Raw genomic sequence first — 288358 nt, forward strand, 5'->3', positions numbered from 1 at the left:
AGAGAAGTCCGCAGAGCACTGGTGATAACCCTGCTAAAGAGGGGTTCATCCAGAGCCACAAGGGCTCCCTGCACAGCACAGAGAGGTGCACGGGAGGAGTCCCATGAACAGCGCTCAAAGGGCTGAGTTCTTTTGGGGGCATTTGAGTGTTAGGAGTCCCAGAGTGGGGCTTTCCAGGCTCAGTAGAGCCAGTGTCCTTATTGTCCTTCACAGCTGCACTGCAGTTGCTGGCAGCTGCACGGTTGGGGCCATTTTATTTTAGAGTCCCAGTGGGGACCCAGGAGGCACAGTGCTGCCAGGCCCAATTTCACAGCTGCACCGTGAGAGAGAGCAGACAGCTGCAACCCGGGGCATTTTGTTTTCCTAATGAGGAGGGGGTGAGTGGCACCCCAGCCCTCAGTGCATTGCACACCTTGTTTCTGCTGCATAGGCAGCCAGAGGGACACCTGAAAGGCCCTACAGTTATACCCTGACTTTTGGGACAGAGGGCATTGTGGCCCTGGGGAAAGGCCAGTTGGCCTGGGGTCATTCGGGTACCTGTGTGTACTGAGAGGGCGCAAGGCCCCAAAGGATTGCCTAATGTTATTGCCAAATGTGATTTATGCACCCTGATCTGCACATAATGTGTTTATGCTTGTGAGGCCTATTGTGTAAGTTGTATATTCTCAGGAGGGTTGGGCCTAATGTGTTTTTATGCCTACTGTGATGCAGACATGGTGCGTTCATGATGCTAGATAATAATGCTGAGGTCATTTTTGTACCAGTAGTTACTGGTTGTGTTTTATATCTACTACCTGCATTCTGATGGTTCTGACCATGACGCGATTGGCCTGGTCCTGTATATAGTCCCCTGTGTAAGTAAGTAAGTAAGTAAGTAAGTTTATTATGCATAGTTAATTAAAACCAGTGCAAAGCGTGATACACACAGTAAAAAAAAGTGGACATTAAAAAATTGTTAAGATTTATACATTGTTATCGTCATTAAAAAGCATACACAGAAGAACCCAGTCTGAATAGCAAGGAGCAATTGTCTTTAAGGCGGGGCAGCATATTCCTGTAAGTCCTGTAGGCCGCCTACGTATTGTCTGTGTCAATGTTCGTAAATTTTTTGTTTTGACAGTTTTTGCTCGATCATTGCAAGGAACTTAACGTATCTGCAATTCAGTTTCGTGTTCGAAGGGTTCAGGCAGGCGAGAACCGCTTGCCTTCTCGTGCGAGTCCCTAGCTGCTGAAGCTGAGCCTTTAAGAGCTGTTGACGGGCTGGCCGTAGCTCTTCGCAAAGGCAGGTCAGATGAAGTATATCGCTCTTGTCTGTATTGCAAAACGGACAAACCTCGTGGCCATTTCTCCTGAGCCATGGTGGAAGATACTCTCCGCTGGGCAAAACCCCTAGTCTATGTTTCAAGAATTTCAGTTTAATTGTCCTAGGATAACCCTGGCTGAAGTAAGGTTGTGGTGTCAGCGTTTTGTAAGAGTTTAATGTCATCCAGGCATGGTTTCTTTTGGCGAATGTGGCCTTGTCCTCTAGTAAGGATAGTGTTTTAACAGTTTTCCAGACTAGTTTTTTAAATGGGTTGTGCCCGAGTTGCATGTCCCAAATCACAGCTAGATTGGTAGCCACCAGAGCTGTCTTCAGGTAGGATCTTGCCTGAGATGTATCCCTATTTTGGATGTCTTGCCATAGCAGCGAGTTTAGAGTGTTGGTGGGGGCCGAGCAGAGTTTGTGGCGGTAGTGTAACGGCGATGCACGCCCCTCTCCTTTTTGCTTCCTGCTTTTGTTGTGCAAAGGTGCCATCTCTGTCAAAGAGAACTCCCAGGTATTTATAAACAAATGGCGTCTCTATTTTTTGACCGCCTAGTGCCCATGACTTCTGAAACTTCTTCTTGATGTTGATCGACATGGTGCGTGTCTTGCTCAGATTTATTTCAAGTTTGTTTTCCGTGGCATAGCTGTGCATTTGGATCAAAAGCTGCTGGAGGCCGATGTAGGTATGGCTAAGTAGCACAACGTTGTCCGCATACAACAGGTTGCTCAGGGTTTTCCCCCCCAACCTCGGGGAGTCGGAGTTGCATTTGTTGAGTGTGTCTGATAGGTCTGCCATAAACAGATTGAATAGTGTTGGGGCAAGCACGCACCCTTGCTTCAAGCCTTTGGTGGTGTGAACTTTAGATGACAGGTGTGTGCCGCCTCCTAGCTTCACCTGCACCCAGGTATCAGAGTGTAGAAGCTTCAGCATACTTAGGATCAGCTGCGGTATTCTCCATTGTGTCAGTTTCCCCCAAAGTCTGCCTCTCTCGATGTTATCAAACGCTGCACTGAAATCGATGTAGCACATGTGCAGCAGCAGTTTTTTTCGTTTTTGCTGCGTCGATCATAGAGAGATGGCCAGAATATTGGTAGCTGTTCCAGTATTTTTCCGGAAACCGGTCTGGTTCAATGGTATGATCTGATTTGTATCCGCCCATTGCGCAATTTCCTCTAAGAGAGTTCCCGCAAAGTATTTTGCCTCATTATCGAGGAGGGCTACTAGTCGGTAGTTGTTAGGGTCTGTTTTGTCGCCTTTTTTGAATATGGGGACAATCGTCGACCCTCTCCAAGATTCTGGGATTTTGTTTAAGAGTCTTACTTCCGCGAATAGTGGTTGCATGTTGGTAGCCCATTCTGTGATTTTTTCCTTAAATAGGGCTGGCGGAATACCGTTTGGACCCGGAGCACCTTCCTTCCTGCCCTTGCAAATCTGTTTTTTTTATGATTGCTGTTTGCTGGTCAGCTGTTGTATCCAAGATGTTTTTGGGTGGGCTTTGCTCTCTCTTGATTAGGGCCTTCAGCGCAAACGTTGTGGAATTAGGCACTGTGGTGTTCGTTGTTTGCGCTCCTGTGTGTTCCGGCTGGTTATTAAAGTGGCTGGAGAGGTAAGTGATCCATGACTCTTCCAAAATGTGCGAGCCTAGTTCTTTATGCTGTGGTCGTAGGATCCTGTTTGCTGATTGCCAGAAGCGTGCGCTGTTGCTACTTTTGCTGTTATGTAGTAATTTTGCCCATGTCTCATTTTCAGCATCTTTCTTTATGTTCTATTTAATGCTTTTGAGCTCAGTTCTTTGTTTCTTCAACACTATCCGAAGCTGTGCGTTATCGGGGGCTGATCTTAGCATTCGTAAGGTCGAATTTACTAATCTTTTATGCTGCCTTAATTCTGCTCTTGGTCCTTTTTTTGAGTTGGTATTACTGCTCACATTGTGCAAGTTAGTTTTTGCCGGGGTCTTAATTGCCAGTTCTTTTAGCAAATATCCTGTGTATTGCTCCCAGTGTGGGATATGCCCAGCTGAATTTGGTTTGTGTATTTTATATTGTTGAAGGGCAGTATCGGCCAAAGTTGTTAGGTTAGTTGGTGTGCATTTGATCCTTTTTCGATTGATGGTGTAGATCGTCCCTAAAATGTTGTCTGGCCTAATTGTGCTAGGCAACTTTATTGTCAGGTGGCATTCCTGGGGACGGTGGTCGCTTTCTCCCTTGTCCCCCATTCTAAATTCCAAGATGTAGGGGAAGAGTGCTAGACTGGCGAATGTATAGTCCAAGATGGAGCTGGCTGTATGTGAGTAGAATGATTCTACTGGAGGACGATCTGTCTTGAATCTACCATTTAATGCCCAGAGATTTGAATGTTCTAAGTCTTTGAGAAAGGGATTATGTTGGTGCTTTCTCCTGTTTTGCGGGGAGCTTTGTGGTCGTATGGTGTAAATATTATTCAGAGCCAGGACCTCTTCCTCTGCTGATGAGCCAAGGAGGTTTTGGTTGAAGTCCCCTGACAGGAGAAAGAGTGGCTTTTCCATCTGGGAGATATACTCCGTGAGTTGATTGAAAATTGTGTTGGAGTCTTTACCTCTGTGTTTAGGATGGACGTATGCGTTGACAAGGCATATCTCTTCTTCTGTGTTGCCGAGCTTCAGTTTTATTTTTATTGTTAAGGTTGAGGATGTGGACGAGTTCATGAGAACTGCCGACGATATTGTTGTGTTGGATATATATGTAGCCAGGCCTCCTGACTGATGGCCAAATCTATTGGTTCTAACTGCTGCTGTTGAAAAGCCGGTGAAGCCTGTGATGTGTTTTGTAGATGTGAGCCAGGTTTCCTGCAGCATTACTATATCAAATAGAGAGATGTACTTTTGGAAGTCTGGGTCATCCATTTTTGAAGTTAGGCCGTTTATATTCCAAGAACAGATGCCTATGGATGGTGCACTGCCCTTTGTTCCATCTCTCCTTTGTTGGTGGCATCAGGCCTCTTCAGGACGTATGAAGATCGTTCGAGAGAGAGTTTCTCTTGTTAATGCTCGATTTTGATGTGGCGCCCCCCCTGTGCTCGCTTCTGTCCATTCCCGAGGGCTGCGTGTGTTTTTGATTGGCGGACTTCCTCTCAGGATCTTAGTCATGATAGGAGTGCGGATCTGATAGTGCTTTTGCACTGGACTTCTCCCGCTTGATGTGGGTGCTAGTTCAGAGCCCGCTACCGCCCTCGGCCTATCTTCCGGGCGCTGCCAGTGTATGTTCTCTCTTTTCTTGGGCGAGCTTCCCAAGGCGCCTTTAAGGACGCTATGGGTATTTGCCTGTCATGCCTCCAGTTTTGGGCTTGTCCTCTTCTGAAGGGGTGAGGGGTAGGCTGGTTTTGGTATGGGGTCTAGCTTGATGCCCCAGGTCTTAAATTGCTCTGCTTCCGCTGCAATGGACTCCGCAACATTCTTGGAAGACCAGGTGGTCTTGGTCCCCTCCGGGCTATTTGGATTGGCGGCGGGCAAGAATTCAACCGAGATTAAGTCCTTGGTACTTATCCCCTCCAGGCTGGGAATATGTCCCATTAGTTTCAGAATGTTGCCACGGTTGAGCGTGTCGTGCTGCCCTTGTGACTTATATTCCGGAAAAAAGACCAACATCTCTGTTGTTTGTTTGATGCTCCCTCCCTCCTTGTGTTGTGAGTGATGTACTTGAGCTAATGATGCATGGCCTGTATGAGTTTCGCGAGGTACCGAGGTTGAGCCTTCACCTGGCATGTTGGCAGTGATGGTTGATGCTTTAAATGAAGTTGTTTGCTTTGATATTATTCGTGTTTAAGATGGCCGGTTTGCTTGGGAACGCTCAGTTTGATTAGAAGCGGAGTTATTGGTGAAGTCCGATGTGTCTGTGACATGGGCTCCGTAAATTTGGCTTTGCGATGATCCAGATTTTCCGTTCCGATCCCCCTCCTTAACATTTAGCCTGTGAGGGTGGTTGTTAATATTTTATTGTTGGCGAGTCTTGATTGGTGGTTAGTTCTGATGTTCCCCTTTCTATTTGGTGAGGAGACTCCTTGCTTTGCAGTGTTGAGACTCCCGCTTGATCCTCAGAGGCCTTTGCTGTCATGTTCTTGGCACAATTTGGTGGTGTGAGGTGATTGATCTTTACTGCCACCTCTCTTGCTCCGACTATTTGTTCAGACTGGTCTCTTGCCCGTAATCCTTGGGACCCTTGCCCTTCTTATTTCGGCTGGCTACTATTTGTTTTGTGCTGCTGCTGATTTGTGCCAAGGGGCGAGTGGTATTCGCTATCTGTGGGGTTGGCATTGTTTACGTTATCCCAGGATCTCTCCTTTGTGTCATAGAAGATGGGGAAATATTTAGACGTGGATGTTTCAGTTTTTTGCTTACGCCCTTTTCTTTTTTGTTGACGACGCTGTTTGGCGTTGAGTTTTTGCGAGGGCTCCTGTCCCATTAGGGTTGTCTCTTCGTTGGTGGGTGAGGAGTGGATGGTTGGCTCTGCTGCAGTTCTGGATGCTTCACTCCTGATATCTGCTGCTTCAGGGTTAGTGGTACCCATTTCTTTAGTTGCGTTTCCTCTATGTAGAGACTTTATATCTCCTATTAGGTCAGTTAGCATTGAGGGCAGTGAGGCTACTTTGTCTAATGCCAGGCTGCAATTGCAGCTCAGGTAGGTGTTTGATTGTGCTCTCAGAATCAGGTTATTTAGATTGCTTAGCTTATCGTCGATGCCAGCTGTAAAGACTGCCAGTGTATTGAGAAGATTAAGTTGAAGCTCCATTTTCTCTTATTGGTATTGCAGGGTATCTACTGCTAGTTGGATTGTATTTAGCAGTGAATTCCACGTTCCGATATTTTGTTCCTTTCTTCGCTCATTCTCTTTAGAGTCATTGCTAGGCATGTTTAGGTTTTTGGCTGCCAAAGGTGAGTCAGGGGCATGAGTCCTTTTGGGATCGGGTGTATGAGTGGCTAGCCTGTCTTCCCATTCTTGTGTGTTGAGATGGGACTCTAGTGCTCTTGCTTCGGCTTTGCTAATGGAGTCGTGAGAACTTACAGCCTCCCTACCAGAGGCTCTTCTTGCTGAGTTTTGGGTTTCCTGATCTGTGGTTGCGTTCAGCCGTTGGATAAGACTTGATAGGTGTACTATGAGTGAGGCTCTTCAATTGCAAGTCCAGCCCCGGACATGGTGCGGTTTCTTTTGCTGGAATCGATGCTGATGTCTGTAGGCCTGCCCCAGGAGCCCTTTCAGTGGGGCAGCTGTCTAGATTGTCCGCTGGTATTTGGACTAAAATGAGTTTCTCATTCAGATTGGCTTTGAGGTCGTCTAGTGGGGGTGATAAGATGTTTTCCTGGCTGCAGAGGACCAAGCCAGCTGGGTATGCGTGCAGAGTCTTCTGGTTGTAGACAGCGGAGATAGAAGACTTCCCTCTTTCGCTTGAGGTCTCCAGAGGAGTGCTAGCATTCCCGTGCCCCGTGGTGCTGCCCTGCGCAGGATCCGACGAAGGGCCGCCTTGTGTCAGCGGGCCTTCGGGTACTAGCAATGGTGGCGAAGGGCATGCTGATCCCAAGACAGCGGGAAGCAGTGGTGTTTGCAGACCGAACAGGTGCCGGTTATTCAAAAATATTGCTGCGTCCGCATCCTTTAGGAATTCAAACTTTGTGAATATTTTGGGTTGGTAGAGTTTTTTAGCGGTTTGTGATGTGCTTGCTACGGTCTCTGGTATCAAAACCGTTGCGGATCCTTGCTCTGTTGTATTATAGCTCAGTTCCAGTTCCAGTTTCTGGTCTGATGTAGAGAGATTCAGCACCGTGCTGGTAGTCGAGTTTGCGCTCATTTTCCTTTTCTTTTTCTTATGCCCTTTCCCATTTCCCTGTTTTTCGTTCGTTTTTGCTGTAGGCTTTGGTTTGACTACCAGGGACCCCCTGGCCTTGCCTGACCTCATGTCGTCAGTGGCGATGATGGTTGACTCGCTAGTTTTCTGTCCATAGGTAGGCTGGATGTGAGCTGGCTGCGTTTTAGGTTGACTAGGTCAGTCAGACCTAGTCAGACTGCCTGTCTGACCCCTTGGGCTCTTACTTAGCGGCCGCCTCTACCGGCAGCCGCGCTCACGTTTGTAGGTTCGCCTTCCCCCCGAAGACCTTGTGTCTGGTCGATGATCAATTGAGCTGAGTGGGGTTGATAGGTAGAAAATATTCCAGGTGTGCGGCCTCACTTTTTCCCCCGCTCTGCCTCTTCTCTTCTCTTCGATACCGGGCAAGTGAGAAAAGGGACCTAAATTGTGGAGCTTGTAGCAAGCAGAGAAGAGTGGCAAAGAGCCCCCAGGTGACTCCCTCAAATACAGCAAAGCAACTGCTGCCCCCGCACCCCCCCCGCTCAACTCTCTGCTCCTTGCTCCTTGCTCCTTTCTCCTTGCTCCTCGCTCGCCCGAACTCACTCCTTGCTTGCTCTCCCGATTCTTTCAGCCTTTTTTTTTCTTTTCAGCCTTGTTTTGCCCCTGGCATTGAAAGAGGCATAGGGAGGGGGCAGGCTGGGAGCTGGGCTTTGATCAGAACAGCCCTGTAGCCCCTACGCCCACAGCCCCTGATTGCCCCGGCGTTGAAGTCACTTTTTCCAGGGTGGGCGGGCCGGGACCAGAACGGACTGAGGCAGGCGGGCTGAGCCGGCTGGAGCGGCGTGATTAGCCTGAAGCGGCGTGATTAGCCTGGAGCCGCCGTTCAGACCCACGGCTCCCTGACAACCCCGGCAGCCCCCTGCTAAAGCTGCTGAAGCTGGTTTCTCGAGGGGGGGGCATGCAGGCGGGGATGCAGGCGGGTACCGGGTTTTCGGATGATGAATAGAGCCGGTAGAAGACCGCTGCGGTTCGGTGAAAGTTTCCTGTTTCTCCTGACTCGCTGGCTCTCTCTCTCCTGTCAGCATGTGACATCAGTCCTAGCGTTTCCTTTTGGTCGCTTTTCACTCAGGAGGCTTCTCAAGTAGCTGTAGAACCCAACTCCTCTTCAGCGAGGCCGCCTCGTATAGTCCCCTGTGAATATTGCCTAGTGCCAGTTGGCACAGTGTATATGTGTGGTTATGATGTAATGCGTTTACGATAATACAAAGGCTATTTTTGATATAACGTTGTGTGGAGTTTCTTTTGCGGTGTGCCTTGTGTGCTGCTGCAGTGTGTGTGTGTGTGTGTGTGTGTTGCGCAAGCGCTTTACCCATTGCCTCTGGGATAAGCCTGACTGCTCCTGCCAAGTTACCAAGGGGGTGAGCAGGGGTTATCTTCAGCGTGTAACTCCCTTGCCCTGCCTAGAGTAGTGGTTTCTGCCTGGCTTAGGCGCATGCCCTAGCCAACTAGAAATCTAATTTCTAACAGTGGTAGTGATAGTAATTTTACATTTGGTTTCCTTAAAAACCTTTCACTTCACCAAAGAAAAACAAATACTAAAAATAACAATTCCTCTTGAAAATTAGATCGTTTAATTTAGCAGGTCCTACACATAGCAAACTATATTGTTTGGCCATTCTCAGCTATATTTAGGAAAAACTTTACTGCATTAAACACTGAAGGACTTGGCCTTTTTAGCTAAAGTTCCCTAAACGTTTTGCTTTCCCCCTAGACCATTTTCCTGACACAGAGTTGCCAATTTAGATGCTTTGGGTACTTTGCCACTGCTGATCAGTGTCAAAGTACAAGTGTTTCCTGTGTAAAGTATAATGATAATTGGTTGACCATGATTGGTTTGTTTGCCTTACTAGTAAAGTCCCTACCAGTGTGCATTGTGTGTGCCAGGGCTATTAATGCAAAGGTGCGCTGAGAAGGGAACTCAGGCCTGCGCACAGATTGCTAAGTTAGCATGTTGTCCTGAGAAGTGCAACCACTCCTGGTGCACAGGAGGCGTTGGTGAAGAGCGCCTGGTCAAAGTGTTCCTACGAATGTTGCTCTGTGTGCTTTTCATGGTGCACCGCATGCATTGGTGAAGTCAGTGTGTGCATCGGAGGTGAAGTGAGACTCGGACGGATAGGGTGTGTGTCGAGGTGCACAGGAGGCATTGGTGAAGAGCGCCTGGTCAACGTGTGCATCAGAAGTGGAGTGAGTTTCGGACATGCAGGGTGCCTGTCTGGTTGCACCTGGTCATGGAGTGCACTGGAAGAGAAGTGAGGGTTGGACACAGTGAGTTTGTCGTGGTGCGGCCGAAGGCATTGTTGAAGAGTGCCTGGATATCGTAGCACCGGAGTTGGAGTAAGTCTCTGTGAAGCAGTGTGCGTGCTTTGGTGCAACCTGACACTGTGGAGGTGATTGGCTGATCATCATGTATACCAAAAGAAATTGAGTCTCTGCAGTGAGGTGTGTGTGTCTTGGTGCCAACTGAGACCACAGGAAGGAGTGCCTGGTGAACATGCATTCGGAGTCCACGTGAAGACCCATCAGCGCTGTGTGTGTGGTTTTGTGCCAGAGGAGACCAGGAGGGTGCTGTGGTTAATGTGCACCGGGAGTAACGTAATCTCAGAGGCATGGGGTACGTGTGCCCTGCGGCCACCTGAGACCTTCCTAAGAGTTGCGGCCCAGCCCGGCAGCCCCGGAGGAGCTGAGCTACCAGGCCGAGCTGCTGAAGCCCAATAAGAAAGTTCCGCAAGGAAGGCCCAGTTCGCTAAAAGAAGAGAGGAGAGTGGGGTGGCCAGGTAACGTGGATCACTACCTGGGTGGGGTGCGGGCTCGGAGGGTCACTTTTTCAGCCTCTCAGTCCTCCTGGCAACGTGAGCCTTTGCTTTGGCACAGATTTGGACCCGTACTGATCAAAGGAGTGGCAGTACTGGGGTCAGAGTGTGAAGCTGTACTTTATGTCATCGTTGGTACGTGTGGGGGGGCAACTGTTATCAAAGAGGCTGACTGTCGTAATACACATGGCCAATATTGCTGCTAACGAACTGCCGGACTGTCTTATGAAGCCTGACATTATTTCTGCATAACGAAGTACACAATTGTAGCTCTATGCATTGTATTATTTCTCCATTGCAAAGTACAGGATTGTAGTGGCCGGATTGCATTATTTCTTCACTGCAAAGTACATGATTGTGGATATGCATTGCATTATTCCTTAATTGCACAGTACATGATTGTAGAGGTAGGCATTGCATTATTTCTCCCATTGCAAGGTACAGGGGTGTATTGTTACGCATTTTATTAGTTCTCCTTTGCCCAGCACAGGATTGTATTGTTACGCAGTGCACTATTTGTGCATTGCAACGTGTGTGATTCTAGCATTGCGAACAGCATAGCATTTTGACAGCAGTGGTTGGGATTTGAACCTACCAGCCAGCCGGAACGAATATTACCTTTTATTATATGTAGGCTTTTGTATCGTGTGGTCTGATCATAAATCTGTTTATATAAAGTTGATACTCGTTTTATCAAACTCGTGTGGAGTCCATTTGTGGTGTCACCAGTGGGTTGCTGTGAGTGTAGTTGCACATACTGTACACTCGTGCCTTGGAGATAGGCCTGCCTGCTCGTGCCAAGCTACGAAGGGGGTGAGCAGGGCTATCTCAAACGGTGTTCTTACTTGGCATAACGTTGAGTGAGGATTCCGGGGTCTTGCATTTGGTGACAGCGGTGCGGCACTGGGACTCCGGCTTCCAACAAACACAATATATACACAACCAATATAAATGACAAATTTCATGTGACATACGATACAATTGTAGTGATCAGAAGATTACAAACAGCTCAAAAAAGGAAATCATGTACTTTGTGATACCTATTAACAATTCTCTGGACACTATTCAAATATGATTGAACAAGAAACTGTTCTTACAGGTATAATGTACTGAACTGCTTTACCCAGCCACACCAATTAGATATTTTCGTAAGTCATCCATTCATCTCTGAGTGCATTAAATTAGGCAATAGCAGCATATCCTATATACATCAAAACAGTATTATATTTATTATAAGCTGTAGCTGTCTATGGAATCATTTTCTAAATCCATGCACGTAATGTCTATATCAGTTTGTATAGCACACTGTGATTACCATCTTAATGCTGAGTTGAGTAGACTGGAATATTTCACCTATAACATACACATTCACACACATTACCCTGTATATTCATTTGGCACCAAAATATTTCAGGATATTGAACTCACGGTAATTTTCTTCAAACAAACTTTCTTTTTCTTGTATCATGTTCCAAGTTCTCAGTTTGGAGAAATGACGTACTGTAAAATTGCAGGACGATTCACACACAGGTGTGCTGTACCCTGGTAATTATTCTCACGCCATGTAATTATTATCCATTCCACTCCCAACGTCCAAAACCCATAATTAGGCAACATTTGAGAATATAGATTACCATGTTCTTGAGACGTTTAGCAGCATAAAGCTTTCAACAACCTTTATCAGTTGAAATGTTGTGTTTGTGGGGAACAAGGGGACTGATTTTGTGAAATGAAAATGAATCTATATATAGAATAAAGTACCCCCACCATACAGTATAAACATATTGCAAGTCACTGAAGGGTTCCGTGATCGCCTAAAGGAATGAGGCCTAAAGCTGTGTTCCTTTTAATGCATGACAGAGGATATTTGGGTTCCCAATAAAACATAGGCATACCTTCACCATACCACATTGGTGTTTTGTTCTTTCATACACAAAAAACAGTATTAACAGTAGTAATTTATTGCAAAATTCCATCATAATCAGTTTACTGTAAATCATATAAAAAGTCTGTAATTCAGACTGAGTAGTAGCATGCAGAGAGATTATTTATTTTCTGTGATAAACTACATCTGAAAAATAGTAAATATGTTGCGAGAAATTTCTCCTTTTATTATGATCCCTGTTCATTTTAGAAAAACCCCATAAGAAGGAATAATGTTTATACTGCAGCTGTAATGATCCTCTGTGACCTGCCTTGCATTTTAGCCTTTGGCGCCAGCAACAGGCCCTATGAGTGATAACACTTAGCAGCAATGTCATATAACAGGTGACTAGAGGAGTCACAGCTTGACTGCATAAAGAAAACGAGAGACAAGCTTCACACTGGGACTGCAAACCTCCATCTATTGTAAGCCAATTATATTGCAGCACTAAAGTAACTCGTGCCAGACTTTTTTTCCTGGTGTGTAATAAAGGTCCAAATTAACGTATTAACAATAACATTAAAAGTTCCAAGCAAATATTTAAACACATGTTTCCTGGCAGCACCTTATGACATATTTACAGTATAAAGATTTTGGAAAACGAATTGGTGCCAAAAATTTATAATTTATTCATTCATGAAAAATGTCAAGTATACATAACTTTGAATTGAAAAGTTATTTCTTCTTCTACACATTTATTTAAATAATGTCACTGTTTTTGCATCGTCAAGGTGGTTCAAACTTTGGTACTGTTGATTAATACTTTATAATACATGGGAGCCTGCAATCCTTGTATCTAAGCCGGCCTCTAATTTTCGTATAACAGGAGACCTATGATGCAGCAAGTACACTATAATAAACAATTGATGCAGCTGCCTAGTTGCAATTTAGCCTTATAGCCTCCTGCTGAGGGAGAAGGCCCTCAATCATCAGTATAACCAAGTGCAGAAGGGCAATAAGGCTATTAGAACATTCCACCCATTAAGAGTAGAATTTTTTACATTAAAAAGAGAGAAACATGATGACAAACATTGGAATGTAGGAGTTCTGGACTTATACCAGCCATTACAAGCCTAGAGCTCAGAGCTATTTCATTATCTTCAGTGGAGATCTCAACATTCCAAAGTTACAATATAGCTTTATAACGGCCATTAAATGGCCACTCCATTTGACTTGGGCCTTTTAACAAGGGAGCGGGCCTTTAATTACTGGTATATTTACGGTGGGCTATTAAGCTATTAGAACATTCCACCCCATCAGTGTAGAATGTTCAAATTAGTCAAACAAAGGCCTCACGGAGCCCGAGGGTGGCTGGAATCCCCTCAGCTCCAAAGCCTTTGTACACAGCTGTTGCTGTGAATGTTCCACAGCTATCAATCATGTGTAGGACCACAGATGTCAGCTTTTGAACATTCACAGAAAGAGCTGGGCTGTGAAAAGGGGTTGAAGTCAGCCCCTGGTTCTCCCCGGCTTGGATAAACTGTTTTTTGTAGTTAAGCCAAGCCAGTGAGTCCAGGAAGCTGAGCAGCATTCACCCCTCTTTCCATTTGAAGCCTAGCACCATTGAGCTACAGGAGGAGAGAAGGGTGAAGGCTGCGTGTGTCCTTCTGCATGGCCTATGCCTCTCTTGTTCCTCTACCTAATAAATATATTTTCGAGAGGCAGGACAAAGAGAAAGGCAGAGGCTGTATATTTACTGGGTAGCCAACATTAGTATGTAGTGTAGCACCCTTTAGATTATCTCATTTAATTGTTTAGATAATATTGGTCAAGAATTAGTCAGTGAGTGCGCCTCATTCCCTGTTTTTCTCACAGTTCACTTTTGGCACTTTTGAGGTTGCACCACATTTAAAATATTATAAATATAAATAAAATATTGACGAAACATGGCATCATTTGACACCATTACAAATATAACAGAAAATAGAGCTGCCACTATGGCATACACCAATGAGGAAGCAACGGATATATATGCACTCATTCAAGAAATTAAATTGGTAGACACTCATGGGGGATTCACTATTCAACAATTGAAGCAACTAGAATACCTTACTCGCAGGCAGTTGAATCAAGGACTCCATGCCTCTACTTTGGTCCAATATCACCTAGCAAAAAGAATTCCACGAGGACTGAGAATGGCACTACATCCCATGTTATTTGGATTCCACCTGAATTCGAAATTCATGGAGAAATGTTTTTTAATTCTGAATAAATGCTCTCTAGATTTAATTTTATTAATTATAGAAGAGTTGTCTCGTACAATCAAAGACCTTGATGAAGAGATCTTTAACTTGAAAAAATAACTAGAAAGGAGCATTGAACCCCAAACATGGTCAGTAACACTGGATGAGCTGAATCAAAAACTGTAACGATACAGTAGAGAGTTACAGGAGGGCAAAATCAGAAAATATCAACACAACACAATCAATTGCAAATTGAATGAAGTTTACACTTGGGCCGAGATTTATGCCAAGAAACGTTTCACCACCAACAGGACCAACGCTTCCAGTGAAGAGGGTATCACTACTGATCAAGATATTTCCTCTACTCGCCAACCCGTTACTAAGTCAAGATCAGCACGAGTTGCCCACACAACTGCTGCCATACAAGCAGGATCTGAACAAACAGCAACAACCTCAACAATTTTGCCTTTTCTATCACAGATTCAGTACCGGGGTCAACCCCCACCGCATGTGAGCGAAAAAGCGACAGATGTAGTAACCGCAAAACAAGGCAAGAACAAAGGAAAAACTCTACACAGCGGCAATAGTGTAGTTTGATTATCAATATTTCCACTACGGCACTAACAAAACAACACATATCCACCCTCAATAAAGGTATGTTTTTTGTACCCACTACTGGAAACAACGCATTGGAATCCAATATTGCTTTATATAAATGTATGCGTAAACTACGCTTGAGACACTATTTTTCCAATGGGATACGGGAGTCACAAAACCAAGAAGAGAATGTTCTGAGTCAATTCAAAACAAAGAGTAAATACCAGGCGCCAATTTCACCTAAAATTCTTGATTACTTCGAAGATACTGTAAAACAAGATTTGGCTAAAATAAATCACTGCACGTCAGTAAGATCAAATTTCACTGAACATGATCGAAGTACGATCCAATCTATAGCTCAGAATCAAAACTTGATGTTGAAACCCGCAAACAAGGGTGGTGCCCTGGTGATAATGGACACGTTGTACTATACCTGTAAAGTGGATGAACATGTTGAAGATGGCAACACTTACACTATTCTTGATAATGATCCCACACCACTCCTGCAATAATATTGAAAGACCTTGTCCAATCAGCAAAAACCATGGGAAACATTGATTCACAGTTGAAATCGTATTTGAATACTCATAACCCAAGGAGACCCAGACTGTACATGACCCCAAAGATTCACAAACATCCGGTAGACCCCCCGTTTCGCCCAATAATTTCAGGGTTCAATTCTATATTTGATCCTTTGGGTAAATACCTTGACTACTACTTACAGCTGTTTATACAGGCATGGTGTACTTACATCAAAGACACCATTGATTTTCTGAATAAAATTGAGATTATGCAACAGTTTTTCAATAAAGATTGGGTACTATGTACCATTGACGTAACAGCTTTATATACTTCAATTGCACATTCAGAGGGGCTTGAGGCTACTGAATGGGCCCTGCTTAAATTGGATCTACCACAGGACACCAGCATTTTCCTTCTAAATCTACTACACTTTTGCCTCCATAACAGCTATTTTCAATGGCAGGACAAGTATTATGAACAACTGTCAGGGACCAGCATGGGTTATTCTGGAGCACCAGCTTATGCAAACATTTTTATGTCAAAATTTGAACACAAATTCATACTGACAGACAACAGCTGGAGTGAAGGTTTGGTCCAATATTGTTGATATATAGATGATATTTTTCTGATATGGTACAAAACACAAACTGAATTGGAGCACTTGATCAATCAATTAAACACAAGAAACCCAAGGATTCAACTCACTCACTCAATAAGTACAACGCAAGTCAACTTTTTAGACGTACTTATAAAAAAAAAAACTGATGGCGCACAAACTCACCCGAAACATATATACTAAACCCACAGATAGGAATAGTACATTACTATTTTCCAGTTCCCACCCCAGAAGTTTGATTTCAAATTTACTATACTCACATTTTCTGAGGATAAAGAGGATCAGCTCATAAGAAGAAACTTTAACACAACAACTAACAGCACATCAGATCAAATTTGAACAAAGAGGGTATCCTGCTGATATCCTCCAACAGAGCAGTGACAGATTGGCAATTAAAGATCGGGCCTCTCTTTTGGCAACCTCACCTAAGAAACAACGGACCTCCTTTACTTTTGTTTCAAAGTATTACACGGCTTCAGAGAGCATAAAAAAACATTTTAAAAAGGTGGGACCTCTTGCAAAATGAGAAAGAGTTCAATGGGATATATGATGAAAAACCCATTTTTGCCTTGACCCGTGGTAAAAATTTGTGGACATCATTAAATCACCAGTCAAACTGACAGAGAAACCCACTTACAAAGGTACTCTTAAATGTCATAATTGCACACATTGCAATAACATTATCACAGGTAATACATTATTACATCCCATTTCAGGCAAAAAGATCCATTTGAAACATTTAGCAGACTGCAATACCACACACTATATACTGTCTAAAATGCCCTTGTGGCAAAGCCTACGTAGGCAAAACTGAACGTAGATTCACAACTTGATTATCTGAACACAAGAGCACCATACGTACACAAATCAGATCAACATCAGTGGCAAACCACTGGCTGGAGGTGCATCACAATATAGCTCAACTTCGAGCACAAATTGTTGAAGTAGTACCAAAAGTGGAAGGTCAGGATAATAGCGCACAATTACTACAAAGAGAGGTATTCTGGATTGATTATTTACAGACACTGACCCCGCAGGGCCTGAACGACAGAATAGACCTGAGTTGTTATTTGTAACTCATATAAGTACTCCACTAGTGTAACATGGAAGATTCTGCTTTATTACACGATACTATGAGTAATTACAATCATGAAAAGTTGTTTTAAATGTCAGCAGATTTATTATCACCATGATTTTACCAGTGCAGGAGGAACATGGTTGTCATATGTATACATTTAAGATCCACAATGTATCTACATTATATGTTTGCTATATTGTATAGAAGATATGAGACATTGTGCACACCACGATTGTTGCACTGCATGACATTGTTTTTGTTTTGATTTTTTTTTAACCAAACTGTTGCTTTATGATTCATAGCAATAGCTATTTCGAACCCACCAGGATCACTGCAAGTATTTAATACTTTATTGTTACATTCCCAGTATTGCTGTATAGAGCGACAACAGGATGTAATAATGTCTATTATAGAAGATGGGGCCTCCAATCTATCACATACCTTTGTTGCCAAATAGCAGTGTGTAGTATTCTGAGTTGCATATTTATGTTCCTGCATTTCACTGCATCTAGCTGCTCAGCTAGGTTGAGTGTTCCAAGTAAGAATGTTGGTGTGATTGACATGTATGGGATGCTTGGGTGCTGGGTATGAGAGTTGGCAGTTAAAGATGGGCAGAGCAGCTAGGAGGCTGCTCCTGGCGGGGCTGCTTGTTCCACACTAAGGCTATCTGTTCCTGTTCTATACTTCCTGTAAATCTATTGATGGCTGAATAAACCTACTTCTTCACTCATCTACTTCTGCCTCGGCTACATCATTATATGTATGTATGGACTAACGTACTACATTATTCTTGGCGACGAGGATGGAGGAGACTTTCCTGCGCTTATATGCCATCAAGAAAGAGTTGGGAGTATCCAGTTACGCAAGAAGAACAAGCATCATCAAAAGTAAGAAAGTAATCTTGTTTAGCACGTTAAGAAGCCCCACCAGTGCTGTACACATCAGGCAAGCCCAAGTCAAGTCGTGCTGTCAAGTCATCAAGAAACAAGGTTTCTGCATCGAAAATCATCACTGAAGCTGCCTATGCCACGCAGAAGAAACAACATCAATTTTATGACTAAAGCAACAATCTACTTCTACTGCCTTTGGAAGCAAGCAGTGTCAGCACAGAACCTGTCTGTGAAACCAAGGTATTTGGTGACTGTCTGCGTTTTGTAACACGTGCGCTGTTTGACTCTCTTTCACTCAGGATGTTGGATGTGTAACCATCTTCGTGTGCGTGTGCTCATCCATACTAGCGCTCAACATGGATGAGATTTTCTTGTGACTGACTCCTTAATTTGTTAACGGCCGCTGTGACAGTTGTCACAATTCTACTTTATTCTCAAACAATAACATCTCTGCCTAATTGGGAGGAGGCCGACATGGTGAATGGAGTTCATCGTGAATTTAAAATGATTTCGTGTGATTTTCAAAACTCTCTTATGGATGGCTGTTGGGCGTTGTTTAAAAATTAAAAATTTCCTCAACTTACATTTGCCTCCGTACCTCGTGTGTGTGTCTTGAGGAGACGCTCTTCTGCCTTCTATGACGTCTTGTTCCTTCGTGGTTGGCGTTGCTGCTTATGTACGTCTGGCAGCAGCAGCGTTCCTCGAGCCATTCGGCGGTCGTCTCCTGAGCGTGCCGCCATCTTGGAATTCACTCGAGCGGGCATTCAATGTGTGGTGTTCATGGAACTCGCCGATCATTTTTGCTGTGCTGTGAGGAAGCAAGCTTTTCACTTTGGGGGTAAATGCAGCGAGCTTCAGTGCCAACAGCTCCGGACTGTCTGTTTATCGCATGTGCACATCGGGCATGACATCGGCTACGTTAATCAGTTATCCAAGACCAGGACACTGTACTTTGTTTCTAGTTCGTTTGGAGAGTTCTCTGCAAGATCATCAGTGTCAGCAGCTCCGGTCTGGTTCTTCATCACATGTGTACATCTAGCATGATTTCGGGTGCTATCTAAGTATAGAACTATGTTTCTTGTTTCCAGTTTGTTTGGTGAGTTCTCTGCCAGATCATTCGTTAATTCTGTCTACATCTGACATGCTGCAAAGTACTTGGGAATGTACCTTGGCGAAGTTCTCTCTTCAGGATTGTCATCAAAACATTTTCAAGGGCCTGTTTTTTCATCCCGGTGACAGGCACACCTATGACTGTGGTTATTCACAAGCATGTTTTTAACTTTCACATTAACCAACAAGCATGTTTTTAACTCACAGTTTATTCATTTAAGAAATGTTTAAGAAATGTGTGTGTTCTCTTATCTGACATGTTTTTTTTACGCTGGTGTCACATTTCTTATGTGGGTTTCTCTCACCCTCATTTCTGTGCTTAAGATTGGCACTTGAGTTCTCTTACTCATGTCTGCGCAAATGTTTTGTTTAAGGGTTCTCTCACCCTCATTTGTGCATCATTGTATCCCTGTTTTTGGGATGGGTTTGGGTTGTAGTCCCATTTCCCCTCATGGTCTTTTTACCATTAGTTAACCCTCATGTCTGGGTTATAGGGTCAAGTCTTTTCTTAGGACTTTATACCTTTTCTGCCTGTGTTGGACACTTTGTTGTACATAATTTGCGAGCATGGTCTCGTGTCCAGTGTGTAAGACGCCCTGTGCATCACATTTTTCTCTATGTCTTGTGTGTAAGCTGGTTGTGCTTCACTTTTTCTATGTGTTGGTTTGACACATTGTGCTGCACCTGTCCATGCCGTGTGTGTTTTTGGGTATGTTCTTATAACACCTTCCTTTATGGGTTTACCCCATATTTTTACTGATCCTCACTTAAGGAGTGGAATTTTGCCACATTGTGCTGCACCATCTTGTGCCGCGTGTGTTCTTAGGTCTGTCCTTTGTAACACCTTCGTTTATGGGTAAGTCCCATATTTTCAGGGTTCCTCACATGAGGAGTGGAATTTTGCCACATTGTGCTGCACCTATTTAGTGCTGCGTGTGTTCTTAGGCTTGTCCTTTGTACACCTTCGTTCTGGGTTTAGCCCTTGTTTTCTGAGTTCCTCATTTGAGGAGTGGCTTTTGTCTGCCACAGTCTACCTTTGTGGAGATCTTTTCTTCATTCTAGGTCTTACTCACTTGCCTTGTGAGTACATTTTTTCTTTTTATCTTCATTTTCAATATTAAAGGAGGAGGATAGTGTCAGTGCTCGTGTTTACTGTCTCTTTCTTCCTTCTTTATCTTGTTTGTCTGTTTTCCCTCTCGTGGTGTGGTTTCCTTCTCATCCCTGGTTTTACGGATTATTATCATCAATTGTAATTTCATTGTCTATAGTTTTCCTCTTCGCTGATAGTTACTTCTTTCTTTTCTTTTCGTGAGGGAGAGGATAATGTAGTATTCTGAGTTGTATATTTATGTTCCTGCATTTCACTGCATCTAGCTGCTCAGCCAGGTTGAGTGTTCCAAGTAAGAATGTTGGTGTGATTGACATGTATAGAATGCTTGGGTGCTGGGTATGAGAGTTGGCAGTTAAAGATGGGCTGAGCAGCTAGGAGGCTGCTCCTGGTGGGGCTGCTTGTTCCACACTAAGGCTATCTGTTCCTGTTCTATACTTCCTGTAAATCTATAGATGGCTGAATAAACCTACTTCTTCACTCATCTACATCTGCCTCGGCTACATCATTATATGTATGTATGGACTAACATACTACACAGTGTCCAATAAGCATACATTTCAAAACACTTAGGTAATTTCAACAACCATCATATTCTTACAAACAAACACCGCTATTGAATCAACATGTTTCCCCTCACACCTATGACGGACGACATATAGATTTTTAACATGCACACTAAGGTTTTCACATTAATTCCTTGTCAGTACTTCCACATATGGTCTTATTTGTTTATACCCTTCATTGTTTTAATAGGAGATACCCACAACCAGTGCATGGCAGCGTGCAATAGTTTTACAGGATGATTCTAAGTCCGAGAACAATGTCTTCTTTCTAGCATCCACAATAGAGTCATGTTGACATTTAGCGTCCACTATGATGTTTAATGCCTCATCATAAACGTGGTTGGAATTTACTGTACCAGCAGGGTATCACGCCAAAGAGAGTGATTTGCCTGAATATATTCTTGAGAATGGATTATTAGGAAAGTCCATTGCAATTCTCCGGATATTTAGACACTACATCTCCCACAAGCCCCAAATCACTACCACGTTATGTTCCGCTCGTGTACTCTTTTATTTTTGTATGGTATCCTTCCGCGGAAACCTCACATGGTAATCTATGTGCTGTGAGCCGCCAGCATTCACGGCAGCGCGTGATGTCTCAGTAAATTAGGTACGTTGGATTCGGATGAGGTGCAGTTAGTAAATCTAAAGTGTTGCAGAAACCATACAGAGCTGCATTTTCTGACAAAGATTTAGAAAACATGAATGTGTTAGGATGAAAATTGCAAATAAAATAATTATTGTTGTTGTTGCAAAAATGGGGTGATTTAGACAAATGGAAAGCTAGATGGACAAAGAAAAAGGAGGTAGCTCAGGCAAATTGATCTACATCTGAGTACTTATTGAAAGAGACAGAAAAGGTTGAAAGGTTCTGTCCAATGAGAGAAGTGTCAGGAGGAGGTTATGTACATGTCCCATGGTCCAGACAGGATATTTTGTCATTTACCAATGATTTCCCAAAACTCAGAGCAAAACCCGTAGAAAGGTACAGGCAAGTCGAAAGATTTGTGAAAGTTTCAAAAGTGCTGCTAAAAGATTTAGATGGTTTATTCAACATAGTTGTTCCTGCAGATTTGTGGACTGAATGTAAAACTATGGTAGATTGGCCTAATGATGAGTACCCTAGAGACCCAAAGACAGGAGCTCACTCAGATGAGGTAATGAAAAAATACCATCAGGTAATAACTTATTTGAAAGGGAAAGTACCCCCAAAAGAGACAGATTGGAAAAAAATAGAAAGAACAACCCAAAATAAAGATGAATCAGTACATGCATAATATGAACGCCTTTTACAAGTGTTTAAACAGTACAGTGGATTGGAAAACATTGATAACAAGGACATGACACATTTTATTTATCATTTTGTGTCAGGTTTAAAGCCAGATATTTCGCAAATGATTAAAGACCATAAAATATGTTGGCAGGGAAAACATATTGATGAGATCCTTAAGTATGCAAAGTATTGTGGGGATGAAATCGATAATAAACAAAAGAATTTGGAAGAAAAGGTAATGTGGGCACAAGTAAAAATAGCAGAGCACCAGGAACTCCAGTTAAGTCAGCAGAGAATAATCATGGAAAATGAGAAGGACAAGGAGATGGAGGTGGGGGCAGATATAAGGGAAGAATAAACAAAGAAGAGGCAAAGAAAAAGTTTCCCTGTCACAGGTCTGGAAAATTAGGACATTAGAAGAACAAGTGTAATTCTTTACAAAGTAATAATGTCCAAAATGAAAAATTAAATCCACAGACACAGAATGAGGTGTCGAGGAAGCAACAGAAACAGGTAATACAAAACCAGTTACCACCTGCCCCTATGTCAGATTTTGGGAGTCAAACTAAAGACAGTGTGGATATTGCAAATTGGGAGGGAAAAAGTAAGAGAAATACAGTGACACCACAGTTTCTTTTGCAAGACACATTTTTTGAGGAAGACAGTTTCTGCGGTGCCGGGGGTGGAGGGGGGGGGGAGGAATGCGTACTTGGCACATCCTTACTGGTAGACCAGTCAGGACCCTACATGGAAGGCAAGGTTGAGGGAAATTACATTACCTTGTTGTTGCGCACTGGTGCTACCCGTTCTACTGTGAGAACAGCAGACATCCCAAACCTACCCCCTTCGGGAGAAGCGATCCACGTAGTGGGCATTTCTAAAAAACAAATTAGGACCCCTGTTACAGAGCCAATGGAGGTACAAATTGGGAAACTTTAAAGAAATGCATACGTTTATGGTATGTGATTCAAGTCCTGTTAACTTGTTAGGGAGAGATTTGTGGTGCAAAAATGAATTGCACAATTTACTGCACCCCAAGTGGAGTTGAAAATCAGACCTCAGATGAAGATTTAATTTATAAAATTATGTTAGCCAAGCAAGAAACTAAAATTGAAAAATGACTCTAAAAGGTCTACCAGACGAGCTGCAAAATACCGTAAATCATTATGTATGGGATTTTTCCCGGAAAAAAAGTAGGACTAATGACAAATGTTGATCCAATAAAAGGGACAGTGAAAGAAGGTGCAGTTTATCCAAATACTCAACAGTACAAAAGGAGCCCAGAAATAAAAGCAGGTGTTGCAGCAGAAATAGCGCGTTTGGTTGATCAATGCATTTTAAAAGAAATCATGAGCAGTCCTTGTAACTCACCTATATTTGGTATAAAGAAACCGAGCAGAAAATATAGGGTCATGTAAGACCTCCGAAAAATAAATAAAATTGTCGTCCCATGTTGTCCAGTAGTGCCAAATCCAACAGTGATTTTGTTTCAGATACCGTGGAGTGCTGGATGGTTCACTGTAATTGATTTATGTCATGCCTTTTTCTCTAATCCATTGCATCCCATCAGTAAATTTGCATTCTCATTTAAGTTTGGCAAGTATGTCTATGTTATGAATCGTGTTCCTCAAGGGTACACTGAAAGTCCATCAATTTTCAATCAGATTTTGAAAAAATTTCTTGAATCTTTGGTGCTGCCCGGACAGTCTGTCTTGGTGCAGTATATTGACGACCTGTTGGTGGCGTCTAAAACCCGAAATGACTGCGCTGTCGATACAACTGCATTACTGAATCATTTGGCTGAAGGAGGACATAAAGTGTCACCATAGAAACTGCAATTTTGTACCACATCTGTAAAATATTAGATAGAGAGAGGAGTCAGAAGAGTGACATCAAAAAAAATCAAAATAATCAGAAATATGAATTTACCCCAGACACAAAAAGAAATCAGGATGTTTCTAGGAGTTTTAGGTTACTGCAGGCAGTGGATTGTGGGATTTTGAAGTCCTAGCAAAGCCAATGATCAAAATGACAAAGAAACGAGCAAAAGATCCAGTAGAATGGGATGAAGAAAGCATGACTGCTTTCTTAAAATTGCGAGACTGTTTATGCTCAGCTCCAGCATTAGGGATGCCTAATTATTCAAAGGAATTTTCACTATTTTGTGATGTACAAGACAATTATGCTCTTTCAGTTCTGACCCAGACACATGGCTTAATGTCCTGTGGCATATTTTTCTGCCACTTTGGACCCAGTGGCATCTGCATTGCCAGGATGTTTGAAAGCAGTAGCTGCAACTTGTTTGAGTCTAGAGCAAAGTGAATCCATTGTGATAGGACAATCTGTAACTGTATACGTCCCACATGCAGTTATGATTCTATTAACCGGAACACGTACTCAGTACCTAACTCCTAGTCGACTGACTAAGTATGAGCGGGTTATTCTAGGTGCAGAAAATGTGAAAATAACCAGATGTACTGTTTTAAATCCAGCTACACTATTACCTAACTCCCATTTTGAAGCAGTAAGGGAAGAAGTCGAACATGATTGTGTCGACCTCACAGAATACAGTACTAAACCACACCCAGGCATACAGGAAAACCCATTAAAAGATTCTGAGTATGAGCTATTTGTAGATGGCTCATGCATGAGACATGAGGAAGGAGGATTAATTGCTGCTTACGCTGTGTGTACATTGGCTGCTTTAGTCGAAGCATCCTACTTACAAGGAGTCAAGTCTGCACAAGTAGCCGAGTTGATTGCTTCAATAAAAGCTTGCAAAATTGGGAAGAATTGGAGAGTAACCATTTACACTAATAGTCAGTATGGTTACGGGGCTGTGCATGACTTTAGCCAACTCTGGATGCAAAGGGAGTTCATGACTTCTTCAGGGACTCCTATTAAATATGGACAATTTGTAAAAGAATTACTTGAAGCAATTGAATTGCCAAAAGAGGTGGCCATGGTCAAATGTGCTGCTCACCAATCTGGAAATGACAACGTGACAGCAGGAAATCGATATGCTTCCCCACAAGTGGCCCAACACTGTGCCAAATTTTGAATACCAGTAAACAAGAAAATCGATGCATGTGATCAGCTGCCAACTTATGTTGCTAGAAGGTGTAAGAACATGGGAAGAAGTGAGGGATTTACAAAACAAAGCAAAACAAAAGAAAAAGATGAATGGGCAGAGAAGGATTTAAGATGGTCTCATTGTTTACTTAGATGGAAGACCTGTGTTACCAGACTGTAGCTTGCTCCTATGGCTAGGATGTACCACCGGGAAACACATATAGGCAGAGACGCAATGATAAGGTTATTCAGACAAACTTGGTTTAATGTGAGGTTCAGGAATGTAGCAGAGAGTCTTTGCCAGAGATGCTTGATTTGCCAACTAATAAACCCTGGTAGGTAAAATGTAGTTTGCCCAGGGAAAATTAGAAAGGCAGAAGGCCCTTTTATAAGAGTACAAGTTGACTTCATTCAGTTACCTGCTTGTCGAGGATTAAAATATGTCCTTGTCATTGTCTGCCTGTTTCAAAATGGGTAGAGGCATACCCCACCAGAAGAAACGAAAGCTTAACTGTGGCCAAACTTTTATTGATAGAACTCATTCCTCATTTCGGTTTTCTAGTAACAATTGAATCAGACTGAGGGCCTCATTTTAATAATAAAATAATTTGTCTAATTTGTGAAGCATTCAATATTGAGCAAAAGTTGCACTGTGCATGCCGCCCAGAGGCTTTTGGAGTGGTAGAACAATTGATCAGCACAATCAAATCAACATTGGAAAGATGTATGAATCGACCCGATTGGAGTGGTCTGATGCTTTACCTCTTGTTCTGATGGGACTCAGAAGCATTCCAGACAAAAACACAGGCTTGAGTTCCCATGAAATACTCATGGAAAGAGCAATGAGGCAAGCATAGGTACCATAACACAAGCTGATCACCATAACTGATGATTTGGTATTGGAGTACTGCAAAGAGCTGGCTGATCAAGTGCGTTCTATCTCTCACCAGGTTTTGTAAGATGCTGTGGCTAGACAATCGACTCCAGAACATGACCAAAATCCAGGTGGGAAAACCACACCAGGTCATATTGGTTACCACCACAGCTGTAAAGTGCAAAGGAATTCCGAACATGCCAGTCATACCAAAAGAGTCACTGAACCTGACGTAGTAGAGGCTGAAGGTTGTACAACTGAAGGGTCCCAAGAAGTCGATCCTGAAGTAGCTGCTGACGAACAACCGAGCACAAGTCAGGATGAGTGGACTCCAGTAGTCGACATACCTGAAGAAATTGTGAGAACCAGAACTCAAACCTATCTTGATAGACAGAGTGATAGTGAGGATGAGACAGGAATAGAAGAACACACTCAAATTACAGAAATCAAAGCCAATAGTAATTCTGAGGCGGACCCGATAAGGAAAGAACAGTGCATTCAGACAGAAGAAAACAGCAACAGCACCCCTGAGTCTGAGGAGGGACAGTCAGGTATTAGAGCAAAGGCTCAGGCAGAAGACAATCAAAAGATTACGAGACCTGAGCAGGACCAGACAGGTATAGAAAAATGTGTGAAGGAAGAAGAAGGTGAAGGAAAGAAAAGTAAAAGTAAAATCCAGCAAACTCCTGAACAAGGTCAGATTAGTGTAGAATTACCCATCCAGGCAGAAACGACAAAGTTAATAAGCCCTGGACAAGGTCAGATAGAGAGGAAAACAGAAGATAAAGATAAACAAAGTGTGCCACAACTGAACGAAAACAAAAGAGTGTCTGAAGAAATCAAGACACAATGACAGCTAAGAGACTCAGGAAAGGTGATGTTTGGCCTAGATTTGTTAAAAGAATAAAATATCAACTTTAAGACAACAAATGAAGAGCCTTATCAAGTAGATGAAATAATAAATAATAAGTCAAACTGAGCCTTCCACAAGTCAACCAAGAAGGAGAAGTCCATGAGTGAAAAAACTGAATAATAAATTCAAAGGTCCCAAATGGATCTACGTGATACTTGAGGACTTTGAAACTCTGGATATCAGTGAGGAAAGTGATGGAGAACTGATTACTGATCCAGTTGACGTAGAAGTGAGATCAACTTGAAAAAACAAATTAAGACAGTTTCTTTTGGGTAAAAGCTACAAAAAGAGGGGTTGAGTCTCCTTATTCAGAAATGGCGGATAATAGAGCAACTGGAAACTCAAAAAGAAATTTATAAAGACATGTTTTAGGATTTGCGTATGTAGTATATTGATAGTACTCATAGCATGGTTAGGACTGCCAGTAGCAATACCTTACTTGATGGCTGCCAAAGAACAAAATGCGACTAGTACACATGGAAAGATTGAAAATCTAATTCAAGATACAGTAGACTTAGAAGCACCAGATGAGATAGAAATACACTATAATAGAATTAGAAATGAGACAGACTGTATTTGCTAATCTATTAGTGCATTACATAGAAACAATGGAAGTTAGTGATTGTTACGTGTGCATGAAGTTGCCCACGTCAGTAGCAGAAGGGGTGACCTACCATCATTTACCCCTGACTTATGGTATTTCATCTAGTATTTTAGCTAGTTTATTTTATAGAACTGGAAAATTACAGTATTATTATTATAACATAGACATAGTTTTTTCTGAAATCCCTATACGTAGAAACATGAACCCTGCCCTTAGTGCTAAAGACTCACAGTTTATCAGAGAATTTTTCTTGACAATGAAAGCAATAGATATTGCTGAAGCACATAACGAAAATCTAACATGCAGGTTATATGAACAAGAAAAGGTGTTTTTGAATTTAGTAGAGAAAATGAAACAGGATTTCCATAGAAAGGCCAATGAAAAGAAACCCAAGATACCCAAGTTAGCTGAAAGGGAGGAATTTATGGCAACTGGCAAGACTCATGCTGCTATGTCTCTGGATTACGAAAAGAAGGGGAAAATTTGTCTCCATGGGTTAAAAACGGAGTATAACAATGTATTCATCGGTTCCAGTGAATGTGAACACAATTTTTTGATATTTGGGGGTTGGGGACTAAAAGGGGGAACTGATCCAGTTTTTCCGGGAGTGTATTTTATTTGTGGGAACAAAGCTTACTTTAAGCTGCCTGATCATTGATATGGGAGTTGCTATTTCAGAATAGTATTCCCAAAGGTATACCATGTAAAAAGAATCACTGGGAGCAATGAAGACAATAGTGAACTAACAAGATATAAAAGAACTAGTTTTTCAGAAATTGTAAGTGACATATTTAGTGCATTAATACCTTCAGTGGGAGTAATTATGAATACTCAAATAATTTGTAAATTGTCCACAGTGGTTGATCCCTTATCAACTGATACTGCTGGAGGATTCTTACTGATCAATACTGACTTAGTTGCGATAAGATCTATGGTTTTACAAAATCGACTTGCTCTTGACATATTAATGGCAAAAGAGGGCGCAGTCTGTAGAATGTTGAAGGTGCAACATTGTTGCACTTATATTCCTGATAAAAGTATTGAAATTGGAAAATACATCAGGAATATTACTCATCTGGAAGAAGAATTGAAACCACTGGAGGTTGATAGTGCATGGAAGAGTCTAACTGATGGTGCCTCCTCTGTAGGTAGTTGGTATTCTAATGTAGGAAAAAATATTGTAGGTAGAATACTAATGCCAGTAATGGGAATAGCCCTACTGATTTTAATGATAAAGATTTGGTGCAAATGCTACAGAAACAAAAAAGGTGGTATGCAGTAAATGAGAAAAGAAAAAAGAGAACATTCAATGAATTTCAACTTTAAGAGATGAAAGGGGACGTATACAAAAGAATGAGGGGTTTTCAGAAGAATAGGGAAAGAAGAAATTCTAAAGTAATAGAAGAAATTGAATTGGGATAATGTTGAAGTTGACATCTGGTTCCTGAATTAGTGATGGTATAAAATACCATCAAAGAGGGGATTGATGGAGCAATGTTTCAAACGTAACTAAACTTGCTTGGACTCAGCCCTCTCAAAATAACATGCAATCTATTAATCAACGTGTTTCGTATTACTAATAATTGCACCACAAGTCATTTTAGTATCTAGGGGAAGCTTTGTTATGTGCTTTTATTAACAGTAACCCGAGTGACTAAATACGGCCACCCGGGAACTTTACTGTGCATGCGTCTGCCACGGATGTACCATGTTACAACGCATACCGTTACAACTACCTACTATTACAACGCGACCATTACAACGCATACCATTACAACGCATAGCGCTTTGAGGTGCTGGATAGTGGTAAGTATAATTTACTATTCTAACTCCAGTCCCCGTGGACCCTAGGGAAGGTGTTGGATAGTAAATTATACTTATTCCCTATCCTAGAGCGCCCCCCAGCGCAATGCGTTGTAATGGTATGCGTTGTAAAAGTCGCGTTGTAATGGTAGTGCGGAGTAAAAGATGCGTTGTAACGGGTGTATACCGTCTGCCACATCCATGTGATGTGACGTACTTTCTATTAGGTGGGAATTCTTTGCAGCTGTGCACTTATGCCAAGATGGCCGCTTCACATCTCACACATTAATGCATATGGTGCTGCGTTGCTTGAACTAAACCTTGTTCGTTCTGCTTAACTATTAATTCTATAGCTAAAATGAAGTAATGGGGATAGAGCAGAGATAAGTGGGATACAGTGCATTGATTTATTCTCGTATTCTAATATGTTTCTCTTTGACTTTGCTGTTAGCTCGTACCTTGGGCCTGACATGCTCTTCTGAACTCCATCTTGAAAGAGCTCCACACAGGAACTCAGAAATCCCTGAAGCATTGACATTGAAACACAGCCAAGTCCTGACTTACTCTTAATATTCATGGGAAGATGACTCTTTGACCCCACAAGAGGAAGAAAATATGAACTGATCGAATACATTGTACATGATATTGCAACAAATATTGCTGTGTGGAATAAAATACATGGGAAAGTAAATTTAATGTACGGTAACATTGATCAATGTTATTGAATGAGAATGATTTCATACTGGTATGGTGTGATGACCTCGCCTCACCTTTTGACCAATCAAATGAAGGGAATACATGAATTTGCAACACTAGGGGCTGGTACATTGCCCTGGAAATACTGAAACTAAGGTTGGCTTAGTCAGTTAGATTGTCTGACTTGTCACAGACCTGTCACTGACCCAACGTATGCTGGAGGAGATCGAGAGCAGGGTGCTAGTCGAGCACTCTGTCAGAAGAATCTATAATTTGCTGAGGGAGAAGAATCGATGACCCAATCGGGGTCCGACTGTTAGCCGCAGAAAGGGGTGTGACGCTGGGGTTGCACTTAGCTGAGGTTACCTGTCCTGTCCTGACCTGCACCTGTCCTGATCTGCATTTTCCTGATCGGCACCTGTCCTGTCTGTTTTGCACCTGATCCGTGGGGAGTCCTATTTCTCTTTTGTATCAGCCCGTGGCCAGGGTTGGTCCTCGCACCATTCTAGGTAAATATAATCTGTGTGGGTATGTCCTGATGTTGTTTCCCTTTCTCGCCCTTTCCAGGTACCAATGTCTAAAGGCTCATTCTTAAAGTCTGGCAGAAATATTGCTTTAATAGTTATCTTCCTACTTGGAAGAATTCTAATCTCATTTATATGGTTTATACTTCACAAAATATTGCATAGATAAAGTGTTTAAAACTTTCCCCCGAGTCAGTGGTTATTTCATGAAGGTAAATGTTATTTGCGACCTATTATTCTAACACCCTTTTCGATCCTTAGGACTTAGACTACAGGTGTCAAGGATTTGGTAAGTTATGGTGTACAAATATAAGTTGTAAAGTAAGTTAAATTTCTGATAGGCAGGAAGTCTAGCCAGGAATACCAGTTCAAGGTGTGAATGTTTTATGGGCCCAGGTGAGTATCGTAAATTGAGCTGTAATCCAGCTTGCCCCATCAATATTAGGATATTGAAATGTTGGGAGCAGCGTGCCCATACCACTTCATATAGGCCGCTGCTGCTCCATTGTCTTTAGTGGAGTTTTCAACATTCCAATGTTCTAATAATAATTATAATAGTTGGGCTCTGGCATCATGTCTGCTGTCAGAGTCAGCAGCCAAGGGAAAAGTCACGTTACAGAGCATAATTGAAGCTGCACTTTAAAAAATGAGAATGAAAGGTGGCTTCTCCTTATTTTTCCCTGTTTTTCTAGATAAACAATGCAGAAAAGAGATATTTATGGTATTGTATTGTTTTCTGTCCTTGGGTAATCTCAAAGGTGTAGTGTTTTTTTTAAATCTGATCTTTATTAAACTGTTTCTAATATATATTTGCAACACATATCTAACTTCTTTTTGGCATCTTTAGAGATGCTAATTGTATTCTGCATGTTTACAAATATCATATCTCTTTCATAAGCAAGAACAACGCTCCAATGATTTGAGTGGTTTGTGTGAAGGGTTATGATGTGGCCATCTGGCAAACTTGGTTGCACCACCCCTTTCTTCATCACACACAGTGCGAAGAGGCCTTTCTCTTGTGAACATTTCTGCTGTCTGGTTCCTGATGGAATTGTTTAGGATAAGGTATCCTATGATATTCACACTAACGGGAGGCAGCCATGTTTTCTTGAAGACACTAAAGGGTTAGGATCAATAGGCAAGAACCAAGTTATTTGCAGAGACAACACTCGGTGTTAACAACTTACAGTGTGGGTAAGTTGTGCCTTGATATGCTTAACAAATCCACACTGTCACAGGTGAAACAACACTTGTCCCTTCTTTCTGAAGATTTGGGATTCCAGGACTTTTTACTAGGTCCTCGAAAACCACATCAAAAGCACTATCTGTATGGTATACACAGTGAAGTATGGAAAAATTCATAGCGGGAAGCTTCTGAGAGATTGTGCGAATTTAATAAGGCAAATATAGAAAAGGCTCTTGCAGTAGTAGTAGTAGTATAGTAGATAATGCTATGACCACTTTATTCACCAGGATTTACTCTATGAGTAACATTGTCTCCTCTGCAATTGACATCATACAGAGTGACATGCCTTCTTTACAACATAAGCAGTCACAGCTTAGGACTATAATGTCACTAAGTTGAATGAATGAATGAAATGAAATATTGAGTGTTACATTCACTCCAAGGAGCATCTTGGAACTAGCAGAATGTAATTAAGAAGGTAGCAGAAAGTAATCAAGAGGTTAGTTATGAGGAATTGCATTAACAACGAGTATCATATGAGGAGGAATGCGATGTTGTCAGGAGCAGAGAACATCCATGTTTTCAATAGCTTCCTAAAGAGACATTCTGATTGAGCCAATCTCAATTGGAGCGGCAACATTTTCTAGGCTCTTGTTCCTAGAACAGCTATGGTTTTGCCTCCTTTTGTTTTCAAATGGTAGCTGGGGACTGCTAGATAGTTACCCGAAAAGGCGTTGTGAGGTTTAGGGGCGTATTCTGGACCTGAGATATGTCAGCCCTGATGCTTTTATTGCTTTATAGGTGATTGTTAAAACTTTAAACAGAATCCTTTTGTGGATTGGTAACCAATGCAGTAGTTGGAGTTCTGCCATTGAAGGGGATCTTCTGGGTAGCCAAGGACCAACCTGGCTGCTGCGTTCTGGACCACTTGTAATTTTTTAAAACAGCCTTATTTACTCCTGCATACAGATTGCTACAGTAGTCCAAATGCGATAGAACCACTGCTACAGCACCTGTTTTCTTAACATTCATAGGGAGTAGAACCAGGAACTTCCTCAAGATTTTTAGGGTATGAAAGCACATGCCTGCTACAGCAAGTGCTTGGCTGTGGAAAGATAGAGTGGGATCAAACTTAATCCCTAGATTCCGTACTGTGTCTTCAGTATTTGGAGATGAAACCATGTTTTCGGCCACCATTGACTGGGCGTGAAGAGACTGGCTTTCCTGAACAGCATGATTTCAGTTTTTTGGCTGTTACATTTCAGATGATTGAGTTTCATTCAGTTCACGATTGCCGTTAGGCAGTGACAAAAATTTTCTTCCGCCGCAGTGTGGTTTTGTCAAGGATAAGGATTATCTGTGTGTCATCTGCGTATGTAAAAGCTTTGACATTGAAAGAATTAATCAGGACAAGCAGTGGGGTCTTATAGGTTTTAAAAAGCGTTGGGCTTAGGGAAGAGCCCTGTGGCACCCCCTATAACAGCTGTTGTTCTGCAGACTTGTGGCGGCCGAGGGTAACTATGTTGCATCTATCTTCTAAAAAAGAAGAATACCAGACAAGCGTCTTATTAGACGCTTGTCCGGTCGCAAGTCTATCTAGCAAATGTCGTGGGAGACCGTGTCAAACGCAGCTGATAACTCCAACAGAATCATTACTGCATCCCAACCCTGGTCTAAGGCAAGCATTTCCGTAGTGTGAAGCAGCACTGTTTCCGTTGAATGGCCAGGTCTGAAACCAGATTGTTTTGGATGAAGGATGTTTTCCCTCAGCTGGAAATCATTAAGTTGGACTCTAAAGACACTTTGGGTTCATAACGTTCCATGGAAACACCTTAATGCCATTATTTTGTTTCTACCATGCAATTTAACAAAACAACAAACCACCATTGCAAATAAGGATGCAACATACACCATGTTACATATAGAAAAGTTAGTAATTACTATTCCCTGTTGTCGAAACAGCGTCCATGGATTGGATCATGCACAGGTTTATTTATCTGCCAATTTTGACATTTCACTTCCAATACTGCTTGCAATACCATCAAGTGGGCAGATATGAGGCATTAGGGGAGGCGTATGTACATAAGTCATGGATTTTACCTTTAACATGTCGATGCTGGAATAGGGAGACTAAGGTTTTTCTTAGCAGGATTGACTGCAAGTGTACAATGGGACATTCCTTAATTTTCAGGGAAGTTTCACTTCATGGCGCTTGTGATGTGTCTAAGGCAAACTTGTAATGTTATTTGACGGGCTCTCTGGCTGCTGTGATCCATCCGGCTTTCAGATTTCTCTCAAATGGGAGTTACTTGATGTTGAATGATTAGGGCTGCTGTGGGATGTGACCGGGCATTGTCTATCTGGAAACGGTGTCTGCAGTTGTGACCTATTGTACTATTTCCACCTGCCTGCACAGTTAGGGATGAGACACTTTGGCCTTCGATAAAGCAAAACAACACGCACTTTGATGCATTAAGCAGACTGCAAGTCTTCTTGTTTCAGAAAAATGTGCCCTTAACATCAGCAAAGGAGACATTTGATCTTCAAGTTGCGAGGTCCTCTTTTGAGATACAGTCACCACTCCTCACTAATTTCAGTAACCATTTCGGGGAGCTTGTGCACTGCATTTTTAACATGTCTAGTACTGCAAGGTAGCACACTTTTTTAAGACAATATGCACTGGGTTGGTTTGCACCTTCCAGATGGTCTTTGGAGTTAATTAATCATTTATACACTCGGTGCTTGGAAGAATTTTTTAGGTTTATGCTTGTCCTCTTAGTTGTTGAGACTGTGATTTTATTTATTCTGCGCCACAATGGATGTCCCACCACGAGGCCAACTGGCGATATCCCTACCACATGTGCAACTGTGTTACCAATGCATGATACAGTGCTTCGATGCACCCTTGCTTCAGAAACTTAGTGACAACTGGTTCTATCATTTTGACTGTCTGGCTACATTGCATGCAACCCGTTTTCTGTTGTCTGCTGTGTACTTTCGCATGTGCCCTGAGCAGAAATGCAACTGATTCAATCTCCAGACATTGACCTACTGGTGGCACCCCGAATGGCTCACCTGTACTGTTGTGCTTTGCACTTGCAATTGCTTGTGAATGGATATTATGAGCCCTCCTGCGATGCTTCGCCTCCTGGTGATCGGGATCAATGCTAGATTTCTGTGGAATAAGCATTGGCTATTCCCCCCTTGGCAGATGCTCAGGGGGATGGATTAGGACATATCTGGTCTGTAAACCTGTTGCATTGGATGCCTCTGGGATTATTGTCTGAGGCTGCTGGGAACAGACATTTTTCATTTACAACTTCGAACATTTGAACTTTCTGGCAATTAGAGGTTTGGGAACCTTTTAATACAGACATGTTTTTAACATCCCAATTTGTTTTTAAGACATTTTACTGTTTTTAATTTGCTTTTCAAATTAGTTTTTATACTTTTGATTTGGCTTTTTGAATGCTTTTACCTTCAAGCTAGCTTAGTGCCTTTTTACAATCTTATCGTTTTATGTTTTACATATATTTTTAGCATTGTTTTCACATAGTTTTTTAGTTGTCTCATGTTCAACGATTGGGTGTCACATGATTACATTAGGCTTCGGTAGAAACGCCATTTTTCATGCTCACATTCTTAAGTTGCCTTCCCTCACCTTTTATACTCTTAGAGTTTTATGCTTTTATGTATGTTTTCATTGTTTTCAAATAACCTTTCAGTCATCTCATATATAAGGAGTAGGCTCGGGTAGAATTGCCATTTTAGATGCTCATGTTCTTAAGTTGCCTTCTTTCCCTAAACAAAATGACATTTGACATATATTCATTTGTGTGCACATGCAGGATAATAGTCTTCAAACTCAGTGGTGGAGACTCCACACTCAGGTGGAATCTTTACAGTGAAAATTCCCATTGCAGGGATTATATCTGAGTGCAGAGATTCCCCCCTGACTGCATGGGGCTCTGCCGTGAGTGCTAAGGCCCTTTGTGAATCAGGCCCCCAGTTTTCAGCTCCATGACTGTTTACAGTATACATGGGCATGTGCATACATACATTGGTAGTTTAATTTGTGACAATAATGTGTGCTAGTGTATCTATGGTATTATTGCATTGTAATGCAGAATTTATATAGCGCTTACCACCCCTATGTGGGGTACTGAAGCGCTTTCCTACATAAGCAGCATGTGACACCACGTAGGGTGTGTGGTTGAATGGATTTGTTTTTAGTTTTGATCCTGTGTGGGAATTGTTTCCATGTTGTGCGTGATAACCACCGAGGGGTAGTTATAGTGTTATGAGATGCAGCGCTTAGAGCGGTGTTGGATGATGAAGTATAAGAGCTAGATGCACAGGTTTATAGTTTTCAGTATGCTCCTAGCTTTGAACAGCTCTGCAGGTCCCTTTATGGTATTTCATATGATATATTCTGCTTATATGGTTACTGCACTGGGTTGTCAATTCTGAGATGCCGTAAACAGTTGTTGCTCACATACGACTCTACCTTGAAAAAACAAAGACAAGAGGCATTTGTCAAAACAGGAACAGTTGGTTTAATAAACACTGGAGCTGGGAGTAAAGCATACAGAGAGATGGTTTGGAGGACTGACTCAAAGTATAATTGTTTTGAACGTCTTTTTAATAAATTTCTCGAAGTATCATAAAACAATTCATGGATCCTATCTTGGGAGCGGAATGTGGGCCTAGACATAAAGCCATAAATTCCTCCACCCTGATGACAAATGCAGGTGGGTCTTGACCTTGTGTGGACACACTGAGGGCCAATGGATAACATGCTCAGATGTTCAGGATGGGAGCACATGATCACTGTGTGTGTTGTGTGTTCCTAACTTCATGTGGCATCTAACTTTATGGTGTTTTGGGAATGCACCCATCCAACCATGTGTGTTTTATTGGGGCCAATCTCCCAGGACTATTGCGGTGTCACTGCCATTCTGTGGGACTATTCTGGATTTTTCCTGTTTGTGCGTTTGTCCTGCTAGTTACGTGCCACCCCACTTGTGATCTGTTAATCAGTAGCCATAGGAATAGGGCACCGGGTTTACCTGACCCCGTATTTCTTACTCAGGGTTGATGAAAACGTCATATAGGGAGATTTTGACAACAGTGATTCATTTGATTTCCTTTTTGTACATACACGGTCATGTGATCAAGGACTCGGACGAGTCTGAAACGCGTCATGGTGGAGGTGCGGGTGGTTGCCGAATAAACCTGTTGTTTTGCACAGAAAACTGGGTCTGCCTTTCGTTTTTTCATGGAAAGATAGGATTGTTATCATTTCCTGAATGCAAGCAGTTGTCATACACATATCATTGTACACATCAACATCAATATTAGCACTATTGTGGTCCTGAGCTGGCATGGTTTAGGAGACAGAGAAATGGAAAGATCTGTCAGCATGGGCATTTTATATCATCCCCTTTTTAAGTGTCTTTGTCAGATGTTAAGAAACAGTCAGATTGTATAGGTATTTGGAATCTGCACATGGTGGACTATATTAGAGTCCTCCAAATTGTCCATCAAGTGTGACAGATTTCATCAGTTATTCCATACCTTTTCATTTGATGATGACTGTTTTCTTTGACTGTGCAGTACCAGTGATGGACAACCCTCATAAAAAATATGCATTATTTTCCCTTAATAGGTATATGCTTAAATATGTTGCTGCACGATGCACATTATATATATATAATATGTTTAACATGACAAAACAACTTTGTCCTCTTTTAGCATGGTGCTAATCCTATACATATAAATATTGATATATAACAGACAATTGAGGTGAGCAATTACAGAGTGTCTGTGTTGTAGGGTGCTCTACTTAAGAGCTGCTCTCCACCTAAACGTGGGAACTACCTAGAGTTCTCTGCTTCTTTTTTACATTATTTATGCAGCAGTCTATGCCTGAAAGGGTATTGTTTTGACTTATACTGGGTGATTCCTTGTGTCTGGATAAAGCTAAACCTCTCTGAAGAGCTATTATGATCGCAAAACTGGTGTATGGGGTTGCTTTTATTCATTTCAGGTTTGCTTGGATGGTATTTACTAATCCAAAGCTGTAATACTTTGCCTGGAGTATCAAATGGCTTTTGTCATTTTACAGCCTGGCATAGTTAACACTGTGCTAATCCTATGCTTAAAGACATTGGTGTAGAGATGGCAGAATATGGCAAAATACTTTTTCCTTTTTTATCTCAGCATGGATGGCATTGGGCTTGTCAATGCTTACGTATTTTGATGGAAAAGCAGACATATGAGGTGAGCAAATATAGAGTGTCGCTGGTGTTGTAGGGTGCTCTGCATAGGAGCAGCTCTCCACCTAAACTTGGGAACTACCCACAGTTCTCTGCTTCTTTTTTGCACATATATATATATATATATATATATATATATATATATATATATATATATATATATATATATATATATATTCACTGAAAAAACCATAGGTTATAGACCATATATAGTTAGGAATTTGCATTTACAAAACCTTGAAAATTCACTGAAAAAACCATAGGTTAGAGACCATATATAGTTAGCTGGACATTTTATTGATATAAAACCAATGAAATTCCATATATAGTTAGTTGCACTAACTATGTATTTTGCGCATCCGCAATCCAAAGCTGATGATGTCACATATTACATCATTCATGACATGGTCAGTGACATCACTGATGACATCACTGATGACAACTCAAATGACATCACTGATGACAACACTGATGACATCATTCATGTGATAATACGATGAACCTCTTCAGACTCTAATATAACCTTAGATACACTCAGAGTAAACAGACACTTACAGACTGTCACTCATCCATGGAGTTACTCATACACCTAGTCAGTCATGCAAAAAATCAATCACACCTCCATTTCCTCAACTATACAGTTATACACACCTTACTTATTCTAACATATTCTAACACATATTTACTCTGTTATACAATCACTGATACAAGTTTACAATGATCCATACAGCCACTCACACATTCACTGGCTCTTATACACAGTTATTTATATATGTCAACTCTCACAGGTACTGTGTTTTTCATATGTACTTACTTTGACATGTAGCACTGGGATATCCATTCACTCACCAATACACTCATGCACACAGTCAACCACCCATACAGCTGTTTCCACATGCAGTTTTGAACCCATACATCTAGTGAATCAACTGCTCACACATCTTTGCACATAGTCACACACCTCCCAGCCACCCACACATACACTCACTCTCCCATACAAATACTTGGGCAACCAATCAATAACCCATATAGTTAATCATATAGCTTCTGATCAACACATGCAGCAGTTTACAGAACAACAGGATATAATGATGCACAAATTAAGACAGTTTAGTCACTAACCCATGCGCTCAGTGAGACACATTTAATCACTCTCTCATACAGTCAGTCATGCACGTACTAAATCCATCATCCAAACACTTATACATCCACTCATTCTTCAATATGTAAGACATATTTTAACTTTACGGAAACATACAGTCACTGGATGATGTCATCAGTGATGTCATCAGTGATGTCACTAACCATGTCATGAATGACGTAATATGTGACATCATCAGCATTGGATTGCGGATTTTGAACCTAGAATTTTCAGAAATCCCATAGGAAAAAAATCCTAACTATATATACCTACTGGCTATCGCCAGTAGGTAATATATATATATATATATATACACACACACACACACACATATATATATATATATATATATATATATATATATATATATATATATATTCACTGAAAAAACCATAGGTTTCACCCCAGTTATAGTTAGGAATTAGCATTTAAAAAACCTATTAAATTCACTGACAAAACCATAGATTTCACACCATTTATAGTTAGCTGGAAATTTTACTGACATAAAACCATTGAAATTCCCACGTTATAGTTAGTTGGACTCACTATAACTTGCGCGCCTGTAATGCACTGCTGATGACGTCACATATTACATCACTCATGACATGGTCAGTGACATCACTCATGACATCACTGATGACACCATCCAGTGAATGTGTGTCTTTCTGAAAAATAAATTTGTTTTATATATGTATTTGTAAAGGTCGATGGAAGAATAAATGTTTAAATAGGTGTGTAAATGGATGTTTTTTAAAAAAAAAATTGGTTGGGTAACTGGCTTATTACGTGTATCTTAGTGAATACATATATTAGCGAGTATTGTTTAAATATTTAAATGTTTGTATCAGTGTTTCTCTTTGTGTATAAGTGGCTGCAGGGGTTGGTGACTGACTCACTGTTTGTATGTGTTTTGAAGACAGCATATGTGCAGGACTGTATGGGTGGACGAGTGTGTATATGTGTGTGTTAGTGAGTGAATGACTGTCTCACTAGTGTTTTCATTAGTAACGACATATGTTTTAATCTAGTATATGTGAGTATTGATGTATATAAGTGAGTATAGTATATATAGTGAGAGATTGTAGAAGTTCCTGTTTAAATAAGTATGTGTTTCTATAAGTGATTGTTTAAGAGAGTAAGTATGGGTAAGTTTCCTTAGAAGTAAGGTGGTAGTGTGTGTATAAATGTATATGCAAATAAATGGATGTTCAATAGTTTATTTGCATGTGTGAGTATGTGTGTGAGTAACTTTTGGATGACTGCTGATGTGTAACAGGATGTATAGGTGTATCACTACATATGATGAGTGAGTATATATATGAGTGACTATATAGAACTGTTGGTGAATGAGTGGATGTGTATATAGATGGTGGAATTACTGAATTGGTTGTTGTTACTGGTGGGTATCTCCATTTTTTTGAAAATGTTTGTTTCTATTTTTGAATATGTGTTTCAAGCGTTACATTACACTGAAATTAGGTCTTTCACTCTGTCACAAGGATGGTGTCATCAGTGATGTCATGAGTGATGTCACTGACCATGTCATGAGTGATGTAATATGTGACGTCATCAGCAGTGCATTACAGGCGCGCAAGTTATAGTGAGTCCAACTAACTATAACGTGGGAATTTCAATGGTTTTATGTCAGTAAAATTTCCAGCTAACTATAAATGGTGTGAAATCTATGGTTTTGTCAGTGAATTTAATAGGTTTTTTAAATGCTAATTCCTAACTATAACTGGGGTGAAACCTATGGTTTTTTCAGTGAATTTCAAAGGTTTTTTAAATGCTAATTCCTAACTATAACTGGTGTGAAAGCTATGGTTTTTTCAGTGAATTTCAAAGGTTTTTTTAATGCTAATTCCTAACTATATAAGACCTGAAAGCCCACCAGGAATCTCCAGTATGCGCCAGGGGACTGCATTGCAGAGAGGTGTAATGAAGCCACAACCCTTTTTACACCTCTCTGCAACGCAGCCCCCGTGCATGTTTGAAGAGGGGGAACTAATTCCCCTTGCATACTGGGGGCCCCTGCGAGCCAATTAGCCCACCTGGAACCTCCAGTATGCGCCAGGGGCTGCATTGCAGAGGTGTAATGAGACTATGCCCCTTGTTACACCTCTCTGCAACGCAGCCCACTGCCGCGTTTGCAGAGGGGGAACTAATTCCCCTTGCATACTGGGGGTCCCTGGGGTCAACTGGTCCACCAGGAGCCTCCAGTATGCGCGAGGGAGCTGCATTGCAGAGAAGTGTAATGAGGCCACACCCTTGTTACACCTCTCTGCAATGCAGGCCACTGGCGCGTTTGTAGAGGGGGGACTAATTCCCCTTGCATACTGGGGGTCCCTGGATCATATCTGCCCAAACACCAATATTCCGAACGATTGTAAATTACTTTTACTACTCTCTACTACTCACTCTACTATTCACTCTACTACTCTCTACTACTCACTCTCTGCTACTCTCTCTACTGCTCTCTACTACTCTCTACTACTCACTCTCTACTCTCTATTACTCACTCTCTACTCTCTACCTCTCTCTTCTTCTCTCTCTACTACTCTCTACCTCTCTACCGCTACCTCTTTACCTCTCTACCTCTACACCTCTACCTCTCTACCTCTCTCTACACGCACACATATACACATATATGCATATATATATATATGCATATGCATTTATATATATGTATGTGTATGTATAAAAAAAACAACAAAACATTTTTTTTTAAAACAGCTACTTTTAAAACTGTCATTCTTTTTCCCCATGGTACACTCCCCGGTACGCTTACCGGTGCGCGTACCGGTGCGCGTACCGGGCGCTCACCCCGCGAAAATCAAATTTTTTTTTTTTTTGTTTTGCTCCGCGGGGCCCTTTTATGGCCCCCACATCAAACCTAGGGGGTCAAGGGGGGTCTACTCTGCCCCCTTATGGTCATTTCCCTCTTTGTTTTGGCCACCTCTCGTGTCTCGATCCTACCGAGACACAAGATGGCGGCCGCTCCGGACTGTTTAGAATGTTTACAGACACCCCAGAGCCAATCAGCTTTCTGCGCGCAAGTCGCGGTAAGCGCCCGGTGCGCGTACCGGTGCGCGTACCGGAGCGCGGCTATAGATATATATATTTTTTTGAACCTTAATTACTCAAAATCCACTGGAGCACATATCTTGAGACATAGCAAAGGCACATCGGGCTACCAGTCCCTACAATTTTGCCAAGTTTGGTGGAAATCCATTCAGCCGTTCGGGCTAAAAGTGAAATCGACCGCCCTATGGAAATTAACATGGGGAAAACGCGTTTTGGGACCCCCCTTTTATCTCGGCCCCCGCTTGACGAATCCCCCCCAAACTTTCAGGGAAGGACCGGAACGCCGCGAGGCCATTTTGAGGAAATTTTGAGGCAGATTCGTCAACCGGCGCCAAAGTTATTCCAAATAGAATTTTGAGATTTAACATTGAAAAAAATCCTAACTATAACTACCTACTGGCGACCGCCAGTAGGTAATATATATATATATATATATATATATATATATATGGGATGGGATGAATCACATTGCTCCTGGAATGCACATATGCTTTGCAAACATGAATAGGACATGTTAAACACAAGAGGGTGAAGTTATATTACGGGTTGATCTGATTATCAGGTCAAATGATGTTCTCTTGTGATAAGTGTCCACGATACAGGGTAGCGCATTATGGACATAATTTTGGTAAAAATGCGAGTGGGATAGAGCATGAGAACATATAGATATGTAAGGAACATTTTTACAGTTTTTACATATTGTTATAGTTTTTACATGCTTTTTATTCCATGCTCATAGTTTTAATGATTAAATGCTTCTTACCTATTTTGCGCGCTTTTTCAATAACCTGTATTTATTGTATTTAAACTGTCAGTAATTGTTTGCATTTTGCAAAAATGTGCTTTAAGGGGATATTTGGCATGATGGAGGAACTGACATGAGTCTATCTTCTATGTTTACCTAAGTTTACATGCACGCTAGCACTTTAAAAGGGTCACCTTACCTGTTCAGCGTCTGTCATGTGATTAAGGTCTTTCGAGGGCTGAAGCGCGTTATGTTCGGTGTGGTGCTTGGGCTCCAATAAATAATATTGCACTATATATGGGTTTGCCTCGCCTTTTTCAACAGATGCCAAGACGTTGTATGCCTCATATATATATATATATATATATATATATATATATATTCACTGAAAAAACCATAGGTTAGAGACCATATATAGTTAGCTGGACATTTTATTAACATAAAACCATTGAAATTCGCATATATAGTTAGTTGCACTAACTATATATCGCGCACCCGCAATCCACTGCTGATGATGTCACATATTACATCATTCATGACATGGTTAGTGACATCACTGATGACATCACTGATGACATCTCAAATGACATCACTGATGACATCACTGATGCCATCTCATTTGACATCAATGATCACACCACTGATGATATACTTCATTTGATAATACAATGCACCTCCTTACACTCTAATATAACCTCTGTTACACCTAGTGTAAAATACAGAATATCATTTATGAAACCATTGACACACCAATACCAGTTACTACATACGCACTCACTGATTCCTACGTCTACACACACATTCCCTCATTCACTCATACAATTACTCATACAGACAGTCACTCATTACTACAACAATATCATATGCACTCATACACCTATGCAAACACTCACACACTGCCACTCATCCATGGAGTTACTCACACACCTAGTCAGTCCTGTAAAGAATCAATCCCACTTCCATTTCCTCATCTATACAGTTAAACACAGAACACCTTACTTTTTCACACATATACTAACACATATGGCCGGGATGCCTGTCACCCCCTCCCAACACAATCCCCAAGGATGGGAAGACGGACGCAGTTCTGAACTTTTGGAAGGCGGGAGGGAGTCACCCTCCCGGCCGTATTTATTAAAATATGAAACAAAATTAAAACATAAAATAACAGTTTCATATCATGTACAATTTTCATTTATTACATTTCGATGAAGACATGTTCATTGGCTAACCTTAACAAATCTCTAATACAAAGGTTTCCTAGCCGAGTCTAACATCCTGCAAATGCATACATTCTAAATTAAAATTGTACATCCTAGCATTAAGGGCCAACGGCAAGGTCACAACCGGTGTCAGATCCCTACTACCAAAACTCTCGCCCTCACGGTGTGAGTGGCGGCCGCGCAGAGGACTGTACCCTCTGTGCCAACTCCAATTTCCCTTGTCTTGTTTGGGGCCTCTATTTCAGCTCGACGCCATCTTAAAGGTCGTCCGAGCACCCGTGTGAGGTATCTGTAGGAAGGACAGCGTGGACTCCCCCCCCACCCCACACTCTCTCTCACATCCGCCGTCGCGGATATCCGGGCCCCGGGAAATTCGTAGGAGGGGCATATAGCCGCCTCCTCCCCTGGAAGGGGTCTATGGCCGTCTTCCCCTAGGCGACCCATACTTAGTGGGTGCCGCCTCCCCGTGGGAGGGGCCAATGGCCTCCTCCCCCCGGGCGCTCCCATCCATAGTGGGTGGCGCCCCCCTCTAGGGACCTTGAAATTACTGCTCACCGATCATGACCTTACCGCCACAGGCCGGATAGTTGACCGGCTATCCGGCCCCCCCACAAACTCCTCCTAAAGGTCATGCTTCCTCAAACCCCTTAGCCATGCTATGAAGTCTCCTATGAGTAAGACATTCCCCTCCCGGGACAGGTGAACCCCATCATTGAGATACATGTGATCACCCCGAATACACCCATGCGGAATGCTATGCAACTGCGCAGAGCGAAACAATCTACCTATTTTGTTGTTAACCTTCTTCACCGAATGGTTCAGAGCTGACACTGAAAGGCCCCCCCGCCAAACCCGTCTGGGAATTATGTGGGACCAGGCAATCGTGCACCCCGGGATTCTTTTTGCCAACCAGCTAACGGCGGACAAAACTCGCTCGAGTAATACTCGCCTACCAATTGTCACCAAGCCATTGCCCCCCAGGTGTACTATGATTACAGATGGTGGTGACCTCTGCCGCCCTAAGAGACCCTCAACAAAAGATTCGAACTGGTCAATACAGAGCCCGCCCCTTCCGTGGAAGGCCACTCTGTACCCGTATTCCCCAGCTGCGTGAGTCACGTCACCTGCTTTGAATACGTCCCCGGCCCGCCTCACGTATGAGTGGCCCACGACCCACACCACTCTCTCCTCAGCAGGCGATCCATGACCGCTGGTCCCCTGGTGCTGGGTCGACTGCAAATTCCGCCCCGCATGATATGCTCGCGAAACTGTAAATCAAACAGAAGACAAGAAGCGTGAGTGCATGTAACTTGACTTCACAACATGTGCAATCGCACATACCTTTTAAAACAATTAGAGGACCATCGTCCTAACTGTTTCACTTCTTCCGCACTCTGACCCCTGGCTGTAGCCTCAGTAGCAGCCCCTATCCTAAAGGAGTGGGTCCCAAAATCGCTCGGGTCCATGCCCGCCGCCTCGATTGTCAGTGCTAACACCCTCTGGAACTGAAACCTCGTCAGTGGGGTGGCATCGATGTGCCTCAGCAAACTCCCCCCCCATATATCCGCCCTCAGTGCCAAGTATTCCTCAATGCACCTTATCGGGCACCTGGGGGACTCTCGCATGCGCTGGACAACAACACTGTTTCCCATAGCTCCCTGGTCAGTTTTGGACCTAGCTATCGTGACTACCATCGAATCACCCCTAATTAGGATGTGATCCCTGCACAAGCCTCCTTCCACATCTTTCTTATTTCTTGCGACCAGTTCGCTCACCCGCATAGCCCCATGGAACGCTAATGCAAAAGCTGCCCGGAACAGAACTGCTTCGAATTGGGAGGAGCATGTCGTGACTAGTTTCGCCATGAGTAGGGACAACCTTTCTAAGCCAATCGGGCGCCTCTCGTCTTGCCTACGACCCTCGAGGCGCTGCCAGCCACGAAGGGCTTTCTTCACAAAAAAGGAACCCGTTGGGTCTTTTATGCCATGCACCTGCACCATGAATGAAATGGCCGCCCTATGCCTATTGGCCGTCGCCGCTGATCGGCCTTCCCTGTGCAGTGCTACCAGGAACCCTAGAAAGGAATCCTCCTGGCCCCAGTTCTGATTCCCTGTCGGACCCAAAAATGCACAATAGGAACGAAACGCTCCTTCGTATGCCTTCCTCGTCCTGGGGGCTAAGCTTGCTGCCACGAGGTCTTGTAATCCGGGGCACCAATTAGCCAGAGTGCTTCGGGGAATGGTGCCGCCGCTAGGTCCGCTGTAGGTAGATAACCCCTGAACGCCTGCATATGTGAACGAGAGAGTGCATCAGCCGAATGATTCAGTACACCCGGCACATGTTTCGCCCTGAACTGTACATTCAGTCTCATGCAAAGCAGCACAACCTCCTTCAACAATCTCAAGATCCATTTGCAGCGTGCTGCCTGATTGTTAATGCATTCGACAACAGTCATATTGTCAGACCAAAATACCACATAGCGGTCTCTGAACTCGTCCGGCCATGCCATCAGAGCAACAAAAATAGGGAATAGCTCGAGGAACCCTATGTTACCTGTGAGACCGCTGGTGTGCCACCACGTCGGCCATGTTTGCGCCGACCATCGATTACCAAAGATGGCGCCGAATCCCACGCTCCCCGCCGAGTCGGTCCATAAACCCAGCTCGTCCGAAGACGCTGGCGGCTTGTTCCACACTACTCAACCGTTGAAGTCCGCCAGAAATGCCAACCAGATGAGCATATCCTGGCGAACCTCTGCAGACAGTCTCGTGCAGTGGTGTCCCTCCTTGAGACCAACCATAGCTTGTGCAATAGAGCGTGAAAAAGGGGGGGCCATTGGTATCACTCTCAAGGCGAAGTTAAGCTGACCTACTGCTTGCTGTAGCTGGTGCAGGGTCACCTTCTCCTTACTAAGGCACAGTTCCAGGGAAGCCCTAAATTTAGCTACCTTTCCCGCTGGCAAACGGAAACATCCCTCCACAGAATCGAGCTCAATTCCCAGAAACTCGAGTGAAGTAGATGGTCCGACCGTCTTACCTGGTGCCAATGGCACTCCAAACTCCCCTATGAGGGTGCAAAAGTCCAGTAGCGCCTGCGCACATTCCGTGTCGCCGGCTGCTCCCAAGAACAGAAATTCATCTAGGCAATGCATAACATGCCTATGCCCTGTGGCCTCGGTGAATGCCCACTCTAAAAAACAGCTGAATGTTTCAAAATAGGCACAAGAAATGGAGCAACCCATCGGCATGCATTTATCCATGTAATAACGTCCTTGGAACGCAAAACCTAGCAAACGCTGATCCTGTGGGTGTACCGGGAGCAACCCGAACGCTGATTCGATATCTGATTTCGCCATCAGCGCCCCGGGGCTCAGGCGATTTAACATGGTGACGGCATCATCGAACGATGCGTACCTCACCGAACAGACTTCTGGGTCAATAGCATCGTTTACTGAGAGACCCCTTGGAGCAGACAGATTATGGATCAGCCTAAATTCCCCCGGGTCTTTTTTGGGGACCACCCCTAATGGGGAACAGATGAAATTTGCTACTGGCGGGTGCCAAAATGGGCCAGCGATTCGGCCTAGGGTCACCTCTTTAGCGATTTTCCTCCCCACCACACCTGGATTATGTTGTGCCGAAAGCTGGTTCTTACAAAAAGGTTCCCCACGAAAATCCCCCGCCGGGATGTGGAAGCCATATAAGAATCCCTTCCTCAACACCCCAGCAGAGACATAATCAGGATATTTGTTTAACCACGGAGTCATAGCCATGAGATCAACGGGAGTGGGCAATTGTACACAACGATCCCCCTCAGTCTTGTTTGGACCCTCCTCTACCTCCCGACCCGCTATTTTTTGACCTGCATGAACTCTCCGGGTGCGAGGAATTCCCACAACCCGCACACGCATGTTTGAACTTACATGCCCCTTGTGGTCTGGTACAGTTGCCTCTATTGAAGCCCCAACAGACCCCCCGCTTTCCACCATTCCCGCCGGTTCTTGGCTGGTGATTGCCACCGGCGCCTGCTCGAAAGGGCACCGCAGGCTGCTGGCGGGAAAACCCCGACCCATTCCCACCCGGTGAGGACGTCCTCGACGCGCCAGGCAGGAGCTGCTTCTGCCAAGAAATCGAGTCGAGGCAATCCCATGTCAGAGATGAATCATACTCTTTCGCTTTACGGAATTTCATGTCGTAACCTATCCATTCATTCCCCTCATATGTTTCGTAAAAATCCATTATACGTGCCTGATAACAAGACAATTCGGGCAATACCTCGGGCTTACGCTCGCCAATAATCGCAGTAAACATTGCAAAGGCCTTGGCCCAATTTGTTATCGTCTCATCCACCCTGAATCCTGCCATTTTGGCTCACCAGACACTCGGGTGCCACAAATCTTTCTGTGTCTTAGCATACTCCATCTCGTGATGGTCAGTCAACAACGAAAACATATTAACATACTTGTCTGCCCATATCAATTCTTTCGTGGCCAACGGGATATGTTGAACCACTCTTTCCCGCCTTGAGGGCAATGAGCCCTCCCCCGCCACTGGCAAAGCGAGCTTACCCGGTTTGGTTGTTGTTCCCGCCGTTTTCTCGATACCACTTGCCGGTCCTTCCGGGGTCACCTGTGGGGAGACAAGAGGGAGATTCGCCTTTGCGGCATCTCGTGACTGCCGCAACTGCTGGATTAGTAATTTGGCCTCTTCGGCCGTGTCTCCGGGCGCCACAGCACCCCTTGCCTTTTTGTTGAGCCATGCGGCCAACTGGGTGGCCAGTTCGGGAGGCATGTCCTCGTCGTTGGCGGGCGTAATCACAACCGGAATCGGTTGACCCACGTCTGGGGTTGGAACTGGGGCATCAGCTGGTATGGCAGGGCTGACCGGAGGTACCTCAGGGACCGGAACCTCCCCTGCCGCCGCCCTCCTCTTGACCCGTTTCCCTCTACCCTCAGGGACGACTCCCGCAATGCCGGGCCTACTACCTTCTTCGGGTTACCAGGCTTGTTCATTGCGGCCAGTTGCTTCTTAATGCCCGCCATATCACGACCAAGCGCTGGAACTTGATCGATGCTTCGTTCTATTCTCGTCATTCTGTTCACCAACATGCGAAGAACCTGGTCTGTCTCGGAACCCTTTCCTGCCTTCTTGCCAGACATGGTTCGATTATCTACTCTGGGTCGATCAAGACGGTCCGGGACTCTTCTCTGCAAAGTCACTGAAAGAGAAACACAAGAATTACAAGTTCTCAAAATTGCTCCTTGTTCCGTCGAGGGCTCACGTGCAACGAGTGGGTGCAGCCTTCAGAGCACAGGAACAAGAGGACGCTTCTTCGGATTCCCGCTCTCTTTATTCTTCTTCGGGAGGGCGTGTACCCTCCGCCGGTACGCCTACTGGGCGTGGCCATCAGTGTAGGTGTCTAGGACAACCCCTCTTGGGCGGGAAAAGGCGCGCCCCGGCTACGCCGCTTCGGGCATACCAGACGAGACACGCCCCCCGCCCAAAATGGTTTCCTGGGAGGATCGGGGCACCCAACCATACGTTCGGGGGACCGAGTGGTCGCCCCTTTCCATACTTACTCTCTTATACAATCACTGATACAAGTACACATTGATCTTCACAGAGTGACACACCTACCAGCCAGCCACACACACACTCAGTCTTCAATACAAATACTTGGCCAACCAATCAATAAACCAAATAGCCACTCATATAGCTACTGATCAACACATGCAGCAGCTTGCACAACAGCAGATATATTGATGCACACTATCAGACAGTTTAGTCACTAACCCATACATTCAGTAAGACACATTTATTCACTCACTCAGTCAGTCACGCACCTACTAAATCCTTCATCCAGACACTTATACATCCACTCATTCTTCAATATGTAAAAAATATTTAAAATGTACAGAAACACACAGTCACTGGATGATGTCATCAGTGATGTCATTTGAGATGTCATCAGTGATGTCATCAGTGATGTCACTGACCATGTCATGAATGATGTAATATGTGACATCATCAGCAGTGGATTACGGGTGCGCGATATATAGTTAGTGCAACTAACTATATATGGAATTTCATTGGTTTTATGTCAATAAAATGTCCAGCTAACTATATATGGTCTCTAAACTATGGTTTTTTCAGTGAATTTTCAAGGTTTTGTAAATGCAAATTCCTAACTATATATGGTCTCTAACCTATGGTTTTTTCAGTGAATTTTCAAGGTTTTGTAAATGCAAATTCCTAACTATATATGGTCTATAACCTATGGTTTTTTCAGTGAATTTCATTGGTTTTTTAAAAGCTAATATCTATAGCTGTAAAATATATTGTTTATTACGTGACGTATCACGTAGCCACGTGAGACGCCTCATGACGTGTCGCATAACCGTGACATATCGGCTCTGCAGCGCAAACAAAACCCGTAACGTAAGCGCGCCGGAGCACGCTTACAGATATATATATTTTTTTTAACCTTAATTAGACAAAATCCACACGTGCACATATCTTGAGGCCTTGCAAAGGCACATCAAACAAACAATCCCTACAATTTTGCCAAGTTTGCTGGAAATCTATTCCCTTAATTTTTTTTTTACTGTTTCTCTTAGTTTTCCCCTTGTTATGCTTACCGGGACGCTACCCGCTACCCGGTACGCAAACCGGACGCTCCAAAAACACAAGATGGCGGACTCCCGTTACGCTGCCGGTTAGCTGCCCGGTTCGCGTACCGGGAAGCGCCTCTACCGCAAAAAATCGCAATTTTTTTTTTTTTTGCCCCGCGGGGGACTTTAATATCCCCCTCATCAGTCCTAGGGGGTCAGGAGGGGTTTACCTTGCCCCCTTTCTTTCATTTCCCCCTTCGTTTTACTCCACATCTTTTCTCTCGAACCCACCGAGAGACAAGATGGCGGCCGCTTCGGACTGTTTACAATGTTGACAGCCAATCAGCTTCTCCTCAGACTCCTGTTACGCTGCCGGTTAGCTGCCTGGTGAGCTGCCCAGTTCGCGTACTGGGACACGCCTCTACGGCGAAAAATCGCAAAAAAAAATGTTTTTTTATTTTTTGCCCCTGCGGGGCACTTTAATATCCCCCTCATCAATCCTAGGGGGTCAGGAGGGGTCTACCTTGCCCCCTTTCCTTCATTTCCCCCTTCGTTTTTCACCACATCTTGTCTCTCGATACTACCGAGAGACAAGATGGCGGCCACTCCGGACTGTTTAGAATGTTGACAAACACCGGAGAGCCAATCAGCTTCGCTTCGCGAAGTTCCGTTACGTGTCAGGTACGCGAACCGGGGCGCTAACCGGAGCGCTGTTACAGATATATCTGTTTTTTAAAACGTTAATTTCTCAAAATCCACTGGACCACATATATTGAGACATAGCAAAGGCACGTCGGGGAAACTTTATCTACAATTTTGCCAAGTTTCATGTAAATCCATTCAGGCGTTCGAGGTAAAAGTGATTCCAACAGCCCTATGGAAAAGTAAATGGGAAAAACGTGTTTTGGGACCCGCCTTTTTTCTCGGCCCCCCCTTGACAAAACCCCCCCAAATTTTATGGGGCTGCTCAGAAATAAAATGTGCCACTTTCCTGAAAATGTCAGCCAATTCCGTCCACAAACGCCAAAGTTATTCGAGATAGAATTTTCAGCGGCCTGCCTGAGCCGTGGAAAAAGCCCCAGAACTGTTTCCAGCCCTCCAGCGGAGACGCCAAACGACGCCTCTGCATTTGGGATAAAGTTGCCTGTTGTTGGAAGGTGACACACAGCGACAAGGTTGGGTGCCCTGCTGCACAACCCACTGTGGATTTGAATTGACACTGTGGGATTTCAGCATCACTTCTCACATGAGGAATACAGGACACTACAAGCTCGATCAGGCCATGGGAGTGGCCGCTCCCACCATGGACGGAGTTTGTTTATCAAAAGTGACGCCCAAAATGGGATGCTGTTTCCCTGAGTCTGCTGCCTCTGATGAAATGCTGGTGCATGAAACGCGTCAGGCCAGGACTATATTCAATGCTGTGGGACATCCTCCGCGCTGCTGCTTCTCATAAAAATTGTGGGCTATTACTCACCTTGTCGTGGGCTTTTTCCATCACAGGCAAACCTGTTGGTATTATATATATATATATATATATATATATATATATATATATATATATATATATATATATATATATATATATATATGTGTGTGTGTGTGTGTGTGTGTGTGTGTGTGTGTGTGCGTGTGTGTGTGTGTGTGTGGGTGTGTGTGTGGGTGTGTGGGTGTGTGTGCGTGTGTGTGTGTGTGTGTGTGTGTGTGGTGTGTGTGTGTGTGTGTGTGTGTGTGTATATATATATACATTATATTTATATGTATATATGTATATATGTATATATATATGTACATGACTATATAATATCCCAGTGACCAATTTTTTGCTTACCTGCATAATGAAAGCAGTTTGCTGGTTAAGTTGTTTGCATTTTGTGGGTTGTAATCTGAGGATTGTGCTTGAGGGTGTTACTGTGGTTTGGGCTTTCTTTCCTATCAGCAGTTGGTGTATTTATTTAGTAAATTGCCAACTTTTCAACTACGGAAGCGTAAATACTCTTGAGTGTATTCAATGCTGGCTAGTAGTGAGTTTAAAACCTTGGTAGCTTTTACTGAGAAAGCAGTGCCTCCTATGTATTTCTTATGGTATGGTGGTCAAAGACGTTTTAAGGCATGGGCAAAGTGGGCTCTTGTCCAGGGCCCCAGCCATTCAGGAGGACCCTTGATAGAGCCAGCTCTGTTCTGCAGAGAGTCGAGCCCTGATGACCCTGAACAATTATTTAACAGATTGTTTTAAATACTGTTTTCCTTTAATTTTATTTTTAATGTGAGTGATATTTAAAAGTCTATTACAGACATTTTGCTGGGAAATTTTGGTTTTATGTTTCATGCAACATCCATAAATAAAGTTTCTTTTAGATGAAAACAGTACCTCATATATGAGGAATGGGAGACTGGCACTGGGAGGGTGTCACAAATATTAATTGCAGTAATAATAGTGAGCTGCTGCTGTGTTACAATAATGAAAGCAGACGTCACTATCCCTGAATATTATATGTAGCAATTTTAGAATTTGGACGAGTGTGCCAATGCATTCTCAGTGAACTGGCCAAAGAGGCCATGAAAGAGCCTAAATAGGATCATAAATTAATAGATGTTCTGAACAGTGGCCCCAAAATACGTTTTGCCCCAGGCCCCCAAAATCCTTAAGATGTACCTGATGGTAGTACGATGGCAAATAGTGCAATTCTGGAGCATATTGTTCTGTTTAGTTTGTTTTGCTGGAAATTAATTTCTAGGTATAGCAGTCCTTTTTCTTGGGAGTGCATTGAACACTGCCTTTCTAGGTATAGGTAACAAGTGACCAATAGCAGGACCGGGGTCATGCATTCTCTTGGATGAAGATGAAGAGGAATCATCGCAGCAGCATGTTAGATGAGTTGAAGTTTGCGTACAATGAAGGTGGGCGCACCAAGGTATAGGCTGATGGCATAATCAAGCTTGATGTTATCAGAGGGGCTTCAGGTTGCTTAGGCCATATGGTGGTAGGCTGGTAGTTTTGCCATTGTCCGCATTTCATAATCTCTGTCTTTGCGGTTTTTAGCTTTAGATGGTTCTTCGTCATTCATGTGTTTATGGCTTGAAGCCAGAGTTTTGAAACCTAGAAGTCTTTGCAGCTATTGATTTTTTTAATGATTTAGGTATCATCTGCCTAGTTATAACAAATGAGGTTATAAGATTTAATCGTAGCTTGCAAGTATACTTGCTCTTATGTATATCTCAAGTGTGCCTGTGGATATGATGCCTACATGGGCATATGTGGTCTGTCCATTCATGACTGCCAGTATGTATGTTACCTTTCTGTGCAAGTGTGTCTGAACTGTGTGCCCATGTGTGCCTGTAGAGTAGACCATGAACGTGTGCATAAACTATAAGAAAGTCAGACCTATTGGCTTTGTCAATATATTTTTTTTAAAGTTTGAGCTATAATTTGGCTATGGCACTCATTATGCAGTATATTTTAATACCTACAGGGGTACAGAAATGACTTTTTGCTGAATCAGTATTACAGGTAATGTAGAGAATATGTGTACGGAATTACCACACTCGGTTTATGCAGTTCTTGATAGAGCGCGCAGGTCACCCGACTCTTCAATTTATTAAAACGTATGCACTTGGGCCCATAACGTGTGTTTATCACTGTGTTCTATGAGCCGGATGAACTCACGCACCACTATCAGTAATTCTTTGTTCCTTACTATTTATCTCCGTGTACCTGACTTACCAATCCTAGTTACAGTTACCTAGGACCACGACGGATCAGGAGCTAGCAGGGGTAGGAAGATAGCACTAAACAACATACCATGTACATTTGAATAATGATTTAGACTTATGTAATAACCACAAACACCGGAAGTTTTCAAAGCTTTATCTAGTCATCAAAATTAATTTCCATTTGCCATGAGAATGAAATTTACACAGATTAGAATATCAATAACTAAGATCAGGACTACAAAGTAGCTATGAATGAGAGTGAGCACCATTGAGTTCCAGATAACTAAAGGAAAGGGAAACAAGGAACATGCTATTCAATTCTAAAGGCTTCTTCATACGGATACTAAGGGTAGGTAAAGAAAAGGGAACATACTATTTAAGCAGAGTTCTAGAATTCGCTGATGATCTATAGGAGACAATACTTAAGCAAATTTACTCAAATTGAAGGCTTAAATTCTAAGGGAAAGGTAAGAATGGAAACACTGAGTATGCAAACGATTCAATATTTTCCTAAAGGTAAGGGAAAAAGTGGAACATAACTAATAAGACAGCTTGCATGTAAATCGTTAGAGAAAGAGACAGGAGTATAGATAGACGAACACCCACATATATTTACCTAGGACGGGAATGAGGACTAACCCTGGCCAAGGGTCAGTTGGGAAAGGCAAGGAAAGGACCCTCAAGGACTTAGGATGCCAGTAGGCGAGCAGGTACAGCTCATGGACAGTCAGGACAGGATCACCCCAGGATTGGATCAGGACTGGGCTTACGGAAGGGTACGACCAACACCTGCAGCTTCGGATGCAACGCCTGCGCTGTGCCCTCTCTGCAAGGAATCTGCCAATAACCCCGATTGGGTTCTCAAATCTCCCAGCAAAAGTGCTTCGCCAGCACTCAAAGGTTCTCCACCCCAGACTAAGTTTGTGGAAATTACGGACAGAGTGCTCCGCAGCTCTCTGTATCAATCACCTATAGAGTTCGTAGGGTCAGTGACAGGTCGGCTATTCGGACAAGTCAGACAATTTCTCTAGCTAAACCTAGGCCAGTTATACTGTTTTTGGGTCAGTAGACCACCCACAAATGTTGCAAGTGTAAGGATCCCCAACTTCGGATTGGACAAGAGAGGTGGTAAGGTCATTGTCACCACCTAGAATTTGGTGTTCCCACAATTAATATTCAATTTCTTGAGCCCACCCCTTACATTCCAGTTCCCATGGCATAAGCATACAGAGACAATAGCGCACACAGTAAAATATCAAAATTGTAACAGTTTCAGGTGCATTTCGGCTCTTCTCGCTGGGTCATAGGTTGATTCCCAGGAGCATCTCAGCTTCAGCAGCCAGCTGGCTAAGTTCCACTACTGCGTCATTCGGTTTTCCTTCATCACGTGGTTAGGGCTACATTGGCTTCAAAGATGGAGTGGCACCTCTCCTCCCAGGCCCCCAGAGAATGTTACATGAAAAGTAAGCGAAAACAATTTAGAAACAGAAAAAAATGAATACACTGTATACCATGATTGGCTTCACTACACCCCTTATTTTATAATAACTATAGCATTAGGAGTTAAGCAGAATAAACAGCTGAGCAAAAGCAGCGGTGGCAAGCGAAGAGCATGTTAGAACAAAGTGGCCATTTTTAGCAATACTGCGCATGAGCGAAATTCTCCCTCCAGAACTACAAGTGCGTCACATCACATGGGTATGACCGATGCAGGCGCAGACTGGAATCCCGCATAGCAGCAACCATCTTAGATGCAGGCGTAGTTAAGATTAATAAACACATAGGCAAACGTCTCTGGGACACCCGCGTGTAGTGTAAAAGTGCAAATTAATAAACGAAACAAATTGTTTATTACGTTAAACATTTATGCGAGGGTTTTGAATTCAAGCAAGTCGCATAACGTGCGAATCTTTGCTCCATCAATCCCCTCTTTAATTATATTTACTATTATCACTATTAATGGAACCAGATGCCAGATTTTCCCTTTCACATCTCACCCATTTCGATTTCAACAAAATTTTTACTCAGCCTTTTGTCTGCATCCTTATTAGGATGGTAATTCTTCATTTTTTTGTAAATTTGATTATTCAGTTCTTCCAATTCAAGCTCATCAACATTCCGTTTCACTCCTCTCTTATTCACAGCATACTTTTTTTTGCATTTTTGGCATTTACAACAAATTATTATTATTAGCACAATTAAACTAATTCCTGCTATTGGCATCAGTATTTTACTCACGAGACTTTTACCTATGTTAGAAAACCAACTACCTATAGAGGAGAGACCATCAGTTAGTCTCTTCCAGGCACTGTCAACCTCCAGTGGTTTGAGTTCCTTTTCCAAATTAGTTATGTTTCTCACATATTTCTTAATTTCAATACTTTTATCTGGAATGTAAGTGCAACAATGTTGCGCTTTCAACATTCTACAGACTCCGCCCTCTTTTGCCAATAAGGTGTCAAGAGCAAGTCTATTTTGTTAAACCATTGATCTGATCGCAACCATTTCAGTATTGACCAGCAAGAAAACCAGCAGCAGTGTTAGTAGATAACCGATCCACCACTGTAGACAATTTGCAAATTCGATGTGTATTCAGAACCACTCCCACTCCAGGTATCAATGCACTAAATATATCACCTATAATTTCTCCTACACTTTCTCTTCTACTACGCACTAAACCATTAGTATTTTCATTGCTTCCAGCGGCGTCATTCACATGGTATATTTTCAGGAAGACGATGCCAAAATAGCAGCTTCCATACCAGTGATCCGGCAATTTGAAATAAGCCTTGTTTCCACATATATAATACATTCCGGGAAACACAGGTTCTGACCCGTTTTTGAAACCCCAACCTCCAATTACCTTATAATTGTGTTCGCATTCACTGGAACCGATGAATACATTGTTATAATAACTAGTCTTTTCTCTATGAAGACAAAGTTTCCTCTTTCTTTCGAAATCCAGTAACAGTGCAGCGTTCTCTTCACCTTTTGAGGTGCTTTCCATGTTTTCTTCCCATTTAGGAGTTTTCTGTCTTTTGTCATTGGCCTTTCTTTGGAAACGTTCCCTTCTTTTCTCTGCCATATTTAATAACATTTTCTCTTGTTCATGTAATGAATGGTCAAGTTATTTCTGTGTGCTTCACCTAAATCTATGTCGCCTATAGTCAGAAAGTATTCTCCCATATAACGAGTCACGTCGCTCTTGGTGTGAACAATGTTCAGGTTTCCCCGAATAGGAAGTTCAGAAAATATTACGTCAGAGTTAGAATAGTAATACTGTAAAGTTCCTCTATAGAATAAGCTTGCTAAAATACTACAGGAAATTCCATAGGTTAAGGGTAAATGGTGATAGGTCACACCCTCAGCCACTGAAGTGGGCAGCTTCATGCAGACATAGCAGTCTTCTATTTCCATGGCTTCTACATAGTGGACCAAAAGATTTGCAAATACATTTAAATGTGTCCTGTTTTTGATTCTGTGATAATGTAGTCCTCCCTCATCTGATGCACCTACGTCCATTTTTGTCTGTCTAAGGCTAGATGTTTTCTCGCGTCTTTCTACACTTCGTGGTGTCTCTTCTGTCAGCATAACATCTGAGTCCCTTGTCACTAGTTTAGTAGGGTACAGGTTAGAGTCTTTGCTTATCATAAAAGGTATTGCGATTGTTAGTCCTATCCATATTATCAGTACTATTGCTACACTACACAAGCATATTTTACAGCATGTTTTACAGCAATTCTGTCTAGGTCTTCCATTCACATTTGAATCAGACATTTTTGGCTTAGAAGAAGTTTTTCAACCCCTCTTTGTAACTTTACACAGGTGGCTTACGCAGGTTAAATTTCAGGTGGGGTCTTCTTCGGAACCCTGATCAGTAATCGATTCTTCGTCACTCCCGTCACTTATTTCGAGGTCTTCAAATTCTTCTAACACTAGGTAAGTCCATTCAGGACTCCGATATTTTTCGTTTTGTCTTTTTATTCTGTCACTTCTTCTTTTAGGCTTGGCTCCAGCCCTTTCCTTTTCACTGGCAGCCCTCTGTCTGTCTTCTAGCTTTACCTCCACAGTTTTTAATCTCAGTTTCAGTCTTTTCATGAATCTTGGTTCATTTTTCTTCTTTTTAAGTCTTTTAAGTGGCACGGTAATTTGGCTCTCTTCACAAGCTCTTTTGTTTTCATTCAGTTGTGGCACAGCTATTTGGACGCTTCCTTCTTCCCTTCCTGTCTGACTAATCCCAGGTCTTACTTCAGTTTCTTCCGCCTGGTTTCTAAGCTGGCCTGGTTCAGGTGTATGCTGATTTTGACTTTTGTTTGTTTCAAGTACTGTTTCCTGAACACGTTCGTCTATTTCTATCTGATCCTGTTCATGCACTTCGAACCCTTGATCTTCTTCCGCCTGAACTTCCGCCCTAATTTCTAACTGTCCCTTTTCTGTTTCTGGAGTTGTAAGAGGTGTGTCGATAACCTGCCCTGTCCCTATCTGACCTCCCTCTTCATCAGATCTGTCATGGATTTCGATTATCTGATTTTCTCCTCCTAGTCCTGTCTCATCCTCACTATCCCACTCTCTATCTAAGTAGGTGTATCTTCTGGTTCTTATTGGATCAAGAGCCAGATCATCTGCGGGGTACCACTCGTCTTGGCTGGTGCTCGGTTGTTCATCCTCAGCTATTATAGGACCATCGTCCGGAGACCCTTCAGCTGCACAACCTTCAGCCTCAGCCGCTTCATTTTCAGTCACTCTCTTGGTATGACTTGCATGGATCCACTTTGGCACGCCTGCACACTTCACCGCAGTTGTAGTGATGAGAATCACTTGCCTCGGTTTTCCCCACTTCGGTGCTAGGCAACTCTTTCGGGTGTGTTTCTTAAGCACAACCCAGTCTCCTTGTTTCAAATTATGGACTGGAGTTGTGGGCCTGGCGACGGCGTCTACCCCAATCTGGTGAGAGATAGAACGCACTTGGTCACCAGGCTGCTTGCAGTATTCTAGTACCAAATCATCAGAAATACTTAGCAGTTTGTGTCCTGGTACCCATGCCTGCCGCATCACTGTTCCCATTAGTATCTCATGGGGACTCAGGCCTATTTTTCGGTCTGGAATGCTTCTCAGTCCCATCAGGACAAGGGGGAAAGCATCTATCCAATTCAATCCAGTAGAGTTGCACATCTTTCCCAGTCTTGACTTTATAGTGCCATTCAGCTGTTCTACTACTCCAGAAGCCTCTGGATGATATGCACAGTGCAGTTTTTGTGAAATTTTAAATACCTCGAAGAGCTGGGTTATTACGTCATTGGCAAAATGCCCACCTCTGTCTGATTCAACCGTACCTAGGAATCAGTTCCCTTAGTAACAATTTGGCTACAGTAATGGCATCATTCTTTTTGGCTGGGTAAGCTTCCACCCATTTTGAAAATAGGAAGACTACGACAAGGACATACTTCATTCCTTTACAAAGGGGCAACTGTATAAAGTCAACTTGTAATCTGATAAAAGGGCCTTCTGCCTTTCCAATTGTACTGGGCAATACCATTGTTTTCTTTCCAGGATTAAACTGCTGACAAGTTAAGCACCTCTGGCAAAGTGCCTCTGCAATGTTCCTGAACTTCGAATTGTACCATGTTTGTCTAAAAACACAAACCATTGCATCTCTTCCTATGTGTGAGTCTCCATGTATCAGTCTTGTCATAGAAGCAATCATACTGTCTGGTAACACAGGCATACCATCCCTATAAACAATGACACCATCTCTATCCCTTGATTGGCAATCATCTTTCTCCCATCTTGCTTTTTCTTCTGGTTCTGCTGCCTGTTGCAACCCTTTCAGTTCCTCCCAAGTTGATACATCCTCAAACACCATAAGTTGGCAGCTGTTTCCGACTCCCCCCAAGGTGATGTTCAATGACATTTTGTTTTGGGCACAATATTGGGCTATTTGATCAGCATAACGGTTACCAGCTGTCACGTTGTCATTGCCAGATTTGTGAGCAGCACACTTGACCACAGCCAATTCTTTTGGTAACTGGATTGCTTCCAGTGGGTTCTGTACCACTTTTCCATTTCTGATAGGGGTACCTGAGGAAGTCATGAATTCTCTTTGCAGCCACAACTGTCCGAAGTCATGCACAACCCCGTAACCATATTGATTGTCAGTGTATATGGTTACTCTTTTATTTTTCCCATTTTTACAAGCTCTTGTCAATGCAATCAGTTCAGCTACTTGTGCCGATTTTACTCCAAATAGGTAGGATGCTTCTATTGTTTTTGCTAGAGTGACCACAGCATAGGCAGCTCTTAGGCATCCATCCTCATGTCTTAAACAAGAGCCATCTACAAACAATTCACAGTCTTCTATGGGCAAAGCCGTTTCCTTGATATCTGGGCGTGGTTTTGTGCTATACTCAGTGAGATCAATGCAATTATGCTCAACCTCCTCCTTGACTTCTGCAGCCAGTGTATTCGGTAACAGAGTTGCTGGGTTCAGTATATTACACCTAGTGATAGTTACATTGGCAGCACCTACTAAAATCCTTTCATACTTAGTCAGCCGACTAGGTGTGAGGTACTGAGTCTTGGTCCGGGTCAGTAGGATTACTACTGCATGTGGAACATACACAGTCACTGGATGTCCCATGACAATGGATTCACTTTGTTCAAGACTCGTGCAAGTTGCAGCTACTGCTTTCAGACACCCAGGCAATCCAGCAGCCACTGGATCTAAGGTAGCAGAAAAATATGCCACCGGACATCTAGTTAGACCATGAATTTGAGTCAGGACTGAAAGTGCACAATTGTCTCGTGTGTCACAAAACAAGGCAAAGTCCTTTGAATAGTCAGGCATTCCTAATGTAGGAGCTGAGCACAGACAGTTTCGTAATTTTATCCAGGATGTCATGCTTTCATCATCCCACTCGACTGGATCTTTTGCTCCTTTCTTGGTCATTTTTATTAATGGTTTGGCTAAGACTGCAAATCCCACAATCCACTGTCTACAGTATCCGACCACTCCCAGGAACATTCTGATGTCTTTCTGAGTACGGGTAATTCCATGTCTCAAATTATCCTAATCCTTTCTGAAGTAACCTTCCGGATACCTTTTTTTATCTGGTGCCCCAGATATTTCACTGAATTTTTGCAGAACTGTAATTTGTCTGGTGACACCTTATGCCCTCCTTTACCTAGATGGTTCAACAATGCAATGGTATCAGTAACACAGTCGTTCCGACTTTTAGACGCCACCAGGAGGTCGTCTATGTACTGGACCAAAACTGATTCTCCAGGTAAGACTAATGATTCAAGGCATCTTTTTAAAATCTGATTGAAAATGGAAGGACTCTCTGTGTACCCTTGAGGGACACGATTCCAGACGTAGACATGACTGTCGAATTCAAATGAGAAAAGAAATTTGCTGTTTGGATGCAATGGGATAGAAAAGAATGCATGACACAAGTCAATGACAGTAAACCATCCAGCATTCCATGGAATTTGGAACAAAATTACTGTGGGGTTTGGCACAATAGGACAACAAGTAACAACAATCTTGTTTACGTTGCGCAGGTCTTGCACTACCCTGTACTTCCCGCTAGGCTTTTTGATTCCAATTATGGGCGAATTACAAGGACTGCTCATTACTTCCTGTATGATGTTGGCTTCTAGCAATCTTTTTTTTTCGAGGGAAACTCCGGCTTTCACTTCTGCGTTCATTTTATACTGCTTGGTATTTGGGTAAACTGCATTTGGTTTTATGGCTATTTAAATCGGGTCTACATTTGCCATTAGTCCTACATCCCTTCCAGTGAAATCCCACACTTCTGGTATCACTGTCTATTGGAGCTCTTCAGGTAAATCTTGCATTGTCAATTTCTTGATTTCTGAGTCAGGCCATAGCAACATTAATTTGTACAATCCGTCTTCATCTGGAGTCTGGATTTCAACGCCCTTTGGTGTGCAAAAGATGGTGCAGTTCATTTTGCACAGCAAATCACGTCCCAATAAGTTCACAGGACTAGAATCACAGACCACAAATCTGTGCATTTCTTTAAAATTTCCTATTGAAATCTCCATTGGCTCTGTTACTGGAGTACTAATTATCTGGTTTGACACACCCACTACTTGGATTGCTTCTCCCGAGAGGGGTAGGTTAGGAACCTCTGCTGTTCTCACAGTAGAACGGGTAGCACCAGTGTCCAACAGAAAGGTGACGTCATTTTCTTCAACCTTTCCTTCAATGTATGGCCCTGTCTGGTCTACCGGCAAGGAGGCGCCAAGTGCGCACTCCTTGTCCTCCCCCCTCAGGCCCCGTCAGTATGGTTCATCACAGAGGAATGTATCATTCAACAGGAATTGCAAGGTTGCTGCATTTCTATCCTCCCTTCCTTCCCATACCTCGACCCCCTCATTCTGCTGAGCTTGGTTCTTATAGTTAGGTCTAGGAGCGCGAGGCAACTGATTCTGTTTTACCTGTTGCTGGGTCTTTCGTGGCCCCTCTTTCTGCACCTGTGGATTTAAACCATTAATCGTGACATTACCAGTCCGTAAATTCGGACATTAGTCTCTCCAGTGCCCTATCTGACCGCACCCGTGGCAGGGAAATTTCTTCATGGCCTCCTCTCAACTCATTTTAACTCGGGGTTTCCCTCCTCCCCCAGAGCTTGTGTTCGGGGTATTATTATTCATTTTACTTAACTGTTTTTCTTGTTGTTCCGCCAATTTCACTTGAGCCCACATGACCTTTTCCTTTAAGGCCTTCCGTTTATTCTCCAGCTCATCTTCACAGTACTTGGCATATTTCAGGACCTCATCTATGGGTTTTCCCTGCCAACAGATTTTGTTATCTCTAATCCACTGGGAGATTTCAGGTCTCAATCCCAACACAAATCGATAAATGAAATGGGTCATATCCTTCATTTCAATGTTATCAATTCCACTTGTGGTTTTGAATACCTGTAGTAGCCGCTCATAATAGGAGTGCACAGTTTCGTCACGATTTTGGGTAGTTCTATCTATGCGGGTCCAATCAGTTTCTTTGGCTGGCACCTTCCCTTTCAAATATTGTATTACCTTATCATACTGCCTCATTACATTCGGAGAGGGAACCCCTGTTCTTGAGTCTCTTTCATACTCCTCACTGGGCCAATCAACTGCAATTTTACATTCTGTCCATAAATCTACAGGAACTACAATGTCGAAGAACCCATCTAGGTCCTTCAGGAGGTACTTTTGGACTTTGACGAATCTCTCGACCTGCCTATACCACTTAACAGGCTTCTCTCTTAGCTTCGGGAAATCATTGGTAAAGGACACAATATCCTGTCGGGACCATGGTACATGTACATATTTTCCCCCTGGCACTCCTCTCATGGGATACAAGGTTTCAGGCTTATCGACTTCCTTTAGGACACATTCAGAAGTCTTCGGTCTGGCCTTACTGTCTTCCTTTTTCTTTGCCCATCTGGCTTTCCATTTTTCTAAGTCTCCCCATTTCTGCAACAAATTCAACAATTCTCTTATCTGTACCTTTTTCCCTGACACATTCATGTTTTCTAGATCCTTATCCGAAAATTCTGCTCTATAAGGCTTTTGTAATACTTTGGATTTGCTAACATCTATTCCCATATTAGCTGCAGTGTCCGTTAGTTTCTCATGGAACACTCTGGTGTTTCAGGTAAGGCTTTTGCATATGAACAGTAATTCTTCCTCGCTAAGAGTGTTCAGTCTGTCTAGTCCCACGTTTCCAGCCATTAGTTCTTCCAACTCTATTCTTAGCTTGTAAATATCTAATGGTTTTGGCTGGGGAGTTATTTTTTCTAGTTCTCTGGTCCATCGATCTATTTCTTCCGGAGTCACCACTGTGGCACTTCGAGTACCTGAAGCTGTGTCTAACAGGACTTCCCTTGCACTAGTCTGTGTTCTATTTCGAGGTACACTGCTCTCTGGTTCCCTTATGGGCAGATCCAACAGGGAGACCACAGATTTGCATTCACTTGTCTGATCGTCAACTATGAGAGGCTCTTTTCTGGGTTGTGCTACAGCTGGTGTAATAACTGGAGTTTTTGGACTAGCCTGTCTATCCCCATAAAGAGGAACAACAGGACCAATAGTTACTGGAATTGTCAAAGCTTCAGGACTGGGATTCAACAGTGATATTTTCTGAATTAGTTCATTCCGTTGTTTAATTAAAGCTTCCTTTTCTTGTTCCTGTAAAACCCTTTCAATCGTTGTTTCATGTAATACTTGCGGAACTAAAGGAGGGTACAGACTTGGGGCAGTTGGAACTGTCATGCCAGATCCCTCATCACCAAATGGCCTATAATTTGGGAAAGTTGCATCAGGTCTACAAAATCCGTCTTTACTAGTTTGCCTATTACCTATACCTGTTGTATCTGTTTCACTGGCCCTTCTATTTCTGGGAGGTCTGGAAAATGGGGTTTTCGAATTCAGGAACCTGGATTCCTCATCATATGGCGGTGGATTTTCATAAACAAATCCTCCAGGTATTCATCTTCTGAATCACCTGTAGACATTAGGTGTCTGGTTTGCTCAGTGCTTTTTTCTCCTACAGGTTCATTTACACCAAATACTGGAAATAGTCCCTCAACCATCATATTCTGTCTCCGCTGTTTCATTTTTTTCTCTTTGGCTTCTCGCTGCAATTTCGGATACCATTTGCTCACTCCTTTATCCATTCTGGGTCTGTCTCGCTCTAAAGCCTCACTCTCCCATTCTTCTAAAGCCTCATATTGAGTCAATCTTGGTCTGGGATGTAAGTCATTCATTCGGGTCCTCAAATTAAACAAGATTCTACTATTAAAAGTACCATCTAAGGGAAATGCTAAGATTCCATCGCCTTGGGTATACTTTACCCAATTTTCCAACCATACGCAGGTATGATAACCTTTGTCAAACATCATAAATGATGCAGGAGTATTAGGTGGTGGAATGATTAAGCCTTCTCTAGTTCTAATAGGCTTGTCTTTCTTGAAATAATTTTTGATTTTGTCAGCAAATGACATTTTTCTCTTGCTTCCGTACATATTGTAAGGTCTGCCTCTTAGCATCTGATCCTTGCGAAAACCTAAAAGTTGTGGATCAGGTAAGAATTCGGGATACCGCATAGACTGCGTAACCAAAAGTTCCGTGGTCAGCTACGACCTTTTTGTTTACCAATCCTCCTTCAATACCAGCGCGTCTCTCAACAGTTGCAACAACCAATCAACCCTGTGATTGCAAATAATTTCGACCAATGGGTGCGCGGCCTTTTCGCGAGACGTGATCTCACGCTCCGGCACTCACCCCTCCTTTACAATACCAGCTTCGTTACACGCCCGCTGTTTCAACCAATACCAGCGCGGCAAGGAGTGACGTCAGCGCAGCTTCGCGACCGACTCCCTCCTTCGCAAAGTAACGGAAACTTTGAATTTTTCTTAAAGTGCAAATGCTCAATTTAGTTAACAACGTATAACATTCGCCACTGTACTCGAGTGTCTATAAGGAACGTTTTGTTTCACTGCAAGTAAACCTCTTTTGTTTACTTTTCATATACTATGAATAGACCGTTCTGCCTACCCTTCATACAAGCATTAGAGAACCTGTTACTTCTTTTGACTCATCCACTCTTTCCGGGATATATACTAAGTCTAAAGATTCACCAATCTACTCCTTTGCTATCACTCAAGCTCCGATGAACCTACTACTCCTTCCTTGTGTAACCCTTACTAGGTAATATCACAACTGAAGTTTCATTAGCGGACTCGTTGCTACCATTTATTCAACTGTTCATTCAGAAAACCCTAATTAGCGCTTCCAGTTCTGTCTAACCATGCACTAATCTTCCTCACAGTAAGTGACCTCGCTGCGGAGTGGATTCTACTCACCACCCGCTATTCTGCCCCCGGGGAATTTCCAGACAACATATAACAATCACTAACAATTTGTTAATAAACATTTAATATAGCAGCATTTCATAAAATATGATTTCAAAACATTTTCAAAACAATTTAAAGCAATACTTTTTACAGCAGATCGATCTTAAGGAGAAAAATTATTAGCAGCACATTTAAATTTTAACGGTTTATCAACAATTGACCTATCTACCTGTCTCAACTAGTCCTAACCATAGCTCTGCTACCAGAAAATTACTGATAGAGCGCGCAGGTCACCCGACTCTTCAATTTACCAAAACGTACGCACTTGGGCCCATAACGTGTGTTTATCACTATGTTCTATGAGCCGGGTGAACTCACGCACCACTATCAGTAATTCTTTGTTCCTTACTATTTATCTCCGTGTACCTGACTTACCAATCTTTGTTGTAGGTACCTAGGACCACGACGGATCAGGAGCTAGCAGGGGTAAGAAGATAGCACTAAACAACATACCACGTACATTTGAATAATTATTTATACTTTTGTAATAACCACAAACACCGGAAGTTTTCAAAGCTTTATCTAGTCATCAAAATTAATTTCCATATGCCATGAGATATTTACACAGATTAGAATATCAATAACTAAGATCAGGACTATAATGTAGCTATGAATGAGAGTGAGCACCATTGAGTTCCAGATAACTAAAGGAAATGGAAACAAGGAACACGCTATTCAATTCTAAAGGCTTCTTCATACGGATACTAAGGGTAGGTAAAGAAAAGGGAACATACTATTTAGGCAGAGTTCTAGAATTCGCTGATGATCTATGGGAGACAATACTTAAGCTAATTTACTCAAATTGAAGGCTTAGACTCTAAGGGAAGGGTAAGAATGGAACACACTGAGTATGCAAATGATTCAATATTTTCCTAAAGGTAAGGGAAAATTGGAACATAACTAATAAGACAGCTTGCATGTAAATCGTTAGAGAAAGAGAGACAGGGAAAATGACGTAGGCAATGATGCTTTATTCAGGAGAGGAAAGAAAGGAGTATAGATAGACAAACACCCACATATAATATATTTACCTAGGACGGGAATGAGGACTAACCCTGGCCACGGGTCAGTTGGGAAAGGCGAGGAAAGGACCCTCAAGGACTTAGTATGCCAGTAGGCGAGCAGGTACAGCTCATGGACAGTCAGGATAGGATCACCCCAGGATTGGATCAGGACTGGGCTCACGGAAGGGTACGACCAACACCAGCAGCTTCGGATGCAACGCCTGCGCTACGCCCTCTCTGCAAGGAATCTGCCAATAACCCCGATCGGGTTCTCGAATCTCCCAGCAAAAGTGCTTCGCCAGCACTCAAAAGTTCTCCACCCCAGACTAAGTTTGTGGAAATTACGGACTGAGTGCTCCGCAGCTCTCTGTATCAATCACCTATAGAGTTCGTAGGGTCAGTGACAGGTCGGCTATTCAGACAAGTCTGACAATTTCTCTAGCTAAACCTAGGCCAGTTTTACTGTTTTCGGGTCAGTAGACCACCCACAAATGTTGCAAGTGTAAGGATCCCCAACTTCGGATTGGACAAAAGAGGTGGTTAGGTCATTGTCACCACCTAGAATTTGGTGTTCCCCCAATTAATATTCAATTTCTTGACCCACCCCTTTACATTCCAGTTCCCATGGCATAAGCATAAGGGGCAATAGCGCACACAGTAAAATATCAAAATTGTAACAGTTTCAGGTGCCGTTCGGCTCTTCTCGCTGGGTCATAGGTTGATTCCCAGGAGCATCTCAGCTTCAGCAGCCAGCTGGCTAAGTTCCACTACTGCGTGTTTCCGTTTTCCTTCATCACGTGGTTAGGGCTACATGGGCTTCAAAGATGGAGTGGCACCTCTCCTCCCAGGCCCCCGGAGAATGTTACATGAAAAGTAAGCAAAAACAATTTAGAAACATAAAAAAACTTAATACACTGTACACCATGATTGGCTTTCTCTACCCCCCCTTACTTTATAATAACTATAGCATTAGGAGTTAATCAGAATAAACAGCTGAGCAAAAGCAGCGGTGGCAAGCGAAGAGCATGTTAGAACAAAGCAGCCATTTTTAGCAATACTGCGCATGAGCGAAATTCTCCCTCCAGAACTACGAGTGCGTCACATCACATGGGTATGACCGACGCATGCGCAGACTGGAATCCCGCATAGCAGCAACCATCTTAGTTGCAAGCGTAGTTAAGATTAATAAACACATAGGCAAGCGTCTCTGGGACACCCGCATGTACTGTAAAAGTGCAAATTAATAAACGAAACAAATTGGTTATTACGTTAAACATTTATGCGAGGGTTTTGAATTCAAGCAAGTCGCGTAACGTGCAAATCCTTGCTCCATCATTCTCAAGGTCAAACTTGGCACGAATTGGTCCTAAGCAAAGAACCAGAATTCATGCCTTATCGGTAGAAATCAGATCAGAAACGCCTATGTTAATAGAAAATCACCAGATCAGAAGGTAAATAATGGAATACCAAACTAACGGCACATCCCGAAATTACAGCATAGACTCCGTGCACTTAAAATTATGGTCCGGGTGTATCAAAGGTGTGACAATTTTCGTGAAGTTTATGATGGCGATTATGGTATGATGTTCATTGGAAAGTTTAGTCAAATATTCAGCTGGCAATATAAACCTTTTTTCAAAAAATCGTTTTGCAATGAGCCTCATTTAGCTCCGCAATTTAACTGTAATTTAAGCTTTACTTGGCTTCGCATATATGATTACTAATATTTTTTTCTTGCTCTTTTTTACGTGCACTGATGGTGTTTGCTGAAGTTACAGCACGTATTGTAAGATAAATATTTTGGCTGAAATATTTACAGATTTCTTATTCATTCCTCGAGTTTTCTGGTCGAGGGAATTAATATCCGCTAATTAGTCATAGACTGGAAAAGTGAGAAGAATTTGCTGGTTGAAATCTAGCACACCATACAGGATGTTATGCAGCTGACAAGCTCGAAAGGAAGAAAGGACATTCTCTGCAGGAAACAAAATTATTAATGATGAAAGATTTAGAACATAACATTTGCATTTTTCATGTGTAAGGTGGTTGAGTCAATGAGGTGACATTTAATATACGTTTCCACAGATAATCAGTGCCTTTGTTGGAGTTACCTGTGCTTTACTTGCAAGAAGAACCGTAGTTTTTGAGAGCGAAGGCTTATTGCACTTACAAGAACCGAAAGCCTCAGTTAAAATAGCTGGGGGTCACGAAATACTCACATTCCATTTTCAATTCCACATTATGCTTGCCAATTTGACTTGGGCTAGATAAACATGCATTTAAAGAAAAGTACCATAAGTTGATTATGTCCCTCTACGTAGAGATAATTTAAAACACGTGGTGTACATTCTTGCTGTGTACTATCGCTACGAGAGAGGTAAATGAATACCTCTGTCCTAAAAGATCACTGCTAAAAAAAAAAACTATTAAAAACACACTTCCGAAGAAGAACATGTTCGAAAAAGACATTGTTAATCCGGTACTCTAAAATGTGCTGATTTTTTTTCACGAAATCTCGCGTGTTCCTTGCGGCTCGTTTAATTACGTTGTTTGCTTGTATTAATAAAGGCTTACGCTAGCACGTTCTTACTAGTTCTTCCGTGTCACCATGGGCCGTTCTACTGCTCCTAGCAACCCTGCGAGTTACCAATGGCAGCGCGTGTTTGAGGTTCAGTGGGTCTTCTCCGCTTCAAGGCCACTGTGAGTTTCCCAAGGCAATTTACGAGATAAAACATCACCCATTCAAGCACTTTTACACAATTACAAGTGTGGTATTGTGACATGTTCAAGAGGTTACAAAAGCATTTTGTTACGTTAGTGAATAGATTTTCTGCTTCTTTTTGATGGAAATGATGTCTTATTCTAGGGCCTCTCCCACGCAAATAAAGTAGGCACGAGTCACAGCAGAGATTACAATGAAGACTATAAAAATTAATGAAAGCTGCTGATTTAAATCCACATACCTTTGGGGGCCCCTTGTATGATAATGTATTTTCCCTGGTCCAGGACGGAGGGAAAGATTTATCACCTAGCTGAGAAACTGTTTTACTTATGCATAATAGTAATACCACACGCAAGCTGTATAGTTTGATTGATCATTCATATACTAAGAAATACATAAAAGCAAATTGAGAAGTAATCAGATTCTGTCATTATTAATGATGTAATTAAAGTAAATATTTAGTTATTTGTAGGATAGTCCCTTTGTTGTAGGTCCTCATGAGGGGGGTATCATCCGTCTTAAGAATTGTCAGTCCCTGGCCACTCTCTAAAGGTTCATCGGAGTACCGAGTTGTTGGAGGTATGGGCCAAATTTAGTTTAGTAAGAACGTTTGGGGGGGTTTGCAATTAGTCTATACCCACACACTTCCGATGGATCACTTGTTACAGGGGAAAAGTCTAGCCGCTTGAGTACACCTCTGCTAATTATTAGTTTTCTTCTACGGCCATCTTGCGCAAGGCAGAACAGCTTGATAGTTTACTCATGTACTCTGAAGTAGCCCTGCCTCTGAAGGCTTCCTTATTTGTTATCACAAGAGGCCTATTTAGTCTTCTCTTTTCCTAATGGGTCTAATCACTCATTACTGTATCCAAGGGAGACTCCAACACCATCGATCCCAATAACCGGTGATGCCACTTAGTGACTAGATAGTACTGGCTAATAGTAACTTCTCATTCTGAAGCACACAATGGGTGGGTGACCCCCCCTCCAGTGCCTAACTCAAGCCCCTTGTAAGATGGCCAGTTTTGATCTACAGCATAGTGTATTAATGGGGATCCTAAATCTGTCCCAGCTGGTATCATAGTTACCTATGTCATAAACACCCCTAGGGTGAAAAATTATATCATCTTAATTATGCTTCACCATAACTCAACCTGGGTCCTCCACCACTGCTCCACTTTCTATCAGGGCATCCGTAGGAGAGCCTGCAGCTTTTACTGATGAAAAGCAATCTTCCAGCTACACTTAACTCATCTGTACTCTATTCTGGAATTAAGCATTCTGATGACCTTCTCAGTTCAACCTGCACCTTACTCTGGTGTGTTTCCATTTTCTTGGATATTAATAACCCAACTTAATCAGAACACCAGAGGACCACCAAAGTGTCCTGTGTATCATTAAACCAGCTGTTAGACCTGACATAGTTGGCATGGTTTTTCCTCTAACTTTCTGCCTTCAGACCTCCTTTTTTTGCTGACTTCCTTTTTGCTGGATTTAGGATGCTGTACACTTTACCACGGATAGCTAGTAGTAAAGTGCTTGTGCTCGCTCCTTAAATCAGGTAAGAGTGGCTTTTATCCAATTGGCATACTTAATTTACCTCTAAGTCCCTAGTACAGTGGCCCTACCTATCCCCTGGATCCATAAATTAATTGCTACTAGAGGGCCAGCAACACTGATTGTGCACCCACTCAAGCAGCACCTCTAAACATGTATCAGGTCTGCCATTGTAGTCTGTGTGTGCAGTTATAAACTGCCATTTTGACCTGTCACAATAAACCTTTTGCAAGTTTCAAACCTTCCTTTTAAATATATGTAAGTCGCCTATAGGGTAGGCCCTGGACAGCTCAGAGGGCACGGTTTATTGTATAATGTAAATTGATACTTGTATAGGGCACTACTCACCCGCAAGGGTCTCAAGGTGCTTGTACGAATACCGCTGTGGAACCCATCCTGGCTTTCCCTGTGAGGCGTCCACTCCTGGGCACCCCTAGGGTGGAGGCCAGGTATCCTTAGCATTGTGGGGGCCGTTGTGGAGATTAAGCAAGCTATTGCCCAGAGTTGCAGAGTGGGGCTCCATGATTGGAATAGGCACCGAGGGGATAATTATCAGGTCCATGGAATTTTGAGCCCAAGACCCGCCGAGGCGGAGAATTGAACCCTGGTCCCGGGCTAGACCTCTGCATCAGGGTCTGCCGCTCTAATCATTGAGCCACACTTCTCCACTTCTCCAGTGAATCTAAAATGTTCAGCACGTACTTTTACGTTTTACATGTCGTGGTAGAGAAAAACTTTTAAATCTGTTTTTCACGACTGCAAGGGCTGAATCTCCCATAGGTTAATATCAGAGTTACCCTATTATATTTAATAAGCTGTAACTTCCAAATGGGAACAGGAAACTCATTCATGTTTGGTGTCTTTGGAACTGTAACGAAAATTCCTAAGTTCTGGTGAAGTCAGATTTTAAATCACCACAATTGATAAAATACCACTTTAAAAAAGTTGCAATTTGACTGCCTTAGCCGTTTGGTGCACATGACTGGGTGTAGTTGACAGTTAGGCTTTGTACATTTCTTCTAGACAGCCGCACACAATAGGAAGCTTAGTTGTGCCTGGAAAAGCACTTGCTGGCAGGATGGGAGAGAGGAGCTGGGCACAACTCCACTTACATTTGAACAGGCTGTGTCCTGCTGCCACACAAATGCTGTATATCCCCTGTAGCTAGTCTGGAGCTGGGGCAGGGGGAAGCAGGGCACCTGTGTACTTCAAAAGCATGCCTCTAGAAGCATCTCAACTTCAAAGGCAGAACTGGGTATACATATTGGACTCCAGACACCACCTCTTCACTACGGTTCTGGAACTGTGGATACTCTGAAGAAGCTCTGCTGTGCTGATGAAAGGACTATTACTGTGCTGGACTGCTGCACTGAAGGAATCCTGCCCTGCTGTACTGACCTGCTGGCCTCTTGCCTTGGTGAGAAGGACTTGACCTGCATCTGTTGAACCCAGGACATCAAAGTGACTCCAAGGGCTAGTTGGCTGGCCTCCTGACATCGGTCTCAGGGACATAAGGCTCCAACAACCTTGGCCCCAGCACTTGAACTCTGCCATCTGTGAGTCTACTCCTGCCAAGTGGTACCACCCCAGTCCTGGACCCTTTGAAGCGTGCCTAAGGTGCTCTGCAAGTCTCTATGGAAGCAGCAGATCGATGCTTCTCCTCTGCTGCGCTGGGCAACCCCAAGCAGAACCGACACATTGCTGCTGCTGCGTTGATCTTCACCATTGCAAATACCCAGATCACAGTCCACGACCTCATCAGAACCACCGCTGCAGATGCATCCTTGGAGCATGCCCTCTCATCCCTTGTTGATGGGAGCCTCGACAACGATGCCAGACTCTGCATTGCAGTCTCACAGCTCCTCGGAAACTGAGGCATTGCCCTGACTGCACAGCACATCCTCAACACTGGACTTAGCATTGCAAGCCCTTGTTAATGGAATTCTTGACGACGATGCAGGACCTTGCATTGCACCGTCTCCTCATCTTGGAATCGATGCAACGCTTTGGCTGGGAGATGAATCTTCGAAGCAGATGTTCCACAGATCAGGATTTAAGAAATTTTGTCCAGCCAGCCTAACTGGGTACCGGTAGCTGGCCTGCACTCCATTGTGGTCGACCTAAATTTGTGACTTTGTCCCGGTCTGGTGCAACCATATATGCACAGTTGGTGCTATGTTCTTTTTGTCGCTCTTTCACTGAAATATTTGAACTTTGATATCTCCAGTTCTACTGATTGGAATTATGTTGTTTTGGTCCTGTTTTGAATATTAAAAATACCTCTATCTAATGTGGTGTGGGAAATTCTTTTCTGTGGTGTTTGTCCCTTTATTACTGTTTGAAGTGTTGAACAAACCCTTCAAACATTGCCTCTAAGTTATTAAGACTGACAGCTCTGTGCAAAGCTACCAGAGGGTTGAGCACAGGTTAAATTAGGGTTGGCTTGTGCCTCACCCTGGCAATGATTATTCTTGCTGCTCGACCAGGGTTCACACCCCAATCAACCAAATACTCAATTTTGTACACTAATAAGGTCTTCAAAAGCTGCTCTGGGATTGCCCACCTTCAATAAGCCACAGTTCTAATGCTACAGCTGATGTACTTTGGTCAGTGCCCTATTCTCTCTTGCAATGATATCAAGCTTTGCTTTATGGCCTTTTCTTCCATTGACTGCTGGAATGTTTTTTTTTTCTTTCCTTGAAGGAAAGCCAATAGAAAGAACTTCCTTCTATTACTATAAACGCACTGCCCCTGGACAACTGCAAACTCAGACCCACTCACGGGCTCTGCATTAGTAATCCACAAAGTGGCTGCTTGAAGCAGTTGCTCCATTTTTTACTGTGCAGATGGTACGCACCTGCATTTCAACAAGGGTACAGAGACATCCCCCTACAGGCAGCTGCAGTGAGTGACAGCACTGACCTGCAGGGAAATGTATGGGGGTCCATGGAACCCCCTTTACTATCTCAAAAGGGCTGTCTTCAGTTAGCACACCGGCTGTGTGGCAACATATTTTGGCGTACAGTCAGTGCGTATCCTGATGGTCTCTGTCTCTGAGCCCACTTCATGTAGGGCATGGACACAGAGGCAAAGTATTTCCTGCATTTGCATGAGTCTGTGTTCCCATCCAAAAAAGGGAATGCCCTCTTAACTTGCATCGGCACTATGTTAGCACTGGCACTGTCGGTATTACAGAAAGGGTCACACAAGTTTCTGTAGTCTGATCCCTGGGGGCATATTAAACAGGTGCACATGCTCCTTGCACCCCAGTGCATTGTCTGTAATATTGCCCCAGAACTCAGTTGATGATTATCAAACTGTGTAATTATGGCAACATGTTTAGGCCATTCAGAAAGCCTATTCAGGTGTCCGGCTTTCGTCAGGGCTATTCCTATCCCTGGCTTGCTACACACTCATACCATGCAAGTATAATCAGGTCTACTGCTCTAAGCTTTATGGACATCTTCAGTGAGAGAAGAACCTATAGGAATAAATCTAACATAAGGCAACAAAAAGAAAGAGCCATGGGATATTGTTATTTATTCTCATAAAATGGGGCATTCACCAAAAATGTGTAGACATTGCACAGCTGTCTTTGTACTCGTGGAATCAAAGGAGTACAGGACCCAATTCAAGTCTCTGTTGAACTTAATCTTGGTGAAAATGTGAAATAAGTGCCAACCACTGCAAAATACACTGCAACATAACACATCACATGTGTGATCTTGTTGCAAGCAAACTGAGTTGTCAAACCAATCAGGTGGATTTGTGGGATGTACTTACATGTAACTGATGTTATGATGTAAAATAGTGAGGGATAGTTAGCATTCTGACTTAGGGCGCCTTGAGGTACAATCTTCTTATATCATCTGTGGCTTTATGCTACTTGACCCATGTCGGAGCTTCTTTCACAGAGGACTCTGATGGCTGAAACGTTTTCTTCTATTTCCACTTTACCTTAATTTTGCCTTAGTTTAGGGTTGTCACATTAGAGCAGAGTAGAATAGGGGCAGACAGTAGTCCATACCATCTTTAATGACAAATTGATGCAATCAGATGTGAAGTCCTGTTTTCATATTACTTAGATTGCAATTATTGAATTAGAGGTTTTCTTTTTGCTATATCGAGAAAATCACTTTAGAAGATTTGATTTCATCCAATTTGAAGTTTACTTCTATACTATTATGATAAGACTGGTTTATATTAACCTGTTTTTTGAATCTGGAATAAAACTTATTAACTTGAGATTTGGATTCTGAACTAAGTTATTGTGTAACTACACTGTATTTGGGTATTTGATTGAAACGTTTTCCTACTCACCTCTTGAGTCACACAAACAGTCAATTGAGTAAATGTTACTGAGTAAGTGAACCCTGGCGCCATCAGAATACATTAGCATCACCTGTATTTTGGGGCAATTTGTCAATCATATACCACATCAAATCATTCTCAGAGTGTTTTTTCTCCCGGAATGCCTCATCAGTTTTGTCACAGTTCTTTTACACCTTATACTTCTACAATGTTAATTTATTCTGATGCAGATGTTTATGTTTCGTCATTCCAATATACGTTAAACCACAAGGGCAGACTATCATATAGATGACTATTTGGGAATCACACGTTGGTATGGTGCTTTAAAATCCAAGGAGTATTTAGATCTAGATCAAGTTCCTTGAGTTTTTTTGTGAATGGGCATGTATTGCAGTGTCCTCAAGGGGGTTGTACAACAATACAATGCATGTAAATACAACACATGCCAATACCACGCATTGCTTTTAGATTTAAAAACAATGTATTTGTGGGGGAGACCCCCACACTCCCCAACGTACCTTAAATTTGTGGTATTAGCATGTGTTGTAAATGCATGTTCGCAGGGAAAATATGCCTGCTAAAGAGTGCGTTGTAAAGGCACTATGAGGTAAAAACCTTGCTGTAAAGGCTGTTTCCACTCAAGGGTTGTGTCTAGCGATAGGAGGCAGGTTCTATAGAGATTGTTATGTGACGTCTGCTGTTTTCCTAATGCAGAGCTACAAATAGAATAAAACTGCATTAACCCCTTCGCTGTGGGGGTTAATCCCCCACTGTGCTGGGGGAGGGGGAGCGCACAGCGCCCCCATGCTCATGACGAGCTGAGCTCGTCATGAGCTAGGGCGCTCCTGTGCTCATGACGAGCTCAGCTCCTCACAGGTGTAATGCCTCCAGTGGAACGCTCAGCACAGCGGGGGAATTCTCCCCGCACCTGAGCGTTCCACGGGCCATGACGAGCTGAGCTTGTCATGAGCACCGGAGCTCCGTGGCTCATGACGAGCTCAGCTCGTCATGAGCATCCAAGGAGTTAAGGGGTATGCAACCTGCTCTGCAAATACATATTATTATCTCCATCCTGAAAACCCTTTCTCCCATGCAGAAACACTTACTGCACGCCACAAGGTTTAAAGGTATTTCTTTGCCCTTCATATCTAGGAAGGGGAGTTACTACTGGCCCTTGCTTGTGTAAATCGCTGACCATTTCCAGGTTAAGAAGTTACCAGAAAGGAGTTTGTGAATGTTGACAAACCCACAAGATGCTGGGCATTCACTAACAATAATGGCACACTACAGCTTGATCCACCCGCTCCCCATTCCTTGTGTGGGATTTACCATTGCGTTATTGTATGGAGTTATGATAGTGTTATAACCAATTTGGGAGGCCAAGATTCCTTTTGTGGATTTCTGCAAGCATACATTGAGTCAATTTCTTTTAAAATCTTTCTGAACTGGGTCCCTGAATGATTTCTTGGACTCAATCACACTTTAATATCTCAAAACATGTTACAAGAATTAGTATATAAGAACAATAGCACAATTATTTCTACAATACACCTTTATATTTTCTAAAAGTAAAAAAACAGTGGAACCAAAACAAAAGGGTGAGTGCGCTTTGTATTGAATCTAAGTTGGACTGAACAGTATATAAAAAAACGCAGAATGGGATATAAGTTGATGGGCAATGGGTGCCAATATTATTATCCTCTGTTGAAGAAGAACTATCAGCTAAAACTAATTAGGGCTTTATTCTGTTTACATAATAAGTGTTGTATCGAGAAAATGCTTTGAAAAAATACTCATACATTTACATTACCCTCTTTCATTTCTAAGCAATTCAGCAGAGGTATTCAACATGATTGTTCAAGAAGAGCCCAATTTAATGAATGAACAGCGAATTAAACAATTCTGGACAGCCAACAAGTAATGTGCCTCTTCTGGCGTGCAGGCCTGAGGCTTTTACAAGGCTTTGAGGAATATTCAACTAGCATGTGCCCAGAAAAGCAGCTAGCTTATAGAGCGCCTCCAAGTGTCCTGGTAATTCCATTAGAAAAAATTGGATACGTGTAAAGTAGTAAATGGATTCCACAGTTAGAAGCAAAATGTCTCTCTCCTTCGGTTGTGCTCACTCTGGGCTCCGTATCAACAGTAGAGATTCAGGAGTTGGATCTGCCATTGCAGTCTGTCAGTTAGTATCCAAATACAGGATGTGTTAGGATTTTTTTTTAAATATGAGTTGTAAAGCTTGTGATGGATTTGCGAATTTTGCAAACACCAATGCAAGGAAATCTCGGACCCTTTTTGGTTCCCCCACTTTGGTTTGCTGACCCAGGACATTGTTTGCAAATTCTTAGGTGATATGGGAGGCACAAAAATGTCAATATATATTGAGGGATTTGTGAATAGAGTTTCGGGTTCACAAATTTAAGGAACAAAATGTAAAAAAAAAATGACAATTCATAATATTAAAATAAAAACTCCTGATAATAATAAAAATAAACATAGAAAAATAACATTGCAAAAAAAATGAATAGGCCTATGCTATGCCCACACTAGTGGGCTGTCCATAAGGGAGTGGGGTAGAGCACATGTCCTGTCCTTTTGCCGGGTCCTGGACCCAGCTTCTATAGTGAGCTGCAAGGATTCCCCAGCTAACAGTAAATTAGGCACAGGGACTGGCCAAAGGTTAGAAGCTATATCCAGTCGATGCTGCATACAGCTGATGGCCTTGCACATTAGAGATGGACCACGGAAGTTAAATGGAGCATATCTTCAACAAAATCACTAAAAAGCAAGGTTAAAGTGAAGATGTAGTTAAGATTAGAAACAACATCTGAACATATGTTTAAATAAACTTGGACACTCAGTTATACAGCTACAGTAAAAGTACAGTTATGGTAAGGAGTTTAAACTTAAAAACAATTGAATTTCTTCAGTTTGGGTTAGCTTAGTGTTGGAAATGGGATTATTAGTAGGGGCAAATGTATATCTGCCTATGGTAATAAGGCCACTAACACAGTACAGGGCTCTGAATAGGTCTTAGAACATAATTCATATGCCCAACCCTTGGTAGCTTGGCTGCAAGCAGGCAGGCTTAACTGCAAAGACAGGTATGTAAAGCATTTAAAAACATCATTTCAGTAAATAATTAAGACACAATGCACGATATAAATCCAACCCCCATTTATAAAAATAGGAAACTTTTTTATGTTTAAAATGTCAAAAAAGCGTCAAAAATCCAATGTAGGAAAGCGGAGATATGAATTTTCAAAGATTTAACAATATCTAGCACATAGAAACCTATACCGCTTTATTGGGACATCTGGTCATGATAGACTGGCTCAAAGCCAAAGTTTCAGTTTGACCGTGATGGAGCCTTGCTCGGCTACAACTTGCGGTAGGTCTCGGTCACAGTTTTTACCTTCGGTCTAAGAAATATTTCTGAAGGGGTCCTACGATGCTCTTCATCAGGCCAGATTCAGTGAGGAATCGCCGGTTCGGTTTTTACCTACTCCTAGTCAAACTCTGGAAGTAGGACCTACAGAGCTTTTCAATGGGACGATCCTGGACGGCAGGCCGGCTCGCAGTTGAAGGCAGGTGGCTTGGCTGGCAAGGTTGAGTCGGTTTCCTTATGGAGCTTTTTTTCCAAAGTTACTCCAATGTTCTCTAAACACCTGGAACTTCTTCCTGAAGTTCCACAAAGGGTCCAAAAGTGTCTCAAATACACTCCAAGGGTCTGGAATCTCCAAGATGGTCATTGAAAGTTGTGGAATTCCGTTGGCCCAATCCACTTGGACAAAACCAAAACAAATCCACTGGTAGTTCTCCAGGTTGAGGATCCTTGGTGGTGATGTTCCTGGTGAGCTCTGTTAACATTTAGCTTGCAGGGAGTCCCCTCTTTAATCCTTTTACAGCAAGGTAATCCACAGGCTATAGCTTCAGATGGTGCAGACGGTGCAATCTTCAGAGAGCAGGCCTTAGGAAATGCACATCAAACTTCTCAGCATGGCCCGTCTTACTTTCTTAGGTTTCAAGAAGCAGATCTGAGAGGCTCTGCCCCTCTTAAACACTTATTGCAAGTTCCCTAGGTCAAGCAGGAGGTCACTCCTGTGTACTGGGCTGCAGGGTACCACCCAAAAGTCTGACCACTTCCTGCAGAGTGTGGCACTATTTTGTCCCAGAGTGCACCAATTCTTCCAAATTCATAATGGCTGATTTCCAGCAGGGAGAGAAGAGCTGTGTAAACACACCCCTAGCATGGCCAATCTCCATAGCATCTCCCTCTTGCATCTGCTCATTCCTTCCTTAATCCTAGCATCTGGCTGGGGTTCAAAAGAGTAAAGTTGTAAATGACACTGGGATCTCCCCGTTCCTTGAAGTCCATTGTTTATGACTTCTCCCTGTGCTCTGGTATTCCTGTGTAACAGAACACTGCCCTCCCAGCAGAGCTGGTCAACCCCGGGGGCTCTTTATCACCTCTTCAAAGAAGCATAGCTAATCCACTTAACTCTGACCAATCAGCACCGCCCACTGAAAGGCTGAATGTGGACTTACAAATAAGAAAGTCTTATCACTTCTTGTATGTACATTTTAGGAAAAAATCAACAACATCATAATGTTGAGTTTATTAATACCATTCTGGGAAGTCTTTGAATTCACTTTTAGTCTTCTCTTATCAAGAAAGATTAGTTAATAACTTCTTGCCGTGTTAATCTATATAGCAGAGGTTTTGCAATGGGAAAAATGACTTGGGCCACTTTTTCAGCACCTGGGCTTATAAAAACATATTTTATAAGTACTCTTCCTATATCTACAGGATCCCCAACCCTGATATACCTAGGCGAGAGTTTAACCACATCGATGCTAATGACGAGCTCAGCTCGTCATGAGGCACAGTGGAGCTGTGCTTATGAAGAGCTGAGCTCGTCATGTATAATGGGAATGAAGACCCTTCAGCACAGCAGGGGAATTGCTGTAGCAGTGATGTGGGTAAGGGTTCTGAATTTGTAGAAATATTGCAGATTATCCCTCCACAGTGTTCCTAGCACCAAAGTCGAGTTGGTGCAGCACTTTATCACAATGTGGAGATTGCAATATGCAATTTCACTTAACCCAGGGCATATAAAACTGATTTTTTAAGGGTCCACCTTATAAATACTTGACCCCCCACCCCTGGGACACCTAGGGGAGACCCTGGGGGTACCTAATAGGCTCAAACGTAGTAGATTATCAATTTTTAAGTGCCCCAAACACCAAAGTCAAGTTTGGGCAAGATTTACTTTTAAAAAGCAGTTATGCAACATCGGGCTACTTTTAAACTGACCTCAGGCTCAGCAGTGCACATATGCAAGTGCGGAAAAGGGCTGCTGGCCTCTAAACTACCATGCCCTATTATATACTAGGGACTGAGAGGTAGTTTCAATCCCCCTGCTCTATTATGTACTAGACCCCTTTGGGGTTGGTCATGCCAATCACAGGGGTACCCCAACCCATAGTGTACCCTAGTGTATGTGGGTGTTTTCACTGTATTCTAAGGGGCAGATTTTCAAAGGTCGAGTAGAATTCGCTCTGTGCCAGAAAACCTTAGCGCTGCGAGCATGAAAGTAAATAACGCTGCGTCTTATTTACATTGCGAGGAGTGGCAAATTAGCGTATGCACAAAAATAGTCTTGTGTCGCAGCGCAAAAAGCATGTGTGTCATGCACTTCCCTAAAAAAAATCTCAAAACGCCACCAAAGGATGCAGTGTATTTTGGTGGAAGTCCAAACAAAAGAAATGGCAGCGAACCTTGCTCCACAATCCAGTACTGTAATGCAGCAGTCAGCAGAGTATCTAGCTACCAGTATCTCCATGTGGATGAGTGATATTCTCTGCTTGTAGATTCTTTCCTTCCTCTCTGTTTTTTTTTTCGCCAATGCAACTATCCACTGATGGTGACGGACAATAACAATCTCTATGGTTGTCACAGCCAGTAGATATTTGTTGTGCTTCTGCTGGTAGATCACCCAGTAAATGACTTCAGCTGTCTTTGCGCCTGTCTTGTACTCACACTATTTTTTCTGCACTGCTTCACGTCACTTTGTGCCTACAGGGTTTTGGAGCTTTTCGTGTGTTGAGGGGGGTTTCGACTTTAATTCATACCATGGGAAGAGAAGCCTCAAATAGAACATGATATCCATCCTTACTGATGTGAGCAGCATCCCAGAAGTCTGCTCTAGAGGAGGGGGCATGATAACCATGACAACTTTAACACAGGAACATGTTTAACTTTTAACTTATTTAAAATACCTGCATTTTGTTTTTCTTATAACATTATAAAATTAATGAACTGTATTGGGGCTACTTTTATGCGAAAAAACCTCCTAATAAACAAAACAAAAGGAGAGAAAAAGCAATATTTTCCTAAAAAGAGGTGGACTTGCTCATCAGTAGCTGAAAGGATTCAAAACGAGGGCATTTGGCTTTCTTGCCTATTAGATGACAACGTTAATACTTTTGGAAACGAGAGACAGACAATTATCTTTAACAATTACATTTTGAAGGCAAACCAGCTGGTCTCATTTAAAAAGAATGGAGACATATTGCGCCCACTCACTGTAAAAAAAGCAGTAAAATGCGACCGTAACATCTGCATCATTACCAATAAACTTTATAATTCACCACAGTATAACGAGGGTTTATGTTTGCCTAGTTAAGCTTGTGACACTAGTTTATTGCAGTGGGAGTCATAAAACAGATCAGTGAGAGATAATAAAGAAAGATTGCAAGTATTTCCACAAATGAGTTTGTTGACAGCTGATTTGTACTGAAGCTTTTAAAATAAAATATCACTTATGTTGGATTTCAAGTAAAATTGATGAATTTATCCAGTACAACAGCGAGATGAAACCATCATCTCGAAGCATTATTGAATTAAAACACGATATGGCGAGGACAAGTTTCACATTCATTGTTAATTCAACATACTGCAGACCTAAGTTTCGACTTTAATGAGCAACAGGCGAAGAACGGATGCCAAATCTTCAGCTGCAGTGTTTTTTCATATAAGTAAGTCATGAGAGTTCAACAATTGCGAAATTACCTCTGAATTGCAGTGCCCTGCCCGATTATTTTTGCCTTTTTAAAAAAAAATGGTAATTGCATTTTTACCTGCTTTATCTCCCATTAAGGCTTTTTGAAGTTTTACAAGAGTGGTACCATTATCAAAGAAAAACTATTTACATCTGGGCTTTTTGTTTAAATAATATGCTGTAAGCAACTGTAAAATATTGGCCTGTAAATAGTGCAAAAGATATTTGCTCACGAGTCTATAGCCATGGTTAATTCCCAATATATTTTATTCCCTTATCAAGCCAGCAGCAGAAATTGCCTGATGTACCAACATTCAATTGTGTGTATCTGAATTAGGAAGCAATAGAGACTTTCATATTGCGGTTCAAATTGAAGGGAGACAAAAATGCCAAATTTGTAAGATCCACTAGCCCTGTGTACACATTTCATTTTGTGAATTGATCTAAATCCTTATAGGTCATTTTACCAGATAAGGGAACACAGGGGGTCTCAAGCGACCTGCCTCATTAATACTTGTTCACCAATTTGCAATTTTGACCCACTGTGATTGGTTGCAAATAGTTGATAGTGGCTTGCAAGAGAAAGCAGATCAATATCTTTTTTTTGTTTGTATTCGGAAGCAGAACATTTGTTTTAAAAATATCCAGATTGCTTTAAAGAAACTGTGCCTGCTTTGAATAAAATGTTCTGTTTTGGAAAACTTCAGCGAGGGCAGGCAGCGGCCCCCCTTGAAGCTGCCACCCAGCTCCCCAGAGCAGAAGGTGTCCAAGGAGTACCCTTTCTCCTTTACGAATCAGTTATCACCCCAACTTGGCAGTCAGTAAGTGATTAATGATTTGCAACTGAAAATATGATGGAAGGAATGACCTTTGGTGGTATGTTGAACAGATGCTCATTAAGGTTAGGCATTTTTTGAGGCACATCCATACTGCTGGCTGCACATCAACTTCGGTACAACTGCCTTCTTGCCCCCTGTCCCGAATGTTTCAGTGTATATCATAATATTCTACAGTTCACATGGATGAACTCTGCGAAATGGAGATTGCTCAGCGTCTGCTAGTCACAACACATCCTCCTCTTTACAAAAAGAAAACAAATAAAACACAACACAACAAACAAAACATTTAAAATCGTTGCATTAAACGTTATAATGCCTGGGCCTTGACAACATGGTTAATGAATTATTCCCTGTAAAGAACGTTAAGGAATTGTTTCCAGTGAAGAATTGGAAACAACTTGATCAATCACGCAGTTTACAAAGACACATGTTGGAAAATGGCCCACTCTGAAGGCTCACACAAAACCTTTTGTATTCCTCCTCCTATGTTTCTGACCTTCTTTTTGTTGGCTTTGGGGTCCTGAGCACTTCACCACTGCTAACACATGCTACAGTGTATGTGCACTCTCCTCTAAACATTGTTTATTTGGTTTACACCTGTTTGACATATTTAGTTTACTTGTAAGTCCCCTGGAAAGTGGTATACCATATACCAGGGCCTGTAAATTAAATGCTGCTAGTAGGCCTGCAGCACTGATTGTGCCACCCACGCAAGTAGCCTATCAAACCTGTCTCAGGCCTGCCACTGCCAGGCCTGTATATGCAGTTTACTGCCACTTTTCCCTGGCATTTATTTAAAACCCTTTTCCAAGCCTTAAACTTCCTTTTTATTACACAAAAGTTACATCTAAGGTAGGCCTTATGTAGCCCATAGGGTCCAAACTCTTTAGAACATCCTGAGGAGGAGTACGCCGGGACCTTGGTCACATTGTCCCTCTGTCAAGTCTACCTGGGTTCCTCAGCCCACAGTCGGAACATGACCACAGACCCGACGCTTGATGATGTTACTTATGTTATGTTTTGGGGTTTATTCACCTACATTTTTGGGAGAGGGTGGGAGGGGGTGTGAAATTCCAAGAGAAAAACAGCAGAAATCAAATGAAAAAGTATAAGCTGTTTAATAACAGGGCACAATACTCCTCAGCCTAAGTCCAGGAGCAGTATGAATGAAGATTCCAGTTCTAACTGTAATCTCCACAAACAGTAAGGCAGTGCAACAGTCAAAGGTATACAAGGATATTAAAGGACCAGGAACACATAATAAATAAAGGGTACAACAATATAATAAAATGTAACACATTTCTACCATTAGGGAACTTAAGAAGATAAATAAACACATTTAGAAACACGTTTGACATTCAAAACTTTTCCATCCTGAGTAACAATACTGTTTCGATTTACTTTGACAACTTCGATGGTTTTACCAAATTTCATCTCACCCTTGAGTAAAAACACTTACTTTCACCCATTCTCCTACGTCAAATTGGGGTACTTTAACTTTCATGCGGAGGTCATACTAAGATGTAATTCTCTGCTGCTTCTCCTCCACTTTGTAGGCAATATTCTCCTGGTTGATTTCTGAAGTATGATTCAATGAGGCTTTTTTAAACCATCAAGGACACAACCTTGAGACTGGTTCTCTTCCCTTAAGTAAGCAGAAAGGGGATACCTTAGTAGTTGAAGGGGAGTTATCCGGTACAACCACAACTTATCCTTCGACTGAGAACCAAAATTGCGTGCCATTAAAATAGTCCTGCTTGAGAACTCTGTTGTACCTTTCCACTTGGCCATTCCCTTGTGATTCATAAAAAGCTGTCGCAACATGACGAATATTAAAAAATGAAAGGAAATCAAACATATCACAAGACTTTAGCTGAACTCCATTATCAGAAATTAGAACTGCTGGGTAACCTTCAGGAGTAAAAAATTCTTTCAAAAATAAAATGACACTCTCTAAAGTAGCATGAGGAACAAGTTGAAAGGACCTGCAATGTCCAAACCCACTTTTTGCTATGGCTAATCGTGCCATTCAAAGGGAATAAGGGGAGCTGGACTACATTTGAGCATTTTCTCCCTGCTCACACACTCAGGACATTCTCTCACTATCCTATCAACATATCTGTCCCTACCAGGCCACCAAAAAATGAACCTGATAAACCTTTTGATTGAAGACATACCCAAATGACTCTCATGGCTTACAGCCAAAATGTGACTATGAAGAGACAAAGGTGGGATGCAGTTACCTCGTCTAAAAATCAGGTCACCTTCTGTGATCAAGTCATCAGAGACCTTCCAGAAAGGAAAAAGATCTATTGAAACCTAATTTTTCAAGGGCCATCCAATTCTAGTATACTTAATAACTTCACCCAAAAGGCCATCTTCATTCATAGCTTTCTTCCACATCTCCTAGGAAATAAAAATACATTTGCGGGGGCGTGGCCAAGATGGCGGCGGAGTAGGACGTGCTTTGTGTCCCCTCCGGTGCCGGGCTTATCATAGCTTTGTACAGCACAAGTCAAGTCAAAAGCACTTTATTCGATTAAATAAAAATCATAAAAGTATACTATACAAAAACATAAAAACATCATCATACAAAAACATAAAAACATCATACAGAGCTATTAATTACTGTACATTTAAAATTCATTGGCAAATACATATGGATTGACCTAGCACACAGGAATTACACAGTTATCAGTAATAAGTCATATTTCATTATAAAAATATATGTAAAATGAACCAGAGCCAGGAAATTAGTTCGTGCTATCAGGTATAGGGCAAACATCTACATTGACCCCAACTAAACTCGTCTGGAGTCTCTTCCGTCTAGCACGGATTGATGCAATCAAGAAATTGGCTACACAGAACATTACCCAATGATTTTCCATTAATTGAAGAAACAACAGTGCTGGTTTCAACTGTAAGAATCCCATTTCCCTCAGGAGAGGCTTATTATATTTTACCCTGCCTTCCAAAAAGAAGGGACAGAAAAATATAAAATGTATCAAATCCTGATCGGAGAAATTATCACATTCACATGGAACATTTTCCATAGGGGTACACCATTTCTCATAAGTGCCCAACAGAAAGTGTGCCTGATTAAATCTAAATTTGGTTAGCAACCAGCGATGGTATGGACGTGTGACAATAGTCAGATACGGTTGCACTGACATTGAATTAATCAGCATAAAATGTGACCTTACTGTAGGTTTAGAGATTTCAATCGACTCTCTTTCCATTTCTCGGGACCTAATAAAATTGACTTTTACCCAGTTGATATCGTCTTTATTCAAATTTTCCGGATTTAAATATAGTTCTGGTCGGCCCAGAAGTACTGTGGTTGTTTTAATATATGCCAACCATTTAATATCAGCCACTCTGTCCCGCCCCAAACAATCATTAATGATTTTATGATTCAATGTAAGTTTGGGGTTAAGCCAAGTTCTAATCCATAGTAAAAGCGGTGCCATGTTTAACATGTCGGCAATATAACCCATACCCAACTCTGCATGAACCGCAAAAGATGAAGTGGATTGGGGGAGACCCAGGAGGGATCGCAAACATTTATTTTCCTCTCTCTGAATCAAAGATAGATCTTTATAGCCCCAAATTGCTGCCCCATACCTGGCTATGGCCATAGTTTTGGCTCTATAAATCGCCAAAATTGCCTCTGGAGGTTTCCCACCCAGTCTTTTCGCAAAGCCAAGTATTGCAGCCGATGACCTTTTCACTGCCACTCTTTTATTGGCAACTTGGGGGGCCCAGCTGCCCAGTTCATCAAACACTACACCAAGGTATGTGAAGATTTTTACTTTTGATATCACTGAGCCATTACACGAGAGGGTCTTGGTGTTATTCCTGCCTTTCCCAACAAACATCACATGCGATTTCTCTACATTTATTACAAGGTCCAAGTTACGCATGAAATTCCCAAAGGAGTTTAAGAGACGTTGTAAACCTATGGGAGTCCTCGACAGCAGCACTGTATCGTCAGCATATAATAATACTGGCAATTTGGTACCCCCCATGCACGGGACATCTACAGACGCTGCCGTCAAATTTGTACTCAGTGAATTAATATATAAAGAAAATAACATTGGGGCCAAAATGCAGCCCTGGCGTACTCCCCTCCCAGACTTAAAATCAGCCGTACACTTCCCTTCTTGTGACATGCGTATGGCCGCTGTCAGGTCCCTATGCAATTCAGCCAGGAAGTACACCAGTGCCTGGTCTAAACCCATATCCAAAAGCATGGTCCACAGCTTTGACCTATTAACTAGGTCAAAAGCTGTGGACAAGTCCATAAACGCCAAGTAGATTGACCCCCCTGAGGCCACAGTGTATTTACTGACTATTAGATGTAAGTTGAGGCACTGGTCCTCAGTGCCTCTGCCAGATCTAAAACCATACTGTGCGTCACACAAGATGTCATTGTTGGTTGCCCATGTTGAGATTTTAGCTAAGATAACCTTCCCTAGTATTTTAAAGGACGAATCCAACAATGATATCGGCCTATAACATCTTGCGTCCCCCCTCTGGCCCTTCTTAAAAATTGGGATTATAATAGACAGTGACCAGGTTGTAGGCAATCTGCTTTTATCAATGCTGGCTATATTGAAGATATTTGTGAGGACAATTGACCATATGGAAGGGTTGGATTTATACATATCTGCAGGGACCCCATCTGGGCCCGGGGCCTTATGAGCAGTTGTGTCCTCGATAGCCTTTAGGACTTCTTTAATAGTGAATCTCAAAGGTGGCCCCAATTGTTCACTTACTATTGGTACAAATGGATCTATCGGGAGGTTACTCCCATATATCTGTTCAAAGTGCTTCAGCCATTCTTTTTCAGATATGTTCAGTTCCAGCGGGGAATTTTCTTTATCACTGAACAAAGGTGTATTTACAATTTCCCAAAATTTGGAACTATCCCTCAGAGTGGCCCTATCATAAAGTGAGTCCCAAGCCTTTTCCTTAATCTCCTTTTTACGTGTCTCTACAATAGATTTATAATTTTTCCTTAATCTGGCCACTACTTGTTTGTCCCGGGGTGACTTTTTTAATGCTGCCAGTAAGTCTCTATGGGCCTTAGAGCATTTTACATCGAACCACCCATGCAGTTTTTGCTCCTTGTGTTTCGTCTTAGCTGTTAAATTCGAATTTACTTGTTTACAAATAATTTCGAAGGAGGTAATAATGTCACCTCCAAACCTAAGAGGGTCCAAACAGGTGTTAATTTCATCTCCCACCTTCTCCGTAAGTTCAAAGAAAAAATCCTCTGGGATAATTTTATTCCACTTGACCCGCCTCCCCTGGTCTTGCACAACTAAGTCCATATGGGGCACAGTCTTTGTGTTTGCAGCAAGTATTGCTAGATTTTTATTACTTAATTCCATAACTACTAGGTTATGGTCACTAAAAGTAGTTTGTACAGCATTATAAAAAATTACATATTGTAGCAAGCCTGGAGACACAAATATGAAGTCTATAATAGAATTTGAATCCCTTGCACTGTATGTTGCTACCCGATCATTAGTGTCGATAAACTCTGGCTCAGATAAATCGACATCTGACAGTAATTCTTCTAGGGCAGCCCCCTTTATAGAGTGTTCAAAATGAGAGTGGGGAAGACAATCCATATCTGAGTACCCCCTGTATTGACAGTTTAGCTGGCACAAATGTATATTAAAATCCCCAAGCAAAATTAAATGAACAAAAGTGTTTTGACTCTCCTTATAGGTAGTTAAAAATTTCGCTAATGCGTTAATATTTTCATTACAATACGTACCATGTGGGGCATTATAAAAGTTAACATAAAGGATTTTAACATTGTTGGGTAAAGTTATTTCACAGGCTAAAAGGTTATAAGATGTGGTGCTTACGATTTGCACGACTCCCCTGTGTTTCACAGAGATTAGAAACAGGAGCCCACCTCGGTCTCTCCCTGAACTGGAACCTTGGGCAGCTTTAAAATAAGAGGAGTATCCATCCAGCCAGAAGTTACATTCCCTATCCCAAGTCTACTGGAGCGCCACCACCTCATAGCCCCTTAATTGTTCCAACCATATAACATCATCTCTCTTGGAATGGAGACCTGCAATATTCCAGCTCGCGATTTTAACAGTCTCCCCACCTTCCCTATCAATGATGGTAATGGGTTGAGTCTGGTCTGTATCAGCAACATTACCAGGCAGTCAGTTGTTTTCATCTAAATGAGACAAGGCTGTAAATCTATTTGTTAGTGCTAAAGTAGCCCGGTTTGTAGGTCTAATAGGGTCAATGTGGCTAGGGGTAAAGTTAGGTGTTTGCAATGCCCAAGATGACAGCCCAGTACCCCCTCTGCTGGCACCTTCCTGCTTTTCCTTGCCTAGGGGTAATTTGAGAATAGGTGGCGGTGGGTAAAAATAACCAAGTGGTACAGCTCGAATCCTTCCAACCTTCACATCCGTCGCATCCCAAAATAGACGGGCAGCCTCATGGGGGCTGTTAAAATTAACAATGATGCAATCAACGGGAAGGTTTTTTGCCGTATGCCCCAACCAGTCAACTCGTCTCCCCATAGTAATATGGGTGGATATATCCCTTGGCCCTGAGCAATTTTCATCACACCACGCTTTTATATTTGTTTAAAGGATACACTGGGACTCCTCCCCCCCTGCATTCAGTTGTGGAATATTTACTAAGACAGCGACAAAGGGGGTTGCCTCTGGTGGTCAACTAGTGCCGGGCTTCCCCCGCGTCCGTCTTTCCGCGTGTAACTGTTCACTTTTATGAACGATGGTGTTCCCAGCTACATTGTTTACCTTATCCCCAACTTGGGTCAACACCAAGGGATCGGTGGGCCCAGCCAAATTGATGGTGGGTTTTGAACATGCTGGCACAGGGGGAAATGGGGGGAGAATTGGAACAATTGGCACAGGAGGAGAAGCCCTCCCTATCCCCTCCATTGGTGTTTCATGTTGGACAATGGGAGCAGGTATAGCCGTAGAAGTCAAGGTTGAACATTCAAGTACTTTACGGCATGACAGCGTATTTAACCTATCACATTTCCCCACTATTTCCGAGACACAATCTTTTAAAGTCTCCACAATATCATTAGCAATCTGAACAAGGGTACTTTCAATTTTATCTGTGAACATTTTTTCCACCATGTCCCTTATGTCTTTTTCAAATGTCCTAGACACATAACGGGATGTAGCAACATGCTGCGTGGAGTTCCTTTTTGTTCTCTTTAGGCGCCTTTTAGTACGCTTAATGACTGGGGTTACAGGATCTTGTGCGCGACTTTGGTAATCATCTGTGCCCAACAAATTAGGTTCATCAGGAATAATTGCAGTACATGGCGGTTGTGATGTCAGGTCTTTAGTAGTAATGATCTGAACAGAGGGCTCTAAAGGTATAGCTTGTCTCCCAGTCAGTGGGGGCACCAGGTTATCCAATAGAGGTGTGTCTAGTCCCAGTTCACGTTCAGTTGCTGCAATCTCCTGGTTCAGTTTCCCCACAGCAGAGGTTAGATAGGACATAATGCTAGCTGAGGTCGGAGCATTTCGTGGGACCTTAGATTTACCTGCACCCCCGGTAATAGATGTTTGGAGTTTGCGCTTACCCATGTTGGAGTTAAAGGCTTTAGGGGGGTGACCGTCCCATCCCTCTTTGTCCCTAGACGGCCTAAGACGGCCCGCCCTCTGCCCGGGCTCCGCCCGGCACTGCCCGCGCGCGTCTTGCGACGCGGGAGGAAGGGCTCGATGTTATACGCCTCCCGGCGGAAACCCCAGCTGGCAGTCGGCGTCCCCGCGAAGCAGGGGACGCTGGGAAATGTAGTTTCACCTTTCACCTGCTCGCCTCTCTCGGCTGCCGCGTGTGTCCTGCGGCGGCTGAGGTTCCGTGACGATTTGAACCCGTGTTTTCAATATTGTCGGAAATACATAATATTGGTATCAGCGAACCGCAAATGATCCATTTAGCATATCCTGGTGTTTTCGCTACGCTACGAGCAAGAGCACTCCTTTTATAAACACATTCCTGATCTACCCACGGCATCCATCTTAGATCATGGCCGCCATTTTGTGTTTCTTGCCCTCACATACGCAATAACCTCTGATCACTTCATTTCGATTAAGGACACGTAGCCTTAGCCGGAGATTCACCTCTTTCATGATACGTGCACCTTAAACCAGATCACGCTGTAGCTGCATGACTCGACAAAGGCTGCCTCCTCTGCCCGATGCCAGTCCTGCTAAACTGGTCTTCGTGTCCATTGTCCTGATCACGATTAGGCGGCCGCAGCCGGTAGCCTTGCCCATTTACAACCCACAAACATCCCTTATCCTGCTTTTCTATCTTCTGCACCTGGCTCTGCTCCTTTCCTTCTGGGCCTTTATTAGGGGGAGGTAACGAAATTTACGATGAGGCGGTCCGGGTCTTGAATGAAAAGTTGACATGAGATTATGATGGAAAAGTGGGAACCCCTCGTTCGTAATGTTTTGACATCAGATATTGTCGACGATTCCTGTGTACACCAAATATTTATTGTTTATGACACAAAGGTTTGGGAATGTACTAACATGTGAAGAATTCGCCTAAAGGCCAAAATTTAGTATATAAGGAGCAACCCTCTTTGTACAATTCGAACAGGCTCCTAGTTACTGCCCATGCGTAGTTCCTCTGACTTCTGTGTCCCTGCAGTAATAAACCTTTGGTCTTTGACGCCACCATCGAGAAGCCCGTGTTTCTGTTCATTTGTGCACCAAGGCAGGTGGAACTCCGGGGTCTTTGGGTGTTGTTCCCTGACACCTCTGGACGGAACCAAAAAGTCCAGAACTCCAATTGGCGCCCAATGTGGGGCGACGTCATTCGGTACCGGTCCAAAAGCCTGAAGAGTTCGAGAAGCTTCGTGTGAAGATTCCTGAGGGAGGCGCCCCACTTCATCGATCCCGGCATATCGCAAAAGTGGCCCGACGTTCTCTTCCACAAGGGTTCCCGTTCAGGACGGCTGCAGTGGGCCGTTGCCTTGACCGTCGCCCTGTCTTGGACCCGAGGTGCAGTCCTTAGTACAGCGAAACGTGACGGGTTTCTCCTTGGTGACGTCTTCAGTGCCTCAGTTAAGTATTTAGTGATAGCTAGCTGGTTACTTTGTGAGGGTTGTTAAAATCCTTTTTGGTTCTTGGTTTGGTTTGGTCTCGTAAGATTATCACTGGTTGTTCTGGTTACGATAATCTATTTGGTTTAGTTTGGGTATCGATACATCAGTTCGTTTTGGTAGGCCTAAGTTCTTGGTTCGAGTGCACATATCTGTTTCGTGTTTTGTTTGTTTTGTGTTCCGGACTGAAAATGGTAAGTCGGAAAAACTGTATGTTGTCTTGTTTCGGTTGCAACAGTGACTCACGATTGGAGGACTCATGTCTGGTTCCTCCGATTGGGACTCCCCTATATGACTTGTATTGTAAACATGGTGTGGGTCCTATATCTTATAATGAGGTGTGGGTCCGATACACTGAGAAAGATGGTGTCCTTAGTTGGCCACTGCATGGTAGTTTTGAACCCGAAATTCTCGACAATTTAGAAGCGAAATTATTTAGGAAGAAAGCCCGGCCGGCAATGTTTGATTCTTTCCGTTACTGGCGAAAAGAATCTAAACAGAGAGAAATGAAAAGGTTAAAGAAAGAACAAAAAGAGCAAGAAGAGTTGACTCTGGAACAAGCAACTAAGCAGCTGCAAGTTAACGAGTGTGAGAAAGCCATAGAGGTGGCCATTAGAGAGCACAATTTAGCGATTGACAAGTGCTATCCTGCCTTGCCATCGAAAACGGCTAAGATACTGGAGGATTCCGAAAATGATCCTCTGCTATCTTATTTGTTACGGTCACCTCCACCATATGCACAAGGTGCTACGGCTCAATTTGTGCCAAATGTTCAATTGCCGGTTGCTGGACAACCTGGTGTTCCTGCTCCTGTCCCTCAGAATCAGGTTCCTGTACCTCCTGTGGTCAATGTAAATGTTCCTACGGCTCCTCCTCCTCCTGGATTGCCGACTTCTATACCTGTATCTGTCTCGCTTACACCTACTGTTCCACAAACTATCTTCCTCGATACTTCTACTGTTCCGTTATCTGTTCCTACCTCTACTGTGTTCTCTGCGTCTGCGAGTGTGTTGACTCCACTTTCTGTTCGTCGGAGAATAACTGATTCTGTGTCTAACATGCTGTCCCCTTTCTATAAAACTTTAATCAAGACTCCTACTTCCGACTCTGTTCAAAGACGTAGTCAGCTTCCGAGTACTGAGGAACGGGGAATTTTAGATTCCACGGCTCTCAGATGGATTTCGAAGAGTAGGAGATATAGTACGAGAGATGTGCTAGATACGTTTATGCAGTGGAAAGAACCAACGCAACGGTATGTCTTTGACGAGATGTGCTCGTTGTTACGTGAGGAGATAGAAGAAGACGATGTTGAATCAAATCTAGAAGACTTAATTAAGGTTCAGAAAGAGTTTGCTGCAGGAATGATAGTGGGTGATAATATAGAAGAAGCGATGGAACTGATTTTAAGTTATAGGAATGACCCATCACTTCGTTCACCAAGAGATTTAGAGAAAGGCAAAATGAAATTAAGTCGCCAATATCCAATGAGGGAGGTTCCTCCAATTTGGCGCGAAGCTGTGCAAGCTGACGCACCGAATAATATTGCTGCCGCTCCGGCCCAATTCCAAAGAGTGTGGATACACATTCCGTGGAAGCGAGCTGAAGTATTAGCAGTGAAGCAGGCCTTGCCAGATCCACGTAAGAATCCTGCTGGATACTATAAGGAATTAACACAGACAGTTGAGGCTTGTATAATGAACTTAGCAGACATCGATATGTTATTTGGCAACGTAGTTCCGCAACCAGTGTGGGCTAAAATTCGCAGAGAGGATCATCAAGTTGCCTTAGGTGGTGACTGGGCAGCTATCACTGCAGCGGATGGTCAGCAAGTAGGTGGTGCAAAACCCGAACCCCTAATTGCTAACCTTCCAGGTAGAATAATTGATCTAATGAAGACTCTGATGCCCGCATTGCGTGTTAATTGGGACAAGTTATCAGCATGCAGGCAGAAGAAAGACGAAAGTGTCTCCGACTTCTTCACGAGGTTCGAAGAGACTTTTGTAGATCATAGTGGTCAGGACATGAGCACAGAAGGAGGGCAAAGACTGTTTGTCGATAAATTTGTGCATAATTTGTTACCTGAATTATGCAATAAATTAAAGGATTCAGAGAGTGCGTGGGCTGTATCCACAACTGCGCAAATACTTGCGACTGCACAGTACTACGAAAACAGGGATAAAGAGGAAAAGGAAAAATCAGATAAGAAAACGAAGGATTTAAAGACTAAAGTTCTTTTGCAGCAGGCGTATCCACCTCGCACGAATCAGACTAATACGCAACAGGGTTCATATCAAAGGACAGATTATAGTACATCGAGACCTCAATATCAGTGGAACCAGTGTGCGTACTGTAAGAAAGAGGGTCACTACAAAAATGAATGTCTGATCTTAGCGCAAAATAATGCAGCAGCAGCTCAGAGAGGTCGTGGTGGTTTTGTGCAAAATTCTAGAGGTCGAGGGCGAGGTACTATGCCTCCACAAACGAATGATCGTCCTTCCAATCACTTTGATCAACGAAATGGACAGTCTACTCAGCAAAATAGATCTCAACAATATCTTGTTGAAGATTATTGTGAAGTGGATGAGGGATTTCAGCAAAATGGGTACTAGGACAGCCATGGACAGAGAGAGGGAGTAGTATCAGTTCCAGTGGATCAGAGTGGGCCTTATGTCGCAGTAGCAACATCAGGTGTAGTCGAACCGTTTCTGTTGGATACTGGTGCCGCAAAAAGTTCTATCATTCATGCGAAACTCCCTGGCGCACCTTTGTCCGGCTCAACAAATGTTTCTGTAGGTTTTTCAGGCGCCCCTGTTTACAACCCGATATCTGGTCCTTTGTCTATTTCTGTTGGACCATGTCACTTGAAAGCACCTCTGATTTTGACGACAGGTTGTAATGAAAATCTGCTTGGTTTAGATTTGTTAAAACGACTATATGCGACATTGTACTGTTCTCCGGAAGGAGTACAGCTTACGTTGGGTAAAAATATCACCTCTCCGATGTACTTGTCAATGGATGCACTCCCGCCAGAGCTACGTTCACTCCCTGATTCTCTTTGGGCGACTGGTCCTAACGATGTAGGCCTTTTGGAAATACCACCATATGTAGTAACTTTGAAAGCAAATGTAAAATTTCCAAGAATTCCTCAATACAAAATATCTAGTGAAGGTGAGCGTGCACTTTTATTGATTGTGCAAGATTTGATTAAAAAAGGTGTGGTTGAAGAAACGAGAGGAAATGTCTGTAACAGTCCTGTACTACCGATTTTGAAACAAACTGATCCTACAAAGCCTCCAGTTTATAGGTTTGTTATCGACCTTAGAGAAGTTAATAAGATTGTAGTTCCGCAGTTTCCTGTGGTCCCAGACATTACTGCCTTGTTAACATTAATTCCTGCTACAGCCACTTGGTTCTCAGTCATCGACTTGAAAAATGCCTTTTTCAGCATTCCGATAGCCGAGGAAAGCAGAGATATTTTTGGCTTCTGTCTAGGAGGTCGAAGTTTCAGATTTAAACGCGTTCCACAAGGCTATTGTGAGAGCCCATCTATTTACAGTCAAGCATTAAAAAGCCAGTTAGATTCCTTTGTCCTTCCTCCAGGTTCTGCTCTAGTACAATATGTAGATGATCTTTTAGTGGCTGCCGATGACAAGGAAACTTGCAAAGCAGCTACGATTTCGTTATTGCATCATTTGTCTAATTTGAATCACAAGGTGTCACCTTCGAAAATGCAATACTGCTGCCAAGAAGTGACCTACTTAGGTCATCTCTTGTCAAAGGAGGGAAGGAAGTTGACCCCAGAGAGAATAAAAGCAATTACGCAGATGAGTGTTCCACGCACACAGAGAGAAGTGCGTGCCTTTTTAGGCATTATCTCTTACTGTAGGCAGTGGATCCCAAATTTTTCTCTTTTAGCAAAACCGTTGGTAGCTTTGACTGGGAAAAATGTTCCGAGTCCGGTGCCATGGTCTGATGAATGTCAAGAAAGTTTTACTGAATTACGAAAAGCATTGTGTTCAGCTCCTGTATTGGGTACACCTGATTACAGTAAGCCATTCACGCTCTATGTTCATGAGAGAGAAGGTTGCGCATTGAGTGTTCTGACACAGAAGTTTGGTGACAAACAACGCCCTTGTGCGTATTTTTCATCAACATTGGATCCGGTAGATAGAGCGTTGCCTAGTTGTTTGAGAGCTACAGCGGCAGCTGCGGCTTCCATTCGACAATCTGCTGGTTTGGTGATGAACAACATGCTAGTGGTCATGGTTCCTCATGCGGTGGATACACTCATGAATCGAACGAAGACACAACACCTTACCAGTGCGAGACTATCTGGTTACAAGCTGACATTACTAGCGAGTCATATTCAGATCAAAAGATGTAATGTATTGAATCCAGCAACGCTGTTGCCGACTGATCAAGAGTCGAGTGATTCCGAGCCACATGATTGTTGTTTTAAAATGGAGGAAGAGACAAAAGGACGCATTGACTTAAAGGATACTCCGTTATCCGATCCAGATGGCACGCTGTATGTGGACGGGTCATGTTTTAAGTTGGAGAATGGTGATGTGACTGCTGCTTACGCGGTAACGACTTTGAGTACGATTGTGGAGACTGCAAGAGTGAGTCAGAATTCTGCCCAAGCTGCAGAATTAATAGCTCTAACAAGAGCGTGTGTTTTAGCTAAGGGAAAGAGAGTGAATGTCTTTACAGATAGTCAGTACGCATTTGGCGTGGCCCATAGTTTTGGCCGTCTGTGGAGAGAAAGAGGTTTCATTACGTCCCATGGGACTAAGATTCAACATGGTCAGCTAGTTAACGACTTGTTGGAATCTCTAACCTTGCCGACTGAAGTTGCGATTGTAAAGTGCAGTGCTCATAAAGCAATCACGGATGATGTTGGTCGCGGGAATGCTTTTGCTGATGAAACTGCTAAACAGACAGCTAGAGACATGATGAGCAGAATGTATGTTGCTACGTCTGCAAGATGGATTGCGGAGTCTGGAATGTGTGAGGATACTATGGAAAGCGTGAAAGAGATTCAGAAAGAAGCAACTGAGGAAGAAAAACGTGTATGGAAAGAAAGTACGGGCAAATTAGATTCGAATGGGTGTTGGATTGATTTGACGGAACAGCAGCGATGGATGTTGCCTGACGCGTATGTGCTTGCAGTGGTGACAATGGCGCATGGAGTAGCGCATATAAGTTCTAAAGGAATCTGTAAGATGTTGGCTCCGGTCTGGAAGAATGATGGGATCAGTAAGTGTGCAGAGAGAGTGGTGAAAAATTGTATGGTATGCCTGATGCATAATCCTGGCAAGGGAACTCCAACTCCAGCTGGTCACTTCGCTCCTCCTTCCTGCCCCTTTGAAGTGATTCAGTTAGACTTCATTCACATGGATCGCTGTAATAATTTGAAATATGTTCTGGTGGTAGTCTGTGCTTTTTCCAGGTGGATCGAAGCATATCCACTAAAGGACAACACTGCCCTATCAACTGCCAAGATTCTTCTCAAAGAATATTTCCCTAGATTTGGTATGCCACGGATTGTATGGTCAGATAACGGAAGTGAGTTTATAGGGAAAGTTATGCAGAGTGTGTGTGCCGGCCTAGGTCTGAAACAAAAGTTCCATAGTGCGAACCATCCCCAGTCTGCTGGTTTAGTGGAGGGTTACAATGGTACCCTTAAGCTGAAACTAGCTAAAATACAAGCATCCACAGGTTTGGCCTGGCCAGACGCACTTCCTTTGGCTTTGTTATCAACGAGAGCAACTGTACATTCTAGAGTGGGGCTTAGCCCCTACGAAATCGTTTTTGGCCGCCCGGCAAATATTTGGGGTGTGCCGAGGCCTAAGGAGTTTTGTTCTCTAGAATATCCTATGTTGATAGACTACCTTTACGACTTGACTGCTAAATTGAGTCTTATTCACCAACAGGTTTTCGATGCTTTGCCAAAGCCTCCGGAGAGTCCAGGGCATCAGCTGAAACCAGGAGATTTTGTGGTTATCAGAAATTTCGCGAGGACGAAGAACCTTCAGCCGAGATTCGTCGGCCCCTTTCAAGTCCTACTTGCAACGAGAACAGCAGTTCGTGTGGCTGGCCGCAAGCATTGGGTGCATGCATCCCATGTAAAGCGTGTACCTTTGCCACTTCCTTACGACGACTGGGTGAAGAAGGGAATTGGTTCCTCCGAATTTGAAAGCACGCCAAAATTCATCCCTTTCAGCGATGCCGAATTGATCACGGACACTCCAAGCTCTGACTCTCCTCCAGAAAAGACTCCTTTGAACTCTGAACATTTGTCCCCTGCATCAGAAAAAACTCTGTCATCTGCGAACTTGAACACTGCAACAGCTACCAGTGAAACGCTATTTGCTGATCAGACAGTACCTGTGAAGCAAAGATATAATTTACGAAACCGTAAAATGGACAAATAAAGCAGGCAACTGCCTATTGTGATATTTTGAAATTTTGAACTTTTGCCTTCAGCCAGGAAGTTTGCTATTATTTTGTTGTTTTAAAATTGCCTTGCCGTCTGGGTAGCCGTAGGGTCGTGGCTGTGTGCCTAGTTGAATTTGCAGGGGTCTGACACAAGGTCGATCTTTCTGTTGGTTCTGGGAACTCCCAGGGCTGATAGAGGCATTTTCATCTACGTACACATCATCAGTGGTCGCGAGCGGATTGTAGAAGATGGAGCTTCCTGCGCTGCAACGAGAAAATGTGATTTATGTTCGCAGAAACAGACTTTATAGAATTCTTCACAGCAAATGCTTTTTGATGCAATGTGCCATTACATTCTTGATTGTTTTGATAACGTTGGTGGGTGGAATCGTTTTCAGTATAAATTTGATTTTTGTGCCAGTTACTACAGTACCTCCCCTTGATCCTGCTACTTCTACTGTTTCTTCTATACACTCTTTTCATTCGTTTCCCGAACATGAGCAAGCCCGACGCTCAGAATTCATTAATAACACTTTTGTACAGCTCTTGCACCAACACCAACTGGTAGTTAACACTACAGACTGCTGGGTGTGTGGCTTGATACCCCACACTATGGATAAAGGTATTCCCTATCTGGTTTTGCCTTTCAGCTACAATGGATCATTTCAGGCCCTTCAAACCATCTTTGCTTATGCCCTTGAAACCTATCCTCCACGTCCACCACGTTCCACTAAATATAACTCTGCCAACAAAGCTTTAGTCCAGGGAATTATTGACATGATCAAGGACGTCAATAATACTCCATCATACCCTAGAGACGAATTGCGAGTATATTTAAGTTGGAATACTTCAGAGTATCGCCTTAGTTTAGGAGAAAGCAAGCGTAAAAGCTCAACTCCAATCTGGGTCGTACCTCACCGAGGTCAGGTCTGTTTGCAAGGGAATGGGAGAAATCCGAGAGCTCAGCTAGGGAGGAGTGAGTGCGTAGAGACTTATGTGTTTCCGGATAACTCTTCCCCTGCCTTTCTTACTGCTAGGGGTACCTACTTCATCTGTCGAGATAGAGCTTATACATGGTTGCCTGCCGACTTTTCAGGATCATGCTATATTGCTCGATTGTTGCCTCCGACATATACTGCTTCATCTGATTACCACAGAACCAGAGTAGCGAGAGGTGTCTTCAGCAAGGAAGATACTGCTGGTCAGGAAGCTGGAGACTTCTTCAAAGGCTTCCTTCCGTTCTGGGGGCCTATGGCCAATAGTAGAAACATACGTCAGCTAACACGGGTAGTTGAATCTACTATTACCGAAACTGCTGGTGCCCTTAGCAATTTGACAGCTGAGCTTCAGGCGGATAGACTCATGACGTTGCAGAACCGTATGGTTCTAGACGTTATCCTTGCAGATCGAGGTGGGGTATGCAGAATGATCCAATCGAGCTGCTGTGTCTTTATTCCTAATAATGCTCCAACAGTCTATGAGGCGATCTCTAAGCTACACAAGATTTCCGACTCTATTCACATAGACAAGGGAAACTGGTCCTTCATGGAGTGGTTTTGGACTCTGATCTCAGCGTGGGGATGGAAGGTTCTAATGGTCATTGGTGTCATCTTAGTATTCCTGTTCTCATGTTGCCTAATTATCCAGTGTGGTCCTGCTCTGTGTAGTCTTTGTGCTGCAACTTGTCTTAGAAAACCACCTGCGTTTGGAAAAAAGGCACGAGAAAGGATGATGATACAACAGCATGTCACTGACCTGATGAGCATAGAATTAGACTCTGACATAGACTGAGTAATTGCCTATGTAAGGGCAAAAGGAGGGTCTGAGGTTCCGTGACGATTTGAACCCGTGTTTTCAATATTGTCGGAAATACATAATATTGGTATCAGCGAACCGCAAATGATCCATTTAGCATATCCTGGTGTTTTCGCTACGCTACGAGCAAGAGCACTCCTTTTATAAACACATTCCTGATCTACCCACGGCATCCATCTTTGATCATGGCCGCCATTTTGTGTTTCTTGCCCTCACATACGCAATAACCTCTGATCACTTCATTTTGATTAAGGACACGTAGCCTTAGCCGGAGATTCACCTCATTCATGATACGTGCACCTTAAACCAGATCACGCTGTAGCTGCATGACTCGACAAAGGCTGCCTCCTCTGCCCGAGGCCAGTCCTGCTAAACTGGTCTTCGTGTCCATTGTCCTGATCACGATTAGGCGGCCGAAGCCGGTAGCCTTGCCCATTTACAACCCACAAACATCCCTTATCCTGCTTTTCTATCTTCTGCACCTGGCTCTGCTCCTTTCCTTCTGGGCCTTTATTAGGGGGAGGTAACGAAATTTACGATGAGGCGGTCCGGGTCTTGAATGAAAAGTTGACATGAGATTATGATGGAAAAGTGGGAACCCCTCGTTCGTAATGTTTTGACATCAGATATTGTCGACGATTCCTGTGTACACCAAATATTTATTGTTTATGACACAAAGGTTTGGGAATGTACTAACATGTGAAGAATTCGCCTAAAGGCCAAAATTTAGTATATAAGGAGCAACCCTCTTTGTACAATTCAAACAGGCTCCTAGTTACTGCCCATGCGTAGTTCCTGTGACTTCTGTGTCCCTGCAGTAATAAACCTTTGGTCTTTGACGCCACCATCGAGAAGCCCGTGTTTCTGTTCATTTGTGCACCAAGGCAGGTGGAACTCCGGGGTCTTTGGGTGTTGTTCCCTGACACCTCTGGACGGAACCAAAAAGTCCAGAACTCCACGGCGGAGGCAAGCAGGGAAGCTGTAAATGCGGCGTGCAGCAAGTGGTGCCCCAGGCGCGGTGATTTTGACCCCCGCTCCACCGGAGGAAGGGCTCGATGTTATACGCCTCCCGGCGGAAGCCCCAGCTGGCAGTCGGCGTCCCCGCGAAGCAGGGGACGCTGGGAAATGTAGTTTCATCTTTCACCTGCTCGCCCCTCTCGGCTGCCGCATGTGTCCTGCGGCGGCGGAGGCAAGCAGGGAAGCTGTAAATGCGGCGTGCAGCAAGTGGTGCCCCAGGCGCGGTGATTTTGACCCCCGCTCCACCGGAGGAAGGGCTCGATGTTATACGCCTCCCGGCGGAAGCCCCAGCTGGCAGTCGGCGTCCCCGCGAAGCAGGGGACGCTGGGAAATGTAGTTTCACCTTTCACCTGCTCGCCCCTCTCGGCTGCCGCGAGTGTCCTGCGGCGGCGGAGTCAAGCTGGGAAGCTGTAAATGCGGCGTGCAGCAAGTGGTGCCCCAGGCGCGGTGATTTTGACCCCCGCTCCACCGGAGGAAGGGCTCGATGTTATACGCCTCCCGGCGGAAGCCCCAGCTGGCAGTCGGAGTCCCCGCGAAGCAGGGGACGCTGGGAAATGTAGTTTCACCTTTCACCTGCTCGCCCCTCTCGGCTGCCGCGTGTGTCCTGCGGCGGCGGAGGCAAGCAGGGAAGCTGTAAATGCGGCGTGCAGCAAGTGGTGCCCCAGGCGCGGTGATTTTGATCCCACAAGTCCGGGGCTCTTTCACGGCTCTCCGGACACACCTGTAGCCCCTGGGGGCCGTGCCCAGCCCTCGGATCCCAGCTGGTTGCAAAAGCACCCCGGGAGAGGCTCCTCATCTGAAGCGGGCGTGCCGCGAGGTCCGGCGGCAGCGCTTTAGGCCTGGGGGTTTGCGGCCTTGTCGGGGAGTGCTGGAGGCCACGGCGGCTTTGGAGGGCCGAGTGAGAACAACCGGGGAGCCGGGCGGGGTCTCGGTCGCTTCCTCCGGCGGATCGCTGCAGTAGCTGCTAGTGGCGGTGGAGCGGTGAGGCCCGGACTGCTGAGAGGCTGCGCCTTCCAGCCGGCGGGGTACGCGACCCCGGGGATTGCGGCCTAGTCGCGAAGGCGACCGCACTGTGCAGCGAAAGGCGAGAGGAACAGGGTTTGGCCACCCGGTGAGGAGGAGGTTTGGCCTGGAATAGCGGCGGCTCCTGGCCGGAGAGCGGAGGGCAGGGTCCGGAGAGGTGCGGTCTGGCCTTCCGGCCGCACGGACTACGCCAGGCCGGGGTCTGTGGCCTGATCGTCGCGAGGGGGCAGAACGGGCACTGCGGGCTGCCCTATTGCTGCGGAGAGAGGCTGGGCACAGTGTATGGCCTTGGTGGGAGGCGGACGTTCGGCGGCCTGGCCGGCTGTTCCGAGGCACGCCTTCCCTTCCCTTCCTGCAGCGTGAGGTCAGGTGGCTTGGACTTTGGGGACACAGTATTTTGGAGGTGAGGCTACAGCTGGATGGCACTTCATGGGGATAGCCCACTGCTGGGACTTTGGAGCTGGACCCCGCGACACGCAGTGGTTAGCCCTAGATTTGGCGATGCCGCAGGGAGTGGAGATTGCCTGGTCATAGCGCTCCTCCCTACATTGAGGTGCCGTGGGCCTGAGGGCGGAAGTGCAGCTGAGGACGGGGGGTCAGCAGTCGTAGACGCTGGACTGTCACCATTGGGTCTTGGTGCGATCCCTCACGAGGAGCTTGGAAAGGTGACACTATATATCGCCTAGAACGCCAACACTGCCGTAGGCTCTGTGGGAGAGAAGGTGGGCATGGGGGTTGCATCCCGGCTGGGACATGGTGCTGGCACCAGGGCGGAGCCATTTTTTACTGCACGGCGACCCCCTGTGAAGGACTGGGTTTTTCTAAGACCCAGCGGTGCCAGGGATAACACCTGAACCCTTCGTGGGTTACCTGTTCCGGCGTACAAATGACAGAGACACAGGACACTTCCTTCGGCGTCAAAGATTTGAGGTTTATTTACTGCAGGGAACACAGAAGTCACAAGAAGTACATAGCATGTAGGTTCACGGAGCCTGCTTCGAATTGTATCTGTGGATCGCTCCTTTTATACAGTATTTTGTCATAAGATAACATGGCGAACAAAAGTTTACAACCCGGTTCCCACAGTACATTTCATAGGGGGTCGCTTTTATGTATTCAGGGCCCGGAACATAATTACAGTAACATTTGGCGGTTCCCAACTGTAAAAGTACATCTTCCCACCATTAGTGCATTCCGTTCGGCTGTAAACGAATCAAGGAAGAAACAGAAACAGGTGCAAAGGAAGACGAGGATAGCGAACAGATCGAAGAGAGTGTAAAAGGGGTGGTATCAGGAAACACGATTGCAGGGATCAAAGGAGACGTGCCTAATGAATGCACAACTGAGACAATAGACCGGCACGGCAAGATGAGCCTCGAGCGGGGCCCTCTGTCTTACAGTATCATCCCCCTCATCATAAAGACACCCTCAAAGGAACACGTGTCTTCTGCAAGAGTTTGGGAATCCCAGGGTCACGAAGCGGACAGTGTCCATTCGCAGGCTACTTTAGGGCAAGAAACAAAATGGATGCCATATCTAAAATGGAACCCGTGGGTTCAGATAAAGAAACCCACGAAGCAAACGAACGGTTTAGGCTAGCACAGCGAAAATGCGTACACCCACTAAACTCGTCATTTGCGGTTCATAGATATCAGACTCGACCATATTCGGGCGAGTCAAAAACACCACTTACGATAGTCACGGAACCTCAGACGCTCCTTTTGCCCTCATGTAGGCAAGCACTAGTCGTAATCGGAATCGATCTCGATATTCATCAGACCATCCAGATGTTGCTGCAACATTATCCTATCCATCAATGCTTCCTTGGTAACAGGTGGCCGTCTTATACACGTTGTAGCACAGAGGCCACATAAAGCAGGACCACACTGCACACAAAGACAGCAGGTGAACAGAAATGCTACAACAACCCCAATGATCATCAGAATCTTCCAACCCCACGTCGACATCAGGCCCCAAAACCACCCAAGTAGCGTCCAATCCCCTACATCCACGTGTATGGACTCGGAGATTTTGTGCAACTTCGAGATGGCTTGATAGACAGTTGGAGCGTTGTCAGGAATGAAAACGCAGCAACTCGAATGGATCACCTTACATACTCCACCTCTATCTGCTAGAACAACGTCTAAAACCATACGATTTTGTAACGTCATAAGCCTGTCAGCCTGAAGTTCTGCTGTAATGTTGCCAAGGGCACTCGCAGTGATATTAGCGGTCGATTCCACCACTCGAGTCAACCGTCTCAGGTTCCTACTATTGATCATAGGTCCCCAAAACGGCAAGAAACCCTTAAAGAAGTCTCCTGCTTCTTGACCGGCAGTGTCCTCTTCGCTAATCACGCCTCTCACAACTCTGGTCTTGTGATAATCCGACCCAACAGTAAAGGTCGGCGGCAACAAATTTGCAATATAACATGTGCCTGAGAAGTCACGAGGCAGCCATGTATATGCACGATCATAACAAACAAAGTAAGTACCCTTGGCAGTCAGAAGAACAGGGGAAGAGGTCGTCGGCAAAACATATGTTTCGGTACAGGCACTCCTCCCAAGCTGAGCTCGCGGGCTTCGACCTAGGCCTTTCAGACAGAAATTACCGAGATGGGGTACGATCCAGATTGGAGACGAGCTTTTAAGCTGCCGATCACCCACTGACATGCTATACTCAGCCTCACTCAGATCTCGGTATGCTCGCACCTCTTCCTCTGGAATAAGCGATGCGTCGAAGATATCCCTATCTAAATCGGCAACCGCTCTTGCCAGAGGCTTATGGTACGGGCCAGGACCATGATCTGCAGTGCGTGGCTCTCGATGGGGGTAAGAATCTAGTGCGCTATGAAACATTGTTTGGAATGCTCGAGCTGAACCCTGGGAACTGTAGGGAAGAACGAAGCACGGAATTCCCCTATCGGTGGTGTGTGGCATTAACCCACACACCCAACAATTGGTAGTATTCATTACCAACTGATGCTGATGAAGGAGCTGAACGAAGGAATTGTTCATAAATTCCGCGCGTCTAACCTGTTCATGTTGGGGTAAGATATGAAAGGAATGAGGGGAAACAGTGGAAGTAGGTTTAGATTCAGAAGAAGGGGTAGGTGAAACAGAAGGCAATAGTGACTGTATCACATAATAAACTCCACCCACCAATAACAAGGAAATAGTTAGGAACAGAAGGAACACCTGAAACATGAAGCATTTAGTACATACAATCCTATGCAATTCGAATCTTTGAGATTGAGTCTTCTCCAATTCCGACAGCTTTGAGAAAGCCATCCTCTAAAACCATCCGCAACGTTCTTGACGCACTTCGTTCTGTGTAGCAATAGTCAATCCCCAGGAGTTCCTAGGAATCGACGGTCTCCGACCTAGTGTCAGGACCTACTAAACAGAAGGAAGTACCCGCACGGCCCTACGGTCCACCCGGATGTAAGGTTCTTTTAATTAAACAATATATACAAAATCTTCTAGCTGTGGAAAAAAATACACATATGCGGAAAAAAAACTCAGAATTCATACAAAAATCACAGTTATTCAAAAACGTTCAAAGTGAAAATGGGGTAACGTGCCTTTCAGAAAGGAAAAAGCAAAACAACTTTTTATTAGTCTCTAGGGTTAGAACGGAGAGAATATCTGCTTCTTCCAGGACGAGTCTGCTCTTCAAACAGTTGATCGGATGATAAAACAGAGTCCTGTCGATCAGACAATTGTTCAGATCTTGAATTTTCCAGTGACAAAGGTTCAACAGTATCGTCCGGCTGCACTGAAGTCTCTCCCACAGGCTGAGCGTCACTGAATGGAACAAAGTTTGGCAAAACTTCAGTTTCAGAGGAGGCGATGCCCTTCCTCACCCACGAGTCCGCTGGCAAAGGGATTGGTACTTTCTTGGTATGGGTGGCATGCACCCAATGTTTGCGGCCCTCCAAACGAACAGCAGTTCTCGTGGCAAGGAGCACCTGATAGGGCCCGATAAACCTTGGCTCAAGATTTCGTTTTCGGCCAAAGTTCCTCGTAACCACCCAGTCTCCGGGGTGGAGCTGGTGGCCTGGGCCCTCCGTCTGCGCCGGCATTGCTTCAAAAACCTGTTGGTGAATTAACCTCAGTTTAGCAGTCAGATCATGAAGGTAGTTAATCAGCATTGGATATTCAAGATCAACAAACGCACAGGGTCTAGGGACCCCCCAAACATTAGCAGGACGGCCGAACACAATCTCATATGGGCTGAGCCCTACTAGAGAGTGTACGGTCGCCCTAGTTGACAAAAGAACCAAGGGCAAAGCATCAGGCCACGAGAGACCAGTCGTAGCCTGAATCTTTGCGAGTTTTAGTTTGAGAGTGCCATTGTACCCCTCAACCAAACCTGCTGACTGGGGATGGTTGGCACTATGGAATTTTTGTATAATTCCAAGGCCCTTACACACACTCTTCATCACACTCCCCACAAACTCACTTCCATTATCAGACCATACAATCCGTGGCATTCCATACCGAGGAAAGTATTCCTTCAGTAGGATCTTCGCTGTTGACAGAGCAGTATTGTCTTTAAGAGGGTAGGCTTCGATCCATCGGGAGAATGCGCAAACCACAACCAAAACATATTTTAGGTTATTGCATCGCTCCATATGGATGAAATCCAGCTGAATTACCTCAAAGGGACATGAAGGAGGAGCAAAGTGGCCAGGGGGTGTAGGAGTTCCCTTGCCAGGATTGTACATCATACATATCATGCAACTCTTGACCAATCTCTCAGCGCACTTAGCGATACCATCATTCTTCCATACAGGGGACAACTACTTGCAAATACCTTTCGCACTAATATGTGACAAACCGTGTGCCATAGTCACAACAGCTAACACATATGCATCCGGCAGCATCCACCTTTTATTCTCCGACAAATCGATCCAACAGCCATTCGCATCCATCTTTCCCGTACTCTCTTTCCACTTGGTCTTTTCAGTCTCGGTGGCCTCATTCTGAATCGCTTTCACACTTTCGATAGTGTCTTCACACATACCGGCTTCTGCAGGCCACCTTACCGAACTCGTCACATACATTCTAGTTGTAAGGTTCCTCGCAGTCTCCTTAGCAATCTCATCAGCGAATGCATTGCCACGACCAACATCATCCGTCACCTTACGGTGTGCACTACATTTAATAATCGCCACCTGCTTGGGTAATGTAAGTGCATCTAAAAGATCATTCACAAGCTGTCCATGCTGAATCTTCGTGCCATGCGATGTCATAAAACCTCTCTCTCTCCACAATCGTCCAAAACTATGCGCAACACCGAACGCATACTGACTATCTGTAAACACATTCACCCGTTTCCCTTTTGACAAAACACACGCTCTAGTTAAGGCAATTAGCTCCGCCGCCTGTGCAGAGTTCTGATTCAATCTCGCAGTCTCCACAACCGTACTCAACGTCACCACAGCATACGCAGTCGTCACATCACCATTCGGCAACTTAAAACACGAACCATCCACATACAAAGTACCATTGGGTTCTTCCAATGGAGTGTTTTTTAGGTCAACACGACCCTTTGTTTCCTCCTCAGTTCGTAAGTAACAGTCATGTGCGGCTACCTCATCTGATTCCATATTGGTTGGCAACAAAGTCGCCGGGTTTAGGACATTGCAGCGCTTTATTTGAATGTGACTTGCCAAGAGCGTCAACTCATAACCAGACAACCTTGCGCTCGTCAGATGTTGAGTTTTCGTACGATTCAAAAGAGTGTCAACTGCATGCGGAACCATCACCGTAAGCATATTATCCATGACCAATCCTGCAGATTGCCGGATGGACACCGCAGCTGCCGCTGTTGCTCTCAAACAACTCGGCAATGCTCTAGCTACTGGGTCCAAGGTCGAGGAAAAATATGCACATGGACGTTGCTTACCACCAAATTGTTGCGTCAAAACACTCAACGCACAACCTTCCCGCTCGTGAACGTATAGTGTAAACGGCTTACCGTAGTCAGGAGTACCTAACACAGGGGCCGAACACAACGCATCACGCAGTTCAGAAAAACTTTTCTGACACTCTTCCGTCCATGGCAAAGGAGTTGGAACATCCTTGCACATAAGAGCTACCAATGGTTTCGCTAGCAATGAAAAATTTGGAATCCATTGCCTGCAGTATGACGTGATACCTAAAAAGGCACGCACATCTCTCTGAGTTGTTGGCACAGACATTCGAGCGATCGCTGCAATTCTCTCTGGGGTCAACCTTCTTCCCTCCTTTGACAATAAGTGACCTAAATAGGTGACTTCTTGGCAACAATATTGCAGTTTAGAAGGTGACACATTGTGATGTAAGTCACAGAGATGTTGCAACAAAGACACTGTAGCAGTTTTGCAAATGTCCTGTGTGTCCGCAGCCACCAATAAGTCATCGACATATTGGATCAAGGCCGCACCAGCCGGCAACACAAACGCATCAAGTTGGCTCTTCAGGGCTTGGCTGTATATCGATGGACTCTCACAGTAGCCCTGAGGAGCGCGTTTAAACCTAAAGCTGCGGCCACCTAAAGAGAAACCGAAAAGATCCCTGCTCTCTTCAGCAATCGGAATGCTAAAGAAAGCATTCTTTAGATCGATCATTGAGAACCAGGACGCAGATGCTGGAATCAGAGTCAGCAAAGCCGTAATGTCAGGCACCACAGGGAACTGAGGAATCACAATTTTGTTCACCTCCCGTAAATCAATGACAAAACGATAAACAAGAGGCTTAGACGGATCAGTGCGTTTCAAAATGGGTAACACAGGGCTATTACACACGTTTCCCCGTGTCTCCTCGATAACATCTTTCTCGATCAAATCATAGATGATCGCTAACAATGCTCGTTCACCATCAAGGGAGATACAATACTGGGGAATGCGTGGTAATCGCACATTTGATTTCAGCTGAACAACATAAGGGGAGATGTCAAGCAGGCCCACGTCATTGGGACCTGTTGCCCACAAAGATGCAGGAAAAGAACTCAATTCCGGTGGGAGCTTATCGATGGACAAGTACATAGGAGAGATAACTCTCTCACCCAATGTAAGCTTTACTCCCGCAGGAGAACAATACAAAGTCACATACAGACGTTTCATCAAATCCAGGCCCAAAAGATTTTCACCACAGCCAGTAGTTAAAATCAAAGGAGCTTTTAGCTCACGAGGCCCAATTGTAAGGGGCAAAGGGCGAGAAACCGGATTGCTAACAGGGGCGCCAGAGAATCCAACGGAAACATTTGTTAAGCCAGACAAAGGTGCGCCAGGGAGTTTCGAATGCATGATGGAACTTTTCGCTGCACCAGTATCCAACAGAAAAGGCTCAACTACGCCCGAGGTGGCAACTGCGACGTAAGGCCCTCTCTGATCAACCGGAACTGATACTACTCCCTCTCTTTGTCTATGGCTGTCCTAGTAATTACCTCCGTCAGTACCCTGATCGACGTAATAATCATCCACATTGTATTGTGCGGATCTACCTGATGATGACCCACGCTGATCAAAACAATTATTAGAATCAGAGGAATTAATAGAACGATCATTTTGATTCTGCGTAACAGCACGACCTCTACCTCGTGGAGCCTGTTGAGGACCACTACGGCCTCCTCTAGATGAATTGCCACTATTTCGATCACGCAAAACTGGACAATCGAATTTCAAATGACCCTCACCTCTACAATAGGCACACTGATTGTACCCAAGCATAGATCTCTGCGAAGAAAAGTCATTCCGTGATTGTGACCTAGCGGGCTGTGACTGCGATCTATTCCGCTGCTGAGAATCATTCTGATTCGAGCGCGGAGGATATGCTTGTTGCAACAAAACTTTCGTTTTGAGCTCTTTCGTCTTTTTATCTGCACAATCGCTTTCTTCTTTCTCCCTATTTTCGTAATATTGAGCCGTAGCCAATATCTGGGCAGAAGTAGAAACAGCCCACGCACTCTCTGAATTCTTCAATTTGTTGCTTAGATCAGGCAACAGATTCGACACAAATTTGTCCACAAACAATCTCTGACCCCCTTCATTGCCCAAATCTTGACCACTATGATCGATGAATGCCTCCTCAAATCTCGTAAAGAAATCGGAGACACTCTCGTCCTTCTTTTGCTTGCAAGCGGACAATTTGTCCCAGTTAACTTTCATAGCTGGCATAAGCGTTTTCATAAGGGTAATTATTCTCTGAGGAAGATCAGAAATGAGCTGCTCAGGCTTAGCCCCACCAACTTGTCGGGCATCAGCCGCCACAAGAGCAGGCCAGTCACCACCTAACTCAGCTACATGATTTTCCTGACGAATCTTCGCCCATACCGGTTGCAGTACGACATTGCCAAACAACATATCGATGTCGGCAAGATTCATTATCGTAGCATCCACTAACTGTGACAATTCTTTATAGTACCCTGCAGGATTTTTGCGAGGGTCGGGCAAAGTCTGCTTAACCTGCAAAACTTCCGATCGTTTCCATGGAAGGTGTATCCACACCCTCTGGAAATGTGGCGGAATAATAGGAACAGCAGTAGCATCACCTGGCATCCACACTGGTGGAACTTTGCGCATGGGAAACTGACCAGGCATTGCCATCCACTCTTCAGTTTCATCCTTAAACAATGATCGAGGTATGATAGTGGGACGAAAAGATAGTAGATGCTCGACAGCACGTCGAACATTGCTACCCACCAGTATACCACTCGCAAACTGAAGCTGAAGTTCAACTACATTGATCGGTACTGCGTTTACTTCATCATTCGATATCGCTTCACGTAGAAATTTACACATTTCATCGAACACAAATCTCTATGTTGGCTCATTGAATTGAGAGAACGTTTCTAACACTATGCGCGGGGGATTTTTAATGGGGTACCTAATCCAATTACGCGCCATCCTAATTAACGTGTCACGCTCCCTACCATCAGGAAGCTGACTTCGTCGTTGGGGAGCATCAGAACCAGCAGACCCAAGAATCGGTCCAAGAGGAGTGTAGAAGTTGGCAGCAACAGTAGGAACACGACGTCGAACAGACGGAGAAGAAGAGAGAAGCAAAGGGGTAACAATAGAAGAGGCAAAAACAGGAGGAGCAGCAGGAGTAGCCACAAGGGTGGAAGCAGCGGGAACAGTAGTTTGAGAAGGTATAGCCGGTGGAGCAGTAGGAACAGGAGCAGGTAGTGGAACAGGAACAAGAGGAAGAGCTGCCGGAACAGCAGGTTGGGGATCAGGAGGAACCACGGGAACTGTGGTATCCTGTGCATAGGGAGGTGGCGACTTCAGTAGACAAGACAACAAAGGATCCTCTACTGAATCCTCTCCTTTCTTATCCGTACCCGTCGGTAATGCGGGATAACATTTATCCACCGTCATGCGTTGCAATCTATCAAAAATTTCCTTTTCCTTCTCCTCTTTGTCTCGATGAAACTGTTCTGCATTTCTCATCGTTGTAACGATACCTTCTCTCTTATTACGTTTAAGCTGCTTGATTTCTTTCTGCTTGGCTTCCTTACGCCACAACCGAAAGGAATCAAACATGGCCGGCCTTGCTTTTCTTTGGAACAATTTAGCTTCAAGATTATCTAAAATCGGGGTCTCAAAACTACCATGAGGTGGCCAACTAAGGACACCGTCTTCTTTGGTGTAACAAACCCAGCAATCATTGAATGTGATAGGACCCACACCATGTCGACTATATAATTCATAAATTGGAGTTCCAACTGGAGGTATCGGACATGAGTCCTCCAATCGGGAATCCGCACCACAACCTCTAAAGCAACTGAACAAAGTACTACGGCCAGGCATCGTGCACACTAACCGAGTTTCACAAACGTCAAGGGTAATTGGATTACAATATCCCTGCAAAAATGCAAAAACCCTCGGTTTTTGGCGACTGCAGACGTCAAATAGAACAACTAAGAACAGAATACGGAGACCCACAAATGCAATGGAACCATGCAACAACTAAGCACCCACAACAACTAAGAATTCTGGGGAGCGACCCACAAATACTTAACTCAAGGATCAATGGCGTCACCAGGAAGACCCGTCAATCGTCTCGCTGTACCAAGGTCTACGCCAGGCGCCAAAACAGGTCTACAGTCAGGGCAGCAGTCCGTCGCAGCCGTCAGGAGGCGGGAATCTTCGCGGGAAAAGTCGTCGGGCCACTTGTTTCGATAACTGGATCGATGAAGCGGGGTGCACCTTCCCTTGGAGATTTCACACGAAGTTCCTCACGATCGTCGGGCTTTGGACCGGTACCACTGATGTAGCCCCACGTGGGCGCCAACTGAAGGACTGGGTTTTTTTAAGACCCAGCGGTGCCAGGGATAACACCTGAAACCTTCGTGGGTTACCTGTTCCGGCGTTCAAATGACAGAGACACGGGACACTTCCTTCGGCGTCAAAGATTCGAGGTTTATTTACTGCAGGGAACATGGAAGTTACGAGAAGTACATAGCATGTAGGTTCACGGAGCCTGCTTCGAATTGTATCTGTGGATCGCTCCTTTTATACAGTATTTTGTCATAAGATAACATGGCGAACAAAAGTTTACAACCTGGTTCCCACAGTACATTTCATAGGGGGTCGCTTTCATGTATTCAGGGCCCGGAACATAATTACAGTAACATTTGGCGGTTCCCAACTGTAAAAGTACATCTTCCCACCATTAGTGCATTCCGTTCGGCTGTAAACGAATCAAGGAAGAAACAGAAACAGGTGCAAAGGAAGACGAGGATAGCGAACAGATCGAAGAGAGTGTAAAAGGGGTGGTATCAGGAAACACGATTGCAGGGATCAAAGGAGACGTCCCTAATGAATGCACAACTGAGACAATAGACCGGCACAGCAAGATAAGCCTCGAGCGGGGCCCTCTGTCTTACAGTATCATCCCCCTCATCATAAAGACACCCTCAAAGGAACACGTGTCTTCTGCAAGAGTTTGGGAATCCCAGGGTCACGAAGCGGACAGTGTCTGTTCGCAGGCTATTTGAGGGCAAGAAACAAAATGGATGCCATATCTAAAATGGAACCCGTGGGTTCAGATAAAGAAACCCACGAAACAAACGAACGGTTTAGGCTGGCACAGCGAAAATGCGTACACCCACTAAACTCGTCATTTGCGGTTCATAGATATCAGACTCGACCATATTCGGGCGAGTCAAAAACACCACTTACGATAGTCACGGAACCTCACCTGCTTTAGATTGGGCTCCGACGGTACAGAGGCTCAACGATGTCCACCACGGTCCGCAAAGGGAAACCCGGCAAGGATGGTCAGCCCAAGGCATCCCAGCAGCCAGCGTCGCCTGGTCCCAGCGCTTCATCCGGGCAGAAAGACGATGAGGCCCCAGCTACCAAGGCCTTTATGACGGAGCTCTTCGCATCAATGAAGGAAGACATATCTGAACTCCGGGCTCAACTGGCGACGGATCTTCGCGATGTACGCAGGGACGTGGACAGCATCGGAGAGCGCGTGGCAACCCTGGAGGACCATGACCTGAGCGTGGCGAATAATGTTCACCAACTGCAACAAGAGGTGCTCCACCTCACGGAGCAGAATCTGGACCTCCAAGCCCACACGGAAGATCTGGAGAACTGTTCCCGCCGGAACAACATCCGCATACGTGCGGTGCCGTGGGGCGGTGAGGCGGGTGACTTGCGAGGCTATGTGCAGGCACTCTTCTTGCAGATTCTCGACGAGGAGGACTTGAGCGATATCAGGATGGATAGGGTCCACAGGGTGGGTTTGCCCAGACGAGATGGAGGGCCGCCCCCTGACATTTTGGTTTGCGTGCACGATTTCCAACTCAAGGAGCGTATCCTACGGAAGGCGCCGGACATTCCATCCCTGCAATTCCGAGAGCACCGTCCTCAATTTTACCAAGACTTAGCAGCTTCAACACTTCAGAAGAGACGCGAGTTCCGTCCAGTGACCACCTCTTTGAAAGAGCGCAACATTTCCTATTCGTGGGGTCATCCCTTCCGCATCATCTTTAGGTGGCAAAACAGGCTGGCGCAGATGAGTTCCCTCCAAGTGGCAAAAGAGCTTCTGGGCCTTGACGACTCGACTCCACCGCCGGCGGCTGGCGGTTCACCATCGAGGGGACAACGGCGGTCCCCCTCGTGGCACAGAGTGGATTCGGGGACAGATCGCAGGAGACCTGACCGAACGCTTAGCCAGCAGGAGAGAGGCGAGGCAGTGGCTTCTGTGGCCTCGGTGACATCGGCGTCTTCTCAGCAGAGCTCCGGAGCGGCCTGGGCCGGTGGCTGACGGCGCCGGAGGGACACATGAACTCAGGTACCGAGGGTATTTTTGTACTTTTTGAGGAGACACCCCGGACCGTGGCCCTTGGGGACCTTTCAGTGGTGCCCCGACCCCAGCAGGAGGAGGTCTCTTCGGACTACTACCCTTTGGGACTGTTGAGTATATAGCTATTGCTATGGTTGGTTGGTTTGTTGGGGGGGAAGGGGGTTTGTAGGTTTGGGGTGGGGTCCGGGAGTGGGGTAGTTGGGGACTGGGTTGGGGTGGGTTGAGTAGTGGTGGTGGCCTATGGATGTTTGCTGTGAGTTTTGTTCCCCCTAGAAGGACACTCCGTGGGCATTTGTATACCATGTTTCTGTACGGGGCAGCCCCCAGTGTTCTTTCTTGTCTAGGAACTCCCTATTGTTGCAGTGGTGCAGGTGTTTTGGGGTATGTAGGGCATGGGGCGGACGAGGGATGGATCTGTTGGTTCCACGCGGGAGGCTGCTGGGGCAAGAAGGGATGTCTGGATGTTTTTGGCGGGAAGGGGGCAGGGACATGTTGACATTGCAATTGCAAGGCGGTGGAGTCTGATGTTTTCCCATGCCTCCTAGCATTGGCACGTGGAATGTGAAGGGTCTCAACTCTCCGCAGAAACGCCAAAGACTATGGAAATACTTGTCTGAACATAACTTAGATGTGGTGGGTCTCCAGGAGACCCATTTGGCCGCAAAGATGAGCTACGGCTCCGACATAAACACTTCCCTCTCATCTATAGGTCTTCTGCCCCTACCAAACACAGAGGGGTGGCTCTTCTCTTTCGGGCCTCCCTCCTTTTCCAACCTGTGGGGGTGTGTTGTGATAAGGAGGGTCGCTGGTTGATGGTCAAAGGGTTGTTACACGGCCGAATATGCACGTTTGCAGTGCTGTATGTACCCAATGCCCAGCAGAATAAATTTCTTCAGGGCCTGCTGGATAAAGTGGTGGATTTTGTCGAGGGCATTTGTTCTTACTGGGTGACTTCAATATGATGTGGGACAAAGACCTGTACAGCTCTCGCGCTCAGAGGGCGGACTCCGGTATCTTTTCAGCTGATTCGAAATGCCAGGTGGGAGAGCAGGGTTTGATTGATGGCTGGCGTTCCTTGCACCCTCAGGCCCGGGATTTTACCTTCTTTTCCCACGTCCACCAGTCCTATTCCCGCATAGACCATATTTTTTTGAGCCAAGCCCTCAGGGGAGATGTCCGTGATTCGAGGGTTTTTCCGCTCTCTGTATCAGATCATAGCTTACTGGTCCTTGTGCTGCATTGGTCGGTGGGGGGTGATGGCCTACGGAAATGGTATTTTCCGGCTGCTCTCGTCAGAGACGACACCTCTTGTAAAGATCTCCAGAAGGCTCTCATGGACTTCCTGTCTCTTAACCCGGTATTGGACACATAAGTGTTCACCACCTGGGACGCTTGCAAGGCCTCCTTGAGGGGCACCTGCATAAGCCTTAATGCAAACCTTAATAAATTGCGACGGAAGGAATGGGAAGATTTGGAGGCAGAGCTCACGGTCTTAGAACAGGCACACAAGTCGAACCCATCTCGGGTAACCCTCCGGCCTCTGACGGCGGTCCGGGGAAAGCTGAAGGCTCATTACACCAATAGGGCTGAATTCACCCTCCTGCGGTTGCGGCGCGTTTCATACTCGCAGGGTAATAAGGTGGGCAGGCACCTGGCTCGTCATCTCCGTGAAAAGAGGGAGAAGGAATACATTGGGGGGATTCAGGACACTGGGGGATCCCTACAGCACCGGGACGAGGATAAGGCTGACATTTTTGGCCGATTCTACGCTGCACTTTACAAAGGCGACTCTTTAGATCGGGGCGTCCAGGACGAGTTCCTGGCAAATCTCCCCTTGCCGCAGGTATCTAGAGAGTGGAATGACCTTAAGGCGGCCCCCATTTCCAATACGGAGGTACTGGAGGCTATTAAGGCCATGAAGCCTCACAAGGCGCCGGGCCTGGATGGATATACTGCTTTTTTCTATAAATAGTTTGCGACAGAACTGTGTGATTTTCTGGTCTCCCTCTTCAATGAAATGGCAGTGACTGGACAGACTTCTGGGACTATGGCTGAAGCCATGATTACCCTGCTTCCCAAGTCCGGGAAGAACCCTTCCAAGTGCTCATCATACCGCCCGATAGAACTCCTTAATGTGGATGCCAAATTGTATTCCTCTATCATTGCCCGCAGGCTCCAGGACCTGATGCCGGCCATTATCCACCCGGATCAATCCGGATTCATTAAGGGCCGGCAGACACATGATAACCTGAGGCGGGTGATACTCCTGATAGAGAAGGCCACCAGGTTCCGCATCCCGGCAGTGCTTGTGGGGCTGGATGCGGAGAAGGCTTTTGATTGTGTTGATGGGAGTTTTTGTTTCGCACTCTGGCCGCCTTTGGCTTTTCACGCCAGTTTTTAATGATGATCCGGGCGAATTACAGCAGCCCCAGCTCTAGGGTGGTGGTTAATGGACACCGGTCGGCCTGCTTCCCTCACTCACGGGGAACGAGGCAGGGATGTCCTCTCTCCCCTCTCCTTTTTGCCTTGGGTATCGAACCCTTGGCGCTTGCAATACGGGAGAGGGAACAGATCAAGGGACTTCCGTTCACGGGTGAACAGCATAAAATTTCCCTCTTTGCGGATGATGTGCTGTTGTCGGTGGGGGATCTGGCTCAATCGTTGCCGCATATTCAAACGGTGCTGTCCGAATTCGAGGAGGTGGCTGGGTTCAAAGTCAACTTTGACAAATCATACATACTGAACCTGGCTCTTCCCCCGACGGAGGTGGAGCGGGTGCGCTTGCTCACGGCATTACCATGGGCATCTGCCTCCCTGATGTACCTGGGAGTTCGATTGACACCTACCATAAGATCGCTTTTCTCAGCTAACTTCCCTCCAATGCTAGCTGCGGTACGAGCGGACCTGGACCGCTGGAAGCCGAAGTACATCTCCTGGCTTGGCAGGATCCATGCTCTTAAGATGGTTCTACTGCCCACGTTTCTTTATCTTTTTCAGGCCCTCCCTATTCCGATTGAGGTGGACTTTTTTCGGCGCCTCAAAACCCTGATGCTGAGATTTGTTTGGAAAGGTGGACGGGCGCGCCTCTCCTTCATGACACTGCGAAGACCACGGAAGGAGGGAGGGGTGGGGTTCCCTGACATGCATTTGTACTATAAAGCAGCGCAGCTGTGAGTGTTGGTGGAATGGTCCGAGCAATTCTCAGAAAAACACTGGCTCCATATGGATAGAATGTGGCAGGGAGATCGATTTGGGACGGCCTGGAAACCGAAGGCGGACCGGCCTAGGAATTCTTACATTAGCACCCCTACTAGCACAGTTCTGAAGGTGTGGGATACGGTCTCCAGCGATGAACGCTGGACTACGTTTCCGTCTCCCTTTACTCCCATTCACTTCAACCCTGCCTTCCCTCCGGCGATGCAGGAGGGACCCTTCAGATTATGGAGGGAGGGAGGATATACCATGGAACGGCACCCCTCACATTCCACAACTGCATGCGTGATTATGGGATCCCGCCCACTGAACGCTTCCGCCATAATCAACTTCTCCACTGGGCAACATCGGCGGGAATAGGCGACGCCGCTACCCGGTCACTTTCACCATTTGAGGCCTTTTTATTGTGCACCTCCACTATGAAGGGGACGATTTCCTTCTTGTATGGGCTACTGCTGGCCACAGTGGTCTCCCCGCGTCCCCGTTACATGGAGCACTGGGAGGGCCTGCTGGGCCGAGATATTCCCGATGACGAATGGAAGGGCCTCTGGTGCGATATCACGGCGCTTAACCATTCGGTGAGTCTTAGGGAGGCCCACTTGAAGACCATGTTCGATTGGTATCTTTACCCATCCAAGCTCCATCTAATATTTCCAGCGCCTTCGGATAGATGTTGGAGGGGCTGTGGGCTACTGGGAGATTTTTGCCACATCTGGTGGGATTGCCTGATCATCCGCCCGTTCTGGGCCGAAATTCTGTCCCACATCAAGGACATTTTGGGTTACCCGATCCCGGACTCAATGGCTCATGTCTTGTTGGGGCTCCGGGACCCGACGTTAGAACACCAAACTAGAGCGGATAAACGTATCTTATGGCTCTGTCTTGGAGCCGCCAAACTTACGTTGGCGGCAGCGTGGAAGAAACCGACTGCCCCGGCTACCTCCTTGTGGCACGCGAAACTGTGGGGTCTTCTGAGCATGGAGAGAATGGCGGACATCTTCCTGGGCAATTTAAAAAACTTCCTGTACCAATGGGGTCCATTGGTCCGCTTCCTGTCACAAGGCTTGCCATCAGCGGTCTGCCCATCTACGATCCGCGCCCTTCACCTCTTCCAGGTCAAATCAGACTATATGATTGTGGGGGGTTTGGAGTGAATGAGAGTGTTGTTGCCACCACCACCAGGGGGGGTGGGGGGGGTTCAGTTGGGTATTTGGGAATGTTCACAGTTGCGACACTGCATAGCCATGGGGTTTGTTGGTTTCGGAGCCTTTCATAGCTATACTCCCATTCCTCGGCGTGGGCTGGACTTGCGAACAGAACTTCCTTCCTTTTTTTTGCACTGCTATGCTACCCCACCCTGGCGGCTCCCCCCTCTTTTTCTTTGAACTTCCTATAGCACCCCCTGTGTGGGGCACAATGCGGAATTGTCGCTTGTATACGTTTTTTTTTTCTTCTCTTTCCTTTCTCCTTTTTTTCCTGCAAACTCTAAATAAAATTTTTACAAAAAAAATACATTAGCAGGATGACCTCAGAAATGTCTGCAACAACTTCTTCATCTCCACATACATCTTCACTATTGTAAGGAAGTCTAGACATTCTGCATTAACATGAATTTTTCCTGGCACAAACTAAACATCAAAACTGTATTCTTGCAATCTGGACATCAATCTGGCAATGCGAGAAGTGGCATTAAAACATCCTCCAGGTGACAAGATGCAAACCAAAGCTTTGTGATCCGTCCTTAATACAAATCGCGCACCGCAAATGTAATTTAAAAAATGTTCCACATCCTAGACACAACCCAACAGTTCTCTCTCAACCACAGTATAATGCCTCTCAGTAACGTTAAGGGTACGGGAGGGAAATGCAACATTCCATTCATCTCTTCCCGCACATTGTGATAATACACATCCAAACCCAAATAGGCTGGCGTCAACAGTGATAATACACTTTTTTTCCTATACAATAAGGTTTTCAAAGTAGGAGCAGCTATCATTTCATTTTGTATACTATCAAAATTTGTTGTTGCCTTTCTCCCCAAAGAAATTCAGCATTTTTCCTCATTAGTTCCCTCAAAGGCTCCATTTTGAATGCAAAATTCATAATGAACTTGCTATAATATATGCAGAGTCCTGAAAAAGAAAGAAGCTTGTCTTTGGAGTCTGGAGCCGGTGCCTTTAAAATTGCATCAAGAAGGGATTTCTTAGGAACTACTCCATGTTTGGAAAATGTATGTCCAAGATATTCAACAGACTTTTGAAACAATTTTCATTTACTCTGTTGTGTTTTATCTAGGACCCTAATTAAATATTTCATATTTAGTAAATAGTCAATGCAAACCAAATGCGGCAAGGCTACTTCCTTAGACTCCTAGAGAGCACAACGAGTTCTTACAACATACCAAACCTGCAGCAACCTGGGAATTCCCCGTGCTTTTGTTTTGATTTGTCTTAGAACTCCTGCAAGCACTGAAAGAACGGTCAGTTCTTAGTGACATCTTTAATTGACGTCTTATGTCCAACCTTACGTCAAACACGGCACCTTCCAGGTATAAATTTACCAGTGTTTGCCTTAAGCAACACACGGTGGTGTGGAGCAGAGTGGCTATCTACTTATCCGAAGCCCAGCTGATGCGAGTGCTGAAGGAAGCCTCCCATTTGACGCACTGAGAAAGTCGCTATCTTTTACTCCTGCCGAGAAAATCCAGCTCCGGTGTTTCCAGTCACCCTCGCGGGTTACTGGGAGATCGAGTCCTGAGAACGAGATACAAGACCTCCTCCATTCTAAAAACCAAGGTACAGAGCTGATTAGATCTTTAGAGAATTCTTGGGTCCCATACTTGGTAAAAACTAACTTCAACTTAAACTTCAGCCCATCTACTCCTTCCCACGTACTAAGCTTAGGTTAGGTACAACGGGGTAGGCGTATTTAGAGACACAAGTTGAGTACATTTAGTCAAGCTTTTATCTTTGTATGTAACTGTATATATTTTATACCTTTTAAGTATCATATTGCTCAGAAACCATATCAATGCTTTTACAGTAATATTTCGTAGTACTCCTTTTACTGTACGCACTATACTTTGTAACAAGTATTGCAATCATAGCAATTCATTTCTCTTGCATGAGAAAGAAGACTGTTCAATAAATAACACCTTTTTATTGAAATCGCCCGTCTCTCTATTTCTCTGCACTCTGGTGAAACTAAGTATGCACAACTGACTGAGTGAAATAGATATCTATTGTTTTCACACAACTCTGGAGATATACTCCTTATTCTGGGGGAGCAAAGTTGTCATGTTTATGCGGTTGTCAGAAGCTGAATCCCTTCTTGTCTAAATCAGGGAAGTTCACTCCTCCCTGTTCATTCGAGAAAGTTTCTAGTGACCTCTGAGCTAGCTGGGAAACCTAAATTAAGTCTAACATATTCAATAGAGACCTAGTCGACCTCAGTCCTACGTCTAAACTATTGTTTATGTTATTCCAATGCGCAGAGCCTATTGGGAAAATAGGAACTACACTACAATTCTTCTTAAGAGTTAAACCATGTTCTTTTAGGATTGCGCATACATTTTTTAGATGTTCCATGTCTGTAGTGACATCCGGAGAATAAATGAGAATGTCATCTTGGAAGCACTTCACACATGATTGCATGTTCATTAAAAGATGAAACATGGACCTCTGGAACACAGAGGTCGCTGACGCCAAACTCTCCCTCCCTCTTAGAAAGATGGGAGAGAGAGGTTGGGAAGGCCCTGGACATCATTGCCCCACTGAAAACAACAAGAGTAAGAGAGAATTAGGCGCCTGCGCCCTGGTACTCGGAAGAGCTTAAAGTAGAGAGGGGGAGATGTAGAGGCCTGGAAAGAAAGTGGAGAAAAACAAAAGATCTGGACAACAAGTCGGCTTTTGTTGTGGCACATAGAGCTTATTTAGGCCAATGCAAAATGGCCAGAAGAGAACATCTGAGTCGGCGGATAAGTGAGGCTAGGAATTCATCAAAGGAGATCTTTATTATATTAAAAGAATTCACTAACCCTATAGTATGTAGGACGGCAGCCCCCCAGACTCAACAACTCTGTGACAATCTTGCCACACACTTTAGGGAAAAGATAGACAAAATATATAACTCACTTGGAGGAGGAGAGATCTCCAATGTGTTTACTCCACAGCCAATTGATCCCTCACAACCTAACCTGGATTCATTTGCCACCATTACCTTGGAGCAAGTAGAGGAGGCACTTGTATTAACAAAATCAGGATCAGAGTCAGACTGTGCCCCGCCTTTCATTATGGCAAAGTTAGCCATGAGCTTAGCTGCCCCACTCTCAGCAGTATGTAAAATCTCCTTGGACTCAGCTACCTTCCCTAACAAATGGAAAAGAGCCTCAATGAAACCTCTCCTAAAGAAATAGTTGGCAGACCCAGCAGAGATGAAAAACTATAGGCCGATATCCCTGTTGCCTTGCTGTGCAAAAGTCATGGGGAAGATGATCAATAAACAACTGACTGATTATCTAGAAAAACATCAATTGTTGGACCCTGCCCAATCAGGCTTTCGGGCAGGTCATAGCACGGACAGCATCAGGATGCCCTTAGATAAAGGGATTCCCACCATGCTGATGCTCCTTGATCTCTCTGCAGTCTTCGACAACATATCATATAACATCCTGCTTTGCAGACTACGGGATATTGATGTCGGAGGTCTAGCACTGGCCTGGCTCCAGAGTTTCCTGACAGATAGATCTCAGTATGTCAAGTTAGACGCATTTGGGTCATCAGTTACCCCACTTGACAAGGGAGTACCTCAAGGCTCTATCCTTAGCCCCACTATGTTCAACATATATGTGGCCCCGTTGTCCGCTATTATACGAGCACATGGTTTTGATACCATCTCTTACGCGGATGACACGCAGGTGATTATTCCTTTTGATTCAGACCCTGCTGTCACCAGAATCAAGTTTAGGATGTGTATGTTGAACAAAGCCGAACGGATGGGGGACAATTTCCTCCAACTGAACGCCAATAAAACGGAGATTCTCCTGTTCGGGAAGGCGGAGAAACTTTGGTCACAGGACTGGTGGCCTATAGAGCTGGGGGAATCTCCCTCCCCTGCAAAACAGGCAGGAATCTGGGAATGTTACTGGAGAGCATATTGTCATCCGAAGTTCACATTAAATCACTTTCTGGCACCTGTTTTGGAATTCTGAAGATGTTAAGAAAGGTATTTCCTTGGATTCCCCTAGGATCAAGAAAGACTCTGATACAGGCACTTATTGTAAGCAGATTGGACTATGGTAATGCCCTGTTGGTCGGAGCCAGGGAAGATTTGTTCACAAGGTTCCAAGTGCTGCAAAATACAGCAGCAAGAATGGGCCTGAATAAACCCAGACGCTCCTCTTCGTGACCTTTGTTGCAAGCTGTACACTGGCTGCCTGTAAAGAAAAGATCAGTCTTTAAACTCCTCCTTCTGGTGTTTAATGCAACTCGAGACCTGGGGCCAGCTTACTTGAGGAAGAAGACAAGGCCTTATGTTCCCGGTCGCCTCCTCAGGTCAAGTAACCAGAATCTGCTAGTACCTTGCAGAATCTATAAAGCCAGAATGGGAGGACGTGCTTTCTCCTGTGTGGCCCCATTCCATTGGAATAGGCAGCCGGAAGAGATTCGTCGCTGTACCTCTCAGGCACACTTTAAAAAAAGCTTAAAAACCTGGATGTTGTAAGGGCCGGCACTGCTCGTAGTCTCTGTCTGCTGTCATGCCTAGGCACCGTGAGATCCCCCTGGGGATAATACAATGTGCTCTATAAATGATAAATAAATAAATAAATCCAAATGGCATCCTTTTGATTTGGAAAAGACCATGGGGTGTGAAGAAGGCAGTCATGTGCCGTGACTCTTCAGCAAGTTCAATTTGATGGTACGCAGACCTAAGGTCTAGAGTGGAGAATACAGTGGCACCTCCAAGCATGCTTACCACTTCATTTATATTAGGCAATGGGTGAAAATAAATCAGAATATTGGCATTTAAGGCTCTGAAGTCAATGCATAACCTCAAAGATTTGTTAGGTTTTCGTGCCAAAACAATTGGGGAAACCCACTGAGAAAATTCAACTTCTTCAATAACTCCCTCATCTAACCTGTCCTTTAATACTTTTCCCAGCTCTTCCCTTACATTAAATGGAACATTGAGGAGTTTCTGTTTACTAGGAGAGGCTCCCTGCTTGAGCTTAATTAGAGGGGTAAAACCTTTTAACTTTCCTAAGGTTTCAGAAAATACCTCAGGAAATTCTTTCTCCATGACACAAGGATCAATATTATCTTCTATTACCATGACAGGTTCTTTGTTTTGGGGATTAAGAATGATCCCTACCATGTACTGGTCACCCCACCCCAACACATTAACTCCTTTCCTGGCCACATACAATTTAATGAAGGCAGATCTTTCCTTAAAGTTAATGTCAGAAGTGATGTACCCCATGAAATGAATGCTGGACCCATGAAAACCAACAATGTCAGGGGGACATAAATGCTTAGCAGACATGGTGCTGCCAAATTTATCATTGAAATAGTTGTCTGCAATTATCGACCAGGGAGACTCAGAATCAGCCATAAGTTCCAATTTTTCATGTAAAAATTGAACATCACATTTTGGGTGAACTACTTAACCACTCCCCTTTGATGGCACATACATTTAGTAAGGAAACAACAATACCTCTCTCAAGAAATTGTTCTTCATTGGAAAAACTCACAAAAGAAACTTTACTGCTTTTAGTGAGCAGATTTCTACTTTTGTTAATGGTTCTTTTCTTGTCATCCCTAAAAGCTCTGGCAAAATATCCAAACCTACCACACTTAATGCATTCCTTACCGATGGCGGGACAAAACTTAAACGAAGCTACATGGTTGGTACTACCACACCTAAAACATACTACACTCTTGTCAGCGCTCCTATCATCTAAAGGATGTTTAATTGAATTATTACTAGAGTTATTCATGGCGCAAACGTCATCAACAGTTTTGCTGCTCCTATTACCCTTAGCATTAACATCCTCAATGGTTTTCATTCACTTTTCGGATTGTTCAAACGCCTTTGAGGTGGCAATGGTATCATGAAGGTTAGGATTTCCTAGAATCCATAACTGCTCTTGCGTTGTTCTGCTCCTAACATTTACAATTATCTGATCTCTAATCATTTCATCTGAAATAATTCCAAAATTGCAAGAAATTACAAATGTTGTAAGGGCTGTTAAAAAATCATCAAAAGATTCGGAATCCCTTAGTGACCTAGTATAAAATGTATATCTATTTAAAGCTATGCTAGTGGTGGGTTTAAAACGCATTTCCATGCGTAATAATGTTTCATCAAAAGTACTGAGTTCACCTTGCACTATTGGAAGGGTTCTGAAAATCGCTTGTCCTTCCGACCCTAAACATTGAAGTAGACTTTTTTTTTTCCTTTCATTCCCCATTCTGTCACGATCAATAGCTGTCATATAGGTTAAAAACTCTTCTTTCATCTGGACCAAGGAATAGGAGGGTTGCCTTTACAATGAAGAAACTCAGCAGGGGCTTCAAACTGCATTTTAAATGTAGATATATACACACAAATTACGAAGAAAAGATACAATATTAATATCAAGGTAGCGTTATAATAATCAAAAAAATATTTAAATAAGTTGAAAAGCTGTGCACATCAGCGTGGTGTGCAAATGAATATAAATATAACGTGGTCTAGAATAATGTAATATAGTCAACAGTACCTTGGTAAGTTGTGCACAAAAGTGAAGTTACACAAATGATAATAGGTTGTTATTAACTTCAAATGTTGTGCGCATCAACATAATTATTGCCCACTAACCTGATGCCATGTTGTGTGCATCGACGCTGACAAGGTTTGTATTTGTTCCCACGTAATATGAAGTATTGTCATGCACATCAACGTTGACGGGATGTACACTCATAATATACACACAGTTGTGTGCATTAACAATGAAATTTGGATCTAAAATGGCGTCACGTTGTGTAAAAAATGTAGGAACGTCACCTCCACTCAGCGTAATGACGTAACACGTCTCCTTGCAGCTTGCGTGTGACAGTGATTCCCACATAGCTGAACCTGACGGCGTCTTCTGGTATCCAGGACAATGTATACAGCGCAATGACGTGCAAGCGTCCTCACATTTCATTGTCTTCCAACGTCACAGCGTCCTCTCATATCCAGGCAGCAGCACACAAAGAATCTTGGAACAAGGTCAATTTCAATGAAGGTCACGTGGGTAGATTAGCAACTGATGAAATATCCCCAAATCATGGAAAATTCGTATTTTGGAGATAAAAGATCTTAGAAAAAAGGGAAAACACGATGGTGGATGATAAAATGGGTACTATCAACCACATAATCAAAATTTTCCACAGCCAGTAAAATTGTTCAGCAGTCTTGAAAAAATTTGAATCCCAAGTAAAATTGTACTGCTCCTATGCCCAGAAAGTAGCAGGTACACAGTAACTTGCCTCCAATGTGAAATTCAAAGAGAAAAACAGCAGAAATCCAATGAAAAAGTAGAAGCTGTTTAATAACAGGGCACAGTACTCCCCAGCGTAAGTCCAGGAGCAGAATGAATGGAGATTCCAGTTCTAACTGTAAGGCAGGTGCAACAGTCAAAGGTATACAAGGCTATTAAAGGGCCAGGAACTCATAAAGAGTACAACAATATAATAAAATACTATATCCCCAAACTAAAGACGACATATTTTTACTCGCATGTACATCACACCTACTCACGCTTAGACTATATTTTTATCAACCAAAGATTGGTGGGCAAGCTTAGTGATGCCAAAATCTCCCCCCGCCATTTTGGATCATTGTCCGCTATTGATCTGCTTACAATGGGGATCTGCCCCAACTTCGTCCCCCAAATGGTACTTCCCGGTCACTTTTACATGAGCAAGCATATTGTGTACTGAATTAAGGGACGCAATCACAGAGTACTTTAAGGTGAACAGGCCTGAAGATACCTCGCCGGGTAACACTTGGGGCGCCTTTAAGGAGGTTATTCGAGGGAAGTGTATAGAACCTAACTCCACCCTAAATATACAACGGGTGCAGGAAAGGGAAGGACTAAAGAAGGAGTTAGAACAGGCGGGGCAGGCACACAAGAACAATCCCACCAGGCTGACTCTGTGCTCCCTCACAGCACTGCGCAGTTAGCTAAAGGCAATCTATAAAAACAGGACAGAATACACACTCTTAAAACTACGCCACGTCTCTTACATTCAAGGGAACTAAGAGAGAAACAAGAGAGGGAATACATTGGGGCATGCGAGATGGGAATAATGACCTAGTTCACCTAGATAGGGAAAAGGGGGACCTCTTGGGTCAAGACACTCTACACCGAGGAACCCAAAGAACCGGACCTGCAGGATAGCTATCTTCGGGCCCTGCAGTTCCTCCGAAGTCCATAAGCCAACAATTATAAACTTACAGCCCCAATAACTATGAAAGAGGTGGGTGTGACCATCCCTGCTCTTAAACTACACAAGACCCCAAGGCCAGACGGCCTCACAGCTCACTTTTATAAAAATTTGGCCCCCGTCCTCATCCCTCACCTCACACACTTTTTTAAACAGATGGAAGAGACAGTAAAAGTGACCCCCTCAATGGCCGAAGCGGTGGTCATGGTCATTCCTAAGCCCAGGAATGATGTACAACTCTGTGCTTCTTATTGTCCAATTGTTCTGTTAAATCTAAATGCGAAGATGTACTCTACTATCCGTGGTAACCGGATACAGGATTCGATGCCAGATCTGATCCACCCCGATCAGTCTGGCTTTATCAAGGAGTGGCAGACACATGATGATATTAGACATACAAGACATCTAATTGAGAAAGCCAATAACAGGAAATACCAGCGGTCTTATTGGGGCTTCATGCCGTGAAGGCATTTGATCCGGTGGATTGGGCATTCCTCTTTCGCATCCTTATGGCTTTTGGCTTTCCAGACAAATTCATCCGCTTGATTAAGGCGAACTACTCACAGCCCCGCTCCCAGGTCCAGGTCAATGGAGTGCTATCAGCCCCGTTCTCCCTTACGAGAGGCACCAGACAGGGGTGCCCTATGTCACCCCTCCTATTTGTGCTGAGCATTGAACCGTTTGCAATGTCCATCTGAAATACCTTGGCGATTCAGGGCATACCCTTCGAAGGGGACGATCACTAAATTTCACTCTTTGCGGACGATGTGCTCCTGACACTCCCAGACCCGTCTCACTAACTCCCTGCCCTGCTACTGGAACTAACCAAATTCGAAGTCGTAGCCGGCTTCAAGATCAATCTCGACAAATCCTATGTACTCAATCTTACACTACTGGATGCTGAGGCGCGCGTTATCAAATCCCAATCCTCTTTGCAGTGGTCTAGCCGCTCCCTCCAATACCTGGGGATTCAACTGACACCCCAAGTATAAGGCCTCTATAAAACGAATTTCCCGAATGCGCTCCTCCAAATACAGAATGACCTTAAGCGGTGGAAACCTCTATTCATTTTCTGGTTTGGCCGCATCCACGCTGTCAAGATGACACTGCTGCCCATATTGTTGTATCTTTTTAAGTCCCTACCCATAGACTTAGATGTAGCCTTTCTGCCTAAAATCAAATCTCTGCTCACAAAGTTAATTTGGCAGGGAAAGCGAGCCCAATTATCCTTCTCCTCTCTGCGGCACCCTAGAACAAAAGAGGGGGTTGAGCTGCCAGATATAGGTTTAGATTATAAGGATTCGCAATTGCAGATTGTTACAGAGTGGTTTAAACGGGAATCAGGGAAGCATTGTCTTCATCTGGACAGGGGAGTGGCGGGGAGGATGGTGTGAGATCTGATTTGAAAAACCAAAAAAGAGCGGCCAGCAAATGTGTACATTAGCACCCCCAAGCGCACTGAACTGAAGGTGTGGGACTCCATATCAAGAGATGAGACTTGGACCACATGCCCTTCCCCATACACCCTGATCCACTTTAACCCGACCTTTCCGCCAGCCCTACACGAAGGCCCGTTTGATGCCTGGAGAGAGGGAGGCTGCATTATGCTTGATCACTTATTCCATAATTGCGGCATCCTAACCTTTTATAATTGCAGATAGGAATTCCACTTACCACCAGAAGAACAATTCCACTACCTTCAACTGCAACATTGGGCACCACTCACCCCTTTCATACGGGATAATGCCACCAGGGAGAAAACGGGGTTTGAGAAGTATGTGAGAACAGTGGGTTCAATGAAAGGGGTGATCTCCTTCCTCTACAATTATCTACTTTCCACCACACACGAGCTCAACCGAGATACATGGCTATGTGGGAGGGCCTGCTGCAGCGAGACATACACAGCAGGGAATGGACGGCACTCTGGTCTGATATATCTAAATTCAATCACTCCCTAGAACTCAGGGAAGCACATTTAAAAACTCTAATGGACTGGTACCTTCACCCTGCCAAACTCAAACAAATCTTCCCGATCACGTCCAATAGTTGTTGGAGGGGGTGTGGGCTACTGGGTCATTACCAACATATCTGTTGGGATTGCCCCACCAAACGCCCCTTCTGGGAAGAAAACTTAGCACAACTTAAAACTATATTGGGATATCCTATACTGACCACCATGGAGGGAATCCTCCTAGGTATTCAAGACCCCTCTCTCGAACACCAGACAAGGGCCAACAAAGCCATCATGTGGACGTGTATAGGCGCAGCAAAACTAACAATTGCAGCAGCTTGGAAGAGGCAGGCAGCTCTCAATATGGCACGCGCGCCTCTAGACACTCCTCTGCCTGAAAAGAATGGCGGGCATATTCTGCGACGACTATTAAAAGCTTTGAATATAAGTGGGGTCCATTGGTCGCCTTCCTTACACGGGTTCTACCACTGGCGGTGTGCCCCCGTCTCTTAGGGCCATGCATCTCTTCCAATTCTAACATCCTACACTTCTGCCCAGCCATTTACACAGCCTTGATCAGTCACCACCAAACACCTGGTTAGTGGAAGGGTATAGAGGGAACATTGGGTTTATTGTTTTGACTTTTTTCCTTTTTTTCTCTTTGGAGTACCTTCTCGGTTGGAAGGGTGGATCGTAAATTCGTCACGTTGTTATGGACAGTGAAATCACATAGTGGAGGAAACGACATGTTAAGCATGTGAACTGTCTGAAACTGTATTGGTCACTATAGATTGCCTCCTTTCAACAGATTGGCACAGCAGCGTCCAAGATGTGATCCTCGGCTTTGCTTTCATGTGACATGTTGTATTGTACTTTATAACTCTGATGCTCCTGTTATTGTAAAGCAAATACTGTTTACTTAACAAAATGCCAATAAACATATGTCTTACAATAAAATATCCCATATAAAAAACTGACCTTTATTTAAAGTTTCTGATTGTTTCTCTCCTTCTTATCTTTTCAAATAGCCCTCTCCTTCCCTTTCATCCCTGGCAACATTATACTATACATTATGATATCTCAAAAAGCATCCTCTATATTTCAAAATCCAATTGAAGAATGGATCTTTATTTAAAACTGCTGATTGTTGCTTCTACTTTTTTCCTTCAAAAAGTCCTCTCCTTCCCTTCCTTCCCTGGCATGGCTTCTCTCTCTTTTAGAACAACCTCTCCAAGTCTCTGGTATCCTTGCCTTAATATCTATTGATGTATTTGTGCAAATTCACCAAAACTCAGTTCAAATATTACAGTCTCTCCTTTTTTGAAAGTCATACCCCTGCATCCTAGCAATAACAAATCTCCTCTGACACATCTTAAATTCACCAAATATCTACTTGATCTCATATGCCACCCTTCCCACTAATGATCACACCAAAATCCTATAAATTTTTTCAACCACATATAGCCTAGAAAAATTAAATGAAATTATTTGCTTGAGCGAACAAGACTAATTTTTCTGACTAATACCACTGAACTAACCACTAAGCTTGGGTTTCGGAGCAGAGTGCTGCCTGATATAAAGTGCTACAATGCCACATGAGGAGTAATATAGTGCCTCCCTTTCAATAAATGGCATTTCTCTTCACAGAGAGACAAGGACCTGGACACATATGCTATTATGTGTTCTTTACCTTTGCAGTGCTTCCGGGACAAAACCATCCTGAAATCCCTATGGTTTGCATCAGTAGTAAAGATACTATCTGCTGAGGGGTCAAAACCTCTCAAGGCTGCTGCATTTGCTGTCTCTGTCTTGATGACCCTGAAATCATCAAAAGAGTCCGGGGACCAACGGATCATACAATCTTTCTTACGCACCTGGAGGATATTGTACATTTTGTCTGCAAAACTGGGGATATATTTTGCACAAAACTTTAACCGAATGATCTTACATCCATTCCTTACTGTTGTGTATAGGTGCATTCTCAACAGCTGTAACTAAGGTTGGTTTGGGCTTGATCACTCAGCTCATCAATGGTATGTCCCAAATAAGTAACACTCTGATCAACAAATTTACATTTAGAATGTTCTACAGTAAGACCTATTTCTTCCAAAATCCTTAAAACCTTCAATAATCTAGTCTCATGTTCTTTATTAGAGCCAAGCCCCAAGGTATCATCTTGGAAGAAGGTAACCCTTGTTCTTTAATAAGTAGTTAGAACATGAGGCGCTAAAACAATTCAGGAATAAATGCCAAACTGAAAGGCATGCACCTAAATTGGATACAGCCAAAGGGAGTGATGAAAGATGTCAATTTCATGCATTCTAGTGACAAGAAAACCTGGTGGTAATCTGAGGCTAGATCTATTGTGGAAAACCATTTTGCATCTTTTAAACAGGTGATCATCTCATTTATTTTAGGTTAGGGAAATCTGTCGATAATATTATTATAATTTAGATGACACAAATCCACACATAACCTTGTTTTTTGAAGCTGCTTCCTCTGGTGAACACTAAGGATGAAATCTAATCCGATGCCTCTATTGGCTCAATTACACAATCAGCTACTAACTTGTCTAACACTTTAGAAACTTCATCTCTCACCAGTAAGGGTATATTGGGACTTTTATGCACCTTAGGTACAGCATCATCCTTTTAAATTATTTTATGGTTGAATCCCTGAATATTACCCAACTCTTTCCTGAACAGAGAGGGAATTTTGTCTTGACATTCTATTACCCACATTAATGCCTTTGTTGACCACTAAAACCTGCTCCTCACTATTAGGATCCAGGATGATATGCAACATTTTCTGGTCAAACCATCCCAATAATGGTGGGCCCGTTTCACAACATATATTTTTCCTCTAGTATCCCTGTCTTTAAATTTGAACAAAAACCACCTGAACCCTAACATATCAATTTTTCCCCACTGGAACCATCTGGAAGTATTTCGGGCTTCAACAATTTTTCTTCCACCTTTTGCAAAAAAGTCATCATTGACAATAATGTAGGGTGAACCAGAGTCAGCAATGATTTTAACATTAACCCCACCAATCTCCATCAAGCATTCTGGTTTGTTTTTACATAATACATCACTGATGTTTAAAACAAGATTATTCCTCACATTCATGACAAGGTTATTTTCTAAAACATTAGTGTCCTCATCATCCTCACCATCTCCAAAGTTATTACTTTCTGTCCCAGTATCACCTACACAGGTTTTCCTTTTTTTGCATTCCATAGCAAAAGGAATGAGAGTTCCACAGATATTGCATTTTTGTTTAGCTGCTGGACAGTTTAACTGTAGGCCAAATGATCAGTGCTATAACATCTGTAACACCTTGCCAGCTCTTTGAATTTAGATTTGTTGAGACTAAATTTAGAAGCCCCTTTCCTACCCACACTCATACTCACCTTCCCTACAACCTCAGAGGCCTGTGAATATTCTTTAAGAGCAACCGTGCATCTAGTCGAAATTTCAGCCTTCCGTACTATGGCAAGGACCTACTCAAAGGATGCTTCATTGTGCAAAGAGTGGACACTGGACAAATCCATTACTTCACTACAACAAAAGAGCACACTTGGAAGAAAGTCACAATAATCCCTCAAAGTGTGGAAATCTGTAGGAGTACACCTAGAAAACACACCTTTGCAAAGCAGTAGCTAGTAGCAACCAAATTTGCTGAAGCGCCCTGCAAGCACAGCCAACAATGCAGCGATAGTGCAACTTATGTAGTTGAATCCACCAGAGATCCAAAGCAAACACTGAAATGCACTGCAAAAGTTAAGGAAACACTGTTTGTTGGGAGCTCAAAATGGCAGCCGTGCGAGGTCACGCTATGTGACCCTATGAAATGGCATAATTTCCTGCCAGAGACATGTTGCCTGTGTCATCTGGCATTGTATGTCTGTGGCTAGGAAGGAGCGATTGAGCACATTCCTATGATGCCGTAACAGCGCAATGTGCTCCAGATGGAGGACACTGGCAGCACTTTTCTGGAATTATGGTAAGCCGTATGCCAGGGAGGGCAGTTACCTCAGTCAGCATGTGCTTGCAGTCGCGTCCATAGAAATTGCATGAAAAAAGTCGAATGCAGTTTCAGTGTACCTTGCGGATGAATAAGGTCTCTGTGACGTCCGTTCTCTCCCTCAATAAGGGAGATTGAAGTTTAGTATAAATTTCCTTCTAGAATTTAGTTTTTAGCATAAAATGTAAACAATCCCAAAATATGTGTAGATTTGTGTAGCTCTTCAGCACTCATCGCCAGTGTTATGAAGAAACTCTCGTACAGCAAATACAAGCAATTTAATAATTGTAGCTGAGAAGCACAGGTGGAAACAGCTTCCAGAATAGTGTCCTTCCTCCAACTGACTACCGTGACATCCTAAGAATTGAATACAAACATTCCACGATTGCCAATTAATACAAGCATTCAATGTACCTAAGCTACATAACAATGACCAATAACAGGAAGCATTTTTCGAATAAAAGTAATACTTTATTTGAGGCACAACAATAACAGAACCTCACATTTCACCTTACTTACAACTGCTATCATGCTCTTTGTCCCTAAATTCCACCTTACATTTTAACATTCTAAAATTGACATGGAAGAACTCTGATAGATGAAGATTCTGGAGAGTCTACAGGTCACAACAATGCCATCACATTCCCTTTCCAAATTGTAACTGTGCATGACTCCCAGAATCCCTTTTAAAAGCCGGTAAGTGATTTATGACACACAAAATCGTTTTCATTCATAGGAATAAGTGATTAAGTAATTGCAAAGCCTCTAATTTAGCAAGTAGCTGGATTTGCAACAAATGATTCACTTAGTCCATTTGGATCTACATTTGGAAATCATTGCATCAGCAGTCATCCAGAATTTCACACAACAAGGAAGTGAATTGAGAGGAGTGCTAGAGAATAGAGGTGTGGAGCACTGGTGATGTCCGCTTCTGTCCCAACCTGCACCAAAGCTGCACCTTGCCCTTAATAGAATGATCGTAAAGACAATATTGGCCTAAAAGTGATACAAAATATCAATGTTCCGCACGTCAAAGATCACAGTGCACCAAAGCAGAATGGCAAGAGGGGAGACAGAGTAGGAAGGAGGACGCAAAAGAAAAAGAAAGTTCAACATCCAGGAACGCGAGTTTCTGGTATAGGAATCTGTTGGTGAATGGCATAAGCTTGCTGAAAATTTCTCCCTCACTATACCCAAGCTCACAAAACAATAGATCTGGGAGTCCAAATAATAGAAATTAATGCTGTGCAGGTCAGCAACTAGAATGTTAACCACATCGCTGCGGGCGATATTTTCCTCCTGTACTGGGCCCACATGAAAATGGGTGTGGTTGTCAATCAATCAATCAATCAATCAATCATCGCATTTATATAGCGCACTACTTACCCAGAGGGTCTCAAGGCGCTGGGGTGGGGGGGGGGGGAGACTGCTACTGCTCGAACAACCAGGTCTTGAGTTGCTTCCTGAAGGCGAGGTGGTCCTGGGTCAGGCGGAGGTGGGTGGGGAGGGAGTTCCATGTCTTGGCGGCGAGTTAGGAGAAGGACCGTCCCCCTGTGGTGGCTCTACGGATGCGGGGAACGGTGGCGAGGGCGAGGCTGATTGATCGAAGCTGGCGTTTGGGAGCGTAGAAGTTGAGGCGGCTGTTGAGGTATCCTGGGCCTTGGCTGTGTAGGGCTTTGTGTGCGTGGGTGAGGAGACGGAAGGTGATTCTCTTGTTGACCGGGAGCCAGTGCAGATCTCTCAGGTGTCCGGAGATGTGGCTGCGACAGGGGAAGTCCAGGATGAGTCGTGCTGAGGCGTTCTGGATCCGCTGGAGTCTCTTCTGGAGTTTGGCGGTGGTTCCGGCGTAGAGGGTGTTGCCGTAGTCCAGACGGCTGGTGACGAGGTCCTGGGTGACCGTCTTCCTGGTCTCGGTGGGGATCCACCGGAAGATCTTACGTAGCATGCGCAGGATGTTGAAGCACGACGAGGAGACGGCGTTGACTTGTCTGGTCATGGAGAGGGAGGAGTCCAGGATGAAGCCCAGGTTGCGTGCGTGGTCTGACAGAACCATTGTGTGGTTGTGACAGAACCATTCCGTCATCAGCACAACCCAACCGTGACTGATGACGGAATGGTTCCGTCACCAGCATCGAAGGGGTTAACAAGATAAGAAAAGGATAGTATGGTCTACAGTCCAGGACAAACGAGAGACTGGTGAGTATGAGGGAGGAGGAGACAGACTGAAGTGGGGAGCCAAATACTGAACCACAATCAACCAAAGTGGAAGAACTCTAGAGAGTATCTTTCATCCAGAGGCAGCAACTGGAGTCAGTCTAATAAAAGCTATATCCTATGTACCCACCATGTGAGGTAAGACTCTTGTCAATTATACTAGTGAGCAATAAGGTGGGTGTTTCATATGGACCATCAGATAGTGTAGTTGCACACACATCAAGTAGGAAATGCAGTATTTAAATCTAGTCAATTGACCCCTGGTGCATTGACTCAGGACTTCTCATGTGACTAAAGATAACACCGACTTGAGGTCCCCCCACCGGGGCATCCCTGCAGCTTTCAAGGGAAGACTGAGCAGATCTTTTAGACACTCACTCCTGGTGAATCCCACATCGGCGCCTAGGAAAAATAATAAGGAACTCAAAGTTTTTTTCGAATAAACACCAAGGTTTTTGAGGCCCCAACAAAATCTTCACCTCACTTTTTTTTTAAAACTTTGGGTCTCTGTATTTAAACAAAAACTGATCCTGTCCTTCCCTCAATCCACTCCACATAGCCCCAAAAAGTATTCCTAATGGCGACCTATCCACTTCATTTAACAGCATACAGAAGTTCTTGAAATGAAATGCATACCATTATGTCATAAGATCAGCAGGAGCCAGCCCCCCCTTCTCAGCCTCCTCCTTAGCTTTTTCCAGGATATCCTTGATCCCTTAGAGGACCAGATAAAGCTACCGCTCTTAACCGGCAATTTACCTACCTCTCCTTTGTCAAAAGATAAGGGTATAGAGTTAAAAAGAAACTTAATCTTGGATAGGACAATCCTTTTGATGAGGTTAAAACTGCTGTATATGTTTACGGGTAGGTTCACCAACCTAACTAACAACCTCCCAATCTCCTGACTTGCCGTCTTCCAATTAACTCTAAGCACTTCCGCTAATTTCTGCGTGAATATAATGCCCAAATGTCGCATTTGCAACTTAATCCCCGAGGTGTGCCTTGGCTGATTCCATTCCATAATTTTGGGCTTTCCTTTGTTTACCTTATACCCTGATTTAAGTACTACCAAGTCTCCTCCTGGAGGGTAAGACAGGTTTGGGAGGAGGAGGAAGAGGACTCCTGGCTAGACCTGGTGATAAAAACAGGCCCTATCAAAAAGGACGTTTCTTTGTGGTATCGTACTCTGCTAGATGCAGATAATGATTTGGACACAGACATTTTAAAGCTTTAGGTAGAAGGTCTAGTAAATCTAAACATCAGGGAGGTCTGGCTGGAATCTTTTGCAACACTCCGAGCAGTGGTAACACCCGATTTTCTTAAATGTAATCACCGTTTCACTATCTACAGAGTATATTGGTCTCCAGCCAAACCAACAAGATTCACAGGAATCAGTACATATGCCCAAGATGTATGTACCCTCTGGCAGATGATATGCATATGTTTATGACATGCCCCTGGATCACTGGCTATTGGATCAAGCTGTGTAAGATTTTGACTGAAGTAACATGCCTACAGGTCAAGGTAAGCCCTATGCTTAAATTTTTGGGACTATGCCAGGACTATCCCACTCGGCGCAGCACTGTCATCTCAAGATTTATTTGTTACACAATCTTACTGGCGAGACGGTAGATTTGTAGGTCCTGGAAATCAGGACCCCCCCTTTCATATGATTGTATTAAAAATATAATTTCTACAACTCCGTTTGACATAGCCTGTGATACTAGCAGTCAGGAGATAGTATGGATAATGTTGGTCGATTGGCGTCAAGGTCACAGGAGGTCCAATGATTAAGCCAAATAATCTCTCTCGGTCATGGACCCTACTTTGCTACGGACAAACCAGTGAAGGGTTGGAAGAGGAAACAGCGTCTTCTTCAATGGAATGGCTTGGTATTTAGCAATTGGGAATAAGGTATTATCAACAAGAGAATTGGCAGACTTAGGACACAAAAATAAAAATAATAAAACAAGTAAATGCAGTAGTCTACTAGGCACACCATCAATGCTCACAGCTTATAAAATTCCCCATAATGCACCATAGAATTAGTAGGACATGTAGCATGTCATCAGCCAGCACATCTGCAATTGTCCCCACACATGCACCTCTAAGAGAAAGTCATGTGGAGGATGTTTTATGAATTTCAGAATGGTGTCGCTTCCATCTGTATTTTGTATTTTTGGGATAGTTTCCAGAGATTTTCTCTCATCAGTGGCCGTAAATCTAATCTCAACATGACTTCACCAGATTTGGCAGAGTACTTGGTAAGGCACCTTATATTTATGAATCAAAGCTCAAACTATGGTGATGTCCTAGCAAAGACATACTTAGTGTTGGAATTCCTCTACTGAGGTTGGTGTTTTAATCCAATGTTCCAATGTTTTACAGAAAGTGTTCTAAGTCCTTGGGAAATCATATTTGTTCACTAGTGGATGCTGACTACAACTTATTGAAAAGCTGTAATAAATATTTTGAGGAACTCAATTTCTGCAGATCAAGGATGAACCATCAATTTGGTCACTATATTTGCAAGCTCTAACACATATCAGGACTGATGGATGTAAATATTTCGCTCTTGTCTTTTGAACATAGGCAGCCGCAAGGCTTAGAGCGATGTGGTTGGGGGGGGCATGGTGGGGAAGGGGGAAATTAGACAGATTATGCAATAGGGAAACTCAATTTATTAGAAAAAAGAAAATCACTCACCTTGTGCTCGGCAATTCAACGAGTGCGAGGTAAGTGGTTTTGATTATTCTTTTTATTTTATTTTCCCTATTATCTTGTCTGTCGATTTTTCCATGCTACCCCCTCACAGCTCGTACCTGCCCTGGCCACGGTTGACTAAGTGGAAAGGGCACTCTGTCTATTGTGATTTACCAGTGTTAGGTATATACACCAATTCAGAAAAGGGGGTGGTGATGAAGCGTGGAAGGGTATACTCAGATGTGAGTCCCTTGCTCATTGCACCATCAGGATTCAAGCAAGCCGGGCCGAAGACGGCTGTAATGCCAGAAACCGGTCCCCGGAAGCTTGTTTCCTTCCCAGTGAAAGAATTGGCTTGGTAGTTTGGTTTGCCCTGTTACCATGATGCACTGGGACAGGGACAGACTAATTTGCATGTAGCCAGGTTTTGAGCTGGGATGGTGCAGTGAGCTAAGAAACGGTGATGGATCAAGCCCTGATCTGTTGACTGGGTAGGAGTATTCTGCTTAATTCAGAAACTCTGTCCATCACCACCCCCTTTTTTGAATCATTTTGCCACCATAAGCGTGGAAGGGTATACTCAGATGTGAGTCCCTTGCTCATTGCACCATCAGGATTCAAGCAAGCTGGGCCGAAGACGGCTGTAATGCCAGAAACCGGTCCCCGGAAGCTTGTTTCCTTCCCGGTGAAAGAATTGGCTTGGTAGTTTGGTTTGCCCTGTTACCATGATGCACTGGGACAGGGACAGACTAATTTGCATGTAGCCAGGTTCTGAGCTGGGATGGTGCAGTGAGCTAAAAAACGGTGATGGATCAAGCCCTGATCTGTTGACTGGGTAGGAGTATTCTGCTTAATTCAGAAACTCTGTCCATCACCACCCCCTTTTCTGAATCATTTTGTCCACCATAAGCGTGGAAGGGTACACTCAGATGTGAGTCCCTTGCTCATTGCACCATCAGGATTCAAGCAAGCCGGGCCGAAGACGGCTGTAATGCCAGAAACCGGTCCCCGGAAGCTTGTTTCCTTCCCAGTGAAAGAATTGGCTTGGTAGTGTGGTTTGCCCTGTTACCATGATGCACTGGGACAGGGACAGACTAATTTGCATGTAGCCAGGTTCTGAGCTGGGATGGTGCAGTGAGCTAAAAAATGGTGATGGATCAAGCCCTGATCTGTTGACTGGTTAGGAGTATTCTGCTTAATTCAGAAACTCTGTCCATCACCACCCCCTTTTCTGAATCAGGTATATACACCAGCAGTCTGGGCCCATGTTTTTGATAGTGGGAATGGGATTTGCCATTTCCATCTCAATAGATTCTGGGACTTGTGGTGCAACGTACAGAAGGAGACACATGAGGCTCTGCCTCACTACAGATTTTTTTACATTCTTGGGACAACTTCCTTAGTCACAATTGTGATGCAACGCAGACCGACCTTTCATTTCCATGTTCTTGTTATTACATTTACCTGGTACCACTATGTGGACATCCCTCACAGGCAGCCCGTGGAGTATGTATGGGTGTATGATGTTGAGGACATCCTCCTCTAGTGGGGTGAGATGGAGGCAGGGTCAGGATTGTACACCAGGGATAAATCTGGCCACCTCAATCCTGGCGTACTTCTCCTTCACCCACCTCTTCTTGTCCTACCACTTCTTCCTAATGTTAGTGAAAGTGCAGACATCCTCCCCCAATGCTGTGACTGCAGCAGCTAAATGCTGCCATAGAGCTACCCTCTGTGTGCCACTGGTGCTGAAAGGAGGGAAATAATGGAGCCGCTTATGGTGCCTCACAATAAACTCCAAGATCTTGTCGGTCTCCTCATCTGTATAATTTTTCATCCTCCTCTGGTGTAGCATTATCCTGAAGTAATGCGCAGAGCAGGCGAGCAGTAACTCTATGTGGACAAACCTGGGCTTTGTTTGTGTGCTGCTTTTATATGGTTTGTAGTGCAGGTCTTGCAAGTGGTGTCAAATGAATTCATCCGGCCGAAGCGGGGGGATGGTAAGCACTTACACATGTGTTTATCATTGAAGAAATTGACCATCCGGCCCGAGTGTAGAGATTCTAGCCTGGATGCAGAGATTCTGGCCCGGGAGTGGAGATTCCACCCTGGGTGAAGAAATTCCGCCTGAGTGTGGAGATTCCCACCCAAGTGAGGAAATAAAGATACGAGTCGGAATACCAAAAGTTTTAAAGTTAGACTTTTGGCTCAAATTACCTTTGTGAATGTGGCTGAAAGTAAAGATCAATTTTGCTACTCCTACCATTTTGGTGAATTAGTGTCCATGAATTTATTTGTTGCTTTGCCTTCCAAATTGTGTGTTCATTTCCTAACAATTTGGAGTGCTGGCGTTGTTGGTGGTTCAGCTGCGGTCTTTGCAATAGCAATCCTCCCAACTCGTAATATAGCGGCTGGACCACCGAGTTCGTAGCTGTCAGACTGCGATGGTGGGTAATGCAGTTCACGGACCGCCAAACTCGTAATAAGGCCCGAATGCTCTAATTTAGAATTTGGCAGAGTGGGTGAACTGTCATTAATTGATGGTTCACCCACCATCCCACAATTACAGTTCTATTAACCCATCTGGATGTGGGGGAACTGCATGGTATTTATTGGAAGAGACTCAGCTTGCTCCACAAGTGGAACCACATTAGCTTGTGTCCCCTGTGCCACAGGCCACAAGTTGATAGTGATGACATCCTGTTCTATTTAGAGCAGGGGAGGCATTGCTAGATTTCTCTCTATTTGCCTGTTTGTATGCCTATTCGGGGTCCCGCCTGCAGAGGTAACACATTTTGTAAGGGCCAAGCTAATACCTAGTTAAAATGCTCTCTAACTGAAAGATCATAAACTTATGCAGCAGCATCCGTTGGAAATGTATGATACAGATGCATTTACCCAGTTCAGCCACTTCATTGACCATACCTGAGAATACTCCAAAGTGACTCAATACATTGTGATACCATTCTCTACAGATCAATTAGGCCTTACTGGGCCATCAGCCTGTACAAGCCAGTACACCCGCCTCCCCATTATCATAAGAATTTTACCCCACACCTCCTCACCCTCCCAATACTTTTCACAGAGCCCTTGCTTGTTAAGAACAGCAAACAAAGTCAGATTTCTGAAGTGACTCAAAGATAAAGTAACTCTACCTTATGAAGTAATCAAAACATCAAATATCACAAATTAAAAGAGGCTGTATGGAAATAGAACAGGTTAAAACCTGCTTAGGTTTAATCAGCTTTATAGTGACAGAAAGGGCTCATAGGATCGTTTGCCTGTGGCCTTCTAAAATAAACAGTTTTGCAAGTCAGCCTCCCGTGAGCTATTTTTTTAGAAATATATATTTTTTATTGGCGTAAATGTACAGAATTCTTACATGAATGGAAACAAAATGTTACATATAGCAACTTTTCTTGTACACACAGATTTACTTCCAGAGAATGATGCCTGTGCATGTTTCCATAGTTGTTACATGTCCTCTTTTGAAATTTAAACAGGAAATTCCAAGAAACAAACATTCCACCCCACCCCACCCACAGGCCTAACATGAAAAGGTCTATTCAAGACTCCTAAACTTAAAATGAATTGCATCTCCTGTAGAGGCTCCTAGATTGACAAATAAAGGATAACTCCCCGGGACCAGTGGCCCATCTCCACTTAGCAAGGATCAATGGTCACTAACTAACACAGTAAGAGTAGTATAGGTATACAGGTACATCAGAGGTTGTTCATGGTGGATGGATGTCGTCTTTGGAGGTAGCCTTGAAGGTTTCGAGACGCAATCCCAAACCTGTGATGTCAAATAATTTCTCAGACCCGCTTGTTTCTTCCTCAGTAAAATTGTGCTCTCAGTTTAGCTTCCTTCGCAATCACGAGAGGGCCCAAGCGGCTATCGTAGGTGTGTAAGTTTGTTTTCATCGCATCAAGCATAATGGATCACTTAGCCAACACAGAGAGAAGGTCCAGAAATGTAATCATGGGACTCTCTAGGGAAAAGACATCAGAGCACCCCAACGGCCAACTTCTTTATGGAGAGACTAATCATGGTTTATAGTATTTGAAGATCTTGTTCCAGTAATAATGTAACAGGGGTCAGGCTCATAGATGTGTAGGAGATCTGCAGTGGGGAGAGAACAACGGGGACAGCCCACAGTAGAGTCTGGGAAACCCCTACAGATCATGGCTGGTGTAAAATAGGCCCTTTAAGGATATTAGGAGTTGTGCATCTTTGAAACGGGTCCCTCATGATGAAGTATTTCGGGGTTCCCAAGGCCTACACGCTCCAGAGATTACCCACTTACACACAAGAACTGTTGGCACGGAAACTGTAAAATGCAAAGAACAAGTTTATTAAGACCCCATGGGGTGGTGGTACACTCAAACAGCACCCTTCGGTAATGCAAGAGGTATCACACCGAACACCGGTGTGACCCCGTTTATATACAATTTTGGGGCAATAAAAGATAGGCGGCACAAGTTAAGACACATTTTAGGGACATATATGGTCATCTTTTGGAATACTGCCAGCTCATTGGAGGGTTTCAAACCCACTGGTCAGTTAGCGGCACATTCCTGAAGGCTTACGGGTCAGTGGGAACTGCGCATGTGTGGCTTGACCAGGGCTAAAAATAGCCTGTTGCTGGGCAGACAAGAGTGGTCAGTGGAACGGACAAAGGACTAAAGGGCACGTCGGCCACGAGGCCGCTCATGGTCTAAGATGGCCGCTGCAACATTCAAAATGGCGTTTATCGTATATTGCCAAGTTAAGGAGGACAACGTGTAGGTTCAGCTAATCGCTAATCCGAACGGGCCAATTACGACAGACGACCCTTTTAGCGTTTAGCTGAATCTACCTCATAATGAACATAGTCTGGATGTTCATCCTCGATATCTATTAACATAATTTGTGTCACCTCTTTGTGTAGCATTATTTTGTCATGGGCAAGAGCCCGCCTCGATGGTAAGCAAGCTGACAGACACATTGAACATAAGGCAGGGCCACATTGAATACACAGGCATATAAAGAACATTGCTCCCACAAGTATACAGAGAATTGTCAACAGTTTCCATCCCCAAGTTGCAATCATGGACCAGAACCATCCAGAAAGTGTCCAAGTTCCATTGTCCGGGTGTATTTCGGCAGCTATTTTATGCAGCTTGGAAATAGCATCATACACAGATGGAGAATTGTCCGGGACATAAACACAACAGCTGCTTCCGATAATTCTGCATGCTCCCCCACGATCAGCCAAGACAACGTCCAAAACCATCCGATTTTGGAGGGTAACAATTCTAGAAATCTGTAGTTCCTCAATAATATTCCCCAGGGCAACGGCAGTGTCATTCGCAACAGCCTCAACAACGCGTGTCAGCCGTCTTATTTTCCGGCTGTTCAATGCAGCCCCCACAAAGGAGAATAGTCCCAGATTAAAATCCACATACTGTTGTAACGTAGTGTCCGTTTGATCAATGTCCTCTAGTGCAACAGTTCGTTTAACCCTGTTCAAAACGAAATCGTGGTACAAGGTGTAATCGTTGTGGTACATTGGAGGGGCAATGAATACAGGAGGTAACACAAACGATACGTAGCACGTGCCCAACCACCCCACTGGAAGCTGATGGTACCCCTTCGTTCCACAGATAAAATATGTGTTTCGAGATGCAACAAATGAAATGCCATTTGGACTATCAAACGTGAGAGTAATGTTACATTCGCTTTTCCCCACTGCAATCGTGCCCTTGTTTCTAATACATAAATCGGCTTTTGTGGCAATAACATTTATGACATGAGCACTAGACACATTCACATTTCGCTGATTGCTATATACATGTGGAGCAGATACATTGTCAGGCCTGTATTCTTCCCATTCGAAACGTGTGCCCTCAGCCCGGGGAAACCCATCCTTATCATGGTAACATACTTTATTCAAACGGAAAAGCACCCCCCCTTTAGTTGGCCATCTCAGAGTAAAGAGGAGGGTGTACCAGGCATTGCATGACCCATTGTGTGAAAACGGGAGTGGAATAAGTGGGGTGCCCCCTCTCTTCTGGTGCCCAGGCAACATTCCACACACCCAGCAGTTAGAGGTATTGGTCATATTATGCGTGTGGTGAAGAATCTGAATGAAGCTGTTATTTAAGTACGTTTGGCGATGGCGCTCTTCATGGAAAGGCAATGTAAAATGAAAATGTTCAGACGGTGCCGGGGTAGTCGGCAGCAAATGTTCACGTACAGGCACCACAAGTTCGACTACCCAGGCCATAACAGCTATCACCACAATAGTTAGAACAAAGAGAAAGGCACCCAATATTTTCTTATCACGGGATGCCGTTGATGCCATAATTCAAGAAAGTTTGTGCAAAGTCTCAAGTGGCACAAATTGTTCACAAATTGTTCACAGATTGTCTCAGATACACGTGCGTGTATACCTAAAAAAGGAAAAATGCGGTGCTGAACTCCAAGGTAGCCGTTGTTTTCTTCTCCGGGCCAAGACGGGTGTCGCTACTCTGGCAGAACTGATCCCCCCCCTTGGAATTCCCGGTTTCCGTTTCACAAACCTGGAGCGGTAACCAACCAGTCATTAACAAAAAGAACAAAAATCTTCTTATCGTGGACGCAGATTGTAGCGCTCTCTTCCGGTAGCAGATTGGTCCGGGAAGGCTCCCTCCACTTCGGCCGATGTCACAGCTGGGCTCTTTTCTTTCTCCAAGATCTCCTTATAATCAGTCAACACAGCAGGAGTCACCAGATCCGGAGAGACACGGCGACAATGTGTCGAATGCACCCACCGCTTCCTGTTCGTCACTCGTACTGCGGTGCGGGTCGCCAGGAGGACCTGCTCGGGGCCCTTCCACCTGGGCTCCAGACTGCTTGCTCTCTCAAACGAGCGGACCATTACATGGTTACCAGGACGAAGATCGTGGCCCTCTCCAGTGGAGTTATCAGGGAGCGCTTCTCGAACCTGTTGATGAATAGAGAGCAAATCATTTGTTAATCGTGCCAAATAATCATTCATCATAACACAAGGCACATCATGTATTAATCGCGGCTTGGGCACCCCCCAGATATTCATAGGGCGGCCAAACACCACCTCATAGGGCGTAAGGCCGGTTCGTGAGTGGGGTACTGATCTGAGAGATAGTAGTGCTAGCGGCAACGCATCTGGCCACTTCAACGATGTAGACGCCACAATTTTGGCCAGCTTAAGCTTCAACGTGGCATTGTACCGCTCGACCAAACCTGCTGACTGAGGGTGGAATACAGCGTGGAACTTTTGCTGAATCCCTAACCCCTTCAGTACATATTCCACAATCTTTCCAACAAAATGGGGCCCATTATCGCTCCACAAAAACTTGCAAACTCCAAAGCGAGGAAAGAATTCCTTAAGCAACACCTTAGCTGTTGTCAAAGCCGTATTGTCTTTCGTGGGGTAGGCCTCAACCCATTTGCTAAAAGCACACACCACCACTAAGACGTACTTCAGGTTATTGCAGCGCTCGAGTTGGATGTAATCCATTTGAAGCACTTCAAACGGTGCAGAAGGCGGAACGAACCCTCCTTTCGGAGTATGGGTCCCCTTCCCAGGATTGTGTTGCAAACACACCAGGCAGGTCTGCACTACTCTCTTTGCAGTATTCGCAATCTCAGGATGTTCCCAAACTCGTGTTAAAAGGCGAGTGATTGCAAGAGCTCCGACATGGGCCAGTCCATGAGTCATCTGGACCATCGCCTGTAAGTAAGCCGCAGGCAATTTCCACTTCTCCATGTCTTTGCTTCTCCAACAACCTTCGTCATCTAGTACCCCATCTGCTGCCCAAGCCGCAAGTTCAGATTCTGTAGCTGATTTTTGAATATCCTGTATCTCTGCTCTAGCGTCACTCCATCTCTCAGCCTGTGATTGTACCACGTACATAGGGGAGCTAGTTCGGGACATAGCCGTCTGCCTTGCTATGCTGTCTGCAAAGGCATTTCCTTGGCCCACTTTATCCGTAATCTTCTTATGGGCACTGCACTTCACTATCGCTACTTTTTTAGGACTGAGCAACGCATTCAGGAGATCACGCACTAGCTCTCCGTGCATAATGTGCTCTCCGTGTGACGTCAGGAACCCGCGTTCCCTCCAGAGAAGCCCGAAGTCATGGGCCACTCCAAAGGCATACCGGCTGTCCGTGTATATGTTCACACATAGGCCAGCACTCAATTCGCAGGCTCTTGTTAAAGCTATCAGCTCTGCTGCCTGAGCCGATTTTTGTGGTATTCTAGCTGTTTCGACCACCGTCTTAAGAGTCGTGATCGCATATGCTGCGGAAGTCGTACCATCTGGCAGCCTCAAACACGATCCATCAACCCACAGTTCCCCATCCACATCAGGAAGTGGCACATCCTGTAAGTCAACACGACCCTTTGTCTGTTCCTCAGTCAGGAAAACACAATCATGATGTTTTTCTTCCTGACCCTCCTCGGCCGGATAGGGCAATAAAGTCGCAGGGTTCAAAGTAGCGCATCTTTTCAGTGTTATGTGTGGCGCTAAGAGTGTCAGCTCGTATCCTGTAAGTCGTGCACTCGTGAGATATTGGGTCTTTGTTTGGTTTAACAGGGCATCTACTGCATGAGGAACTAACACCAACAATTTGTGTGATAACACTATGCCCTCACTCTGTCGTATGGCTACTGCTGTTGCCGCTACTGCTCGAAAACACCCAGGCAGCCCTCGTGCTACAGGATCCAAAATGGCAGAGAAGTATGCACATGGTCTCTGCTTATCCCCGTGTAACTGCACTAACACTGACAACGCACACCCATCATTCTCGTGCACGTATAATGTGAAAAGTTTCGTGTAGTCTGGTGTTCCTAACACGGGTGCGGAACAAAGGGCCTGTCTCAACTGTTCAAAGGCTTTCTGACATTCGTCTGTCCACTCAAGAGGCATCGGTGTAGTTTTGGACAATAATGCTAGCAAAGGTTTTATGATATGTGAAAAACCCATGATCCATTGTCTACAAAAGGATGTCAACCCTATAAAGGCACGCACATCTCTCTGCGTGCGGGGGACTGGTGTGTCTAGAATCGCTTGAATTCGATCAGATGTTAATGCTCGCCCCTCCTTAGACAACAGATGACCGAGGTAGGTCACCTGGGGTCTACAGTATTGAAGCTTTTTCTTGGAAACCTTGTGATTGTTTTGTGCCAAAAAGGAAAGCAATGCAAGCGTACTCTGTTCACATTGTGCATAGGAGTCGGCGGCGAGCAAAAGGTCATCCACGTACTGGATGAGCCCAACGCCAGACTGCAATTTAAAGGAATCTAGTTGTCGTTTCAAAGCCTGGCTGTAGATACTAGGGCTTTCAGTATAGCCTTGGGGAACACGACAAAATCTATACGATTTATTATTGAGCGTAAAACCAAACAGATATCTACTATCTGGGTGAACAGGGATAGAAAAGAACGCATTCTTTAGGTCAATAACACTAAAAGTGGTGGCCGTCGGTGGAACCAAAGTAAGCAAAGTCGTGATATCGGACACCACTGGGTATTGGGGAATGACAATTTTGTTTATTTCACGCAAATCAATAATAAATCGGTAGATCTTGCCATCTGAGTCTCTCTTAAGAATCGGTAGAATAGGGCTGTTACAAACATTATAAGGGACCTCCTCCACTACCCCTGCAGAAATCAAATCCTGAACAATATTTGTCAGTGCAATTTCACCATCCTTCGAGATCTTATACTGTGGCACTCGTGGTAGAGGGGCCCCCTCCTTAACAGTAATGTGTATTGGTGGAATGCGCATCTCTCCCACATCCGTATCTGATGTCGCCCACAACGTGTGCGGCAGAGATGCCAAAGCAGGGATATCTAAAATGGCATAAAATCTGTCAGGGTCAGGGCAATCATCAGGGTCAGGGTAGTTGTCGTTCAGGATAACCCGCACTCCCTCTGGGGCGCAGCGTATTGTCGCTCGGAAATATTTAAGCAAATCAATGCCCAGGATATTGTCTGGGGTATGGGGTGATAACAAAAATTGCCCAAAACTAAAGTATTTGTCAATGCATAGTGCAAGGGGCTTGGACAATGGGCTGGGGGAGGGTGTGCCATCAAACCCTACACACGTAATCATTTCGCCAGACAGGGGAGCCCTCGGAACCAAGTTTTTCGACAGAGCGCTACGAGTAGCTCCTGTGTCGACTAGAAATTGATCAGTAGAACCCAAAATACCCGCTGTTACATATGGACCTTGCTGATCTACTGGCACTTCAACTGATTCCTTACCCCATCCTACGCAATCCTATGCATGCACATAATCCTGATGTTCCACATTCTCTCCTTCCGAAATCTGATATTGATTCCGTCTATCAAACGTATTTCGTTCGTCCTGGCCACGGCCCCTCTCCTCAACCTGTCTACGATCACCTCCACCCCCTCTCATTCCAGTATAACCTCCTCTTGACCTTCCACTGCCTCGACCACGCTGACTACGCTGTTCACGAAGTACCGGACAATCTTCGGCCCAATGCCCAAACTCCTTACAATAGGCACACTGATCCTCCGCAATATCCGTACGACCATACGATGCGTTTCCACCACCTCGTCTACCTCTATCACTCCCTCTACCCTGTGTTCCCCGAACCTGTGCCAACATCACCTTCGTTTTCAATTCCTTCGCCTTCTTCTCTACACTTTCTTTAGCCTCCACTTCCTGCCGCTCATAATACTGAGCCATAGTTAACAAGGACGCAGGGGTCGCCGTGGCCCAGGAACTTTCACTCGACTTCAATCGCTTTGCAATCTCTGGTAGGAGATTAGCCACATACTTATCTACAAACAAATGCCGACCCGTATCGTCTGTTAAAGATTGACCACTGTAATCATGAAAGGCCTCCTCGAAGCGCGTGAAGAAATCTGAAACCGTTTCATCGGGTTTCTGTTTGCACGACGTTAACATGGTCCAATCAATCTTTTTGGAGGGAACAAGCGTTTTTAATTTATGCAAGATAGCCGCCGGGAGATCTAGGATTAGCTGACAAGGCTTACATGCTGGTTCCCTATCTAAATCTGCAGCATTTATTTCTTTCCATGCCCCCCCCAAAATCGTTTCATCATTGGTTTTACGAATTTGCCTCCACATATCAGGTGGTAAAATTAGCCCAAAAAACAAATCTATATCTACAAGAGTCATCACACAAGACGATATAGCCCCCTCCACCCCTTCATAAAATGCCGCCGGATTCTTCCGAAGATCAGGTAAAGAATTTTTCAATGCCATGACATCTGCTCTATTCCATGGCGTATATACCCAATTATACACAAAATACCCTTTCGCATCCTTCGACAATTTATCATCATCCGTACCTTCCCCTTTTGGTGGAACATACAAAGGCGCAGCTTCACGCATAGGCATAACATGCAACGCAGAACCCTTATCTGAACCACGGAGAGAACACTCTTTAGCCTGCCCATTATTCTCCAATTCGGACTCCTTTTGCCTCCTTTTCCGTTCCTGTCGCAAATGGGTTGTCTCATCCCGCAGCTTGATCAATTGCTTGAACAGGTCATCAACATCTGAAAGATCAAAATCACCTTTAGCTAAATTCTCACGATACACCGACAACACTTTAGGCTCAAGCGTATCAGAAAGTTCACGATATGCGTTTACAACTTCATCCGCCAGACTGGACAGAAAATACATTAATTCAAGATCCGACCACCCTTTCTTTTCCGTTAACAACTGCTCCTGAGTAACACAATGCTTATTCACTTTACGAGCCCAACTGCGTAAATGAGCGGACCTATCCGCAGTAAACCTGAGAGCCGATACCCCCTTCTGGCTCGACTGATCCTGTCCATCATCCTCAAGGTCCGCAGCCGGAGCCGTCGGCGAAACGTACGGGGGCGGTGACCGATCTAACAAAGAAAAATCATCAATTTCATTATTAAGGACAGGATAAAGCAGTCGGCGAATAGGAAATTGACCAGTCGTTTGCAAATTACGTTCCCGTTCCTCCCTTTCTTTCTTCTCCTGCGCCTCCTTTTCCTCAAGCTGTAAAGCCTTATCCCGAGCAGCCTTGCGCTGCTCTTTGTCCGCCAAGGCAACCTCACGCTTCATTCGCTCACGCGCCGCTTTCTCCCACATTCGCACGCAATCAAACATGTTTTGTCTAGACCTGCGTTGAAACATACATTGCTCTACAAATTGGATTTTACTCAAATCGTACGACCCGTGTAGGGGCCATTGCAATTCAGGATCGGCCTTGGTGTACTTATGCCATAATTTACTGTACATAATAGGGGGAAGGCCAAGCTTTACGTACATGTCCCTATTTGGAGTTCCCTCCGGGGGAGCCGGCTGTGATTCCGCTAACCTAATTGAGGTACCTTCTCCAAGACAACACATTCCTCGGAGTGTGCTGAAAACAGGCATGTTCAAAAAGTATCACGAAAGCGTGACACTAGACAAAATGGCACTTACAGTTCTCCACACGATTGTGCCGCTCAAAGGAAAAAAACAAAGTTAGAGAAACATCTCTACATGCCTGCCTATGTGAAGTGCACTACACATATAAGTTCAAAGATCACAAATTCACAATGTTAGCTAACTCAAATCAAAGATCATAGGACTCGGCAAGCGTCCGAAGACTACCTCACCGATCACAAATCACAGAACTTCAGTAAGCGTCCGAAGACTACCTTACCGAACACAAATCACAGAACTTCAGTAAGCGTCCGAAGACTACCTTACCGAACACAAAGCTTACCAAATTCTCAAGTGTCCAGGTTCCAACTGCCAAGGTCTTATAAGCCAAATCAGCCAAACGGCACTTTCGCAGCGATGCAGACACTTCAAAGACTCAGTCGGAGACCGGCGCCACCTGGAAGGTCAGATCGGAAGGAAAGGAAAAAACACTGTGGCAGCCAAGACTCGGGTCACTCGTGGCAGCGCGCGCCCATGGCGAGTTTCCAAGCCTTCGTCACGACCTCTCCTTCGGGCATCCGAGTCGCCGATGAGTCCCTTCGTGGTCGCCAATTGAAGTATTTCGGGGTTCCCAAGGCCTACACGCTCCAGAGATTACCCACTTACACACAAGAACTGTTGGCACGGAAACTGTAAAATGCAAAGAACAAGTTTATTAAGACCCCATGGGGTGGTGGTACACTCAAACAGCACCCTTCGGTAATGCAAGAGGTATCACACCGAACACCGGTGTGACCCCATTTATATACAATTTTGGGGCAATAAAAGATAGGCGGCACAAGTTAAGACACATTTTAGGGACATATATGGTCATCTTTTGGAATACTGCCAGCTCATTGGAGGGTTTCAAACCCACTGGTCAGTTAGCGGCACATTCCTGAAGGCTTACGGGTCAGTGGGAACTGCGCATGTGTGGCTTGACCAGGGCTAAAAATAGCCTGTTGCTGGGCAGACAAGAGTGGTCAGTGGAACGGACAAAGGACTAAAGGGCACGTCGGCCACGAGGCCGCTCATGGTCTAAGATGGCCGCTGCAACATTCAAAATGGCGTTTATCGTATATTGCCAAGTTAAGGAGGGCAACGTGTAGGTTCAGCTAATCGCTAATCCGAACGGGCCAATTACGACAGAGACACTCTGTGGGGGTAGTCCAATATATTCAGCCAGTCCGAGTTGTGTAGGGTTTTAGCTAAGTCTGTCTCCCAAGCCGTTTATAGTGAGGTTTAGGATTTATTGATCAGTTGAAAATAAGCCCTATAGTGTCACCTGATAAGTTTACCACATGCGTCTGATATATTAAGAGTTTGGTAAACCTTATGTATTGCCAGTAACTCATGACATATGCAGAATAACTTGTGAAGAGATTATTTGATGTCTACACAGCTAAGAATTGGCCAGTCAGAAGATTGCGATCCGCGATCAATTTGGAGAAGTCTAATATTACTTTGCCATTAATGAATAAATCACCAACTATGGAGAGACCAGCCAACGGCCTGTTTTGGTTGGAAGACCCACTAATGGGATAATGGGGGCAAAGGGAGTCGACATAGCAGTCAACCTGTATGTTCTAGATAAACAGGACACAGTATGGTGGAGCAAGCCAGTGTTTTGCCTCCAGTGAGCTACGTTAGTTGGAAACCAATGATTTATCATGGTACGTGGTTCATAATCATTTTTTTTAAGTGCAGTTATAACACATTTTAATGTCTGTTAAAATCAAATTGAACCATGGACGGCTCACAGCGAATGACAGCGATAATAGTAAAGTGGATTGAGCATGATTTTGAAAGCTCTTTTTGAAGTACTTATATAATTCAATTTGCTTGACTGTATTATTAGAGGTGTTTGGAAACATTGTTTTAACATTTAGTAAGGGCTTGGGTTTAAAGTGTGGGGATCGGAGCACAGGACCAAACGATCACCTGATGGGTGAAAAAAGGTTTTATGTGGTGGGATCCATAGGAAAGGCAATTTTTTGTGTTGCTGATAACTTTGGTGAAGAAACTTTACCAACAAGTGCTTTTTTTGCCTAGTTTGTGCAGGGAAAGTTTTGGGGGCTGAGAAAAATGTTACATATAGCAATTTTTCTTGTACACACAGATGTACTTCCAGAGAATGATGCCTGAGCATGTTTCCATAGTTGTTACATGTCCTCATTTGATTTTTAAACAGGAAATTCCAAGAAACAAACATTCCACCTCACCCCACCCCACCCACAGGCCTAACATGACAGTGTCTACTCAAGTCTCCTGAACATAAAAAGAATTGAATCTCCTGTAGAGGCTCCTAGATTGACAAATAAAGGACACCTCCCAGGGGTCCAGTGGCCCATCTCCACCTAGCAAGGATCAACGGTCACTAACTAACACCGTTTAGTAGAAGGAGTAGTATAGGCACCAGGAGGTGCATTTGCAAGGTCCTGGAGAAAACTGGCTTGACCTCCATGTCCTCTGAGCAATCCCACTGTCTGGGAGTTACTGGAGGTAACAGAAAGGGTTCCTGGAACCTGTAGACCCTTAACATCATAGGGGACTTCATCTCCCATCTACCACTGCAACAGGAGGTACGTTTGCAGAGTGTTGGTGAACGGCGGGTGGCCTCTGGCGACTTGCTGGTGGCTTTATTTATTTATTTTTTAAATAAGTGGGCGGGGGTTGTGTGGCCCCCCTTTCTTAGGCCATTTTCGGTCCCGGGGACCCAACCCCCCCCCCAGGTCTACCCCTTTATTTTCAGGCACAAGATCGGGAGAGGTCACAGATCCACCATGGCCTCAATTGTATATCTTAAAAATCTTTACGTTTCTCCACAACTACTAAATTTTTACGCCATTTAACAAAAGGTCACTTTCTGGGCCAACAGTTACCTTTCTGAGAAATTTGGTGCAATTACTTTCAGGAGTTTGGGCTGTAGCTGTGGCTAAAGTTTCCTATTGATATTAACATGGGGGAAAAATGTGTTTTGGGACCCTCTGTTTTTCCCATCCCCAGCTTGATGGATCATTGTGAAATTTCAGAGATAGCAGCTGAAGTGAGTGGAAAACTAGTTTTGAAAATTTCATGAAGATTTGTCAAACAATGCCAAAGTTATATGCAAATGAATAAAAGCTCTTCTTATGGAAACTACATCCTAACTATAACTACCTACTGGCAACTGCCAGTAGGTGATATATATATTACATATATTGTGCATATATATATACACAACATTGTTAATCATTATCTTTTCGTGGTACATTCTTGTTACATCTTTCATATTTAGGTCAACAGGAGTCCGCAGGTGAATCTCGCCCCCTTCCACTACATATGCATCTAACTCTTGATCCGAACATTTCTTCTAGTTTATATATACACACTCGGTCCAGTATTAGGAGTATCAGACATCCATTCAACCCAATCATTGTCCAGCTTTATCCCTCCTTGCACAATAGCCACCCAGTGCGGCCTGACAAGCAGTTTATCCAGCTCCTAGTCTCTCTATCGTTTTTACTCTGCATTTCATATCTCCTCAAGTCTGCTGTCGCAGAAGGCCTATATTTCAACATCTACAGCAGCCATAGCCTTGGACAAAAGATAATTAGTAAGGGGAGCCCATATATCAGTAGGTCTGGACGTCACTGGGAGTAACTCTGCATACACCGCAAACTGTTCCTGACAAGTAATTAAATCCTCCATCCATGTCTTAAATTTGGGTGCATGAGAAGTGCCATCGCCACAAACCTCCTGTGTGCAGTCTTCACAGGAGTAATAAATCCCAAGAGTGCCAGCACAGGGTTGGGTGCCAGTGTCTCACCTGTCATTTGCTACAGTGCCTCAAATATCTCATTCCAGTAAGCATTAACAGTGGGGCAGTCCCACGCTAGATGCATGAAGTCCGCTCCTGGGGAACGGCATCTATCGCAGTTATCATTGTCTCGTAGTTTAAACCTATGCAGTTTAGCTGGTGTATAGTACAACCTGTGGAGAAATCTGTAATGTATGTTACGGAGCCTGCTACTGGAAGATACCCTTTCTGTGTGTTGGTAGCAGGTCTCCCATTGGGAATCCGTCAGTTGTCCTCCCAGCTCCATGTCCCATTTCCCCGGCGCCTGCGCTGACTCCCTCACCGTTCGAGTATGCACCGTGTTGTAAATGAGCAAAGACTTGTTTCCATGGCCTAGTCCTTTCCTGGACGATATGTAGTGGGGTCAGAAATTCCGGTTCGTTCGGATATTCCGAGGTGACCGCTTTTATTGTGCATATATATATATATGCGCAAGATTCAACAGCATGTCCCATAATAATACAAACAAATGCATACAGCAAACAAGCCGTGCATGTGCACATCTGCAGCCTAACCAGTGCAGTCACCCCTGTTTAGTTATAGTTGGATCAGATTCTCCATAGGAAGTGTGTGTTTTGTTTCACCAGCAATTACCTTGCCGGTATTTGATGAATCTAAACTAAGAATTCCAAAAAAGGTCATCCACAATAACTCTTAACTGAAAAGTTTCAGAGTGATCTGCCAAGCCGGATCAAGAAAAAGAGGGGTAATCTGAAATGTCATGTTCCCATGTTAATTTCCATAAGAGTAATACAGAAAAAACAGCTGAAAGGAAATGCACCAAATTTGGTCAACAATTAGAATAAGGGCCATATTTATAAGTGGAGTTGTGTCTTTCTTTCACCACAAAATGTGGTGCAAACATGACACAAGTCACAAATGCAGTTTATGAATCTATGCAACAGAACCAGGCATTGTCCAGAGTGGCTTCATAAATCTAGAGTAACGTAACGCAGCACAAATTGCTGTGTTTCATCACTCTGCCATGGGAAGGTGTTCCATGGGCATTGCACAGATGTTCCCAGGCAACTCCCATAGTTTTTGACACATTCCTAGAACCAAAAGTGGTAGATCTGGTAATGTGCCAGAAAGTTATGCCTTACCAGATGTTATGCAGAGAAATATCTGCAGCACACATAGAAAGAGGAATATGCTTTTCGGGCACACTTGCACCATGGTGCAAGAGTGCCTGTGTTAGTTCTAGGCAGCCAAAATGAAACCAGAACAGGGACAAAGGCAGAAATGTGCTGTATTCTTTGAAATGTGGTCCGTTGGTGCCTTTTTCCGTTAACACAGCGCAGCAAGGTGACTTGCTGCGCTGCATTTCGTTACTTTGCCATAAATGTGGCCCCTTGAACTTTGCTTAGAAAGTGTCCTCTTCATTTTTTAGGGGCATATTTACAAGCCCCTTGCAACACTTTTGCGCCGCCGTTGCATCACTTTTGTGATGTAGCGGTGGGGTAAAAAATTTGCCCAATTTACAATGTGACACATCTCGGGAGATGCGTCACATTGTAAAGCCCTTCGTCACTTTATACCTGCATCAGGTATAATGTATGCAGGGTGGGCGGTCCCACCCAGGAAAGCCTCGTAAAAGTGACACTGTGAAATCTTCAAGATATCACTGCACCACATCTAGGATGCCACTGCATCAAAACCTTACACCTACTTGAAGCAGGCGTAAGGAGTGATGCAGTGTAGTAGGAATAGGCCTCAAAATGCATTGCTGGAGTTGCGCCGTGCTTGCGATACGACTCCAGCAATGCGTGACGTTTGACCCAACAGTTGCATCAGAATTTCTGTCACATCTGTCAATCCTTGAGCCATGATGCCCTGTATTGTAAATACGGTGCATCCATGGTGGCGCAAGGGTTTCTCGTGGTGGCGCTGGGAAAGTGACGCATCTCTACAGATGCATCACTCTCTTGTAAATCTGCCCCTCAGTGTAAATCCAGTCAGAGTTTTTTGAGAAATTGACATTAAATGAGTGATAAATGTGGTTATGAAGGAGATAAAAATATAGTGCTGACTGGATAGTTGGTCCCGCGGGAGGAAAACTGTACCGAAAATGTAAAAAGTATGGCCCTCCGATTGGCTGAGGGAGCTTTTTTCCATCTGCATTTTGATACTGTAGGACCAGTACTTGTCCTGCAGCATCAAGAAATTTGATTGACTGACCGCAACTCGGCCAAAAACCTTGTAGCACCATTACAAGAATTGGGGACTCTGTACCTGTGTACTAAATTTGTTTTTAAAAAATTATATATGGTGTTTGGGAATTTTTTACACAAAATATTGTTCGAAGATGCTGCTCTGGATGGATGCATGTTAGAACTGTCAGCATTAGGGTGGTCTTCCCCAAACCTTTTGCCTACTCCCTTACTGTTTGCTAAAATTCATTTTTGTTGGCTTTAGGACTATTTGCAATTTACCACTGCTAATCAGTACTAATGTACTTGTGCTCATTCCTCAAAACATGGTATGATTTGGCCAACATCTGATTGGCACATCTAATTGACTTTTTAGTCATTTGTAAAGTGGAACAACATGTACATTGGAGCTATAAATGAAATGCTACTAGTGGGCCTACAGCAATTGATATCCCAACCACTTAAGTAGCTTTTTAAAACAGGTCTCAGACATGCTATTGCAGCCTGGGTGCAGTTTTAAACTGCCAATCTCACCTGGCAAAATAAACCTTCTGCCAGGCCTAAAACTCCCTTTTTAATACATATGTATCATCCCGAAGGTAGGCTCTAAACAGTCCAGTGGGCAGGGTGCAATGTACTAAAAAGTTGAACATGTGCCTTTAAGTTTTACATTTTTCACTACTGTGAGGCCAACACCTCCTATAGGATAACACTGGGTTGCCTTACCACATTTAATAAGTGATAACTTTTTATTGGTAAAAGGTAGAAATGTCAAGTTTGGTCTCTAATTGTAATTTTAAATCCTCACTAATGGTAAAGTTGGATGTTAATTAACAATTGCTAGAAATGGGGTCTCTAGTTGGCAGAGGTTTGCACCTAGTCAGGGGAAGTCAGATACACACCCTAAAGTGACCTGTGCTCACCCTCTGGTAGCTTGGCATAGAACAGTCGGGCTGAACTTAAGAGGCAATTTATTTCTTAAATTTGTAATGTGAACGAATCACCCCGGGAGGGGTATGTCGGCAATGTGTAAAGTTTTTATGTAATACTTAAATTACAGTAACTTAATGAAACCACCACAAACAGACTTAATGAAACCACCACAAACAGACTTCACACAGGTTTAGAAAAATAAAGAATATTCCTCTCAGTAAAGCAAGACCAAAACAACAAAAACTCCAAAACAGAATTCGAAATATGAGCTAAAGCTTACTTTAGGTCTCGCTAGACCGTGGTAAATCTGAAAAGTCAAGCTGATTCTGATGGAGTGCAGGTCAGATATAGTTTAAAACAGGTCCCGCTGAAGTCTTGTTATCTCAATTTGATCCAAGAGTCCCATTCATGGGGAAGCGGTTCGCCTGGAGTACAGTGAGTGTCTCTGGTGATGATCTGCAGTGCGCAAAGAGGCACCGGGCATTGCGGACAGACAGGCGGGGTCTTTGCGGTCACGGGCAGGTATGCTGCTGGGCAAATAGATGAAATGGTGTCAGCTTGAACTAAACGAAAGTCGTTTGTGTCCCTGAAACGTCAGAAAATAGGAGGCAAGCCAGCAAGCCCTTGGAGTCACTTGTGTCCTCGCCCTCACCAGGGCAGGCAGCAGGGCAGCTCTACAAAACAGAGAAGCAGTTGCTCAAAACAGTCAGTCACAGCAGAGTGGCAATCCTTCTGGGCACAGCAGTCTTTACTCCAGCAGAAATCTTCCCAGGTCCAGTAGTGTAATGATTTGCTGGTGCCAGAGTTCTTGTTCTTATGCCCAAAAGTCTCTTTGATGTATAGGTGACCTTAAAGGAGTTCTCTGAAGTGCACAAGGATCCCTTTAAACCCAGCCCTGTCTCCAGACTACCAGTAGGGGGTAAGTCGGCCCTTTCTGTGAGGAAAGGACTCAACAAATTCAGATGTAAGCGTGAGGCACTTCTCCCCCTTCCGTGTCACACCCACCCCTTCCTGTGTTGTGACTGTCTAGAGAGAATGCACAAAGTGTGTCTGTCAACCAGTCCAGCTGTATAAAAGAGACAGGTTGCAGGCATGCAGAGCAAAGTTAAGTGCAGAGAAATTTCCACTTTCTAAAAGTGCTATGCATGATGGACGGAACGCTGAATAAATCATGCATTCATCACAGGTCAAGAAATCTGGTTGAAATCCATTGTTCTTTTGCTCACCATGCCACCCCAGCTTAGACCCATTTCACTGGGTTTAAACTGGAATGGTTTTGGGAGCAAACAAACAATGGATTAAGGCCAGATCTCTGTACGGGGATGAATGTTTTGCATTGTTCAACATTCTGTCCATCAATTGTTCTTTTGAATTTATCAACCCAAGTGAGACGGGTATGCCCAGAATTAGGACCTATGCTCTCCACGCCACTGGAATCAAGCTAGTATGGCTGATAAGGGGTGAAACCCCGAAACCGGTCCCAGGAGGCCTATTTCCGGTCCAGGGAGGACCTGGCCTGGCAGTTCAGGCTGGACTGTTCCCATGGGGAACAGGGTCAAGATTGATTTGTATATGACTGGATTTAAACTGCAAAGGCATGGGCAGCAAAAAAAGATATTTGCTCAACATTCTTTCCATCAATTGTTCTTTTTGCACTTTCTAAAAGCGGCCTTTATAAAATAGTAATGTCAAATCCAGCTTTACCATAAAAAAGGATTTATCACCACTATTCCAAAGATATTTAACATGAAGTCAGTCCTTACCAATCATGAATTACAGCTTAAATGATATTTTAAGGACTACCCAATGCTAGCCTATGGATGGAGTAGTTTTCACAGCAGTGAAACATGAATTTACCTGTTTTTCACTCCTAGGACATTTAAATCTTAAAAGTACATGTCCTCTCTTTTAGATACACAGCACCCTAACCATAGGGTCACTTAGGACTTAGTAGGTGAGACTTATGTGTTATTAAAGGGGAATTAATGGCTTGGCACGTGGTTTGTAATGCCAGGTTGAAGTGACAGTAAACTGCACTCACTGGCCCTACACTTGCAGTTCTGAAACAGGTTTGAAATGTTACTTGTGTGGATGGCACAACCAATGCTGCAGGCCCATTAGTAGTATTTAGATTACAGACCCTGAGTACATGGTATACAACTTTGCAAGGGACTTATACATAAACTAAATCTGTCAATCAGGAAAATACCAATGCCAGCATGTTTTAGGGGAAAAGCACATGCACTTTAGCACTAAATATAACTCTGGATTCAGTGGTAAAGTGCTCAGAGGCCTAAGGTAAAAAAAAAAAGATACAGCAAAATTGGGAGGCAAAAGGTTGAGAGAAATACCCCCACTAAAGATGACAGGTCCAACAATAATTTTGAAAATGCCACTTTTCGAAAGTTGGCAGTTTGTTGTCCTAACTATTGGGTGTCTGCAGCCTATATCCTGGGTTACTGACTGTGATTAGAGTGGCAGTTTCCCTGTCCCACAAACCTTTGATCGAAAGTGCCCCCCAGGAGGGAGGAGCAAGCCCGTACTGGAGCGCCTAAATGCGCACAACACCACCGTGGCATGGAACTCCCCCAGGCCGGGTGCCAGAGGGACTCCCTGTCCTGCAGCCTTTGTTGGAAAGTGCCCCCCCAGGAGGGAGGAGGAAGCCCCCACCGGAGCGCCTAAAGGCGCGCGACAACACCGCAGTGCGGGACTCACCAACGCCTGTTGCCAGAGGTACTTCCTGTCCCACAAGCCGTTGCTGGAAAGTGGCCCCCCAGAAGGGGGAAGCAAGCCTGCACCGGAGTGTCTAAGGGAGCGCGACACCCTCGCGGCGCGGGAGTCACCAACACCTGTTGCCAGAGGGACTCCCTGTCCCACAAGCCTTTGCTGGAAAGTGCCCCCCCCCCCAGGAGAGAGGAGCAAGCCCGCACCAGAGCGCCTAAAGGCGCGCGACACCACCACGGCGCGGGATGTGCACGAGCAGTGCCCGGCAAAGCCCGCGACAAGGGCAGGCCCGTCGGAGCCCATCAGAGGCCGGAGGAGGCAGCGCTGGGCCACACCCTTTGGCAGTTTCCACTGGCTCAAGCGAGGAAAAGAAGACTGCGGGTAAGCCTCTCAACACCATTCTCACCTCCATGGCCTGGGCGCCACAGTCTTTCAGACAGTAATCAGCTGGACTTGATACCGTGTGGTGGGACTGAGTTGGGGATATTCAACTGCAGCATAGTTTCATTTATCTTCCTGACTGTATCGGGTTAGTCCCAAAAAGCTATTAAATACCCAGGTCTGTGGGGAGTATGATTAAGTAGGGGATTGTTGTGCATAGTGAGAACAGGTGTTAATTGTGTTGGCTGGTGCACCCCCCCCCCCCGCCCAACCCTAGGCCGAACTGGGTGTATGAACAAAGCGATAGATAGTGGCAACATGGGGAAAAGGGTAGGTCCTTGTAGAAACAAAACTACTAGCGCCCCTCCACCGCCCCAAATATCAATAGACAAAATGCTGCAGAGGACCATTGGGGTGGTTAATATAGAAATCGAGCTCACGGAGTGGAGGCTGTCACTCACACTAGATATATTTATTCATACACAAGATCCACTATCTCCGGCAACTACGCTCCTACCACAGCAGGTAGAGCCAAGTACAACACCGACCCAGGAGATCCCATTAAAGAAGGTTCCGCGCAAGGGCAGACCTCCCACTATTATACCTAACAACTGCAAATGGAAGCTAACCTTTGAGAGTGGGCCTAGGAAAAAAAACTTTGTGGGGAGACCATGGTGGATACTAGGAAGAGTACAGAGCTAGAACTCGATCAGGCTACCCATCAATCTGTCAGTGGAGACACTAACTACCCACCATGGCCACTCAATTTAATGGAGGCACTCCACGATAAAGTGAGAGCTACAACAAGAGAAGAACTAGCCCCATTAATTATCAGATTAGAAAAACTTGAGCATACAATGGCAGTTGGGGATGCAGGGTCCGTCATACTTCCAAAACTCACCACAATGAAAGTGAGGGGAGAGACTGGAATAGGCCCCAATGGGGAAACTCCATCTATAATACACACAATAAGGAGAGAGCATATTATGGAGAGTTTGGCCATGCTGCAAGATGGAGGGCCAGGGAGCGGCAGAAACACGAAGGGTAATAGCACCCCCAGTAGCGGCCACAGAGTTGTGAGTACCCCCCCTGGTCACAGTGGTAGTAACAATCCCCATCCCCCAATCATGGGTGACAACAGTAACAACATCAGGTGACCAGAACATGATCGCAAAGCTGTAAGGAGTGTGACTGATGAAACCCATTTACCCCACATAAATCTTCCTCCGGCATGTGCTCCATATGTAGTCATATTGACAGGAACGCCATCAATTCTACCTAATGCCAAGGAGACCCAACTCAAACTATGGAATAAATGCCTGTTCTTGCTTGCGCGATATAAACATTTCGAGCATGACAGAGCTGGGGAGATTATTATGGTTCGAAGAGTAGGGTGGCCGGGAACCCGCAGGAAAACAGACCCAGGGGAGTGTGCAGTCATCAATTAAGATGAATCAGCCTCCACTCTTTAGATTTCTTCTATTCCCAACGACACACAACTCTAACTGAGTACCAGCAGTGCACAAGATGGGCTCTGGGTCTGCAAAGGAGAGTAGATGGGATGTGTATAACAGGCGTCCCCCATTTAACATCATGGTGAACAACAGATATGAAGGTCTAGAGGAAGTGGACTGACTAGGGGAGGGACCACAGGAAGGGGATAACCCTTCAATTCTGTGGCTGGTACAAAGGGCAGTATTAGAGTTACGTGGGTCCCGCCCAGTAGGAGGATGTAGCCCGGTCGGTGCCGGGTGCACTAGTTTGCCACTACTATGCACACAGCCAGAGAGGGCTCAGGCTGCTCCACCCCTGATAGCTTGGAGTGGCACAAGTAGTAAAGGGGAACCGGCTTCTGGGAGCTTACCCAGAGGTTATACTAATGTTCTTCCCACCCTAGGTGGCAACATTAGTGAGCCACAATGTAGATTAAGAGAACAGGGTCCTGGAACCTGGTGGGACTTAAAAATAAATTAACGTGTCCAGATTGGGGTCGTTTTGTGGACAACCATGATACTTGCCTATTTCAAGAGACATGGGCCAGGGAAGAACACCAGAGAGTAGGCGTTGCTTCTTTTAACATGATGGCCACTTCGAGGGGGAGGGGGAGACCGTCAGGTGGCTTAACCATCTGGGTGGGTACGCATCTTGGCGTTAAAGCGGAGCAGATGATATCCCCCACCAATGATATTCAATGTGTCCTGTTGACACTTCCCACTAAGGTACGAATAGCCCTTATCAATGTATATTCCAGACCTGTGAGCAACAGAAAGGAATCAGGTGCCATAGATCAGTTGGGGTACTTTATACCAACTCTGGACCCAGCAATTTTGATTCGAGTCTCTTACTGACCCATACCTAGGTGCGCCCACTGAAGAAGACCAGCACTGGTCAATACCTGATCCACAAATTACACCGATCAAAATCTGGTCACCACTGGCCATGCAACTTCACTCGCTCACCGTGGCCCTCTCATTGAGGGCATGTAATGGGAGGACCAAGTCTGATCAGCCGGCCAGCCCACGTTTAACAGAGAGGGGCAGACTTCCCTGATTGATAATATCCTGGTGGAAACCAGGTCCTGGGAAAATGTCAGTGATTTTTATGTACACCAGAGACAGGATAGTGACCATACCGCCCTGATAATGACTCTGAAAATAGGGAATATGGGCTTGTCTAATACCCCGCCTTTGCCCACTAAAGAGTCTAATGCAATAAAGCTACCCAACAACAGACGGAGAGTCCGATGGAGTCTCATACAGCAATCCCCTCCCAAATTGGCCAGTATATATCAGCTAGTACTACCATCTCTAGCCGAAATGGGCGAGGTAGGATGGGTCATGCCCCCTATAGGGTCACAAGACAGGGCACGCAAAATTAATGAGCACTTAACGGCAAAATTGTTTGATGTATTTTACCCAGTGATGAAACCAAGGGAAAATAAATGCCCCAAATGTCCCTGGTTTAATACAAGTTGTGGGAAAACCAAGCAGGATCTTTTAGATGCAGTGAAGGCAAAGGATAGGCCATTAATTAAACAGCTCAGGGCCAGGTACAAAGGGGCTATTCAAACAGAAAAGAAAAATTGGGAAGCAGAAAAGTGGGAAGTTCTTAGGACTGCCCTGAATGATAAAGACCTGAAATTATTCTGGGCAATTGTAAGTTCTGATGATAGGGAAGGGAGACCTGCCTTAGAGCCTACCATAGTGCCATAAGTTTGGGAACTACACTTCGGGGCACTGTACGATGAGCAGAAAATAGAGGGTGGTACTACTGATTCTCCAAGGCGTCTTCAGGAGTTCCAAATAGAGGGGCAGTGGGAAATTAGCATGGGTGAAGTGGAAAATGCTATCACTAAACTGCAGTCTAATAATGTGCCAGGTTTAGACAAATTACCTGGGGATCTATTCCAGATGGAACCCAAAATGTGGGTCCCTTACCTGTGTGCCCTATTTAATGCCATCTTGAAGGGCATGGATCCTCCGGAAACCTGGCACGGGGCAGAGATAGTTCTCATACACAAAAAAGGTTGTCCTCTCCTACCCACAAATTATAGACCCATCAGTTTAATCAGCACCACCCAAAAACTGATGGGACGATTCCTCTTGAAACGATTGCAGGGTTGGTTAGAGGAGAAGGAGATACTAAGTCCGTATCAGGCCGGCTTCAGAATGAGTACGTCAACCGTTGACCAGATATTTACACTACATCTACTTTTCTGGAAAACGGTGAGTATAGAGGGTGGCAGCCTCTATTTCATTTTCATTGATCTGAAGTCGGCTTTAGACTTAGTCCCCTGGGAGAAACTCTGGAAAGTACTTCACAACCTTGGGATTCCACCCTATCTCCTTGATGTGCTAGTGAGGCTACACACACGGAATTATGCGCAAGTAAGAAGTGGAAAATATGGGGAACTTTCTTCACGCTTCTCCTTTAAAAAGGGGGTACGCTAGGGATGTGCGCTTGCCCCCACTCTATTTTGTCTTTACATTAATGGGTTCACCGACCATCTCAAAACATCAAAGACAATGATGCACCAAGGCTAGTCTCGGGCAGGGTACCCGCATTGATGTTTGCATACAACACTTTGCTGTTGTCCAAAACATCAATGGGTATAGAATGTAACCCGGACGGCTTTGCAGAGTTCTGTAAATTGAGGTGCTTGGAGATTAATTTACTTAAGACGAAATCATGGTTTTCAACCCCCCCAAAACCACCCGCCCAAATCCCTCCGTAGATGGTACCCTCCTGGAAAGGGTCAGGATATTCGAATCCCTACGTATCACACTAACAGAACATCTTGAGTGGGAACCCCAACTGGTGAAGGCAAATCTTAGGTTAACACAGACGGTGGGGGGGATCATGAAGTTGTACAGAATCTTAATGTTTAAGCCAGCTGCCCCTGTTGTTGGAATATATAAAGCTCAAGTCGGGGGGCACTCTATATGGGGCTGAACTGTGGGGACACTGCTCTTCCTCAAATCTTTTGAAAACAGAGAATAACTTTGAGAGGCAACTACTGGGTCTTCCTAGCAGCAACCCCTTAGTTCCCCTTTGTATGAACCTGGGCTTGCGGCCCATTGATGAAGCGATTGCCCTTAGGCCCTTTACATTTTGGCGCAGGGTATGGGTGACACCAGAGTTGTCATGCTACAGAGCTGAGCTCAGGGTGATCCTTTACATTTTAACTAATAAGACAATACCGTGGCTTTCCCACATAAGGGACCTCTGTGCTAGGCTCAGTAGGCAGGACCTCTGGAAAATGCCGGAGTCAGCGTGCCCATTATTATCTAGGCTAGATCTTGTGCTGCATTATAGGCAATATAACTTACAAACCCTTCAGGAAAAGACCATTGGTGGTTGGTTGACAGCAGAGTTCCTCCAAGTAAAGGCAGAATATAAAAAAGAATCCTTCTTGGATGTGATCCATCCCCCCTGGCCAGGAAATTGATTATTCAATTCAGACTGGGTATCTACAGAGACCAAGGAAGACTGCCCGGTGTCTAAATACAGGATAGAGTCCGAAATTCATATACTGTTTGCCTGCCCCGCATACCACTTGCCACGTAAATGATACTTCTAGTTTTAAATAAATTCAATAACTGTTTAAATTGGTTTTATGATAATGTTATATTATTTTGTGCATTGTAATATTTGTAGATACATTAACACACGGTCCACTGTTATTTATTTTTTACATTGGTTGTATGCTGTTTATGATGCACTTTTATGGTCCTAGCTGGCCGAAATAAAGTTATTGACTGACTGACATAAACTAAATATGCCAATCAGGAATATACCAATGCCATCATGTTTAGGGGAAAACACATGCACTTTAGCACTAAATATAGCACTGGATTCAGTGGTAAAGTGCCCAGAGGCCTAAGTTCAACAAAAATATACAGGAAATCTGGGCGGCGAAAGGTTGAGAGAAATACGCCCACTAAAGATGACAGGTCCAACAATAATTTTGAAAATGCCACTTTTCGAAAGTTGGAAGTTTCTTGTCCTAACTATTGGGTGTCTGCAGCCTGTGTCCTGGGTTACTGACTGTGATTAGAGGGGCAGTTTCCATTTGTGTATTCCTCCTGGACAGCGTGACTAAGGGGGGCCAGGTTTGACACGAAGGGAGGGTTGGGCCTGTTCCCTGTCCCACTTATATTTCAAAAGAGATGCATCTGTACACTCACAAAGAACTTCACACCAGTCTTTTGCCACCCTAGACCTCTTGGAGCCTGGGCAGGGAGAAAGTAAGTTCCAGAACCAACCTTGCAGGGAAAACACATGAAGTTTCTTCCAGTTTAAAGCTGATGCCAGGTATAAAAATAAGACTCTTAGACTCACTCATCAGTTCACTTCTGGACCTGCGAAGACACTCAAAAGAGCTGCATTGCACTTCAGCGGACTGCCCAGCTGTTCGAGGACTGCCTTGCTGCTTGACCCAGGACTTTACCCAAGACTATTAGTGTAACTCCAAGAACTAGTTGGATGGCCTCCTGTTCAAATTGAACTCTGCAACAGGACCCTACCGGAAGTGAGTCCTATCCTCCAAGTGGTGGCCAACCAGTCTTGGACCCTTGGAAGTAGTGCTTAAGGTGCCAAATATCCAAAACCCAAGACTTGGGACCTAGAAGATTTTTTGCCAAAAAGAGCTCTGAGAACAGACAGGAGAAAAGGACCTACCTGCTTGCAAATCCATCCAAGGTACATCACTGGTGGGCCTGACTTCTCTGTAACTACCACTACGTTCTGCTCAGCAGCTGCAAATCCTGTTCAGCGACTCTTCGCAGAAGAGGTATCCAGCTCAAGCAGGCCTCGTCGGCTTCAACTTCCAGCTTTGTCCCAGTCAAGATTTTCGACTTCCCAAAAAAATTCATTTTTTTTACTGTGACTTAGTACAGCAGCTCCTCGAGAACAACCCTCCTCCTCAGCTGCCTTGTCCCACTGAACTTACCTTCTCAGATATTTTTCTCAAAAACACTTTCAACGTCCAAAGGTGAGCCAAGACTCATGTGTCCGAACCAAGCTCCATCGCGGTTGACTTAAACTTTAGACTTTGCCCTGGTCTCAAGTGACTACATGCCAGCAGTTGGGGCTTTGACCTTTTAGGTGCTAGTTTTTACTAATAATTCATAACTCTGGTTTTATTGATTGGAAATTTGGCATTCTGGTGTCAAATAATTTACTGCATTTTTCTCTGTTTTTCAAAATTTCTGTAGGAATTTACTTGTGCTGTGCTCTCACTTTAATATTTTTTGTGAGCTGTATAAATTGCCTCGATTCGTGCCCAGATCAAATTCTTTAAAAAAAAAAACTCTGAAAACCTGCCTGTTTAATCTCAAATCTATGTATTGCATTGCAAACTGTATCTTGCGGCTGTGGTGCCGAAAGGGATGATTAGTGTGCCTAACAAATAAACAAATACAAATACAAATATTATAGAATTAGTGCTAATGACTCTGTAGTTATGTTTAGGTGATAATTTACATTGAAAAACCTTTGTGTACATTTCAAATAACTTTGGTACCTTTTGATGAATCTGCATAAAACTTTCCAAAATAAAGTGTCTTCTGATTTGGGTCTCAGTGGCAGATTTAATGCTCTAGGGAGAAAAAAGGAGAAAAGAAAGAAGGAAATGGAATTACATCAAAATTGGCATGAAACATGAAATTAAAATGTTACCAAAGAAAGTGCCTCGAATGGGTTTAGAGTAAATGTGTTGAACAGTTTTTGAAAAATTTGACTTAAAATGTGTTGATTCCGGTCAAGGGAAGACATGGCTAGGCAGTTCGGACTGGGCTGTTCCCATGAGGCACAGGGTCAAGGCTGATTTGCATATGGCCATGTCTGAACTGGGGTGGTGTGGTGAGCAAAAAAAAAAAAACGATGGATTTAGGCCCAGATCTCTGTACTAGTGTGAATGTATGACATTGTTCTGCATTCTGTCCATCAACTGTTGTTTTTGCATTAAAATGTGTTAGGCCAAAAGTTAGAAATATCTAAACTGTTAGCCTGCAGACAATCCAATGACCTGGGTTAGTGGACAGTTCAAGCCAAGAGGGCCGCCTGGTAGGAGCTCAGCTTTACAGCTCCCGGGTTGGGGATCACCTTATTGTGGATATCCCTCGCTAACCCAGCCATCCACCCTGCATCCACAGAGTGCTGTACGACAGACTTCTCTTGGACCCTGAATCTCTGTTTTGGTGTTGCCTACCTGCGCATGGAGGGCTAGATGTCATGGACTTGATGCGCCGACTGTCTCTGCCATGGCGCCCACAGCGCCCAACATCCTCACTGGACCGTCCTATGCTCTCTCGCTTGAATGTTGCCCATGCTCCCTGCTCAGCGGTACTCTGATCCTGCGACTCCATAATGCGTTCAAAGAAGGATTAAAATAGTATCAATATTCTAAAACATTAGCAAAACAGTTCACCACGGAACCAGGAACATGGGTTTATTCTACTAAGTGACACATTCATTGGATGCTCTTCCAATTCAAAACATCAATGTTACTTCATGTATCTGCTTAAATATACTTCAATTCAGTGTGATATTGACAGTGCTCACAGTGTAGTGGAGAGACAAAGAATATTGGGAAAATGGGAATGAATGGATACGTGAGGGAGAGGGTAAAGGTGTGGTGACATAGGCACAATTACAGTTATATACAGTAAAACCTTTACAGCCTTAAAAAGGTCCCCTAGTTCTCCTAAAATCATAAACACATAGGTCGTAATTAATTGATTTCTTCTGTTCCTATGGGTTTGAGGGTAAGTAGAAGTCTACGTTTCCACCCCGGTTGTGTTACGTGTAATTGGTTCCTCAGTTAGGGGTCTTCTTCAGGACAAGCTGTTGTAAGGAGCACTTGAGGAAAGAACTGTCAATGGATGTTCCGAGTTGGCAACGAACCGCTCTTTTTGAATGTAATGGACGATGAAGATGTGACGCAGTGGAGCTCTCACGGCGTGTAGCTTAATCAGTCAAAATAACAGAGTTGGCAATCTCTGTAGGACGGGGGTCATGGCTCTCCCAATCTAGTAAACAAGAATGAATCTTGTGCTCTTGTTGCTTCCAAATGGCAGTTTGACTTCTGGTGGAGCGCTCTAGAAAAGGATTTAGAAGTGCAATGTTACTACTAGGTTTTCACACATGGGCTGATGTTCTGCTGCAGGGATGGAGATTTCTCCTGATAAAGTATATAAAAATGTATTAAAGTTTAATAAACTTAAAAAATATATAATGTATAAATATCTAATAGATTTATATATTTATTTTACATCTAGACATATTAAAATTAAATGTTACAGCACATACACTGAATTTGGTTATTAAATAATTAATCATTTTAAATATATTTATTGAATATGAAAAAATAAAATACCTAAACAAGCGTTTAAAAAACAAATCCTATCTACTTTAAAGTGTATATTTCTATTTAAGGTGCAGTAAAATGTTTTACAAATCAAGTAAAAAATTCACTTTAAACATTGCTAATTGTTTAACAAAGTTTTGAAGTTCATTAAAGTTTTAGCGTTCAAATACCATTATTATTAACTTTTTCAGTAATGGAATAGATATATGTATACAGACACACGTGGAGCGTTTCGCAGTGCCTGTGAGTGGGCATGCGCGCTGTTCTACTTACTCCAATGCTGGGCCTTAGAACATGTATGACTGTTTTGAGACCTTTTTGGCTGTAGTAAATATAGAAGTGACATTTTTGAGTAGCAGTGAGCTTACTCTTGTGTGTGTGTGTGTGTGCCTGTATGTGCATGTCCCTCCCTCTCCTTACCACTCTCTAAACCCCTGGCATTTATGTATAAGCATCTCCCATTTTCCAGCCACTCCCCATGCCCATCCAAAATGTAGTACTAAAACGTAGATCTACATGCACAGAGATCTCCACAATTGTGCCAGAGTTGTGCATAGAAGCAATAGGAGAGGCAGAGAACCAAAATCACCCACTTGTTTGTAAATTGCTGGCTTCATTTATGAGGCCCTAACTGTACTTTTGATCCACTGAAACATCACTTTTTTGATAGTCCCATGGCACAATGTGCCACAAGCATAGTTATAAGGCCACGTAAAGCTATGTTACATGCCTTTTCATGGAATTATAAGTATGTGCCCCTTTCACGCAGAAAACTGCATGAAAGGGGAGTTCCATGGGTGTTGCTAGGGGTGTTCTCAGTAACATCCATGGCTTTTTGACACTGCACCAGATTTAAGAGAAATCGTAAGTCTGAGGCAGCGCCAAAAACGTACGCTTCCCCACGGGAGGCTTAATGGAGGCACAACGAGGTGAAATATCTTTGTTTATCCTCATTTTTGTATGTGTGCTGCAATCCGCAGCACACATAGAAAGAGGAAAAAGCCTCTTGTGATTGTTTTTGTTCAGGAAGATTTTTCCTTCCTGCACAAAAATAATAATTCAAACAAAAGTGCCTGGTCCAGGGGTCCCAGGACTATATCTCAATTCCAAAATGATTTAAAGCAACCAAGGAAGAGTGATCAAAGCTCTGGACCATGACAGCTTCAAAAAAACAACTGTAGTTATATGTGAGCATATGTTCCTTTTTTTTTTCTAATTGAAATTTTTTTCATTCTGCCAGCAGAATTACGGGACCATCGCCAACACCGTATTACACGGAGGACTTCTTTGGAAATCCTTTCATCTACTTTAAAAATTGGATGTTGAACTATTGCACTACGATATCACTTGGAATTCAGAAACAGAATGATGTTAAAAATTTGAATAGCCTTGAGAAAGCTCTGGCGTTACTCGCCATATAGGGTGAAACCCGTGCCGGCTGTTTCTGTCATGTCCAATAAAGTTTTATAAATTCTACAAAAAGAGTGAAATGGATTAATTGAGAAGAGAATCGATGGAACATACAGTAACAGACTCTGCCACCGCAATATAAAGACAATATGGATCTATTAATGTTGAATGAAAAATTATTCAATTAGAAAAAAGGAACATATGCTCACATATAACTACAAAAATAATCATCCCTGCAATGCAGACACCCTTGCGCCATGGTGGAAAGGTGCCTGCATTGGCGCACAGCAGCCCATTGTCCGCCGCAACAGGGGAAAAGGACAGGAATGCGTGGTATCTAACAGATTTAGCATATTCCTGCCCTTTTCTTTTGCCACACGGCATGGCAGCCGCAAGGCTTGCTGCGCTGCCCTATGGCAAAAATTCCCATAAACAAGGCCCTGCAGTTTTTCTAAATTAGTATTACTACCGTAGTACAACTTTACATAATCGGGCCCAATGGATTTTGTTTGTGGTAATATTGCCACCTCCTAACAGTTGAGAGGGTACAAAGTGAGAATATAGAAGTGGAAAAACAGTAATTGACAGCCATTCATCAGTAGGGTACTGACAACAAACAGTCTGACCAAGACCAACCCCCTTGGCAGGACAGGCTCAGCTTATGTATTCATTACAGTACTTTATATGGCACAACATGTGGTTAACGCTTCAAAGCACATGGCCAAAATGGAACGCACATAAGAATCATGTCAGAATAGAGAGAAAGGAAATGTGAGTGTATTCAATCTAAGGAAGGATTTTGGAACAAAAACATTTCTATTAAATAAGAGGAGATCTTCAGCGTCTTGTACACTTTGAGATAAGGTGGGAATTCCTGAGCTGAGCTCTGCAAACATTTTACCACCCGTGGCAGGGACTTGAATGGTGGAGGCTAGAGAGTCAAAACTTTGCATTCCCCTGAAGTCATCCTTGAAGGGTAGGAACAGGCCTAGGTCCAAACCAAAACACACAAACGTTTGCCGTAATATCCTTTGTGATCAATCAATGTAACCATTTTTCTCTTCATATTTCAAAAGTCAAGTGAAATTGAAAAGTAACAATGAAAAAAGTACAATCTCTCGACTTCTAGCTTGTTGCATGTGTATTTTTAGTTTGAGGGAATGAAATAATACCCTTGCTGCATTAGCATGCCATTGGGGATGACACTGACACTCACCACATTAACCAGCATTGCCTAATGGTCCAAACACTTAACTCTAAGGTGGTCTTTATTCTGCTTCATTGACTTCAGAGCAGTTTAATTGCTGTGGGCCGATCGCGTCCAAAGACTTACACTCTCTTCTTTTTTTATTTTGCACGGATATGATCCATTAATTAGCCTTTCAGTTAATGAATACTTGTACTAGCAATTATTGGATTGAATTCGGTGTTCCAGTCTGTATCATCTCGTGGTGCTTTCTGGCAGTATGTTTTTTTCCATGAGCGATGCATTACAATCTGGGTGCTGTGTGTATCTAAACTTAGGAAGATTGCATGTCAGAGTAACAAAACGAGTTTTATAGCTTATTATTAATGTAATCAGGCAAATAATCATTGAGTACGAGTTCATGGCTACTAATAGATAATAGGCACTGATGCGTAGGAAGAAGTTAACAGCGATTATAAACACAGCTTTCAGTTTCAACTTTCTTTCGAGGGTGGATCAATGCTTTTCCAACTTATTTGAGCTGGCTACTCGTATGTGTGAAAATGCCCATCACACTGCTTACAATTCAGGACCAATACAGTTCCAAAAGCTGCTACTTGAGTAAATATAAAAAGCCCTGTTTGCTAAAACAGCAACCTTTTCAAGGACCCAGAGTTCAGCAAAGTGATTGACTGCCACAATTTTTTGTCACTCTTCTAAATTTCTTGTTCTGGCTTGACATTGCAGCTATATGTTGATCTAGTGTCACCACTTCTATAAAACAAGTAGAGTGTGGATGTATTCTGCCCAGGGAAAAATGGTGAGAGAATACTGATTTCATGAAAGAAAGCAAAGGCTAGCATTATGCATAAGAAATGTATTGCTGCTACAACATGCAGCTCTTTAAATAATATTCAGTAAAACAGATCATAAAACACATATTCCAATCTGGAATCTTGAAGCAGAGTATATAAACCCCTGCTATAGAAACACATATCTATTTAGGCTGTGATAAAACACAAGGGGTCCGATTCACAAAGATAAACTTAGACCTGAAGTCTAACTTTAGACCAGAAGCCTACCTTTAGACCTAAAGTCGAACCTTGGACCTGGATCTAAGTTAAGACCTGAGGGCTCGATACACAAAAGTAAAGTCAGACCAAAAGTGTAACTTAGACCAAAATTCTGACCTTACTACTTCTTGGTTTTTCACAGAAGTAAGTTAATACTAGCATACGTACTACTTATAATTTTACTAGTAGTAACATTACTACCAGTAACTTTAATAGCAGTAAATGTACTAGTAGTAAAGTTCCTAGTAGTAATCTACATTGTGAATACTGAAGAGAACTAAAGTTAGACTTTTGGTCTAAGGTAGACTTTTGGTCTCACTTTATCTTTACGAATCGGGCCCTTAGAGTTCAGGTTCAAAGTTAGGCTTCAGGTGTAAAGTTAGACTACAGGTGTAAAGTTACACTTCAGGTCTAAGTTTGCCTTTGTGATACGGGCCCAAGATCTTCTTTAACCTTGGTAAAAACTTTCTTCTACTGCAAATAGTTGTCTGAATAAAGAATAGTATACATCAACTTTTAACATAAATAAATCAGGAGAAAAACCTGTGAGTAACATATGCTGAAATTGTCGTCACACATATAGAAGCAAATTCAATCTTCATGAATTTATTCAGAAAAAATACCTAATGGGAGAGGTGGGTAGGGTAATACTAGCCTCCTTGTCATTAATGAAATCAAGATTCTCTCTACATGTTAATTAGAGAATTGCCATTTCATTATAAGACCGGAGGCTATCATTATGCAATTATGCATGTTTAAAGCTCAAGCAAAAAATGGGGGTCCCCCTCTAGGGATAATTTGAAGTCAGGGAGAAGAGGGGAAAGCAACAGAACAGTATGAAGAAACTCCCTTGTGACCTATATATCTTTCAAAGATCAAAGACTAAGTTCTACATGGGCTAAGCACCTATATCACACAACAATATACTTCAAAACAAGACTTTTACAATTTTAATATTTTGTTATTGTTTATTTGACTTAATTTTTACAAAAATATATATTTTTATTTATGTTTGTTCTGCTTTTTTTATTACTATAAAACTATTATTTTCAACATGTGCATACAAAAAAACACAATTCTACTATACAATAAAGATGCAATACAATCTACCATAATTACCTCTGAGTGAGAGATCATAACAAGAATTCATGCATACTGTAACTCAAACATCCACTCTCATACAGATTCATTCAACATTCATAAATGCAATTAGCTGGAAAGTAGGAGACAAATGATTGCACTGTCTCCACGATCAATTAGATTGCAGGCTCTGAACAATATTGGAATATGTTTAAAGCTCTCCAGTGACAGAATTCTCACATATTTCACTGCTGTCAGAGAGATATTAGTAAAAGTATTATCATTAGTGGTGGGCAGAAGTCACGTAGTTTCACACTGCAGAATTATGCAGTTCCCTAAAAACTCTGTGAGGTTACATAGAGTTACGCGAGCAGCAGAGTTTAGTACATTGCGCTGCTTGCATTGATTTTTAGCACCGGGAGTTTGTCCACCACTGTAAAGTCCATGTGACTGGCACCATGTGGCACGCCAGAGGGCACTGCTTCTTTCTGCCACTCGAGCAGAATTTCTACACAAGCAGAAACTTTCCCAACATGAACTGCAGCTTTCACCACGTGAAAGATAGAGACCTGCTGAATCATAGGAGTTACTGCTTTAATTTTTCCTTTCTTTACCGACTTTGAATGTGTGCTGCACTGTACAGCACACATACAAAGTGGGAAAAGTTTATAAAGTTGATCTAAGTATAGTATTTTATTCTCAAAGGATATCCTTCCAATACAAAACCTATATTAGACTCACGGAATCAACCTTGCACTGAGGTCCAAAGGTGTGTGTATTGTGCACAGCTGCCAAGGGTTGTCACTAGGGAGAGTGGAAGATAGGGCCATTTTTTTGTAAAAATGGCACTCTCCTGCTCTTTGCTTCTCAAGTAAAGCAGTGCAGTATTTTTGTCTGCTGCATTGCATGAAAATGTTGTAAATTTGTGCCAAAGTGTGTATCTCAAGAGACTTGGGCATGCATCAATGGTCACACCATCCAATCCCCACCAACTCTTGGATTGTGACATAGAAATCTTGACAGGTCCTTGCTATCCTGATACTAGCATGTTGTTGCTTCGCAGTGTGCCTGGTAGCTCCCTTTCATCTGGCCACTAAGCCACTACCAATAGGCAATAGGAATGGAAAGGGGCGACCACTCGGTCCCCCCGAACGTATGGTTGGGTGCCCCGATCCCCCCGGGAAACCATTTTGGGCGGGAGGCGTGTCTCGGCTGGTATGCCCGAAGTGGCGTAGCCGGGGCGCGCCTTTTCCCGCCCAAGAGGGGTTGTCCTAGACACCTACACCGTTGGACACGCCCCGTAGGCGGTTGGAGGAGGGTCCACACCCTCCCGAGGAAGAATAAAAGGAGCAACAATCCAAGGAAGCATCCTCTTGTTCCTGTGCTTGGAAGCTGCACCCCCTCGTTGCACGTGAGCCCGAGACGGAACAAGGAGCCAATTTTGAGAACTTGCTGAAATTGTTGTGTTTCTCTTTCAGTGAGTCCGAAGCTTTGATCCAGGACCTCGAATCGAATATCCGTGAGCGATGCCTGGCAAGAGGGTCGGAAAGAAGGTTGGGACCGAACAAATGCTTTGCATGCTGGTGAAGGACATGGCGAACATGAAGAAGCAGATGGCGGCAATGAATGGCACGGGTAGACCGAAGAAAGTCATCGGACCAGCATTGCCGGGAGTAGTCCCTGCCGGGAGAGGAAAAAGGGCCAGGAATAGGGCGGCAGGAGGGGAGGCCCCGGTTCCCGAGTCCCCTCCGGCGAGCCCGGTCAGGCCGGTGGAGGCCCCAGTTCCGATCCCGAACGCGGGACAGCCGATCCCTGTGGTAGTTACACCCGTTAGCGAGGAGGATATGCCTCCCGAGCTGGCCGCCCAGTTGGCGACTTGGTTAGGCAAGAACCACGAGAGTGGTATGGCACCAGGAGACACGGCCGAAGAGGCCAGGTTAATAATGAAGCAGTTGCGGCAATCAAGAGATGCTGCAAAGGCACCTTGTCCTCTTGTTTCCCCGCAGGTTCCCTCGGAAAAGCCGGCGGCGAGCGTTGGAACGGCAGCAACAACAGATACAGCTACTGGTTCGGGTAAGCAGCCGTTGCCAATGGCGGGGGAGGGATCGTTACCCTCGAGGAGGGAAAGGGTGGTGCAGCATATCCCGATGGATGTGAAAGAAAGGATTTGGGCTGATAAATATGTGAACATGTTTTCACTGTTGACCGATCACTATGAAATAGAGCACGTTAAAAATCAGAAGGAGTTGTTGCATCCAAGTGTATGGCGTGCAAAAATGGCGGGTTTCAGAGTAGATGAAACGATCGCTAATTGGGCCAGGGCGTTTGGAATGTTCACAGCAATCATGGGGGAACGTAGGCCTGAACTGTTGTCGGAATTAGCCTGTTACCAAACACGTATTATGGAATTTTATGAATCATACGAAGGCAATCAATGGATGGGTTATGATAACAAATTTCATAAGGCCAAGGAGCACGACTCATCCCTGACGTGGGATTGTTTCGACTCCATTTCCTGGCAGAAGCAGGTTATGCCGAACACGGCGAAGTCGTCTTCCTTTGGCGGGAATGGGACAGAGCCTTCCCGCCATTATTCGGCGGCGCCCTTTCAGGCAGGCACCAACGGGGATCAGCACACTAAGAATAATGGGAACTCGGGTAAAAAAGGGGTCTGTTGGAGCTTTAACAGAGGCAAGTGCACTAGGCCACAAGGGACATGCAAGTTCAGGCACGAGTGTGCAGGGTGCGGACAGTCTTCACACCCCGAGAGTTTGTGCAGAGCCAAGAATGGTGAGACAGGGGGTAGAGGAGCCAAACAGGTCTAACATCGACCGAGGGGCACCGTTACCTACTCCCGTTGACATCATGGCATTGATCCCTTGGCTGAACGAATACCCCGATCATGTCTCCGCCGGGGTGTTGCGAGACGGTTTCTCATATGGTTTCCACATCCCGGCGGGGGATTTTCGGGGGGAAGCACAGTGTAAAAATCAACTATCTGTTCAACAAAATACGGCGGTGGTACAGGCAAAGATTGCAAAGGAGGTGACCCGAGGTCGGGTTGCGGGACCGTATGTGAACCCGCCTGTTGTTAACTTTGTTTGTTCACCGTTGGGAGTAGTCCCCAAGAAGGACCCAGGTGAGTTTCGATTAATCCATAATTTATCCGCTCCTAGGGGTCTTTCGGTGAACGATGCGATTGACCCGGGAGTTTGTTCGGTGCGGTACGCATCCTTTGATGAGGCCGTCGCCATGTTGAATCGCCTGGGGCCCGGAGCGCTGATGGCTAAATCAGATATCGAGTCAGCGTTCCGGTTGCTCCCGGTACACCCACAGGATCAGCGTCTCTTAGGTTTTGTGTTTCAAGGACGTTACTACATGGATAAATGTATGCCGATGGGTTGCTCCATCTCTTGTGCGTATTTTGAGAAGTTCAGTACTTTCTTGCAATGGGCGTTCACCAGAGCCACGGGCTTCACGCAGGTTATGCATTACCTTGATGATTTTCTGTTTCTGGGGGCAGCCGGGGGCACGGAATGTGAACAGGCTTTGATGGAATTCTGTAATCTCATGGAAAGATTTGGCGTGCCATTGGCACCAGGCAAGACTGTGGGGCCATCTACTTCACTCGAGTTTCTGGGAATTGAGCTCGATTCAGTAGAGGGGTGCTTCCGTTTGCCCAAGGAGAAGGTAATGAAATTTAAGGCCTCACTTGAAATATGCCTTAGCGAGAGAAAAGTAACTCTCCATCAGTTACAACAAGCTGTGGGTCAGCTTAACTTTGCCCTTAGAGTGATACCAATGGCTCGCCCCTTTTCCCGCTCTATAGCACAAGCCATGGTGGGCCTCAAGGAAGGGCACCACCGCACAAGACTGTCAGCAGAGGTTCGCCAGGATATGCGCATATGGCTGGCATTTCTGGCGGATTTCAACGGTCGCGTCGTGTGGAACAAACCGTCAGCTTCCCCCGAGGAGCTGGGGTTGTGGACCGACTCGGCAGGAAGTGTGGGTTTTGGCGCCATCTTTGGTAATCAATGGTCGGCACAAACATGGCCGGCGTGGTGGCACGATAGTGGGCTCACAGGGAACATTGGGTTTCTTGAGCTGTTCCCCATTCTGGTGGCCTTGACAACATGGCCAGAGGGGTTTCGTGATCGCGCTGTAGTGTTCTGGTCTGATAATATGACTGTTGTGGAATGTATCAATAGTCAGGCAGCACGCTGCAAGTGGATTTTGAGATTGCTGAAAGAAATTGTCCTGCTATGTATGAGATTAAACGTCCACTTTAGGGCAAGACACGTGCCGGGGGTACTGAACCAGGCAGCTGATGCACTCTCTCGTTCCCATATGCAGGCCTTCCGGGGTTTTCTGCCCTCAGCGGACTTGGTGGCGGCACCATTTCCCGAAGCTCTCTGGTTTCTCGGTGCCCCGGATTACAAAACCTCGTGGGAGAGAGTCTAGCACCCAGGACAAGGAAGGCATATGAAGGGGCGTTCCGTTCCTATTGGTCATTTTTGGGTGCAGCTAGGGGGGAGCATTGGGGGCAGGAGGAGTATGTCCTGAAATTTCTAGTAGCACTGCATCAGGCAGGCCGATCACTGGCAACAGCCAATAGGCACAGGGCCGCCATTGCCTTCATGGCACAGGCGCATGGCATCCAGGACCCCACAGCGTCCTTCCTCGTAAAGTAGGCACTGCGTGGGTGGCAACGCCTTGAGGGCCGTAGAGTGGATGAGAGGCACCCGATAGATCTAGCAAGGTTGTCCCTGTTAATGTCCGTGCTCCCTGCGACTTGTTCATCTCAATCAGAGACGGTGCTGTTCCGGGCCGCTTTTGCATTAGCATTCCATGGGGCTATGCGGGTAAGCGAGCTGGTAGCGAGGAATAAGCAGGATACGGGGGGAGGTCTGTGTCGAGAACACATTCAGGTCAAGGGTGACACAATGGTAGTCACAATAGCCAGGTCCAAGACCGATCAGGGAGCCATCGGGGACGGTGTGGTAGTTCAGCGGATCCCGGGGTCTCCCATGTGCCCGGTAAAATGCGTGGAGGAGTATTTAGCGCAGAGGGCGGCATCATGGGGGGGGAGCTTGCTGAGGCACACCGACGCCACCCCACTGACTCGATTTCAGTTTCAGCGGGTGTTAACAATGGCAATCGCGGCAGCGGGCTTGGACCCGAGCGATTTTGGGACCCATTCCTTCCGGATAGGGGCTGCTACAGAGGCTACAGCCAGGGGTCTGAGTGTGGAAAAGGTGATACAGTTGGGGCGTTGGTCCTCGAATTGTTATAAAAGGTATGTGCGGTTGCACATGTTGTGAAGCTAATGTCATGCACTCACGCTTCTTGTTTTCTGTTTGGTTTTCAGTTTCGCGAGCAGGCTTTGCGGGGCAGACTGTGCAGTTGACCCGACACCTGGGGACCAGCGGTCAAAGATCACCGGCTGAGGGAAGAGTGGTGTGGGTTGTTGGCCACTCATACGTGAGGCGCGCCGCAGACGTATTCAAAGCAGGTGACATGATTCACGTGGCTGGGGAATACGGGTACAGGGTGACCTTCCACAGAAGGGGCGGGCTCTGTATTGACCATTTTCAAGGTTTTATGGAGGGACTGTTAGGGCGGACAAGGTCACCGCCGTCTGTAATCATAGTGCATCTTGGGGGCAATGATTTGGTGACCATTGGTCGACGAGTACTTCTCGAGTTAATCTTATCCTCAGTAAGTTGGTTAGCAAGAAGGGTTCCGGGGTGCACGATTGCAAGGTCACACATGATTCCTCGGAAGGTGTGTCAGCCTTGAATCAATCGGTAAAGAAGGTTAATAACAAACTGGGTAGGTTGTTTCGTACAGGAAATTTGCATTGTGTTCCACATGGATGTATCCGGGGGGACCATATGTATCTGGAAGATGGGGTCCATTTGTCCCGGGAGGGAAATGTCTTACTCATAGGTGACTTCATAGCTTGGTTAAAAAGTTTGTGTAGCCGGTCAACTATCCGGCCTGTGGCGGTAAGGTCATGATCGGTGAGCAGTAATTGGAAGATCCCTAGAGGTGGGGCGCAACCCATTATGGATGGGAGCACCCGGGGGAGGCGGCCATCGGCCCCTCACACGGGGAGGCGGTACCCTCTAAGGATGGGGCCGCCGAAAGGGAAGGCGGTCATAGGCCCCTCCCTGGGGGAGGAGGGGCTACGGGCCCCTCCTGGGAATTTCCCGGGGCCAGGACATCCGCGACGGCGGATGTGGTAAGCAGTGTGGGGTGGGAGGGGGGTCTACGTTACCTTCTAGACACCTCACACGAGTCCTCGGACGACCACCAAGATGGCGTCGAGTAAATATGGGGCCCCCGTTAAGACAAGGGAAATTGGAAGTTGGCACAGAGGTACAGTCCTCTGTGCGCCCGCCCCTCACAAGTAAGGGGGGGAGTTCTGGTATTAGGGATCTGACACCGGTTACGACCTTGCCGTTGGCCCGTAATGTTAGGATGTACAATTTGAATTTTGAGAGATGCATTTACAGGATGTTTTAGAATCGGCTAGGAGAACCTTTGTATTAGAGATATGTTAAGGTTAGCCAATAAACATCGTAATGTGGAAATGAAATTGTACTTGATATGAAACTGTTATTTTAATGTTTTAATTTTGTTTCATATTTTAATAAATACGGCCGGGAGGGTAACTCCCTCCCGCCTTCCAAAAGCTCAAGAATTGTTTCCATCTTCCCATTCTTGGGGATTGTGTTGGGAGGGGGTGATGGGTATCCCGGCCATATGGAAAGGGGCGACCACTCGGTCCCCCCGAACGTATGGTTGGGTGCCCCGATCCCCCCGGGAAACCATTTTGGGCGGGAGGCGTGTCTCGGCTGGTATGCCCGAAGTGGCATAGCCGGGGCGCGCCTTTTCCCGCCCAAGAGGGGTTGTCCTAGACACCTACACCGTTGGACACGCCCCGTAGGCGGTTGGAGGAGGGTCCACGCCCTCCCGAGGAAGAATAAAAGGAGCAACAATCCAAGGAAGCATCCTCTTGTTCCTGTGCTTGGAAGCTGCACCCCCTCGTTGCACGTGAGCCCGAGACGGAACAAGGAGCCAATTTTGACCCACCCACCAGCCCCTGATGGCAGCGATTGGTATTGCAATAAAGTTGACTAACGAGGATATTATCTCTTTTCAGGTTGTTTCAAATAAAGTTTGGTGTTTGATGTGACAATAAAAGGGTTGCTCTTTTTAGGCGAAGTATCGCAGCTGAATTAAAAGAGGTGTGATTGCATAGTTAGAAGTTTATGTTTTAAAATGTCCAGTATAACTGTTTATTCCGTCCTCATTAGGTTAAAAACTGTCGTATTTATTTTTTGGTCGGGCGGTAAGGTCATGATCGGTGAGCAGTAATTTATAAGATCCCTAGAGGTGGGGCGCCACCCATTATGGATGGGAGCGCCCGGGGGGAGGCGGCCATTGGCCCCTCACACGGGGAGGCGGTACCCTCTAAGGATGGGGCCGCCGAAAGGGAAGGCGGTCATAGGCCCCTCCCTGGGGGAGGAGGGGCTACGGGCCCCATCTGGGAATTTCCCGGGGCCAGGACATCCGCGACGGCGGATGTGGTAAGCAGTGTGGGGTGGGAGGGGGGTCTACGCTACCTTCTAGACACCTCACACAAGTCCTCGGACGACCACCAAGATGGCGTCGAGTAAATATGGGGCCCCCGTTAAGACAAGGGAAATTGGAAGTTGGCACAGAGGTACAGTCCTCTGTGCGCCCGCCCCTCACAAGTAAGGGGGGGAGTTCTGGTATTAGGGATCTGACACCGGTTACGACCTTGCCGTTGGCCCGTAATGTTAGGATGTACAATTTGAATTTTGAGAGATGCCTTTACAGGATGTTTTAGAATCGGCTAGGAGAACCTTTGTATTAGAGATATGTTAAGGTTAGCCAATAAACATCGTAATGTGGAAATGAAATTGTACTTGATATGAAACTGTTATTTTAATGTTTTAATTTTGTTTCATATTTTAATAAATACGGCCGGGAGGGTAACTCCCTCCCGCCTTCCAAAAGCTCAAGAATTGTTTCCGTCTTCCCATTCTTGGGGATTGTGTTGGGAGGGGGTGATGGGTATCCCGGCCATAATGGAAAAGCCAATGTGTCTGGCTAAATCTCAAAATGAAAGCCAGAACCTTTACATTGGAAATGCCTGTTTGAAGGCTTTCAATCTAATTCACCTTGTGTTTTTTTTCTTGGAGTAGCTTTCTGTTAATCTATTGTTAGAGTTGCATTAATTTTAACATCAGGAATTGATTCACACTTTGGTGATCTGTCCAGCCCACTAGCTTCCTGAAGCCCTTCAAAACCATTCATGGGTTCCAGTATCTCCCCTTTATCCACTTCTTCCTGTTGCTCCTGGAATTCCTCCTCTACCAGTAGCCTCTGAGCCTCCCTTCTTGATTGTATTTTCGGTATTGGCATCAGCAGTGCCAGACGGGCTGGCACTGATGTCGACGGAGGCCCTTCAGGTGCGACTGGAGGCACCGCACAAAGTCGAGACAGTGCCGGCCCGGAGCCTGATAGCGCCAGAGAATGGTCCAATTTTTCCTGGGATGGGATCAGCATCTCGAATTTCGGCGTCTGGAGAGGCGAAGTTGGAGTCATTGGCATGAAAGGCATAATAGGTGCCTGGGCAAAAGAATGGGGTACACCCATGTTAAAGTAAAGCGGTCCCACGGGGCCACCAGATGGGTTAACCGCCCTGGCAAACATGCACCTGATCCGCACCTGTAGCCGGAAAGGGTGGGAAGAGATCTGCCTAATCTGGAACCACCCGAGGTTGCAAGGCTGGTTCAGGCTGCGGCACCGGAGACACCGGAGCCAGAGGCAGAGTGGCCGGAGGTGAAGGACTCGTTTCCCTGGGTGCCGGAGAGTCCCTCAAAATGAGAGAATGCACTGAAGTCACCTGTGGTGAAGGGTAAGGTAAGATGTCATCATTCCTGTGACGCGATAGACCTGGGGACACTGACTTCAGTGACTTTTCTTTAGAAAGGCGACTCTTAGAACCATGATGCTGCTTCTTCTTAAGTTTCCTCGATGAGTATGAGGTGTGTGGAGTGGGCGACTTCGTCCTTGACTTTGTCCTCTTCCGACCCTCTTCAGCTTCTTTGCCTGAGCCATGAAGTTTTGCTTCCCTCTCCTTGAGGGACTTCAGGTTCATCCGGCGACACGAAGTGCATCCCTAGTTGTGGTCCGACGACAGGCACTAAAGGCAATGATCGTGGGGTCCGTGATGGACATATGTCCCCTACATTCCCTACAAGGTTTGAACCCTGACTTTTTCTGTGTAGCCATTGCACTGCTACAATTACAGATTGACTGTAACAATGTTAACCACAAAGAAATGGAGAGTCGTAGAAAAACCTTTACACGTCAACAGCGCTGAAAAAAAGGGAAATGTCATCAGCACACGGACAAGGCTTTTTATGGCTCCGATGATGTCTTGTGGGGTTGCAAGAGGAGCCAAACCATTGTGACATCCTCTTCGATGTGGGAGAGCTATAAAAAAAGTTTCAGTGGAATGCTGTGCAAGGGGTAATTCAAAAGGTGAGGAATCCACACTACTTTTAGGGTACTTTCCAGTTCAAAACAAGTTTTGAGCTGGAAAGTAAATCCCCCCCAAAAATTGGTGCTGGTTTGTGTCACTTTTGCAATGCTTATCCATCCCGCAAAATGTTTACGAATCTACTCTCAAATATGTTCTGTAAAATTGAGTGTTATAATATAGATCATGTGAGTATGGGGTCATGCAGTTTTCCTCTCCATCATAACTTCAAGATATTAAGAAGTATTTTCTCTAGTTAGTTGTACTTTGCTATGTTAATAACGTGAAACTTGCCTCTCGCACCGGAATAATACATTTGAGAATGTGAATTTATCAGTTCACTTGTTCCAAATAAGAATACTGTACCACTTTTTTCTTAAAGACCGTCTCATAAACATATTTTAGCTTATATAGATGCTGTAATTTTTTTGTGATGCTTGACAAATTCATACCACAAACACCTAACAATCAATCAGTATTACACCACTACAAAAGCCTGCTGTCGGCTTTCTCTATTGAAAATATTGAAAAATGTACTTTACGGTAGATCCACACGGAATATTTCTCATATTCACATCACATCTGCTTTGACATTCTTTGAAAAAAATCCCTCTTCTTTCATAAATCAAAAGGAGGTTCCTGAATCATGGCCTTTGAATGAGCTGGCTGTTCCCAGTGCAGTATGCGGAAGTTAATAACAACATCCTTTCGATAAATTATGAATAAGGCAGACGGATCAGAGCGTATTGAAAGATGAAATCTATTGCTCTGGTGATGTCCAGTTGGCAGGTGTTCTTGATGTGGATTGCACGTTTATTAACAGCTCATAAACCATGACTCGGGGGTGCAGAGCTGTTTTTCTTGCGGTGATCTATTGACCGGTAACTCGAGGGCGTGATTTATTCAGTGCTGTGCGTAAGAGATGTTTTTCCTCACAGTACATTTCCATTACAATAAAACTACCGATGATGGTTTGTCGGGTGAAATGGGGGCATGGATCTGAATTCGTTTTACGTTTTGCTTACAAATGAAAAAGATGGGCTGCAATGTCAGCCCTCTAACCAATTGGCAATCCATAATGTGATGAGCTACTTAGCCACAGGTGGCAAAGCTTTTGCTGGAAACTGTCAATACCTGTCGTCTGAGGCAAAACTTGTTCTTTTAAAATAAACAGACGGTTCAGTATTGGAAGACAAAAAGTTCCAAGTTGTTCTAAGAGAACACAAAAAAAACGACATGCCCCTTCACAGTTTGGGTGGAGGAACATGAGGGGCCTTATTTCTGAAGGCCTGTGTCACTTTTGCGCTGCTGTTGCATCACTTTTAGCGACGCAGCTGCGGCGTAAATAATGCGTCATGTTGCACCATATTTACGAAGTGACACATCTAGGCAGATGCGTCACTTCGTAAAACCCTGCGCTACACTATACCTGTGTCAGGTATAGTGTATGCAGGGTGGGCGTTCCCCCACAAGAAAGGGTCGTAGGAGTTTATCAGTGAAATCTATAAGATTTCACTGCGCCACTTTTAGGACAACAATGCTTCAAAACCTTAAGCCTGCCTCATGGCAAGCGTAAGGGTGACGCAGGACCTTTCACATGGGGTTTGACCCATGTGAAAGAAACATTGCTGGAGTTGAGTCACCCTTTGACACAACTCCGACAATGCGTCAGTTTTGTGCTGACAGATACGTCAGTAATACTTTCGTATCTGTCATTCGTTGAAGGTTTTCCTTCCTGCACATAAACAATCATTTCGAAAATGATGAGTAGCAACTTCTATGCAGCACACATAGAAGTTACAAATCACCATTTAGGATGGCGTTTTGCTGTTCCATGTGTGTTGCACAATGCAGCGCGATAGAAACAATAAAAACGAGGAGAAATAAACCATTTCTCCTCGTTATGTCATGTTAACTCCAGTGTTTTTTGGTCTTAGATTTTGGCGCTGCTCCATATGGGTAAATATAGGTCAGCATCAAAATAAATGGGTGTTGCGGTGGAATGCCCACCACAACACCAATTACCCACCCCTTTAACGATAAGTATAGCGTGAAAGGGTGCATTATTTACAAGGCAGCATTAAGCCTCGTTAACTGGCTTAATGCTGCCTTGTAAATAAGGTGCAGTCCATATCTCCACAGGACCGTCCAAAAAAGTGACGTTCCTGTGGCAATAGGGGCTTGTAAATATACCCCAGAGAGTCTAATTTGGGCACAAACTGTACCTCAACACAACTGTTTGTCTAAAGATTCACCAGCTAAGACTTGGAGCAAACTTAGCAGACAATTGCGTACATTCTTATTTTATTTCCTCAGAAACGTTCTATTTTCATGTTATCCCAGATTCGTAGGTCGTAAGCCTAGAAAAGTCTGATAATTGCATACTTACTAATTTCAAACTCCACAGCATCATATTATGTATTTTCCAAGTACCTCACTAACGTTACCCAGAACAGCTGTAGGATAGGTTTTGTTTTGCTAGAGCCCTTCTTTAATTACGAGCTACCTGTGTCACCTGACACTTTTCCACTGTGCAGCATTAAACATTTCCGGAAATTACTGCGAGGGATGAGACCAATTTTGCACAACTTTCTCTGGCTTTAGCTGCAAGAGAGGAAAGGAGCGAATGTCATGTGATAATGGTAAACTGTGGTTCCACAATTTTCCCTGCCACTTATATGTGTCATTAATAGCTACCAGTAATGGCTAACAACATTGCAGTTTTTCTACCATATTTACAGGACATGTTCTGAATAGGGGCTTTTTCCATGCTCATTTAGACCTCGCATTTTTTGCTGTTTTTGCTGTGGGATACAAAAAATGACTATTAAGAGATGCTGGGGCATATTATCAAGGTGGTTTATCTCCGCTTTTTTGGCTTTAAAAGCCAAGAAAGCGGAGATAAAATTATCTCCCTATTACCTAGCTGTCGCTAACACCAGTTAGTGACAGCTAGTAGGAGATAGCGACCATCTTGGGCCCCACTTTGCATGTCAGTGATATTTATCACTAATGACATGCAAAGTGGGCATGCCAAGATGTTAGCGACTGGAAACAGTCGCTAACATCGCTATCTCCTATTGCCAACTTTTGGAGATATACGCGCTAAGCGCGAATATCTCCAAAAGCTAACACCTGCCCTGAGCAGTTCTTAGCCATGTTATCCAATGGGAGGTGGATAACATGGCTAAGAGCATTAGCTCGGTAATGCATGAATATCGCTGACTTTTCAGCGATATTCATGCATTGCGGCCGATTTTTATCGCATTTGCGATAAACCTTGGTAATACCAAGGTTTATCTGCGATAGAAATCGCCGCAGCTCAGCTGTAAATTTTTGTCTCTAACCAAGCAATAGCGATAATTATCGCTATTTTTATCGCTATTGCTTGGTAACATGCCCCATTATTCTGCTCCGCAATATTATAATAGCTCTGCAGCTGCCAGGAAATGTGAGGATAATAGCACACACCTCCAAATAATTTTGTTTAATGTCTCTCCACACCTTCTTTTACCAGATGATAGTGGTGATAAGGCTATGAGTGAGGCAAAGACTGTCTTCTCAGGTAATTGGTGAACATTAATTTCAAAATGTGGACAACTCTGTGATTTATCTCATGGATTGTATATCAGTAGAAAGAGCAAAAAATATGTTCTGCAAGAGAGTTTTAATGTTTCATTGGGTCAATTTACAAAGACATTTAGGAACAACTCTAGATCAAACATTATGTCCTCATCAACACTGGAACAACAAGGTATTTCTGGGAGTTCATAGACAGAAAGAATGTGGATGGAACCTTGGTAGGTGGGCAGGATAGAACCATTATCTGGGGTGGAGAGAAAGAAGTGTAAAAAAAACCTGAAAATGGCACACCAGGGAATTGGAAACTATCATCAAGAGTAGAGCTATCAATTAGTTTAAGGCTAGAGGGAGACACGTTCTAATGCATTTCATGTTCGCTAATCCTGTGATTTTAATATTCATGGGGTCTGAGACAGAAAAAACTATTTTTACAGTTTAGAAAAGCCTTTCCCAATCACAAAAGTGGTTTTGCTACTCTTTCCGAATCACAACTAGGAAGGGGTTTGAAGGTAGGATCCTCCTTGAAATTTCAATTTGCCAAGAGGTGTATCAATGAGGTTTGAACCGAACTGCAGTTGCAAACCACTGAGGAGATAACTCTTTCACAATTGGGAAATGTTCCTTTTAGACAGTTTCCCGTTTTGGAATTTTGTTGACATCCTTGGGGCTGTATGCAGTGGGATAGAGTACCATTGCCTGTTTTGCTGACGTCTTCCCAAACTAACCTTTTTTAAATCAGCACCAGTTCCATTACATTGCAAAAAGTTGGGGTGCAACTTGCACTCTCTATTTGTTTCTTGTCTACTAGTAAATCTGGTACAGAGTTCTTATATGAGTACTGGGAGAATGAGAGTTATTATAAACGGAGGTCTCTAGTTGGCAGTGGTTTGTACCCTGTCCTCGTAGAGACCCTCACTCTAGTCAGAGCAAGGGGATTACATAACCAAGGCAACCCCTGCTCTTTCCCTTTGTAGCTTGGTACTAGCACTCAGGCTTATCTCAGAGACTATGTATAAAGCATTTGTAGATACACACACAGTAACACAGTGAAAACACTACAAATGGATATCACACCATTTTAGAAACGCAGTCAATATTTATCTGAATACAACAAGACCAAAATTACAAAAATCCAACGCACACAAGTAAAGATATCACTTTTCAAAGTAAAATAAATTCAGTTCATAGAGCACTATAGCTGCATTTCTTTTTGCACAAAGTACTTTAGATGTATCAAAATTCAAATATGAAAACAGGTGAAGTGGAGCTGAGACACCGGAAGAGGAAAGCAATGCATTGGCTCCTTACTCCCAGGGGAGGTAATGCATTGGTTCCTATTTGCCAGGGGAGGTGATGCGTCAGAACCTTACTGCAGGGCAGGAGAGGTGATGCATTGGTTTCTTAATGTCAGGGAAGTGATGCGCCAGTTCCACACTGTGAGGGGAGGTGATGCATTGATCTCCAAACATGCGACTTCCATTCCTTACTGCTGGGTGATGCCGATTAAGAACTTGGCACCCAGGGCTGGTGCATCAAAATCCAGATGAGCTGTGTTGATGCAAAAGAGCAGGCACTGTGTTGATTACACAGCCGTGAAGCGGGTGATGCTGCGATTCTTCAGCTGCACAACAGGGCCAGTGTCGGAGACGGAGCATATGCCAAGGACATTGGTGACACAGTGCTTGGGACTCAGATTGGGGCAATCCTTTAGCCACACAGCAGGTGCTGAGAGTCGATGCGTGGATTTTCTTTTCAGATTACCGGATTATACTTCCAAGGGCCCATAAACTGGATTTGGAACCACTTGGCAAGTCATGGCTCTCCGCAGAAAATTCCAGGCACTGGTGACTTCTTAAGAGGAGACAAGCATGCACAAGCCCCTGAAGAACCTTGGAAGTATTTGTAGCAGGATGCAAAGTCCAGTCCTTTTACACCCAGGACAGAAGTAGCAAGCAGCAGGCCACCACAACAAAGTAATAAGCAGACTGTCAGTCCCTTCTACAGCATCCAGCTCTTCGTTCTGGCAGAATGTCCTCTTAGTAGAAAAGTGTTCTGAAGTTATAGTGTCAGTACTTATACCACTGTCTGCTTTTGAAGTAGGCAAACTTCAAAGGAAAGTATCTGTAGTGCACAAAACCCTGTATTTCCCTGACCTGGCTCCAGGCACACTACATTGGGGAGGAGTCAGCTTTGTTTGATGAGGGGCACAGCCCTTTTAGGTTTCAGTGACAACTCTGCCCACCACGCTAGCTCAGGAAGACCCATCAGCCTGTGATGGGACATCAGGATATGCAGGACACACCTCAGCTCCCGTTGTGTGACTGTCTAGAGCGAATGCACAAAAGCCCAACTGTCACCCTCCCTCAGACGTGGCTTCAGATTCAGAGGAACAGAATGGCAAAGCAAGAAGATGAACACATTCTAAAAAGTGTTACTTTCAAACACACAATTTAAAAATCAACTTCACCAAAATATGTATTTTTAAATTTTGAGTTTAGGGACACAAAACTCCAAATAGCTATCTCTTCCCAATTGGAAGATACACTTGTAAGAGGTTACAAGGCAACTCCAATTCTACCCTATTGGAGAGGTAGTCCTTCCAATAGTGAAAAACAAAATTAGCAGTATTTCACTAACATGAATTGTATAACACACCGGTACATGTCCTATCTTTTAAACACACCGCACCACGTCCATGCTCCTTCTATGGGCCTACCTTAATGGTGCCTTACATGTAGTAAAACAAAGGTTTGGGCCTGCAAGTGGTGCCCTTCTTCAAGTGTTAATAAACCTTTGTAACCTGGCTGCACCGCAACTGACTTTATAAATGATGCGTCAACATAGGTTTAAACAATACTATGAAAACTATTTTCTATATTTCTTATTTAACATTTTTTCAAATTCACATTCTTTTGTAATTATTGTCCATACAATGGTATTAAATCATATAATTACATCATTTGTTTTCAACATGCTCTAAAAACAAATATTAAAATGGCCTATTAAACGAAAGAAACACCTCTTTTCCAATAATGTATGTGTTTTGGGATGTCACTCCTTTCTTCAGAGGCAACTGTGAAACAAATATAAGCAATGACGAGAGAGGTGGAAATATCACAAAACAATATTTTTACAGCTTAGTATCAGTGTATACTTATTTATGATGGTTATCAGAAATGATGAAGAGATACTGAATGAGCCAAGAAGACAATATGTGTGTGATAACACCCGACAACTTACCAACCAAGTAAGCATGTTTCATGCCTCTAGGAGTGTGTATAGAAATCATTCGAAACTGAAAACTGAGAACCGGTACATGCACAAGCTTGCTTTCTTCGGTATCTAAAGAATGTTTCCTTGACTAAAAAGTTCTCATTAATTTACTCTTAATTTTTCATGACTGTAGTGCCAAACCTGTCTCCCTGAGTAAACGTTCAAATAAACTCATGAAATACTCATATCACAAAGTAATTATGAATACCTGCTCTTTCTTTTTGCGTATCCAACCAAATGTCCTTCTGTATAGCTTCAGTAATGGTTAGCCATTCATGAGAATTATAATAACAAAAACTTCTGTTTTACGATGCTGTGAAGCACTAATGCAACATACCTTATGAATACCACTGCAAAGGAATAGGTAGATCCCAAACATGTTAGCTTGACCTTAATTCCAATAAATCTCTGAACTGTAGGGCAAGAGGAATAAAAGACCTGATTTTAGCTAATTTGACCTTGAAGTTACTGATTGAATCAAATGGAAACTAAAAGTCCAAAGTACTTAACACTGTAGCTCTCCAATTATGAGGTATCTGCCCATTCACATAACAAGAGAACATTGGTTGTCACTATAAATATGGTTGCGGCGTGTAGACTGTGTCTTCCGCATTTAGGGTGAAAATATGACTGGTATTACCTGAACATACTGTGTGAAAATGACTGCCATATTAGACCTTTCACTACTATAAAGCCAAGCTCAACGGCCACTCTCAATCTTCTATTGCATCTGACTTTTTTAACCAAAGAGGGGAATATACAAAGCCCGAATCTTTACTAAAACACGCTCCGGTGTGATTGATAACGAAAATCGGACCACATTCAAAAGAGAATCTCAAGGTAACCTTAAATCAAGTTATAAGTCTGATACGATGTTAACCCAATAGGTACCTAAAACCATTGGAAACAGGTGCTTTCCGCGGTTGACCTTGCTTTTACATAAATATGAATAGCAACAGACAATAAGGAGGGAGTAAGATTATACTAGGCTCCTTAATCTGGTATAATATGATTTAGTCCACGCCATACTACTCTCGTCCCCCTTTTTTTGCAACTCCCAAATCGAAATAGGAGTAATTGGGTGTACAATACAACTGTTTCACCAGAGTTGAGTGTTTGTAGACATTAAAGTAAACATAAGCCCCAGTAAACAAATAGATGAAGAGACGCTATAGAACAAGAAAAATATGTATACACATAAACAATGTGTTTAAGTCAACTATCATTGTTTGTTTTTTGAAGGCCATCCTGGAGAATACATAAATGTATAGCAAAAAGACATGTTGGAGGAATCTTGTACAAAGAGTAAAAGCAATTTTTTGTTTTGTGTCATCCCCTCGAATATATCATTGTATGATGAAAATGATATGTATAATGAGGGTCCTTAACCTGGTTATCTGTTCGGGTACAACTACTGTTTAACTAAACAAGACTAAAACACTATAGGTGTTCTTGTAGAAAAGAGACAGAACATAATGCATTTCGAATTAATCTATCGTGTCTCCACTCTCTAGGGAGATCATATTGACCCACTCACTACGACAGATAAATGTTGTCTTGACAAAGGAGGATAAAAACGTGGAAACCCACCGAAACGCGTCGCCGCACCATAACAGTATAATTCATGACTCATACACCTTTGTTGATATGCTATTCTGTGGTGTGCACAACATAGGTGTTGGAAACAGAGTTGGAATATACATTTAGTACTGTACAAGCTTCATGTCTCACTGTGTTCTGTCTGTATGTTTCAATCTTGCTGGTTAATATTGAATGTCAAACAGTTTTATTGTTGTTTTTTAAATTTTGCTACAGTGGTTCTTGTATGTCCACTTTTTTAACATTTGTATTTTCAATAAATTGTTAAGAATTCTTTTTACATTAGTGAATTTTTTTATTGTTTTTTTGACCTTCGTGCCTTGTTTATCTAGTTCTGTTCAAGGGAATTCTTTCTTTGTACACTCTCAATCTAACCATTGAAGTAGTCAACAGTTACCATAAAAAACGTAATTTATTTTACTAATAATGCTTCCGCGATAACTCAAATGAAATGACCGCCATGTTTGACGGTGTTGATATCTGGGGCTAAATCAATTGCCTCCCTACACTGATATCTAATGCTGCATATATATAATAAATTATCATGCAGTAAATTACTTCCAATGGTATTAAGACAACCTCACCAACACTTCTTTGCATGTCAACTACATGAGAAAGTGGAAAAGGAAAGAAAATATATGAAAAAATAGAAAGACCAAATATGAAAAAGAGTACAATCAATTCCTCTTGACAATCATTCATTTGGTAATGCAACAACAAGTGACATTTCCCTGAGACACAGCCACCTTGTCAATAGATTGCTAAACATGAAGCTAAAACATGCAACATTAGCATACATATTGAGATGGTGTATTCATAAGAAACAACTCATGTCAATTTTGTCATTCATTCCTGATGGTGTCATTGTGTTAAATATTTTGATCCAATAACTCTCTCTCTGTGAAAGTAATTTAGACTTATCTTTATCTGCACTGACTGTTTATATCTGAAGAATGAGAAATCTTAATTCGGCAATGTTGTGTATGTTTTCTAACCAATGAACAACTAAATTGGAATTGGTATTTTTATTTCATATCATGCTTTTGTGTTCTGAAATTCTTGTTGTTTTCTTGCGTTCTGTTTTGCCAATGTACATCAGCCCACATAGATATTTAAAGCAGTAAATCACGTTTGCCAAGTTGCAATCTGCCGAATGTCCGAGTCTGACTTGCTCGCCTGTACTGGGATGTGTAATGCTGTTGCCACGGATTATGTTGTTACAGTGTATACAGTTATGACACATTTTAGTGTCTTCTTCAACTTTCAGACTTTTTTTGTAAGTTGTAGTGAATCATTATTTTTTGTTATTTCTCCTCGTGTAGGCAAAGAGAGGTTTATTTTTTAATAGACTTTTAAATTCTGGTTCATTTTGCAAGAGTTCCCATCGTTTATTGAAGATTTTCTTAATCATTTATGATTTGGTTGAGAACTTGAGACAAAGACCAACATGTCTTTGGGAATTTTAAATGTCTTTATCAACAATTCTTGATGGTTGACTGTTTGAACTCTTTCTTCTGTTGTCCCGGGTATTTTCGGTGAGTAACCTCTATCCATGAATTTCAGTTTTTGTTCTCTAAGAGATGTTGAGAATGCTTTGGGTGTAGAAGATATTCTTTTTATTCTGAGCATCTGGGAATAAGTTAAATTAGAAATGAGATTAGGTAGATGAAAGCTCTGGAATGATAATACATTTTATTGATCTGTGCTTTTCTTATGTATGCTTGTGTAAATCTTTGAATTTGTCTTCTCCACCAGTGCACCTAGAAATGCTAAACTTAAGTTGCTGATATAATCAGTAAATTGTATTCTCATGTTTTTGGTGTTTCATTCAGCTGTTTTGTCTAGAAGTTTAGTTTTGGTGTCCTTCAAGACCAAAAATATAAAATCGATAAATCAACAATAAAAAAATGAGGTCCTCTTTTCACTCTGGGTCAACAAAAAACATAGTCATGTTCAAACTTTGTAATTAATGTATTAGCATATGCTTGTGCCCTATCAAATCTCACTGATGTACTGCTCAGTTGTAAGAAGAACTGTCCGTTTTAGTCAAACTAACATGTTTGAGATCTATATATTCTTTTGCAGTGCTATTCACAATGTATGTTGTATTAGTGCTTCACAGCAACGTAAAACAGGAGATTTTGTTATCATAATTCTCATGAACGGCTATTCATTACAGAAGCTATACAGAAGGACATTTGGTTGTGATACACAAAAAGAAGGAGCAATTATTCATAATGACTTTTTGTTTTATATCTTCCATGAGTTTAGTTGAACGCTTACTCAGCAAGTTCTTTCATAGACTGGTTTGACACTATGGTAAAAAAATTAAGTATAAATTAGTGGGAACATTTTAGTCACAAGAACATTCTTTAGGTATCGAAGAATGTGAGCTTGTGCATGTCTAGGTTTTCGGTTTTCAGTTTTGAATGATTTCTATGCACACTCCTATATGCATGAAACTTGCTTACTTGTGTCTTCTTGGCTCATTCAGAGTCTCTTCATCATTGAAGATTACCACCAATTTTACTACTACTAAACTGAGAAAAATGCCAATTTTAAGACTTTCGGTATTCACAGAAGACATTTAGGAGTCCTAAAGTTAGGAGTCCTAACTTTACTACCACTAAACTGAGAAAAATCCTAATTTTAAGGGGCCCATTAGGATGACGGGCGGACTTTGCCCGCCCGTCATCCCATCGTAAACCGGGAACGCCCGCCATAAGGGCGGGGGTCCCGGGGGTGCCATTAGGATGTGCCCGCCACAGTGGCGGGCACATCCTGTATTTTCAGCATTGTGGCGGGCGGTGCTCTCTGCACCCCCCGCCACAATGCTGAAAATTGAATTGAACATTGTCATTTGCAAAGCGGCAGGCACCGCGCGGTGCCTGCCGCTTTGCAAATGACAATGAAGGGGGGTACCACAGGTACCCCCCACGTGCACCCCCCACCTGTACTTCACTTTGGGGGCCCACAAGGGGCCCCCAGAGGGAAGACCGCATGCCTTTCCGTGGCGGCATCTCCGCCGCGGAAATGCACTGAACACCACGCATCATAATATGTCTGGCGGTGTCTATTAGACACCGCCAGCATATTATTCCTTTTCCGCCCCGGCCGCAAGGCGACCGGGGCGGAAAATTGGCGGGCGGTGTTTCCCTCCGCAGCGGTCCCCCCGCCATTGTAATGTGTTGGAGGGGGAAAGGGTGGCGGGCGGGCATTTCTGTCGGGCGGATCGCCACCGCCACCATGGCGGTGGCGATCCGCTCGACATCCTAATGGGGCCCTAAGACTTTTGGTATTCACAGAAGTCATTTAGGAGTCCTAAAGTTAGAACTCCTAACTTCTGTGAATACTGAAATGAGTAAGTGCCTTCTGTGAATACCAAAATGAGTAAGTGCCTTCTGAGAATACCAAAATGGTAGTAAGTTTAGGATTTTGTCTTAAGTCAGTCCTGTGAATCGGGCCCATTGTTTTGTGATATTTCCTCCTCTCTCATCTTCGTTATAGCGTTTACATTTGTCTCAGAAGAAGGGAGTGACATCCCATGATGCATTGGGTAACAAATAGATTATTGGAACCAAATTGTTCATTTTTTAAATAGGCCATATTTATATTTTCTTTCGATCATGTTGAAAACAAATGATGTCAATTATATGGTTTATTACCATTGTATGGACATTAGTTAAAAAAGGATGAACATTTTCAAAATATTAAAATGAAAAATGAAGTTTTACTAACACAGTAAATTGTTTTCATAGTAATGATTAAACCCATGTTGAGGTATCATTGATAGAACCAGTTGCTATGATGGCAGTTTACAAGGTCTTTGTAACACTTCAAGAAATGAGCATTATAAAACGTGTGTAGGGCAGTCAGATGTCCCACACTAGCACTCGAAACATAACATAAACCGGTGATTACATAGGTTAAAGTTCCTCAAATTGGTACAATATCATGTGTGTGCAATTTTCATATATTCATATCAAGTGGTCATACATGCAAGGCCATTATGGCAGTCTAAAACTACCCACAAAGGCACTGTAGCGGGGGGTCTGAAACATGCTTGCAGTGATACTCATGTGGTTGGCACAATCAGTGCTGCAAGCTCATTAGTAGCATTTGATCTACAGGCTCTGGGCACATACAGTGTATTTTCCTAGGGACTTACCATTAAATCAAATATGGCAATCAAGGATAACCAATTATAGATACAATTTACACCAAGAGAACTTTCACTTTAGCACTGGTCTGCAGTGCTAATGTGACCAGGGTCCTAAAACCAGTAAAAATGAATGGAGGGCACAGTTAAAAGTAGGTCAGAAGAAAAAAAAGACAGGGAAAAACACACCAAAGATACGAGGTCTAACAAGTGAGCATTTGAAAAAAACAAGCAAGTTTATTCTGAAGTATAGTTTGTAGAGAAATCTCATTGGTACTGTGTTGGCCGCTTGGCGCTAAAGTGAGCATAAAATATATGGGTTTTAAAGCCCCTGTGGCGAGACAGTTGGTAATAATGATGAACCAATAGATATTAGTTTATGCATGCAAAACAATTATATATATATAGATATATTTATCCATGGTAGTATTAGAGCACCAAAGAAATATTTCATAAGTGACATCAAGTCTAAGGCAAGCCTTATACCAAGCAAGATATAAAAGTGCACCAAAAATTAGAAATGATAAACCCACAGTTAGATGTTCTAGAAGGTACCATTAGATTTGTAAATGCACATTTTGTAACAAAAAATTACAACAAATTAGGAATAGGAATATGTACCTTTACCCTACAGGCTGTTACTCATTGAACCTGCAAAAAAGATAGCCAGATCATTAGCTATAAAATAATTATTTTATAATAACACATTTTTAAGATGGAACAGCAATAGATGACCTAAGACATCTCAAGGGGGAATTATGACAAGTGGTCGCTTAAATCAAAAACCCTAAAAAAGGCATTGCTAGGAGCAGAAAACATGTCATATCCAAAACAAAGAGCATAATTTGCAGTTTGGAAATTCAAGAGCGCTCCCTTTGTCACTGCCCCCTTTCTCTCAATCGTCTGTGTCTTTACCCCTGCCTCCCACAGTATTGTAAGGAACAGCCACAATGCCATCATTCTGTATTTATTACAAAAGTGTGGTATTCCTGAAGTCAACTTGATGGAATAAAAACTGTAAAACCTAAAGCATTTCCTTTACCTTCAGAATGAACAAAAAGTGGGGAGTCTTTTTCTTATAAGAATTATGCTTAGTGCTCTAAAAGATAAAATGAGGGCACATTTCCTGAGTACTCAAATTGTGACAAAGCTTTTTTTAATTTGGTGCTATTTTTTATGTTTTTTAATCCAGCGTTTCGCTTGATTATTTTTTGTACTAGTTATTCAAATGTTTTGCACATATCTGTCATTGGGCTATATTTTGGACTTTGATTGGTTGATATTTGGCCTGCATTTGGCCTCTTTTTCTCTCATGTCCTCTAGGGGGACTTTTTCTTCGGTTTGCAAGCTCCCTGATTTACTGCAGTATCTTCGGAAGGAAATGATTTCAGTTTCACAACTTGGATTCCATCAACATAGTATTCAGGTATGTCATATTTCTGTCATGAATTCAGAATTAGTAGCACTGTAGTTGTTCTTTAGAATGCTGTGGTAAAGCTGCAGTTGATCACCAGGGAATTAACTGGCATCCTGCTTCTGGTGTAGGAAGTACATTTCAGCCTACATATCAAAATGTTTAACTGAAATGGATGAGGAAGATTTTTGAGAAATCATAGAAAACGCATCCCAATTTTGCTTTTCACTGCACTACATCAAATTTATATGACAACATAAATCCCTTCATTGCATTTTTTGTACTGGATAGGTTCTGAAATTTTACAGCTTTAATTCAGCCAAAATGACTTTGATTCCACCACACTCTTGTCATAAGTAAGAATGTTAGTGCTCTAGTTGTTCATCAGAGCAACCTGGGAGGCTGTGGTATAACACAGGGGAATCAACTCACAGGGTGCTACTTTTGTTTAAAGTTCATGCTGTACTCAGTATGTCAAACTTTATTGTCACACGGCTGAGATAAATATTGTTCATTTACAGAAGAAATGTTCTTATTTTAGATTCTGCAGCACCATCCATATCCTATGTGAGAAAATAATTAGAGAAAACTGTTTTCTCCCATATATGCTTCATCAAATCCCTCAGAGTATCACCATATTACATAGAGTAAAATTACCTTAGGATATAGCACAATACCTAACATTAGTAAGGTACCACCAAAAATTGATTTACAATGTGATTATAATATTTTATCCCACTTTATAATACTTTTTGTGACCCTCCAAACCTGCCATTCACTACAATGCATTTTAAAGGTGATCATGACCCTGGGTCTTTTAATGGTTGACCAACATATATACCATGTTGTGACAGAACAATCTGGATTAACAAGTTCCATTAAAATGAGCAATCATTCCAGATATCTGTACATTTTGTACCTAATTTCTTGAAATATACAGAACAGATTTGCTCTAAATCCCACAAACCATGCTTTCTGGGTGAAGATCAAGGTTTCTGCTAAATTTGGTGAAGTTCAATTCAGCTGTTTTGGGATCTTGCTTTTTTCGCCCCCCAATCCGCCCCCCCTCCCCCCCCCCCACCACGCTCCCCCCTTGATGGATCCCCCAAAACCTTCCAGGAAGGAGCCTGGGATAGGCAAAAATTTGTTGAAATTGTTGAAGATTCATCAAACACACCACTGTTTTAAGAAAAATCAAACATAACTGTATATCTGTATGGTTGAGTCCACAAGAGGTTAAAGAGACTCTTGCAGGAGCACCACTTTAATTATTTTTCTTGGGCTAGTTGGCTACTGCAGGAGTTAAGGCTTTGATTGGCTGCCAGCAACATGAGAAAATGTTGCTGTTAGCCATTACAGAATTCAGGTACATAGTCCCCTATCCTGATGTAGAAAAACAAAAATAGTATAAGAGGGCAGGGTAAGGATACCCTGACCCCCTAAGTCCCATGGAGGCAGACCCAGAGGGACCCTCTTGGGGCTAAAACAAATAAAAATTGGCCAAAAATGTGGTGATCGGAATTGAAAAGAATGCTCTGATAGCTCACCCCCTGGGCTGTATTCATTAAAGGAAGGGAACTGCGTTGCCTCAGGGAGTGCACCCCCAGCAATAATGATGAAAAAATGGAAGGAGCCACCCCTCCCCAACACATTCAAGGCCACTGGAAGCTACCCTAGGACCAAAATGTGCATGTTATTAGAGGAGGCCTCAAGACCCCCCTCCCTGAAACTCTGAGAGCACCAGGAAACACACCCACAGAGTTGAATAAAATGAGAGAGGGCCACGTGGCCCCCACTCCCTGAGTCTCAACAGGCCTGGGTAGCCCACCTCCAGACCGGAAATTACTTAAAATGGGGATGTGGCACAGCCCCCACCGCCCTCAGCTAATAACGGCCCCAGAGACTCTATCTACCGGGGTTGGCTCATATGTATGCTCAGGGGATCTGACCTGTAGGACATAGTAGTTTCCCTATCCACAGCGGTGCATACAAGGAAACCTGTGTTTGCTCTCGAATAGCAGGAGCATTTTCAAATCTCCCACCAAGTGGGATCAAGTACAAAGTCTGCGCCCAGTGGGGGATGTCTTTTAAAAAATTTCCACCCGCTCAGAGCATGATTTGATCTGTCTCTCCACCCGCGCTGATGCGTAAATGGAAGCAGATCAACACATTGCTTTCTCATGGATGGAGAACCATTAGTAGCTGGGGGACTGGGGGCCTTGGGCTCCCCCACTCCCCCAAAGAAGTATATGGTGGGTTCCCCAGGTGGGCACCACTGCCCCACCTTGAAAAAATGTAGGATTTGGGGGATGGGGTCCCCGGGCCAATAGGGATTCAGGTAGGAGGTCTGTGCAGCACTCCTATCCTTCATCTTTAGAAATGTTTTGAAATGACACTGGGGGATGGGGTCTCTAGGGCCTAACAAGGCTCAGGAGGGGGCTGCATGCGTCCCTCCCCTTTATTTTTTACTTATGGCCCAGGGACTAACAAGGCTGGGGAAGGGGGAACGCGTGGTCCCCTTCCCCTTTAATTGTATTTATGGCCCAGGGGGATGGAGTCTCTAGGGCCTAACAAGGAGAGGCGTCTCATGGTCCCCCTCCCCTTTCATTTGAATAATGGCCTTAGGGGATGGGGTCTCTAGGACCTAGCAAGGCTTGAGGAGTGGGGCCCTCCACCAGCAATTTTTTTAATTGAAGGGGAGAGGGAACACATGGTACCCTTCCCCATTCATGAAAAAAGGCCCTGGGGATGAGGTCCCCAGGGCCTCCCTCCTCTTTAATAAAAAAAGAAATGGCTCTGAGAGAAGGGTTCCTAAGCAACTAATAAGGCTCAAAGAAAGGGGCCATGTGGCCCCCTTAATTTATAAAATGAGGATGGGGTCTCCTGGGCTGTGGCCTCCCTCCCCTTCTGTTAAAAGAAAACGGTTAGCGGATGGTGTCCCCAAGGCCTAATAAGGCTTTTGGAGGGGGCCCCATACCCTCCTTTCCCCTTTACTGGGTCTAATAAGAATAAGGGAGGAGTCCTCTGCATCCCTACTAATACAACATTTTTCATCATTAATTGCACAAAAACTACTGGACAGATTTACACAAAAACACAAAAAGCACTCTTTCTGGATCTAGATCTAGCTTTCTGCCACATTTGGTGTAAATACATGCAGGACTTTAGGCTGTAACTGTGTCTAAAGTTACTAGAAGAAAATGAATAGAGAAAGCACATTTTGGATCCCTCCTTTTTTCTCAGCACATGCTTGACCGATCACCCCAGAACATTTCATTCACAAACTAGGTAAACAAAGAGCACTTTTTTGAGAGTTTTGTGAAGATTTGTCAAACTGCGCCAACGTTATTAGCAAAGCAAAAATTAATTTCCTATGGAAGCAAAATCCTAACTAAAACTACAGAGTGACAATTATATATATAACCTTCTGGTGGTCGCCAGTAGGTAGTTATAGTTAGGATACATGTTTTTTGTTTCGGGGTAGTCCGTAACCTGGGAGCCAAGAAAAGGGAGGCGTCAAAAAGCGTACATTTTCCATGTTAATTTTCATAGGATCTTTAGACACTCTACAGCCAGAACTGCTCAATGGAATTACACCAAATTTGGCAGAAAGAGAGACATAGGTCCAGGGAAGTGCTTTTTTGTAATTTAGTGTAAATCTGTTCAATAGTTGCAGAGTTATTGAAAGAGATTTTCAATTGTATATATGGGGGAGCAGAGGATCTGTGGCCCTGACAAGGTGGAGTGCTTCAATTGACTGAGCGCAAGCTGCCTAAAATGTTATGGCCACATTTTATGATGCAGGAGCCGGTCTCAGAGGATAGATATAAATGTAAAAAGCCATATAAGGGTTCAGTATAAGCAGGAGTACCCTGACCCATGGGTGTATTGTAGGGATCGCTCAGGGATTCGTTATGAGTTTAGAATGCAGAGATCAGGTTTTTTTCTACGTGGATGGAGTTGGGCCCCTAGCAGCACTCAGCGTGGCTCCCCATGTAATGTCACAACAGAGGTGCGATCCGCATCAAAACCAATTTAAAAAACTTTTGGCCACCATTTTATGAAGCATGGGCCAGTTTCAGGGTATAAATATGAATGTAAAAAAAGCACAAAAGGGGTCAGGGAAGATGTATCCTGAGCCTATGGGCATATTTTAGGGTCTCAGGGATCCGTTATGAGTTTTACAATGCCAAAATAATTTTTATTTTCCATGTGGTTAGAGTAGCGATGCTCAGCACGTCCACCCATGTAATGTCGCAGTGGAGGCATGAACCTAATGGAAATAAATAAAAAATAAATTCAAACTCTCACTCACACAGTAATGCATGCAATCACAGAGTTACACAGACAGTCACTCATCTAACCAAAAACCCACTCACAGACTCACTTGGACACTCACACCCTTACTTTCTGATCCATGCACCCCCTCTCAGACCCACTCAGAGACTCATGCACCCAGTCACAGAACCACTGAGACAGTCACTCCCCTACTCAGAGACCCACTCACAGACTGATGCACCCACTCATAACCCTCTCACACACTTCCTCACAGACCCAATCAGAGGCTCAAAAACCCATTCAACGACCCGCTCAGACAGTCTCTCATCTCTTAAACCTACTCAAAAACTTTTATACCCACTCAGACACTCATGCACTCACTCACAGCCTAACACACCACTTACAGAACCACTTGGGCAGTCACTCACCCACTCAAAGACCTGCTTACAGACTCTTTCACCCACTCACAGACTCACTCAGACACTCACTCAATCACTCACAGATGCATGCACCCACTCTCAGACCCACTTAGAGACTCAAACATCCAGTCACAGAACCAATGAGACCGTCACTTACTCACTCAGAGACCCACTCATAGACTGATACTCTCACTCACACACTTATGTACTCACTCACAGACCCACTGAGAGACTTATGCACCCACTCTAAGAGCAACTCAAACACTTACATACTTACTGACAGACCCATTTAGAGACTCACAACCTATTCACAGACCCACTCAGAAACTCATGCATCTGATCACACACCCACTGAGAGAATCACATGCCCATTCCGGACCCACTCAGAGACTCATATACCCATTTACAGAACTACTGAGAAATCCCTACACTTACAGACCCACTCAGAGACTCATACACCCGCTCACAGACCCAATGAGGCATTCACATAACTATTCACAAACCCAGTTAAAAATTCACTGAGAGACACAAACACTTTTGCACCAACTCACATACCCACTCAGAGACTCATACACCCACTCACAGACCCACTCAGAGACTCAGGCACCCACTCACAGGGTCACTCAGACACTCATGCACCTACTCACATACCCACTTAGAGACTTAAATACCCACTGACAGACCCACTCAGAGACTCACACAGTCACTGACAGGCCCACTCAGACCCGGACACACTCACACTGACCGACTCAGACCCTCAATCACACGCTCACTGACAGACCCACTCAAGAACTCATGCACCCACAGTCAGAGCTACTCAGACACTCATGCGCCTATTCACATACCCAGGCAGAGACTGGTGCCTCCACTCACACATTCACTTAGGAACTGACACATGTACTCACAGAGCTACTCAGACATATGCATCCACTTATTCACACACTTAGAAACTGGCAAAATTGCTCAGTACAAAGCGAGTACCCTGAGAAGGTACTCGCGCTCTGCATCGCGCTACGCGCCTTAATTACTGCGTTACTATTTTTAAAGCTACCCTTGTGACTATTTGTGTTATTTTTAGTTGTATTCTCCCCTGATTTTAACAGGACTCATTGTACCCCCCTTACCTGCACAATAATCGGCTCCCTCACCGCTGTTTTGGCGGGTAGGGTTTCTGGGGTGGGGATTGGCTTTGGGCGCCATCTTGGAGTGGTGTTCACTCTCGGTGGGTGTTATTGACGAGCGGTCTAGCGCTCCGGCTGAGTGGAGGGACGCCTATTTAAAGCTCCCTTCAACGCGCAGCGGTTACGCGCAGTGGGCGTGCCTTCGCTGTGCCTGAGTCGTGCCAGAGTCCTGCCCGTCTGCGCACGTCCGCGCTAAGGAGGCGCGGGCCGTGGCAGAACTCTGGAACTGGACATCATGACTTTGCCTCTGAGAACGTACAGTAGGGCCGATTTACTGGCCCTTCGGGATCGATGTACACGCTGTGAGTTTCCGCCTGTGGTCCCTCTTTGTGGCCCATATCATTGTAGGTGTGGTGCTTGGTCATTGGAACCCCCTTCTCTTATTCGCTCTTTGGGGCTTTCAATTCCTGTTACTAAGAGGGCAGGACAACGGGACCTGAGTATCTGGAGCTTAAATGTCAGATCAGGAGGTTTACGATCTTCTCATTGATGGTTCCCCTGATGTGCTTTTCCTGACTGAAACTTGGCTCCAGGACTCTGACTCCTCGATAATTAACCTAGCCTTTCCCCCAGATTATGCTATTTTTACTTTAAATCGGACGACTAGAGGTGGAGGCATTGCGATGGCCACCAAACGGTGCTATCCTTGCGAGTGGAAAGCCGCTGAACTTTTGGGGTGTGAGGGTGCCTTATTTAAAATAGCGTTTAGTCACCAGTTTACCTTCTCTGGTTTATTAATTTACCGGCCTCCGGGGTGCGACTCTGTTTTTAGGGCTGCTCTTCCTGAGTATATTAGTACAGAGGCACTAGGATGCGCCAATTTTAATGTTATGGGAGATCTTAATCTCCATTTGGACTGCCCCTCTCTACCCTCCATCAGGAGCTTTCTGGCGGATCTTGAGGCTCTACAGCTCTCGCAGATGATTACTTTCCCCACACATAGAGGTGGTCATATTCTTGACCCTTTCTTTACAAACCTAGAAGGATTCAGAGTTCTTGGTTCCTCCCAGTTGGTCTGGACATACCACGTGCTGGTGAAAACGGCATGTTCTTTGTCTGATTCTCCTTTTCTATCACAGGACAGACTTGTTCTTAAACGACACTGGAACAAATTAAGACTGGAGGATTTCTACCATCTGCTCGAGGAGGCTCCTTTAGGCCCGCTCACCGATGTCGATCGTGGATACGACGCCTTTTGTGAGTGGATATCTGGTGCCCTCGATTCTCTGATTCCTATGTGTTGGTCCAAGTGTCGTCGGAAGGAGTCGAGTCCTTGGTATGACAGTACCTTGGCATCCCTTAAGAGGGCCTGTAGACAGGCCGAAAGAGTATGGAGGAAGTCGTATGACCCAGACTTGAAGATCTGTTATCTGGCCAAGGTCAAGATCTACCACAGGGCAGTGTGTCAAACTCGCACTTCCTTTTATGCCCAACAGTTTCAGAATTCTGCTAATCCATCGAAACTGATTTTGAAAGTATTAAAGGACCTGATGGCGAAGAGAGCAACTGCGGTGGAAATATGCTCGGACACTCATTGTGAGGGTTTGGCCTCCTTCTTCTATGAAAAAGTGCAAGCCATCTATCGCACTTTCCCAACGGGTTCCCTGATGCAAGAGCAGGTTGGGTGCACCTTAGGTGAGGGGTAGTGTCTTTCTATCTTACCCCCCCTTATCTATGGAGGTGTTTGACTCTCTCAGCGCCAAAATCAAGTCTGGATCTCCGGCAGACCCGCTGAAACCGGCCCAACTTAAGACCTTGGGGCCGGTCTGCTGCTCCCCGGTGTTGTCTTTGATCAACCTGTCCCTCTCTTCTGGAGTGGTTCCCGTCAGATGAAAGCAGGCAGTAGTCACGCCAATCCTGAAGAAGGCGACGCTCGACCCCCTTAAACCTGAAAACTACCGCCCTATCTCCCTTCTCCCTTGGGCCACGAAAATAGCGGAGGCCCATGTGAATGCCACTCTTTCAGACCATCTTGGTAGGCTTAACATTCTTGATCCTACTCAGAACGGGTTCCGTGCGGGTAACAGCACGGAGACGGCCTTTCTCTCCATGGTCGAGCATTTGCGTTCCGTGCTGGATTCAGGTCGGACGGCGGCACTATTGTTATTAGATCTCAGTGCCGCCTTCGACATGGTCTCGCACGGGATTCTGCTTCGGCGCCTTGAGGAGGTGGGCGTCTCTGGCTCCGCCTTGTGCTGGTTTCGATCCTTCCTTACGGATAGGTCATTCCAGGTGGCGATCCCACCCGGTAAGTCGTCATCTTACCCGTTAGACCAGGGAGTCCCACAGGGGTCATCACTGAGTCCCACCCTGTTTAATCTGTATGTGAGACCGTTGGCTGCGGTCGTCAAGCGGTGGGGCCTGACTATGGTCTCTTACGCAGATGACACGCAGCTGGCGGTCACACTGAGCGGGGACTCAGGTCTGGAGGCTCCCAGGTTCCGTGAGGGTCTGCGGGAAGTGGCTAACTGGATGAATTCCAACTGTCTCCAGTTAAACACCAAGAAGATGGAGATTATGGTGGTTGGTAAACAGGTGGCTTTGTGGGGCGACAAATGGTGGCCTTCGGATTTGGGTGTGACTCCCCTCCCAGCGTCAGAGATAAAAAACCTGGGGGTGTGGCTTGATCCTTCTCTGAGTTTCATCTGTCATACCAAGAAGGTGGCGGCTTCTTGCTATGGCATCTACAGAGGACTTCGACCCATCCTCAAACTCTTTGATGCACCCACAAGACAACTGGTGGTCCAAGCATCAGTGCTGTCCAGGTTGGACTATGCCAGCTCACTACTGGCGGGGGTTAACCAGTCAGAACTCTCTCGTCTGCAGCGGGATCAAAACGCGGCGGCCCGACTGGTGACAGGTCTGCCTAGGTGGTGCCCGGTGTCCAATACCCTGCGCTCTCTCCACTGGCTCCCTGTGCAGCAGAGGATTAGATTCAAGGTTCTTTGCCTTGCATTTAAAATCCTCAAGGGTACCTCCCCACAAATCTTGGAGAAACTGCTGATTTCCTATGTCACCTCCCGCACTCTTAGATCGTTAGGCCAGAACTTAGCAGTGGTCCTGCGTTTTAAGTTGAGCAGAGTTGGTGGCCGATCCTTCCGCGTTCTGGCGGCGAGCTGGTGGAATTCTCTTCCTCCGCAAATCTGCGCCATCGATGAGCTCCTTCCGTTTAGACGGGCCATCGAGACCTTTTTATTTGTTTAGCCCCTTTGATGTGTCTCTTCTCCTTTCTGCTTGCTCTTAATGCTGTGTTGTGTTTACCTTTTCAAAGCGCCAGGACGCCCCTTTGCTGGGGCAGCTGTATGCGGTACAAATAAAAATAACATAACATAACATAACAAAGTGTCTTAAATATGTAAAGTATGAAAATAATAGTTATATATCAAACGTGCTTTTGGTTTGTGTTCCCATGATGGAGTTGTAAAGGATTCAAAATGTATATTTTTTTTTAGTATTCGGCAATAGGGCGGCTCCTAGGAGAGCCTTTGTTTTCATAGTATGTAAGTGACAGCTACATATAAAATTAAATGTAGACTTTCAGGTTGTCTGTAAAGTGCACAGCATTCTTTTTTTTAAAGTTTCATCCATCTTGAAACGCAGATTGTTGTTGTTGATAGAGCCCATTTTATATTCTCTGAGGAATGCAGAAACAGCTTTATTACCATGTTACCTGGCTTTGTAGATCTGTGGGCAAAACTGATTTCAACACCTTCATTTCTGCCTTTGGCATATTTTGGAGTACACAAAGACAATGTGAGGCAAAAGTGCCATTAATTGGTCAAAGGTTTCGTTCTTTGCAATTTTCAAACCAACCCCAGTAATAGTGCCAAGGTCATTGCCACTGCAGTGCCTTATTTATGAGGTCTGGATGTTGGCAATCTACAATAATATCAACCAAAGGCAGCAATTGGCGCCAATTTAAACCTCTTGGGCCAATCCATTTAATGTTCACATTAGGCAAATACAAGTCCCTGTCAATGCCACTGTTTCTCGCAGACTCTCTGGCCCAGAAAAGATAGCTGTGACCCACAATCCACACTCTAACCATTTTGAAGGAAGGAGCAGTAGCACACAGGAGAAGGCTGCAGCTGAATGTGACAGTTGGTAGAATAAAAGGCAGTTAAAATAGAGGAGCGGACCTGGTTTAACAAAAGGTCACATTTGATTGGGCGCTATATATAATTTGAAACCTGAAAATAGGTGGTGATTTAGTTACTAAGGTAAATACATCTGTTATTGGCTGTGGAAAAATCTTACAAAAGTTACACTTTACGGCATATGCAGTGAACCTATGACCTACTGGTACAGTAGAGTGTTTTAAAGGAGGTTGCTATTGCAACTGTGGTAAAGCAGTATGGGGACAGGGTTGCAAAAAAGTATGGGGAAAGGGTTACAAAAAAGATTGTCATTTGATTTTTCAATTATACTAGTTTATTATCATTATTATTATTATTATTACTTAGGACGTATATTGAGCAATGAATCATGCCCGACAGGGATCTCTCGGCTCATTTGGTAAACACAGTGCTAAGGACCAGGACATGGCTTACAGCAGTTAGAAGAGCCAAGTCTTTAGGAGCTTCTTAAATTGTTGTACACTGTGGCAGGCACGTATCTCATCCGGCAGCCGATTCCAATGGAGAGGGGCAAGATATGAAAATGCACATCTTCCCGATTTGGCTTTCTTGATTTTACAGGGGAGAAGCAAATTCCGGTTGCTAGATCTTAATGCCTGGGCCGGATTGTAGGCTGTTAATTTCCTCCTTAGATAGAGCGGACCGATCCCTTGTCGCGCTCTGAACACCATCACCGTTAATTTAAACACCGCTCTCTTTCTCACAGGTACCCAGTGCAATTGTTGTTACAGAGGGCGGGAAGAGACATGTCTAGGTTTATTCAGGACTAACCATGCCGCTGTATTTTGGACTACCTGTAGTCTAGCTGCAAAGTCATCCCTGATTCCTACTAAAAGCGCATTGCCATAATCTAGTCTGCTGACTAGTAGGGCCTTTACTAAGGTCTGTCTATCCTGCATAGGGATCCATGCGAAGATTTTCCGCAACATTTGTTTGATGTCAAAACAGGTTCCCGATACTGCTTTTACCTGCTCCTCCAGCGAGAGCTTGTTGTCTATCAGAATACCCAGGTTCTGAGCCCGGCCGGTAGTTTTAGGAGCCTCACCTAATTCCGGTGGCCACCAGTCTGCAGACCAAATCTCTGTGGCCTTTCTGAACAGAAGGATCTCAGTTTTGTTGGCATTAAACTGTTTAGAGCTGGTATATAGTATATAGTGTGATATATGCATGATATCTGTATTTTCCACATCAGTATTGTGATTGCATCTGATAAGCAATTGAAAAAACATACCACTGTTAGTAAAAAATGCTGTAATGGACTCCCGTATGGACTCACAACTCCATTGTGGAGTTACACGGAGCGTGCTGGGTGCCGCAATGGGTATTATAAAAAACATCTCAACACGTAATATTGAAAAAATTGATAATTAGGCATGCACAATACATTACAAGAAAGGAAGGTAGGGAGACTCATAGTTCGTTTGGATGTGCCCAAGGCATCATGTATTTGGATGAATACAAGAAATGTTGCAGGACAAGCAAGAGTGGGACGGGTATGGAAAAATTGGGAACAGATGAAAGAGCACTGTAAGCAATTAATATGTAAGTAACCCAAAAGACTTTGTGCACACAAGTGCTTGTGACACTCAAAGGTACACGGCACAGGGGACAAGTGAAAATAGGAAGGCACAAAGTAAAAACGTGACAAATAAATACAAAAGGAACTTCTGGTTCAAAGGGAAATATTTGCATGAATTTGACAGATTTTAGGCATTTTAGTGAACCATGGTAAAGGGCGCCATAAGTTGTGCTGGTATGTCAATGGCGTTTCGATCCTAATGATTTAGGATCATCATCAGGACCAGGAAACTGAAATAAGGTGCTGTACAAGAAAGGAGGTAAGGAAAAAAAAGGTCTGGAGAAGAGGAGGGCAGAGAGGAAGGGTGGTAGGAAGGAGAGCAGAGCAAGGCTTGAACCCACCACGGAGGATGCCAATAGTGCAAGGAAGGAAGCTGCGGGGGAACAGGAGTGTCAATTAGAAGCTCTCCCCGGTGAGGGTAACTGGGGCTGCGAGCTGTGTGCACAGCAAAAACGTGGTGTTTTAAACCTGTGACTAATTTTTACCTGTTCTGCACTTGGAGCGCTTTTTTAAAACTGTTTACATCTTGACCTGATTGTTTCATTTATGTTTGGAGGGCTTTGAAGGAGCTAAGGGGAATTTATAATTGAGGTACTCTGACACCTTTACACTTCTATCAGTATTCGATCGCCCTCACTCGCCACAGCCGCTTTTGCCGATATTCGGCGGCGGTGGGCGCCATCTTAAGTCAGGCGGGGACAGCGTTTTAGTTGCGCTGGCCTCCCGCCCTTTTCTCTTTCCATAAGATGTGTAAGCCGGCCAGACGGCGCAGCGGGCTGGCGCAGCGGGCGCGCCGGATGCGCGCCGAAGCCGCGCCTAAGCCAAGCCCGTCTGCGCCCGTCCGCGCCAGGATCGCGCCGGGCGCGGGCCATGCTGCTCCCACACTCCCAGTCCTCAGGTACGACTTTTCTGTGCTGCTTTCTATGCGCCCCACCTTACCTAGTCCTTCTTGTCATGTTCACTCCTTTTCAGACCACCTCAGGGGCCCTTTTATCTGTCATTCATGTGGTTGGTCATCCTCTTGCCCCGTCAGCCCTATTCCTCCCCTTCCCTCTCCTCCTCGCCACAAGACAACTTCCTTCAATAGTGGCCTCATTAACGCCAGATCCTTAGCACGTCACGGACAAGACATCCATGACCTTATTGTATCAGCCGATCTTGATGCCCTATTCACCACCGAATCCTGGTTGCATGATGCTTCCAACCCTGATCTTGCAACCGCCCTCCCTCCTGACTTCACCATCCTCAGGCAGGACAGACCCATTGGTCGGGGAGGCGGGCTGGCCATCATTGTAAAGAAATCATTCAAGTGCCATACATTCGACCTGGCCGCCTTCAAGGATTGCGAGTCCCTGGGGTTTGTTATCCAAATCAGCTCTTCCTCCGCTTTCTCAGGAGGACTTGTCTATCGCCCCCCTGGAAATGCCACTTCATTCTTGGACTCCCTTGATGAAACTCTGGCAGCCCTTCTTACCCACTACCCCACCTTCACCCTTCTAGGGGATTTCAATCTTCATTTGGAATCTTGTACTGACCCACACACTCTCAATTTCCGCCACTCCCTTCAGTTTCCCATCCTACCCATTGTGCCGGGCACACTCTGGACGGCATTTGCACAAACCTGGCCTCCTTAGATGTCTCTTCCCCATTACCACAAATATGGACAGATCACTGTTTCATTCCTTTCTCCATCAAAACCAAAACCCTGCTCTCTCCCCCCATCAAACACTCTCACACCCCCTTCCCCGTCAATTGGAAGAAGGTAGCTGAGTGCATCAAACTTAATCCCCAACCGGCTGTCCCCCCCCCTCCCATTATGGGAGACGCATCACTAGATTCCATAAACTTTCATCTGTGGATTGACAGAATGGTCTCTGCCAATTCAATATCTGCTACTCAAAAACCAGTTCGAGGTAAAAAGAAGCCCAATGCCCCCTGGTATACTCCGGCCCTCACTGACTGCCACCTTAAGTGTAGGCTTATGGAGAGAAAATGGAGAAAAACCTACGACCCTACTGCCAGATCCATATACATTCTCCAGAGAAAACAATATCTTTCCAATATAAAAAAAGCAAAAATGGCATTCTTCACTCTAGCAATAGACTCAGCTAAACAGAAACAACAAACGATTTTCAACATCGTAAAATCTTTCACTCATCCCAAGGCACTGGCACTTGAAATTCCCCCCTCACAAACTCTCTGCGATCAAATCGCTGATTTCTTTGAGGAGAAAATTAATAATATTCATAAGGACTTCCCCTCCTTACCCACTCCAACCCAAGAACCCGATACAACTACTCCCTTACTAAATCAATTCACAACAGTCTCCCTACAGCAAACGCAAAAAGCTATTTTGGCCTGTAAATCAGGTGCCCCTATGGACTCTTGCCCCCCAGTCACCCTACACCACCTTATCGAGGCCGTCAACCCTCTGATCAATGCTATTGTGAACCAATCTCTCAACTCCGGTATTGTTCCCACTGACTGGAAGAAGGCCATAGTCAAGCCCCTCATGAAAAAGCAAAATAAATCCCCTACTGATTTGTCTAATATGCGCCCAATTTCCCTTCTCCCGGCGCTAGGCAAAATCACTGAGCAATTAGTTCATGAGGAATTAAAAAATTTTGTTGAAAATAAACGCATCCTGCACCCACAGCAATCCGGCTTTCGCCCTGGCCATTCTACAGAAACCGCTCTGATTGAGTTATCAGACACCATCAAGTTCTTGCAGGATGAGGGCAAGCAGGCTGTCCTCATCCTGCTCGACTTAACCGCGGCCTTCGACACCATCTCACATGCTATTCTTATCAATAGAATGCGTGAGATTGGTGTCTCGGGTTCCGCGCTTGCTTGGATAATTTCATTTCTGTCCAACCGCTCTCAAACGGTTTCCTTAGGCCCTTATCTTTCTGGCGAACGTTCCACCAGCTCGGGTGTGCCCCAGGGTTCCATCCTGAGCCCTCTCTTTTTTAATGTATACATGGCCCCCCTCCTTACGTTGATTGAGTCACATGGGATTCTTGTGACATCCTACGCTGACGACACCCAGCTTGTCGTCACTATTGACAAAAGACTCCCTGATGCTGCCATCAGATTTCAAAACTGCCTGTCAGAAGTCTTTTCCTGGCTTAACCTGAATCATCTAAAATGCAACAGCGCCAAAACCGAAATAATACCCCTCGGTAAAGGCACACTCTTTTCCCCTAAAGAGTGGTGGCCTCATAACTCCGAAGCTCCACCAAGCGCGGTTGTCTCAGCCCGCAATTTGGGAGTTCAATTTGACGCATCCCTCAGCTTCGATGAGCATGTGCGTATTACCGCAGGGCGCTGTTTCAGTCTAATCAGGCAATTAAAGAAATTCTTTAATTTTTTGCCCATTTCAGCCAGGAAATCAGTCGCGGTTGCGCTCATCCTTTCCCGGCTGGATTATTGTAACGGCCTCCTAGCAGGCATTAAGAAGTCCTCTCTTAAAAAATTACAAAGTGTTCAACACGCAGCAGCTAGGCTTGTCCTGAAACTCCCCCGCAGGTCTTCGGCCTCTGCAGCCCTTAACGCACTCCATTGGCTGCCCCTCCATAAGAGAATCTTATTTAAGCTTCTAGTTACTGTCTTTAAAGCCAACAGGTGTACGGGCCCATCTTACCTGATCAAGCGCTTTCAGCGTTATATTCCAACCCGCTACTTGAGGTCATCAGGCGCTAATTTCATCTCTGAACCCCGAATAAAATTAAAAACCAAGGGCGGAAAGACCTTTTCATTTCTCGCTGCTAAGGCATGGAATCGCCTCCCCCCCAATCTTAGGCATGCCCCCTCAGAAAGCCTTTTCAGGAAATCCCTGAAGACTTGGATTTACTCTCAATCTGACTCCTCAGTTCTCGCAGCCATTTGATCCATGCTCCCCACAGTCGTTCTTCTGTGTGCTCAGCGCCAAGATGCTCCCTCCGGAGCGAAAGTAGCGCTTTATAAAAGCTAATAAATATCAAATATCAAAGTTGCGAGGCCAGGACACAGGGACGTAAATGTGTACCTTGGCAAGTACTTTCCAAGAAGAGGTTGCCACAATGGGGTCTTGACTCCACAAACAAACACTATCAGTTTGAACTTCTTATCAAGACACAAATAAACGGTTTTAAAAAATCACCAATGAAAACTAGTATAAGAACAGGAAAAAATGAAAGAAACCTTATTTGCTTTGGACATATAACGGGACATTGAATATATGTATATATATATACATATATACATATATACATATATATATATATATATATATATATATATATATATATATATATATATATATATATATATATATATATATATATATATATATATATATATATATATATTACCTACTGGCGGTCGCCAGTAGGTATATATAGTTAGGATTTTTTCTCTATGGGATTTTTGAAAATTCTATGTCTAATAACTTTGGCGTTTGTGGACGGAATTGGCTGAAATTTTCAGGAAAATGGAACATTTTGTTTCTGAGCAGCCCCTGACAATTTGGGGGGGTTTCATCAAGGGGGGGCCGAGAAAAAAGGGGGGTCCCAAAACGCGTTTTTCCCATGTTCATTTGCATAGGGCGGTTGGCCTCACTTTTAGCTCGAACGGCTGAATGGATTTGCACGAAACGTGGCAAAATTGTAGGGACTGTTAGCCCGATGTGCCTTTGCTAGGTCTCAATATATGTGCTCCAGTGGATTTTGAGTAATTTAGGTTCAAAAAAAGATATATATCTGGGCGGAGCCTAACCACACATCTGATCTGATTGGCTGTCAGCACTTCATCCAAGAAGTGTTGGCAGCCATCTTGGGACCAATATACATGATAGCACCTCATTAAAAAGCATTGTAGTTAATAGAGGGTTTTAGGACTTTAGTTACATTATAAATCATTTGTTGATGGTACCATACTCGTTTTAGGAATTGTGGTGGGTTCTAAGGTGATTTTACCATGTGAAAAAACCTTCTGCTGTGATATCATGAATATTGTTTGAAAGAAAACTAATATCTCATGATTTTCCCACAGTGGTTTGGAAGGGGATCTATAAGCTAAACTGAAAGCATATTTTCTGTAAATTCACATTATCTTTCTCAGTCATGTGAAAATGAAGTCTGACATTCTCAGTAAAACATGTACATCCAACAAGGACAGAGACTGTCAGTTGATTCCTTTGTGTTCTACTGCAGCCTCCTAGAGTGTTCTAAAGAACAACTAGAGCGCTAACAGTCCTACTTATTACAAAGGTATGGCACACCTGAAGCCATCTTGATTGGAATAAAGAGGTAACTCTTAAAACATTTAATTTAAAAAGAAACAACATGAGGGGGTATATTTTGCCATAGAAAGTATGATTAGTGCTGCAGAATGAAAAATTAGGGCACATTTTGAGTGACTTCTCAAATCCTTTTCTATTTCATTAAAACATTCTGACATGCAGTCTCCCAAAATGGCCACCAGAGACAAAAGAGCCCAAATGTAGCCCAAATATCACCCAGATGTAGCCCAAGTATAGCCCAATGACAGAATGTCCCAGAGTGTTCTAAAGAACAACTAGAGCGCTAACAGTCCTACTTATTACAAAGGTATGGCACACCTGAAGCCATCTTGATTGGAATAAAGTGGTAACTCTTAAAACATTTAATTTAAAAAGAAACAACATGAGGGGGTATATTTTGCCATAGAAAGTATGATTAGTGCTGCAGAATGAAAAATTAGGGCACATTTCGAGTGACTTCTCAAATCCTTTTCTATTTCATTAAAACATTCTGACATGCAGTCTCCCAAAATGGCCACCAGAGACAAAAGAGCCCAAATGTAGCCCAAATATCACCCAGATGTAGCCCAAGTATAGCCCAATGACAGAATGTCCCAGAGTGTTCTAAAGAACAACTAGAGCGCTAACAGTCCTACTTATTACAAAGGTATAGCACACCTGGAGCCATCGTGATGGGAATAAAGTGGTAACTCTTAAAACATTTAATTTAAAAAGGAACAAAATGAGGGGTATATTATGCAATAGAAGGTATTATTAGTGCTGCAGAAAGAAAAATTAGGGCACATTTTGAGTGACTTTTCAAATCCTCTTCTATTTCATTAAAAAATTCTGACATGCAGTCTCCCAAAATGGCCACCAGAGACAAAAGAGCCCAAATGTAGCCCAAATATCACCCAGATGTAGCCCAAGTATAGCCCAATGACAGAATGTCCCAGAGTGTTCTAAAGAACAACTAGAGCGCTAACAGTCCTACTTATTACAAAGGTATGGCACACCTGAAGCCATCTTGATTGGAATAAAGTGGTAACTCTTAAAACATTTAATTTAAAAAGGAACAAAATGAGGGGGTATATTTTGCCATATGAATTATGATTAGTGCTGCAGAAAGAAAAATTAGGGCACATTTTGAGTGACTTCTCAAACCCTCTTCAATTTCATTAAAAAATTCTGACATACAGTCTCCCAAGATGGCCACCAGAGACAAACGAGCCTAAATGTAGCCCAAATATCACCCAGATGTACCCCAAGTATAGCCCAATGACAGAATGTCCCAGAGTGTTCTAAAGAACAACTAGAGCGCTAACAGTCTTACTTATGACAAAAGTATGGCACACCAGAAGCCATCTTGATTGGAATGAAGTGGTAAGTCTGAAAACACTCAATTTAAAAAGGAACAACATGAGGGGGTTAATTTTGCCATAGAAAGTATGATTAGTGCTTCAGAAAGAAAAATTAGGGATCATTTTGAGTGACTTCTCAAATCCTCTTCTATTTCATTAAAAAAATTCTGACATGCAGACTGAAACATGCACTTTGAATACCAGCAGCAGACGTCCCTGGTGAGCAGTAGCTTTACTACAGTGATCTAATGTGCAAACAGAGTGCTAACATTCAGAATTTATGGCAAATGTGTGACACATCTGAATGCCTTCTTGATGGAACCAAAGTAAACAAGCATAGAAAATGCAATAGATCTCGCCCTCGTTTAAGTTAAAGCCATTCTGTTTGTAATGATGTGGCTTTTTAGCTTTGCTTTTATTAGTGTTTTTTCAACTTTCATGTAAATAACATGCATCTGTATGCATATAAGTATATGTATGCATGCATTTATGTTTGTATTTATATAGATATACAGATGATATATGTTTATATATGTATGTATATATATATATTCACTGAAAAAACCATAGGTTATAGACCATATATAGTTAGGAATTAGCATTTACAAAACCTTGAAAATTCACTGAAAAAACCATAGGTTATAGACCATATATAGTTAGGAATTAGCATTTACAAAACCTTGAAAATTCACTGAAAAAACCATAGGTTATAGACCATATATAGTTGGGAATTCGCATTTACAAAACCTTATTTTACTCTCACAAAACCATTGAAATTCCATATATAGTTAGTTGCACTAACTATATATTGCGCACCCGCAATCCACTGCTGATGATGTCACATATTACATCATTCATGACATGGTCAGTGACATCACTGATGACATCACTGATGACATTTCAAATGACATCACTGATGACATCACTGATGACAACATCCAGTGACTGTATGTTTCTGTAAAGTTAAAATATGTCTTACATATTGAAGAATGAGTGGATGTATAAGTGTCTGGATGAAGGATTTAGTAGGTGCATGACTGACTGTATGAGTGAGTGATTAAATGTGTCTCACTGAGTGCATGGGTTAGTGACTAAACTGTCTTAATTTGTGCATCATTATGTCTGTTGTTCTGTAAACTGTTGCATGTGTTGATAAGTAGCTATATGAGTAACTATATGGGTTATTGATTGGTTGCCCAAGTATTTGTATGGGAGACTGAGTGTGTGTGTGGGTGGCTGGGAGGTGTATGACTCTGTGCATAGATGTGTGAGCAGTTGATTCACTAGATGTATGGTTTCAAGAGTGCATGTGGAAACAGCTGTATGGGCGGTTGACTGTGTGCATGAGTGTATTGGTGAGTGAATGGATATCTCAGTGCTACATGTCAAAGTAAGTACATATGTAAAACACAGTACATGTGAGAGTTGACATATATAAATAACTGTGCATAAGAGCCAGTGAATGTGTGAGTGGCTGTATGGATCATTGTGAACTTGTATCAGGGATTGTATAAGAGAGTAAATATGTGTTAGTATATGTTTGAATAAGTAAAGTTTGTATAACTGTATAGTTGAGGAAATGGAGGTGTGATTGATTCTTTGCATGACTGACTAGGTGTGTGAGTAACTCCATGGATGAGTGACAGTCTGTGAGTGTCTGTTTACACTGATTGTATCTAAGGTTATATTAGAGTCTGAAGAGGTTCATCGTATTATCACATGAATGATATCATCAGTGATGTGATCAGTAATGTCAAATGAGATGTCATCAGTGATGTCATCAGTGATGTCATTTGAGATGTCATCAGTGATGTCATTTGAGATGTCATCAGTGATGTCATCAGTGATGTCACTGACCATGTCATGAATGATGTAATATGTGACATCATCAGCAGTGGATTGCGGGTGCGCGATATATAGTTAGTGCAACTAACTATATATGGAATTTCAATGGTTTTGTGTGAGTAAAATAAGGTTTTGTAAATGCGAATTCCTAACTATATATGGTCTATAACCTATGGTTTTTTCAGTGAATATATATAGATATATATATAGAAATATATATATATATATATAGTCAACCAAAATGATCCTTCCATGCATGAGAGCGCTCGACAGTGTGTGCTCGGCCCAAGGGCTGGATCAAAGCCCCAATTTCAATTTTGAACACAAGGAGGGCGGCACAACCGGATACTTATTTAGAAGTTTTTATTACACCAACACTCCACCGACGCGTTTCAGCCTCACGGCTTTTCTCACGGTCAGCAAGTTCTTTTTTGCTTTCCATTTTTATACTGCCCCACCTGAGCCATAAAGTGGCATTGTGGGATACGTAGTTTATGAAGCAAAATTGATTAAAAACAATAATGACAAACAAGGACTGGTGTGTTCTGATTATACAAGTATAGTACTTAGCGTCCTAAGTTGTTTTCACTCAAGGGCGTATCTTATTGCATTTGCATTCATAGTTTTATTTGTTCACGTTAAGGGTATAGTACCCTAGTCCATGTGTTTTGCTCGCTGAGTTCATATTTACTCCAGATGTATGTGGAGATCTTCTCCAAAGTTCATGCCTCTGGGCTGTTTTGTGCAGAATCGAATGATGAAGCGTGATTCCATTTGTCGAAGAAGACGGACCGTGTCTCCTCCCCTGTCTGGTTTGGTCAGCATCTTTAACCCATAGTAGTTCATGGCTCGCCAATCCCCATTTTGGCAAGTGTTCAAATGTTTTGCTGTGGCATACAGCATGTTCGAGTTCTTTACAGCCCGGATGTGTTCCAGTATTCTTTTCTTTAACATGCATGTGGTAGATCCTATGTATTGCATACCACATTTACATTCTATCACATACACCACGTTTTTGGATGTACAGGTGATGTACTGTTTGATAGGCATGTATTTTCCATCAGGTTCCAACACAGTCTTCATTTTTTTACCTATTTTGCATGCTTTGCATGTGGTACATGGCTTGAAGCCTACATTTTGTTCCGTCCACCATTTGGGTTCTTCTTTGATCTGAAAATGGCTTTTGACTAATAGGTTTTGCAGAGATGTGTTTTTCTTATACGTGATGGAGGGGTGTTTACCCGCCAGTGGTCCCACATCCGGATCGCTGGTTATCAAGTGCCAATATTTTTTCATTTTTTTCGCTATTAACCCACTCTCTTTGTTATATGTGGTTACAAATCTAGGTGGATCTTTGTCTTGTGGGGATTGTTGTTTTTCAACCAAAGTATCTGCTCTGCTGATTTTGTGTGCCTTCTTTTTGCAGTCATTTAGCACGTAGTCCTTATATCCTCTTGACAGGAATCTTGCTTTACTCTCAAGTATCTTATTTTCTGCATCTTCTGGTTTTGAACAGTTTCTTTTCAATCGTACATATTCCCCATATGGGATGCTTTTGAGTAGCGATCTCGGATGGAAACTGGTGCCATGGAGAACACTGTTAGTCGCAGTTTTTTTTCGGAACAGTGTTGCTTCCAGTTTACCTTCTGAGACATAGACCTTGGTGTCTAAAAAGTCTATCTCTTTCTTGTTGGTTGAGCATGTAAATTGGAGACAAAGAGAGTGGGTTAATAGCGAAAAAAATGAAAAAATATTGGCACTTGATAACCAGCGATCCGGATGTGGGACCACTGGCGGGTAAACACCCCTCCATCACGTATAAGAAAAACACATCTCTGCAAAACCTATTAGTCAAAAGCCATTTTCAGATCAGAGAAGAACCCAAATGGTGGACGGAACAAAATGTAGGCTTCAAGCCATGTACCACATGCAAAGCATGCAAAATAGGTAAAAAAATGAAGACTGTGTTGGAACCTGATGGAAAATACATGCCTATCAAACAGTACATCACCTGTACATCCAAAAACGTGGTGTATGTGATAGAATGTAAATGTGGTATGCAATACATAGGATCTACCCCATGCATGTTAAAGAAAAGAATACTGGAACACATCCGGGCTGTAAAGAACTCGAACATGCTGTATGCCACAGCAAAACATTTGAACACTTGCCAAAATGGGGATTGGCGAGCCATGAACTACTATGGGTTAAAGATGCTGACCAAACCAGACAGGGGAGGAGACACGGTCCGTCTTCTTCGACAGATGGAATCACGCTTCATCATTCGATTCCGCACAAAACAGCCCAGAGGCATGAACTTTGGAGAAGATCTCCACATACATCTGGAGTAAATATGAACTCAGCGAGCAAAACACATGGACTCGGGTACTATACCCTTAACGTGAACAATTAAAACTATGAATGCAAATGCAATAAGATACGCCCTTGAGTGAAAACAACTTAGGACGCTAAGTACTATACTTGTATAATCAGAACACACCAGTCCTTGGTTGTCATTATTGTTTTTAATCAATTTTGCTTCATAAACTACGTATCCAACAATGCCAATTTATGGCTCAGGTGGGGCAGTATAAAAATGGAAAGCAAAAAAGGACTTGCTGACCGTGAGAAAAGCCGTGAGGCTGAAACGCGTCGGTGGAGTGTTGGTGTAATAAAAACTTCTAAATAATTATCCGGTTGTGCCGCCCTCCTTGTGTTCAAAAAAAAAAAAAAAAAAAAAAATATATATATATATATATATATATATATATATATATATATATTGTTCTCCAACTTGAAAAACGGCAGCGCCTCTGCCCGTTTCCCCAGCGCGCAAACAGCAATGATCGTCTCGAGTCAGGCTTGTGAAATAGCTTCTTTTATTTTGCCATCAAAGTGCAGGGTGCAGAAACCATCAAACAGACGCATTTCGGGCGCGGACGCCCTTGCTCACTGTCCATATATATATATATATTCACTGAAAAAACCACAGGTTTCAGCCATGTTATAGTTAAAAATTAGCATTTAAAAAACCTTAGAAATTCACTGAAACAATCACAGGTTTCACACATGTTATAGTTAACTGGACATTTCACTCATACAAAATCATTGAAATTCCCCCGTTATAGTTAACTATAACTCGTGCGCCCGCAATGCACTGCTGATGACGTCACATATTACATCACTCATGACATGGTCAGTGACATCACTCATGACATCACTGATGACATCTCAATTGACATCACTGATGACATCATCCAGTGAATGTGTGTCTTTCTGAAAAATAAATATTTTTGATACATGTATGTCTAAAGGTCGATGGAAGAATAAATGGTAAATAAGTGTCTGAATGGATATTGTTTTGTAAAAATGATTGCATAATTGACTTATTAAGTGTATCTTAGTGAATACATGTATTAGCGAGTAATGTTTAAATATGTAAATATCTGTATCAGTGTCTCACTTTGTGTATAAGTGGCTGCATGGGTTGGTGGCGAGCTACTTCAGTGTCGATATGGGTTATTAGTTGGTTTTTTGAGTATCAGTATGAGTGTCTGTATGGTTTGGTGGGGGTATTACTTACCGCATAGATGCATGAATGGGTGACTCACTGTTTGTATGTGTTTTGAAGACAGTATGTGTGCAGGACTGTATGGGTAGAAGAGTGTGTGAATGGGTGTGTTAGTGAATGAACAACTGTCTCAATAGTATCTTTATGAGTAACTACATATGTTTTTAACGAGTATATGTGAGAGCGAGAGATTGTAAGAGTTCCTGTATAAATAAGTATGTGTTTCTATAAGTGATTGTTTAAGAGAGTAAGTATGTGTATGTTTCAGTAGAAGTAAGTGTAGTGGTGGGTGTATAGCTGCATGTGGAAGTAAATGGATGATTGATAGTTTATTTGCATGTGTGAGTATGTGTGTGAGTGACTTTATGTATAAGTGTAGGTGTGTAACAGGATGTATAGGTGTATGAGCAAATATGATGAGTGAGTACATGTATGAGTGACTATATAGAGCTGTTGGTAAATGAGTGGATGTGGATGTAGATTTTGGAATTACTGAATAGGTTGTTCTAACTGGTTTTGGTATCTCTATTTTTTTGAAAAATTTAGTTTCTATTTTTGAATGTGTGTATCAAGGGTTATATTACACTGAGAGGAGGACTGCCACTCTGTCACAAGGATGATGTTGTTTGAGATGTCATCAGTGATGTCATGAGTGATGTCACTGACCATGTCATGAGTGATGTAATATGTGACGTCATCAGCAGTGCATTGCGGGCGCGCGAGTTATAGTTAACTATAACGGGGGAATTTTATTGGTTTTGTATGAGTAAAATGTCCAGGTAAATATAACGTGTCTGAAGCCTATAGTTTTTTCAGTGAATTTCTAAGGTTTTTTAAATGCTAATTTTTAACTATAACGTAGGTGAAACCTATGGTTTTTTCAGTGAATTTCAAAGGTTTTGTAAATGATAATTCTTAAATGTATTAATTACTAAAAAAAAAATTCTTTTTTTACTAATTTTACTCATTTTTGTAATAAATATTTATATATTATTTTGTTTTATTTATAGTGCATATTGTATTGTAAAATATTAATAAAACTAAATATAAAAATATTTTGTTGTAATAATTTTTTTTTTACAAACATAAAAATTAAATTTGATATTATTCTTTTTTTTTAGATAGTCGCACCGTACGCATACGGTGAAAGCACCAACATTTATACTGTAAATTGTATTAAGCACGCACGCACACATCACGAGTATGTTTTGACGTTAACCGGTGCATCCGCGCCTCCGTGTGACATCATCTACGTTTGTAGGACCCCCCGTACCCGCACCTCCTAAAGTTTTATAATGTTAAAAACAATATATTTATGTATTTCTTGTAAATTTTAAAGGGAGACATTATCTGGGATAATCAAGATTTTTTTTTTTTTAACTTTTAAGAACCGTATATTACTTTTTAAATTACGAACATCGCAATCGTACGTCCAGCGTATACGCTCCGTAAGAGCGTCATAAGCGCAGCGTAAGAGCTCTGTAAGGGCACCGCAAGAGCACGTTCAGTCATGTGACATTAAAAGAAGAGATTTCATTGGTTCATAATACTTTCTACTCTAATTTTTGAAAGACCCCTCCCATTTTGTTCATTCTTCTTTGACTTTTTGAGGAGTAGCACCCTTTCTTTACAGCTGAAGTCCTTTGGAACTTTATTTGATTATTATGGCTGCTCGATCTACAACACCTTCTGAGCATTCTTCTGATGAGAACTCCTTCCATCAGAACCTCCACCGAAGAAAAAAAAGGAGGCTTTCATTTGGAATTGTTTTTCTATTCCTGAGGGCCAAAAGAAAGTGAACGCTCCAAAGGTGACCGGCAAACTTTGTGATGTAGTTCTATCTCGCGGGGACCCAACAAAGAAATATTCATTTGGAACAGCAAGCATGGACAGACATGTAAAAAACTTGCACCCCAATAATTATGCAAGGGAGAAAACCCGCAGCCTTCAGGATGCTCCACCAACTTCAGTGCCAAGCACCTCAAGTACGCCGCTACCATCATCTGGAACCACTCCTACAAATGTGAATGTTTCTCAATTTTCCAAAATATAGTTCCACTGCATATATTGCAATGAACTTTTATGTTATGGGGAGCAGTCAGTGGACCTCATTGTTAGGAGGCAGGAGCAGCACCAATGCCCCAGAAACTGATTTTTTTAATGGAATTTCTATTGCAGGTCCACAGGTTTTTGTTTTCAAAAGTTCTCTTTTTCTAGTTTTTGTTTCTACAAAAAAAAATCTCAAAATTGTTGAAAAAACTACAAAAAAGTACAAAAGAAAAAAGAAAAAAAACAGTTCTTTTTAGAACTACATCTACTGGTCAAATAAAATAACTATATTTCTATGTTTGTCTGTAAAAGTTTGTCAGAAAAAATGTGTACTTCATAAATGAATGAATGAATTTGAAAGTGCAAAACTATAAGGATGTGCTACAGCATAAATCTATAGGGTGTTTACCTATAGTATACTGTAGTACCGCCGAAGCACTTGAATGTAACATATGTATATAAATATGTTACAAATCCATGCTTCAAGTTGCACTATTGGTGAAACTGCGTGGATGAATTTGTATGTATTAAGGCGGTTTTACAAACCCCTTGTGTCTCTTTTACACAACCATTGCATCACATTTGTGATGCAGTGGTGGTGTAAAAATGTACCAAGATGTATGCTATTTACAATCTGTCGTAATTGGAAGGTGCGTCACATTGTAAAGGCGTGCGTCAAAAGGGGGCTTTCCTGCACAGTTGGGGGGTGTTCTGGCGAAGGAACACTTCTTAAAAGTGACTAGGTGAAATCTATAAGATTTTATTCAGTCACTTTTTGGATAATACTGCGTCAAAACCCTGCACCTGTTTGAAGCAGGTGTAAGGATTGACACAGCATTGTGAGCATAGAGCCCAAAGAACATTGCTGGAGCTGCATTGTCTTTGCAATGCAACTCAAGCAAGGCACCATCTTCACAGCACAGAAACATCACATATCTGTGCCATTTTTGCCCCATAGTGCACCACATTGTAAATATGCTGCATCCATGATGGTGATGTCGGAGTGCATAATAACTGGAGATCTACCACTTAATCTACATCTACTAATTACTGTTTTAATGTAGTGAATGCTTTACTACACACTGATCAATGAGTCACTCGAAAACTATTGCAAGAGTAACAGAGTGTTTGGTGGAAGTGAAAAGGGACAAACTGCAGGTGCATAGAATAATGTATGCACAGTCTGTTGGGGTTTGAAGTACTCTATACCCTAATGCCCACTTTGCACCATGAGTACTTGACTACGCACATAGGCCTCATTTATGAGATTTCGCCATAGGAAAGTGCAGCAGGCCTTCCTGCTATGCTTCCCTATGGCAAAAGAAAAAGACTGGAATGCACCATATCTGTAAGATATAGCATATTCCTATCCTTTTCCCTTACACCGGCGCACAATGGTCTGCCTGCACCAATGCAGAAACCTTAGCAGAATGGAGCAAGCGTGTCTGCATTGTAAGGACGATTATTTTTGTACAGGTACCGAAACCTTTCTGTAGAAAAATAATCACAAGAGACTTTTCCTTTTTCTACATGTACTGCAGAAAGCAACACACATAGAAAAAAGAAAACGAGGAGAAATAAAACAATTTTTTCCCGTTGCACCATGCTTATGCCTCTGCTGGGATGGGATACATTTTTCACAGTGTCTCAAAATTAGAATTTATTGCAAATGTAGGACAAAAGGCCATGGGTATTGCTAGAAACACCCCCACCAACAACCGTTACACACCCCGCTAACGCAGAACACTCTATAAAAGCATCTGATATTTATCAGGCAACAGTAAACCTAAAAAAGTATCCTAGTGCTACCTGATAAATATTACACTGACAGCTGTGCCACAGAACACCACAAAAAGTAAAGTTCCAATGGCACAAGAAGTCTCATAAATGAGGCCGTGAATAATTACAAGACTGTGTAGGTGAATGTATACCAACTTTACTTTTAGAACATTCTACAAATAAGCACATAGTACTGTATGGTTGACAAAAATACTGAAACACTAGTGTAAAACTGTTTGGTGAAAGTGTAATGATACAGACTGGGGATTTGAAGGTATAAAAGACAAGTCAACTGTTGTGTAGAATAGAGGATGCATAGTCTATACGGATTTGAAGCAGTCCATGCCCTAAGACCTACTTTGGTGCATAGAAGACTGCATGGCCTAAGGCCTAATTTGCTGCATGAGTACTTAGATACTGACTGGATGATTACTGTTCTCCAAGGAGAGTGCCTAACTGAATTTATAAGTGCTTCAGTTTTAACACAGTGAATGAATTAGTACATTCTGCCGAATGGGTCACTACAACAGTGCAACAGCAGTGACAGAGTGCTTGGTGGAAGTGTAAGGATACAGACTGGGGAATTGAAGGTATAAAAGAAAAGTGTGCAGGTAGATACAAGACTGCATGCATATTGCATAGAGGTTTGAGGCACTCCATGTCCTAAGGCCTACTTTGCTGCATGAGTACTTGGGTATTGACTGAATGATTACAGTTCTGCTAGGAGAGTGCCTGAATACATTTATAAGTGCTTCAGTTTTAGCACAGTGAATGGATTAGTACATGTTCTAATAGTTTATAGATAAGCACATAGTCCTGTATGACTCAATACAATACTGAAACAGTAGAGTGAGAATGATTGCTGAGAGTGTAATAATACACATTGAAGAATTCAATATAGAAAAGAGTAGTTTGTAGTTACATAGAAGACTGCAATAATCTATGTAGGTTTAAAGCAATCCACGGCCTAAGACGTATTGTCCTCCATGAATATTTGGATACTGACTAGATGATTACAGTTCTGCAAGCAAACTGCCTACTGAATTTTAAATAGCCTCATTTTTAGCACACGACATACAGAAGGACATTCTGTTGAATAGCTCTATTTAATACTGCATCAGCAATCACTGAGACTTTGCTGGAAGTCAAAGGAAATGCACCTGGAAATAAAAACTATAAAACACAACTTTGCTGGTGCATAGAACATTGCATTAATAATTTATAAAGGTTTGAAGCACTCCATGCCCTAAGACCCATTTTGTTCCATGAGAACTTGGATACTTGCTGAATGATTAGAATTCTACAAGAAGAGTCTCTCAAACCATTTTTCATTTTTAATCATACATTTATTCTTCTAACAATTCATAATTTAATGGAACTTCCAGCATCACTTCATCTGAAATTTCGTTCTCTTCATTATGAATTCCAAAAGTCATGTTTTGAAACTCAAAGTCGTCTAATGCTTCAGTAAACTTATCGTCCAAACTTTGATATAAAAAATCACAGGTAATATCTCCTGCACCAATACTTTCTTCTTCATTCTCGCTGTCTATGAAACGTATATTAAACTCCTCTGTCAGACTGTCAGTAATTTCATAACTCTCTTCCATATTCCTCTGCTCTTCTTCCATATTGAATTTTATTTTGTTGTTCCTTGCAGAAAAACATAAACACTTCATTTTATTATTTTCCCTAATACGTAATACAAAACTAGCTTTATCAACTATTTTTCCCTTTAAAAAATATTATACAAAAACTTTTCTCAAGAATGTTATATGATTATATCAATTAAATTTGCTTATATTATTTTTTGGTTATAAAATGGCCTTGTATTTTCAAATCAGTCACTGTTTATCATTAAAAAAATAAACTAAGGCTATTATAATAAAATGCAGTACTAAAAAAAGTAAAAAATATCTATTCAGCTTACCAGTTCCAAAGCAGTTGATGTGTTGTAGTAGAATACAAAGAACACAGGTACACTCACTATATATTTTTAAAAAATTCTTCAAATGTGTTTCAAAGATACAAGCCATCTTTACAAACATTTGTACACCATAGACGTTGTATTACTTCACTTTTGTAGAGGTACATCCCATCGATCATTTTTGATACTTAGTTATACTTACCTTCAAAATAATAAATAAAATAAAATAAAAAAATATTGCAAATTTAGCATCTGTAGAAGACAATCAAAAATACAGTTACAATTTATCTTTTACAACACAAAATCATTTCTAAAGCATTTAATTTGCCTTTTTTGCTGTTCTCAGACTATATTGAATTTCACAAGAAACAGTGAGTTCAATAGTACTCATCACATAACAGCGGGCAAAAAAAAAGACAATCAAAAAGATTATCTTAAAAAACCCAAGCAACAATCTCATTAAGAATCAAAAAAATAGAAATAAATCATATCTTAAATGTTTTTTTCTAAGACCAATTTCTTACGTAACTATGAGGTATGTCAAACAATCCTGAAATAACCAAAAACCACCATTAATTATATTCCATGATAAAACTTGAAAAAAAGTTATTAAAGATTTCACAAACTTTTCCCCATGGCCAAATAGTATGTGTGAAATTCTTACTTTGAAAGTTGTTCTATAGTAACTCTGAATATTTGCCTTCCAGTTTTTTGATGTAAAACCATTGATATCATTTGCACCGTCCCCCAGCGCTGATCTGTCATCCCAACGCTATTCAACATCTTCATAGCCACCCTCACATAAGTGGCCCACCATCTCAACCACAACATTATCTCTTGAGTCGACGATACCCAGCTCATCCTCGTCTTCACCAAGAAACATACCATAAAAACAACCTCCACAACGTAATTAAAGATATCACCAAGTGGATAAGGAGTAGCTTTCTAAATCTGAACTTGAACAACATTAAGATACTCATCCTCAAACCCACTCAGCTTCAGATGACTTCTGTTGGCCAACTACATTATAAACAGTACCAACACCTACTGACCATGCACACAACCTATGATTCATTCTTAAGTCTTCCCTCTGCATGTGTAAGCAAGTCTACAGCATCTCCTCATATTGCTATAACACCCACCACATGCTCTGCAACATTTACAAGTGCAGCCTAACTAAAAGAAGAAGAACAGTGACACAGGCCCTCATTAACAACACACTACACAGTGGCAACACACTCTACATAGGAATATCAAGCAAACACCTACAACGACTACAACAAATCCAAAACACCTCTACCTGACTGATCTTCAATATCCTCTGCTGTAGCCACATCACTCACAACCTCATACACCTACACTGCTTCAACATCAACTTGAGGATTATCCTTCAAACTCCTCACCCTCCCTTACAAAATAGTCTGCAACACCAGTAATCATGAAAGGCTAAACTTTAGTTCTTAACATTTGGGCTTCATTTGGGCTTCAAAAATATTAGGTAAGATTTGGTAACTCTTTAGGCAATGTTGCTTAAAAACGAATTGAGTATCATTACAATGTGTCCAACCTTTCAGACATCTTAAATAAACAGTGTAGTGTCCAGATGTTGTAGAAGGTCCATCATTAAAAATAATTGCAACAGCTGCAAAAGCTCTTCCTGATATTGATACTTGAGTAGCTACAACATTTCTCATTAAAGTTTTCAATGTTCTTCCATCAGCTCTACAACGTTTCAACATTAAAATAACATACTAGTTGCTCCACTAACTAGATTATTAAAAGACACTGATTCACACTTTGGTAAAGTGAAATATATAAATCTTTCAGTGTCTATGTCAGTGATACATGTAAACAAACAATTTTGACACTTATTTTCGTATTTATAAGAAAGGCAAAAAGGGTCTCAATATCTATACCTTCATATTCCAATACACGAAGCATAAACATTAAAAATTCCTGACAATCTTGCTGTATATTTTGCGTAAATTGAGTAGAACAGGAACATATGTCCAAAAGATTTCGAATATCAGAAACACTTTGTATTTTAGTTCTATCACTACTACATTTCTCATAAATAGAATACAACAATGAAGAGAATCTTTTCTCCTGATGTTTAGCAATTTGCTGTTGCAAACTTTGAAGAAGAAAAACAACATTAACAACTACATTAGCATAGCAGTTGACACCACAACTATTTTAAACCGATATCCAACATTTTCTTCAACACTATCGCTTTTCTTTTTGTTTGCAGGCGCAACTTCATCTTGTTTTTTTCCTTTCTCTACAGTTTCACTACAGATATTCTCTAATCTTCTTTTTCTACCTACCACACGCTTTTCAAACACTGGATATTGACCTAAATTGGGTGCATATTCTCTCTTTCACACAATTTGCATCTGCACTAACCTTTGTCTCATCAAAATCAATCAAATACAATCCAGACACAGTTCTCACTCTGGACAAAGCAACATATGCCATACCCTCTTTAAACACTGTACTTCCAATATTCATTAAAGCACTATCTGCACCTAAACCTTGAGATTTATGAATGGTAACCGAATATGCCAAACAAATAGGAAACTGTTTTCTGCGTACATACAAATCTTTTACAAGCAAAAAATGAACTGGACAACGACTAAGTTGTTGCACTTTAGGAATTTCATCAAATTTGATTTTCAAAAATTCAATCCCATCTCTATTTACATAATTAACAAAATCAACAATTTTACCCATTGCTCCATTTACTAAACCTTTTTCCACATTCAAATTACGTCGTAAAATTACCCTACAGTTTTTACATTTATTTATTTATTTTTCACATTTTTAGAGCGCACTGTTACCCGGAGGTGTCCTGGCGCTAACGTGATTGAACCAGTGTATGTGGGTAGGGAGCTTTAGTGAGTAAAGAGCCAGGTCTTAAGCACTCTTCTGAAAGATAGCAGGTCCGACGACAGTCTGATATTGAGTGGTAATCTGTTCCAGGCTACTGCGGCGCCTAGGGAAAAACTCCTGCCCCCCCATCACGCTTTCTTGACTCTGGGGACTGATACCAATGCCTGCTCACCAGATCTTAAGGTTCTTGCCGGCTTATGCCAGTGAAAGAGCAGCTTCATACGCGAGGGCCAAGGTTGTGCAGTGCCTTGAAGACCACGCAGAGTGCTTTGAAGACTATTTTTTTTGGACTGGCAGCCAGTGAAGTTTCACCAGATCCTGAGCTACCGAGGCAAACTTAGGGGTGTCAGTGATCAGGCGGGCGGCTGCATTCTGCAGGATCTGCAGCTTGTTCAGTAGGCCCTGTTGAGCGTTCAGCATAAGGCTGTTACAATAGTCTAGACGTGAGAGAACCAGTCCAGTAACCACAGTTTTTCTATGCTCTACCTCCAGAAATGGCAGCACTTTCCTAATTGTTTTAAGGATGTAATGCGTGGATGAGGATAGTGCATTGATCTGTGGTTTAAAGGATAATGAATCATCCACCAGTATACCTACATTTTTAACCTTCGCCACTGGGGAGGGGAGGGTTCCCATTTCTTCTGGCCACCATATCGGGGACCAGAAGTTGTCCTTGGAACCAAAGAGTAGCACTTCTGTCTTTGTAGAGTTGAGCTTAAGACAGATTTGTGCCATCCAGTTGCCCACCTCTTGCCTATCTGCTGTGCTATCTATTTCGCCCAGCAGCAGTGACACCACTATCTGCGTGTCATCTGCGTATGCTGTGAGGTTAAAACCAAAGGATTGAATAACCGGCGCTAGGGTAGAGACGTACACATTAAAAAGGGTCGGGCTCAGTGAGGACCCCTGGGGAACTCCACAAGGAAGCACAAAAGGACGTGATTCAAATTCCCCCAGTGCCACCGTCTGAGTCCTATTGGAAAGGAAGGCCTGTAAGATCTTCAATGCCTTTCCTTGAATTCCGCAGGCCCTCACCCGGTCCATCAACAACTTGTGATGGACCGTGTCGAAGGCCGCGGAAAGATCCAACAAGATCAGGGCGGCTCCTGCGTCCATCACTCTTCTAATGTCTTCCACCGACTTAATCAGGGCGGATTCCGTGCTGTGTTCTGCATGAAAACCATGTTGGGATGGATCTAGATGTTCTCCTGTCCTCAAAAAGGCACTTAGCTGCGTATTTAAGGTGCCTTCTATAATTTTGGCTGGGAGGGGTAATCTGGCAATAGGCCAGTAGTTGTTCATCTCAGCTATGTCCAGGTTGGATTTTTTTAGGAGGGGTAGGATGGAAGCTCGTTTCCATTTTGCAGGAAATTCCCCACTGTCCAACATGAGATTGAGGAGGGGAGTAAGTCCGGCTGCAATGGTGGTTGGAGCTAATTTGGCAATTGCAGCAGGGCAGGGGTCATGAGGGGAGCCCGATTTTATCTTCTGTAGTCGGCTCACTACCTCCTTCTCGCTGATTTGGGTCAATTGTAGGAGTTTTTCCGAATTGCTGTCTAACTCCGGACCAACGATAGAGGGAGGAGTCCTTACTTGACTGTCTAGGGGAGAGAAGATTTTTTCCACTTTTTCCCGGAAAAAAGTGGCAAGATTCTCACAGAGTAGAAGACTGGGGGGGATCTCTATGGTCTTGGGGACTACCAGGGATGACACAGTCCGAAATAAATCCTTCGGGGCATTACTGGCTTCTTTAATCCGTTTCGTGAGAAAGGTCCGATTTGCCTGTTGTATCATCTCTTTATAGGCTCTTTGCTCAATATTGAGAATTTTTTTGTCTGTCTCACTATAGTTTGTCCGCCAAGTTCTTTCCATTTTTTACACCGAGTTTTATGGTCCCTGATCTGCTCGGAGAACCAAGGGGCGGATGGATTTGAGCGTGTGGAGTAAAAAGTTTTAGGGGGAGCCAGTTGTAAGCATGCTGACTCTAGCCAATTAGTGTAGGCTGAGGCTGCTTCCTCCACATTTCCTGTGAGGGGCTCCAAGGAAGTTTTTAATATACCCTCCAGCACCTCACCATTTATGTTGTTCCATTTCCTAACCTGTCTTGGTACGTTTCTGGCTCTAGATGATCTCACGGGGGGCTAGGGTAACATTAAAATGGACTGCTGAGTGATCAGACCAGGGGACCGGCTGCACTGTTAATACGTTAAGGCTGGGATGATTTGAAAAAATCCTGTCCAGGGTATTTCCTGCCTTGTGAGTCGGACCTCAGACCCATTGCTTCAGACCCACCCCCTGCAGTAGGTCAATCAGATCGCGTGTGTCTGGATCCGAGCCGCATTCTAGGTGGAAATTAAAAGCAGTGTAAAAGCTTGGGCACAGGCTGCAACTTCGAGTAGCTTACTCAGAGCTACAACAAATGGGGCTTTGGTCCCTGGGGGCCTGTAAACAAGACAGCCTCTGAGGGTTTGATGATCGGATAAGGTAAGATTAAAGAAAAGAGTCTCCTCTAGACCTATGGATCCAGGTTGAAAGGACCCTCTAATTGAGTTGTGGTAAATGATAGCTAGGCCACCACCTTTCCTCTTTTCTCGATTTTGAGTATAGCAAACATATTCCGGCGGAGTGGCGTTAACAATGTCAGGACCTGAAGCGGCATCGGTCCAGGACTCCGTAATAAATGCTATTGTCACTCCAGCGTCCTGAATCAACTTCGCTACTTCTATGCTGTGTTTGACCAGTGATCTAGCATTGAGGAGAAGGCACTTGACCGAGGGATGATTTTTCCTTAAAGGTTTTTCCTTATAGTCCCTGGGAGGTGCAATAGGTTGCCAGCACAGTCTGGGCAAAGGCTGTGAACAGTTAGTGCATTGGAGAGGGTTCTTCCGTGCGTTATCCCCCATTTCCAAGATTGTGCAACCTGCTAAATTGGTGCTGTCCCTTAAAGCCCAAAAAGCCTCGCTGTTATGAGTGTGCCTCGAGGTTGGATTGGCTTGCAGCGGAGCAGGGGTCCTGGCCTAAGGTGCGGGTCCGGCGCGGACGGGCGCAGACGGGCCTGCCTTTGGCGAGCCTTCGGTGCGCCGCTGGCGCGCCCGCTGTGCTTCCTAGGGAAGGGTGCCATTTTATGGGAGAAGGGTCGGGAGGGGCGGAGCACTAGACTGCTCAGCCGGCTCCTCACCCAAGATGGCGGGACCCACGGGGGGAGTAGTCTCCAGTTCGGTGAAATACAATTAATGTGCAAATGAGCAGTACGTTTTTAAAAAGGCATACAGATAATAGCGCTTTTAAAACCAAATTACAGTAAACATAGCCACAATCGCGATGTCACCCGCAACGGTCCCGGCTTCCACCTCAGGGCGCGCAAGCACGCCACTCACACTAGCCATCAATGGGGTGTGTTAAATCTCCAGGTTTTTATGGGAGAAGGGTCGGGAGGGGCGGAGCACTAGACTGCTTGGCCGGCTCCTCACCCAAGATGGCGGGACCCACGGGGGGAGTAGTCTCCGGTTCGGTGAAATACAATTAATGTGCAAATGAGCAGTACGTTTTTAAAAAGGCATACAGATAATAGCGCTTTTAAAACCAAATTACAGTAAACATAGCAGCAATCGCGATGTCACCCGCAACGGTCCCGGCTTCCGCCTCAGGACACGCAAGCACGCCACTCACACTAGCCATCAGTGGGGTGTGGTAAATCTCCAGGTTTTTATGGGAGAAGGGTCTGGATGGGTGGAGCACTAGACTGCTCGGCCGGCTCCTCACCCAAGATGGCGGGACCCACGGGGGGAGTAGTCTCCGGTTCGGTGAAATACAATTAATGTGCAAATGAGCAGTTTACATACATATACATTCTTTTCCAACCCAGCAGTTTTACTTATCAATTTCTCTAAAGAATCTAATTTCCTCTTCAATTTTTCCGTCAAAATAATAGTGATCTCTTCATGTTCTATTTTATCAATAGCTTCCAATTTTATAATTTGTTCATTTTCCAATTTTAACATTTCTTCATTGAATATAGAACATTCACGTAGTGTTGGCATTAAACAGATTATAGAGTTGTTTTCTGAAATTTTCATTTATATTTATTCAGGAAAAATATTTTCATTTGGAAACAAATTGGGAAGTAATCATCTCTGTAAACCTTGTTTGCCATGTGCTGTCAGTTTTTCAATCCTTATATCTTGAAGAATTTTTCCATAATCTGCATCATTTGCCTGACGCATATTTGTAATAAGTTCCTTATATTGAAAATATGACCTAATGTTAACATTTCCAATACTACCCAAAGACTTTTTAGTATCTTCATGTGTCAGTGTTTTAAACACTGGTTGTCCTTTTGCTGGAGTAAGTTATAGTAGATCTCAAAAAACTATGACGTGTTTTCCTCCAAATAATACGTCATACTCTGTTTTAAGAACTTGCTGCATTCTTAAATGCACAAAGGCAAGCATTAAGTTTGATACCATGCTTACCTCATCAATTTATTTATTTAAAAAAAAAAATTATTGAGACCAAACATTTAGACAGTTCCAATTTACAATTAAGCTACAGAATTGGTTATACAAAATTCATACAAAATGAAACAAACATTACATTGTCAAATTAGACAAATGATAACACAAATACATTCCGATCAAGTAAGGCTGAGGAAAACACAACGGAAAAATATGAAAAGGATACTAGAGCTAAAATACAGTCCGAACAACGCTATTTGCTTATCCAATCCATTCGGCCACAGGTGCCCAGACTCGGGTCGCAAGTTGCCTCCGTCTCCCCCCTTTACAAGAAAATGCAGAAAATTCTAAACAATGTATGGCTAACAATCTTGCCCGCCACTGTACAAATGTGGGGGCTTCCGGCGAGAGCCACTGAGAAGTAATGCATAGGCGAACCTGTGACATAGCAATAAATATAAGAGCTGGTTCATTAAAGGTGTTGCCACCAACTAATATATTACCTGTATCGACCCCAAATATCACAAGTGCCGGTGTTATTGTACATCAGATCTTAAGTGTAACATTAATAAAGTGCTTGATATCATCTAGAAAGGCACGGAGCAATAAGCAGGAATAGAACATATGTGTTGCATCGGCTGCCAGCAGCCCGCATCGTGGGCATGTATTACCTTTTGTGGCCCCCCATTTTGCAATCTTAGCAGGCGTATAATATAAGTCCAGCATAGACATATAGCTTTGGGGTTTTAGCGAGCCAGATACTATAACCTGACTAGCAAGTTCTATCACCGAAGTTAAATCAATACCTTCTATACCCAATTTCACTTCCCACTTGGCATTTTGAACAGTCAAGTCATCCGGAAATGTTGATAAAACATAATGATACAGAATGCCTATTCTTCTTCTCTTTTTTATCAGTTCAATAACAGGCACTTTCTCCAAAATGCACGAATTTATCTTCAGATATTTTTGGATAAAACTTTGAATCTGTAAATACTTAAAGAAGTCACGTGAAGATAACTGAAATGTATCCCTTATTTCACTATATGATAGAACAACACCATCCTCGGCAATATCACCAAACCCATAGATACCTTTGTTTTGCCATCTGTACATAACGTAATCCTGAAAGATGCTGGGAAATATTCGTGTAGCTCTAAAAGGCGTATATAAATTCATATTTGGAATAGTTAATTTCCTCCTGATCTTTCGCCAGATAGTATATGCTGCTAACAAGACCTTAAAACGGGTTCTCTTATAGTAGCTAGGTTCAAGGACTTCAAGTAGAATACCTTTTGCAGCTGAACCGAGCCCAATCTCATAAAGAGTGGGAGTGTTACATATTGGTATGCTCACTTTATCCCCACATAACAACACTCCCATTCCCTGCAGCATTGCAGCCCAATAATACATAACAAGATTTGGAACCGCCCTGCCCCCTCGATATCTGGGAAGGCACATCCATTTAGCTGCTCTACGTGAGCGTCTATACCCCCACAAAAATACATAAAAAACTCTATCTGCCTTTACCAAGCTTGTTTGAGAAAACAAAAGAGGAATGGTCCTAAACAGATATAAAAACATAGGTAATATTAGCATTTTAATGACACTGCATCTTCCATATAAGGATAGATGCAGGCTATCTAGTCTTTCCAGTTTTTTATTGGCTTCATCTATAACCGGTAGGATGTTTAAATCAGGTATGCTATCTACTGCAGAGGTTATACGCACCCCTAAATACATGGCATCAGGAACCACTGGGGAATCTGAAATGGCCATACCAGTGTCTGAACCACCTGCGTCTTTGAGACATTGAGCTTGTAGCCCGACACTGCCACAAAATTGTCCTGCCAATCGCTTAAGTTCACTAAAAGCAGACGAGACTTCAGAAGTTATAACCACTATATCATCTGCATACTCTAGCAAACTGTAAGACATATTGCTAACTCTTATAGGTTTTATACGCTGATTAGCCTTAATCTTAGAGAGGAGGGGGTCTATATAAAGAGCAAACAACAGGGGAGAGCAAGGACACCCTGTCGCATGCCCCTAGTGATAGGAAAAGGACGAGTCTGATGGCAGGAGATACGAAGTTGCACCCTTGGAGAAATATACATCGCACAGATTGCCTGTATAAATTCTTTTGGAAATCTCTTCCACTTCAGGACAGCCCACATAAACCCCCAGGAGACCCTGTCGAACGCCTTCTCGGCGTCCAACAAGATCAACCCGAGAGGCGAATTAGTGACCTGAGCCCAATCTAATAATGCTATGGAGCGTCTAACATGGTCGGCAGTATCTCGGCCAGGTATAAATCCATGCTGAAACACAGAAACCAGAGGGGTAATCACCTGTGCAAGTCGACCGGCCATTATTTTTGAATATATTTTAGAATCACTATTGATTAGAGAAATAGGTCGAAATGATGATGGTAATAACTCAGGTTTGCCTTTTTTATTTTTAAACAAAACTATGGTTGTATTTTGCCATGATTCTGGTACTATACCCCTCTGGGCTGCTCTTAATACCTCCAAGAATAACTGACCAATTTCAGGTAGAAAGACCTTATAGAACTCCAATGGCACTGCATCTGGTCCACAGGCCTTGCCATTAGCCAACAATTTTACTGCAGTCTCGACCTCCTCCCGTTGAATGGGGGTGGCCAGATGCGCAGCCTGTACAGGAGAAATAATGACAGTCTCAAGATCTGCTAGGAAAGCTTCGGCAGCTCTGTCAGTGTTAAGCTGAGTGGTATCTTCACTATATAAAGAAGAAGAAAATCTTAAGGAGACATCATTGACCTTTTCCTGTGATTCATGTACCACTCCATGTTCATCGTGAATTTTCACCACCTGGCTCTGAATGCTCCGCTGGCGGAGTCTCTTAGCCAGAACCCTGCCAGAATTCTCCCCGAACTCAAACATTTCTGTGCGATATTGTAAAAATGTTAACGCGAGATCCTGCCCAAGAGGCTCCAACAGAGCAGCCCTGAGAATCGCTACCTTTCGTAAACAAGGGGCTGTATCGTTTCCGCCCTTGATATTTAAAGTCAGTGCTATTTCTGCATCCCGAAGCTCTCTAACTCCATTACGCATCCGTTCTTGTTCTAATTTCCACCTGTAAGAAGAGAAACATTTAGTCTCACCATGTAACCCAGCTTTCATTGTGTCCCAGACCACTTGATCTGTAGTAGATCCTCTATTAATATTCAGAAATTGGACTACCCATTTTTTAATATGTGAGCGATACCCCTCATCAAATAGGAGTTTCTTATCAAAGGTCCAATCTCTAGGTGGTTTTCTAACTCGAGGCCAAGGACATTCACCAATCAGTGGATTATGGTCTGAGAGAAGTCGTTGTAAACAAAAAATATTACTAACAGCTGCTAGCTGTTTAGACAGAAAAACAAAATCTAACCTGACATTTTTCTTATGAGGTATGGAGTAAAACTTAAAACCATCTTCTGTTCCCTTATGCAGATACCATAAGTCTGTAAGTCCATGCTCCTGAAGAAGAGCCTGAAGGGCTTTAAAAACTTTTGGTTTTCTCCCCACATAATTACTGACATTCATAAAGTCCACATCGCTTGGCATATTAATATTCATATCTCCACAAATGAGTAGTGGATTAGGCCATGCTGCCAACTCAACATCTATATATTCAAACACTTCAGGATCATCTAAATTCGATCCATACACGTTGCAGATTGTTAACAATTTCCCACCAAAGCACAATTCCACTATAGCCCACCTACCCATTTTATCCTTTGTCCTTTTACATTTACACAAGCCGCCCCTTGCATATATAGCGACCCCTCTGATCATGAATGTCTGTTTAGAACAGACTACCAACTCAAAACCAGGAAACTTCAAACATTCCAGCTTCCCCCATGGCACTTAAAACACATCTCTTCAGAACTGCTTATTAGCTTATATAAAATACTGGAAATAAAAAATAAACATGAACTTCATCCTTCTTTCTTTTGGCCTCCTGCTTGTTTTTCTCTTCACGCGCCAGGACACTCTGGTAGTATCTGAGCGCGCTATAAAACAGCTAAATAAAAATAAAAATAAAATAAAATAAAATATGTGTCTCCTGTATACAGAGTATATCTACATGCATGAAATCAATAATTTTACGAAAAAGAGCCCGCTTTTTAGCGTCATTGAGGCCACAGATATTCCAAGTGCCAATAGCTATTTTATCCTGCCCCATCTAAGCACTGAGAAAAAAAAGGAAAACCCAGATGAGATTCCCTCAGCCATTATATAGGTAATTTGTACCACCAATTCTGCAAGACAAGTCTCAATTTTTTTGCAACCCCACTCTCCCCCACCACCCCGCGCCACCCCTTTCAACTCCCTCCCCCCTCCTCCCACACCCCCACCACCCAAAAAAGAGGCTTAAGGACATTGTCCTCAGTGATGTTGAGATGCATCAACTGTTCCCCACCCCATCGAATTCCCTACCCCGCACATATGGTACTCTCTTGCTCCACTTCTCAAATATAATTAGCTTCTAATTGCAAATATCGGTATTAAGTCATTCTTAATCAAAAATCCCTCAAATCTATAAGAAATAATAATAATAAAGAAGTTACTCTTTCTATGCATATAAACAGATACAATTAACATCATTGTCTCCTAGGGACCAGCTCTTAACCAAGCAAATGAACTACTCCCTTTTGTTTATACAATAACATAACCGATATTTTTTGTACAAAGAGAGATACACTCATTAACATTCAGCCAAAAAATAAAGCATTAACCCTACCCATCACCCCAGATTCAGAAAGTGAATACCAATTACAAGTTATAGGTTCAGATTCAGATTGTCAAAGCAGCAGAACTAAATAAATCATCTTCTCCCGTTAGTAATTTTTAACAATAAACATCTATTTCAGCCTTCTTTCTTTTTGAGATCAGACAGGTAGTCCTGTGCCAACCGGCTAGATGTAAAGTACCTCGTTTGCCCATTGAAGACGACCTTTAATTTGGAAGGATTGAGCAGAAAGACCTGGGCTCCTCCTGCTTGGAAGGGAGTAAATAGTTTCTGCATTTGCCATTGTTCGTTTACAGTTGTTGGCCAAAAATCCGGGCGTACGAAAAACTCACATCCCCTACCAGTACGTTTTTTCCCAGGACGGGCTAGATCAGAGAGGGCTTCTCGCAGCAAATAATTATTCAAACAAATCAATATCGCCCTTGGATATAGGTTTTGGTCACCCTGTCTATCCCTCGCACGCTGTCGTGCTACAAACGGAAATCTGTGAGCCCGGATTACCTCCCTTTCCCAATTCCAAGTAGTCAGTTCTGGAAAAGCCTCCTTGAACAGCTGTACAATAAACTTGCGAGGGTCTGCCCCCTCTCTTGTTTCTGCTATACCTAAAATTCGCAAGTTATTGCGGCGTGATCGATTTTCTAAATCCGTAAGCTTCCAGTCTACATCGGTTTTTGCATTCTGTAGAGACTCTACAACAGATTGTTGCTTCTCCAAAGTATCTTCTACAGAGGGGACTCTCTCCTCTACTTCCACCACGCGTGATGTAACTTCTGCACAGGTTTTTATTAGCCGCCGTACGTTGTTCTGGAATTTCCTTACCGCACCTTGCGTTCGCAGACCCTCCATTTTTGTCTCATTACGATGAGTCATAATAGTCTTATATATGAGACCAAGTGTAATTGCCTCCTCTTCCAGCTCTTCATCCAAGTTAATCTGAACGAATGGCAGTACTTGATCACACTGTACTGTTTCACTGATATCCTTCATCTTCCTCACTGTATCCTGGATCTGAAACTGTTCCGGGTCCTCTCCTTCTTCATATTCTGGAAGGTCGCCAAGTTTGCTGGCACTGTCCAATTCTTGTTCTTTGTCAGATTAGGTTGTTAAGTCTGATATAGAGTAAAATTTCCCTTCAGCCTCAGATTCAAGATCTTTATCCAAGGCTAATTTTGAGCTAGGCTGGGAAGTCATATCTTCAACCCCCATTACAGGGGTGATTACCTCTGCCTGATCCTGGCTCATGTCTGTCTCAGAGGTGTTCACTTCACTTCCATCTCCAACTGCATCATTTCTGACGATAGACTCATTAGTAGCTCAGTATTCGGTTCCATAATTTCTTTCGGCCTGGTTCCCCGCCTTTTATCAAAAATTGCTGCAACTGCAACTGTTTTTTGTTTAACCGGTGTCTCTTGAGACTGGGGGGCTGCTGAATCTCTGTAGTTAGTTTGTAAATCTCCTAAGGCTCCTTGCCCACTTCGTGCATGTTACTGTGAAGGGGAGTGCACTTTTGCACTTAGAACGTTAGTCTTTCCAGCTGCGCCAGCATCTGTAGCCACCCGAGTCGAGCGACTGTCCACCTCAGGAACCTTAGACTTAGAGGCAGCCCCTCTCGTTTTTGCTCCATTGCCATTTCCCTCAACAGGCACGCTCCTTGTGGGGGTCCCAACCGGTATTTCAGTCACACCTCCTCCTTTATTCTTCGCGTTTCCCCTTCCATTTGGCGCCATCCCAAAAGCTGTAGGGCAGGATCACTGTTAAATTTGAATCTTTATATTTTGCTAGAGATTTTTTAATTTTTTATAATAAAGCCTGCAGTAGCCTTCTAAACAAATGTCCACTCTCACCTTAAATCAGTGTCTCAAGGTATCACCTCCAGCGTTCCAACTTCAAAAATTGTTTCAGGCAAGCAGTTGTAGCAAAGAAGCCATGCAAGTAGAAACAAAGCTTCACCGAAATAAGTCTTTTCGCGCAGTTCAGCAACCAAACCAAACTGCACTCTCCGGATTCTTAGCCGTTTGTCAGTATCAGCGCTGCAAGCAGTATGTCCCAGCCCAACCCGGCATCGGGGCAGGATCAGAACAGACGTCGGCTCGGAGCGTTACTCACTCGGGCTCTCGGGCAGACACAGCTGAAGCCGCTGAAAATCGCTGAAACTCCAATGAAAGCACTCCGGCCTCGCTCAATAACCGCCGGTTAAACCATGGATGAGCGCCGTCGATCCGGAGTTGGAAAGGTAGGAGAAATCACCATAGGGAGGGAATTCGACCAGGGATACGACGCGGCACCTCACACGGCCACAATAGCGGCCGCCATCTTGCCCCATCAATAATGAAAACTTTCATTTTCTTCAAGACTCTAGAAACTTCAAAACAAGCTTCTCCAGATAGCTTGTGGTATTCCAATTTGTTTTTATGCTCTTCTGGTAGCATTAATAAACAATGTAACGCAATTCCTTTAATATTGTGTGCCGCCAACCCAGTTGGAGCAGTGACAACACAAGACAAATACGAGTCAGTTCTTTTGTGTAGATAAGTTGAAATTACTTTTATTAAAAAAACTTTTTCCTGTTCCAGCTTGTCCACTCACGTACAATCGGATAGGTTCAAATGATGAGCAAGAGCACTCTTTCTTTTCATGAAGTAATCTATGGTTAATCTCTTCTTTCACTTGCTCATATATGTCTTCTGCTCAACATTTAGTTGTTCTTCCAAACTTTCTAAGTTTCTTACATCTTCCAGAACTTGATACATTGCTGTTTCCACCTCTTCCATAGCAGGTGCTGCTTCATTTTGAATAATTGGTTCTCCTAATGGATCCTGACTTAATGAAGCAGAAGTTTGACTATCCTGAAAACTGTCTCTAGCAATCTCAGTTGCAATTGCAGCTTCTTGTTCAATTTCATCATTCAACATCTTCAAGTAATTAGCAAAAACAGGATATCCTATAGTGTCTTTAGTAGCATTGAAGGAATCTTCATAGCTCTCAAAATCTCCAAGTAATTCTAATTCTAAACGCCATGGCTTCAAAAGTTGCAAAAGAGCTAAATAGTAAAATTCCCCTTTGTCAGGTGTTTCGCAACTCATTTCTCTATGATTAATCAAATGTCCTTTTCTTTGTTTCACCAGACATCCTTCAGAACCAATTACGGCATACATACTATTATTGATGTTTTCTGTAATATTCCGTTTAAAAATATCGTTTTTCAACACTTTATACGACAAATGTTCTCAAGATGATGACTTCTATTTGGATAATATGTATCCAACATATTTGTTTTCACAATATATGTACTTTCTGGTTCCTTTTCAGCTAAATATTCAATTTCTTGTACAGATTTAAGTACTCGATTTCGTGTTGCAGAAAGACCAACACTCAACCAAATGATTCTCCTAGATTTGGAGTAAAGACTGGCAGATGATAAGCGATCCGAACATTCATATGCTCCAATTTCTCGATGAAATAACATCTTTAAACTATAAGTATATAATTTCCTACTTAGACTCTTCTCGTGAGAAATCTCTTCCCACATGTTCTTCAATTCTGTCTTTTCTGATTTGGTTATGTAAGATGTTACATATTGAGCAACATCTATGGAATTCTCCGCAACATATTGAATATCCATTTTAGCATTCCACATGGACAAAATTACTGGGTTGTAATCATTTATGTACTTACTCTTCACTTCCTCTTAAGTTGTAGGTTTTTTATGGAGACTTTCTTCTGATACTATGTCGCAGAGATGACATAAAATTGTTCACTCTTCCTTTCGATATTACAGGATGTGGGAATCCAAAACGACATTTGGTATAGAATGTATCCTTTGATTTGTACTTTCGTTGACAGCATTTGCCACAACGATGACTTTGAAATCGTAAGACTTTTCCTCTTAAGTCCTTATTTTTTGTACTTTTCGGTATATCACATGTTGCATATTCTTCAATGAAAGACAATACAGTGTCATCTGAGTCTGTTCCAAACTTGGGAGCTTCTTTAATCCATATTAACATATGAATGTGAGGAGCACCTCTTGCTTGATACTCATTTCTCCAACAGAAATCCAAAACCTCTCCAAGAGGTGGATTTTTTTTATTGGTGATAAAAGACATCATAGCTTCAAGTCTATGATTGAAATACCTGTATACATTAACTAGATCCAAAGAACACAATTCTCCAGGTGTCTTGTATTCAATATTTACTATATTTTCATTTGCCTCTCGAAGAAATTGAAGTAAATCATCCCAAGTATATTCAGAGCAGCTTAGAGTAAGGAACCATGTAGGAGTTTCTAAGTTCCTTTGCATACATTTAAGTTCTCCATGACGACTGTACCATTACTCATTAGTACCACGCTGACATGTCATGAGATTAATCAGATGAGATTCCAAAACATTATCTTTCAAGTGTACTTTATCCATAAATTCCAAAGCTGAAACATTTTGCAGATGTACACCTGTTTTCAATATATGATTTACTGCATAAGAAAGTCCAGACAAGTCACTCTCAAATAATAGATGAAACAAATATGGAATACATTGCCGAAATGCTGGATCTTCAGCATACAATCTTGATGTCCGGTATTCAGATGCAGGAATCTGCACAGGTCAGTCATCATATGGTCCACCTTTTCCTGTTGGAAACAACTGAAGAAAGCAGCGAGCTTCCAAGCTTTTTTCCCATACACTAATGGGATTTCCCTTTGCTTCTTTCATTTGGAACAACTCTATAGTATCCCCTATCACTTCTTTAGAATGAAGTGGATGAACACTATAATGTTCGTAGATTTCTTCTGTTCTGGACACATCCACTTTTTCAATTTGTCCAGATGGCAAGTCACTGTCTACTTCTACAGTTATTTCTTTTTCTCTCAGAAACACATTTTCATAATATTGATTGTTTTTTATCAGATACAACGTTGCCTTTTTAACTTTCCTAACACCCACTAATTCCTGCCAGATTTTCTTACTCTTAGTAGGAACACCATTAACTAAGATAACTAAAGGTTCATCGTCTACATTTTCTACTCCAATTGTTTCAACATTTTTCTTTAAATCTGGAGGCAAATATACAACTCTTTCCTTTACCCCTCTCTGTAAATCTGAAGGAGGCAATTTCCCCGTCTTAGACTCCATACGATCAATCACCTTTAACCCTCTCTGTAAATCTGAAGGAGGCAATTTCCCCGTCTTAGACTCCATACGATCAATCACTTGAAATGGATGAACACATTGAATAAGAATAGACTCATAAGTATTTAAATCCATCAATTCAGAAGGAATATTTACCAACTCAAGATTGTTGTACACAGCTCGCAGGCATGTTATTCTCATCTAATTTATTATAACAATATTATTTTCTTTTTCACTTTTTACATACAGATCAACAGTCCTAGTCTGATTTTTATGAGTACGTCGACAACAGATACAACAATAATTTGGCCTTTCACCTAAATTACCTCAAACTTAGTAATTTCTTGCTCAAATTTTTCTGTACTACAATGCTGTACATCTCTTCTACATTTCCATCTATTAACGGATCAATTTCTGCACAGTGTTCTTGAGGACCAAAATAACTAACCTCATTTTCATCACAAACCTTTATTACATCTGATACAGTTCCATGCAAAAGAGCACTGTTCCACTTTTTTACCATTAATTCTGGACTTTTTCCATAATACAACCTTCTCAATAATTTCCTCATTTGAGTAAGATGAACTGCTAACATCCTGAAATGGTGAAAAACACTTCAACACACTTTTTTAGAAAGACAAGCTAAAGAATGTCCTTGCAATCCAGTAATTTGTCTCACTCTGCATGGGTCTAATCCTTGCAACATCTTAATCTTTTGTTTAACACTTTTCTTAGTATAGTTGCGTAAGAAATTGCGTAAAAAATCAATAGACTCCTGCCATACACTAAAAATACTACTGCAATTCCAAGTGTACACTGGAGCTTTAGGACGTCTCCCTAAAACTTCATCAGCTAACAACTGTTCCTCATTTCTAGAAACAATTTTCTCTTTCTCAATAGGACAACCACTTTTTAACCTCACAAGCACAACCAGTAGTGTCAACTGCATGCAACAAATCATTACTCTGCAGATAACTAGTAGTGTGGCTCACTGGTTAGAGGCGGCAGACCTGAGAGCAGAGGACGGCCCGGGACCAGGGTTCGATTCCTGGCGCTGCAGGTTTCTGGACCAGGGTCAGCGGACTCGATAATTCTCTCGCCTCGGTGCCCACTCTGATCAGCGATCACACTCGGCAACTCTGGGCTTTAGCTTGCCTCATCTTCACTAACGGCCCCACCAGACTGCCGGGGATGCCTGGTCTCACCCTGGAGATACCCATTAAGGGACCATCTCTCAGGGAAGCCAGGAAGGGTTTCGCAGTGGTCGAAGCGCCTTGGGACCCTCCGGGTAAGTAGTGCGCTATATAAATGCCTATACATACATACATACAACTTGCTTCATTAAAAAAAGGCTCAGAACTTGAACCATGTTTCCAAACACCCAGAAAAACCTCTGAAAAATTAATTTTGTTAATTAACCTTTTCCACTTACTTTTGGCCTTTATCAAATGGATTGTCTTATCTAATGATCGAATTCTATTGATTACTAAAATAAAAAGTATTTTTTTCAATTCAAAAGCTTTCTCAACTGCATTTTCAATATATTTCTTTTTTTCGTAAAAAGCTCTTTTTTTTTTACAATTCTTTACAATCTTAGTCAAATTAGATACAACCCGATTTCGGTACATCTTCTTCCTTATCTCCGTGTATAGATTTTTCCTCCTTGTACTACACTCATTTTTTTCAGAACATAATACTACACGGTTCTTGTCTTTTCTTTTGCTTGCAGAAACACTGATATATTTCTTTCTTTGTACAGACTACTCTTACTGTTTACCAATCTTCGTAGAAAACTTCTAGTTTTCTTACCAGGACATTTTTGCGTCTTCTTTATACATTTTTCTTGAGGTAAATCTTGTAGATGACTTCTCTTTAAATAACCTGCTTTCTTTCGTTGTTTCGTCTTCTTAGCCTTACTAGGCATGATGACTTTTTTAGTATTGATGAAAAAAATGTAGTATAAAAAATATATATCACTTTTGAAAAATAAATGTATAAAACACACTGTTATATATACTCTTAAGAAGAGAGCAGAGATTAGACTACACTAAAATGTTTGAGACAGAACACAGCCCATGTATATGAGCACTACATTACAGTGCAGAAACCTGACTCATTTTCAAAATACATTTCCAATATTTATCATTAGTTCTTTGCCAGCATTACATCCAAACATAAGACACAATACAAGAAAAAAGAGGCCCAAGGTGCTTGTAAATCTGCCCAAGTGTGCAGCACTCTATCTCTATTGAGTGGGGCATTGCTAAGAGGAGGTATGATAAAACAGAGAAGATTAAGAGGGCAGAGGAGGGAGTATAAAAAGAAGGGGGAACATTAGGGGACAGGAAAGACCATGAGGACAGAGGGAGACTAAGAACACAGGAGGCAGTTTGAAAAGAAACAGCACTATCAAGAAAGACAAGTGAAAATAAGGAAAGAGTGGAAATATCAGAAAAGAGAGGACAGTATAATCAGAGAGAGGTAGAATGTGAGGACAGACAGGGAAGATTATAGAAAAAGGTGCAAATATAATTCTTTAATTTATACAGACACTCAGTGTGATCCTGGACAAAAATGTTAAAACCATACATTTTACCAAAACACATTTACCACACTAAAATGTTTAAGAGACAGAACACAGCCCATGTATATGAGCACTACATTATAGTGCAGAAACCTGACTTATTTTCAAAATACATTTCCAATTTGCAGCATTAGTATTTTGCCAGCATTACATCTAAACATAAGACACAACACAAGAAGAAAGAGGCCCAAGGTGCTTGTAAATCTGCCCAAGAGTGTATGCAGCACTCGATCTATATTGAGTGGGGAATTGCTAAGAGGAGGTATGATAAAACAGAGAGAAATAAGAGGGCAGAGGAGGGAGTATAAAAAGAAGGAGGAATATTAGTGGACAGGAAAGACCATGACGACAGAGGGAGACTAAGAACACAGGAGGCAGTTTGATAAGAAATAGCACTATCAAGAAAGACAAGTGAAAATAAGGAAAGAGTGGAAATATCAGAAAAGAGAGTATAAGCAGAGAGAGGTAGACTGTGAGGAGAGGCAGGTGAGATTATAGAAAAAGGTGCAAATATAATTCTTTAATTTACACAGACACTCAGTGTGATCCTGGACAAAAATTTTAAAACCATACATTTTGCTAAAACACATTTACCACACTAAAGCATTTAAGAGACAGAACACAGCCCATGTATATGAGCACTGCATTACAGTGCAGAAACCTGACTCATTTTCAAAATACATTTCCAATTTGCAGCATTAGTTTTTTGCCAGCATTACATCCAAACATGAGACACAATACAAGAAGAAAGAGGACAGTGTAAGCAGAGAGAGGTAGACTGTGAGGAAAGACAGGTGAGATTATAGAAAAAGGTGCAAATATAATTCTTTAATTCACACAGACACTCAGTGTGATCCTGGACAAATTTTTTAAAACCATACATTTTACCAAAACACACTTACCACACTAAAACGTTTAGGAGATAGAACACAGCCCATGTATATGAGCACTACATTAGAGTGCAGAAACCTGAGGCAATTTCAAAATTAATTTCCAATTTGCAGCATTACTTTTTTGCCAGCATTACATCCAAACATGAGACACAATATCAGAAGAAAGAGGACAATATAAGCAGAGAGAGGTAGACTGTGAAGAGAGACAGGTGAGATTATAGAAAAAAGTGCAAATATAATTATTTAATTTACACAGACACTCAGTGTGATCCGGGACAAAAATGTAAAAGCCATACTTTTTACCAAAACACATTTACCACACTAAAATATTTAAGAGACAGAACACAGCCCATGTATATGAGCACTACATTACAGTGTAGAAACCTGAATCATTTTCAAAATACATTTCCAATTTGCAGTATTACTTTTTTGCCAGCATTACATCCAAACATGAGACACAATATCAGAATAAAGAGGACAGTTTAAGCAGAGAGAGGTAGACTGTGAGGAGAGACAGGTGAGATTATAGAAAAAGGTGCAAATATAATTCTTTCATTTATACAAGACTGTATGCAGCAGTCTATGTATACTGACTGAAGCATTATATAAGTGACTGCACAAATTCTACATTTTTTAGTACTGCACTTTATTCCACAAAGCTGACTAACTAAACACATTGACTTACCAAATGATTTTACCACAATAATAATCCAAAAGCAGACAAACTCAGAATATGATTCTACAAACTTTACAAGAATAAGCACATTACTCTTACTAAAAATAAAATGCACCAAATACAATTCCTTTGAAGTCATCAACTCACCTTTCAAATTGTTTGGAAGATTAAGAAGAATGCCACTCACACAGCAGGTAGTCTCACACAGAATCTCTCTGCTTTAGTGCTTGCAGCAGGAACCAACAAATGGCACATTTTCCCTCTCAATTTACACTTATATACACATTATTAACAAATCAAATTCCGTCACACAATAATTCAAAACCAAATACACATTTCTATTGGTTCAATAATTCAAACCTCTCCAAGTGACATAACTTTCCACCCAACCCCCAACAGATAATGCAAAAGTCAACTGTCAACAGAGGTCAAAAGTTCAGCACACTATAAAACACTGCTCCTCAATAACTTTACACTATGGTTAAGTATATACTTACAAGTACTAATAAACAGAAAAGGTTTCATTAGAACCAACCAACACATAAACATATAAAATTTAAAGATATCTGTAAAATGTATTTTTTATATTGATTTTTACTTGGTTTGGTATGCTTACGGAACAACTTACATGGTATGCGTACGATAAATTTATCGTAAAAAAAAATAGCGTCTATTTTACATTTTTTATAACTCCCGGGGACCCCATCCCCCGGGGTTAAAAAACAAACATTGGGGACCGCGGGGAAGGCCCCAATTCCCCCACGAGCCAAGGTGGCTCCCCACGTCCTTTGGGAGCCGGCATTGCTTTTTGTCAGAGAGAGCAGCTGACATGCTGCTCTCTCTGACGAAAAGCAGTTTGCTATGGCAGGGTGGGAGCCGCACAACAGAAAGAAACTCACAATGACCTAGGTTTATCAAATGTTGACATTAAATGGATTGGACAGAGAGGGTTAAATTGGCAGCAATTGATGCCATTGGTGAAATCCTTTATGCATCTCCAACACCCTGACCTCATACTAGTGCACTGTGGTGGCAATAACCTAGGCACTCTTCTCTGGTGTAGGTCTGGAAATGTTTATGAAGGACACCTTTCAACAACTGATGACACTTTCCCCCAAACTGCCTTTGTCTATTCTAATATATGCCAAAGGCAGAAATGGAACTGGTCCAAACAATATTGCCCACAGATTGAGAAAGCTTGGAAACATGTGAATAAATCTGTTTCTGCCTTTCTCCGAGACTATAAAATGACTTCCATTTACAATATTAATCTACGCTTCAATATGCATGACATTTATAGGAGAGATGGTATATATTTTACAGATGAGGGAAACAGAGTCTTCCTCATAAACTTACTTGTAGGTACTAACATCTACCAATAAACACAACAGCTCTTTTTAGAGCCACCAAACATCTAAACACATACACTTCATAAATATCTAAAAATATTTTACTCTTTCTTGCTTAGGTAAGCTTACGGGACGACTTACGGATTTCGCACCGTACGTCGTACGTAATTCGCACCGTACGCGCACAGTAAATCTATCGTAAAAAAAAAATTGCGTCTTTTACAAATTTTTTATAATCCCCGGGGACCCGATCCCCCGGGGTTAAAAAAAATGTTGGGGACCGTGGGGGGAGCCCCAATGCTCCCACCGTCCCAGCTGACTCCCTGCGTCCTTTGGGAGCCGGCATTGCTTTTTGTCAGAGAGAGCAGCTGACATGCTGCTCTCTCTGATGAAAAGCAGTTTGCTATGGTAGGGTGGGAGCCACGAGGCTCCAACCCTACCATAGCAAACAGCAGTGTCCCGGGGGTAGGCACCCCAGGGACACTGCAGGGGCCGGCCCTGGGGAGGTGGCGATCTCCAGGGCCATCAAAGGCTCCAAGATGGGGGCCACGCGGCCCCCTCCCAACATGGAAAAGCCCCGGGGTGGTGGTGGCTGGGGGGGGTTTAAACCCCCCCCACACTTTCTTTACAAATTTTGCCCCCGGGATTTGGTCGCCCCGGGGGCTAATTTTAAAAAAATAGACCTCGTGTTTTTTTTGTTCTTTCACGGGGTACGCAACCGTACGCGTACCCTGTGTTTTAAAAAAAAAGCAGGCCTAGGGGGTCAGGGTGTGACTACCCTGCCCCCCTTGTGTGTTTTGCGCATTTGTTTCTCTGTTTTCTTGTGCCTCGGTTCTACCGAGGCACAAGATGGCTGTCAACACTTCCTGGTTTTGAGTGTTGACAGACAGTTGACATCCAATCAGCATGCAGCTCATGCTCGGGAAGGTACGCCTACTGCACGCCTACGGGTACACGTACCGTAACACCTCCAATATAAATCTATGATTTTACTTTTGATTTTCTCAGGAACTACTGAACAGATTTACACCATTTAACAAAAAGGCCCATCTGCGAATCAAACTCTACCTTTTTACCAAGTTTGGTGTAATTCCTTTCAGCCGTTCGGGCTGTAGCCCCGGCTAAAGGTCCTATGGGAAATTGCATGGGGAAAAAACATTTTGGGACCCCCTTTTTTCTTGGCCCCCCCTTTATGAATCACCCCCAAACTTTCAGAGGAGGAGCGGAGCGGAGCAGGCCATCTTCTTGGAGAAATTCGTGAAGATTCATCCACTGGCGCCAAAGTTTTTCCAAATAGAATGTTGCGGATTTTCTATGGAAAGTAGGTTTTAACTATAACTACCTACTGGCAACCGATATATATATCTCTTCCCAAAGTTGTCCTGTGCTTAGAGGACGCCACTCTGCGGGGATTGATTCTCCGAACATTTATTAGCAGCAGGCAGCCTTCCAAACAGTGTGTATTCAAAGACGCCCTGACGCGTTTCAAGGCAACATGCCTCTTGTTCATAGGGCACAGCAGTTAGTGCAAGGCTGCGCTTTACAACCCTTGAGTTGCCACTTAGCATGCCGCTCCCACATGGGTATTTCAGCAGCATGCTGGGCGTTGTAGTGCTATTTGTTCTCTCCAATGGGTAATTTCCTGGCTTTGGTGGCTTTCCGAAGACTAGCCTTCAATGTTGCTCTTTCAATCCTCTTTTAATCCCTCCAGTGGGCCTCCATTTCGAAAGCTGTCTGTAATTTTAAGCAATCCCTGTGCATACACTCTAGCACAATTCCGGCATATGGACCCGACATTACTTCACGCGGGCGGTGCATCCTCCCATTGCCGGACTGCCACGTTTTAAACTCTTCCCAAAGTTGTCCTGTGCTTAGAGGACTCCACTCCGCAGGGATTGATTCTCCGAACCGTTACTAGTAGCAGGCAGCCTTCCAAACAGTGTGTATTCAAAGATGCCCTGATGCGTTTCGAGGCAACATGCCTCTTATTCATAGTGCACAGCAGTTATTGCGCAGCTGCGCATTACAACCCTTGATTTCCCACTTTGCATGCCGCTCCCACATGGGTATTTCAACAGCATACTGGGCGTTATAGTGCTATTTGTTCCCTCCAATGGGTAATTTAAGCCTTTGGTGGCTTTCCGAGCACTAGCCTTCAATGTTGCTCTTTCAATCCTCTTTTAATCCCTCTAGTGGGTCTCCCTTTCGAAAGCTGTCTGTCATTTTAAGCAATCCCTGTGCCTGCACACCTGCACAATTCTGGCATGTGGACCCGCCATTGTATCCTCCCACGGCCGGACTGCAGCGTTTTAAACCTCTTCCCAAAGTTGTTGTGTGCTTAGAGGACGCCACTCCCCAGGGATTGATTCTCCAAACCTTTATCAGCAGCAGGCAGCCTTCCAAACAGTGTGTATTCAAAGACGCCCTGACACGTTTCGAGGCAACATGCCTCTTATTCGTAGGGCACAGCAGTTAGTGCGCGGCTATCTTTCATCATTTTAGAATGTGAGCTGTTCACCAATCTGCAATGTGGAAGTTAGGTAGGATACTTACCTCTGTTAAAACTCCTGCACTATGTATAGGAAAAATAGATAGAGTTATTTCGCATTGTACAGTAGCAGAGGTAAAAAAAGTTTGTGATGATGTTCAGTTCCCTTTCCATAGTCCTGAAGAGGAGCGTAGGGAAAGTGAGGGCTTGTCATCTGCAAGTGTAGTGGACCAGGAGACAGGGATTATCATTGATAACTTTGTAGAAGAGATAACAAAGTTCAAGACAGTTTTATCTGAAAAGACAAAATATATTTGTATTTGTTGTTGACGCACTCACTACAAAAGTGAAACTAGAAATGTTGATTTGTATTTAATAAGTGAAAAACAGAACAATAAGTGGCAACAGTTTTCTGTTTATTTATTTATAGGCAAGTGGTTTAACTTGTCCAAATTATATGTAAATACTGCTACCATAAGTTAACAGATTTCAAAATGCCAGCTAGAGAAGTATATAATAAGATACAATGCGTATGCATTTGGAAAGAACTAAGAGATTTATATATTTATGAGTTCATTCCAATACAATTTGTATATCCATGTCAGGCCATTGTTTGTATGGAGGCTAAGACAGGGAAGCTGCCACCAACTGATCTATAGAAAGGCCTGAAAGGATGAGTTGTATACTTATCTTTAGATTTTAAACAGAATATTAAAACTGTTGGTGTTGATATAGAGAATCAAGAACCATTTGCCATTCTAGTAAATGGTGTGCCTACAAAAAGTATAATAATCCGGCAGGAGTTAGTGGAGGTTAGTAAAGGTAAAAATGCAACATTAATCCTGGTTCAAAGTTAAGTTATCTTAATTATAAGAATGTTAATGTTGTTCAAGATGCGACATAAGCAAAGTATGAGAGATTACTATCAAGTGAATAAGTGGATCAATGCAGACCAGAAGAGATTAGGAACACTACAGCATCCATCCCCTACATTCCAAAGAAGTGATCAGTGATGCCATTGAACTATTTCAAATGAAGCAAGCAAAAAGAGCTACCATATGTGTATGGGAGAAAGGTTTAGAACCTCACTGTTTTCCACAGCTGTTTCCCACTGGAGAAGGTGGATGCTTTGATGACCAACCTGTACAGATTCCAGCATTTGAATAACGGTCAACAAGATACTACTCAGAGGAGCCAAGATTTCGGCCGTGTATCCCCTACATATTTCATCTTCTGTTTGAGAGTGACTTGTCTCGACTTCCATATGCTGGTCAACATATATTGAAGACAGGACTTCATCTACAAAATCTCTATGCAACGAAGTTCATTGACAAAGTTCATGGAAGGGACGAATACTTGGAATAGAGGCTAATCATTTTATTGGTGTCCCAATGTTGTACCAAAGATTATTGGAATCATCATCATGGTGAACTCAAATGCATGTTGAGAAACCTACAAGCTTTATTCAGTTTATAAAGTACAACCATAAAAGCATTCTAATAAGTTTACATTTTTCATTAACAGATATTCGCACAATCTAATACATAGTACAATCAAATACACAATGATATCGGAGCAATTTAGGGAGATTAATGAATAAGTTAAAAATATTATACAAAAGCTAAAAATCAAAGAGCATTTAATAGAAAAAAAGGGCTAGTCTTTACTTGAAGGCCGAAAATATTTTGTATTATAGGGCCTCCAAGTAGCAATTGTTCATTCTTCTTTTGATCGCCATTTGTACAAAAGTAATTGCTGCATTGCAGACAATTTCATTTTCCAAGCTCCAAATATATTTAAAAGCATGTTTATGAAAATAAATTTTGCTATCAATAAATAAAGGGTGTAAAACATACTTCCTAATGTCTCTATAACAATTACAAAAAAGTATAAAGTGCAATGTCATCTGTGGTGATTTTCCATCACAAGTGAAATATGGAAGAGTAGGATTCCACTTGCTTATCTTTGGAAATGCAATCAGGTGATGGAGAGTGCCCAATCGTAATCTGGTTAAGTGAAACCTATTTTGTACATTTCTTGTAAACAATAAATATGGTTGGATACCCAATGATAAAGGACCTTCACAGTATAACGTAATCGTCTGTTTAGAGCATACTACAGTATCTCTAAGTGCATCTCTGGTTTTTACGATCCTCAATTCTAGGTCCCTTTTACTATATTTCTGGATAGTCAAGGGGTCTTTAAGATTGGCATCAACCTTGCACTCAATTAAAAGGTTATGAATGTATTGTAGACAGGGGATTTTTTTGTAATGATCTAGGGATAAGCACTGCATTATAATCTCCTTTGTAAATGTTGTCTCTTCTTTAGTCCAGATCCCATACCGGGGCATAAGAACTGACAATTCCTTGTAGACTATGTGTGGGGGGTGGAATCAGGAACTGCTAGGAGTCTTCTTAGAAATTTATTTTCCCGAGTTTGTAATAAAGTGTGTTCCCCATATTGCAGCTCATTAGCATGTTCCTGTAAGGCCTTTGCTCCTATATAGGGTCAGGTTTTCCCTAATAGGTTTGTTGCCATTTTTTTTAGAGAATCTAAAGATGGCCTTGATTAATCATATACATTTCAATTTACAAAGATCGAAATGGGCACCCCAGCTTACCTGACATTTGAAAAGAAGGCATAAATGCGAGAAAGAGGGTGTTCTTTTGATGAGAACCCCTTCAGCTTAGCGGTTTCTATATTTAGTTTTCCCTCTTCTACATGATATATGTTTTACTAATATTGAGAATTAAATCTTCCCCTTTCATAAATAATGCAAAGTTTGCAATTAATAGTTGGAGCCCATTTGCTGACCTTGATAACAGGACTGCATTATCTGCATACCAGAGTACTGGGGTAACATAGTTTCTAATTCTAGGGGCGCCAGCATTCAAAGTTTGCAGAAATAAGTCAACATTATTATTATAAAGGTAGAACAAAAGTAGTGCGAGGACACACCCTTGCTGTATACCTCAGGTGACTCTAAAACGGGCCATAAGGCCATAGTGGACTCGGGAGGTTAATAACGCATTGATTTGCGACAAGTAGGTTATAATATCTTTTGGGACAGCCATCCCTAATAAGGTCTGCCATTGTTTGTTATGGTTTACTAGATCAAATGCAATGTAGTTTGCCCTCCTTGGCGGCGGTACATTTCCCAATAACCAGTTCGAGGTTGAGGCACTGCTCAATAGTCCCTATACCCCTTCTAAAGCTGTTTTGGGAATCAGTAAGAATGTTGTTTTCGCTTACCTAGCTTTCTAACCTTTCCAAGTGGATTCTTCCCATCAATTTAGATATTGAGTCAAGTAGGGATGTAGGGTGGTAGCATTTTGCTTCCCTTCTGTTTCCCTTCTTGAAGATTGGGACAGTAACACTCTCTATCCAAGTGGTGGGCAGTATGCCTCCTGCTGTGGCATTGCAGACCCTTAGTAGAATTGGAGACGAAAAGTCTTTGTTACTTTTAAAAATATCTTTGGGAACCCCATCCGGGCCAGGTGCCTTACCATTTGCACTTTTATCTGAGGTGATTTTAATTTCATTTAGCGTGATGGTGGCCAAGTTATGGGAGGCAACAGCTATGGTGTAACTGGTATCAGGGAATAAAGAGGCCTCTTTATTTGGGTTAACTATATATTCAAAGTGTGTTAACCATTTTTTGGTGGTACTATGGTCACAATCTTAACTGCTGACTCGTCTTTAAAGGAGGGGTGGTCTAACGTTATCAAGAATAGCATAGGATAATCATTTTTAAAGTGCTCAAATGCTGCGGTCTCTTGGTGCTAGGAGTGTACGAAGGGAGACTGGGCAGTAGAACCGATGATTCGATTTAATTGGGAGGGAAGAGCCAAGATTTCAGGGTTTTCCGAAAAAATTGCCGGTAAGGTTGAAGTCTCAAAGCAGAAGGCAATTGGTTCCATAACTTGGATGCACAGTGTGATAGACTCCAACCCCCCATTCTTGCTCTCTGAACTTTAGGAGTATGAAAAAGGCCGTGTTTGTAGATCTAAAAGTTCTGGTGGGGTGTACCATGATAACACTTTCTGGATATCCACCGAACTGCCTCCATAAAGTGCCTTGTGCACCAGACAGAGGGCCTTAAATTCCACTTGTTGCTGGATAGGGAGCCAATGAAGTGACCTTATATCCGCCGAGGTGGAATGGTCTTTGGGAATATTTAGTACCAATTGCGCCACAGCATTTTGCACTGATTATAATTTCATCCTCTGTGACTTCTTGATGCCTATAAAAAGAGCATTGAAATAATCTAATTTTGAAAGAAAAAGAGCTACTACTAGCGTTTTCTGAAGCTCCTGCGGGATGAAAGGGAAAATATTCTGTAAGGTATTCAATGAGAAGAAGCAGGAGGAAGTCAGACGATTGACCTGGGCTGTGAAATTGAGCTGATCATCAAAGATCACTCCTACGTTCTTGACCTTAGCAGTAGCGCAGGGGCATTCACCCGCTTCTGTCAGCCACCAAGATTGATTCCACAGGGATTGGCCCTTGCCAAACTCCAGTACCTTCGGCTTATTGGTGTTTATCTTAAGGAAGTTTTGACTCATCCAGTTCACAATCTCTGTTAAACATGCATGAAAGCCACTGGCAATGATCTCTGGTTGTTTGGACACAGATATTACGAGCTGAGAGGTGTCAGTATACAAGACCAGGTTAAATCTGTGCTTTTTGATGAGTCTGGCCAAAGGGGAAACATATATGTTAAATAGCGTCAGAGACAGGGCTGAACCCTGCTGTAATCGGCACAGAAGATGAAAGGTGTCAGATCGTAGACTGTCCCAATGTATGTTCTGCTCCCGAGCTGCTAGGAAGGAGGAGAGAAGGGCCAGAGCTGTAGCCTTAATTCCCACGTCCTTCAGCCGCCTCCCTAAAACCGTGTCGTTGACAGCGTCAAATGCTGCCGATAGGTCTAAGAGGATAAGAACCGTTCTGCCCCCTACATCCATCACTCTGCGAACATCCTCAGTTGCCATGATCAGGGCTGTCCCTATGGAATAGCGTGACGGAAAACCATGTTGGGTAGAGTAAATCAAATTATTGGAGTCAAAATATTGAGTTAATTCCTTATTGACAGTTTTTTCAAGAATTTTGGCTGCTACCGGCAGCTCTGAAATTGGATAATAGTTTTTGCTCTCAGTGGGGTCGAGGGACGGCTTTTTAAGTATTGGCCTAATACATACTTTTTTCCAGGCACAAGGATAGATCCCAGACTCTAAGACTTGGTTTAAAAGGGGGGTTAGATGTGCACTAATCTTCCCAGAGACTAAGTGCATTGTGGCAGGGGGACAGGGATCATTTGGGGAACCATATCTTGTAGATAGGAGGAGGTTGTTCATATCCTCCTGAGAGAGTGACCGGAAGCTAAATAGCTGGGAATGAGCTGCCTTCTCCTCCGATGATGACCACTTACAACCATTCGTGACACAAGACATGTTAAGGAGATCATTGTAGATCAATTGCACCTTGGTTTGGAAGAAAATAGCCAATTTGTTACAGAAGGCTTGGTCTGGTCTAAACTGATTAGCCTGCTCCGGTTTGGCTAACAATTAGATGGATTTAAAAAGTTCCTTAGAGGAGTTGCAAGCCTCCTCAATTTTTGCCACAAAGTAAGCACGTTTGGCTTCAATAATTGCCTCCTTATATTGTTCTAAGGCTAAATTGTAAGCCACTTTGTGCTCCTTACTGTAATCAGATCTCAAAGTTCGCTTGCTTCTCCTACATTTGACCTTTGTGCATTTAAGGTCTGGTCCCTACTATAGCGAGGTTGCCGAGCCTCTTTTTATTGTAATGGGGTCATATTAACATCACACAGCGAAAAATATCGCTGGGCGCACTTAGCGATATTTTTAGTAACGCCGGATATCGCTGGATTGAATTGCTGAAATAACGCGGTATTATCAACGTTTATCTTCCCAGCGTTAAACAATCCGGCGATAGCGGCAGAATAAGGGGACATCGCTGGAAATCAAGCGATCCAAATGCGGCGATATAGGGAATCTTTGTAAATAGGAAGATGTGGATTTAGGCTTAGAAACCACCTCCCTTTATAAATATAGCGCAGCTAATAGTGATAACCGTGGTTAGCGCAGCTTTTTTTATCGCTATGGGTTTCCTGTGCCATCTTGTTAATAGGGAGAAGCGCTGTAAGTGATATTTTCCCTGTTGTTTTTTTAAGAAACGCCTACTTTGCACCTCATTAGAGATGCAAAGCGAAGCGTCGTTACAAAGGCTACTAACATGCACTAATGCATGTTAGTACTGACTTGTAAATAGGGTGAAACCATTATCTCCGCCTTTTTGGCTTTAAAAGATAAGGCCCTTGATAATATGCCCCTTGGTTTTTTCAGGCGTTTCACTGTTGACTGCTGTTCAGATCCAGTTGTCAAACTGGTGGGCTGCGTCATAATTATCCCGAGCAAATGTAAGGGGGCACATGTTAAGGGCCTGTTCTAAATCTCTACCTTGTATCTTGTTCCACAACCAAGTTTTTACCATCGATGGTCTGCCTGTTTGGGATAGAGTGATTGGGCTGTGATATCTTGATGTCAAAATAGATGGCCCTATGGTCTGTCCAGGGTAGTGACGAGGTTTTGGTAATGGTAATGTCTGGATTGATGGTGAATATGCTGTCAAGAGTGTGGCCAGCTAAATGAGTAGGTTCAGACACTATTTGAGTAAGGCTGTGGGCTGCTAGATTATCAAGGAGCCTGATAGTGTCTGAATTGTTGCTTAACTCCAGATGATAGTTAAAGTCACCCAAAATAGTGAGTGAGGGGAAATCTAAACATGACTCCAATCGGGTCTGGAGGGCTTGAGAGAAAATTGCTCTGGGGCCAGGTGGCCGGTAAACGAGTACATCTTGGAACGTGGAAATATTATTTCGCTTAAAGAAAAATGCATCACCTCTACCTGAAGCAGTGAGATTGCTTCCAGTCGCACCTTTAGGTGCTCTCTATAAATTATTGCTATTACCCCTCCCTTGTTCCCAATCCTGTCTTGTCTATTCGCTACATAGCCTGTGGGGAAGGCAATATTCCAGTCAGGGTCGGAGGTCTCGTCAGTCCAGATCTCAGTCAGGAAAACTAAATCCTGATTGGAAAGCTGTAGCAGACATTCTAGCTGACGCTTTTGTTTGACTAACAATCACGTTTTTAACAATGTACATTGAAGAGACTGTTCATGCAGCATCCTAACACCTTTACCCGAAAGACCATTTCTAACTGTAGAAGTCGGTGACCCATTCACACATGTCACAGGGGCTTCAATCTCTCCCTCCTTCCCCCCTATCCCCACCATCCCTGCGTCCGCAAAGCCATTAGCAAAACCTGGTGCCAGATTAGGCAGATAGTCACATCTGAAACACTTAAATTCACCATTCTTATCCCATGAAGAATATCAGGGGCACAGCACCACCTCTCCTGAGCTCAATTAATTGTTTTCTTGTAAAGCTAAGGGGTCCAGGAACACCAAAGGTTCTGGTGCTGGACGCGCTCCGGGTGCGACGGTCATGCCTTTGACATGCTGGCGGCATGCCCGCTGCGCGGTCGCGCCAGTTTATTTTTTATAGCCAGGGTGGACTAGAACTAGAACGGTGACCACTGAGCACAGCGGGCCCTCTCTAACAGACGGGCACCTCGGGTCAGCGAAAGACGATTAAAACAAGGTTACTTTTAAAAAGTAATACAGGTATTTAAAACCGTACAAAAATGCAAATATAAATGTGCAAAATAGAGCAGTCAGCATCAGTCAACTAGATCATGGGCTCAGAGCACCCACTTAACACAATAGTACAGTTTCCTGTGTCTTTGCTGCCTGGACCAACTTATCCCAAGCTAAATTCCTGATTTCAGCTTTCCTTGTATTTAAACGTTGCATACAGATTTTACGTAAGGTGCTCACCCTTTCCCTATTCCTAGGTATAACTTTTAGTGCGTCTTTTAGTTCCTGATTTGTTTTAGTGAACTTTTGGTCAAACCATCTTCGATGGGGGTTAGCATGTTTCTTATTCTTTACTTTTAAATCTCCAGAGATTGTACCCTCTATATTACCGAAAGCTGTTATATTGTGTGCATCCAAGGATGATTCCCTCAAGCAAATGGTAATATCTTCTTATTTTGGGGGGACTTGGGGGCATATTACCAACAACTAGCGATCATTTTTGTCTCTAACTTGTTTAGAGGCAAAAATTATCGCCGCACATCGGCGATTTTTATCGCAGATAAACCTTGCTATTAGCAAGGTTTATCGCAAATGCGATAAAAAACGGCCGCAATGCATGAATATCGCTGAAAAGTCAGCCATATTCATGCATTAGCGAGCAAATGCTCTTAGCCATGTTATCCACCTCCCATTGGATAACATGGCTAAGAACTGCTCAGGGCAGGTGTTAGCTTTTGGAGATATTCGCGCTTAGCGCGAATATCTCCAAAAGTTGGTAATAGGAGATAGCGATGTTAGCGACTGTTTCCAGTCGCTAACATCTTGGCACGCCCACTTTGCATGTCATTAGTGATAAATATCACTGACATGCAAAGCGGGGCCCAAGATGGTCGCTATCTCCTATTAGCTGTCACTAACTGGTGTTAGCGACAGCTTGGTAATAGGGAGATAATTTTATCTCCGCTTTCTTGGCTTTTAAAGCCAAAAAAGCGGAGATAAACCCCCTTGATAATATGCCCCTAAGTTATCCATAAATGCTAAGGAGCCCACACCTGACCATTTTATAGAAGTGTCATTTGGATTAAGCTTCGCAAGTCTTCCAGAGCTGCTTCTCTTACACAAACACTTTTCTTTCTTTACAATCGACTCCTTTACACGCCATCTCTTCTTCACAAAAGATTCCCTACAACTCCGGACCTTTGTTGGTCTTGCTCCGCCCCTAATGCCACGCTTTTTCACATGCTCTTCCTTTGTCCTCTCACGCAAGCATTCTGGATCAGAGTATGGGATCAAATCAATTCTATCTTTCATACTTCTATCCCTTTCTCTATCACTGACATTTTCCTCGGCTCACTATCCTCTTCCTGGACTGAGGTTGAAATGAATATTCATATTATTGATTTGCTATTAGCTGTTGCGTTTCAACAGATTACTGTTAACTGGAAGAATTCTGAGGGTATTACGTTTAAAGCTTGGTGGTTCAATGTATGTTATAATCATAGATTAGATACTGCATTTATTTATCCCATCACCCTAGCCCCGAAAAGACATGCGTTGTGGCTTCCTGTTACCCTCTACTTGGATGTTTGCGCCAAACGCTCATCTCACCTTCCACCATCGCAGCAAGAGGTTTCGAAACCCCCATGAATTGCCTTTTGTTCCCTCTTTTTCTTTAATACTTAGCTTCCCGCATATATTTGCATTGTCTCCTGAAGTACAAAGCCTCATTGAGTGTACACTTTTCATCCCAAGCCTCACTTATTAATTTTTTTTTTTTTGTTTCCCCTTCTCCTCTTTTTCCCCTTCACTCTTTAATTTGATGTAACTTATTGTTGTTATCCTAGCTTATTATTCCTATTGCTACTGTTGTATTACATATTACTCTTTGTAATGACAATTTTGTTTACCCTAATAAAATTTTATTTGAACTTAGAAGTGTCATTTCCGCCTTGGGTTTTGATATTGGATACTATGCAGTCATCTTCCTGATGCATCAAGGTTAACTTCAGCACCAGTAGAAGTGGTAGGTGGTCACGAAACGGATCTGTATTTTGAAGTTTTCAAGCACACCCTTGCAATTTCCTGAGATCAAAACATAATCAATATTAGATGAAGATCCTGCTCCTTCATAAGTATGGACAGCAATTTCACCCTTTTTTCCAAATAACTCCAAGAGTTCCAGATTATATTGGTACATTATGCTATTAATGGTATCTCCATATACCTTATGGGGAAAATGGGATCAAGAATCACCCTGTTCATCTCTATGACCGCAGTATACCCCCATTTCTCACTAGTAAAATCACCTGCACAAATAAGCAAGCAGTCTCCCCTAATGCCTTTTAAAAATGTATCTAGTTCCTCCTCTAGGGACATAACTACCTCGTGTTTAGTGCTTTAAAAATTATTACTATAAAAATGTATAATTATTATACATTGTTTCCCTTTTGTACAAAAATATAAAAGCTGAAAAAACTGGGAGTTATTATAGGCTTTCTTTAGGACTAACTGTGATGTAACCAAGACCAATGCTGCCAAGCCTCCTTTGGTTCTCCCTGACTTTGAAGGGGCAGTTTGTGTGGAAATTATTTTAAATCCATCAATGTAAAAAGGTTCAGTATTCCAGGTTTCTTGGTTGAGTATTAATGAGCAGTTATTTATCTCCTTCAGCCATTCTATGTTGTTCAACCTATTTCTCACCTCAGCTTTATTCCATGATATAATAATCAGATTTCCATGTGGAAGGTATCAACTTGGGGGATTATTGGTAGGGTTAGGTGGTGAAATGGCGTATTTAATGGATGTCAAACGCTATTCCTCCTCTGACAGTCAATTGAGCTTACTACAACCTCTTAGGGGCAAGAACCTATTAGACTGAGGTAGTACTGTACGCATGTCTGTACAAGGTTGTTTTTTACTAATAAGTGGTGGGTGCTCGTGTACAGGATTATAAAAATACTCCAATGGAACTACAGTAATAATTTCATTAACATGGTTAAATGATCTTGTATGTTTAACAGAACATTCATCAAACAAAGCCCTTATGATCCCAGGGCTGCGAAATGTTATCACTGTACAATCCCTTTGGCAGCACTTCCTCAGGTCGCCAAACCAATCCACTCGTCTTATTATGATTATATTCTGTAAGAGGAAGTTGGTACTACAGTTGGATTTAGTGGCAGACCAATGGACGGTCCTATTCTTCAAAGTCTCTCAGGTCTCTATAGGCTTGTCTGTCAACTTTGGTGAGTTTTTTTAGGACAATCACATAAGGGGTTGCTTGAGGAGAGAAATTTAGGGAGTCCTTGCGGGCTTCATTGGTCTACAGGTTATATCAGTGATGGGACTAGGGATGTTGCATGGTGGAGTGACTATGCCATGTTTGGCTTGACCAGGCACTGTGAGGCCATCATAGTGTTGCGGTGTGCTGTCCAATTGCCTGACTGAAGGTCAATTAAACACCGTCACACAATTGCAGTTACTAGCTTTTTCTCATTACTTACTCAGAAATAGTTGTGTGTGATCTCTGCCCGTCTGTGTCTCCCATCTGGTGCAGCTGTGATACCTGCAGCACTGTGATGTGGCTGGGGGCATTCCTCATCCTCTGATTCACTGATTTCCGCGGGTGTCCCCCTCTTTGTGGCAAGGTTATGCAGCATGGCACATATAGATATTATCTTGCAGCAGATCAGGGGCCGATGCTGCTGTGCACCTCCACTTTTGTGGAGGCAGCGGAACCTGCTTTTGAGGAGTCCAAATGTATGCTCCACCACATTGCGCATAGATTTATGTGCACATTATATCTCCTTTCACTTGGGGTAGATGGGTTGAGGTATGGAGTCAGGGTGAAAGCGCGCACCGCATATGCGCTATCACCTAAGTTAAAAAGAAAGGAAAATTATTCACAGTCGGCAATCGTTGCATCAAATGTATACATCAGGGTGTGTCACATGGATTTACCTAGCAGGTATCCTTCTCCAAATTCACCCCCAACAAGACAGTTATAGATCCCACTGTTCATGTGTGCTCCATGGGAATTTTGCATATGTCGGTGAAGATGTGAGAAGCATCACATATAACCTGTACATTGATTGAATGTGTGGATTTGCAGTTTGCGGTTGTGGTAGATGTACTAAGTCGCAGAGGGGGGACGATTGGTATATGTGTCCTTTCAATGCACCCAATGACATGTAGGAACTGGGACTTCTGATAAAAGTCCATCTTTGTCTTATGCAGTTCTGCCTGTGTGCTGGGGAATTGGATATAGTGTGGCATCCTTTGCAACATGGCATCCAGGAATGTATTGAAGAAACGTGACAGGCAACTCTGTGAGACTCCACCTGCCACAGCTATTACCCCCTGGTAACTGCTGGATGCTAGTAGGTGCAGGCAACATAGTACCTGTACATGTGGAGGTATTGCGTGTGCCCTTGGTGTTTGGTGCTCCAGAATAGGGTGCAGGTCCCGTATCAGGTCCAGGATGGTGTTTGGGTGAAGCCTGTACCTTTCATGGATTTCAGCCTCTGTGTGTTGGAATAATGTGATGCGCAATCTCTATACCCGTTCCTGTCATCTCAAGATCCTTTGTGCTGCAGCTTGTATCCATAAACGCCTTGCAATGACATAGAGGGCCGGCATTGTGTTAAGGCTGATGCATTCTGGGGTTGTTTACATGCTGTGCACCTGGTTACCACCTGCTCTGAGTTAATGGTCATTTGCAACTCTTAATTTGCGATTTTGAAGGATTCGGTAGTAGGAGTTTATGTACATTGCTTAGCGAAATTTTTTAGTGATTCTTTATTTTGTGAATCGCTAAATAGTGAGTTGGTGTGGAATTTTCGCTACATAAGGAATCGCTAGTTGTTTTATGTTGTTTTTAGCGATTCCTTATTTAGCAATTCGGTGTTTCTGCCTCTACATTTTATGCAAAATAAGGGGACCCACTCTGCGCAAAAAACTTTTGAGGTCAGGGAGAAGAGGGAAGCACAACAATACTATCAGAGAAAACTCCCTTGTGACCTATATTTCTTTTATCTGATTGAAAATAAAATACACATGGGCTGAAACAAATTTCAATAACATCGACATAATTATAAATCTTCACATAATTTATTAAATTTCTTTTTTTTATCACAATTATTTTTATACTTTCTTTTACATCTTTTTACACATAAAATTCATTTCATCAACACATACACACAAATTTACAGTATAATGACATGACATTTTCATGTGTCAACATCCTGAACCCCTGGGTAGAGAGACAACATAAAAGGAGAAACCTCAATCAAACTATATCACATACATATTTCCTCAGCTACACTCATACCACATTCACTAAAACATAACTGGAGGGTGGGAGACAAGGATTGTTTTAAGTCTCCACGACCATTAAGAGCCAATGCATATAGCAGGATCTAAACCGCAAGGGATCAAGGTGCCCATTACGAAGCAATGCACTCCTCCAATTTGAGGACTGCAGAAAGGTAAGGTAAAATAACTTTCTTACCAGTGAATTTATGGTGAAACCACGGGGTGGCCCAGCCCAGCCTTGTCCAGCAGCCGGAGCCCAACAGTACCTTTATGCGCCTCCAGGTGTGAAACACAAATGTTGTGCCTCCTGGCATGAGGGCTATTGAGGGTGGAAGTCCCCTTGTTCCGACAGCAGCAGTGGGGTGCATCAAAGGCTCCCTCACTGCAGAAGCTCAAAAGTACCTTATGCGCCCCTGGGCGTGAAAAAAAAATGCCGGCATGAGGTTCTTTGATTTCTGACTTCGTTCCGTATCTAGCCACGATTTTGTGTCCCGTCGCCATTTTGTGTTGCCCTCACTCAGGCCACACGGCGAACGGAGTGTTTTTGCTTTTCCCAGCTGCTGCGTGTCCTTTCAGTTAAAGAATAACTCTATTGCCCTTGTTTATGAAACCGATGTCAGGGTCTGGCCGAGTTCGTTAATCCATGTCTGGGTTGACTGATCCCCGTCTTGACTGACTATTTGCCTACTCCTATTCTTTCCTCACATTATCTTATCCGACTGGCCTTCACTATTCTCTCCTTGCATTCTCTTGTTACACAGCTATCCTTTGAGGCACACAAATACGTCCTGCCACCTGCAAATTGGATTGTTCTAACCATTACTGATTAAATTGTTGGGAGGGGTAAAACGTGGGGTCTGAGAATGGGGCGTATTTGAGATACTTGATAGCTTGTTTTCCAACTTTTCTCATTGGTCCGTTTTGTATGAGTAAGGAGTGAATTCTGTAAATGTGTTTCCTATTAAAGATTGTGCGCCACGGATTGAAGTGGCAGTCTCCTCAGAACCCACCTTGTGTGTAACTTCTGGGATGACTGTGCTTGGCTGCAGCTAATAAACCCGGTTTCCACGCTCAACAGAGCGTCTCGAGTCTCTATTCGACAAGGCAGGTGAACCTGGGGATTTAAGGGATGCCCTGCGCCGCCAGGCCCATAAGGCCCGGTTCTCCAACTGGCGCCCAACGTCGGGCAGTTTCAGTGGTAGCGGTTCAACCCGAGGGTCGTGAGAAGCCCTGCAAGAAAATTCCAGAGGATTCGCGAACCACGTCAAGCGACCCCTGTATGTCGAAGTGGACCGAAGGTCTTTTGCAGCGTGGCACCTCCTTTCTGACGGCTGCTGACGACTGCTGCCCTGACTACCGCCCTGCTTTGGACCCTTTGGTGATGATTGGTATCGCGAGATGTTAGACGGACCTCTGTTGGCGTAAGAAGACCTTTTAATTAATTATTCGTGGGTAGCGCCCACTTCTTTGTACCATGTTCTTTGCTTTCACTCCTTGAAGTTGGTAAACGGACCAGTGTGCTTGAAAATGCCTGGTTTGAGCGGATTCAGGAAACTCTGTTGTTTTTGCTGTACTAAGGATTCCCGACTCGAGGACTCATGTCCGATTCCTCCGGTTAAAACTCCTACTTATGAGCTCTATTCTAAACATGGTGTTGGCCCCATTGCCTTTAATGAGGCATGGATCCGATACACGAAGAAAGATGGTGTTTTATGATGGCCCCATAATGGTAGTTTTGAGCCTGATGTTTTAGATAATCTGGAAGCAATTTTGTTTAAAAGAAAAGCCCGGCCGGCAATGTTTGACTCTTTCCGCCTTTGGCGTAAGGAAGCCGAACAGAGAGAAATTAAGCAGGCAAAAAGAGATAGAAAAGCAAAATATATGACGATCATACAGGCTGCCCAGCAATTCAAGGATGATGAGACTGAGCGTGCAATTGATGTTTTAGACAGACAACATCATATGGCAATAGATAGATGCTACCCTGTGTTGCCTACTTCTCCACGGAGTAAGGACCCTGACGAAGATCCTTTGATGTCTCATTTGCTGAGATTGCCTCCACCTTATGTACCGGGAGCTAATGCACCCGTATTATTGCAACATGTTCAGGAACCGGTTGTTCAGCCAGGTGCTGCGGCTCCTCCACAATTGCCTCTTCCTGCATTGCCACCTGCACCTCCTTTGCCACCAACTTCTGTACCTCAGTCTCCTTCACCTTTGGGTTCTCTTGTAACGGCTAGTTCTTCTCTTCCTTTGCTTAATACTGCATCTCCAGTTTTACTCTCTGCTTCTTCCCCAATTTGTACTCTGTTTGTTGATACTGTTTCTGGTCTTTTCTCCCCCCTTCTTGGGTCATTTACTAGGACTCCTGCTTTTTCTCGAAGGCAATCCCATAGTCAAATTCTAGATTCTGACGAACAAGTTGTATTCACCTCACTTGCTCATAAATGGATGATGAGTGGTCCATTGTATAGCGTACCTGATATTCTGAGTACCTTTCTCCAGTGGAATGCGCCTACGCAGAGATACATTTTTAACGTAATGTGTGATGCTCTTGTCAAAGGATGGGAGTATATGGAGTTGGATTTAACTCCTCAGGGTCCATTAGATATACAGGACAGGTTTGATAAGGGACTTATTGTGGGTTCTGAAGTTGAGGACGCTATAAAGACACTTGTTGCTTTCAGATCGTTATATTCGTCCCAGACTATTCCTGAACCTGATTCTGCAGTTAGACAGAGAACGAAGAATTATCCTATGAGGGAAGTTACTCCAGTCTGTAGAGAAGCAGTTCCGCAAGCGGGTAATGTTCCAGGTGTTCCTGCTCATTTCCAGCGTATATGGGTACATGTCCCTTGGAAGAGAGCCGAAGTTTTGGCACTTAAGCAGTCTTTACCGGACCCTCGTAAAAATCCTGCGGGATATTACATAGAGCTGTCTCAGACTGTTGATGCGTGTATTATGAATTTGGCCGATATTGATATCTTGATGTGGAATGTAGTTCCACAAGCATTGTTGGCTCTGATTCATAGAGAGGACCACGACCAAGCTTTAGGTGGTAGTTGGGCAGATATAGTCGACGCGGATGCAGCACAAGTGGGTGGTGCTAAGCCAGATGATTTGATTACGCAATTGCCTGGTAGAATAGTAGCTTTAATGAAGACATTGATGCCTGCCTTACGCATTAACTGGGATAAGTTAGCTGCGTGTAAGCAGAAGAAAGATGAGGATGGCTCCGATTTCTTTACTCGTTTTGAGGAGACGTTTATTGGCCACAGTGGTCAGGATATGAGTACTAAAGGTGGACAGCGATTATTTGTGTATAAATTTGTATTTAATTTACTTCCTGAATTGTCCCATAAGTTGAAAGACTCCGAAAGTCCTTGGGATGTTTCTTCTTCTGCACAGATATTGGCCACTGCTCAGTATTATGAGAATAGGGATAAAAAAGAGAAAGGTAAGATGGAGAAGAAAACTAAGGATTTAAAAACGAAGATTCTTCTTCAACAGGCTTATCCCCCTCGTTCTGGCCAACGTCAGTTTCAACAGCCTCTCCAGCCTCAGAGGTTGTTACAGAAACCTGAGTCTTTTGTTCCGCAACCTTTGCTTGGTCCTAATCAATGTGCCTATTTTAAAGAGGAAGGTCATTTTAAGAATAGCTGTCCGGTTTTATTGCAGCGTAATGGTGGATTTCCAGGGCCTCGAGGCCGTGGTGGTTTTCAATCAGCACCTAGAGATAGAGGGCGAGGTGCGTTGCCTCAGGAACAGCGTTCCTTTCCCCCTCAGAATTCTTTGAAATATTTTGATTAGCAGAATACTCAGTTTGCTCAATATTACAATGATGATTATTGTGTTGAGAGTGAGGTTCAGGATTTTCATTCTAGTTAGGACAGCCATGGACAAAGTAAGGTAGTCGTATGAGTTCCAGTGGATCAGAATGGACCTTATGTCGAAGTAGTTGCATTGGGTGTTGCAGAGCCATTTCTCTTGGATACTGGTGCGATGAGAAGTTCTATCATGCATTCCAAACTGCTGGGGCACCTTTGTCCGCCTTAACGAATGTTTCTGTGGGATTCTCAGGTGCCCCAGTTGCTAACCCAGTTTCTTGTCCTTTGCTTCTTTCGATTGGTCCTTACTAATTGGAAGCTAAGCTTATTGTAACGACTGGTTGCGGAGAAAACTTGTTGGGTTTGGACTTATTGAAACGTCTGCATGCAACGTTGTATTGTTCCCCCTCTGGTGTGCATCTTACCTTGGGTGAGAAATTGGTCTCCCCTACATATCTATCCAAAGATCGTTTTCCGCCTGAATTGCAATCTCTCCCTGCTATGCTTTGGGCTACAGGTCCGAATGATGTTGGTCTGCTACAGATTCCACCTTACGTGGTTACTATTAAAAGTGATGTTAAATTGCCACGTATTCCTCAGTATAAGATTTCTAATGATGATGAACGAGCTCTGTTGGCTATTATCTATGATTTAGTTCAGAAGGGTGTGGTGGAAGAAAGGAGAGGAAATGTTTGCAATAGTCCTGTTTTGCCTGTTCTTAAACATACTGACCCTTCTCAGCCTCCTGTATGTCGCTTTGTGATCGATCTTCGGGAGGTCAACATGATTGTTGTCCCCCAGTTTCCTGTTGTCCCAGATATCACTGCTTTGCTTACTATGATACCAGCTTCAGCGGCATGGTTTTCGGTTATCGACCTCAAGAATGCTTTCTTTAGCATTCCTATCGCTGAGGAAAGTAGGGATATTTTTTGGTTTCTCTCTCGGAGGTCGAAGTTTCTGGTTCAAACGTGCACCTTAAGGCTATTGTGAAAGTCCCTCCATTTACAGTCAGGATTTGAAATCCCAGCTTGATGCTTTCATTTTGCCCTCAGGTGCCACTTTGATTCAGTATGTCGACGATTTGTTGGTTGCTGCTGATTTGGAGGATATCTGTAAGGATGCGACGGTTTCTTTGTTGCGTCATTTGTCTGACTTGCATCATAAGGTGTCCCCCTCTAAGTTGCACTATTGCCACCAAGAGGTTACCTATTTAGGTCATCTCTTGTCAAAGGAGGGAAGGCGGTTGACCCCAGAACGAATACAAACAATTGCACAAATGTCTGTGCCATCCACACAAAGGGAAGTGTGTGCCTTTTTGGGCATTACCTCTTATTGTAGACAATGGATCCCGAATTTCTCCTTGCTGTCTAAACCTCTACTGGCACTCACGTTGAAAGATACACCACAACCTCTTCCTTGGACTGATGAATGTCAGAAAACGTTTTCTGACTTACGTACTGCCTTGTGTTCTGCCCCTGTGTTAGGTACTCCAGATTACAGTAAGCCTTTCACACTCTACGTTCATGAAAGAGAAGGTTGCGCGTTGTCAGTTTTAACGCAGCAATTCGGAGACAAAGAACGGCCATGTGCCTGTTTTTCGTCTACTTTGGATCCAGTAGCCAAGGCGTTGCCTAGTTGTCTCAGAGCTACAGCAGCAGCAGCAATCTCTATCCATCAATCTGCTGGATTGGTATAAGATAACACTCTTGTTGTCATGGTGCTACATGTAGTAGATACTCTTTTGAATAGGACAAAGACACAACACCTTACGAGTGCTCGCTTGTCTGGTTATGAGCTGATGCTTTTGGCCAGCCATATACACATCAAGCGGTGTAACACTTTGAATCCAGCAACATTGTTGACCATTCCGGACGAGAAAGGCATTCAAGAACAGCATGATTGTTTTCTCCGAACAGAGGAGGAGACGAAAGGCAGAATAGATCTAAAAGACACACCACTTGTGGACCCGGATGGGATCCTCTGGGTGGATGGGTCTTGTTTCAAGCTTCCAAATGGAGAGACGACTGCAGCTTATGACGTCACCACTTTGTATGCGGTAGTGGAGACAGCACGTATTGCACAGAACTCAGCCCAAGCAGCTGAATTAATTGCCCTGACAACAGCGTGTGTGTTGGCTAAGGGAAAGAGAGTGAATGTTTACACTGATAGCCAATATGCCTTTGGTGTGGCTCATAGTTTCAGTCGTTTGTAGAAGGAAAGAGGATTCTTAACTTCCCTTGGAACTAAAATTCAGCATGTTCAGTTGGTGACTGACCTTCTCGAATCACTTGCTCTGCCTACACAGATAGCAAAAATCAAGTGTAGTGCCCATAAAAAGATTACTGACGATGTGAGTCGTGGGAATGCTTTTGCAGATGAAGTAGCGAAGGAAACAGCGAGAGATGTTACAAGTCGCATGTGTGTTGCGGGCCCTGCAAGATGGGTCAGAGAAGGAGGAATGTGTGAGGACACGATAGAAAGTGTGAGAATGATTCAAGAAGAGGCTACTGAGAAAGAATTGAGTAAGTGGAGAGAAAGTACGGGAATGTTGGACTCGACTGGGTGTTGGACGGAATTGTCAGAACATCAGCGTTGGCTGTTACCAGACGCCTGTGTACTACCTGTAGTTACTATGGTGCATGGTCCAGCCCACATCTTTGCAAAAGGAATATGTAAACTTTTGGCTCCAGTATGGCAGAATGAAGGAATTCCTAAATGTGCAGAAAATGTGGTGAAGCATTGCATTGTTTGTTTAATGCATAATCCAGGAAAGGGAACCCCAACTCCAGCAGGTCATTTGGCTCCTCCTACTTATCCTTTCGAGGTATTACAAATACATTACATTCATATGGATCGTTGTAATAACCTCAGGTATGTTCTGGTGGTGGTGTGTGCCTTTTCCAGATGGATAGATGCCTACCCCTAAAGGAAAATACTGCTTTGTCTACTGCCAAAGTCCTTTTGAAGGAGTTTTTCCCGAGGTTTGGTTTGCCGCGCATTGTCTGGTCCGACAATGGGAGTGAATTTGTAGGCCAAATCATGCAGAAAGTATGTACATGTCTTGGTATTAGGCAGAAATTCCATGCGGCAAACCACCCTCAGTCAGCAGGTTTGGTAGAGTGCTATAAAGGCACCCTAAAGCTTAAATTGGAATAGATTCAGGCCAGCACGTGTCTTGCTTGGCCTGATGCCTTACCATTGGCACTTCTGTCCACGAGAACTACTGTGCATTCTCGATTAGGTCTTAGTCCGTATGAGGTCGTTTTTGTGCATCCAGCTAATGTTTGGGGAGTCCCTTGACCTAAAAAGTATTCTGATATCCCATACCCAATGCTGATTGACTACTTGCATGACCTCACCACTAAATTACGTGTTCTTCATCAACAGGTTCAAAACGCTTTGCCAGAGGGCTCTGTGGACCCAGTTCACTCCATCCAACCCGATGACTGGGTCTGCGTGAAGAATTTTCAGCGGAAAAAGAGTCTGGAAGCTCGTTGGGGCCCGCCGCAGCAAGTTTTATTGACAACACGTGCAGCAGTAAAGGTCATCGGGAAAAAGAAATGGGTCCACGGCGTGCACTGTAAGAGGGTACCTTTGCCTCTACCTTTTGACCAATGGGTTCGTAGGGGCATGAGTGACAGTGAAGGCGAAAGAGTTCCTCGATTTGTACCATTCAGTAGTGCACACCTGGACCAAACCAACTCTGAGAAAGAAGACGACGACGTGTTGCAAGAAGCTGTGCCATCACAACTGCGATTGAACTCGGCCAACCCAGAAATTTTGTTTAAGGAGCAAACGATCCCTAATAAGACTCGGTATAATTTGCGACTAAGAACAGCAAAGGACAATTGAATTTTTCTTTTTCTGATTACGTTTTTTCTTTCCTTTTTTGAGAGACATTTTATTTTTTCTTCCACTATCCATCAAGTTGCAGGGTCACTGTAGGAGTCTTAAGCTGTGACCTGAGTAGTGACATAGGTGTGCAGGACTTGCAGTATCATAGGACGGCTAACAACCACAGCTAAGTGATCTAGGAAGATTGCTGTGAGCAACGCTTTAGAGTATGGATGCAAAAGTGGAAATTAATGACGAAGAATTAAAAATGAAGAGTAAAATTAAGAAACACCTGGTTAGTCCGTGTGGCATAATATTATGTATTTTAATATGTTCATGTGTTTCATTAGCGTGTATAAGTTGGGTTGTTTATACTATGCAGCCATCACATGTTCCTACCTCTGTCTCTTTATCTCTGTTTACTACTGTCTCTCCACATCAGTTTCATACATTCCCAGAACACGAACAGATTAGGAGAACCGAATATTTCAATAATTCATTTATTCAGTTATTGCATCAGAATCAACTGGTAATGAATGCCACTGATTGTTGGGTCTGTGGGCTCATGCCTCATAATACAGAGAGAGGGATGCCATATTTGGTCCTTCCGTTTTCCTATGAAGGCTCCGCTTGGGCCTATCTGGCTATGTTTTCTAATGTCTATCAGAATCAACTACGGTATCCTCCTGGTAGTCCATATGGTGGTGGATCAGATTTCAGCCATATTTCTTTGATAAAGGGAATAGTTGCTGAGATAAGTAAGATTCCCGTGGATGAAAAAAAGACATATGATGGCTGGAATATAACTCGTTATGTTACTAGCCTCACGGATAAGGCTAGGCGAAGGAGATCCCCACCAATTTGGACTGCACCTCATCAAGGTAATTTTTGTCTACAAACTAATTATCCGAATGTTAAGAATCAACAGGAAAGGAGTGTTTGTTCTCATACTTATGTCTATACACCTCAGATTCCCTCACCATTAGTGCCATCGCAAGGCACATATTTTATCTGCCATGACAGAGCTTATACATGGCTTCCTACTTATTTTTCAGGAACTTGCTATGTGGCTTTTCTTCTTCCTCCAACATATACTGCTCCTTCAGGTCATCATAGGAGAAGGTATGGCAGAGGAGTTATTGATTCAAAAGACACAGCAGGACAAGAAGGAGGTGACTTTATTAAAGGGTTGCTTCCTTTCTGGGGCCCAATGGCCAATAGCAGAGACATTAGACAATTGGTTTGTGTTGTTGAGGCTACCATAAATGTAACTTCTGGAGCCTTGAGTAATCTGACAGCCGAACTTCAGGCAGATCGCCTTATGACTTTGCAGAACCGAATGGTTCTAGACATTGTCCTTGCAGATCGTGGAGGAGTCTGTAAATTGATCAGGTCTAGTTGCTGTGTTTACATTCCTGATAATGCCCCTACGGTATAACAAGCTATCTCCAAGTTACATATCATCTCCGAGTCTATACATTAGGAAACGGGAGATTGGTCTGTGATGGGATGGTTTTGGGGACTACTGTCCACATGGGGATGGAAGATATTAACTTTCCTTGGAATGGTTTTAGCCATCATTTTCTTTTGTTGTCTCTGTGTACAGTGTGGACCTACCATCTGTGGTCTTTGTGCTACCTTGTGCGTCCCAAAGCCTGTGTCACAGAAAACAGAGAATATTAAAATGATGTTACAGCAACAGCTCGATGACCTCTTGGCCTTTGACATCGACTCAGACTAACTTGAGTCCTTGGTGTTTTGCCTGAGTAATGGCAAAAGGAGGGTCTGAGGTTCTTTGATTTCTGACTTCTTTCCGTATCTAGCCGCCATTTTGTGTCTCATCGCCATTTTGTGTTGCCCTCACTCAGGCCGCACGGCGAACTGAGTGTTTTTGCTTTTCCCAGCTGCTGCGTGTCCTTTCAGTTAAAGAATAACTCTATTGCCCTTGTTTATGAAACCGATGTCAGGGTCTGGCCGAGTTCGTTAATCCATGACTGGGTTGACTGATCCCCGTCTCGACTGACTATTTGCCTTCTCCTATTCTTTCCTCACATTATCTTATCCGACTGGCCTTCACTATTCTCTCCTTGTATTCTCTTGTTACACAGCTATCCTTTGAGGCACACAAATACATCCTGCCACCTGCAAATTGGATTGTTGCAACTATTACTGATTAAATTGTTGGGAAGGGTAACACATGGGGTCTGAGAAAGGGGCGTATTTGAGATACTTGATAGCTTGTTTTCCAACTTTTCTCATTGGTCCGTTTTGTATGTGTAAGGAGTTATTTCTGTAAATGTGTTTCCTATAAAAGATTGTGCACCACGGAGTGAAGTGGCAGTCTCCTCAGAACCCACCTTGTGTGTAACTTCTGGGATAACTGTGCTTGGCTGCAGCTAATAAACCCGATTTCCACGCTCAACAGAGTGTCTTGTGTCTCTGTTCGACAAGGCAGGTGAACCCGGGTATTTAAGGCGTGCCCTGCGCCGCCTGGCCCATAAGGCCCGGTTCTCCAGGCATCTCCTGGCAGTAGGGCTATTGGGGGCTGAAGTCCCCTGGTTCTAGTAGCCACAGTGTGGTACATCAAAGGCTCCCACGCTGCGGGAGCCCAACAGTACCTTTATGCTTCTCCGGGTCCAAAAAACAAACTTCGGCGCCTCCTGGCGTGAAGGCTATTGGGGGCTGAAGTCCCCTGGTTTCAGCAGCTGCAGTGTGCTGCATCAAAGGCTCCCAGCTGCGGGAGCCCAACAGTGCCTTTAAGAGCTTCAGGGCGAAAAAATCAAACGTTGACTCCTGGCACAAAGGCTATTGGGGGCTGATGTCCCCCGGTTCCGGCAGCGGCAGTGTGGTGCACCAAAGGCTTCTGCGCTGCGGGCACTTAACACTACATTTATGTGCCTCAAGGCATGAAAAAGAAATGTTGGCGCCACCTGGCACGAGGGCTGTTGGGGGGCAGAAGTCCCCTGGTTCCGTCAGCTGCAGTGTGGTGCAGCAAAGGCTTACATATAGATTCATCCTCGGCATGTTTTGCGAGTCTGTAATAGCGATTATTAAGGAATCGCTATTACAGACTCGCAAAACGGGATTCATGTAGAAATCGCAATAATTATTGCGATTCCTACAGCTTCCTTATTTGCGATTAGCTAATTGCTAATCGCAAATAAGGTATAACTCCCCATTCATTCCTATGGGCCTAAATTCTATAATTGCAATTTTTGCATTTGTGATGATGAATCCCAAAGGAAAAAATTGTGCTCGCAAAGGGCCAGATTCTCAGAATCTGGCCCTATGCGAGCAGATTTCACTTTGATGAATCTAGCTGTTAGTTTCTAACACTTAGTTGTACTAACTATGCAGGTGATGACCTGCTCAAATTCTTGAGAGAAGCAATTGAAACATAAAGAACATCGAACTGAAGAGAGCTGGAAAACTTATGATAGTGGATGGAAAAGCACTCCGACCGTCGTAGTAGCGGAAAATAACCGTCTGCATGTACAGTGTCAAAACCGGCTGTCAGTTTAGGATGCACTACTAGAAAAATCCGACAGTGGTGGACGGATTCTACAAAAGTCTGCCGGGAACATCCAGAAAAGCTGAAAATCCATCCGCAGTGCACGTAATTGCTGCGGAAAGACCCAAGAAAGCCGATCTACTAGCGGAATGACCGCAACTGAAATTATGATATGATGGCGGGGCAAGCGGAACAATGAGTTGTTCCTGACCGCCACGATTGTGCGAAATGATGAATGATAGAGCTGGCAGAAGGACCATTGATTTCAGACTGCTGCAGTCGACGGAAAGAGGAATGGCGGTTGAAAGCAACGTCACAACAAGGCTACCAAGTGTGGCTGTTTGTCTGGCGCAGCCTCCCAAAAAATCTGACACACCCCAATGACACATCCACATGGCAAGAAATGAAAACAAATCCCATGTCAACCCAGATAACACACCTGACAGGAATCCCCCATTTTGACCCACCCACATAGCTGAATATAAAACTGACCCCTTCACTGCCCAGCATCCTTTGCACACCTCCAAAACGTAAGGACCCAACACCCTGCGCACCCTGCGTGACATCAAGAGGAGGTGGTATGACCTCAAGAGCAGGATGAAGGAGCATGCCAACAAGAACCAGGAACTGGCTCAGAGGACTGGCGGTGGCCCTCCCATTCCACCACTAACATTCCCAGAATGGGAGGAGAAGATGCTTGCCATACTTCATCCAGAGAGTCTCAGAGGAATACCCGTGGGAGTGAAGGCTGGTAAGTACCAACAAATGTCTCCCATTACATTGCTATGTACTGTCTTGCACAACTAGAAAACTACATTTCCTAGACACACATGTACTTATGTACAACAAACTCTTCCCTCTGTCTCATAGATCTAACATTTCTTTCCTCTGAATGACCTCAAAGGTTGCTAGCAATATTTCCATGAGGGTATGTGAAGAGGCTGCCAGCACTACATCTCCCACCAGGCACCCTTGTCACACAGCTGAGCAGGATGGAACACTCTCCCAACCAGAACCATGTGGCCGCCATTTGATTGCTCTCCTCAGACTTACAGGTATGCTGCCTTCTCATGCTCTCCTGTCCTACAGCTGAGCAGGATGGAACACTCCCCACACCCAGAACCATGTGGCAGCCATCTTCCTCCACTGTGTCACTGAACAGGTAGGCAGTCAGTGCATGCATCCTGCCATCCTTCTCAAAATGCATGGAGCCATATGGCCACACCAGCCCTCACATGTCAGCCAACTTGGCATAGATCCAACATTTACATCCAGTGTGCAGACAGCTAAGCGCACGTAACTGTCATAGAAATTAAACTTTGACTCACCAATTCACATATGAAAGAAATTCAGGGCACAATCATGCACAGCACAGAATGCAATGTGTAAGTGCTATGCTGTCAGAGCACAAAGGCCATATGAACACAAAACATGCATGGTCAATTTGACAAACAAAGTAAAGTACTTGATATGAAAAAGTTATGTATAACATTCAAATGGCTAGTCCTTGCTTAGCTGAAACTGATTCCATGAAGAGTAAACAAAAAAGACGCATCCTCAAAAGTTGATGTGCCGCAAGTTGGTAGATGACGACATGTCCTTGTAATCACACAATCTGCATGTGGCCCATGGTTTCAATTTACATGTCACACTATGGACAAGTAATGTATGTACCTCAACATCATGTCATGATGCTCATTATCTTCAGCCATAGCAAGTGATTTCGATGAAAGTATTTGGTGTATCAAATGTAGCATCCAAAAGTCTAACACCGAGCTTGTGGAGTGCACTGAACTGACATTTTAATGTCTGTTCAATAGGAGATCTACAAGCAACTTAAGCAGAAAACAGCACCAACCAGCAGAGCCTATCCCCCCCCCCCCGAAACGTGAAATCTCTGATGCAAACTCCCTAGGTTATCTCGGATAAGGAGCAACAACCTGGCCCCTCAGGACTGCCAGGGTGCACTACATCTCTGAGCCTCATTGTCCCCACTACCATCTTCACCACAGCAACAACAACAGCGCTGACCCCTGCTACAAGGACCTGTGCGGCAGCCACCTCCACCATCACCACTGCTGCCTGCAACACTTTCTCTGCCTCAGTGGTTACTAACACCACCACACAATCTGAGCATGCCAGGGGGAGTGTGAAGGTGCATCGAGTCACAACGCCACAGGTCCGTGTCAGCAGGGCAGGTGGGATGGCAACTGGGGGACAATCACAGGAGGACACTGAGACAGAAGCCCTGGCCACCACCGCAAGATTCCTTGGTGCATATAAACAGAAGCTGGGACAGATGGGCCAGGTTGTGGAAGAAGTGCGTGAGCTCCACCTGCTGCTGAAGTCCATGGACACACATATTGCCAACTTATGGACCTCATAAGCCAGCTTGCGGGTGTTCTGAGGGATAGACATGCGGTTCAAATGATGGCTCAACCCCCCTTCAGTGGCCAGCCTGCAGATACTCCCACCACCTCAGCTATGGCCACAGAGAGGGGTGAGCGGCAAGACAAACACTCTTCAGACACAGCTAAGCCTGCAACAGAGGACCCCCCTACCAAATGCAAGAAGGGACATCCGAGAAACACCACGGGAGGATCACGTGGCAAAGCACCAACCAAAGGCAAGTCGCTGAGCCAGCCATGAAGGCACCTCTGTTGCCCTTGACACTGACTTTGTTAACTATCCTAACCCACATTGCCATGTGGATGGCAGGAATTTGTTGGACTGTGTGACTACATCAATGTGGTGACTACTCTATTTGTCTAATTTACTATCACTGACAACTCATAAATTAACTTTGCACAATTTTAAAAACAATCACTTCTTTTCGCAAAAACGTATTGAAAAAAAACATTTTACACACCTACGTCTTTGTGTCAGTTCTATGTTTATCACAGTATGTACAATGTCAACTCAGATTCCAATGTACCAAAATCTCTGATTGTGATGAAGCATTGATAGGATGAAGGAACCTAGAAAGACACAAGAGATGACATTTACTTGTCAGGTGATGCCTTCACAGCTAAAACACACCACTAGTCAACAATGTACAAAAACTATCACACATAACAATGAGCAACAACAGCAACATAGACATGAGGTACGTGGAAAACAATATACTGTGCCACACACATCAGCCATTAGCACTGAGCCAATAGCCAGCAGTCAAAAAGCTCATCTATGCCTTGCCACTACCATTAAAGCCAAAAGACAATGTCACTGTTGTACAATGTCACTTCCACTCAAGGGAAGTAGTTGTTGATGAGCTGTTGCCGCAGGTCAACACCTTCCTCTTCTCTACCATCATTGCCACTGGGCATGTGTGGATTTGCAGCCGCGGGCATCTGCTGCTCATCATCGTCCAGGAGCAGGGGGATTTCTCTACGAAAGGCGGGGTGTGTGGAGCATGCAGCATGCAACCATAATCTGACAAACCTTTTGAGGAGAGTAGAGTAGTGCACCTCTGCTCTTGTCCAGACACCGGAATCTTGATTTCAGAAGTCCAAAAGCACGTTCTACTGCACAACGTGTCCTCCCATGTGCATCATTTTACCAGAATTCACCCGGGGTCCTTGGATTCTTCAGTGGGCTCAGCAACCAAGGCCGGTTGGGATATGCAGAGTCACCTAGGTTTGAGATACACAGACCAGTTTTGCAATATAAACAGTAGCTGAGAACAACATATCACACATACAGCACACTACTTGACTCTGCATGCTCACCAACATCCGCGCACGCAGATTTGCCATCAATTGTGGGATGATGCTGTTACTCATTATATAGGAGTCATTTGCTGAACTGGTAAATTTGGCATAGACAAGAGAGATAATCATATCCGCTTGGCATACCACTTGCACATTAATGGAATGGAAATGCTTCCTGTTGTGGTAGAAGGGCTCAGGTGCCTGTGGTGGTACTAGGCCAACATGTGTGCAGTCAATGACTCTGACAACATTTGGTATGTATCCAAGGTCATAAACATCACGTTTGCAAATGTATGTCTCCTATACCCCAATATATTTTTAATCCTACCAGTGATTTACAGATAGAATAAAAGAATTTATGTTGACCCTTAGGTTGTTCTAAGTCAATATACTGCACTGTTTGGTCCCATTACAGAGGGGATGGACCTCCCTTCTTTTTATTTTTTTGTCTTAAGTTGTTCCACGTTGTGTACGTGTCTTGTGTGTGTTCCATCACATTTTCCCTTCTTTGTCTACCCTCACCACTGTTCTTCGTCTAAAAAATTGCGCTCCATCCAAAGTATTGGTCTGCACCTGGATGTATGATGCGGCCCAATGATGAAGCATGACACTGCAAAGTGTGTGAGGGCAGTATTAAGACATTTGTTGTCTTCCCTTGTTTTGGGTTCAAGTAGATATGATATCTACTGTTCCTATGTGGGTAACTACATGGCCTGTAGCCCCAGCCTGTCTTGGATAGTGTATAGATAGGATTATGTTTCTAAGACTTCTCTTTTGAGTGGGTTTAAATGGCTTCCTTCTATGCCAGCACCACACACTATAATTCTGTTACATTGTTTCTTCAAAATCACCCCCCAAATAATGTAGAAGGCTCAGTTGATGACGGGGTACATTATACATGTGTGTTCTTTGAAATTAATCTCCTGTTTGGATGCTTCATGTGCTGCAGTCATGCGGTTTTTAAGATCTATATAACAGTTGCAAGGTCTTTACTTACTTTTATAATTTACTTTGAGTTCTAAAAATGGCAAACCAATCCCACTGTTCATTCTTTGGTATCATGATTATGTACAGCCAAGTGATGCCTGGATGCTCCAGCAGGGTGCTCGCAAGAGCACACACAAGTGATTCTAGCTGCAGAACGATCCAGGGAACTCCATCTAACCCCTTTGAAGTTCAGACTCATGCCATGTCTGTATGTCTGTATGTGCATCAAAAAAGCAGAAATCCCTGGAGTTGTTGATTTTATTTTTTAGATGACCTGGGAAGGACTCCATCTGGAGGTCAACCAAGATTTCCTGAGCCTTGCAAGATGACAAACATGAGATAATTTAGTCTAATTCAGGTTAACTTTCACCATCAGCTGGGACGGGCTTTGTCACAAGATGGCCAGAGGGCAGGGTTCTGAAGATGCCATCATGGTGTCAGTCTGTGACACCTAGACCCTGACTCAATGAAGGCTGAATGAACACAGAGGCTGTCCAATCTCCTTCTTATGACTACTGACCAGATAAAGACATTGGTGAAGCTTTGTAAACCTGCAATGTTCTATTTGTCTCTGTTGCTGTTGGGTAGTCAGCCACATGTACATGGCACACCCATGATGGGAGTGAAGGAGTAGGTGGAGTCTGTGGGACTATATGTGAATTAAAGGGAATGGTTAGTGGCTTTACCATAGCAGTAGTGAAGCACACTGTGGGATCACTGACTAGTGGGTTGAGTTGTCCATGGAAATGTTGGTCTGTCAGAGGAAGTTATCCATGGAATTGCAGAGGATGGGAAGAGATTACTGGTTGCTCTTTGTGTCAATGTTGTGGAGCATTTGGTAAGTCTGTCGGAGGGTGGCCATGGTAATGTTGTGGAGTGGGTGAGACCTGTCATTGGTATTACTAGTTTCAAGATGTCCCACAGGAATATTGTAGACGGTGACTTGTCAACAATAGAAACTTTGGTGGAAGAAACCTATCCATTGGAATGGTGGTGGGTGGGTGAGTGTACATCTTTTGTAACATCAGGGATTGTAGGTGGCAGGTCTGTGGAAAGGTTATCAGGAAGAGGAGCAAGACTGACCTGCCAACTGCGATATTGTTTAATGAGATCAAGCTATCTTGGGGAATATTAGTCAGAGTTGTCAGTGAAGATGCTGGCTGACGGACAAGATCTCTGAGTCAGTCAGTGTAGCAGAGCTCTCTGGTGGAATATGCATGGGTTAGAGCAGGTATAAAATAAACTGAAAGCAGTAAAATCATTTCTAGATATATGTTAGGGCATGGCTTTCAGATATGAAGAACTATTAGAAATGGATCTCAATTAACTTTAATTTAATTGTAAACCATATGCCCTTACTTCTTCAGATGTTACTACTGTCAGTCTCTTTGTAAGTGGCATGTATGCTTGCCGAGGCTCCAGCCATTTCCCATCGCGCCAACTATGTCAAGGTATTTAACACTGTTTGACTTCCTTGTTCTTACTGTGAAAAGAGCTGCATCCTTTTCCCCTCTAAGATGCCTATATTATGCCATCGCACATATCCTGTCTTCCTTCCTTCCTTACCTTAGAGCTGTGTCCTGCTTTTCTGCCCCTTGCCTCATTCATGAAAAAAGTTTTGCAGCTTTGCACATTCCCAGCTTCCCTTAGGCTTTTACCTTGAAGAGGACGGTGCCCTCCTTCTAAATCCATGCTTCCTATTGGACCTTTACGTTGCCACTTTGCGCATCTCTGCCTTCAATAGGCTCCTTGCCTTAAAGTGGGCTGCACCCAACTAGTCACCCCTTGCTCCCTCTGACATGCATATGTGCTGCTTATGTTATGTTTTGTCCCTTAAAGATAACTCACCTAACCCAGGTTCCCTTTAGTACCTCCCTCAGCTCCTTTTTCCACTTGCTGCCTTCCATAGGTTCCTCACCTTTCTGGAGGATGCAGCTTCCACCTCAAGCCTCACTTCCGTTGCAACTTTCGACATCTATGCACTTTTCCCCCAGGGAAGGCCTTCTCAGTCCCTTCTCGCTGTATTTTGCCTCTGCCTCTGCTGTGCACCTTTACTGTCTTTTTTTTTATTTTCCTTACCTTGAACTCAGTCATAACCTACACTCTTCATACTCTCTTAAGATGCACATGTTGCTACTTCATCAATTTCCTGCCTTCCACATGGTCCGATAAGAGAAACATCTTCGTTGGCCCTTGCAATTATGTTGTGCTGCTGTTCTGCCCACCTCCAGTCTTCTTTAGACCCCTTACCCTAATGACAGCTACACTGATCTCTTTGTGCCTTGCTCCCTCAGGAATTGAATGTTGTTTCTTCGCCCATTTCCTGCCTTTCGTGCTTCCCGTACCTTGAAGAGGGATGTCTATTCACACTCAGCCTTTGCTCTATCATTCATATTTTGCTACCTCTTCTACCTAGTGCCTTCCTTGGCTTCCCTACCCCAGCGACAGATGTGTCATGTTGTTCCTTCATTGATGCTCCATGATGCCCATGTTGCTGCTTCACACATCTCTTGTATTCTCTTCCCTGCCTTCTTGACTTTGAAGACAGCCATGAAGTGCTATATCCTGGATTTCTAAGTGCTTCCCATGTTGCTGGTTTGCACACAACGCTGCCAGCCTTCAGGAGGGTGAGGACCTCCAGGCTGGCCTTCGCTTGTCCTGGGACACCATGCCACTGTGCCTCAAGTCTCCGTCTTCCATAGATTTCCTTACCTTGAACAGGCATAATTCTCATTCCCCCTCCAACTAGGATGCTCATTTTGCTGCATCCCATATCTCATGCCTTCGCAGGTCGCTTACCTTGAAGAGTGCTGCATTTCTCTGCTCACCCCTTAGTCCTACTTTGCACCTTTGCAAATTACCATCGTTCATTTGGTTCCTTACCTTGAAATTGACTGCATCCTCATTCTCCTGGTAGTCCTGATTGGCTGCATGCTTCCATGGGATCCGGAAGATGGCTTTCTCTGCATTCTGCCAATGCAGGACTGGGTACCAATCACTGTCCACCTGGGCAATTAGCTATTCCTTTAACTTCATCTGGGCCACCGTGTCAGACATGTTAATTACAAACCCCCAAAAGTCTAAAAATAAATCTTAGGAGCCCTTAAATCACAGATATCCCAGAAGTCCTAGAATCTCTCTTAATTACAGACACCCCCAGAACCCTGCCCCCTAATCCGTTTTGTGTACTGATGTATCCAGGAATTGTAGCCCACAGTCGATCCCAGGTGCAGCAAAGCAGAAACACCCATACAACCAGTCCACTGAATTCAAAGACACGCCCAGTGGTGGAAAGGGACTGCTCCCACGAATTCAGACACCCCTCTGGAACTTCTCTGACACTTTGAGGGCCCTGCTATCCTCTAGTATGCTGCTCTTCTAGGTACTGCGGGCTCCGGATCTTCTCCTAGTCTTTAACCATCCCCCAGATCTCTGCACCTTCTCAGGGAGTACCATCCCACGCTGTCGACCTTCTCCTGATCTTTCCTGACTCCGATTTAGTCCAGACTTCTGCCCTTCTCCTGTTGTCACGCTAATCCTGATTTTCCCCTAAACTTCCACTGGTAGGCAATCTTCTACTGATTTCGCCCTGACTCCTAATCTTCTCCGGACTCCCGATCTTCTCCTGACTCCTGGTCTTATCCTAATCTTCCCCTGGCAGACAATGTCCTCCGAATCCTGCCTTCACTCCTAATCTACCCCTGACTCCCGATCTTGTCCTTAAATCTCCATCTCCTGATATTCTCCTAGCTCCTGATATTCTCCCGATGAAAGGCCCATGTTGCCGGAGCACCTGATGGAAACAGAGGAGCAATACAAATGAGAAACCCCAATGCATTGCCGTGGGGGCAGACATTTTATTAAACTTTCCCTCTTAAAAGTCTGATATGGGTCAGACTCGTACATGAGATTTGCACTGTGGAGAAATAATGCCGACTAGAGAAGTGACAGTATTGGGTTGCTTCTGCATGTCTGCGCCAAGAGGTGTTTCCCTACCTTTAGTTTCTCTGAGCTCTGCATCAGAAAGAGGGGGAGGAGGAAGGAGCAAGATAGAGGGTGTGGGCTGAGCTGGCGGTCTCAGACTCTCACGTCCTGGCCATCCTGTGGCAACAACCAGGAAAGGCAGGCTCACAAGAAAGAGGGTGCGGGGGGCAAAGGGTACAAGGCAGCCACAGTTGTCTTCAGACTTTCAGTGCAAGTCCACGTGGGCCATGTAGGGGGAACTGCATCTGAGAGATTGTCAGCTTTGAGGAGCTGCAGGATGTTGATTAGGGCTCAGAAGCCCGCGACCACTGCACCTCTTAGCAATTACAATCAAACACCACCTCCGAGGCTTCTAACGTTTCATTAGCGCCCGCCAACCCCTGCCCTATGCCAAGGGGGGATGCTTTAAAAACAGGCCAGATAATAATTAAATTGTGCCAATCAAGATGTTTTGACACTCTTATTTCATAGCGTCTCTTAAGTTTGACATGATTGACAAAAACAACATATTTACAACCAGTGTCTGTAAAAAGACGCACAAAGCAGCGCAACAGTTCGCAGTGCTCCCCATACACCCTTAAAAGTATTTAGTTGAAAATATTGTTTACAGAATCTTTGCTGATAGTGAGATCCAAACAAAACACTAACAGAAACGTATTCAATTTCAACAAGAACAGCACATGGCGACTCCCTGCCCATAGAGCAACCCAATGCTCGTTATAATAACATAACTCACATGTTAAGGAGACCTGCGTCTGGTCAATATACATAAAATGTCACAAAACAATCGAATGAAAACTGTGCTCGTGGAAATTACATGGTGCTGTACACAATTAACAAATACTCACTGGCAGCCTCCCTACATAGACCTTTTCTCTGAGGTTCAATGGATCCTGTGTCCGCTGCCTCAGTGATTCACACACAGCTATGGCTGTCTGTCATGGAAGACTGCCAAAAGGGAGCTTACGACATCCCCGGACTTGCACCTCTGCATTTTCTATTTGTCTTTTACTTTCCCTTTCAGCAACGCGCACAAGCTTCAAACTTGACAGCCGGGGCCAAAAAACGTGCATATTTCGTAGTTTAAAAGGTTAGGGAAATTAAAAGCCTTTGTAAATCCAGGACCAGTCCCACAAACTGCTATTGTAAGATTCCTCAGAAGGAAATCCGATATATATACATAGCACAAGATGGCTGCCAACACTTCCTGGCTTGAAGTGTTGGCAGCCAATTAGAGCCAAGCTTGTGCTCAGGGGGGTTAAACTCCACCCAGATATTGAAACTTTTTTTTTTCTCAGGAACTACTGAATGGATTTACACCATTTAACAAAAAGGGCAACCATTTTGCTAAATTTGGTGTAATTCCGTTCAGCAGTTCGGGCTGTAGCTTTGTCTAAAGTTTCCTATAGAAATTAACATGGGGAAAACACGTTTTGGGACCCCCTTTTTTTCTCCGCTAGGGATAGTAGACTCTGCTACTCATTGGAACAGCTCTTGCACATAGGTGAATGAGGGTCGGCTGACAAAGAATGGGGTAGCCTGGATAAAAATACCCATTCTGTGGCAGACCAACCACTGAATAACATCAAATGTGGACTAGTCAATGTTAGGTCTCTAATTAAACACTATCAAGAGATTTTCATTTTATTAGAGTGCCACGACCTGTACGCTTTATTCCTGACTGAAACCTGAACCCGTACTGATTCAATAGTTGAGCTATGACTAGCCTGTCCCTCAGGATATAAAGCATTTCATAAACCTCCTCCCAATGGGACAGGAGGAGGGGTTGGAGTCATATTTAAAGAGAAATGGAATTTCTCTCCAATCCAGCTGGACGACGTAGAGGGTATAGAACTTTTAGGATTCTCCCTTAAGGAAACGAGAGGGCAAGTTCTCTCTGGCATTGTGTGCTACACACACCCAGGAGGGCAGAGTCCCCAGTGTCAGGCACTGATTGACAATGTGTACGACATGACATTGACACATTCTAGAACGATGATTCTGGAGGATTTGACCCTCTGGGACACTGGTAGCCTGGGCACACCCCTAAGAGAACTGACTCAAGCTTGCAAAAGTCTTAATCTGCAACAACTAGTTTTACAACCCAC

The sequence above is a fragment of the Lissotriton vulgaris genome, chromosome 6, assembly GCF_964263255.1.
Source record: "Lissotriton vulgaris chromosome 6, aLisVul1.2, whole genome shotgun sequence".
Taxonomy (NCBI): Eukaryota; Metazoa; Chordata; class Amphibia; order Caudata; family Salamandridae; genus Lissotriton; species Lissotriton vulgaris.